Here is a 288,358-nt window from a genome sequence, read left to right as displayed (position 1 = left end):
TTTGACCCTCTCATTTTTGCCCAAGTTTCATACTCCCCTTCCATTTTAAAAATTTTCAACTAAATCCGTGATGTTACGTTTCTTTTTCATGGTGCTATGGTCCTTTCATCCATCTCCTCTATAGCACCATTGACAGCAACAATAAACAACAAAAAATACCCTTCCATCTTATTGGCACTTTTTTCCCACCACGCCGCCTTCACCTGCACCTTGTCTTCTATGTGGTCCCCTCATCACTACTTGCAATGTTGCAAGAGGCATGAATTAACAATGCATGTCCATTAGTCAAGATCTTCTCCATGACTATAGTGACCAAGGTCTCCTAAACTGACCGGTACCGATCAATTCAGCCCGTACCGTACCGACGCCTGTCGGCACTGGTATGATACGACTATCGAAATCGGTTCCGACCCAATCTATGTCAGAACTGATCGATTCATGGCCTGTACCGATGCGAACCGTGCTAAGTGTCGCGCTGTGACACTTTCGGTACAGTACTGGTTCGGCTCGATTTGGTACCGGCACCGGACCGCACCGGTACGTCGGTACAGTCGGTACCACAAATCTTATTAGTGACTAATGACAAATCAAATAGCTTTCTAAGAAAAATTGAATTTTTTCATCAAAAGAAGGAAAGATCAGATTGTGTAGAAACAGGTTTCTCAATTAATGAATTGAACCAAAATCTCCATAATCACACCTAAAGACCTTGATGATGGTCTTAAAATGATGGTTGTGGTGCACTTGGTGTAATGCCCCTTGGCCATGATCTAATCAAAGAGCTCCCCTCCCTCATAAATCTCTATGATAAGGTGGATGGCCTCCTTGTCCTCATACACCTCCAGCAACAACACGATGTTGTGGTGCTCCTTGAGGCCGTGCATGATCTCAATCTCCTGCCCAATGTTGGAGGTGTCAATGGCCATTCGAAGCTTCAATTCGAGGTGGACTTGAAGGTGAGAGCCTAGCTGTGGCAGCATCAATGGAGTGTTTTGTTGCCCTAAACTTCCCTGACCTAAGCTTCAACCCATGGAAAAACCTATGTAAGGAACTTGCTAGTAAAGGACCGGTGGCAGCATCAATGGAGAGTGTTGTTGCCCCTGACTCCCCCTACACAAGCTTCGCCCCAAGGCAAAACCTATGTAGGAACTTGGTGGTAAAGGACCGAGGTATAATGGAAGACGAAGACAAAGGGGAGGCTGCACTAGGAGGCTGCACCAGAGCAGAGGTGGCTAAGGGTCTGTCATTATTGCCATTGTTGTCTTCGTAATTGCCATTGTAGTTGCAAGAGATGGAAAGGAGGTAATGGAGCTTTCAAATGAGGACTTGCATAGGCACGTATTCAACCCCACATTGTCTATGCACTAGGTAGATCCTAGGTACTTATATAAGGCTAAGAAACCCAAATATTATATTTCGGCTAGCCTTTTTGAGTGATATCATAGGTTGTTATCAATGGTATCAAAGCGAGACGAGCTCATGGCTTCATGGCCTATATAGATTAAGGGACATTGCAGTACGGACCTATTTAGATTAACCATAGGTTAATCATGGTATTTATGATTGAATTTATGATACTTGTGACTGGATTTGAATGGATTTGGATTCTTAACCTGTTGCCGGAGCTTAAATGAAGGGAGTGTGTGAGGACTCTTGCAGGCATATGTTTAATCCTAAATCAGCTATAGGCTGGCTAGATCTTGCATACTTATGCAGGACCAAGAAATTCAAATAACACCTTCTAAGTAGCCTTTTTGGATGAGATGCTTGTTACATTCCGGACGCACCAAAAGTAGCAACTTATAAGAGCTAGCTGAAACACCTACCAAACCAACAAAAATATTGACTAAATTCTGAAATAGAGAGTAGAGGAGAAAACTAATAGAGTAGAGAAGGAGACTTGAGGTCTTAGGTTATATATATATATATATATGAGGATAAGCTAAAGGAATTATTAAATGCTGCAAGGTAATAATGTGCCCATTGTCCTATTAGACTTTAGTCGGTATAAAGGAAGACCCCTCCAAACCTTCCAGTACAGCTTCTTCCTCTAGAGAGTTTCAAAGGAGTCAATGATAGCAACACCCACTTGGGCTTTGGCTTGCTCTCTATCAAATTCGGTATTTCTTCACATCTGTTAAGATCCTATTTAAAAACTCAGACATTTAGATAGATGGGCCCAAGAGTATATAAGCATCACAAGAGTTCTTAACCTATCCGATATGGAACTATTATTCCTCAACACCCCCTCTTACATGTAGAGCTTGAGAGACGAAACCCGAAATGAGGGGCGACATGTGGATTAGTAAGTGAGAGCATAAGAGGTTTCAGTAGACATGTGGATTAGTAAGTGAGAGCATAGAGGTTTCAGTAGGCTCTGAGACCATGTTAAAATCCTATCTAAAGATCCACGCATTTATATGGATAGGCCTAAGAGTATATAAACACCACAAGAGTCCTTAACCTATCTGATATGGGACTATTATTCCTCAACAGTATCAAAATTTTTATTTCTAGGGCCAATCAGGAAAGAATGAAACTACCAAATTGGAAGGTAGAAACTAAAAGGAAGGAGGAGGAGGAGGGAAGTGAGAAATCCCTTAAAATATCCGTTTTTTTGCTTTTGCATTCTCCTCTATTGAGGCTACCAGTTGTTTCTTTTGTGTACAACTGCTACTTCTCTCTTTTGAACCAAAGGAACGACGAGAAGGGAAGAAGAAGAAGAAGAGGGGAACGCAAGGATAGGAGTAATGGATGGTGGAGAAGAGACGAAGATAGAAATCTCTCTTCACACTAGAGGACTAGGCAGAGTAGCAGCCTCCCATTTCCCTCTCTCTCTATCTACTCCTTCCTTCTCCCTCAACTCTTCTTATCATCTTTTTGTGTCATTCTCTTTGTTTCTCTTCCTGATCAAGAGAGGGGAGAGGTTAATGTGCTAATAGCCTAATACTAGCTCTTGTAGGTATGAGGGAGCATATTTCTCAGGTTGTCTCCCAAGCCTCCGGCCACCTTCGGGCTCTTGGAGTTTCTTAAGGGAGTAGTTGATCGTAGTTTGGTATAAATACATATGACGAGATGAGGATTGAGATAGAATAGAGGTCCTGAGCCACCCTTAAACCCAAAAGATAAGGGCACTTTAGAACAAAGAATAAATATAAGTTATGACACGATGGTCACATATTGCAATCTATTAACACCTAATTAATGGACACGCGTGGAAGCATCACATGCAATGAAATGTAACGTCAAGGATTTAATTAAAAAAATTTTAAAGTGGAGGGGCGTGTGAAACTAGGCGAAGTTAAGGGAGTCAAAATATAATTTTTTTCTATATTTAAATGCATTTTCACTAGATATGCAGATCCGTATCCGATAACATTTAGAAGGATATATTCAGATTTGCATCTGAATCTGAATGAGTATCAAAATATGTATCTGAATCCAATCTGAATTGGATTTGGAAATGGATGTTGTTAGATTTTCACTTGTTTTCAGCCCAACTGAGATGGAATGCAATTTTAAGCACTCATCTTTGGTTAGTTGAAATAAAAAAAAAATGAAGGGGTGAGCTAAAGACAAGGTTAAAAATGGATTGGATATAGATTAACTATCAGGATATCCATATATGTATCTATTTTTTCATGTAGATATAGATACCAAAAATGAGCATCCATATTGTTCTAAACAGATACGGATATGAATTGCATATTAAGCATATCCATAATTTTTCTCAATAAATTAGATATTATTTGGATACAAAACAATTTTCAAGCCAAGTTCAATACGGAAAACTAACATGAATGACATAATCATAAAGTACGATAAAGGAATCCATTATCCAGATCGCATGCACATGGTAAACTAGGTATTAGTCTAAGGCATCGCTACTAAACCCGCACGAAAATTAACCCAACCAAGGATCTGGGTCATGGTTCGACCAAATTAGTATTAAAAGTATATTAAAATTTAAATTTATTTTAAAAAAAATATATAGTATAAATATCATAATATAAACTATAATAAAATCTATATTAAATATCACGTAACGCTTTAATTACATTATAAATAAAAACAATCATGAATTATCTATTCTTTAGAAAATTTCTAAGTAAAATTATATGTAAATGTAGGATTATCTAGAAGTTATTGATACCTTTTAATATTTTAAACAACAAAGTTCTGAAAATAATATAAATAAAACGAGGTATATTTATAAACAAAGCAAACAAGAGATGAGCATTGCAAGCATTGCTAGAAACCAATACAATAGGACAAGAGATTCACTGAAGCCAAAAAAGCAGTCAGATTCCTAATAAAGTTATTTTCAACCCAATAGAGCTATTTTAAACGGGAGATTCATCCGTTCTCATTAAAAACTTATTCACATCATTAATGAGTGTAATAAAGCATCATTATGAAACAAAAGCTTAATATTGCCCTAGTGGGTAGGTTGCTGGTTTGATTCTCCAAGCCTGCAGAAGGAGGTTTTATATTTAAAAGCATTTTTTATCGGATACTTGAATCCATATCCGATAAAATTTTGAAAGATATATCTATATCCAAATACAATAATCTGAATCAGATCTGAACACATATGGATATGATCATATTTTATCCGACCTGTCTGCAGCTAGCTAAAGGACAAGGATGACTAATTTTATGTACTTTCAAATAGTTTCATAAATATTTCTCAAAATATTAAAGTTGCAGATGATCCATTAGTGCCCTAAGTTTTAAATATACTATGACTATGCTCAGCCACAGTATATTGGATCCATCTAAATAAAAACCATGAGGAATGTCTTAATTAAAAATAGAATCAAAATTATCCTATCTCTAATATGCTTCCTCCTGGACTGACTCAAAAACTTTTTTTAATTCTTTACACGATCATTACAAAAGAGTAGAACATATAAATAGATTGCACTGAAAATATCTTATGCAATTTCACCTACTAATTCAATTACTTAAGGCCCTCCATGCCCGCAAGCACTTTTAAGGTCAAGAATTCTAGCAAGAAATTAAAAAATTGATCCTGTAATTCTAATAAACTCTGACATTTAGAAAAATAAAATCAATTAACACATATTGATAGAATACAAATTAAAGTTTGACATTTTTCTTTTCTATATCTGCATAATTACTATGAGAAAATATAGAGATTGTCTTAAGGGATGAAGGATGAGCAAAAACAAAGGTGTAGATTCCATTATTTTTGCCTCCAATTCATCTCTAATGCCCAACTGCCTACTCAAGTGACCTCCTGAAACTGCTCTATTCCCTTGCATCTTACACCTTCTAATACTTCTGCAGGTACCTCATCAGTTCAGCATGGTCATCTCCAAAGCTAATAAACATCAACATGCACTCTTGCATCATCTCCCTGGCTTCCTGGTAGATACTGGCAATGCACAGCTGCCATTTTTGCTTCTCAAGTCCCCTCGCCAGTGCAGGTGCTCAATGCCATATAGTTATTCATACCAGCCTTTAGACTCAAGGCTTCCCTTTATACTCTTAGCCAACAATCAAATTTGCTGAAGGTGGCAACTTACAGCGATAAGAAAGCCAAATTCACTGAAACTCCAATTTGAATATAAGTATGCTTGTTGCCTCTTGCATCCCCTCCCTTTCACCAAAATCAAATTCACCGACATAGATTAAATGTGATTTGTGATAATTATGGCCAAGCATGGATATCTTCTACGAAACTAGAAAATGATGCAGAGACCACTAAATCTAGAACTCTTCATGGGGGTATCAGTATCCTAATGCCATGCAACTTAGTAAAATGAGTAAATTAACAAGGAAGCCAAAGCCAAATTAAAAAGAAAAGAAAAATCTTTAGAAAGTTTATGATAAATCTTTTAAGCATCATAATGGTTGATCTTACAAATTCAGCATCTTACCCATGAACATCTAGAGATAGCAGATCTTGTTGCCAATATATTATAGCATTTACATTTCTGGGATAGTTATCTTCATGACTTAAATATTCACTGATGTGACTTTGCAGCTAGAATGTCTGTGTCTCTATCTGATCTTTATCAGCTGGTGATCAAGAAAGAGCTGGCTTCTACACTTCCCTAAAATCAATTATCAAGAAAAGGTTCTGGATTTGATTACTAAACTACCATCAGCTCAGAAACCTGAAAGAGGCAATTACATTTTCACCAAGTGCTGATCATAGAAGAATTAGACAGATCATTTTCAAGCTTTTTCAGAAAATTATATAGTTGCCCTGTGATTTAGTTAATTAAGAACATGAAGCATGTTTGTGCAACAATTCATTGTCTTAAACTAAAAATTAGGTATAAAAAGGTCATGAGCTCTTTGCTTACCAATCCATTGCCCAGTTGAAGGATGAAAAAGGGCACCAATCCCTTGCCAATAGATGCAAAAACTAATGATGCACCACATTTGACCACAGTTCCATTCCATACACCTTTTTCCTAAAATGCTTGAATTTTGTCCTTGGATCAACCACTTCATTATCATCACTGGACTTGCGGAGGAAGCATCTGTAAATCTCAGTCACGATTTGGATAAACCATGATGCAGCTACACATAACAAATGTCCTGATGGGGGGGGGAAAGAGAAAAGAATAAGAAGCAGTGAGAATAACTGTAGCTTAGAAATGAAAGATACTATCGCAAAAAAGTTTACCCTCCGAGAGTTGTTCTGCTGACATTACATAGAAATACAATAGAGTTGGCAAACCTCTTTGAGCTGTGCACATGGCTTAGGAACGTCTGAAAATCACACCTCAATCATTAGCTTGTGAATAGCAACTAATTATTCAAATAATGAAAAGAAATAGTGGAACACACAAATGATTTTCTTAGAAAGAAACTTCATCTGCATATTAAAAATGTTCACATGGATGCCCTCCAGTAAATAAAATGGCACCCCACGATAGCAACTGACAAGAAGCCCAAAATTCACAATATTAATGTTTCTTTACAGTCCATAGATTTCAAGCTTGATATCATACGTTTAGCAGAAAGTGAGGTATATATGATGTGTTGTGCAACCATGTGCAGACTCATATGTACATCAACTGTCTATACATCATATTTTAGATAGATACTGGTGATTTGGCATGTGCATTGCATGTGCAAGTGTTGCAGCATATAAATTTAGTTATTTAATCAGAGTTCAACATTCTATATTATGCAATATTATCTTACTATTGCAAGTGATGTCCAATAATTATAATCCAAACATTTTATTATTTGATGGGTCACAACAATTCATCATATTCCCTTCTTATTGAATCCAGCACAAGTTTTCCATTTGCCAAAACATAAGATTAATATTTGAGATGCTATTTCTTGAACTACCATCACCTTGCATTGCATGTGCCAACTATTTATTTAATTTCAAAAATAGTACTATATGATGAACTATGTTTTAACTTAATTATTTTATTATTTTCACCGAGAAACAATTACTAAATAAACTTTCATTCCTATGAATTAGTCTAATACATTGTAAGCATTTTTTCCTTTTAATATATTGCTGGATAGTTGAAATGATTAATCCATAAGGAGAGATAAAAAAAATTAGCCTCCTCCAAAAACGTATTTTCTAATATTTTTATTATTTGATGATAATTAGAAGTGGCTAAGAGGTGTCAAAAGACTAGGATAGTGCTACATGCAAGCAGATATGATCCACCATTTGCGATCCAACAAACTGATCACAACCATCTACACATGGAAAACTATGAGGGGTTTAGGGGCTGTAGACGGTGCATCAAGCATACTTGGATGCGGAACCATCCACAAATTAAGCACAATGATGCACAATGGACATGCATGACATCACTTAATTATTGCATGGCTTGGGGTGGTCCAAAATAGCGGGCCTTAATGGAGGCCCTTAGTGATGCTCTTTAGATGATTGGCCAAAGAGGGGCCAGCTGGTCCAAGAGGTGAGGGTGAAATCTCTCTGGCTAATGTCTTTTTATACAGGAACACAAACCCAGATATTTTATACCACTACTAAAAAACTTTACCAGCTTGGTAAGCCAGAATTCTTTTCATACAATATTGTAAGTATTATTCATCACTTACAACATAACCATAAGTCAAGAATCCCTCTTAAATGAATCATGTGCAGCTTTTAATGCTAGATAGTTCACAAAATAAAAATAGGCCCCTAGCAATGCTCTTTAGATGATTAGCCAAAGGGGGGCCAGCTGGTCCAAGAGGTAAGGGTGAAGTCTCTCTGGCTAATAGCTTTTTATACAGGAACACAAATCCAAATACTTTATACCAATACTAAAAAACTTTACCAGCTTGGTAAGCCATAATTTTTTTCATACAATATTGTAAGTATTATTCATCACTTACAACATAACCCTAAGTCAAGGATCCCTCCTTAATGAATCTGTGCAGATTTTAATGTTAGATAGTTCACAAAATAAAAATATAAAATTTCTGCTAGCAGGAAAACATCTAATTTGAAAATTACACTCACCACGGGATTAGTCACCCATCTTTCTTAAACCAATAACATGAATGATGATACAACAACTATTGATTATATATCATTTGTCCTTAACCTCAAGCTTTAGTGGTGCCTTTATTATCTTGCAATGGCTATTGAGGTAGCTACCATTGGATGCTATAACACACATAATATTCATTTTTGCTAACAGAAATAACAACGTTGTTGCCAGCTCCAACCTTGGATGAGAAAGGTGGTGGCTTGTCGTCAACTTCAAGTTGATGGCCAATTGTAGAATTATGCTAATAATTATTAAATCATCCAAATGGTGAATGGAGATCTGTAAAGTCAACCAGAAAAAAAATGTTGGAAAAAAGCTGGATTTTATGGTTATGGATTCACCAAAAGAAATAATATACACTGTACAGGAATTATAAAAAAAAAACATATTTTTAGATATTCTTTATCATAACTTAAGAGAGATCTCTATGATCACTATAATAGTCACTAAAGTACTATTATATTTCAACATTTATATGCTTTTAATTAATCAATAATTGGAGGTTTATAGGCTTCGAAAATGAGGAACGACAGGTATAAAAAAAGATAAATTATGGAAAGGGAAAAACACCATGCAACCACTAAAAGTTTCATCGAAAATGGCAGAGGTAGCAAGAAAAAATATGGGTAGTTCAAATGCACAATTTCGATGGCTCATCTATCTTTCCAAATTTAGATCTTCCTACCAGCTGAGATGCTTTCTTTTCTTTTCTTTCTTTTTTTTGCTGAGTAAGATTTATTTGATTTATGGCTTTTATTTTGTACTTGTATGAAAACTATTATTATATTCCCAATTGGTATTTAAAAAGGAAAACAAAACAGGGAACTAATCTTCTTTTTTTTCCAGTGAAATTGGATTGAGCCGACTTCCTAGTGACAGGTCAACTTTGGACTTTATATGGTAGGCAGGTGGAGGAGACCAGCCAGGTGTAAGAAGCGAAGACATCATCTTGGTTTCCAGCATTTTGCTGGTTGCCAACTGGCTAAGAGTGGTGCCCCAAATGGCCCCACTGAAAACTCAACAATTGGCTAAAACGTGGGGCCGTTAAACAGCTTACAGTCAAAAAGGCGATAACCAAAAGCCCTTTGACCATCTGCTCTTATACAGGGTACTAGATAAAGCACTCAACTTGGGTGATAAAACACATGTAGGGTTTACGATGAAACAATGTACCAACTTATTTGCGTATTATATGCATAAATCACAAAAAAAATGACAGAATATACATGCAAAAAGCACAGTAAGTATTCAGGTCTAGCAGGTGTATGGAATGATTAAGGGCTTCCATTCCAACTGTTTCCCACAAACCCCTTGAAACTCAAGTTGGACCATCTTCCAACAGTAGCCTGAAAAAAGGAATGACTGAAAAAAATCTGCTCATAGGACCAAAAGAACTTAAGTGACTAGTTGAGGAATTAAAAAGGTGTTTGTTTCATAATACTAGCCAACACTGTGGTTGTCATCACATGACAATGAATCTGATGTTAAGAGAAAGAGAAAAAAAAGGGGTTTATATGCAGAAGTCATCTAGCACAATGAGGGTGACATGGAATACATCCCAACAAGCTAAGATATTGAGAATGAGATCACAAGCATAATTTTAAGTGCCATCTAAACCTGTGCATAAAATTTAAGTGACCAAAAAGCTATGAAATACAATGAGGATTACATTGTGTCCATCAGAACAAGCTAAGATATTGAGAATGAGTTCACAAGCATAATTTTTAGTGCCATGCAAACCCATGCATAAAATTTAAGCCACCAGAAGCCATCTTCTAGAGAGAGATTTGAAAATTTTGTTTTAGTTTTAGCAATTTTGACCAAAATAGGCTAAAACTGTCGAAACTTGATTGAAGCTAGTCAGTTTTTACGGAAGGCCCGAAAGTAATTGAAACCCAACATTAGGGCTTAGTTTCGTTAAGTCTCAGCTGAAATAAAGATTGATTTCCGCCAAAAAACTTAAAATCTTGCTCTAAGTACTACTATAGACAATAACAAAAAGAACTCAGGTTTTAAATACTGGTAGCAAAACCCATATTGTCTTCCAATAGAATGGTATGGTATTGGTATAGCACCAGTATTGACGGTACCTGAAACTGACAATATCGAAAGGAATGAAAACCATCGGTACCGACTAGTAGGGTGCCATCCGTGTGCCCCAGTGTGGACTATATGTATTGGCACGTATGGTTTTGGCATACAAACACCCATACTGGTGCCAGTTTCATGTTGCAATGGTACGACACCAAAAGTACCATCCTGTTCCAATAGTTCTTGAATCCATGAAAGAAACATTTGGTAGCTATTTAAGATTGTTAACTAGAACAAGTTGGCAATGCAAGCTAAAGGTGATGAAATTGATGAACAATATAATAAAAAATGTATATCGAGATCCTAATGGCAGATGACAATGATGCGATGAAGTTGATGTCAATAAAGACCATGTGCAAGAGGCTAATTGTAAGGTCAATCTCATAGCTGTACGAATATTAATACACCTTAAAAGAAATTTTAAAAAATTGACGCGTAAGGTCAATAGTTAGTGTGTATAGGACAAAATAATGACAACAGTTGAAACTATTGGGAAAAAGAGAAAAAGTTAACCAAAGAAAAAACTCAGGATTATGGAAAGAAAGAAAGCAAAGACATGGGATTGGCCTAAAGACATGAAGGACAATCTTAAGAGGCATAACACAAATTTAGTAGGAACAAGGACCACAAAATGGATTGTGACACCAATCAGTATAATGAGTAAAAGGTTTAAGTCAAAAATTTGAAAGTAATGAAGTTGACGAGCCTTGTAGGAGAAAGGGATGGCCAATCAAGGAACAAAAGCAACACATACTATGTCTTTACGAATCAACAAAGCACATATTAATTACATGTCAACCTAATAAAGCAAAAGGCTCAAACATTGGAGAGGGCCAAGAACAAGAACAATGAACTAAAGAGATTAGATTATAGCTCACAGAAATCCTAAGTTGCACAAAAATGAGTAAAGAGAGGTCTTCCATTTCACTTCAACTTAAGCATGAAAATGGAGGGTGTACAAAAATAATTGACATAGGCAAAACCATGAAAACAAGAAAGAGATATGTGGTCCCCAAAAGTGTAAACAAAACTCAAAGATCACATAAGATTTATTGAAAGCTAATCAATTATGAAAAGGAAGAGTATACTCTCTGTACCTAAGAAAGAAATGAATAGTACTAAAAGAGGGGGCAGACTAAGCAGGCAACTTAAATAATTAATCAGAAAAATGAGAAATAGAGACCAGGATTGGTCCAAAAGTGATTATTACTAAAAGAGGAGCTGAGTAGCCCAGAACTTCCAAATCAAACTGTAAGGTCAAAATTCATGAATAGGAATCGAAAAGATCTAATAATGTAACAAATATAGTCTATAGTGATTTCGAGAAAAAAACTCTACAAGCAAATGATCCTAAACTACATCGAGCCAAATTCAGTACGCATGCATATAGTGACAAAAATGCAGGGGTTCATTCTACAGATGCAATGACAATTAGCCCTTTGCCTTTTAGAGAGATCTCAAAATGAAAATCAAACATGTGTTGCAGCTATGACTTGCATATATCTCATGCAATAGTGTCCAACGCCCATGTCCAACACATATTCATGTCATACAGCAACATGCAGACCATTACACTTCTGTATACAATCATTCTCATCACCATCATCCAAGGTACGTTGTACTGGTACTGGTAGGCGTACCAGTTGCCTACCGAATCGGTACGGTTCTGGTTTGGACCGGTTTGAACCGGTACCGAACTGGCCAACAGACCCACAGCCCGCGAAAGCACGGGCGGACGCGCGCGTGGGGGTGCGCGCGGACGTGCGCGCGCCGCATTAAATGCCACAGAGTGGCATTAAATGCCCTGTGCGGGGCAGTGCACGGCACGCTACCCCGCGCGGGCGCGATTCCGAGCACAGGAAACCGCGTATGGGCACGATTCCCAACTCGCGCCCACGCGAGCACAGTTTTCTGCGTGCGGGCGTGCTGCCCAGGGCGCGTATCGGTGCAAACCGGTCCGGTGCCCACCAGTACCGGGCTTATACTGCTCGGTTCCGGCCCCAAAGGAGCCGAAACCGTTTTCTACGCTTGAACCAGGCCGGTCCGATACGAGTTGAAACGACCGGTACGAGCCAGTTCAGCATACCATACTATCATCATCATTTTCATCCAAGTCTCCTCCCATAAAATATGGGGTCGGCTATAGAGTAGAACATGAAGTAGAGGAGGTTAAATAGAAAGATCAAGCAGATTTTGTGACCGACTGTCAACCTATTGTAACCCTAGAAACTGGTTTCAAATTTTCATTATTCTATAGATATACATCGAGTGTATATCTAAATGCATCTTCATGTGCTTACATTTATATAACCCCTGTGTCGCCACATTTTGTTTTAATCATACCTTTACACAGGTCACCATGTCACACAGTTCTTGCAAGATTTTCTTCTTATTTTGAGATCATGGCCACATCTGATCTGATACGATACACATAAAATGTTGGCCTATAATATTTTGGCCAATACAACCTGATATATTTCAAGTATCAGCAGATATGATATCAACATGTTGGCCAATTGTACTTTACTATCTGACAATGGAACAAGGGAGGCAGAAACGATCAATGGTAGCTGAACATTATGGCACATGGATAAGCAGAGCAGTGCTGGAAAAATTGCCCATGGATAAGCGGCATATGTATAGAGAGAGAGGAAAAGAGAGAGTAGCAGTGGGTTGGCCTATAAAAGGGGTGTTGAGATGGTGGCCCAAACTGGCAAAGAGACTAGCTGGTGAGTCTAGGAGAAAGGCAGCATGGATCAGGAGACAAAAGAAGAGAGGAGAAAAAAGGGGAGGAAATTATAGTCAATGTTTTGACATCCAGATCACTAAAAGTCAGCAGAGAAACAGGGAAATGTTTTTTTTTAATTTTTTGAATCAACCGTATTGATCTAGGCAGATAAATATTTCGGTTCATCTTGGCCTAGGTCACCCGCCAAGAATCGCTACTAGCGGCCTTTAAAAACCCTCTGTTATTGATGACTGTATGAAACCATTATGCTACAAAAATCACCAAAATAACTACATTAGGTGCTATTTCATTGCATCAAACCGCAAAATGGATCCAAACAGCTACTAGAGTAGATAAATGATTAAACACCACCTTTGAGCTCTCCTTGAAATTTTGGTAGCCTTATGCGTTTAGTCAAGTTGGTACATACTCAATCAAGTGTTAATGAACACTTTTTTGAATCAAGGATACTCCAACAAGCTAGGTCTTGTGATTGTGGGCAGTACATGTGACATCATGGTGCTCAAGCTAAACATCAAGGGTCCTTTGTAGTTGGTCAAATCTCTAGTGATGCATCTCTGAAACTTTCATAAATGTCCTAAAATAAATGGCAAACTTAGGTTCTAATGTATAAGAATGTATAAGAAACAATTCACATATCCACTTAGATAACAAATGTGACTCAGAATACATGTCATAGCAAGCATCAACTTAGTGGCACAGCAGATGTATGTGCCCATGTATTGATGCCAGATCTATACATAGACAATTCACATATCCACTTAGATAACAAATTTGACTCAGAATACATGTCACAGCAAGCATCAACTTAGTGGCACAGCAGATATATGTGCACTATAAATACTTTCATCTGTTGGTATTTGTTTCCAGAATCAATATTAGGAAGAAAACAAGACTATCATATATGTTTACTGAGAATTCTCCATAAAAGCCCTTCATTCACTATCAATGTGTAAGCACATTATCGCCCCTCCATACATCAAACAGGAAAAGCATATATGACTTCTCCATGAAAGCACCCCCTCCCCCCCCACTTAAAAAAAAGGAAAAAAAAAATGGAAACCCTGAAAAGAAAAAGGGTGCATTATGAGAATCTGAAATGACAATGGCACAAACTATTGTTGCGCACCATAACAACAACTAAATGCAATATTAAATCCTCTAAAGCATATAAAGTGGAGCATGCTAGTATCCTGTTTCCAGAGAAAGCTACTTGATGAATAACACATATGAACTAGTACAATGACAGATCCAACAGTTTTGACTCCTTTATTCGTAAGCAATGGAATTACACATCATGTGCGAGAGCATTCTAGATCTTCTAGTTCTTTGTCAAAATTAATAATCTAACACATTGGAATTAGATAAGCAAAATACACCAAATTCTCACAAGAATGTTTAATGTAAAATAAAAAGCAATTTGTTAGACATAGTATCACCACTGTTCATGCAATTCAGTTTTAAACTTACAAGGAAAAATTACTCGTCAGTTTTGCACCCCTAGCTTAGTGGCTGGCAAGGATTTAGCTTCTTAAAAGGAATCTTTGGTTCCCAAAAAAATATAATATCAAACAAGATAGAGAAGACTATACAAAAGTACTTCAAACATTTGTCAAAAACTACAATTTTGTAATTTTGCAAGGCCAAGCACCTTTAAGAAGTTTCCATGCCATTCTTGGTGAATGTCTTTCCAGTACCCTTCTAGTCGTTACAACAGTAGTCTGAAATACATAAGACAACTAGAACTAGTTCATGTCAATTAGAACTAGTTCATGTTGCTCCTATTATTGACAAAATTGCAAATAAACCAATGAATATATGCAAGTTCAGTTTAAAAAGTTTCATTAAAATCTTAGACACATTCACCGATATAAAGTCCATCTATGTATATTGGGCAAGACTTGTTGGTCAAAATAATTTGGCATATGAGAACAAAAACGAAATTGCACATAACACATAGGCCCTGCAATGTCGATGAATGATGTATGCACAATCAAGTAGAATATGTTGGTATGCATTGTTACCTAGACAATCCAAATATTGAGTTTTTTGAGGTTTTAACAATTGGACACTTTGAGAGTAATAGGGCATATCCAATGACTCGGATCATCGATATGAGATCCTAATCGTCCGACCTAGACCTAATCGAATTTGAGTGGAGAACTACTCAAGTGTAGCCAAGTCTACTTTTCTCTCTCTATCTCTCTCTCTATATATATGAAAATGTTTTATGTCTGATTTTTAGAAGATACCCATGTCGCATTCTTCTAGACACTTGCACACATGACACCCTAAAAAGCATTTAGCACAAACTGAGGTAAACAATTTGTTAGCTAAAAGTCAAAAAAGTTAATTTATTAAAAAAGTACACATGCAAGCATATTTAGATAAATTTATAAACACGACGCACAAAAGAAGATGACTTATATCATGGGGAATCACGCATCTCCAAACCACAAAGATTTTCTTTTTAAATTCTCATATAAAAAAGAAATGAGGGTTGTCAATAGAATGACCTCCCTCTCCTGCTTAAACAACCATCCATTGAGCACTCCGACCTCTCAATTAAACATATGTATCGCATAAGCCTGATTTTAGTAACAATTACCCGTGAGCCTTATCCCATATCTTAGTTCTGCTTAATTACCGCTTCATCAAAATATATCTTTCACCTCCATTTTTGGATGGGACATATCTCCTAATTCAAAATTACAAGAAGCGTTTGAAGACAAAGTTTATGTAGAAGCAAAGATCACAATTTATAGCATGGAATCGTAATAAAACTCTAGCTTTCCCTACCAAAGAGTCTACTCAATGAGTACGATAAGAGAGAAACTATAGTGATGTAGGAGATAATATTTATAGAAAATCAAAAAACAAGTGATATGAAAACCTTACAATACTGAAAGTATATAAACACCGCTCCTCGTAAGTTTCAACCAATTTTTGTTATATCACAATCTCATTCTAAAGATCCTTCTAGCTCAGCTCTTCAGAAAAGACACTTGACATGCTAAATGCCATCTATTCCCCCACAAGTATATTATACTTTGAAACTTAGCAAAATTAATTTTATATTTGCATTGCAAAGTTTGCCTTGTAAGAAAATCTGATCATCATTGGGGCTTCTTAAAATGAACATTTTTCATTACAACCATGATGGGACATAGGGTTTTTTTTTTATTATTTATCTCATTTCATCACAGCTATGTTGAGCCATCTCATCTTGATAAGTCAACTGCTTGTTGGATTACAATCTTTAGAGCCAATTGTTCCAGTAATTATAAAACTTAGCAAACTTTCTTACATGTATCACCCCGTAGGACCATGCATTCCATCATGCATTTTGAACTTTAGCTGATATTTTTTTCCTGATATTTAAACATAATACCCTCTATCAAGACCCCGCCAATTCCCCTTTCTTATGGACACAGGAATTTCATAGGTTGCACTTTAGTCTCATGGGCTTTTACTGCTACCCACGTGGTAGGTTTCCCTACTCTACAACCAACTGCTTAAGCTTCATGAGAAAGCCCTCTTTTCCTGCAAAAGTTGCATACTTGTGCTTAAATTTCAACAATGACCGAATCCATGCCTTCTCACAAATCTCAAACATTTCGTTTTGTTTTGTTTTGTTTTGTCTTTTGTTTTTTTTTTTTAAGGAAACATGGAGGAAGTGAGGAACTTCCCCCAAATTGTATTAGAAGAACATTAATACTTAACGTTATCCCATGTTTTCCTTCTTATCAATAAATCCATAGCTTCAAAATATATAATAAATCATACAACATCTAGACAATTAGAAAACATTCCACGTATGACAAGCATAAACTATTTTAAAAAAAATTGATCTTGGAGCTGCCTAGAATAGGCCTGCGGAAACTCACTCATCTTCGCACAATCAGTTCTTAGAATTTTCCACAAGAAATTCAATCAAGATCTAATCCATTCATGCTAAAATCAAAGCATAAAAAGTAAGTTTTGATAATTCCACCGCGGATTCTACATTACAAGAAATCATATATATGTCTGATATCCAAGTTCCTGGCGCACGCTCGCATCTTTCTACCTTAATTTAGCAACGGGAACAAGAACAACACGGCATCCTTCTTATAAAAAAAGAAACTATCTTTTTGTTGATCTGTGAAAGCTATGAACCAAAATCATAGCTGAATATTAAATCTTCAAATCCCAACAATAGAATATGAAACAGAAACATCAAGAACGCGTGTAAGGAGGAGGAGATCCAAGTCGACTCACCTGAAAACAGCGCAGGAGCGAAAGGCCTCCCGACCGCAATGGAAGCGGCCGCGGCGGAGGCGGAAAACAAGCTGTGGGAGCGGGGGGAGAAGCCTGGCTTCTCTTCAAGAGATCGAGCAGGAGAAACCATGTTTTTCATGATTTCATCGCGACCTAACCGTGAGTAATGTGGTTTATCTCCGTATAGTTCGAGTCCAGTCTGGACTAGGTTTTCATCCCGGCTGATGCGTTCGTCAAGATAATATTAATATATTAAAATTAAAATTTATAAAAAAATTATTAGATAAATCAAGTACAGTAAACTGGTTCAAATCTCGGAGCAGGAGCGAAGGGCCTCTCGGCCGCAATGAAAGCGGCCGCAGCGGAGGCCGCGGAGGCGGCGCCGATGGCGGAGAACAAGCTATGAGAGTGGGGTGAGAAGCCTTCGATTCTCTTCAAGAGATTGAGCAGGAGAACAGCATAAATCCGACATGTTCCTCCCTCAATTTTTTTTTGTTCTTTTTCTTTTTTTTTTTTTTTTTTTTGGTAAAACGGGGGGTGGGGTGGGGGGGGGGGGGGGAGGCAGTCCTCTTAGAATGTTCGATGCAGGTCGCAAATTTTCCGTGCCCTTCCCAACCTGTGGGAAGCTCCACTAGGCCATCCAGCTACCTCAGTATAGATAGAACGAAAGCATATCCACACAGAGCCATCCGACCGTGGGGTAATGTGGTCCTCTGATTTAATCGACACCTATGTATTTCGAACTCGATCAACTCATATAGAATCCAAGCCTCGTTACCACCAGGCTAGTATTTTGGTGTTGCATTTGACACAGACTTGAAAAGGAAGAATTTGACTCGAACTATGCTTTTATCGATCATATCGCGACCTAACTATGAGTAATATGGTTTATCTCCGTATAGTCCGAGTCTAGCTTGGACCAGACTTTCATCTCGGCTGATACTTTTGTCAAAATAATATTTTTATATTAACATTAAAATTTATAAAAAAAATATCGGATGAATCAAGTACAATGAACTTGCTCAAATTTCGGAGCATGCACACGATGGATAACAAGATAAATTCTCACCTCTGTTTTGATGATACATAGTATAAATATAGAGAGAGAGAGAGAGTAACGTGGAGAGTGACTATTGGATTCGTTCACACGACCCGATCCATCTACTATTCTTTTTTTAAAAAAATTATTAACATAATTTAATAAAACATCATTTTTCATTATTTTAGCCGTTTTTTAAATATAAAAAATGCTTTGAGGCTCAAACCTAGTATACAGAAATAGTGGGCAGTGCATAAGAGGGCTCATGCTTTACCCAAGATTTGCATGTGAATTGGGCTAACTTTACGAACCACACCAATCCCCTCTTGACACATAGCACATTATTTTGTAGTTTTTAAAGACCGCGAATAGGATTCTAACTCACCCTAGTTATCCATCCTCTCCTTCCACCTTTGCCAAACCTCAAGTTGCCCTGGGGTATCGAGTAACGCGGCGGAATTGAGGATCCATACCCTCTAAAGCTCAAATCCCATCCCTCATTAAATGATAAAAAGGTCATATCATCCAATCTATAATACATGTGATAAAAACCATCTTAAATAGGATCATAATAGAACCAATCTTGAAAGGAAGCATACCTGGATCCATGATAGACTGAACGATCAAAGCTTCCTTTGTTTTCTGGATGATCAAGTCCTAAGTTCGTATCTCCCTCTTGGCCCCTGTTCGAACACTCAGGAGATGGAGTCCAATTTTCTGTTCGCTTGCTAGGCAGAGGGTGAGACCCGTTATGTTATCCTACCATCAAGGATAATGCTTCCACTTCTCACGGAATCGTAACTGACCACGATGTGGTCATGTGGGTCAAAACCCAACATTCTCCCACTTGGCCCATATGACCATACTTTGGTTAGAAATGATATAAACATTAGGCGCGCATCATTCTAATCCATAGTCAGTTGGGTCATCATAATACCATAATTAAACAACTTACTAATGCGAGTCAAGGCGGTTCCACATCAATATAATGACATAGTTCCTTCCAAGTACTACAACACTAGCAAATTATTTAACCATAGTCCATAAATGAGAAGTATCTTTAATGGTCAAACATTATGTCTTTGTCAGAGACAATTCCTGTAATCATACATTCAAACCCATACATGTACATATATTTGAAGAACAGGAAAAACAGAAACATAATCAATTATATCTAAGTGTCAAAGAAATAAACATAATACAATCCTCAACAAATATCATGAATTACAACTAAGACCCATTCTTTCAACATGCTCTTTAAAAGTCTTCGGTTGTAAACCTTTTGTCAAAGGATCTGCAATCATGAGCTCTGTCCTCATATTTTCTATAGACACATTTTGTTTCTGAACTTCCTCCTTGACAACAAAATATTTAAGCTCAATGTGCTTGGCACCATTAGAATATTTGTCGTTTCTGGAGAAATGGACGGCTGCAGTATTGTCACAAAAGATTCTCAGCGGCCTGGCAATAGAGTCGACAATCCCAAGTCCCGAGATAAAGTTACGCAGCCACAAACTATGAACCGTGGCCTCAAAGCATGCCACAAATTCTGCTTCCATGGTGGACAAAGCAGTGCTTGTCTGTTTGGCACTTTTCCATGAGATTGCTCCTCCAGCTAATAGGAACAAATAGCCAAACGTTGACTTTCTACTATCCACACATCCAGCAAAGTCTGAATCCGAATAGCCAATCACCTCAAGGCTATCTGACTTTCTATATGTAAGCATGTAATTCTTTGTTCCTTGCAAGTATCTCATCACCTTCTTTGCAGCTTTCCAGTGATCTATCCCTGGATTACTTTGGTATCTTCCTAGCATTCCAACTGCAAAACTGATGTCCGGTCTGGTACAGGTCTGAGCGTACATCAAGCTACCAACTGCAGAAGCATAAGGTATATTTTCCATCTGCTTACGTTCCAATTCATTCTGTGGGCATTGCATGAGACTAAATTTATCCCCTTTCTGAATTGGAACAACACTGGCTGAACAATTCTCCATACCAAATCTCTCTAGAACTCTGTCTATATATGCCTTTTGAGACAACCCTAACAATCCACGTGATCGATCACGAAATATTTCAATGCCTATCACGTAGGTTGCCTCATTCATATCTTTCATTTCAAAGTTCTTTGAGAGAAAAACCTTAGTTTCATACAATAAGCCAAGATCACTACTGGCAAGCAATATATCATCAACATATAGGACCAAAAAGATAAACTTGCTTCCACTGACCTTCAGGTATATACACCGATCAACAGTGTTTTCCTTAAAACCGAAGGAAGTGATGGTATCATTGAACTTGCGATACCATTGTCGGGAAGCTTGTTTAAGACCATATATTGACTTCTTTAATTTGCAAACCATGTGTTCTTTTTCCTTTAATGGGAAACCTTCGGGCTGGTCCATATAGACTTCTTCATCTAAACTCCCATTTAGAAAAACAGTTTTTACATCCATTTGGTGCAACTCTAAATCATAATGTGCAACCAAAGCCATAATAATTCTAAATGAGTCCTTTTTAGATACAGGAGAAAAGGTCTCTTTATAATCAATGCCTCCTTTCTGAGTGAAACCCTTGGCCACCAGTCTGGCTTTATGTCCCTTTGAGTCGAGCTTGGTCTTAAAGACCCACTTACACCCAACTGTCTTACAACCTTCGGGCAAATCAACGACATCCCAGACTTCATTCTGATCCATTGATTTTAACTCATCTTTCATGGCATCAATCCATTTAGTCGAATCAATACTTTCTATGGCTTGTTTAAAAGAAACCAGATCTTTTCTTGTCCCTATATCAAAATCAAATTCTTGTAGATAAACCATATAATCATTTGGAATGGCAGATCTTCTTTCTCTTTGAGATCTCCTTAATGTCATCCCTTGTGGTTCTTCTACAACTTGTTCAGTGGTGATAACTTCATTATGGAGTGTTTGATCATTAATTTGTTGTTCATTGTTATTAAACTGTGTGACAACTGTAGGAACAACAATTTTCTTAGAAGTCATGGGTAAAGGGACTTGCACCCTAACTTCTTGAATTTTCACATTTTGTGGTTTATCACTCCCACTGGTTTCACCATTCTCAATGAATTTGACATTACCGGTCTCTATAATTCTCGTACTATGGTTAGGACAGTAAATCCTATACCCTTTGGATTTTTCGGGATAACCTATAAAGTATCCACTAATCGTTCTAAAATCCAATTTTTTTTCATGTGGATTATAAATTCTGGCCTCCGCCGGACAACCCCAAACATGCAGGTGTCTTAAACTCGGTTTCCTTCCTGTCCATAACTCAAAAGGAGTTTTTGGAACTGCCTTACTAGGAACCCGGTTTAATATGTATACAGCGGTCTTAAGGGCTTCCATCCACAACGATATGGGTAACGGAAAATTACTTAACATACTCCTAACCATATCCATAAGTGTACGATTACGCCTTTCAGCTACTCCATTCTGCTGTGGCGTTCCCGGCATAGTGTATTGAGCACGTATGCCATGCTTTTCTAAGAGTTTAGCAAATGGGCCAGGGTGTTGTCCTGTTTCATCATACCTACCATAATATTCACCACCTCTATCAGACCTGACAATTTTCACCTTTCTATCTAATTGTCTTTCAACCTCAGTAATGTATACCTCTAGGACATCCACTGCCTGAGATTTTTCATGCAACAAATAGACATAACCATAACGTGAAAAATCATCAATAAAGGTGATAAAATACTTCTCTCCACCAAATGATGGAGAGTCAAAAGGCCCACAAATGTCTGTATGGATAATTTCAAGAAGTTCTTCACTTCTTGTGGCAACTTTCTTTGTGTGTTTGGTTTGCTTTCCCTTAATGCAGTCTACACACATACCGAGATCAGTAAAGTCTAAGTTTAACAAAATCCCATCCTTTACTAATCTCTCTAATCTTTCTTTGGATATATGACCCAATCTTTTATGCCACAAGTTAGAAGATCTTTCATTTATCATGTTTCGTTTAATTCTAATATTACGATGCAAGGTCATAAGAGTTTCAGCAAAATGATTATCAAGATTTACTTTATATAAACCATCACACAAGACACCAGAACCAATGAAGAGATTGTCTTTGAAAAGACGCAAACTAGCATTCCCAATTTTAAAGAAATATCCTTCAACATTAAGTTTAGAAACAGAAATTAAATTTCTAGAAATAGAAGGAACATAAAGAGTCTGAAGCAAATCTAAATGACAACCAGTATTTAAAAGCAAACGATAGGTTCCAACAGCTGTTATAGGAACTCTAACCCCATTCCCCAAAACGATAAAACTCTCATTTGGATCTTGCATCTGGGTTGTAAGGAATCCCTGCATCGTATTTGAAACATGAACATTAGAACCTAAGTCAAACCACCAAGTATTAGAAGGAACTTCAGTAAGGTTTGATTCAAAACATACATAAGCCAAAGGCTTACCTTTCTTTTCAAACCATGCCTTGCGTTTATGGCAGTCCTTCTGATAATGTCCCAATTTTTTGCAGAAATGGCATCTATCTTTGTTTTGTTTCTTCTTATGAACCTCGGTATCATGATGAGGCTCTTTACCCTTGGATGGTCCACTCTTCATGCCCTTTCTTGGCTTCTTCCATTTCTTCTTGGCTCCATGACTTACAAGATTGACAGAATGATATCCTTGTTGCTTAAGTCTTGTCTCCTCTTGAACAAGCATACTGGTCAATTCATTCACATTCCACTTATCCTTAATAGTGTTATAGTGAATTTGAAATGATCCAAATTGAGGAGGCAAGGAGTTCAAAATAAATTGAACTAAAAAGGATTCATTCACATCCATCCCAAGAGCCTTCAGCTTAGCAGCTACATTTGTCATTTCAAGGATATGCTCATGCATCCCACAAGTACCATCAAATTTCATGGTGGTAAGTTTAGCCATTAATGTCCCAGCCAGAGACTTATCAGCAGATCGGAAACGTTCTTCCACAGTTTTCAATAATGCTTGAGCACTGTCACATTCAGGAAGCGTTGACTTGATATTGTTCGCTATACTCATCCGCATAAACATAATGCTCAATCTGTTCGATCTTTTCCAAGTCTTATAAAAAGACCTTTCTTCCGAGCTGCTCAAATCAGTAATATCAGCCGGTTTTTCAGATCGGAGTGCTAAATCAAGATCCAGAACACCTAGGTGAAACTGGACTTGTTCATTCCACTCTGAGAAATTAGTTCCATTAAAGATCGTAACAGATGAAGCTTGCGAATGAAGCGAAATAGGAATAGATACTGCAATAAGAAAATTAACAATAAGAAAATGCTTACAACATTAACACTTTGAGTTAGCAATAATGATGAATAACATAAACAGTATTACCATAATACACCTTTGGGTAGTAATCATGAAATACTAAATTACTATTATGGTGATTCCCAATTCACCTAGGAATAATTAATGATATAGGTCCAAAATTCAAATAGGTCTGTTGCCTTTGAGCATCCAATACCTATTAAATCAAGGATACTCATTAATTATCCTAACTCAGCAAATCAATCATTTGAAAGTGGTGCACCTTTGGGCCAATCCATAATATCTCATGATTGAAAAACTGTAAGTCATAATTTGCAAAGTCATTATCTTAATACCTGGGATTAGAGTATTTGATGACTTGATGTCTATTAAACATTCTAGTTGGGTTACTTTGGCAACTACCAAACTATTTCATAATATAGACATCAAATTAAAATAATGACATTGCACATAATTGACAATTCATAATATGACAAATTAAAATAAAACATGTATTTAATATTTTACTAATCTACACAATCAGTACATATGTCATATCATGCTATCAAGTATACTAAAATGTAAAATAAATGATAAAATTTTTTATCACATTACCCTACAAGGACCTCTGCATAAATAATATGTTTTATAGGGACTAAATTAACATATTTTGAGGATCTCTAAATAAGTGATATGCTTTACAAGGACTAAATCAAAATATTTTGTTTCTTATAGCCTTGGAAGGATGTCAGCATAAATAAAATGTTTTACAGGGGCTTAACAGAAACAATTTCATCTTTTAACAGCCCTCTAAGGACTTCACTATAAATAAAATATTTCACAGGGATTTAACAGAAACATTTCTTTTTTTAACAGCCCTGGAAGGACTGTATGCATAAGTTTAACATTTAACAGGGACTGAAATGAAAATTATTCGTCCTTCTAACAGCCCTGGAAGGACTGTTTGCACAAATAAACTATGCAGAGGGGTTTAACCAAAAATTTCCTTTTTATTGGCCAAACGAACTCGGGTTTCGGATCGAAACCCAAAAACCCGAACCCGTTATGCCCGTTATGCCCTTTTTTAAATGCAGACGGTTACCAATTACGGGTTCGGGTTAAAACTCAAAACCCGGACCCGTTATGAATAAATTAATATTTTTTTTTTTTTAAAAGAACTGAAGACGGGTCGGGATCGACCCGTCTTCCTCCTCTTTTAGCGGCGGGCTAGGGTTCCGCTGAACCCAGCCCGCCAGCCTCCGGTCGCCGGGCGACGAGCGCGCCGCCTCCTTCCGGTGGACTCGCCGCCCGATGGCGAGCCCACCGGCGGTCGCACGCCAGCAGGGCAACGCCGGCGGGTTGGGGTTCCGCCGAACCCAACCCGTCGGCTCTTAGGAGCAGCGGGCGGCGATCATGCTGCCGGACGAAGTGCCGCCCGACGGCGCCACCGGGATGGGCCCGGTGCCGGACGAAACGCCGCCCGACGGCGTCACCCGGGCGGTCGAACCACCCGCACTGACTCCGGTGAGTTTTATCTTTTTTTTTTTTTTAAAAAAAGGGTGGGAGGCAGACCATGGCCGGCGGCTACGCCGGATCCTCTGATGGCTCATGGCGGCATATGCCGGCCAGATCCGGCGTCAGCAGGGTCATTCTTCCCCTTTTGGGGTTGTTTCTCAAATCCATGAATCCGGCCCGATCCGGCATTTGGATGGGATGGAAGCCATGGCTGATCCGGCATTGGGGTTGTTTTGCCGGCCATCACAGGGTCGGACCATCCCATTGCCAAGTCCCTGCGGCCGTGGAGGACTATCCATGGACTGTCAAAAATGGGTCTTTTACCATGATCTGGTTCTCCCCTTTACTGTGATCTGGTTCTAGGATGAACCAGGCTCTGATACCACATGATAAAAACCATCTTAAATAGGATCATAATAGAACCAATCTTGAAAGGAAGCATACCTGGATCCATGATAGACTGAACGATCAAAGCTTCCTTTGTTTTCTGGATGATCAAGTCCTAAGTTCGTATCTCCCTCTTGGCCCCTGTTCGAACACTCAGGAGATGGAGTCCAATTTTCTGTTCACTTGCTAGGCAGAGGGTGAGACCCGTTATGTTATCCTACCATCAAGGATAATGCTTCCACTTCTCACGGAATCGTAACTGACCACGATGTGGTCATGTGGGTCAAAACCCAACAACATGGTGTTGTGGTTCAAATTTGGCTCGAAGGTGGCCACACCGGGAGAAACAAGGAAGCTGCCTGCCGGAGTGGAGAAAGAAGAGCCATCTTCCGTGCGACGGCGTACCTACACAAAGTCTCACTAGTGATTCCGGTGAGGGCCCTCCGATGCTCAAATTAGAGTGGATCTTAGTTGATCAAAAAAGTTCCATAGGTGTTACCTAATGGGGCTATTTATAGTCCCCGTAGAAGTGCCTAGGTGGCGAGGTATGACCCATCCTTATCATGGGAGGAGATGGCTTTTAGCCAGATGGCGCGCAGCTAGAGCTTGCTTGAGGCGCACGGTGTAGGGCGTTTTTATGAACGGTAAGATGTTGGTAGATGTGGCAGGGTATGGCTGGGGCAGCATGGCGTCGTCCTTGATTGTCGTTGGTCACCAAGCAAAGCATGGCGTGATAAAGTTGTAATGTACGGCCACATATGCGAGCATAGGCGTGTGTGTGGATGCGGACGTGGGCGAGATCAAGCTCGATGAGAGGTCGCATCATATACTCGGTGAGGTCAGCCCAGTGAGTGTTGAGGTCAAGCTCGCTCGAGAGGTCGCGCATATATTTAGTGAGGTCGGCTTGGCGGGTGCTGAGGTCGGCCTAGCCTCTCCGATTCTAAAGTCTGCTCGGTAGGGTGCCTTGAGCTCGTGGGTCGGGGTACGTTGTTGGATAGGGCGTCCCGAACTTGGCCGGGGTATGTCATCGAATATCAATGGCGCCTCGAGCTCGGGTCGAGGCGTGTTGGCGAATATAAAGATGCCCCGAGCTTGGATCGGGGTGTGTTGGCGAATATAAAGGCACCCCGAGCTCGGGTGGGGTCGTATCGGCGAATATAAAGGCGCCCCGAGCTCTGCCGGGGCGTGTCGTCGTATAGTCCTGCAGTCGAAGGAGCTCTTTGGCTCGCCGGCAACGCAGCAGGGCGCCCCGAACTCGGGCCTAAGACGTCATTATAAACATTAGAAGAGGTTGCTATAGGTCGTAGCAATAGAGAGATTCGGCCGAGGTCGGCCGAGCTTTCGACGAAGTCCAAGATCAGATTGGCTCTTAACAGAATCGAGGTCTGGCCTGGTCGGTGTCGAAGTCTGGCTGGCTGGAATCGGATGATCCCTTATTCTGAGCAAAACGATCCATTTTGCCCCCCATCACATGGCACCTTGGTATCTAATCTAAAGAACTTTTTCTTGGTACCAACTTCACGCCCATAGCGTTATTTTAAATTTATATATTTTACTATTACACAACAAGAAACTTGGACATTAGCGACGCTTTTTTTGGCTATTAGCGATGCTTAAAAGCGTCGGTAGAAACCATCCCGACGCTTTCCAAAGCGTCGGTAAAGCATCGCCTATGCTACAGTGGAAAAAATATTTTCCGACGCTTTTAAAAGCGTCGCTAATTCCAATTTCACGACGCTTTAAAGCGTCGCTCTTTCCCGACGCTTTAAAGCGTCGCGAATTCCCATTTGCAAAAAAAAAAATTACCATTTGCGGTCTACATCTTCTCCTCCATTCAGAAATACAAACAATCTCCCCGATCGGTACCTTCATTCCATCCGCGCAGAGTGGTTGGGTTTGGCTATATAAACAGTTTTTTTTTTCAGATCCACCGATGTGGGACTAAGATGAGGTGATGTTTTGGCTTCCGACGACGCTTTTAAGCGTCGTTATTTAACGACGCTAAAAAGCGTCGTTAAAAGTTTCGACGACGCTTTTAAGCGTCGTCATTAGCCGACGCTTTTTAAAAGCGTCGGCAAATGTTGACGGTAAAAAGCGTCGGCAAATGTTGACGGGAAAAATTTTTTGCCGACGCTTGGAATAAGCGTCGGCAAATAAGAGTCGGTAATGTTCTTTTTTTGTGTAGTGTTAGGATGCATGACAGATTTCAATAAGCTAAACAATTTGGACCTATATACAATAAAGCGAATTCTTAGTGACTGAACGTCATGTGCATGCCAATATGCGTTAGGTAGGTTATTATTGTGCATCTCAGGACTCGTGCTCGGTATCAATTGGAGGCCTATAAAGTCACACATGTAGCCTGCAGCCCACAACGAGTGCACCAATCAAGTATTGGACATATGTTGGGGCACAAGATTCTTAGGTATAAAGGATCTGCACTTATGCCAACTTATAGAAGATGGTTGATTTTAATGAGAAAAATCTTAATAATTTTCACTTGAATCCATAAAAAATGCATGTACTTTAGCTCGTAAGGTTTTTGTCGGTAGAGCCTTAGCTAGTAATGTTTTTGCTAATAGAATTTTTTAACAAAAAGTTGTTTGCAGTTTACTAATTATATTTTTGACGTTCTTCGAAACTGCAATATTTGTGAGAAAGTGCCTTTATTATTTAAAATAACAATAAAAGATATTGCATCGTGGTTTCAGTTATCTAACTATTTATACTATCAAAAACTATTATCATAAAGTCTTCTTAATTTATAAATTTTTTATTTTAATATTTTAATCTAAATAATACAACACATCTGATATTATTATTTTCAAATAATATGATAATAATATTTTGTTATAGTATTATATTATTATCATGGGTATTTCATCTCTACAAAAAATTTTATTAACATAAGAATACTTTCTCGACATATCTAAATTAGATCTTTTGCACAAAAGCTCCGAATGGAGCTTTTTTCTTGACGACTTTTTTTAGTGCTTTGAGTAAGTAGAAAATTGTTTAAAATTTTTACCAAACATCTCAAAATGATGCAAAAGAATCTTTAATCCTCTGAGAAGTGCTTTTTAGCCCCTAAAAAATGCTAAATTGGGCCTCAGAGGATGATGAAAGTTGACATAACATGAAAAACCGAGAGAGATAAAGAAAGTTGATGGATAGTATCAGTCATATCAACCAAGACTATTTGTAATAGCTTTGAATATTCAAGTATATTTAATAATTAGAAGAAAATATTTATGGATGATTGTCTAGAGGAGAGATAGCAATGGATGTTCTTAGTATAATACAAACCTGGCCCAAAACCAATGTGAAATGTGAGGCTTGGGAATGTAAAATACATCTATCAAGCTATTGAGTTAGGTTGGTGTCCAAAATCAGACATGAAATAATACCAAAAAAATAAAATTAGACTTAAAATTTTATTAAGTTGATGTTGGACATAGGTTTGAATCGAATCCATGGATTGAGTTGTTTTATGTATGTCTATAGATGTAATATTTTAATATTTCTTCTCTCTTACTTATCTTAACAAACAAATATATGAAAATATTCCAAATTTTCTACTATGGCAATGACATTTCTTGTGGGCCTTTATGTCATGGATGGAAGGACGGGAATCAACAGTCACCCTCTCTCTCTCTCCCTCCCCTTCCTTGATCCCTTCTCTCTCACTCTTTCAGTAATCAGTCCTTGTCTTCTCACTTCACCATCAAGATAAGAGTCAAAAGTAGCGAAGAACCTAAAACTTGATCAATATCATTTATACTTAGACCTACTATTAGATAAAGTTGAAGCATTGTAAATTATATTCGGGTTTGAGTTCAGACTTCAGAAATGGGGTTTAGGTTTGACCATAATTATAACCAGATGCAGTCTTCACTTGGCTAAAAGATAGTCGTTGGACAATGCATGTGTGGAACAACACGGAATTTAAACAGTTTAGCATTTACATTAGATTATAGATATATTCCCTGTTTTGGCTGACAGAATTCTTTTCAATTCTATCTCAAAGAAATAGAGAAAGGAAGAGCTAAAATAGAGTAACATTCCATTTAGCAGTTTTTTTGAATTTTTTAAAAGAGATTTTAATGGACTATAAACAAGGATGACAATAGGTTATTAGGTACATTCTTCTAAAAATCAGCCACTATGGATTTTGGTCTGAAAATGTATTCCTAAAGTATCAAGATAGCATTACATGGTATGAAGCGATTGCTATTGGGCAAAAACCCACCATAGTGGCTGGTACACTACGAGCACAAAGTAGGTGATTTTGTTCCTTTCCAAACTGGACTGATTTTTAATTGGAATAGTCTAAACAATCAACTGCTCAAATAGGTCGACCAAAGCCACTCAAATTATCTCATGCCCTAGCCAAAGATAAAATGCTAATTAAAGAAGAGGAGAATAAGAAGTGAATTATGTTATACAATTATCAACATCTTTCTTCTAAAGTTAATGACATGGGATTATGCACAATTTTATCTTATCAGTAATATTCTTATTTTTGGTGGATGATAATATTGGCCACTAGATTGTGGATATTTATATTTTATATTGATGTTGATGTGATATTATGATGTTAGATAATATTGTATAGCTTTATCCTTATTTTTTTCATTTCTAATGAAGTTCTTTTTACCAACTCACCAACGACTTCCTGCGCACTACTCGATGCTCATAGTCACTCTCCCTTTCTCTCTCTTTCCCTCTCTCTCTTGGAATCTCTAGTTCATTGGTCTCTCTCCATCTCTAAACCACCCTCTCTTCTCTCTCTCTCTCTCTCTCTCTCTCTCTCTCTCTCTCTCTCTCTCTCTCTCTCTCTCTCTCTCTGTGTGTGTGTGTGTGTGTGTCATACTTAGCCTCTCCCATTATCCTTTTGTTTCTCTCTCCAACGAGGCTTGTCACTCTTGCAATCAATAGGAGGCAAATATACCTGATCTTGGAGGCATATCAGGCTCAAGGGACAAGCCCTACACCCGAGATAACCTTGACCCTCCCTCTATTTTTGAATTAGGGATTGATGGTATTCCTGGAGGCTAGATTGAGCTTGGTGGTGCACATCTAGATCTTAATTACTAGTCATTAGATCTGTAGTCACAACCCCTGATATGAAAGAATCATGGGTTGTCAAGCCTTGGGTGGGTTCTCCAAATTAGGTGGACCCTTCATATACTCGGATTTAAAGTGAAATTTATGGTTACTTTAGATCTTTTTAGAAAATCTAATCATCTATATATTTTGTCTAGATCATACAGAGCATTGTTGGAAGAATTTCTATATTTTGTAACCGGATCTGTAAGCATATATCTCTATCTAGAGCTTTACAAATACATTCATGTTTTATTTATACAATCTATCTTATAGCTAATACCTTGATCTGCATATGTATATTTTGTATTGTATTTAGTACATAGTTGTTTAAAAAATATATATTTACAATTCATGAAAAGAAATGAATTTCAAAACATGGATCAAGTATAGAAGACAACATTGTGTATGCTTGTTGGATTTCCATGATGAAAATGTACTTCAAGAAAAATGTTTGATTGATATGGCATGTAATGTGCCACTTGAGCATGATCATGGGCATGAGTATTTAAATTGCACATTGGAATTATTTGAAAGAGATGCCAAACCTTGTTTGAAAATGGATAGACATTTGAAGAAATTATTTTTACTATATGACTAAGAACAATTAACCGAAATGGATGTGATGTTTGCTCTCTAGTTTGACTATGATCATATATATTCATGATCTGCTTTCCTTTCAGGCCTAGCCAGTAGGGCGATTGCTGGAATAGACTGATCGATGGTGTATTTTATATTCAAAAATTATTTTTTTTTAGCCTAGCTAGTCAAGGCAATCGTTTACACATGCTATTAACAGATATATCTCCTATGTGATTCAGAGCTAGTTTTCTTTTAGGTCCAGCCTGTTAGAGCGAAACGTTAGCATATATGGATTGATAGCATGCTATTGTATTCAAGAGCTAGTCTCTTATGGCCTTGCCATGGGGTAGGTCGTAGTTGCAAAGATTGAAAAGGATAAAAATATGTTATTACTTTACTTAAAGTTTTATAAAAGGGGTTTTCTCAATGGGATAAATTTAAAAGTTTTTTTTTATTCCAAGATTTTGAAGGTGAAATATCTAAATTGTTAAAAATCTATTTGTCGGTTGTAGATTTCCTTCTTGAGAATTTACTAGATTAGTTTCTATTATAATATTTGTATTTATGAATATCATTTTATTTAGTTATATCACTACAAGAAAACTTATCTTTTCCGGCGCTTTTTGTAATCTTTACCGACGCTTATAAGCGTCGGCTAAAGTTTCTGCAACACAAACAGAAGCGTCGCAAAAGCGTTGGCGATACCGGAGTGGCAAATGTTTTTGCCGACGCTAAGAGAAAGCGTCGAAAAAAACTGGGCTTTCCCGACGCTAATGTAAGCGTCGGCAAAAACACATTCGCCGACGCTTTAAAGCGTTAGGAAAGCCCAAAGGAAGCCCAACTCTGGGTTTTCGCCGATGCTATAAAGCATCGGTAAATGTATTTTTACCGACGCTATAACGACGCTTATATAGCGTCGCCTAAAGGGATTTTTACCGACGCTTTGTAAGCGTCGGCGATGGCGTGCCAGCCCGTGCCAAAGGGGGTTTTTAACGACGCTTTAAAGCGTCGGGAGTGAATTTTTTTTTAAAAAAAGAAAAACAAAAGCATATTAAAAAACATATTATAGCAATATGAACCTGCATTACATTTACATCAAAATAAATATTCAGATCATTCAAAACATTCATATTGTCATATATGATTAAATTTACATAATAAGTTTAGAATTACAATGTACTTTAAAAAATATAAGAAAGATACATATAAAACTTCTTAAATAACAGTCTAAAACGTATCAGGGACCGGATTCAGCACCATCATCATCTCTACGAGCTATTGAAGTATCAGAAATCTACAAACAAAAAAGAAAAATATTAGAAGTTAGGAATATGAAAATCATTAACTCATGCAAAATAAGTAATAATTATGTAAAATCATCAAATATATATAGTTATTTACCTGAGGAGGGAGAAATCGTTGTAACATAGATGAAATATGCTCAAGCTGAGACTGCAAAGTTTGTTGGTTTTGCTTCAACTCCGCCAACTCTGCCTGATGGCGATCCTTCATATCTTCAATTGTTGCCTGAAGTTTACTAACTTCTGCATTGGTACTGCCTTCTCCAGCATTTCTTTTATACATGCCCACCGCAGACAACTGAGTGGGGGTAACTCCAACGCCATAACCCCTCACTCTACCATAACGCTCCGGGCCCAGTAATTCAGCGAGCACCTGAGCTTCGACATGACTGGTCGCGTCGGATGATGATGACTCCCGACGCGCTCTGAAATAAGAGTTGTTGCCTTGTCCTATATCTCTCAAAAGAAAAAGTCATATTAATGCATGCCAATAATAGAACTAATAAAAATATCATTGAAAGAGTCAAAGATGAATACATACAACTATATCTCTTGACTCCTCCCGAACAAAACTGCCATCTCTATGGGTGTGAGTCATCTTATAAAACTCCACCGTACCAGGCTCCCTCCCATTATCATCCATCTATAACAAAATGTATATTGGCAAGCTAGTTATCATGATACATGCTATATGATAGAACAGTTTAAAATGATTTTAAAGAGTTGCAAAAAAACTTACGAATTCAGCTTTACGTCGAGCATAACTCATCGAGCCTGAAGTATGAGGAACAGTCTGAGAGGCTCGTGCAGCTCTACCTATGTTGGAATATGTCTTCCCAAAAAAAGAATAAACAATATAAATTTGTAATCTAAATTATTAGCAAAAACAATCTAAGGTATTGAAAAAATATACACAACCTAAGCTTTTTCGGAAAACCAATAGTGGACAAGCTCCCTCCACTGATGAGTGATTACATCAGGAGGACAAACACGAGCAACCTTCTCTTCTGTCATACCATCGTGCTTCCAGTCCGCCTTTAACTTGACCCTTTATTCTTTCCACTTGCGGTTGACGGACTTCAGCACCCAATCATGACTCTCTTTAGGAAGCAAAAACTTTTTCTACACCAAAGTAATTAAAGAATATTATAACAATGTTAAATTAAAAAATAAAATTGTGATAGTAAGCAAATTCAATTCTTTACCTCAATAACTTTAAGAAGCTCAACCTTATACGAAGGAAGCATTTCATTCCATTTCGTATAGTTGAGCGGACACAACTGACCCTTCCGCGCAACCGATCCTAGAAAAGTCGATAAAATGCTTGCAGCCCTCTTGATGGGCTGCCCCAGTTCATTGCAATGTACCACGATCTTCTCATCCTCACGTAGGCTCCACACGTCCCGTGCTCGAGTGGGTCCTCGTGTCCTCCTCACTCTCCCCAGTCCATCTATAAAAATAAAATAAAATATCCATTAATTAAAACATTAAAGGCAAATGATTTAATATAATTAGATTGTAAGAAAAATTAATATATAAAATATAAATCAAATTACCTTGGATGTGCACGTCATCCATGTCTGGACAATCAACAGGTGGCACGTGCTCAGACTGAGACTCGTGCTGAGAATGGGACTCGTGCTGCTGGGACTCGTCGGGCTGCTGGGACTGCAAGGACTGATCGGAAGAAGATCCCACAGTTGTGTGCTGAAACTCAACATCTCTGAATCATTTTCCTCGCGGCATGTTGTTACCTAGTATGCACAAAAAGAAGCAATATTAGTTAAATAATAAATAAAATCTAAATATTGATTGCGGTGCTCACCAATTCTTTGGTAAGATTGTTTCTGATGCTGAGCTGCTCGATACACTACCCATTGTTTACTCATGATATGTTAACAATTCATGCAACTCTGAATCACAACTCATTCTTGCATAAGAGCTTTTATTTCTCAGAAAGAATGGTTGGAAACAGATGTTATAGATGCTAAAAGGAATGAAAGATTTTATTAATGTTTCGCCTTCTCCTTCATATTGACCTTTGTGCTAGTATTCTTGTTAATGCTATAATTTTTTTTAAAGCAAATTAGCAAGTATAAATCTTTCTAAATGATTTTCTCAAAAATCATTACCTAATGAAACAGAAGAAACATATCAGTAATCACATAACTGTCAAAATTGTCACGAGAGAGAAAGAGAGATGTAATTCATAAGTGCGGGAATAATGTATACCTGTTTACAAGTAAGGCAAGTATCACTCCTTTCATCCACTGAAGAATACACTGTATGTGCTGATCTTTATTGTTTCTGTTCCTAAAAGTGAGCATTCAGAATAGGGGACAAAGCAAGTCTCCAATATACAACTAAAGATGAGGCATGCTGTAGGTTTCTGAGAACCCCGTTTCCACATAGACTTTTGTTCCATTTCTACATTAGATGCTTTGTTGGAACCATTTCTCTTTATAAGAAAAAGAAGAAGAAAATTTAACAAATCTTGTGGAGCTAACAGGTTTGAACCATGAAATGGCGCCATACTTCGCTAATTTTTTAGTCTTAGGAGATGAGCTGTACCAAAAGAATGCAGATGGACTTCTCTTGAGGCTAAAATGAAATGAAACCAGACACTATTAATTTCCGGAATGAACTGCTAATTTGACTAATTGATAATTCAAATATCGATTGAAATCTTAAGAAATAAAATAGAAAATACTGGCTGATATTTTGATATTATATTGACCAACATACTAAGTTAATAACCAAAAACCTATGAAAATATTAAAACTTTATTTATGAAAAGAATGATTTTTAAAGAATTAGACATCCCCTTGGAGACTGAAAATATTTTTACAACAGACTAAATATTTTTAAGTCAATGATATGCACTTAATAAACCTTCACCTGTTGCTCAGTTGGCTTTCCAATGGCTGCCTTCCCCATTCTCCTCAAGAAACAAAATGTCAAAGAATTAAAGAGATAAGTGCATAAATATGGAGATATCATAAAAACCCCTTTTATCCATCTGAATAGCTAGCATAGCACTTAAAGAAATGGGATGAAGGGAGAAATTAAAATCAAGTTACACCATCCTGATGATTAGAAAATGCTTAGTAGCTCTGTCATGGATCATCTTCCACTACCTACCTTCACCAACATTTTACCATGGACTATGTATGGTCCACAACATTATTGTCTTCCTCCCCTGTATGTAAGTCCAGATGCAATAATAAGAGGCGCAAACAAAATTATGGTCAAAGATATCAGAACGGAATATATTTTCCAGATATAACATTAAGTTCAATTGTCTCAAATAAGACCTCAGCAATCAGTAATTTCAGCCTCTTCATTCACTTCATCCACAGTAAGACGGTCTTCCCCAGCAATTCCTCACCAGGTGCTTGGCGAATGTCTGGAAAGGATCTCAATGTCATCACTTTATGTGCATGGTGAACTGCACCATAACACAGCACTATATCTGAATCATTAGTACAAGAACTGAAACACACCAAAGATGACGCAGGCATGCCGAATTTATTGACCATATAGATAATACCTGCTTTATCCACTGTTTATCAATCAGTCAGGAGTCAGGGCACTCTGAATGAAGTCATCTCTGTGATCTATTTTCATGATACTCAGTACTCATTACTCACCTTATAGAGACATTGTCTTTACTCAATGTACAAGCAGCACCACACATTTTGGTGTACATTATTTTCCCTTGAATTCAGTGTTAACCTTACCAATATTATAGTATGTCCTCATCAGTTAAAACTTCAAGAATAATGGTTGTTTTGTTGTCACAATCCCTTAGTTGCTTCCACAATGTTGAGACTCATCTACGCTTTACGACCTTTAAGATGTTATCATGTACTAATATGCATGTTTAGTAATTAGATGACACATCCCAACTATCAAATGCCTTGAACCCTTATAATAACACGCGAACAGCATCCTAGCATGTGAGGGTGAGTTTTGAAATCTGGCATGCACAAACCCTAAAAGGAAAGTTTATCTACTCAATTCATCAATGCAGGAAAGAACCCTAAAATCCAAGTCGATTGACGTGGATTACCAAAATTGAGTTATCTATTAATTTAATGACATATCTATCTTGGCCTCAAAAAATCTTTTGAATTATCTCTTTCTCAGGCGGAGGGAGATGGGGTCGGCCGGTCGGCGCCGCAGAGGAGGAAGGAGGAGAGGAGGACGCGGACGGTCGCTCGGCGCCAGAGAGGAGGGAGGAGGAGAGGAGCTTGCCGTCGTACGTCGCTCGGCGCCGGAGAGGACAAGGGCCGCTCGCTCGTCGTCGGAGAGAAGGGAGGAGGAGAGGATCTAGGGCTTGATCGATCGGTCGGAATGCAAAATGAGGAGAAGGGGGCCGGCCGCTTGGTTTTGGTTGTTAATTTGACTTTTGACGACGCTTATAAGCGTCGTCTTAGACTGTGAGTACAACGACACTAATAAGCGTCGTCTATTTCTACCCATTTTAAAAAAGCGTACGCTTTTTCTGTAAGATTACGACGACGCTTATGAGTGTCGGCTATTCTTAAGAATTACTGACGCTTAATTAAAGCGTCGGCAAATGTCGGCGGTATTGTATTTTTTCCCGACGCTTATCCCTAGCGTTGGGAAAAAAGCATCGGAAAAAGGCCGATTTTCCTGTAGTATATGCTTGCTCCAACTAGAAATATAGAGGAGTTATTGTGCTGTTATCTCACCTTTTGTTTTTCTTTTCTTTTCGAATGTTGACGAATAGCTCAAAAAGGATTTTGGTACCGAGAGCAGGAAAACTAGGACCTAGAAAATTTTCCCTTCTAGTTAAAAATAAAAATTTTGTGGTTGATATTTGATCAAGACAAAAGTCAATGGCTGATGATTTTGTTTTTGGTTAATTATGAACGTTTATTATTTAAGAATTTTCTAAGTGCTATAGTTTTACTGACTGATTTTATGCAGCAAATATCTAGAAAAAATTTAATATATTCTATAGGTCAAACGTTGTAGCATGAGCAGCCATACGTTTGCGCCTGCTTAATTATTAGTGGGAAGAGATGTGACACATTCATTTCAAATTACAAAACTTAAAGTTGAACGTAGTAACAGGAAATGGCATGATATTATATTTAACTTGAATGGCCAGGGGTTACAGTTCAATTTATAAGGTCCCATGGTTGTTGTACGGATAGTGACTAAATGCTTGTCCCCCTCTGGTTGACTCTAATTTAACTTTGTTCACAAGTCCAGTTGCTTCTTGGCTATTAAAATGAAAACTTAAGCTGCTCTATTGGCCTTTGTTTTACTATGGAACAAGAAGATTCAGAAGACCAAACAAGATTAATGGATGATCAAGAGTTTGTACTAAGATATATATATATATATATATATATATATATAAATTGTTCCCGAGAACTCATTTGCTCTCACTGTATAAAACAAAGTAAACTTCATTTACAAGTTAAATGGAATTTGCGATGTTGGATCATTCTTATTGGTCAGTCTCAATCGAACTTCCTAATCAGCCAGAAGACAAAAGCGAACAAGATTAGCAGTTGCATATAGTATGTTGCAGCAATCAGGAGGAGCTACTCAGGCCACTAAATTCCAGGTATCATATGTTTACTCCTGAGAATCAGAAAAAAAAAGGGGGAAAAATATTATAGTGCACAATATGTTTTCAACTAATTATAAAAGGTCAAGCATACGGAAAATGATACAAAATCTTTATCCCAAGGAATCATGTTAGTTAATTAATGACAGAGTTAACACTCCGAATAAGTGACATAGCATTGCTATACAAAAGTTTCCGTTACAAATACATGACATTAATTGAACCAATGAAGAAATGTAGGAACTGCAGCTATCATGGCAACACAATGTCGAAGATAAAGAAAGATCACCAATACTCTCTCCCTCTCTCTCTCTCTCTCTCACACACACACACACACATACACGCATTTTCAATGCAATCTCACTAAAAGTTCCAAAAATACTGTCAAAGTAATTTCTTAGCATTTTCAAACTCGAAGCTACTATAATGACTGCCAGTTAAACGTTGGTGTCTAGACTGATTACTTCTAACCATTGACAGCTTCATTTCTGACATCGATCATTTGAATAAACCTATCATGCTTTATAGAGGTTGACTTCTTTTTATTCTCTCTAAATCAAGGCAAATACCTTCTGAAAGCATCAGCACAGTCATCATGGCCATGTGTCTTCGTAGCATAATAGATATCATCCCCACTGAAAGTCTTGCACTTCTCCTAGCGGCATCTTTCGGGGGCTTGCCCAGTAACGAAGCTGATGAACTTGGATGCACGTTCCTAAAGAGTTTCTTTCGCTTTTTTGGATATCCTAGCATTGGGCGGCATATGGTTCATGATTCATCCCACAGTGGTTATCAGCAAGAGGTGATCTTGCCCATTGATGCATTCATCTCCTTGGGTTTTATTTGTTATGGCTCTTGAAATGTTGCGGTCAAGACCATTGTAATGCAGATGGCATCTATACTCTCCTTTATTTCCATAGAGAAGAACAGACCTAAACCCATTGAAGGGAGACATGTTGCACTCGGGCCTCTTTGGATTTCTACGTATAAATATATAGTCAGAGGCTCACGCGCATCAAGTGCACCAACATCTCTAACCTAGTTTGTTACAGTGGAAGAAAGGGCATGACTCAGATGTCTTATATTCTTGAACTACTTAAAGGTGGAATGTTCTGATTCTAGATGCCCAACATTGGTTTCTATGTCATTAGATCATTCATCACTCCAAAAAATGGAGCTACTAGTCCAATAACTAGTAGATCCTATTAGGTTAAGTACTTTCTTTTTTTTTTCTAAATGGATGTATCATACAGAACTAGGACAGACATAGGCAAAAAAGTCAAAAAATAACAAATCTTAGAGCACACCAGGCAACTCTCTCGCCCCAATTCAAAGAGTGTTACTGGAGTGGTTGGCCACATATAAGGCCTCCCAATCCGCTGCCCCGTTAGTCTCTCGGTACACATGCTTCGCGTGAAAGACCATCCCATCACAGACCATAGCCCGGATATCTCTAAGTAGTGGATGGTAGTCGGCCACACTCTGTTAGATCTAACCAATAACCATCGATGAATCTCCCTCCAGCATAACAGCTCTAGCCTGCAGAGCCCGCCTAGCATAACCTAGGCTTCCCAAGCCGCCCTCAGCTTAGCCTCCGGGACATTAGGCTAACTACTTAGAAATTGTTGATTTGACAATTAGTATTTTTATTAAAACAAAAAAAAAAACTGCCGTCCGATCATGTTGTTTTTAATGTGGTTTGGACAAGTAGATATGACCATGTGATACAAGCTTACTAGAATGCATGAAATGTTATTTTGTGAGAAGATATGATTCATCATACATTACTTTAAAGATTATTAATTATTCTTACAATACTTCAATATTATGAATCATATAACAGAGATTCCAAATAATATTTTCTGGGTAGGAGTGGTATCAAACTCTATAATCTTTTGATGCCCCTTGTTTTGCAAAAGATGGAGTGACAAAAAACTAATGGGTTCATATTACTAAATTCACCATAAAATCGTAAAGATAAGTTACTTTTACTAGTTCTAATCTATTGCATGTATCTACCATTTTTATAGTTGCCAGAACTTTTATACAGTAAGACTGCTTTCCTTTTTCTGAGATTGGTCAAAAAAATCTAAAATATGTGACTAAAATAGTATCTTATTTCATGAATATAAAAAATTGACGACAAAAGTATGCTTGTAGAAACCAAAGTTGCATGTGGCTAATTTAATTAGTCTATTTCAATGGTATTAGAAACTTTTCTATATTGTAAATTCCATGTATAATCAATTTATACAACCCATCTAGTCAGGATAATGTCATTCCAAGACATATCTTCCACATATCAGTTTTGTACCCAAAAACCATTTAAAAAAAAAAAAACTGACTTTATATCAAATTTGTAAAAGTTCCACTTATCATGTGCAACTAAGCCAAAACAGTTCTAGCAATAACAAATTTAGCAACGGGAGTAAAAGTTTTATCAAAACCAATACCACGTTGTTGTTGGTATTCTTTTGCTATAATTCTTGCTTTTAGCTTTTGAACCTCTCCATCTAGCTTGTACTCTTGTTTTGTAAATCCACTAGTTCAAACCAATGGCTTCTTGTTTTGATGCAGGAGGATTACCAGACTCGATGTCGACCACTTTGACTACTACTAGAGAGAATCCAAGAGCAATATCTGCTACATCAAGAAGCCGAACCATGGGCCAAATTTTCAAAGATCATAACTTGATCATATCACACTTGATTGAGATGACTTTTTTTAAAAAAAAATGGGAACCTTTCGAGAGATCTATGACATAGAGCCAACCCTCTAAGGAGTTAAAATAGGCTAAAATTCCATCGTTCAAACTAATTTTTTTTTTTTTCTGAAAAGACTTTAATCGAATGTATCTCCTAATCTAAGAAGAATCAGACGGAGTGATAGAAAACAAAATTAATGTAGGAATCGAATCTATCTCCTATAAAATTTTAGTTTTTTATATTTATTTTTACTAGTCATATTTATTTTTGAAAAAGTAGTCCTATTCGAATTAGAAGAGAAGTTTGACCCCAATTGTACAAAGGTGGAACTCACTACTACTATTATAAATAGAACCTTTGTATCTCCGTTTTTGAATCATCAATGAAAGAAAAAAAAGACATAAATCCTACTTTCGTAATTTTTTTTCTTTTTTTCTAAATTTTTTTTAAGAGATTCGAGTTTAGAGGGTTGAGAAAATTCTTTTTTCTCTTCGATCAGATCAAGTTGATTTCAGTGCTAGGTTCCTCTACATCTATGTGAGCAAGTTGTATTAAACCTTCGATCATCTACATTTATGAGAGCTTTAGTTTATGGTCTAAATGCATATACAATGCAAGCAAATGAGAGAAGGGAACCGATGCTTAAAGTAGATCAAAGATCAAAAGTAAGCATGGTTGCTAGTTCCATCTCAATGGATGATGTGATGAAGGAATGTCCCCCACAACTAGAGGAGAAGATTGCCCAACTCACCTTGATTGCATCTCAATTGGCGATGCCTTTAGCACAACCACTAGTAACTCTCGTAGCAAAGTTGTCTTCCATGTTTGGAAACAAGGATCTACTATGAAGTTCAAATGCAAAAGCAAGATAAGTATTTCATTAAGACTTGGGAGCAAAGAAGAGTAAGACTATAAGCTATCTCCAAGTAAAGCCAAGTGGTTCAATCATGAGGCAGGAAAGTAAGTATTTGACTATCTTTGGTTTTTATTTAGTAGGAGCTAAATCTCCTAAATTGGAAGAGTTGTAATCCAGAAGGATCACCAAACTCCATGGGGACTACTTTGGCCAATACGAGTAAGGTTGAATAGGATCTAGAAGTAAGATCTGCCATATTAAGAAGCTAAATCACAAGCCAAACTTTTAAAAGTCATAACTTGCTCATACGATGTCTGATTGAGATGATTTTTTTTTCAAATTGGATAATTTTTATAATTTATGATATAAAGTCACCCCCTAGGAAGTCAAAATGGGATGAAATTCTATCACTGAGGCCTCAAAATAGGCAAGTTAAACAAATTTTTTTTTCAAGAAAGATTTTGATCAAGCATATCTTTTAATCCAAGAAGAATCAGATAGAGCAACGGAAAGCAAAGTTAATGTAGGAGACAAGATCTACCTTCAATAGAATTTTAGTTTTTTTGTTTAATTTTATTAGTCATACCTATTTTTGGAAAGCTAGTTCTATTCAAATTAGGAGAGGAATACAATCCGAATTGTACTAGGGCAGACCTCACTACTACTATTAAAAATAGAGGTTATGTACCTCAATTTTTAAATCATCAATTGATTCATAAATTGATCATTAATAAAAAAAAGGACGTAAACCCTACTTTTGTAATTATTTCATCTTTTTTCTAAAAAAAAATTTAAGAGGTTCGAGTTCAATGGGCTGAAAAAATTCTTTCCTCTCCCTAATTAAAACATATTTAGGAGAAGATCTACAAGCTCTAAAGCATGATTTTTCTTCAGTGATGTACTCTTTTCATCCATCATCTTGCACTAATCCTTCGACTTTGCTACATCTTCAAACTTGCATAGCTCAATAATTTGGATATACTGATATCGTTCACAAAATTTAGGAAGAGTCTTAACTCTTCTAGGAGATATTTTTGCAGAAGAATTCTTTTAAGTAGCACTTAATGAGAGAGATCTTGATAAAACTAGAGAAGGATTTCGGTCTTCAATTATCAGAAAGGGTAGAACTTCTATCATCACTATTTTCTTCAAATGAAGAAGGTACATCATCTAGAATGCTTGTAGGATTTTCCTACACAACTTTCCTCCGTTTATGCTTTTTACTCATAAAAAATAGCATCATGGCTAATAATCAAAGAATTTATAGTAGGATCATAAAATTTATATGCTTTACTTCTTTTAGAATACAATTAACATCCACTTAATATAACTATCATCCAGTTTCTATCTTTCTGAGAGGAACATGAATGTACGTAGCAAGACAACTAAAAACTTCAAAGTGATTTATATTAGGCTTCTGTCCTGTCCATACTTCATATAGGGTGATATCTTCCGATGATTATGTGAAGCACTTTTTCAAAACATAGGTTACTATAAACACTAACTCAACTCAAAAATATTAGGAATCCCTAAAGCTTCAGCATGCCTTTTATGGTCTCCCTTAAAATCCTTTGTTTGTACTCTATTACGCTGTTTTATTGAGATGAATAGTTAGTTGGTTATCAATTGCCTGCAAAAACCATTAGCTCCACATTTTTTTTCGAAATTATTAAAAACAAATTCTCATCTTCTGTCAGTGTGAAGGGTATTGATCCAGTAGCCTCTTTACCATCCACAAGATTTTTAAATTTCTAGACATATGAAATACTTTATTTTTTTGATAAAATAAAAACAAGCTATCCAGCAGTAATCATCCACAAACGTAAGAAAATAAAGATTTTCATTCAATGATGGCGTCGGATCACAAAATCTAAAGCGACTGTTTAGCCCTCCAATTATTTTTTTTTAGAGATGTATCTCAATGATAATTCCTAATATTAAAGGAAGCCTTCTACTTTATCTTTGTGTGGAAAAGATCAAGCTTACAAAACTAAAATCTTCACATTAAAATGTCATACAAAGGAAAAAAATTATTTTAGTCATAGGAAATTCAAACAAAAGATACTTTTTACTTCTATCACCATAAGTAAGGTACTTCAAATTTTCAAAAACAAGAGAGCATTTTTATTCAAAAATTAGCTCACAATAAATAAATTTGAATCCAACCCAGAAATGCAAAGCATATTATGAATTTTATCAACACCAACAATTCTTATCTTAACTATGTCTTTTCCAAGTACCTCTTCGACATAGCCATCACTTATCTTCATGTAGCCCTTTACAAACCTGTCTAAATCAACAAATAAGTCCGATTATCCTGTCATATAATTACTATATCCATTATCCACTACATATCAAACATTGCTATTTTTCTTTTTATATTTTTCCAACTTTCCTTTTCTTCAATAAATTTAGCATGCTTCTGTTTTAACCTACAAAAATTTTCAATAATCTAAATCTCTTACAACAATGACAATGAATATTTTTTGGGATTGGGCTCGATTATTACCTTTTTAATTTCTTTGATTCTGACTATCTGACTCATCATTTCTCTAATTGCCACTAGATCTACCCCCACATCTTCGTCCATGATCACAACCACATCCTCGAACTCGGGAGTTTTGTCTAGGCTGCTTATCTATATCACCTTTTTCTATGATAGATTCAATGTAGATTGTAAGACAAGATCAGCATATTTTTCCCAGGATCTATTTAGTGTATCTCATCTGATTGCAAAGAATTAAATAATTTACTAACAAAAAGTTTACTTGAATTTTTAATTGTTCTATTGCGGCAAAAATATGATCACATTTTTTAGTTAAAATTCTAAGGATTTTCAACTACTTTTTTTATTTTTAATAGTGCATCTTCTACACACATCTAATTATCTCTCTTCATAACTTTTGAAATAAATCATACACCAATTCACCTTCATTCATGAATGAATTCTCTAATTGTCTTCTAAGAGTTTAAAGTTCAACTATTCTTACCTTTGCATTGCCACGGAACTCCTACTTTGGAGTAACCCACCCTCACGGGAATTCTTGGTGGTTGAGACTCTATAAAAGATGCTTTCCATACCATGCTAACTGAAGTACAAGGCTTTGTAGTCATTTTTCTTGACATCCTTTAGAGCATCGCTTGTCAAGCCATTTTCATCTCACCCCTTTCCTCTTCGTCCTGAGATTCTGAAAGTGGAGAAGGATTGTCGCGCCCCAGATCTAGAACATGATATGGCCGGGCTACTGAGGGGTACAACTAATGATAACACGAAGTCAACATTACATTTAGCTTTCAATTCCATCTCAATTATAATAAAATAAATAGGAATCAAATTTTATTATCCATTAAATAAAAATCAATACTGGTTCAGAGTATCTAAGTCCAAACATAAATACCAAACCTATAATTCTTACTATTCAAAAAATCACTAATTACAAATTTATAATCAACTAAAGAACTAAAACTCTGCTCTGCTATATAGATCGTCAAGCTTGCTGGCGTAACTCCAAGTCTGGACCATCCTCGGTTTCTATCGACCCTACTTGTCTGGAGAGAGAAAAAGAAAAAGAGAGGATATGAACAACTCAGCTAAGTAAGTAAACGTTTTACTATGTTACTGTGTCAAGCATTAGTTTTTCCATATCAATGCATCATTTAAGAAATATAACAATTATTCCAAAATAAACATTTTATAATACGGTATATTAAAATAAGTCATAAAGTAAATCATATGTGAATAAATCATTCATATTTTATAAACACAACTCCTAGTTTATTTTGCAAATAAATACATAAATCATTCTTCTGCTATTTAACCATATCATAGTTCGAAATATTGCTTCCAGATATTCGTGCTACGGTCACTTTATACCCATGACAGAGCCCGTATTCGTAATCGACAAAGATTCATATTTCGTATGCCATCTTTATACCCATTGGTAGGGTTTGTGATCATATGGATGCTAGCTTTGAGTATCGATTTTCTCAATTCTAGAGATCATACATAGCTATATAAGAGTCTTTAGAAAACTTATATATTTTTCTTAAAAGATGCACATATATAGATGAAAAACACTAATAGCATGATCAGATTCATATGTCATAATAAAGCTATTTTCAGCAAAATATTTATGAAATATTTTTCATAGAATATGATTTTCATAACACATATGTTGATCCGTAATTTTAAGAAAATATGATATCTTTGTTGGCAATATTATATATATGCATGGAACATATGATAATTTAGAATATAATAAGGAGCATAAGATTTACTTACCTCTTTCATCTTAGACCATCAAACTTTAGTAGGCAATTCAGTTAACCCTATTAAAATATTTTAAGTAAAATTAATTTCTATTTAGCGATTTTAATCAAATTAAAATAGTAAAAAATAGAGATGATTAGCTGGATGATAGCATTTGATGAGTCTGGATGGGTATGGCCTGAGCGGTTAGATCAATAAATCATAGGCATGGACTCGATCAGGATCAAGATTAATCAACATAGTTCATCAATGAAGGGTTGTCCCTGGTTCATCAAATAGAAGGATGGTTCTCTCTCTCCTCCTCCTCCTCTTCTTCTTTTCTTCTTTCTTTTTCTTTTCTTTCTTCTTTTTTTTTTAATTCTTCTTTCTCGGCAAAGCAAAAGAGAGAGAGAGAGGCTGGTGGCTGTGATCATGGTGGTCCAGCAAGATGGCGGTGGAAGGCAATGGAGGGCAGTCAGTGGCAGCGATTGGCCGTCCAACTTCGGTGGGAGAAGACGGAAATAGGGGTGCCTTATTTTGGAATGACTCTGGTGATTTTTGGCTCAAATCCATAGGATCGAAAGCCAAAACACAAAAAAGAAAGATGCGAATATGGAGAGCTCGTACCTCAGTCCGACAAGACTTTCTGGTGAAAATCAGAGGAAGAAACTTGGAGAACAAAAGCTTAAATCGAAGGATTTCTAGCCTACTCTTCGATGGATCTTAAGGAGGAGGATGGGGGATCTTAAGTAGGCAAAAATTCTTATTCAATTCGCCTCAAATCACCAATTTTTCTGGAGCAATAGGCATCTGTGATCAAAAGGAAGAAGACTCCGACTGGGAGTCTTTCTCACATGCCTCGCACGTGAGGCACTCCAAGCCGGCCCACGGTCGAGATCGAGCCAGCCTTGGCCACTCCGAGCCAACCCTGACCACTCCGGGCCAGCCCACAAGCCTAAATAAAATATGGGTTATTACATATTCTCCCTCTTAATATAATTTCGTCCTCAAAATTAACTTACTTAAGGCTCTTGTTTTAATAGAATTAACTTATTTAATGGATAATAAAATTGGATTCCTATTTATCTTATTATATTTGAGATAGACTTGAAAACTAAATATAATATTAGCTTCATGTTATCATAGGTTGTACCTCTCGGTAGCACAGCCATGTCATATTCTGGATCTGGGGCGTGACAAATGGTATCAGAGTGGACCCAGTCTATAACCTATGTAGACTAGGAAACATTATAGCACGGATTCATTGAGGCTAACCACGGACTGATCGTAGTGCTTGTGATTAGATTTGAATAGATTTCAACTCTTAGCTTGTCGAGGATATTAGAGCTTAAATGGGAAGAGTATGTGAGGACTTGTGAAGGCATGTATTTAGTCCCACATCGATTATTCACTAGGTAGATCTTGGGTACTTATATAGAATGAAGTAACCCAAATAATACCTTCTTGCTAGTCTTTTTGGGTAAGGTCCTAAGTTGTTACAAAGATCTTCATCTTTATGCTCTACATGGTATTAGCTATGAAGATCTCAGACTCAGGTTACTTTTCTCAAACTTCTCTTTAACCAAGCTTCCTCACGCCTCATACAATATCAAAACACGAAGAAGAAAGGCTTTCATGGTAAAGGTCATCAAAGAATAACTTATTCTAACTCAATGAGTCCTTGATCGGACACCAACATAAAGAAAAGAAACTCAATGGACAAGTTTGCCTATGACTGCTATCAATGCTCCTCTGAAACTCTAACTTTGGGGCTTCTAGAAAACCTTGTTGAATTTTTGACCATAATCCAAACTTTATGTGGAAACAAACATCATTTATTTCTTGGACACCACTAGCTCTCAAAACAGCAACATACAAAACTTAGCCCCCAAGTCAAGTCAAATTTTTACATCAAATAATAATAATAATAATAATAATAAAGTCAAATTTGATAACATACTCAAATTCTGTCACAACTCAGGATCTCACTCAAAAAGGCTAACTGGAAGGTATTATTTGGGATCCTTAGTTCTATATAAGTACCCAAGTTCTTGCCAGTAAATAACCAATATAGGACTAAACACATGCATGCACGGGTTCTCACAAACTCGAACCAATATTAGCTTTAACTCTAACAATAAAAGCACATAGGATTTCAAGATGAGACCAGTCAATATTCCTGCAATGACAATATCAAGGCATTATGCATTCAGACTAGGGTTCCGGTAGAAATTGCATGAGGCCATGCAACCTGAAGATAATTTTTAAGGATCTGAACTGATTAATACACTTTGTCGATATGTACCATGCTTGCTTGGGTATATAGTGGTTTATACAACAAATGCTGACATTGCACATTAATTGTTGTATAGAAGTGCCAGCCATGCCTAATTCTTCTTTTATATGAATCTAAGTGTGATTAGTGTAGGAAGGAGCTAGATGTTTATTCTTTTTCAGGTACATCTTTGACCATGATATTTGTTCTACATCAGAAATGAACTTCCTTTATATGATAAAAAGTGACAGCTTTTTGCATCTACATATCTCTATACTGATAGTTGAATTTCTGATATCATCATGATTTTGTTCACATTAATGTCTAACAAAGTGCAAGTTAGGCCTTCCATACGTAATTCTTTTTAATTTTTTCATCATGTAAAATTTCTTCGATTAGTTATTTTACTAAATATTATTCATAATACATGTATTTAGATCCCTTGGCATAACTTGAGACAAACCGCTACTGGTTCTGTACTGTGTTACGTGTAGTCTACATTCACTAGTTGGGAGCTTTTGTTACCAAAGACTTAAGCTGATTCAAAAGTAAATAACAAGTTTTTCCTTTGTTTTCACTAACAAAGTAAGCTAAAATTTGTCTTCCAGAACTATGCTGAAGCACTAATATATAACAATGAGCATCAAAGCCTGAACTTGGATCAATATATAAGGCATAATACATGTATTCATATCCCTTGGCATGATAAACCACTGGTTCTGTACCGAAGTATTGTGTATTGTGTACATTCACTGGTTAGAAGCTTTTGTTACCAAAGCCTTGACCAGACATAAAAATAAATAACAAGTTTTCTCCTTTGTCTTCACCAACGAAGGAAGCTAAATTTGTCTTCACAGCACGGGCCTGTTACTCTGCAAATCTGCACATCCTCTCTATCTCTTTTTCTCTCTCCCTCCTCCCTCTCAGTCACTCACATAGAGAAGTTCATTTTTCCTTAGAAGAAATACCACATTTCTTAACACAGCGTGCAGTTCAAAGCACATGATGACATTCTAACAAACATTTATTTCTCAATCTTCACTGATTGGTCTAATGCCAAGAGACACTGGCTAATGCGCAACATGTCATCACTGACACTCCAAACGACTGCCATGCCAGTTTCCTGTCAGATGTTTTTCTTTAGAAGCCTTCGCATATACCAAGATGGCACTTGTTATTATCGTGCGTGCGTGCGGTACGAGAGAGAGAGAGAGAGAGAGAGAGAGAGAGAGAGAGGGAGAGGGAGAGGGAGGGGGAGGGGGAGAGAGAGAGAGGTCTCAATTTCTTCCCTTTCCAAAGGCCATAAAAAGTCCCAGATTTCATAGAGCTAAACTTATAAAAAAATACCTCTTACCAAAGCTAATTCCTCAGAGGGTAACTCTACTTTTGATGCTTGCTGTTTCCAAAAAAATTTGCTTATCTAAGAACGATATGTAGTTAGTTTTATTCTAGAATCATTGGAATCTGAAACCAGTATACCTCAAATTTACGTTCATCCTCAGTTCTAGGAAGCAAAACGGTCATAAGGACAGGTTGCAAAATCCTAGCGGAGGCTTTACTGGAACCCATACAGGTTATTTGCAGGCAAGGGCTGTCCACGGTCCCCTAGCTAGGGCTTAAGGAAGCATGAAAACTAGACCTGTGTAATAACCATGGTGGAGCACAGTTATGCTAAGTGAGCAAAACAACATAAACATGGAAGGTATACCTCTTAATCAGACGCTTGCTTCGTTTTAGACAAACACATGGATTGACCAAAAAAACCCTCCAGATGAAACATGAACAAGGAATATTATATCAGAATTTTAAATGGAATGGGATGCTTATATGACCTTGCATTAACATCCTGAAAGATAAAATAAGCAAATGAAAAATGTTAAAAGCACAAGAGTAGCCAATCCATAATTATAATTAGATTAGTTTCATGTGTCGATATTTTTGCCATAAATAAAATGTTTCAAAGATTTGTCAGCACCCTATCATCTTTCCTCAATTTACATAAGAAAAGCATGTCTCACATCTTGATTTATTCCAACGGTGACTCCCATTTCAAATACCCCAAAAAACATCAGAATCAACACCTTGTAGTTTCTCTAGTTTGCTTTCTCTTGAAATGATTTCAGCAGTCTATTCTCGAGCTCAAACAATAACTATTCAAGATTAGTAAAGTTAATCATCGCACAAAGGACATCTCTTACAGATTGTCATCTTTTTCTGGTTGTTCAAATAACTGAGAGAACTGAGAGGTCTCCTTTGTCTTCATCCACTATTTAGATCAAAATTTCTCAAAAGGCAATATGAAATTCAGTATGTCGATCTTTATAAAAATTCAGAACTGCAAATTTGTACTACGTACGTTTAAGAACAATAAAACTAATTAGTCCTAACATTTAATAAACTCTTGAGTAACTAAAAACTGAAATTTCTTTTCCCAATTTATGCTTAGATAGTATAAGAAAAATAGAAATTAGATAAAGAGATCAAATGTTAGTAGAAAAACATATCGATTCAAGAATTTAGCCAACAACACTTGCAAAGCAGAAATCCGAGATTTCTGACCTTATGAAAAATAAAAGCGCACAAATATGATCACCATCAGCATCATCTTCTTTGCAATAGCTATAGCAACATTTAATTCCTGACCATCGTTGCCATCATCATCACATCATCAAATAATAGCTTTTGTACAATCACTTCTAGACTCGAAGAGACTAAAATCGCCTTGATGTTGAAGCATTATTCCCCTCCATGGCGTTAAACATTGACTGACCAGCTCCAGATGATTGATATTTTTGCTGCTCACCTCTTACTTCATCTCTAGCATCCATACTGTTCGCCCTACTATTTTGACTTCCAGAAGCCGCTCTATCCCCTTCCATCTCCCGATACTTCTGCAAATACCTCCTCATCGGCTCGGCATAGTCATCGAATCCCAGGGTGCTGAGGGCCCAGCATATGTCGTCTCCATTCACCGTCTTGCGCTTCTCCTTGTGGCACTTATCAGAGGCCTCCCCAGTGACGAAGCTAATAAACTCCGACACACACTCTTGCATCGTCTCCTTGGCTTCCTTGGAGATCTTAGCATTGGGAGGAAGGATTTGCTTCATGATCCTCCCCACGTTGGCGATGGGCAGAAGTCGATCTTGCTCCTTGATGCCTCCATCGCCTGATGCTGCGCCGCCGGATGTACCCTGAGCTGTGTGGAAATTATTAGGATGACCTTCTGACTCTGGGCTGTTCCCTACGCCATCAGCCATATCCACAGTCACTGAAACCCCCTTTCGAATGGAGACACGGGCTCCTCCTATATAGCTCCAAGCGTACATGTATATGTATATGTATGTATGCATGCATACATTTAAAGTTCTTGCATGTATGTGCAAAGGGTAAAGAGATGTAAATCTCTCTGAGGTGACACAGAAGTGGTGTCAGCGTTCTAGGAAGTGCCATGTTATGATGATGTCGGAAACCTCCACAGTTGTTGTAGGACTGGATGGTGGGGATTCACACTGTGAGCTCAGGTCCCATATATATGGTGGTGGAGGTTTTAAAGTTTCAGCTGTTGGACTGCCTGTTAGTATATCATGGTTTGATTAGGATCAGTGCTGAAGGGAAGACTTTTGGACTCACTTCGCACGTGCTAAGACATGAGAGGAGAACACATGATTTTTTGATGAAATGGGAGGCAGTGTTACCACCTTTTATTTTATTGGTAGTGAAGTTATTTACAAGATGGGTACATGACCATTGAATGATCACTGAGTGCCCTAATTCTGGTAGTTGTTTCAAGAAGGGTTTTATGAAGAGGAAAAAGAAGAAGAAGAGGAAGAGAGGAACCCAATGTCGGCTGCTATCAGCTTGGAACAAGCTGTTCAAACCATAATATTATCACCTGCTATTGCGTAGTTTGTGTGTATTGCTTTTCATCTCGCTTGTTAAGTGACTCTTCTTCCATGTTTTGAAATGGGAAGGGTTGGTGCTAAATTAGGCTAATGCTCACCCTCCCACTAAGCACATCATAATGCAAGGTTGATATGGTCCCCCTTCCTCTGATCTTTAATGCGCTCTGGACATCGATGATTGTACTACATTGCATGGTTGATCACCTGTGCATGTGATGCTGTGGATCCAGACCTAACTGCATGGAAATAAGCTTTAATTATAAAATAAACTCCTTGTTGGATTGCTTGCTCTTTAAGTTCAAATGAAGATTCACCACCATAATACACCACATTGATAAGTGAAGAATTCGAACCGGCCCTTCCCAATTTTGTTAAATGATCTGTCCTCATCAATCAAAAGCATGGATTGTAAGGATGCCTCACCATTTGCCAGCAATGAAGTTTAAGTAGGGAGAACTGGGGGAGCTATGTTCCCCGTATTAGTCCCACTTCTGTTGATAAAAGGAGGTTGCTAAGGCACCTAGATTGTAGGCTCGTTATGTGGCCTCATGGTTAAAGAGCATTGGATAATGTTCGATAATCCTAGTTGTACAGCCCGTTATGTCAAGCAGCACCACTGCAGCAATTATCCATCCAAGGAATGAGAATATGAGAAAATTCTATGTGGAGAAGCTTCGAGTTTTGAGTGTCTCCTACAACCTAAAAGTTAATCATCCCTAATTAATCATGGACACAAAAGATGGGGACCTTAATAAAGAAGCATAAGGTGAAAAAGACAGGTCACTAATGGTGGTGAAACCAACCACATATTGAACAGGCTGATGATTGCAACTCCATTATTCATCTACAAAGAGAGAATCTTAAATGGCATGATTGAGTGGTAGGTTAGACTCGTTTTCATGGATATACATCAATGACCGATTTTGTGTTATGCGTAAACTCAGAAGTGGCCAAGATTTTGGTGGCGTAATTTTGCTACAAGCCTGTCCCTCTCAAATGACTGAAATCTTGGTCACTATCTTTTTCATATACCCAACAACCGTTTGAAGGTTTATTTTCAGATTGATGTGGATATTGGGACTGTTTTTTTTTAAAAAAAAAGAAGAAATCAGTATGTACTTTATTAGCAAGAAATATGAGTCATTATCAACATTAGGAATTTTGGTTCACTTAATTTGGGCAGCTGAAACACTGACCTGCTATAAGCCAAAATGATAAGCTAAACAGGAAAAATGTAGATATTGGACTACCTACAAGAGTTATTGGTTGCGTTGCTGAAGATAAATCAGTTTTATTCCTTATAAGAAACAATATAATAAAGTAGCAAGAACAGTTTAAGAATGAATTATTTTTCTAGTCTTTATGTATTCTTATTCCTAAAATCTAAGATTCTTGAGGATAAAGTGCTTGAAAAAGAAAGGTTGATAAAAAAATTGACAATCAACTCTCTCCACCAAAAGAGGGGAAAGAAAAGAAAGGTAAGAGAAAGGAGGAGGAGGAGCTAGGAGGAAGGAGGAGGAGGAGAAGTAGAAGAAGAAGAAAAAGTTTCAAAAAAAAAATCATCTACATTTATTTTCCCAGCCAAAAATTTCAATCATACTTAGAAGAATTTTTGCTTTTATAATTATAATATGACTAAAACTCCTCTCTATGAAACGATCATAAGTTGTGGTACGCCTCATCAAGCAACATAAATCAAATTTACATCTATCTAAGCTTATTTTTTAATTATTTTACCAATAGACATCAATAAGATGGCTCACATGGAACATGCAAATACGACCTTGTTTACATTGTATTCCCGATTTACTATAAACAGGCAATTTCAATGAATTACATGCTAAATACAAAAACCTATATATTGGACTCGCAATCCAAGTTTATATCCTTATCATTTGAGCCCTTTCGGTGCATCGTCGTAGTTGATTTTATGTAATACACCCAGATGTCTGTACATAAACATTCAAACGGTCTTATCCACAAAAGCAAGTTTTAGTAGTCAAACCTAAATAGGAACTTAACACTACTTTCTCTAACTATATATTGGACACCTGGACTCGAGAACTCAAAAGCATGCATGACATGTTTAAGATAAGGTTTGTAGCCAATTGCTACATATTTACCCTAAAATAAAGCCAACATGATATGTCATGATATTTACATGGGCAGGTGTGTTAACTTTGGACGGAGTAGCATATTGTTTCTCTACTTGTAGCTAGCATGTTCCTATCCATCCACCTGGTCTTATAAACCATATGTACGTCCCACCTTCTGTTGACAGAACTTTTTCACTTAGAGATCCTCAATTAGCCGTTGGCTATAAAACTAATAAATGAGCCTGGATACAGCAGCAAATCATTAAAACTCCCACCCCACGCTACACTTGATACTATTAAAACTACAAAAATGAGTCTGGAAGTTCCTTTTTTTTCTTTTCAAGTCGAAGGACAACATATATAGTAGTATGATTTTTAACCAAAAACCTTCATATAGATCCAAAAATTAGTTAATTAGTCCAAAATTGTTACCATAATGAGAAACTATTGGATAAATGGTGCAACTTTAAGTTAAATTATGAAATATGGTTATGGGAACTATGGAAAACAAATTCAGCGCACGCTAGCCATGGAGAAGCAGAGCTCACTATTAGTTTTATAAAAAAGGTTTTGATCAGTAGTTCTATTTACATAAAGTAAGCATGTGAATGTAGTTCAAATGCCCTACCAATAGCCATAGTATAGAACAATTTGTTTGGGAAAAATGTATTCATCATTACATCAGCTTCATCTTTAAAAACAAATGGAAAATAAATTCTTGGACGGTTTTACTACATGATAAGCATGTATTTTCTTTCACTGTAAATCATGATTTTAGTTCAAGTTACATTTTCTTTTCTTTCTCAAAATAAGAAATCTCTTCTTCTTTTTTTCACTCGGCAAAATCCTGTCTTCCGAAGTTGAAATTTTCCTTCCCTATTATCTCAAGTCCCTCCAAATTTTTGTACTCTCTTCCAACCAGACAGCACCATAATATACTGTCCCCACTCTTCAACCAGAAAATGTCTCTGGCTATAAAAAAAAATGCGTACACTTTATTCTGAAAACATATCTGACTCCATATAGTGCAAATCTGTTCCCTTTTCTTATCCCAAGATGCCAGAATCCACTTGATCAGAAAATGGGGGAGAATGATTGGCCATTTCAGACACAAGCAACTAGTTTGTGTCAATTATATATTTATCATCACGTACACATACATACATACATGCATGCATATATATATTAGATATAGATATAGATCTCCTGTTAACTTATGCTGATGCTAATATCTTTTATCTGTGTTGCATGGGGTTTTAACAATGCCCTTTGACATACTTTTGGCTTCTTATACTCCACTTGGAAGATATGGGCATGGTTATGGAAAACACTTCTCTAAAATAATCAAAATCCTCGGCTCTTGTCGTGGCATTTACGGCAAATTGCGAGGGGGTACTTGCCGATGCCAATTTAACCAATAGAGGAAACTGGATTTCTGGAGTGCACATGTGTGGGGAGCCTCCATGTGGTCCTTCTCTTAACCCCAGGAAACAACTGAATCATTACTCCAAAGGTCAAGGAAAAAGGGATGGAAGATAACAAGGACGAAAGACACTCTGGGCTATTAATATGCCAAGGGACACGTAGTTAGGTTTTCAAGATTCTCATATGATATATGCTTCCATCTATGTAGTATATATATGTTATAGGCAAGCTGGCAATTGACCCACACCTCTCTTTGGATCCCATTGCATTAATGACCCTAAAGAAATGCACCAAGTGGCATGAGCACTATATTCATGAAAGGGACAAGAAAGCCAAGGGGAACCCCAAGACGTTGGGGTCTTTTGAGGATCTCGGTAGTTCTTTAAAACCCCACTTGTTGAAGATTCTTTTGCCTTAAAAAGTGTTTTAATGGAAAGGATGTTGAATATCCAAGGGTCTGCAGGCATCGGCTGTAACCCAGCATTGGATAATTCTACTTGAAAGGTTTGGAGTAGAGTCATATTCTACTATAGAGTATGTGTTTAAGGTTGCTTAAATCCTGACGTAGTCTTTGCTGGGCCACATCTCGATGCTTTATTTTGATTGAATTCGAAACAAGCAAAAAGAAAAAAAAAAGATGAAACATAAATCATGATCAACTAAGCCCTCTCGGGGGCTTGCTTAAGAATAAAAAAGAGAAATTTATGGAAATATCATGGAATAAATTTGATCTATTCATGGAGATTCCGTAGAAAATTCAGACTTTCTTTTTGATGCTGCAATCAAATAAGAAGCTTCTTTTGATAAGGAAAGGGGGTGGGTTTTGGGGGTGGGGGAAGAGAGAGAGAATAAAATAAGGTGCCTCTCACAACCACAAGCTTTCTTGTTTGATTGGACAAAGCTAACATGGCTATTAAGGGACCCAAAAGGATATTGTGAATTTGATTACAGATATGGTCATGAACACTTGAAGAGAAGTGGAAGGGGTGAATTCCTTTGGAGTACAATATTGTGATGGACATGTCCCTTAGGGGCATATCATCCTAGTGCAGTTTATGATCTACTAAATCAGACTTTGTGCTTAACTCACCAAAACAAGAAACAGAAAGAAGGGTTTTCCCCCAAGAATATGTAGGAAACCGAATAGTGAGAAGGATTAATGAGAAACCATAACTTATTTGCTAACATACGCCTGTCAGAGAACAAAGGAAAAGACAAAAGGACTAATGCTTGTACTAATAACTCTCTCCTTATCTGCCACGAATTGATAAAAAAAAAACAAATAATGATATCCAGTTTTCTTTCTTTGGCCCAAGTGGCAGCACAGAGTTCACTGAGATGAATTTTGTTGACTGAAGGCCTGACGGAATCTGGAGGAATCTTCTTTTCCTAATGTTCTTGGATAACAAAGAGAACTTCTAATTGCTAAGAGGAACATCGTTTATAGTTTATTTTGCATTAAAAGTATGGAGAGGAGCTGCTTGTTTTAATACCTTCCAGGCAGTTCAGCAATTAAGTTGGTATTATTTATATGTCCAACCTGTTTGAAAAGTTATTTAAGAAATATCTCAACCAACCATCGTTGCTCAATCTTTGAGTTAGGACGAATGTTATCGTTGACTCATCGTTGAGCAACTAAAAATTCTCTGCACAATCAAAAAATCTTTGGTTAAGAATATTACATATTATATGGCATTAAATTAAATTATCTTATAACTATCAGCAGACCTGCTCATGACCAGCTGGACAAAGCCATCGGGTTAAGCTTTGCACTTCAACACACGTCCCGGCTCAAACGTTTCAGTGAAACGTTCTCCTAAACGGCGTTATGTCTAACGGATCTTCAACAAACCAGCTGGGCAACAAAATCCTAACAACCTTCTGACAACTCTGATCTCTCCGATCTCTATATATACCCTATCAAGTAAACCGATGGAAGGTGAATGAAAATATATTCTTCTTCTTCTACATTTCATCTTCTTCCTCTGTTCTCTTCTCAATCTTCATAATTGTTATCATGGTATCAGAGCAGGACGACCTCACTGGGACGACCTCAACTGATACATCTAATCTTCCTCCTACAAAATGAAGGGATTCTGAAGCTTATGCAGTCTCCAAACTTCAACCTCGAAGTTGTTCTTCCGATGGCCTCACCTGGATCAATAGATGCTACCCAATCAAATGAAGGACTTCGAGCAATGGAAGATCAAAGCATTCCTCCTAAATTGAAGTTTCTGCTGAATAACATCTCTAATCTGGTATCCACTCCTCTCACACATGACAACTTCCTCACTTGGAAATCCCAAGTTTCAAGAGTTGTTAAGGCCAGCGGATACTTAGGTTTTTTAGATGGTTCTTACATCTTAACTGTTGGGAACCCGCCCATGCCGCTGATATTTCAAAACAAAAATCAGATGGCAGCGGAATCGGCATGCACGGGTTCGACGTTCATCGCATGAACGTTGTTTCTAGACCTTTCGTAATTAGGTAAGAATTAAAACTTTTAAAACTATTAGGAAGATCAAATCTTCACCTTGCGCGGGTAGATGATCACCGCAAATCTGAATTCGTGGTTTTGGAAGAGGGTTCGCTTGAAGCCGTTCAAACGTCCGGCCTCTACGGGTATCCACACGAAGCAGGATCCGATCCAAGCTCTCTATCTCACCGGGGTGCTAGCTCCCTTGCAGAGATAGCTTTTGATGGCTGATCTCCTCTCTTTCAATCAACCCTTGATTGTGCTTGAGAGGAGGAAGAAGAAGGATGAAGATGGGAAGAAGATCAAAAGCCCCTGCAGCCTTCTTCTTTTTCCATGCGTTGGAGCCAAGGAAGAAGACCAAGAGGAGGGAGACGCCTCCTCTTCTTTTCCCTTTGCTGATGGCGGCTGAACCAAGGAGAGATGGAGAGGGGGTGGCCACGTGATGAAGAGGAGAAAGGTTTATCTAGGGCGCCGGCCCTAGTCCTCCTTTAATAAGGATGAAGGGCTCCTACAAGTTAGGAGCCCTTGACTACTTTCCAAGAGGGGGCGCCGGCCCCCCTTCTCTCTTCATGTCGCACCAACTAAGTGAAGAGGGGCTGATGCCCCTCTTACTTGGTTAACCCAATCCTCTTCCAAAAAGGATTAGGTGCCTCTCTCATGGTTTAATCCTAATCTAATTAGGATTAGCCAAATTTGGGTTCAATCTACGCTAGTCCTAATCCAATTAGGACTTGAATGAATCATGACTTAATTGAACTCTTCAATCCTAATCCAATTAGGAGTCATGTTGATTCATTAGATTAATAATTAATTTAGACTTAAGGAATCCTAATCCAATTAGGATTTGTTTAATTTTAGTCCTAATCCAATTAGGACTTTATTTGAATTCGAAGTCCTAATCCAATTAGGATTTCTAGGAATCCTACTCCAAGTAGGAATCCAATTTTAATTCAAAGTTCCTAATCTCATTAGGATTGTAGGAATCCTATTCCAAGTAGGAATCCCAGTCCTACTCCAACTAGGATTCCCAGTCCTAATCCAATTAGGACTCTAGGAATCCTACCCAAAGTAGGATTCTTGTTTCAAGTCCAATTAATTAATTCCCTTTCCTTCTTCAACTTCTTATCAATCAAATTGATTACTTGTGATTCCTAATCACGATTTCAACCATCGGATCGGTCAATACTTCTAGTGTGTGTGACCCCATAGGTTCTATTCTGACTGGTAGTGAGATATATTGTGATCTCTATCTCAATATCATTGAAAACTCCTTTCAATGGGTTGGAACGATTCCAACTCAACTCATTAGGGTTTATCGATCATCGAGATAATCCCTGTGAGTCCCACCATCCACCAGTGACACCTAGCAGCATGTAGTGGCTACCCAGCAGAATGGAATGATGAACCTCTAGGTGCAGTTAACATGTGATACAGTCCTACTATCGTGGATCCCTACAGGACGGAGGTCATGGACAACTCGTCAAACCCCATCGTCTGTCATATGTCAAGATTTATTCGACTTGAGTTCGATAGCGGAAAACTCTTTTTCCACTTTATATTACTGCCCTGGCCAAGGTCTTAGAACTCAGTCTAACAAATCACATAGGATCACTCCTCTTCTATCAAGGTCGATAGATTCCTTATAGGTGCATACCCTACTCCTACAGTGAACCTACTGCAGCCAATCTACACTGCATGGACCCATATGGCTAGAGACCATGTATGTGTGCAGTCAAACTACAATAACCTCACTGTGAGTAGCCGAAGCACCGCAGGTCAAAGGACCAGTCACACTACTGCAACATCAAGCAAGTCACTGACGAGTGGATAGACATCCAAGTGACTTCTTGTCTTGGTCACGCTCAGTACCCTTGTTCTCTAACAAGCACCTGCACTATCACTTCAGTGTCCCTACACTGTGGACTCAAGTCTCGTCCATCCAGAAGGAAAGTGATCTGTGCACTGATCGGATCGATCACCGTCCTCGTGATGATCCATTGATCAGGAGCATTTAGAAATTAATCACCAATGATACATGGCTCAAATTCTCAACTCTTGGGAATATGTATCATCATCTTATTAATTCCTTGGACGATTCATAGACACATAAATAATATGAATGAAAAGATGCCTTTTATTTATTCAATAATAAACAGTCAAGTACAAAATTATGTCCCTAGAATCAACAATGTGTCAGCCAAATTGGCTTCTAGGGCATACATCTAACAATCTCCCACTTGCACTAAAGCCAATTGGTCATATATCTTAGGCCCATCTTCTCAAGGTGGGCTTCAGTCTTTTGCTGACTCAGCTGCTTAGTGAACGGGTCTGCCACGTTATCCGCGGAGTCTTCTCTCTGCACCTCTATATCATATATAGTCGCGTATGAAATGGAAGCGCCGCTCTATGTGCTTGGATTTCTGATGAGACCATGGCTCCATAGCTTGTGCTATGGTGCCAATGTTATCGCAGTAAAGTGTTATGGCATCTAATGACATTACACCTAACTCTGCAATTAACTTTTAATCAGAAGGTTTCCACTGCACCCTTAGATACGGCTTAACATTCAGCTTCTAAGGTAGAATCTATAATGATCGGTTGTTTGGAACTCTTCCAATTTACTGAACCACAATTGCACATATTCTGATGTAGACTTTCTATCATCAATATGTGTGCATCCTTCTACCTCCAACTCTGATCTTCTCCCAAAGACCAAGAACATGTCCTTAGTTCTTCTCAAGTACTTAAGACTGTTCTTTCGCAGCTATCCAGTGCTTCTTGCCTGGATCCGACTGATATCTGCTTGTGACACTCACAGCAAGAGCTATATCAGGTTGTGTACACAGCATGGCATACATGAGGCTTCCCATTGCTGATGCATAGGGAATCTTGCTCATGTGTTGAATCTCTTCAGCACCTCCTCTATGTACATCTTCTGTGAAAGGCCAAGCATTCTTTTAGATCTATCTCTATAGACCTTTATTTCCAAAATATAGGATGCTTCCCCAAGGTCTTTCATGGAGAATTCTTTTGACAACCAGACCTTGACCGAGGTTAGCATGGGAATATCATTTCCAATCAGGAGAATGTCATCTACGTACAGTACGAGAAAAACGACAGCACTCCCACTAACCTTTTTGTAAACACACGGTTCCTCTTCGTTTTTGATGAAATCAAACGTTTTGATTGCGTCATCGAAACGAGTGTTCCAACTTCGAGATGCTTGCTTTAGTCCATAGATGGACCTTTGCAGCTTGCAGACCTTGTGATCTCCATCACTGAAAGTGAAACCCAAAGGCTGTTCCATATAGATATCTTCATCAAGATATCCATTCAGGAAAGCAGTTTTCACATCCATCTGCCAGATTTCATAATCATGAAATGCTGCAATGGCAAGCAATGTTCGGATGGATTTTAGCATGGCTACAGGTGAAAAGGTCTCCTGATAGTCAATGCCTTCGCGCTGACTATACCCTTTCGCCACAAGCCTTGCCTTATAGGTCTCTACCTCTCCATCCGAACCTATCTTCCTTTTGTAGATCCATTTGCATCCAATAGGTACAATACCTTCTGGTGGGTCTACTAAGGTCCAGACTTGGTTGGAACGCATGGAGTCTAACTCTGACTTCATTGCTTCCAGCCATTTCTCGGAATCGATATCAGATATCGCCTCGTTGTAGGTTTTGGGATCCTGTATGTGATCCCTATCTCCCACTAGGAACATTTCCTCGGTATCCTCTTCTAGTATACCTAAGTATCTATCGGGAGGATGGGAGACCCTACTAGATCTACGAGGTGGTCGAGGGATATTGTGTACTGGCTCTGTATGAATGGGTTCAATAGGATCCATGACTCGTTGCTTTTCAGAGACTTTCTCTTCAAGCTCAATTTTCCTCCCACTGCCTCTATCAAGGATAAACTGATTTTCCAAGAAGATGGCATGACGGCTCACAAACACATTGTGATCCTTTGAGACGTAAAAATTGTATCCTAATGACTCTTTAGGATATCCTATAAAACGAGCACTTATGGTCCTAGCCTCTAACTTGTCAGCCTGTAGTCTCTTGACGTGGGCTGGACATCCCCAAATCTTGAGATGACCCAGACTTGGTTTCTTACCATGCCATATCTCATACGGTGTGGTAGGAACGGATTTAGAGGGAACTCTATTCAATAAATAAATCGCTGTGAGTAAGGCATCTCCCCAAAGGAACATAGGTAAATCAGTGAAGCTCATCATGGACCTGACCATATCCAATAGGGTCCGATTCCTCCTCTCTGACACCCCGTTGAGTTGAGGTGTACCCGGAGGTGTCCATTGTGAGACTATGCCATTTTCTTTGAGATAGTCCCGGAATTCCCTACTAAGATATTCTCCTCCTCGATCTGATCGAAGAGCCTTAAGAGGTTTTCCAGTTTGTTTTTCTACTTCATTCTTGAACTCTTTGAACTTTTCAAAAGACTCAGACTTGTGTCTCATAAGATACACATACCCATACCGTGAGTAATCATCGGTAAAGGTAATGAAGTAAGAATAACGTCCCCTGGCTAGCACATCGAATGGGCCACATACATCTGTATGTACTAGGGCAAGTAATTCAGTGGTCCTCTCCCCATGTCCTACAAAGGGCAGTCTTGCCATTTTTCCTTGAAGACAGGACTCGCAAACTGGATATGACTCGGAAGTCAATGAGCCTAAAAGCCCATCTTTATCCATTTTGTTCATTCTGTCCTCTCCAATATGGCCAAGCCTGAGGTGCCACAAATATCTTTGGTTTATCTCATCTCTGGATCTTTTGGATCCTTTGGCACTCACATCTTGCTCGGTAACATTCACAGATACATCCATATGTAAATGATAGAGACTGTCAATCATGAAACCACGTGCGACTATTTTATTTCTCAAATAAATAGAACAGCAGTCTTTGTCAAATATAAAAACATGACCTTCCTGTGCTAGACATGAAACAGAAATCAAATTTCTGCTAGCAACAGGTACATAATAGCAGTCTCTAAGTATTAAACTAAATCCAGACGGTAGTCGCAGATGGTAGGTGCCCACAGCCACAGCAGCAACTTTTGCCCCGTTGCCAATCCGAAGGGTTACCGCACCTTCCGCCAGCCTTCTACTTTCCTTTAGACCCTGCATGGTAGTGCACAAATGGGCACTAGAACCAGAATCTATAACCCAACTAGAAGTAGAAGAAACCGTTAGATTAGTTTCAATTATGAGCAAGTCTATACCTTCTGAAGGTATGTCACCTTTCTTGTTCTTTAGGCTCTCGAGGTATGAAGGACAGTTTCTCTTCCAGTGGCCTTCGACATTGCAGTGGAAACATTTTCCTTTGTCGTTAGCCTTTTTCTTTTGAACTTCCTTCTTTTGCTTCTTGTCTTTCTTCTGCTTCTTAGCAGGCTTCTTTTTCTTCCAAGTAGACTTTCTCTTGGAACCAGAAGTCAACTCAGCAGTAAGGACATTGCCCCTTGAACCTTTCAAGGCTCCCTCAGCAGTTACCAACATGTTGATTAGTTCAGTCTTAGTGCATTCAATCTTATTCATGTGGTAGTTTACTATAAACTGACCAAATGAATCAGAAAGTGACTGTAGGATCAAATCCACTTGCAATTCCTTGTGCATGTCCATACCGAGCTTCTCAAGCTCCTCTAGGTCCTTGATCATGGTCAGACCGTGATCATGGACAGACTGCCCTTCGCGCATCTTCGCTTTGAAAAGCCTCTTGGACACTTCAAAACGAGCTGTGCGACTCTGCTCACCATACAACTCTTGCAGGTGTGCCAGTATGTCCCTAGCAGTCTTTATATTTTCATGCTGGCATTGGAGTTCATTAGACATGGATGCCATCATATAGCATTTTACTCTAATGTCATCATCCAACCACTTTTTATGCATCTCACGCTGAACATCAGTAGGACGTGCTGGTAGTGTGGGGATATCTGAATCGAGTATATAGCCTATTTTCTCACAGTCCAAAATAATTTTGAGATTTCTAAGCCAGTCCTTGTAATTGGTTTCGGTCAGTCGGTTGGTCTCAAGAATACGGGTCAAAGGGTTTGAAGCTGACATTATATCTGCAGAGAGTAAAGATTCTAGTTAGACTTTTGTACTTGATCCTAATCTATTCTAAGGTCTTTTAGAACAAATGTAACTCCCACTATTTTCTCGAATTCCTCACACTCCCCTGGTAGGAAAACGGAAATCCCACACGACTAGGGTTTCTAATGGGTACTGCGGTCCCACTGATTTACATGCCACCTCACCTAACAGTTATTGGTGACACATAGATGGATGAGTGTACAACTCTTGTACAATGCTTCTCAAGCATGTTGCAGTGCAACTTGGTCTCTAAGCCATGAAGACCTCACCTAACAGTTATTGGTCCCATTTCTTAGTTAAGTCAGACCCACCGTATAACCGTAGGAATAAAGTCGTCATTGGGTCCTCACCTAACAGTTATTGGTGCCCAACCCCACCTTTACCCTACAACATCTCATGTCTATAGAGAGGTCCAGCCCCCCGATGCAACTTGACCACTGTGTCCAGCCGAGACAAATCAACATCAGAAAGGCCTTAGCAACTCTACTACAGTAGAAGACCTATTGACTTAATATTGATTAATCAGGTCTTAGTGTTTGCAACTTGAGCCCTTCATAAGAGGTAATCGAACAATTGGCCAGGTAAGCAGGTGGGAGGCTCCCCTTACTCAGAGAGTAAGGTCCTAATTAAGTAACCACCTTTCATGCTTTCCTAGACACCAATTAGATCAATTAGTCTAATATGACTTGCTCATGTCGGTTCACTCTCGACTTGATTGAGGAGGTTTTGATTTAGGTCTCAATTGGGTTTGCTACATCACATGTAAACCTATCTACCCGACTCGCATTTACATCACATGCAAACGGCACATCACAGGCAGTTATAATCGCAGCATCAAATTAAAGCTAAACTTTAACTAGGTGATGATCATGGATTCTAATTAGGTCGTATTACAAGCACATGCACATCAATCGATCAAGTGGTCTTCAACTCTTGAATTGGTTCCAAGCCTCCTTGATTCGATCCTTGATCAACTCTTGATCCCATCGCCATCAACCGCTTAGATCACCTTTCATCTCATGCCTTTGCTTCAACTTGATCGTTGATGTACATCACATCACAGAAATACAACCAGATGTAAAAAAAAAATAAAAATAATTTACATATCCTTTTAGGAGGCACGCAGGCCTCTCAAAACATCAAACAAGATGTATGCAAGCATCTGAAAAATTACATGACATCGCAGATCACATCGCAGGTCATTACATTTGATACCAAAAGGGTTTGAATCCTATGATCATCACCGTATGCAACAATTATAATTTTCAGATCTGAAAACTAACTGATTATTTCATGACATAGGTCGCTGATCATGCTAATCATGATTCTAAACTTTGTAATCCCATTAACAATGCAATTAGAATCATCTTTTTATCACATAAAAATCAGCATGTAAAAAATCAGCACCCCTGAAAAATCTGCATGCAGAATTTTTCAGCATGCATGATCAATCAATTTTCAGATCTAATAAGCCTTTAGATATTTAATTCTTACCTTAATCTACGAAGCCTAGGCTCTGATACCACTGTTGGGAACCCGCCCATGCCGCTGATATTTCAAAACAAAAATCAGATGGCAGCGGAATCGGCATGCACGGGTTCGACGTTCATCGCATGAACGTTGTTTCTAGACCTTTCGTAATTAGGTAAGAATTAAAACTTTTAAAACTATTAGGAAGATCAAATCTTCACCTTGCGCGGGTAGATGATCACCGCAAATCTGAATTCGTGGTTTTGGAAGAGGGTTCGCTTGAAGCCGTTCAAACGTCCGGCCTCTACGGGTATCCACACGAAGCAGGATCCGATCCAAGCTCTCTATCTCACCGGGGTGCTAGCTCCCTTGCAGAGATAGCTTTTGATGGCTGATCTCCTCTCTTTCAATCAACCCTTGATTGTGCTTGAGAGGAGGAAGAAGAAGGATGAAGATGGGAAGAAGATCAAAAGCCCCTGCAGCCTTCTTCTTTTTCCATGCGTTGGAGCCAAGGAAGAAGACCAAGAGGAGGGAGACGCCTCCTCTTCTTTTCCCTTTGCTGATGGCGGCTGAACCAAGGAGAGATGGAGAGGGGGTGGCCACGTGATGAAGAGGAGAAAGGTTTATCTAGGGCGCCGGCCCTAGTCCTCCTTTAATAAGGATGAAGGGCTCCTACAAGTTAGGAGCCCTTGACTACTTTCCAAGAGGGGGCGCCGGCCCCCCTTCTCTCTTCATGTCGCACCAACTAAGTGAAGAGGGGCTGATGCCCCTCTTACTTGGTTAACCCAATCCTCTTCCAAAAAGGATTAGGTGCCTCTCTCATGGTTTAATCCTAATCTAATTAGGATTAGCCAAATTTGGGTTCAATCTACGCTAGTCCTAATCCAATTAGGACTTGAATGAATCATGACTTAATTGAACTCTTCAATCCTAATCCAATTAGGAGTCATGTTGATTCATTAGATTAATAATTAATTTAGACTTAAGGAATCCTAATCCAATTAGGATTTGTTTAATTTTAGTCCTAATCCAATTAGGACTTTATTTGAATTCGAAGTCCTAATCCAATTAGGATTTCTAGGAATCCTACTCCAAGTAGGAATCCAATTTTAATTCAAAGTTCCTAATCTCATTAGGATTGTAGGAATCCTATTCCAAGTAGGAATCCCAGTCCTACTCCAACTAGGATTCCCAGTCCTAATCCAATTAGGACTCTAGGAATCCTACCCAAAGTAGGATTCTTGTTTCAAGTCCAATTAATTAATTCCCTTTCCTTCTTCAACTTCTTATCAATCAAATTGATTACTTGTGATTCCTAATCACGATTTCAACCATCGGATCGGTCAATACTTCTAGTGTGTGTGACCCCATAGGTTCTATTCTGACTGGTAGTGAGATATATTGTGATCTCTATCTCAATATCATTGAAAACTCCTTTCAATGGGTTGGAACGATTCCAACTCAACTCATTAGGGTTTATCGATCATCGAGATAATCCCTGTGAGTCCCACCATCCACCAGTGACACCTAGCAGCATGTAGTGGCTACCCAGCAGAATGGAATGATGAACCTCTAGGTGCAGTTAACATGTGATACAGTCCTACTATCGTGGATCCCTACAGGACGGAGGTCATGGACAACTCGTCAAACCCCATCGTCTGTCATATGTCAAGATTTATTCGACTTGAGTTCGATAGCGGAAAACTCTTTTTCCACTTTATATTACTGCCCTGGCCAAGGTCTTAGAACTCAGTCTAACAAATCACATAGGATCACTCCTCTTCTATCAAGGTCGATAGATTCCTTATAGGTGCATACCCTACTCCTACAGTGAACCTACTGCAGCCAATCTACACTGCATGGACCCATATGGCTAGAGACCATGTATGTGTGCAGTCAAACTACAATAACCTCACTGTGAGTAGCCGAAGCACCGCAGGTCAAAGGACCAGTCACACTACTGCAACATCAAGCAAGTCACTGACGAGTGGATAGACATCCAAGTGACTTCTTGTCTTGGTCACGCTCAGTACCCTTGTTCTCTAACAAGCACCTGCACTATCACTTCAGTGTCCCTACACTGTGGACTCAAGTCTCGTCCATCCAGAAGGAAAGTGATCTGTGCACTGATCGGATCGATCACCGTCCTCGTGATGATCCATTGATCAGGAGCATTTAGAAATTAATCACCAATGATACATGGCTCAAATTCTCAACTCTTGGGAATATGTATCATCATCTTATTAATTCCTTGGACGATTCATAGACACATAAATAATATGAATGAAAAGATGCCTTTTATTTATTCAATAATAAACAGTCAAGTACAAAATTATGTCCCTAGAATCAACAATGTGTCAGCCAAATTGGCTTCTAGGGCATACATCTAACATTAACTTCATCTACAACTTCACTTGATAATTCCTCATATGAAGCATGGATCCTTGTGGATCAATTCCTTGCTACAGCCCTGTCTTCCACCATTTCTTCCTCTATTCTTCCCTACGTGATAAACCTGGAACACTGCTACCAGATCTGGGCAGCCCTTGAATGTCGGCTTAATTCCTCCACTAGAACACATATCATCCAACTGAAAAATGAATTACATAACATCAAAAAGGGAAATCAGTCAATGTCTCAATATCTTCAAGAAATACGGCTGAAAGTCGACGCTCTAGCTGCAGCAGGCTCTAAAATAGACTCTGAAGATGTTATTCTGCACATTCTCTCTGGGTTATCCACATCTTACGATGCTTTCGCTACAGCCATTCGTACCAGATCCTCATCTATACCATTAGATGAATTATATGCCCTCCTCAGCAGTGAAGAACTTATTCTTCTCAACAAAGAGAAACAGCAAAATTCCCAGGATGCTTCTTTTGCTCTCCCTGCTTTTCGAGGACGTGGAAGGTACAACTATTATTCTCCTTCATCTCGTGGCAGGGGAAGAGGACGGCAAATGCCCAGATCTGGACCCTGGATCAATTCTGGCAGAGGCAGGGACAACAGACCATCCATTGAATGCCAAATCTGCAAGAAGTTTGGACATTCTGCTACCCACTGCTGGTACAGAATGGATCCAAATTTCAATGGGAGATTTCCAGCCACTGCTTCGTCTTCATCAAGTCATCAAGCTCTTGCTACTACCCAATCTCCCAACACTGATGCTTGGATCATAGACAGTGGTGCTACCAATCATCTAACATGTGACATTTCAAATATACCAAATGCCACAACTTACCAAGGTACAGATCAAGTGTTTGTTGGAAATGGAGATAATCTCTCCATCAGTCACACTGGTAATGGCACCCTTTACACTCCTAAATTTCCCTTTCATCTCTCAAAAATCCTTCATGCTCCACAAATCTCACATAACCTGCTGTCCGTTCATAAACTCGCAAGTGATAACAACTGTGTTATTATTTTCGATTCTGTCAGCTGTGTTATAAAAGACAAACACACCAATCGAATCCTTTTTCAGGGTCACTGCAACAATGATGGTCTATACAAACTGCCCTTCACATTCCTTCAACAAAGTACCGCATCCATTTCATCCCACAAAGCTCTCACATCGTCAACTCACCCTGCTGTCAACTGGCACCAGCGTCTTGGTCATCCAGCATCATCAGTCCTTTCCCAAATCACCAAGAGAATAAATCTACATATTCCATCCAAGTCTACTACTGTTTGCACACCTTGCAGCCTTGCAAAGAGCCACAAATTGCCTTTCAATACAGTCGGAATTTCTACCAATTCTCCCCTTGAACTAATACACTCTGATCTATGGGGGCCATCACCAACAACCTCACCCCAGGGATCTCGGTATTATGCACTATTTCTTGATGATTTCACTCGTTTCAGTTGGGTATACCCACTGTCCTCAAAGTCTGATGTATTCGACATTTTTGTAACCTTCAAATCAATGGTTGAAACACAGTTCTCCACCAAAATTAAACTGTTTAGATCTGATAGTGGGGGGGAATTTGTTAATCGCAGATTTCAAACACTCTTTTCTTCCTCTGGAATAATTCACCAGTTGTCCTCTCCTCACACCCCCGAACAGAACGGAGTGGCTGAGAGGAAACACAGGCATATTCTCGAGACAGTAAGGTGCTTACTCATTCAGTCCTCTGTCCCTGCACAATTTTGGGTTGAAGCTCTTTTAACCGCTGTTTACTTAATTAATAGGCTACCAACACCACTTCTTTCCAACCAATCACCATATGAAAAACTCTTTAATCGCCCCCCAGACTACAGTCTACTAAAGACCTTTGGATGCAGGTGTTTTCCATGGCTAAAACCTTACACCACATCCAAACTTGAACCACGCTCCTCCCCTTGCATCTTCTTTGGATATAGCTCAACACATAAAGGTTATAGATGCTATTTCCCAGTCACAGGCCGCATTTTCATCTCACGGCATGTCCGTTTTGATGGACACCACTTCCCATTTGCTACAGCCAAAATAGAAACCTCCAATCAACCAGCCCTACTACCATATCCACTTCTTGTTCCAGCTACTCATACAGCCTCTACTCCTCCTACATCTTCCTCACCATTAAGCTCCACCAATCAGCATAACTCCCCCATCATCCCTACATCATTCACAGAACACACTGTCCCAATTCCTGTTCACCCAGCTCCTGCTCCAGAAACAGCTGAACCTTCTCAGCTCCCTGAACAGCAATCTCACACTCATCCAATGATCACAAGATCTCAGACGGGAACACTTCGGCCAAGAAGGATTCTATCTTTGCTACATGAAGTAACTACTCCAACTGAACCAACCTGCTACACCATTGCTTCAAAGGATCCACAGTGGAGGGAAGCAATGTCCCAAGAATTCAATGCTCTGCTAGAACAAGGAACCTGGGATCTTGTACCTAGAACACCAACTCAACATATTTTAGGATGCAAATGGATCTACAGAATTAAACAAAATTCAGATGGATCAATTGCCCGCTTCAAGGCCCGACTGGTTGCTCAGGGTTTCAAACAACAATATGGTCTAGATTTTTTGGAAACCTTCAGCCCTGTAGCTAAGTTTCAAACTGTTCGGGTTCTCATATCCATGGCCTTATCTTCCGGCTGGATCATTCGGCAACTCGACATATCCAACGCATTTCTTCACGGCACACTTGATGAGGTAGTGTTTATGGAACAACCCAGGGGATTTACAGATTCTACTCTATGCAATCATGTTTGCAGGCTAAAAAAGGCCATCTATGGTCTCCGTCAAGCACCAAGACAATGGTTCTCCACACTTTCTGGGTTCTTACTGCACCTTGGATTCAAGTTCAGCACAACAGATCCCTCCCTGCTAATTCTACACAAAGATCATACTGCCACCTATGTCCTGATTTATGTTGATGACATCTTGATATCAGGAAATGACTCAACCGCCATAACCAATCTCATCAGCACTCTACATCAAAGATTCAAAATCAAGGATTTAGGTACCTTGGCTTATTTTCTGGGTATCAAGGTTGAATACAGCTGTGCAGGGGTCTACCTTAATCAAACTAAATATGCCACAGATCTTCTAAACAAGGCAGGTATGATAGACAGCAAGGCAGTGCAGACACCCCTCTCTCTCAAACATCATCCAACCACTGTATCTGAACCATTTCCCAACTTGGAACTCTACAGAAGTCTTGCCGGTTCTTTACAATACCTCACATTAACAAGACCAGACATCTCATTTGCAGCAAATTTCCTCTGTCAGTTCATGCATCATCCACAGCAAACTCACTTTCAAATGCTGAAAAGGGTACTCAGGTATATCAAAGGAACAATTCACAATTCTCTACACTTTTCACCCGGCAACTCAGTCTTAACAGCCTTCTGCGATTCAGACTGGGCAGGGGATGCTTCGGACAGACGCTCCACAACGGGATTTTGCATTTTTCTGGGGACAAATCTCATTTCCTGGTACGCAAAAAAACAACCAACAGTTGCAAGATCTTCTACAGAAGCAGAATACCGGGCTCTCGCTATTACTACCACCGAAATTATTTGGCTCCGGCGACTACTTCAAGATTTTCAGATTACAACAACTCTACCAACTGAGCTATTTTCTGACAATATTTCTGCAATGCTATTGGCCTCCAATCCAGTATTCCATGCTCGAACGAAACACATCGAGGTGGACTACCATTTTGTTCGAGAAAAAGTTCGCTCCAAGGAGATTCACTTATCCCACATCTCCTCCATAGACCAGCCAGCAGACATTTTTACCAAATCCCTCTCCTCTACAAGACATTCATCTCTCTGTTCCAAGCTTCATATTCTAAAAGAACATTCAGCTTGAAGGGGGATATCAGCAGACCTGCTCATGACCAGCTGGACAAAGCCATCGGGTTAAGCTTTGCACTTCAACACACGTCCCGGCTCCAACGTTTCAGTGAAACGTTCTCCTAAACGGCGTTATGTCTAACGGATCTTCAACAAACCAGCTGGGCAATAAAATCCTAACAACCTTCTGACAACTCTGATCTCTCCGATCTCTATATATACCCTATCAAGTAAACCGATGGAAGGTGAATGAAAATATATTCTTCTTCTTCTACATTTCATCTTCTTCCTCTGTTCTCTTCTCAATCTTCATAATTGTTATCAATAACTATACTAACCTATGATACTCGGATATTGTGTCACTATGAAGTAAGACATAATGATGTGCTTGTGCGAATGATTTTTGGTCAAGAACAATACTTTCAACCTTTTTTAGAACTCTTCCACCAGATGAGAACTTATAAACTTCTACATTCTTTACAATGTCACAATTCATTTGTAGTCGATTGAAAGCAGTCTCTACACCTTCAAAATATGTTGAATAAAATATCAAATACTCCTCAGCAATATATCATTCAGCAATCGAGCCCCCCGGATAAGCTTGATTGCATATATAATCCTTTAAGTGCATAAGAAACCATAAAAAAAAAATTGAAATGTCAACATCAGTATGATATTCTTGAAGCTAAAGATTTCTAAATATTGACTATAGAGTTTAGCAAACTAACCTCTCAATATGATACATCCATCGATGGTATACCGGTCCACCAAGTTTAGCATCCGAAGCTTAGTGAATGAGTGGATAAAGTATAATAGTGAAAAACCTAAAAGAAAAGATCTTTTCTATATGGCAAAGAGTAAGTGTAACATTAAACTCCAATTGATCAAGCTCTCGAGGATTAAGAACTTTAGAATATAATGCTTTTAAAAATGATGATTATTGAGAAATAATTGCAAGAACTCGTTTCAGCATTGACGATCTTAAAACTAGTAAAAAAATATCTTATATTAAAATATGACCATCATGACTTTTAAGATTTGAAAGTTTCCGCTCTTTGAGATTTATACATTATGAAATATTCGATGCATACCCATCAAAAGCCTCCATATTTTTCAAAACTACTAGAAAAAGATCTTTCTCCCGTGTAGACATTGTGTAACATGCAAATGACATCAAAAGGCTAAAAAGAAAAAAAAAAGTCTCAAGCAGCTGGAATTGTCGTTGGTTATAACTTTGTCCTCGTTTTTGCACTTATAAATAATAACAATTAACCATGATAGGAACCTTGTGTGATAAATATTAAAACTGTGCAAATCAAATATAGAGGGACCAAGAACTGAATCTCAGAAAGAGCAAGAGCTCAATCAGGACTCTAAGATATATTTCTAACAGAAAACAAACTATACATTCAAATATTCAAATATGTGAGACTTCTTTGAAGACAGGTTGTGGAACTCCTCAGGACTTGGTCAGCTTCACCAGAATTTACTTTAACAACCTTGTGTGATAACTATTAAATTAAAGTGTGCAAATCAAATATAGAGGGACCAAGTAGTTGTGCTCATGTTGGGTTCTTGGTCATAGATGCCGATACGAAAAGACCAGTGCATTGATGTAATTACAAGATTGTTTGAAGTGCTAGAAACCGGGGCATGTTGGATTCCAAGGTCTAGATTTTTTCTTTTCTTTTTTCTTTCTTTGGTAGCAAGGGTCTAGGTTTCATTTACATTTCTGTATAAAACCAGGAGGAAGTTTGATACACGTTATGTGTTCCCAAAAGTTTGATATAGCATGCGTATGTGTGCATGCACGCATCCATGTAGAGGCACGCGCATCTGCGTGCAGTATATGCTTCATAAGTAATTTGCTGCATATTTTTAAATAATGGTATTATAACTGTTATATTGACTGTTTTATGATAGTTTCCGCAACTTCTTGCATTATTAAGATAAGTAATATGAAAAAGAATATATAACGGCCATTTTCTCCATTATATCCCGTTATTTTTCATTGTAGCAGACTGTAAAACACAAATAAAAATATGTACAGTCTAAAAGGTATTTTTTATTTAATAAAAAATGAAGGGGAAGATAAATTTTTTTTACTTTAATAGTAAAAGTTTAGAAGTAGCTTTTTTTCTAGATAAATAATGACCATTATAACAGTCGTAACGACGGTTGATTTTAAATTAAAATTAAAAATCAAGATACGATCGATCACCAGAATACTCCATTTACACTGATGGTTCCTGCAGGTAATGGCCGCCTAACTCTTTGAACCAAGGTAAGTCTCTCTCTCTCTCTCTCTCTCTCTCTCTCAAACACACAGAAAGTAGAACCTAACTACAGCAAACACCAGGTGGCGAAATGGTCGCTGTTGTTCCTGTTGGTTCCATGGTTATAGTTATGATCAGAATTCAGAACACGAATTCACAGGTCATTGTTCTGAAATTATTTTTTACTCTGTTTCGTCTCAAAAAAACGAACCATAAAACCCTCCGAAAACCTGCCAAACAGCATGAGACCAGATTAGGACCCACATCACCATAGGTAAACCACAAATAAGCTTCGCTCTTTGGACTCGTTTGGCCCCAGAAAAAGGATGAAAGAAAATATAGTCAATGAAAAATAAAGAAAAACTTTTTATTTAATTAAAATTTTCAAAAAAAAGAGACTCGTTTCTATGATAATAAGATTCTCATATTTCATGAGATATAAGAAAGAAAAACTCATAATGAATATAAAAAAGCTATTTTCCCACCAATTGATAATTAGAATGTTTTTTTTTCCCAAAACCATCATTAAACCATAAAAATTTATAGCTAGGGTCTTTTCTTTATTAAGAATATAATAGATATTTTACATAACTTTTTTAAGATAGTAGATGCTCGACCAATTATAAGTCACTTTAGAATGACCACTTTCTAATGATCAACCAAATATGCTAAAATTATTTTTTCAGACATCGTAATTTTAAGATTTAGATTTACAAAAAAAAATATTTTGATGAAAATTTTTTTTTTTGCTAATCAAACGAATCCTTTTTTATGTATATGACTGCTTAAGACAAAGCAGAAGCTTGATTTTGATCCAAGTTCAAAACTCTCTCTTGGAACATGACAAAACTAGGCCAAGAACTGTTGATGAGAAACTGAAAAATGCTTGGCCATCGGTTAGCTCGCATGTCTTAAAATTAAAATAATATAATAATGTTATATTACTCTATCAATATATAAAAAGTATATCGTCAATATAAAAATGGTATATCATTATACGCCCTGCAAATATAATAGCATAGTAATAGTATATATTAATTGTATACAAAAGCAGGTATAATATTAGAAACATGATATGCAATATAACATTGATATATAATAGTCTTGTGACTACAAATAAATATAATTATATCCTACAATATAATAATATTATCAATAACTTTCAAATACCATCAAAATGATATCATATTAGTATTACCACAATACTGTTATTTTTAATATGAGAATTAACATCTCATATTATAAAGTATGTTTACTTATTTACATATGATATCATTTTATCATATTATTGATGTTATCGCAGTAATCAAAATTGCTTATATTTAATATTAACAGTATCATGTTATGTACTTTTGCATATTACTATGTTATTTTTACGAAATGGACAGCATAACAGTGAATGCATAATTTATGATATAGCATACTCCCATAAGATGAAACAAATAGATTATAATAGTACGACATTATATTATTCTGATAATACAATAGATAATATTAATCAAAGTGGATTATGTTCACTTTTTCCAAAGCATGTAATCTTACCAAGTTAGTTGCAAAATTATAGCACCTGTTTTAGTATTAGACAACCAAAATGTGACAACCATTGCATCTGATTATTAATTAGAGGCATCCAAATAAAAATTAGGGTCCTGTAGCAGATATTTGCAGATAGAATTATAGTATTTTTACTTGGAGGCACAAATTCTAATGAATGCTGGTAAGATTGAAAAAGAACTGGACAAACTTAAAAAAAAAAAAAATAAGACTATGGATGGGTTAAAGGGATGCACCTGATGGATAACTTGGCAGCTTTGTATGACACAAATTGCAGCTTTAGCACGTTGGGAGCATAGCCCAGGTGGTTTGTACCTCCATCAGAGGAGCTCACGGTTTCAAAGTGCTTCAGAAGCAGTCAGATTTACAGAGTACAATTTCATTTGTGGAATAGGAGAGGGGGAGCGATCTGCCGAGCGCGTATTTCGAAAATCATGCAACCGTGGCTTTTTGTCGGCAACAATGGGTGAATCAGAGTAAAAAAGTGGCGAAAGGTTACCAACAGGAGTGATGATTGGACATCCCTAAGGCGAACTGAGAAGGTCCCACATGGTTACGAGTGGTCTAGGGCCACCACCGGCAAGCAATGTGGACCAATCATAAGATCTTCGAAGATGAGTTGGAGAATCTCCAATGCTACTTCACCAAGGTTTTGAAGCTGCCAGCAGAGAGGGTCGAAGCTTTGAGATAGGCCTGGAAGTCCACGCCATTAATTGCTCGGAGTCTCGGTCGAAGCATGCTGGCCGATCAGGTTGCTCGAAATTTCAAGATGAGGGGGAAACTCGACTATAATGTGGAGCCCTACCCCAGGGTTGAGGAGCTCATCGTGTTCCGCTTCAAGATGAAGACGGACCGGGATGCTGCTCTGGCCCGAGACCCATGGCAGGGTGATAGGCCAACTGTTGGCCATGGAACCCTAGGTGCCTGATTTTGTCCCGGGTAAAGATGTTGTCAAAACGACCGTTGTGTGGATGCGACTACCATGCTTGCCCTTGAAATTTGGGGGGAAGGAAACGATCTCGAACATCGCCGCGGCGGCCGACCACTCGTTGGTGCTCAATATCTTCACTGACCAACCAAAGAAGTTGGGGTATGCCAGGATAAAAGTCGAGATCGATGCCCTAAAACTGCTCAAGCTGGGTATCCTCATTCGGGGGCGGTCTAGGGTCTTCTGGAAATGCTTCGTATTTGAGAACATCTTAGATTCTGCTACTACTATGGAAGGATTGGCTACAAGGATGAGGAGTGTTCCTCATCAATGGCAGAAAATGGTGATCTAAGTGGAGCTTATCCAACCACAATGGTGGTGGAAACTGGTAAGGAGACCCCCAAGCAGTGGAGGAGGAGCATCCTACTGTGCGGAGTGCCCGATCTTTGGACCTTGGTTGGCCATGGAGAAAATTTGGACACTTAGGATTTCCAAGGGAGGGGTGAGGCTCAGGAAAGAGGCTGAGTTGACCCCAAAGTCGACATTGGGGATGGGTTCATCTCAGTTCGGGCCAAGTTTCCCTCGAAATTGACTGATTTTGCCAGGGTCTCCACCAAATTCAGATGGGTGGCAGAAGCCATCCAAGGTGGCATAGCGAAGATCTCCGATGAAAGGTCACCCTGACGACGAGTCTTGTTTGCCGGGTTGCGAGCTGAGTCAGCCTGGTTCGGGATTGGAGTTAGGCTTCGAGTCACCAGAGGAAGCAGGCCGGCCTAGTGGAGGCGGGCTTCTGGGCTCGGCTGATGTGCCAAGCCCTCGGATACTATTATGGCTCAAGTGGGCTCAAGCTTGGGCCAGCTCATGACAGCTAGAAGCCTGGTCTCTCCTCAAGTGACCACCCATGCGAAGGGGGTCATCTTCGGCCTGGCCCATGTGCCAACCCGGAATACAGTAACGAGTACGATGGAAAGGAGCACTGGCCTTCCCCAACCTCAATCGTCTTCTCCATCTTTGCGTCGAACGCATAAGCCAGGAACCTTCGGCAGTCTGGCGCCCTTGGTGGCAAGCCAACAACCACCGGGAGGGAGGAGGGGGCGACTATCCTTATCGGGATGTGGAGGAGGTCTTGGTCACCGTACCCGGACCAACAAGTGTAGGGGACAGCAACCTAATGATAGCCGTCGATGAGGAAGGCTTGCCTGGACCGATGAGTTAGACGAAGCAAGGAGGTGGACGTGAGGAGGAAATGGGTTGGGTGGCTGGATGCCTAGCAGCAGGTGATGGGCATGAGTAGGTGGTCCGACGAGCTAAAATAGCCTTAATCGGGGATCCTGCTGAATCAAGTTCAAGGGAGGGGCAGATTAGATCTATTAATGTCGGGAAGCCATGTACTGATGGGGGTGGCACCTATCTATCTGAATCTTCTGCTGGTTTGTGATGAAGTTCTCATTATGGAATTGTAGAGGAGCTGGAAAGCCATCCTTTGTCATCTTCTTCAGATGGCTTGTGCAATTGCATGACCTGAATATGCATGTTTTAGTTGAAATGCACCTATCTGGTGGGAGTCTATAGCGAACTAGACAGCGTTTCTCCCCCTCATGGGGTTTTTATGTAGAGGAGTCCAGAGGTTTATCTGGGTGCATTATAGTGGTGTGGAAGTTGGGATGTGTCATTATTGATGTGTTTCACAATTGTAGCCAACAAGTTATGGTGATCTTTAAATGCAATAAGGAACCTTGGATTTTGTCTGCGGTGTATGCCAGCACGGATTACCGGAAACAACGTACCTTGTGGGAGGAGGTGGTGAGCCTGATTCGACGGAAGGTTCCTGCTATTGTGGCAGGAGATTTCAACTGTATTAATGGGCCTCAGAAGAAGAGGGGCATCAAGATCTTCTCTAGTAAGCTAGAGGTAAGGGAGTTTTAGGATTTCATATCTTCCAATGGCCTTGTCGACCTTTGCTTCACGAGACCCAGATTTACTTAGTGCAATGATCGCATTTGCAGAGCGAGAGTTTGGAAAAGGATTAATCGGGCCTTTGCCATAGCCGGTTGGATCCAATGCTACTCAGATCATTGCCCAATCCTGGTCAGCAAATCAAGCCATTCCCTATTGAAGCTCCTTCCATTTTGAGAAAATCTAGCTTTCTTATCCACAATTGCATGATGTGTGGAGGACGGCGGTGCAAGGAAATGCTATGTACCCAGTCACCCGCAAGCTAGAGTTAACTAAGTGTGGGATCCAAAGATGGAATAGAGAGGAGGTGGAAAATATTTTCAGGAGATTAGAGGAAGTGAAGGACTCAATAGCCCATTTCCAAGCTGTGGAGGATCAGTGTGGGGGATTGCCCCTAAGGAGATGGCAGGCTCATAGGAAAGCTGGCAATGCACCACTCCTTGTTGTGCCAACAGGAGGTGCTCTGGAGGTAGAAATCTAAGGTGCGGTGGATTAGGGAAGAAGACAAGAATACTAGATTCTTCCACCAGTCGACCACTATCAGAGAATAGAGGAACATGATCCAAAGCTAAGGGACAGTAGCAGCCAGATGATTGATGATGCCGATGTCATCAATCGGAAGCTCTTGCAGTTTTTCAGATTTAGGTAAACGGCTCATCTTTGGCGCAGTGGGGTTGTCTTTGGACCCATGCCCACCGAGAAGATCTCGGACTTTGAAAATGCTTTGCTCATCAATCCAATGGACGCGGAGAAGGTGTGTGAGGCTATTTGGTCCCTAGCAGAGGACAAATCTCCAACTCTGGATGGTTTCCCCCCTTCTTCCTTAGGTATTGGAGTATTATTCGTCAGGAGGTAATTATAGCGGTCCAACAGTTCTTTAGCACGAGCTCTATGCCCCGAGATTGGAAGAAGACCTACGTCATCTTGGTCCCGAAGAGATAGAATGCCATCAAACCTAGTTATTATAGACCTATCGGCTTGTGCACCATGCTTTATAAGATGGTAGCGAAGGTCATGGTGTCTAGACTGAAGAGACTTTTGCCTCTTCTTATTAGCCCTAAATAGCGGGTGGATGGAGTATCTCGAACAATGTACTCATTGAATAGAAGTTCCTGCATGATCTTTATAGGGCTCCATGCCAACGTAGCTTGATGGCAATCAAGAATGATATGGAGCGGGCCTATGATCGGATGAGCTAGCAGTTTCTTTCTTAGGTATTAGTAAGCTATAGCTTTCATAATGTTTGGATCAGGTGGATCTTAGGTTGTGTAGACTCCCTCCTTTGCTATGCTAGTCTGGAGAATGCCAACACCATTCTTTGACTCTATGGTCGGGTTGAGACAAGGTTGTCCTCTATCACTTTAACTTTCCATTATTTGTGTTGATACCCTATCTAGAGCCCTTCAAATAGCTTCCTTGTCTAGGGTCCTGGAGGCCTATAGACCATCTCCCTCATTGGAGTTGATCTCACACCTTTTTTCTGATGACTGCATGATCCTGATCCGAGCCACAATTCAAAATGCAATGGCTATCAGAAATATTTTGGAAACATACTATGCGGAGTCTGGGCAACAAGTGAATTTAACCAAATTTGCTATCCAATTCAGCCTGAAGATCAAGCCACAGATCAGGAGCAGAGTTACTGACGTCCTGGGTATAGGAAAACAAGAGGGCATATGGAGGTATCTTAGCGTACCCATTGCTAGGAGGAGGTTATGAAAGGCGGGCAAAAGGTAGACCAGCGACGGCTTGAGGGGTGGAACGCAAGAGCACTCTCTATGATGGGCAGGGTCACTTTAATTAGTACAATCCTCAACTCGGTCCTAGTCTATCTTCTGTACAGCACTGTTTTACCAAAGGCCACATTGGTGAGACTAGAATAGATGTTTAGGAGGTTTCTATGGGGTCCTCAGGAGGTTAGGGGCGGAGTGCACTTGCTTGCATGGGAGGTGGTTTGTCAGCCTCTTTATCACAATAGGTTAGGTATTCACTTACTGATGATGGAAAGAGAGGTCTTGGTTGCCAGGCATATAGCCAGATATATGCTAGAGCAGGAAGGCTTATGGAGCTCTATGAAAAGGGCCAAGTATGGCCTGCGACTACTGTGACAGAATTTAAAGCTGGTCGCCACTACTGTTATATCTGAAGGGAGATGTGCACCCGAGCTCCTTTGGTACTACCTTTGATCATTGGAGATGGGCAGATGGTTGATGGGATGGATGACATCTGGGTCCAGTAAGGCTTGGCCTACTACAGTTAACCCAGAGTATGTGGAAGGACTCAGGGTCTGCAGTCTAATTCTTTCTGATGAGAGGAAGTGGAATGTTGATGATATTTGGCACTTCTTCATAGATCAGTTGGTAGAAAAAATTCTGACAGTGCCGACCCCTAGGAGAGGGTCCTGATGTGAGATACTGCGCTGAAGCCGGCAGCCCCAGCCGACTTCAGCCCAACACCCCTTTCGGAAGGGGCGTAGCAGGGGATCGCAAACGCGATCCCCTCCATCTTCTTCGGGCGCAGAGACGCTGCGGGCATCCCGCGGCTGCACCGCGGTCGTCCTGTGTCCACCTCGCGGCCGCATGCACGGCCGCTGATTTCGCCTCCGCCGCAATTCCCACGGCGGAGAGCCGTTACAATGGGGTTATAAAACCCTCGTTCCTCCTCCTTCGGAGATCACCCGAGCCCTCCTCCCTCTCCTCCGTCTCCTTCTCTCCCTCTCCTCCCTCTCCTCCCTCTTCTTCCTTTGTTCTTGCCTCCCGAGTGACCGGCATCCTCTTCCCGACCGAGCGCCGTCCGGATCCCCCTCCCGGCCATCCCCTGTTCCGAGATCCATTCTCTCGGTTTCGAACGCCGCCGTCGCTTGACCGCCGGATCGAACAGCTACGGCCGAGATCTTCCTCCCGCCGCCTCCGTCGACCGCCGGTAAGCCTTCTCTTGCCCTGTATTTCATGTTTTTTTTTTGTTCAAGCCCCAAACCGAAGTCATCCTCGGATCCTCCCTCCACGGCCGAGCCGCCGTGGCACTCTGCCGCCGGCCACGACCGCCCTACCGACGGCCGTGTCCCCCGCGAGCCGCCGGCCGGGCCACTGTCCGGCCACCTAGGCCGGCCCCCCCTTCCTCCCCTATTTTCCCATCTCCCCTGTCCGTGGGGAGATTGGGAAGGAAGAAGGCCCGTTATGGGCCGAACTTGGCCAAGATTGGGCCCAGTTCATGGTGGGCCCAACTTGAGCCCAGTTCACGGTGGGCCCAACTTGGGCCCAGCTTTAAACCAAACCCGAAAATCCAAAATCCGAAATCTGAATCCGAAATCCGAAACCCAGCTCAGACCCGAAACCCGAAACCCAGTTCAAACCCGAAACCCGAAACCCAATTCAGACCCAAAACCCGAACCCATTTGGCCAATAAATAGAATTTTGCAGTTAAGCCCTTGACAGTATGTTATTTCACAAAAGGGTCTTCTGAAATTTATGTTTGATCCCTAAAAGAAAGATTTATTATATAAAGGTCCTCAAATATAATTCTATGGTCCTTTTATCCAAGTTTTATTACGGAAAAGTACTCTGTAATTAGATATTGGACCCTGAAATGAATCTTATAAATGAATTAGAGGCCAACCTTGGGGGCCCTATTGGACCGAGTCTATGCGGGCCCATTGGGCCGTGTCCGATGTGGGCCCTATCGGGCCATGCCCATTATGGACCAACTCTAGGACCTGTTGGGCCGTACCCAGTAGTATTATTTCTGAATTTTGCTTAGCTATGAAATTAACAAGGAATTAATTAAATTTAAACAGGTGAACCTGATCCGCCTATCTGAAGTAGGGGTTAAGTGAGAAGAGGTAAGTAACTTAATACTTTGAGTGTGATTTCCAAATTATTTGATAAATAGATTAAATTCTGAAATATGTTTTGTATTTAGTAAAATGGGTCTGGCATGTTAAATTTCATTTGAAAATTATGCTTTGAAATCCGTAAACTATGACTGAAAAATTTATGAAATCTGTTTTTATATATATGTATTCTCAGCATGGCTATGATATGTTCTGTTCTGTTCTGGCCCCGCCAATGAAAATTATACGTTGGACCTGTCGACTTGTAATCTGTGAGGAACCGGTTTCGACACCGCACCACCGGTGATTAGAATAGTGGTTTCTGAACACCGGCTGCCATCGGTGGGTAAATATAGTGGATTTGGCACTTTTGTGCAACACCGGCTGCCATTGGTGGATAAAAATAGTGGATTTGGCACTTTGTGCAACCCATGCCACTGGGTTACGTGGCCGTAGCCTATCATGTTGAGATTCTGATATTATATTTTTGGAAAAATGATAATAAGTTTTGAAAACAGTAAAATGATGTTATTTATGATTTATTCCAGTCATTATCCTGTATTTTGACCTGATATGCTCTGACCCCACTTTGGGGTATTTTGTTGCTTACTGGGCTAGTGTAGCTCATTATTTTATTTTCTCTATTTTTCAGATCCAGAGGCTTGATCGCACGGGATTGGGGAGTGCGTTAGATTTTCCGACGATTCCTTCAGTTATTGGTCCTTTAGTTAGATTGATTAGAGTATTTGACTTACATCAGCATATGTTATTTGAAATTTTGTAAGACTGCTTTTGAATAATTTAAATAATTATATCATCTTTGAATAGCTGTATCTGCTTTGATATGATCCGATGCCTTGCGCGCCCGTGCGGCCCGCCGTGTGGGCGTGCGGCGTCTGCCGCGCCTCGGGCTCGTGGCGTGACAGATTTGGTGATATCAGAGCTTAGGTTTCAGATTCTTAGGGATTGTGCTTGAAATAGTCGGATGGAGCTTAAGTTTTAGGATCTTTAGGATTCGTCGGAAAGTTTGAGAGATGGGTAGACATTAAGCCATTATACGAAGGTATTTATTTGCTTTTGCTATTGATAAATTTATATTATTTTATTAGAATTTTGAAATGCTAAAATTAGAATGCAACCTAATTATAGTCGTAACCAAAGTGTGAATAAGTTATTCTGAGAGTTTTCTTGGTGGAGCAATTTGTATTTCAAATTATGATTAATTAGATTTTGACTAAATTAAGTGAAGAAATATTAGTCATTGGATATTATTGTGCAACGTAATTATTTTGGAAGTTCAACTTGATATCAGGTATTTTGGATATTACTTCTAGTTTGAAGTTAATTATTTGGTGGCAAGTTAAGTTTCGTTCATAGGAAGTTGTCTAATGTTTGAACTAGGAGAGATTTTATGATATTCTTCGAGGTTAAAATATGTAGATGGATCAAACATGAAATTGTTATATATAAGTAAAATATATTTAAGGATGAGACTCAAGAGTTCTTCTTTGGCTCTACTTGGGACTTGAAATTTTATATCTTTTCGTTTTACAATTAAGATTGGTATTTGATGGGAAGTCAATTAGTACGTCTTGAAAATATTATAGTATTAAAATATTTTGGGTTGGTCGACAATAGGATCTCTTTGATTTGGAAAAGTTCTTGATGGTTTTTCTTGTTAATGAAAAATTTCGTTGGAAAGTATAGTGTTTTTAATTTTGATCGATATGGATATCATTGTGTTATCAGTAGATTATTTTATCTGCAATATATATATTAAAAAAAAAAGAGGGAACTATTACTAAAGGGATGAAATAGTTAATGAGTTTGTGGTGTTTTGAATAGATTCTCTAAGTCTAGTAGTTTACAAGATTCCGAAATGTTTGCAGTACTGCAAATAAAAAAAAATATTTTACTTATTTAAGGAATTGATCTCAATGTAAAATCATAGAGCTTATATCTTGGAGGAATTTCTTGTAAATCTTTGAACCAGATTATTAGATTTTTGTGAGTTAAATATTTATTAATCAAGGCTATGAGTTGATTGTGGATTTTGTATCACCATATGAGAAATGCAAGTGGGATTTCATGAGAGGCCCAAATAAGTTTAGCCTAAAAGAAAAGATTCGGAATGATTGAGTAAGCTCCTGAGTAAATTAATCTAGAATCTTTTAATTATCAAAGCTTAGAATAAATATCAACTTGTATAATGGAATTGCCAAGGAAAACTAGAATTGGCTTAGTTCAAATTTGGATCTAGAATATGATTACTTGATCATATGATGGTATAAATACGACAACTATCTCAAGGGTTAATCATGACCTAGTGTACTTGGGAAGCAAGGATAAAATTTTGCTTGGATATTAAAAAGAAAAAAAAATGCTGATAATCTGGGATCATTAAGAAAGTTTGGAGAATATTGATCTGAGTTGCGCAGCGAAAATTTGATGGACTGAGTAAATTTAAACTGGTCAAAAATATTGACTGTGTTTTGGTAACATGTTATGATGAAAGACTGTTGTTCAATAATGAAAGATTTTGTTAATAAGAAAAGGTGAATACTATTGATTCTCAGGTCAATCATGATATGATTATGTTATCTCTTGGATAAACTTTGCTATTTTTGGGTATGCTAAGAAAATAATAATAATAATAATAATTTGAGCGTATCATGACTCGGGTTAGTTGATTGTTGACCAACTATGGTCTAATTTGTTAAGTATCTGAACAAACCACGCATTATTTGCTCCTATCTTATGATTTATAAGTTTAGGTTAAAAGCTTGTGGCATATTGAATTATGGTATCAATACTTTGCCTTCTTAGACCTGCTTTTGTGATTTGATGCAAATCATTTTTGAGATAAATCGTTGCATCTAATGATCATCAGTACATGTTCATTTTGTGAATCATATTCTTAGCAATATAATGATTTGACTCTAAGGTTGGTCATTATCCTTTGAGGGATCAGCACACTACCTTGATAACTGTATGAGATCTATTTCATTTCAAGTTCTATCCCAAACGCAACTAATTTTAATCAATCCTGTTGTGAATCGATCCTGATCTGACTCGAGTGAATATGCATCAAGATGATAATTTCAATCTGAGATTTTATCTAGTTACTTATGAAATTTTTGATAATTGATCTAAAGCTATCTATCACACTGATTTTGATCAAGGAGAATGAGATCTTGGATTTGTATTACTCAATGGGCTGAGCATTTCTAAATTTGAAAGGCCTAGATCTCTCAAATTTCGAGGACAAAATTTTCTTAAGGGGGAGAGAATGTGAGATACTGGGCTGAAGCCGGCAGCCCCAGCCGACTTCAGCCCAACACCCCTTTCGGAAGGGGCGTAGCAGGGGATCGCGTTTTGCGATCCCCTGCATCTTCTTCGGGCGCAGAGACGCCGCGGGCATCCCGCGGCTGCACCGCGGTCGTCCCGCATCCACCTCGCGGCCGCATGCACGGCCGCTGATTTCGCCTCCACCGCAATTTCCGCGGCGGAGAGCCGTTACAATGGGGTTATAAAACCCCCGTTCCTCCTCCTTCGGAGATCACCCGAGCCCTCCTCCCTCTCCTCCATCTCCTCCTCTCCCTCTCCTCCCTCTCCTCCCTCTTCTTCCTTTGTTCTTGCCTCCCAAGTGACCGGCGTCCTCTTCCCGACCGAGCACCGTCCGGATCCCCCTCGCGGCCATCCCCTGTTCCGAGATCCATTCTCTCGGTTTCGAACGCCGCCGTCGCTTGACCGCCGGATCCAACAGCCGCGGCCGAGATCTTCCTCCCGCCGCCTCCGTCGACCGCCGGTAAGCCTTCTCTTGCCCTGTATTTCATGTTTTTTTTCTGTTCAAGCCCCAAACCGAGGTCATCCTCGGATCCTCCCTCCACGGCTGAGCCGCCGTGGCACTCTGCCGCCGGCCACGACCGCCCTACCGACGGCCGTGTCCCCCGCGAGCCGCCGGCCGGGCCACTGTCCGGCCACCTAGGCCGGCCCCCCCTTCCTCCCCTATTTTCCCATCTCCCCTGTCCGTAGGGAGATTGGGAAGGAAGAAGGCCCGTTATGGGCCGAACTTGGCCAAGATTGGGCCCAGTTCATGGTGGGCCCAACTTGGGCCCAGTTCACGGTGGGCCCAACTTGGGCCCAGCTTTAAACCAAACCCGAAAATCCAAAACCCGAAATTTGAATCCGAAATCCGAAACCCGAAACCCAATTCAGACCCGAAACCCGAAACCCAGTTCAAATCCGAAACCCGAAACCCAATTCAGATCCGAAACCCGAACCCATTTGGCCAATAAATAGAATTTTGCAGTTAAGCCCTTGACATTATGTTATTTCACAAAAGGGTCTTCTGAAATTTATGTTTGATCCCTAAAAAAAAGATTTATTATATAAAAGTCCTCAAATATAATTCTATGGTCCTTTTATCCAAGTTTTATTACGGAAAAGTACTCTGTAATTAGATATTGGTCCCTGAAATGAATCTTATAAATGAATTAGAGGCCAACCTTGGGGGCCCTATTGGACCGAGTCTATGCGGGCCCATTGGGCCGTGTCCGATGTGGGCCCTATCGGGCCATGCCCATTATGGGCCTACTCTAGGACCTGTTGGGCCGTACCCAGTAGTATTATTTCTGAATTTTGCTTAGCTCTGAAATTAACAAGAAATTAATTAAATTTAAACAGGTGAACCTGATCCGCCTATCTGAAGTAGGGGTTAAGCGAGAAGAGGTAAGTAACTTAATACTTCGAGTGTGATTTCTAAATTATTTGATAAATAGATTAAATTCTGAAATATGTTTTGTATTTAGTAAAATGGGTCTGGCATGTTAAATTTCATTTGAAAATTATGCTTTGAAATCCGTAAACTATGACTGGAAAATTTATGAAATCTGTTTTTATATATATGTATTCTCAGCATGGCTATGATATGTTCTGTTCTGTTCTGGCCCCGCCAATGGGAATTATACGTTGGACCTGTCGACTTGTAATCTGTGAGGAACCGATTTCGACACCGCGCCACCGGTGATTAGAATAGTGGTTTCTGGACACCGGCTGCCATCGGTGGGTAAATATAGTGGATTTGGCACTTTTGTGCAACACCGGCTGCCATCGGTGGATAAAAATAGTGGATTTGGCACTTTGTGTAACCCATGCCACTGGGTTACGTGGCTGTAGCCTATCATGTTGAGATTCTGATATTATATTTTTGGAAAAATGATAATAAGTTTTGAAAACAGTAAAATGATGTTATTTATGATTTATTCCAGTCATTATCCTGTATTTTGACCAGATATGCTCTGACCCCACTTTGGGGTATTTTGTTGCTTACTGGGCTAGTGTAGCTCATTATTTTATTTTCTCTATTTTTCAGATCCAGAGGCTTGATCGCACGGGATTGGGGAGTGCGTTAGATTTTCCGACGATTTCTTCAGTTATTGGTCCTTTAGTTAGATTGATTAGAGTATTTGACTTACATCAGCATATGTTATTTGAAATTTTGTAAGACTGCTTTTGAACAATTTAAATAATTATGTCATCTTTGAATAGCTGTATCTGCTTTGATATGATCCGATGCCTTGCGCGCCCGTGCGGCCCGCCGTGCGGGCGTGCGGCGTCTGCCGCGCCTCGGGCTCGGGGCGTGACACCTGAATAGGAGGATATGGAGGATGACCACTAGATCGAAGGTTAGAGGCGATGACTTTTGTGATCTTTATAGAGCCGAGCCAAGTAGGCTGAGGCTCCCCCTTTCCTGCATGGACTATTCGTCGAAGGAGTCTGTAGCTCATGTGTTGTTCCATTGCCCGAGGACGACTCAGGTATGAAGGTGTTCTGCAACCAACCTAACATTTTTGCAGCAGACAGCACTGACTGAAGCTTTCTTGGCCTTACCGATGGAAACTATGAGAAGCCCAACCATCGTCCCTTTAAGTATCAGGGCAGCCTATGTTGCCTACATATCTGGCTTGCTCAAAACGCCCGTGTGTTTGAAAATAGAAGGCAGCATCCTGGGCAACTGGTGGACAACGCTACTTCATGTAGTCGAGATTCTCCAGCTCCTCTCTACTGGTGAACTTAAGATAGCAAGGAACATCTGAGACTCCTGTTGGACTCCCACAGCAACTCGGACGATCCTCATCTCTTGGGAGTCCCCACCTTGGAGCTTTCTTAAGGTCAACTTCAATGGAAGCCTATCTAACAGCAGACACAGGGCTGGAGTGGATTCGTGATCAGTGATTCTGACTCTAGATTGGTGGAAGCTGAGCGCAAGCGCATCTATGATGCTTCGGTTCCTGGAGCGGAGTTGAGGGTTACATAGGAGGGTATCACCTATGCAAGAAGTATATTGAGAACTGACAGCATTCAACATGAGGAGGAATCGGCGATGGTGGTTGGATGGATTCAGAACCTGGTGGGAGCTAATGGTGAGCATCTGTTGTTGCAAGACATCTGCATGATGGTGATGGGTTGTGCCACCTTCTGGGTCAATCATTTGTATAAGGAGATAAACAGGGCTGCTGACTGGGTTATCTTTTATCTCGCTTAATATTCAGGTGGTTGTTTGTGGGATAAACTTGAAGCTACCTCTTTTTCTTTTCGTATTATTGTATCCTCTAACTTATGTGGATGTACTCTAGTACATACTAGAGTAGTATGATCTATCCATATTACCAAAAAAAAAAGTGTTTTAGAATTTTCAAATGGTTGCATGTATCCATGGAGATATTTTGGGGGCATGGGTTGGGGCTTACAAAGATTTTTGAACTTCTCAACACCACTCTACTTATCCACCAAGAGCAGCACTCCTTTTTTGGTAGGTCTGCAAATGGTTAGATTGACCCATGACCCAATTAGATCCCAACTCGATTCGTATTTGAAGACCCATGAGTCGGATTCAAAAATTAGACCTAATCTAAATTCTAGGTTAAGCATGGATCTTGGATTTTTCAGCTTGATCTGGTCGACCCAACCCGTATGTCATCGGAGTCAAATTTGGGACAACATAGAGGAGGCCCATTTTGACCTGAATCCAATCCAGTAGTCCAATATCAATAGCTGACTCGTATAAATCTCCTTCTCCTTCACTCTAAATATCTTTCTCAATTTATTGCATGAACTCTTATTTAAACTAATTTCTCTTTTTTTCACTTCAACAACCCATCTTCTCTTATCTATTTCCACTTAATTATATTTAGACATTCATACTTGATTGTTTGTTTTGCCGGATACTTATTTATAATGCATTAGATATATCAATATATATATTACAAATTTTAGTTTGTTAACTTAAGAATGATCAATTACTTGAATGAAATTAATTTTTTGAGTGAAACTCAACTTTAATTATTTAGTTATTTGATATTTAATTATCATTTGTTTCATTTTAGCCACAACAGAATAGCTAAATGCTCGATCCAAACTTAAAACCCAATACTACCCGATCACAAACCTAAATATTTTGGGTTGAGGTAGATCATTCTTGACCCAGATCCAACTTGAATGACCTATTGGGTCTAAAATTCTTCCCATGAAACCAACTCGATCCGACCCGGTCAACAAATGGGTTGGATCCAAGTCCAAAATAATGACTCGAATATGAAATCGGGTTACGTCGGGATCAAGCATGCGTCGGTCCAACCCGATCAGTTTGTAGCCCTACTTGTGGCAATCGAGGATTGGCGTGATACAAGGCATGATGTGAGTAACAAATGAGTCCGGTATACCATCCCACCAATCACTAAGGCGGGGACTGGAATGGGGAATGTCGTGGTGCAATGAAGCATTTTTCTTCTTGAATTGGGTCTAAACCCTTAGACTTTGCAAAACCTGCACAGAGGGACTCCGTCTCAAAAGTGCAGCCTATTGAAACATTACGAATTAGACTAGCTAATTTTCAGCAAGGAAGGCAGCCTTATGATTGAAAATGAATGAAAAACCAATTTCTGGGCGGCCAAGGGCTGGCAAGTGCTTGGATTGATATGCTTCCAATCAACGTCTGATCAGAAATAACCATTATCAGATTTGAACCAAAACTATTAGAATCAAGCTGCGAACATAGAGCTGCAAGTGATTGGAATGACCTGCTTCAAACTCAGAGTAAGCAGAAAATAAACCCAAAAAATCTGAATCAGAGCTATTGGGATCTAATTGAGCTTGAAAAGTATGGCCCATTCCTGGTGTGGATTAGATTGGATCATTAAATAGACTGTCAACTAATAGCAATATATACTTCAGGATCCTCTCAAATTTAGTAAGTTATTTATTCAATAAAAAATTTAATACAGTTAATCATTAATTTGTGTTTTTTAGTTATAATTTCCAAAGGTTATAGATCAAGCACCGAGTTAGGCCTTCCATGAAAAGACATTGCGGTCCTTCATGCATGCACAACCACACGACACATAATACAAGCTTGACTGCATCCGATCATGCATCTCAAAGTGACTTCAAGGAACGTAGAAGGGCTGGACAATTTGTGTATCAGGTTATAATTATTAAAGTTCGACCTAGGATGAGTGCAAGAGAATTGGCCATGGAATACTACTTTGTGCCCTATTTATTTGTTCATTAGTTATTTAAATGATTTTGAAAGCCGAAACTTGATATGGGTGCAAACTGTGTTTATGCTTCTCTTTTTTGCTCTTAATTATTTTGGGTGCAAAATTAGGGTTCATTAAAAAGAAGTTATTTAAGGCATGGGCTAAGAAAGAGTTTCATAGAATCAGAGTGGAGTTTTCTTTAGCGGTTAAAGTTGTATGTGGATCATATATGAAATTAGCATGTAAAAGTGTAAATATATATATATGGGATACTACAAACAGGAGTTTTTACCTATTCATAGAGTTGATTTTATTGTGACGCTATAAGGCATGTATCTTGATAGAATCTCTAATAATTTTAAATTACCATCTTTGGACAAAATTACTAGGTCTTACTTATATTTGTCAGAGATTATTGGATGTGTTAGATTTAAGGTTGAAATTTATGTTTATGAGTCAACCAATGGTCATTTGCCATTGTTAATGCTGGTGAAATATAACATTCAGTAGAAAATTAGTTTTCAAAGGCCTACATGAGTTATCATAGGAGAGAGAGAACTGAATTGGTTTTACTCATAAAGGAGTTAACTTAGAATCTTTTAATTTGTCGGAGCATAAAGTTAAATCTTTTTAAAAGAAAAGTTGATATGGTACAGGAACCCAAGGTTAACGCATGTTCAGGCCGGCTCTAGAATATGATAGCAAGTTCATGTCATGGTTTTGAATATACCTATTGGCTCAAGGATAAATTGTGATAAGGTGTACTCAAAGTGAAGTTAAAGCAACTCCAAAGTTTTGCCTTGATTACATTGCAAATTTTGAAATTTCCAGGTCTTCTCAATTTTAGTGCAAATTAGTTTTTTGGTTGGATATTATTTAGTAAACCTCAAGAATTTTTGCAGATTTGATCCAAAATTGTGCAACAAAAGTGCAGTGGCTTGAGGCTTTTGAAGTTGATCAAAAATATTAATTTTAATACAAAAGATCTCATGATTAAAGTTAATCATGGGCTAGGTTTGGGCACACAAAATATCAAAATTTAAACAAGCCTAATCTTAAGTCCAACTAAAAATGAATATAATTTAGACCGAATGCTCAGTTCATGATTATCTCTACTTTTGATAAAAGGCTTAATTTAATTTTCCCAGCAAAAGAGAATTTTATTGATAACGAGAAGAAGGTTATTGTTTCTTAAGCTAAAATGAATATAAACGTATAATTTTCACCAGCAGATTCTCCTACTGTGGATTATTCTGAGGAGAATTTTGAGGCATCTCATGCCAGGGCTAGCAGGCCCTTAATTCGTTCACAGAGCTTGGACATCGAACATATTGGTGTACATCTCTTTTCTTCTAACTCTGAGGCTAACACGGCCCGCTAGCAGCCACAATTCTGCCCCTCCCACCACCCAATCAAATAAAACGCAATATATAGAGCTATAGATTTGCATTTTTGGATGGTTTTCAGTGATGACATCAACCCTTCAATTCAGAAGGATGTATCGGCAATGCAAGGTGAAAACATTCATGAAACGTATGCTTCGTGCCATAGGATTTTAAATGTTGAGTTTTGGTGGTTGATTTGTTGCGACTCAAGTTTCGAAAAAGCAAAATAAGAAGTCCCTTGAGTTTTGAGTGGATGTCATCCAGGGCCTCTTGAGGCATAAAAACAGGAACCAGCTAATATAGAAAGAAATCACATAAAACATCAACTTTGGCAAATGCTACAAGTCATCCACGCATAAAAGCTGAGGAATTTCTCCTAGTGTTTGGACGGGTCATCAACCAGCAAAGACCTGTTGATAAATCTGAAGGTACAGATATTGGTTGGTTTATCGACCTTCAATATTTCAGCTGTTTCATTAATCCACAGGTCATCAATAAATCTCTGATTCAGACCCTAATTTATCTCCAAGATGCTACAAAGATGTCATACAGGAACTATTACCTGCACAAGCATATAGATGCATATTTCCCAATGCCGATTTTCTTTTACTTTTTTATTTTTGATAAAACAAAAAGGGGCACTGCAAAACACAACTTTGATAACTGGGGCAAGAGACTTCATATTGAATACAAATGTTAAAAACTATGAACATGCCACAATGGTTCAGCAAATGAGTTGCAAAATAAATGTCACAGTTCAGTGGTTGACCGGCATAAACCTGCATAAGCAGCTTTGCGAAAAAGCGGATGGACGTCTCTAGTAAAGACTGCAGAGTCCAGTGTTTCAATATGAGGCCAGATCTGCCAATCATGGAAAGTAGCAAACTAGCATCAGTAAGAAAGATACAGATGAGACGGGAGAAGAAAAACTACAGTAAGATTTCAGATCTTGCATATATGCTTAATAACGGATCCTCATTGATTATGGTGGAGGGGAGGCCAAAAGGTATAGGTTATGATATCAAGCAGTCTATTGACCACCTTGTAAGCACTCAGAATGCACAGAGAGACAATTCTGTAGCCTCGGTTTTTTTTTCCGATAAACAGTAATAGCCATTACAGAACACCACCCAAGGCGTACAGTAACACACTAGAAATCAAAATTTAACTGTGCGAGAACCTCTGGATGGTCCCCGCCATCCCCCCAACCCAACAAACCCCAACAATTATCCCTGCCAATCACAAATCACATTACGATCCTTCGATGGCAAAAGTAAAACTTTGTCTGTTTTTGGAGAACTAGACTAACCTCAGTTGCATATTGCCTCGAAAATGCCTTGACGTAACCCAACATGCAAAGGCACCACTGCTCCTGCTCCCCAGTGGAATAGCGAGGAAATACTTTTTCACCGTTTGATTGACTGTCCATATAGTTTGACAAATATTTTTGAAAATTATAAAACAACAATAAAATATAGAGCTAAGATGCTTGCGATCATTAACTTGCCTGGTATCAGTTCTTCCATTGTCATGGTCCACCTCCATAGTTGCTGGCTCCTCATAGTCGACAGCCATCGAATCAACATTGGTAGTCCTCAGTTTGGGAAATTTTCCATCAGCCGACACAGGAGGCAGCCGTTCCATAAGCACATCTCTGAAGCTCTTATATAATGATAAAAATAAGGCCTGTAAGGAATTGTATGAGTCAATACGTTAGACTGAAAAGTTATATACCAGGTTATGAAATACAATGACATACTTCCTATTGACAATATATTTCATTCAAACTTGCAAGTTGGTAGGCTTATTGCCCATTTGCTGCTATTACCCAATATGATCTGCTCGAACAATTTCTCAATATCGTTTCAATAGAGAAGAGAAGAAGGTTTAGGGCACAGCATATAAGAGCATATATGACCAAAGCTACTGGGAGTTCAGAAGATGCACACAAATTAAAACATAAAAATAACAATGTTAATAATACAAAAATATAATAGTAATGTCAGGAACTTATCAATGAACAAAAACAGTATGGGTTTTGATTTTTAGAGATTGCTACAAAGTTTAACCACGGATTACATATAACAATATTATTATCAGAGTAAGTATAATCATTTATTAGGTGTATGTGATTGTCAAAATGTCCTATATTGATGAAGTTTTTTCCAAGCCAATATGCTTTCCCAATTTAGCTTATTTGCTAACTGAAGAGTTTTAAGCACCATTGATGAACTATCATCTAGAGTTAATGCCAATAATTAGAAGCCAATTGCAAAACAATAACATACTTTATTTTCTTCAATGGCTCGAGCAAGGAGAGCCTCCTTAGCTTCTAAAGATTCTCGTACAGATGTCTCATTATCTCTTGCTTTCTCAGCATATCCTTTAAGTCGTTTTAACCTTCCTGGTTTTTCAGACTGTACAGGTTGACCATCCACAACCTCGAGCTTTGATTCAGCAGCTTCGTACTCTTTTATAGCCTTTCTTGTGGCTTCCTCAGCTAATAGAACACTCCCCTCGAGTGATTGGATTTCCTTCCTAAGATCCGTAATGCGATTGTACGTCTTGTCAACGGCATTCCTAAGAATCTAGAAGGAAAAAAGAGAGTAATTGATGAGAGATTCAAAATGATGTAAATTAGCCTAAAATCTCGACTAGAAAAAGTAAAGAAAATTAAAAGGTATTCTAAACAAAAATATGCACGCCTCATGATTCAAATAAGTTTGCATGATTTTTGAGAAGATCAAGAAAAAACCACAGTAAACAGTAAATACAATTAAAATAAACAAGCAATTGTGAGAAATATGGTAAAGAAACAATCACCAGTATAAGGTGTCATTGGGTCAATTTTTACTACAAGTACGCCTAATAACCCTTGACCCATCTATATTAACATGGTTTGTGTTAAGACAATAAATATAAACCAGAAAGTATGATTCAAGGTACTATGTCATAAAGCTACTCAGGCAGGAAATAGATATATCATAAAGTACAGGTACTGAAAAGGGAGACTAGATGGTAACCAACAACAGAATTTGAAATAGTATGAAAGACGATGAGGATATATAGTTATTCAAAAAGATAAACTGAGTAGAATGTTAATAAAACTACTCTGCAGAGCAGTAAGTGTTTGTACATGAAACTGTTTAGAAATATAGTGGCTGTTGTTGATTCAGGGATGACAAAGCAGCACCAAACTACGGTGTTTACTTTTGCTTTCTCCTTCCAGACAAAATTTTGGCCAGTTTCAGCCAAGACAGTATGAAAGACCAATCTTATGTTAATCAGTAAATAGTATTGAACTATATTTGAATTACAAAGATGATAAGTATGACAATATTACAAATAATAAATATATAAGAAAAACAGGGACAATCTTGTCCAGTTTCAGGCAAAATGTCATGAAACGAACCAAGTCTATACTCTTGAGTAAACACATATTAAACAAATATAGTTTGAATTGAAAAAAGATGGTAAGTATGAAGATGATATACCGGAACTATAGAAAAGAATCATGCTAAATTTAATTTGTGAACCCACACATTGAATTAAATATACTGAATATGGAGATAATTTACTAGAACTACACAAAAGAATTGTGTTAATTTTCATTAAGCAAAGTCATGCACATGTTACGTGTAGACTTGGGCATCGGGCCGTGCCGGGCCGGCCCGGCCCAGGCCCGTCTGTTGGCGTGCCGGGCCCGGCACGGCACGAGACGGGCCGTGCCTGGCACAGCCCGTCTCGGGCGCAAACGGGCCGTGCCAGGCACGGCCCGTCTGGAGAGGGGGGGAGAAAAATAGCCGTTTCCAACGGCTATTTTGGAAAATTTCCAAAAATGCCCTCCCAACAGTCCAAAAACGGCTAAATTGAGGGGTATTTTGGGAAAAAAAATTTTGGGCTTCTATAAATAGCCCTTTCCTCCCTCATTCTCACCACACCAAACCAACTATTCTCTCCTTCTCTACTACTATTATTTCTCTCTTCTAAAGTGCTCTTCTAGCAATTTAATTTTTAGTTTGCATTTAGCAAGTGTTCAAGTGCTACACAAGAGGAGGTTCCTGTTGAGAAGAGAAGATCACTCCTGTTGAGAGCACAAGAGGAAGCTCAGAATCTCGGCTCTGCCTCTGCCCTCCGACCCTCTACTCAATTCCTCCTTATGGTTAGTTTTTATTTTTTGAATTCATCAATTTAGATATGTCATCTTTTGAGGAAAGTCATTTTGGCATTCCTCCTGTTTCTGAGGGAGAAGAAACTAATCCCCAACCCCATGTTCCTAGTTCCTCTAGAACTAGTGAACCGAGTGAAGATCAAACCTCTTCTCGTAAGAGGACTAGTGCTGTATGGAATGAATTTGATAGAGTTATGGTTGATGGAGTCTGGAAAGCTAAATGTAAAAAATGTGCCAAACTTTATAGTTGTAATAGTAGTGGGGGAACAGGGCATTTAAAAAGACATCAAGAGAGTCATAGGATGCATGATTCTCATGCTCAAACTCAAAGTACCCTTAATATACAAGGGGGATTACTTGTAGGTAATTTTGCATATAATCAAGAAAATCAAAAAAAAGCACTTGTAAAATGGATAGTTAAGGATGAATTACCTTTTAGTTTATGTGAATCTTTTAATTTTGAAGAATATGTTCAATTAAACCTACAACCTGCTTACAAAAGAACTAGTAGGCGTACATTTAGAAGAGTAGCTATGACTAACTTTTTAGCAATGAGACAAAGTTTAATTGAAACACTTTCTACTTTAAATGTAAAAATTTCATTAACTTCTGATATTTGGTCAGCATCTGTAGGTAGTAATTGTTTTATTGCCATTACTGCTCATTATATTGATAATGATTGACAATTAAATAAACGTATTCTTGCTTTTCGTGCTTTTGATTTTCCACATTCTGGGCAACAAATTTCAAATGTCATTTATCAAACTGCATGTTCATATAATATTAATGATAAAATTATGTCTATTACTTTTGATAATGCATCTAATAATAATTCTGCTGTTACATTATTAAAAGACTCATTGCATCCCATGTTAGATGAAAATTTATTGCATATTAGATGTGCATATCATATCTTAAATCTTTCTGTTCAAGCTGGCATGGGCATAATTCAAGATGTGATTTCAAAAATTAGTAATGCAGTTTCTTTTATTCATGCTTCAAGATCAAGACTTCAAGAATTTAAGGAACTATGTATAAATCATGGTAAACGTTTTAAAAAATTTAAACTTGATGTAATTACTCGTTGGAACTCAACATATAGCATGATACATGATGCATACCCATATAAAAACTTATTAAGTGCATATATTAATGATCGTGGATTAGGCTTTACATTGACTGAAACTGATTGGAATAAAGAAAAAATTTTGGAAGATTTTTTGCTTAGTTTTTATAATGCTACCAATGTTCTTTCCGGTATTTATTATCCAACTTCATGTTCATTTTTACAACAAGCATATATAATTAGTCAAAAATTTGCAGAACATAGATATGATGATGTTTTAATGCCTATTATTGACCAAATGGAATCTAAATGGAATGAGTATTGGGACAAGATATGTCCTATGCATAACTTAGCTGCTGTATTTGATCCAAGAGTTAAATTGAATGGCGTGCTAATTTTACTTGATGCATACTGTGAAAATATGAATCAAGATCCTGAACCTGCTAAAAATGAGGTAAAACAACTTCTTTATGATATTTATGCTATATATGATGAAAAAATTCGTGGATCTAGATTCTCCGTACAAAGCTCTATTTCTTCTTCTAGTAGTTCTCGTTCGTCATCTATTTTTTCATTCATTGCACAGAGAAAACACATACATGCTTCAAGTTTATCTTCATCTTCTTCATCTTTATGTAGTGAACTAGAATTTTATTTACGAAATGATCTTCAGTCCGCATATGATGAAAATCAAATAGAGAATCTAGATGTATTATCTTGGTGGAAGAGTGTTAAAAATCAATATCCTGTTATGTCTGCAATTGCACGCGATATTTTAGCTGTGCCGATGTCCACGGTAGCAGGGCCTATTCTATTCAATCTAATTCCAGACAGAGGGAATCCGCTTTTAGTGCAGGTCGGCGTGTTCTTGACGAAAAAAGAAGTAGGATGACGGGCGAAACGGTTGAGATGCTTCTCTGCTTCAAAGATTGGTTGGATGCTGAGGCAAGACTTCAAGATAAAGGTGGACATAATACATCCTCTGATGATGATGATACAAACACTACTGAAGAGTGAATATTGATTCACTGAATCACTGATGATTAGTAAGATTTCTTAATTTTTTATAATTGTACATTTTTATTTTTTTAATTGTTAAAGTGAGTCATCTCTATTTTTTCCCCTTTCTTATTGTATTCTGGAGGTCAGACCAAGGTCCAAACCTTCCTTCATGTACCATTTTGATTTAAATTAATAAACTGGTAGGGGTCTATGCCAAACCCCCCACCATTAAGGTGGCTTTATATTAATAAATCCTTAGTTTTCAATATTTATTAATTTATTAAAAAAATTTATGAAGCATTAATTTTTATGGAGACGGGCCGTGCCTGGCCCGGCCCAGGCCCTTATGGGCCGTGCCGGGCTGGCCCGCGGGCCGTGCCGTGCTTGGCCCGCGGGCCAAGAGCAGGCCGTGCCGGCCCAGGCCCGAAGCGGGCCGTGCCGGGCTCGGCCCGCAGGCCAGAAACCCGTGACCCAGCACGGCCCCCTTGAATGGGCCGTGCCAGGCACGGCCCGGTACTGTAGCTAGCGGGCCGTGCCAGGCACGGCCCGCTTCGTGTCGGGCCGTGCCGGGCCGTGCCAGGCCGTGGGCGGCCCGGCCCAGTGCCCAAGTATAGTTACGTGCCTATAAATTCCATAGTAGTAATGGCTTCCAGTTTGACTTATTACAACTTGAAAACAATTCAAACTTCATTTTTTATTTAACACTAAAAATTAAATTCCAAAATATACTATAGTTCTCTTACATGTAGTCAAGTATATGTCCAAAACCTGGTAATGTTTATCTGTATTTATAAAAACAAGCTTCAATTAGATAGAATTTATTTTATCAAACAAATATTTTTCCCTCAACTTCACAAAAAAGAAAAAAAAATAGTCCATAAAAAAAGTGAACATTGGACAATCACAACTTTCATGCAAGTGTTAAGCTACAAACTATTGGGCAGGCAATATACCTGACAACATCAGGTGAGTCCACATCACTAAACAACTCAGCTTAGCATTTTCAGCAGGTTTTTCGAATAAAATACATAATGGTTCTTCATGTAACCAAACTACAATGGCTTCTGGAAAATGGATCCAAAACATAACAGCAGAAAGACTGGGGAGAAACAACTATTATTAAGAGGAAATTATTACAAAGTTAATCTTGAAGGAAATCTTGGTGGTCCATAGTTGTAAAACTCACCGCACAGTGTTGGCCAAGTTCTATGATAAAATGCGACAAAGTCATGAACCTTACCAATAAGCTGTAAAAGTTTATAAAAGTACAAAGATGCAAAGTATACCTCCCATGGACGATCTGAAATATGGAATTGGTTGATATTAGAAAGAGAAAAAACCCATCTAACAATTGACAAATTGGATATGAGTCGGTAACTCATCATTCTGTCGATAGCGATAGCAGTCATCTGAGTATTGTTCTTCCAGTAGGAACTAATTTCGTCCATTAGCAAAAATTGCTTATCCTGATCAGGACATAACTTAGCTATGACCTGACCATATCTCTCCAAAACTGTGATTAAATGAGTGAAACTTTTTGAACCAATATCAAGAAGAGTCTGAATAACGACTTCAAGTGCAACATTAAAGCCATGCACTGGAATTATATTCTCCTCTACCCATGAAGTAATCTCACGGGCAGTCTTCCTTGCCCTAACCATACTGTTAAACTCCTTAGAAAGTGTGTAGCCATCCATGCCTTCGCGACTATCTTCAGTACTGTACTTGAAGTTAGGCTCACCCCTTGGGGGAAGTAATTCCTCTAAAGCAGGGGCATTTTCAATACTCTGAAAAAGATAAGAAAATAGCATAAGAGAAAGTGCACTTACACCATGGCAGTGCATAATAATTTTGAACAGAAGGATAATGTGCAATGTGCACTACATGAGTATACATCTCATCATCTACAAGTTATAAAAATACCGTGGCAAAGTTGTCCCAAGCAGTACTTTCAGAAGTTGAAAACTGGAAAAGCAAGGACCCGGAACATTTACAAATCCAGAGTCATATGAATTAAAATTGCAATCATGGTTTCATCCTTGCACAGACCGACCTACCAGTCTTCCACATGTTGCTAACAGATGGACATAATTTGAATTCTACTTGGTAATACAAGAAAATGTGGCAAAAACATAGAATCCCCATATATTTGGAAGGTCATTACCTTGGGCTGTAACAACTACATTGACCAGCATCCAAGAATAGAATTATAGCAATTAGATGACCAGGAAACAGCATGAATGTAAAATGATTTCAGCAGTCATTTAAATCATACAGAAGGTGCATCAAATTTACATACAGGTAGTGGTATCGTTAGGACAAAGAAACTGCTGAATTTGAAAAACATGACAGAGATGACTGTGAATAACATCGAAACTGCAACTATTATCAGAACAGAGATACCAAAAACATAAAACAGGGGTTAAAGTTGGTGTAATTATCTACATACTGTTGACAATACATTACTGCCATTACTTTAGATGACAAATGGCTTCTGAATTCCAGCAGAACTCTATGTTACTCAAGCGACCAGCTCCCACATTGTTACATGAATTAACTGGTCATTTTTGGTACAAGTGATTAGTACTGATATTTACCTGCTTGACTTTGTCCCAGTATGATAAACGAACTTCCCTTTCTAATACTTCTTGAACAAAAACCCGTTCTGGGGCCCATTTTGGAAGATCTTTAACATGCACCCATTCTTCCCATGGCCAAATGTACTGAAAATTTGATCTGCAGCACCGTGCAATTATTAAATTAAGAGAGTGACCCACAAATTTCCAGTCATTGACACTAAAAACAACAGAAGATGCAGTAACTTTTCAGAACAAGTGAACTAACTGCACCTCATTGTCTAAATGCAACCCTACAAATACTATCCTTTATTGACAACTTGTAGAATAGTTAAACAAGCCATAATCAAATTTCATAAAGCATAAGATGCCAATGAATACGAGTAATACCCTTCAGACAAGGAGCTAAGCCAAAAAGGAGAAAATGTAGAATGCAAGCAATATGTGCAATAATAGCTCTTAGCTTTCACAAAATTTATCTAAACGCTTGTGCAGCTTGAGAGCTTTTTCCAAATTCAACATACAAGAAATTAGGAAACTATCTCCACATAGAAGTTGCTCACATAGAAGTTCTCCAAAAAGGAGACTTAACCATATGAGACTTCCACACAAAGCTTCCACTTCTAAGGAGCCCTAAGTTTTAAACCTCTATTCTAATTAATCAAATAAAATCAAGATTTCCTATATTACAAAATTTAGGGCACATCAAATTATTATAATGTTTGATCTTGGGATCCCATCAATTAATAATTTAAGTTTGCAGGTTGAGTTAGAAGGCTTCCTGTAGTTTGAAAGTGTATATCAATGGTTGTTTACATGCCTTCTTGTATGTGCTGCATAGGAATTCAAACTTTTGTTTGTTTTCGTTGAAGTATCACAGTTTGTTAGTTAAGTGCTATGAAGGGGTTGGGAGTCTGTAGAACAGGAGTCTATCTCATTTTCTTTTGGAAGAAAGCACATACGAGAAGTCTTTGATCAATTGGTGGAGAGGTTTATATTTTTGAGTTAGAAACTTAATACTAGGCAGCTTTCTATTTATTTGAACGAGATTCATGAAGTTCACCTCCATCACAACCTGTCCCTGTTTTTTAAAAAACAATTTTCCTCAACTTAAATTCTAATTTTCACTAAGGGAATAAGAGAGAGATATAGTTCTGTTTCGCAAATTCAGCAGTCCCTTGGAGTCAGAATCCTGTTCAAGTTATTGTGCAACATAAACCGGATAGTATATGCTCAAACCAATATTTTCAATGATCTGCTACTAATTTTTTGCAAGTCACCCTGGAAAATCTGTAAACAATCACTATAGATTGGGAATCAAAATTGAGAATATCCTTCATTGTCACAACATTCGACGAATTTTTTGAAAAAATCGTGAATTGCTCATGGCTAGCAATCTAGCTGAGCCATTCTCCAAATAATATAGTCAGTCATGAATGCAACATGAAATGTCATCAAATTTGCAACGTTTATGAATAATTCATGTTGTGAATTACTTGGTGCGATCAAGAGAAACTCATGCACCATGACTTCGTGCACCCTCTATCCTTAAGGCAGCAGGCTACATATAGAGTTTTTTTTTATGGCATAGGATTTTTGAACTTACGGATTAGAATTAGAAATATATTAAAAAAATTAATTTTTCTCAGAATGGGAAACCAAGAGACCGTTCCAATTGTATCTCTCTCATTGTCTTTTTCTGCCTTCTTCCCCATATTTCTTTTCTTCCCAAAGTGTAGATGTCTCCATCCTATTTCTTTTCTTCCCAACAACCAAACATTTTATAAATCTAACTCATGTTTACAGCTGATCCATCCATACATACACACATACATCCATATATCCATACATTCATGCATCATACATCCATCCATACATCCATACACGCATCCATACATACATCTATTCATACACATACATCCATACATGCATCTACAATCATCCATACATACATACATGCATGCATCCATCCATCCATCCATCCATACATACATACATACATGAATAGAACTAATAAATGGACACCCACACGGCCACACAACACCCCAAATAAGTTTGATCCTAATTGGATGAATAGGGACCCAACACCAATAATCTGAGCCGTTGGATGTGATTTACTATCTCTAAACCGCTTACAGTTAAAAAATCATCTAATTTGACGATCCCTAATATATGCATCGCTTATGCATCTGGTGGTTTAAAATGAACAATTTAAATAGCACAAACAATGCATATTTTTGACCACCAAATGCATATTTTTGACTGCCAGATGCAAAAGCTAGAGATCTCCAAATCACATGATGTTTTGACAATAAACAGTTAAAAAATCACCAAAATCATTCCCCAAATACTGAACGTTTGGCTATGGATGAGACCCATTGATAGTGAGACAGATTAACAAGAAATAACCAGTGATATCACAAATGATGAAGTAATTTAGATGGCTACTTTAGTGAACTTTAATTTAGGTTCCAACTTTATTTGAGAAAGAAATATGCAACCATGCTGCCAAAGAATTGTAACAGTTATACTTACCAAAAACTTTGCAATAAACATTATGGGGACAAAGAATCCTGTGGTAACTTCCACTCACAAGTGTGCATTGGGAATAAGAAAAGCTCTATTACCTATAATTTTTAATTTCCAATAGATAAAACAAAGTTACAAAGAGGAAAATGACAAAATCCCGATCCGTGCATTTCATATAATCTTATTATAACTCGTAACCATCCTACCAAATCTACAACCATTGTCATCATTAAATTGGAAACTTTGGATCAAAAACAAGCAGCAAGGATTAAGAGAACTAAATCCTCAACCAACATTTTCAAATTTGCAGCAGAGAATGGCTAATAATCTATAACATATACTACCAAAATCATAGTTTCTTTTATCTAAGTGTATATCTTCTGAATTATAATGCCAAAGATGCCAAAAAAAATGTAAAAAGAAATACATATTCACAAAACAGCATATCTACTACATAGGTGCAAAAACTGCTTAATGAAAAAAAATACAAGGTATAAGAATCAAAAAGAAAAGGGTCCATGGACTATTTTCCCACAATGAAATATAATTCGGCCTTACTTTCAGATGTCATCCACCAAATTAGATACTTCAAGAAGAAACCAGACTTACAAGTGATGAGAAAACCATAAAATGAGCCTAATGCGGCACTCCATGTCCAAATCAGCAATTCTCTCAAAGAGCGCACGTACAGCTCCTGCTACAACAGCTGGGAATGCCCCTGGAAGTGCCTATAAGAATACGACAAGACATAGAACAGTTCCCGATGAGACAGAATATAATTCGCTCAAAAAAATTTAAAAAGGCAAAAAAAAGCATGGTCATTGATTAAGAGGTATATGGTATAAAATAGTTTTCAGCCCACAGTTTGTTCACTGACCCACACAGGTAGCATGATAAAAGAAACATTAGGTAATAATATAATAATGAAAATTCAACCTAAAGGCATTGGATACACACCACAAAGGTGCAACATCTATAAGAAAAAATAGTTAGGTGAAGCATTTAAAATAGATAGAGCAATCATAAGGATTTTCTTTTTTGAAATAAAGTGGTGATAACAGAAAAAAGAAGGCAGATAGAAAACACATGGAAGAGAGCATAATCATTAACATGTAAATTACATGAGAAAGCTGCCTAAAGTTATGCTCCAATGTCAGTAATCAAGTAAAGAATTCAGAGAAGAGGTAATATAAAAATTTTCAAGAAAGTATTTCACAGAAGGAATTAAGCACCCCTATGTTAAACCAATCAAAGCAGAAGTGAGAAAGATGGGCATCAAAGCAAATTTGAGGGAAGTTCCAAAAACTTTGATTAGTAGCATATCAGTCTCATAAATTTGATAAGCATAAAATTACCTTGCAAAGGTCGATGATAACCAGTGTATAGTATAGTGGCTTAAATGGTGGCTGCGGCAGCAATAGTAGCTGCAAGATGACAAGAATTAACAATAAGTGTCAAAATCGCATAGCATACATAAAATACAATTACCCAGATCGGTGAGGTTTTCAGTTATTGTGCCTACATGTTTTGGACAGGATGAGAGAAATAAAAATCAGCCCAAAGTTTTTAATTAATCTGAAAAGCATGACCATCCATCTCCCACATGAATGGCACAGCGGTAACACCTACGAGTTCAATTTCAAACAAGGAGTATGCACCAACGCAAGATAAATTCCACAGTTGAAAAACATTATTGTATTTGGCCAGCAAGACTCTCATAATGTAACATATCTAATCCTGATGTGTGTCAAAGACAAATCAAAAAACAATTTGAAGTTTCAGCCTTCCCAAAATTGACAACAGAATGCTTGAACTGGCTTATGGGGCCAAATATATTTACTAGAGAGCATCTTGGGCAAATATTTTTTTCCATTAAAAAAATCCTTTGAATTGCAATAAGCATTTTGTCTTTTTTTCTGAGAATAATTTTGTCAGGTTAAATATGAAGAGAGGAATCAGAAAAATTCAACATAGGGCTCAAAAAAAATTAGGAAACTGACTGTTAAAATAAGGCATTGCTCCAAAAAAGATGGCTTCTTTGCTTTGTCCATTCCTTTAGTTGACCCAAAAAAAACAATTTCATCAAAATATCTCTTCATCAATTCTCTCTAAAACACTATTTCCAACATTCATGTTCTTGTAGTTGGTTTCCATTATTTGGTATTTGGTCTATAGCTCTCAAAAAAAATCATGATGTTGAGGGAGCCACAAGTTCTCTGCAAATCAGGCATCAGGGGAATGGCCCTGTGAAAGGATATTGATAAATTTCCTTTGAGAGAAGGTTAATATCACTTAATCAAGCATCTCCTCTAATAAGACAGTTCTCATCATCTCAACCTATAATTTAAAAAAAAAAAAAAGAGCCAATTATGCCATCATATTATAATGAGAAGGGCCTCTCAGAGCATGGTCCAGGTTGTATGTAGCCAAAATTTGAGTTGAGTCATCATTTGAGCTAACAGTAAAAGAAAACTGGATAATGTGACACTCAACTACAGTTCGCGCCGTTTACAGTTATTTTATATATAGAAATCAGTAAAATATAATAAGACACTAGGGATTAAAAGGTGGTCAAATACTATAAAAAATTGGTTTAATCATATGTCATGCAAAATTAAAAACATAAATTTGTATGAAACAATTTCAATAAGCCTAATTATTCAAAAACTGGCGACAATATTGTGCTTAATCTTACTCTTACAATTCTGCATATGCAATTTAAATTTCAGAATACTGAAGAAAATAAGCTAGCTACCATTCTAGAGACATGATGTAGTATCTATATGTCAGTTTTAGCTTGTAAGAAGCAATCTCAAAGCTAACATAGAATTGCAGGTTTCGTTTCACAATAATGGACCCCAAAATCTAGCTTGATATCTGACAGGAAGCTAAGATTTTGCACCAATTTCGACACTAGTTGGGATCCTCAATGCTAGAGGAAGGTTAAGGAAAAGAGCTGCCAGACTGTTATTAATGTTTTCAACCTAATAAAAGTCTCTTAATGATACAAGACTTCTTATGGGCCAGTACAGGTTGAAGAAGTCCTAGCACACTGTTAAGTTCATGTTGAACATTGATCTAAATCAAGGTTCGCCGTACCGGTACCAGACCCTGTACCGGTGCCACACTAGTATAGTATCGATACGGTACGGTACGAAATTTTTTTTTTTTTTTGCATACCGAAGGTCAGTACACCACCCGTACCAGTACCGAACCGGTACGGTACGGGTACGGCATACCATGACCTAATCCTAAATGCTATCAACAGATATAGCGCTAACAACAGACAAGAATCTTATGTTATATCATTGATTGAAATAGTATACTTTTCCTTGAGGTAATGCCATTATCTATTCATATTTTGTAGTTGAATCTGTAAATAACACTTTTCTTATTATTTCTGTTTCTTAACTTCATTCTTCCCTCTTCCATTTGATTTTCTTCTTTTTTACACTAGGCACATGAAGTGCTATTGCAGTCCTAACCCTTCTGCATTTGCGACAAAGGCACATATGGTGAACTTGAAATGAATTTCTAAAAACACAAACAGAGAATTTTCTAGAAAAATAAACAGAAATCAGAAATGTTTTGGGCAATCAATGACATTGAAGAACCACAGCTAGAAGTGAGTAAACTTATATGAGAAAACACAGATGTACCTGAGAAAATATCGTCTCTGCCATCAGATATTCATAGCGGAAAGGTACAGGCAGACCAACCATGCACGAAGCACATTCCTTTCGGCTATCTTTCCAAGAAACAGATAATTGCAACAGTTTAAATTATATGTATACATAAAATGTATTGCAGCAACCCATCTAAAATAAAAGTGAATAATATAAGTTGCACAATGGAAATGTGAGATTGCAGGTATTCAGCCTCAAAGGATTAAAGCTATCCAATGATAGTCAAAAAGATGCATTACATGAGAAAATAGAATTGTCGTGCCAATTCAAGCATGGATGTTTAAAGCCAGCATGGTTTTAGCATGTCATGATAGGCTACTAGTGATACTATTAATAATATTCTCACATTAGCGCAGGAAACATATGGCATCCATATGGTAGCAGAAATAAAACAAAATTTATGGAATTAGAAGAGGAATTGTAGGTAACTAAACATGACATAAATATAATACAGTGGCAGAAAAATTACAATGACACACCAAATATATTTTCTAAAGAAATATGCATCATCAACTAATGCTGAATACCTCACAGTACAAAAACATTATTTCTAAATGATGTTAACCATCCGTTAAGATGTAAGTCGTTAGGCATACCTAGAAAAAGTTTCCACTAAAATATGGATGGTAGAAGGTGAAATGAAGTTAAAAGAGAATGTTCTACATGATATCAAATTCTAGAACAGTATTTCTGTTCAGGTCTGGTAAAAAGATGGGTAATGATCGCCAAAGAAATAAAGATTTAAACACAAGTGCATATACAAAATCAGAGTTGTGTTGCAGTATGGTAGATTTACTCCAATTAGCTTTTTACCTGAAATCAACTAATAAAAAAACCAATCAATTTATCCCAACATATCAAGGGAAAACTCCCAAGTCCAGCATGTGTGCTGGACTCCAAAGTCTTCCTGTCTTTATTTCTTTGTTCTTCAATTTCCAAATTAGCAAATCAAGATGATCCAGGCGTTGGATCCTCAGTGAAAACCTGTTCACAACTAAGTACAAGGCAGAAGAGAAATTCTTTGAATGTGCATTACATGTGCTGGAAGTATGTTGGATACAAAATAAACCTTATTCTACAGGGCATGTTCCTTGAAATTCTGTTCATGTCAATCGGCCAATGAGCACAAAATCAACCTCATATCATTTGTCACAACTGTAGCGCTAAGAAAATTAAGAAAATAAAAGTTCTTTACCTAATAAAATATATACAAGGAGTTCCAACTAGAAACTCTAGCATTCTTATGTACACCAATTAGTACTCATAAAGATTACAGCTACCAATCAAGTTTTTAGCTAATAATGATCTGACTAGAAAATTTAGAATTTTTTGTACACCAATAATAAAGATTAGAGATAACATGTCAAAATTGAGATGGAAATTAAAATTTCAGCAAAAGCATAGGCCATGGTGTTAAATATGAAAAAGAAGTGGCATTTACAAACCATCCATTAAAGAAAAGAAGCACATCCAGCAGATATTCTTCAACAACAAAACGATCAATTGGTTGCATGTTCTGCCATCCACAAAAAAAGCATTAGAACAAGAGAAGATATGATTATTATACTTCCAAATTGAAAAAAAAAAACCGATAAAATATTGTAATTGATGAGGCAAAGCATGTGTTTGTCATTCCAGAAAATGTGTCAACTAAGAAGATAGTAAAAATCATTGAATGTTCAAATAAGCAACAGGAAGATTATAAAAAGATTATGTGAAACAAAAGGCACAAAGAAAATAATGACAAAGCAAATAACTCGAACAAACTTGATCCTCCCTCTAGTCACTAGTCTATAGAGAAGAAATGCAAACAGCCCCAGGTATACTAAACCAATGGTCCAACATAAGACCCAAACACCATAATTGCAGGAAACTGCAATGATATCCTTTACAATTTAGATAAAAAAAGTTATCATGTTCATAGCACACTGTGGTTATTCTTGCATGTCTCATAAGACCCCTAATTTTTTCATACTAGTTAGCAATGTTGCGTGAGTTTTTACTCATAACGCATTTAATAGCTTTACTGCTTATATTTGCTTACAAAACTTTATATAAGAAGAACGAAATTATATAATTTATATTTTCCGGTTTTTTATCCGAACCGGCCGGTACGGGTGCGTACCGGCCGGTTCGGGCCCGTACCGACCGGTTCGGAGCCCGTACCGGCCGGTACCGGCCTCGTACCGGTGCGAACCGGCCGGTATGATTTTTTTTTTTTAGAACCACAGCGCCGCGCGCTATGGTTTTTGAAACCACCGCGTACCGGCCGGTACGGGACCGGTACCAGCCGGTACGTACCGGACCGGACCGGTACCGTACCGGTCCGGCCGGCCACCGGTACCGGTACGGCGGACCTTGATAGCAAGTATTGCGAAACTAATAAATTATCATGAAAGCACAGCTTTGAGAGCTCCCCTCTAAGATCACATGGTAAAGTGATATCTTCCCCCTCAAGGGACAACTGCTATGCTATGAAAATATGGTAGTGAAAGACTGCCCATTATTTAACCAATTTATACTTCGACTAAACTTGATATAGACAAGAATGTCAGGGAAGTGAAAACTCAAAACTAGTATGGTTTTTCATTTAAAGCAATTTTCTGATCCAATAGAAGCAACAACCCACAAAACATTCATAAATCCAAGGAAGTTACCTCAGTTTTATCTGAAGAAAATATGTTAAGCCTGCGAAGCCTCTGAGGATACTTCAACTGGGCTTTATGTTTTTCTTTCCCTCTAGAGACTGTACAATGTAAATCTGATGGTTCAGGTTGCTCAGGGCAACTGATAGAAGAAAGTCTGTGAGATTTTCCAGCTACTAACTGTGCTTCGAAAGACAAGTGAGGTCTTGGAACTGGAAGAGATTATAAGGGAGACTAGATTAGTAGCCACCAATTATAAGCAAATAGATAGAGTCAGAGGAATTGCAAGAAATATTCACTTGATGTACTTAAAATATAAAACAGACAGATAGAACACATTTGGAAACTCAATGTCACGACCCCCTTCCCCCTAAAAAACAAGTTAACAAAAAAAAAAACACATGCATCCAGAGAAACTGGAAGGAAAAGATATTAAAAAGACATACCTTTATTTATAATTAGGTTATATCACAATTCAGTAAATAACAAGTCCTCAAGGAACATATATATAACAAAAAAAAAGTAGAGGAAGTGACATAAACAATAAAATAATTATGATGGATATAAATTAACTAAAAATTCAATAACCTTACCTGTATAAACAAGGCCCATGCAAACTAACATCAACCTTCACAATAAATGCTAAACAAATCAGAATTAGGGCTCACAGAACTTCCCGTTGTACATAGGCACCTGATCCTTCACCTCTAAACAGGCATAACCCTTATTTTTTCAGGTTTTCTTATCAGGTGTGATGTTAGTTTAGCATTTTTGACAATATACACCCACATTTAAAGCAGACTAGATTTCTATCATATGCATTGTACACATAGATAATTATATATTCATTATATTTAACTAGTATTTTGCAAGTGCTATGCATGGTATTGTTTTCAAAAAAAAAAGATGGGAGAGGGGAGAGCTAGAGAGAGCATATTGGGGGGTGTGTGTGTGAGAGAGAGAGAGAGAGATAGAGAGAGAGAGAGAGAAGTTCACTAGAGATATTTCTAGAAAGGAAAAGATGCCATATTTAGAGAGAGAGAGAGAGAGAGATACAAGACATTTTCTGAAAGAAGGAAAAAGAATATCATATTTATGGGGCCAAGCATGATTCATACATGGGTCATATAGGACCTCACTACTGCAATCCAACTTTGCATGGCCCACTCCAAAACTATCCATTAGATGAGTATGATAACCACAACCATGAACAATCCACTCTCTCCTTACATGCATGTATAGGCTAAGAGGCTCCAAATCAGATGATTTTTGGTTTATAAGCCGTTGAGAGGTAGTAGATCACATCCAACAGCTCAAATCGTTAGTGTTGGATTCCCATCTTTCGATTTCATCTAACAAGAACCTGACTTCAAATTTGGCCAATCGGATCCTCATCCACCCTATATATACAAATAAATACATGCATGCATGCATCCATACACACATACATATGTATGTATATATGTATTACATATATTTATGTATATGTACACATACATATGAATGTGTTATATATACACACATACATATGTATACATATATATATATATCTGTGTGTGTGTGTGTGTAAATATACATATACATGCACATATATATATATAGATATAGATATATATAATACACACACACAGAAGGATCACCGAACCGGTACCGGTAGACGTACCGGTCGGCCACCGAACCGATTCAGTACCGGTTTGGACCGGTTCGAACTAGTACCACTGATTCGGTCTCCAAAAGCCCAAAAAAAATTAGCCTAGCCGGTACTGGTCGGTACATGCCGATACGGGGGCCGATATGGGCCGGTTCGGACCGGTTTCGACCGGTACGGACTGGTACGGGATGGTGCCATTTTTGAACCGGCCGGTACGGACCGGTTCGGTACGAGCTGAACCGGCCGGTACGGACCGGTTCAGCATTCCTTGCTTATACACATGTATATACTATATATATATTACATATATACTATATATATATTACATATATACTATATATAAAAGTGCCAATAAATATCTAACAAGAACCAAAATTGGAGCGTTATGATCTTATCAAGTCAATCCTAGTCATCTATATAACAACACATAATATAATAATAATAATAAAAAACCTTCCAATTCGATAGGACACATTTTTGCTAATTTACTAATAATCCCTTACAACTCCTTGCATTACTCCAACTCCAACCTGATAGTAATCCTAGATGGATTTCACTTCCTCCACTCCTATAAATGATGAGGGACCAAAAGAAGAAATCTCCTTCCACTCTCAACTCTCAAATGAGAGTTATCTCAAGCCAACCAAAACCCTCACATAATTCTTTTAAGTCTCATTATTCCATGTCCGAAACCGCTTCCGCTTCACTCTTGCCTACTCCAACCATGCATCTTACCAATACCTCTCACCCTCATCTGCCAACTGCCAAACCCCACCCAATCACCTAGTAAGAGTTGTCTTAATGGAATAGAGAATATTAGTTTTTTTTTGAGATTACAAATACTTAGAATAAATGTCTTAGATCCATTGACAGAGGATCCGATGGCCAATGTAGAAGATTGCTAGGTCAGGTCTCTATTTATTTAGTTATTTTTATTTATTTTACATAAAGAAATGTTGTAAACTTGTAAGAATGGAGGTTTCCTGTAGTTATTCTTTTATCCTGCAACGTTATATATCTTGTTTTCTCTACTCCACTTCACTATTAATTCATCTAATCCCAGTTTCACATTATAGCCAATCTGTGGTTGTTCCTCTTGTTAGAACATAAAAAGTATCCATAAATTCAAAAAGCTTCTTGAAAGTTTGAATGGGTTTTCAAAAATCAAAAGTTAGTGTCATAATTGGATAAGTTATATGGTTATAGTTTTTTAGGGGAGAGTAAATAGCTATATCTGCGAGATGGTGTTTAGAGCTCAAAAGAGTAGTCTGCTTAGAAGATTGCAGTGGTATTTGATCTTTGTAAGGGGAATAGTCATGCAGAGGTAATCAACAAGATAGCATAATACCCATGGATTTGTAGTAGTTTGAGAGGAAAAGTTAGATTAAGAAATTGCTTGGAATAAACTAGGAAAGTTTAAGTTGTATGGGCTGTTATTGCTTTGAACATGTAAAAGTTGTCTTGATGAATCCAACTATGTTTTATAGAGTGCCAATAAAATTTTTGTACTGTTTATCTCCTATCTTCACCATTCATAACTACAAGTTCAAAAGCTCGTTTTCGGGCATTTTCCTATCCTAATTTTTTTATTAGACAAACAATTTAGCCATTCTTGACCTTTGACTATACATGAATGGTTGGATTGAACCATTGCTCATAAAAGTACCAAAGTAATCCTGGTCCTTGAATGGCTACTTGGCTTCCGCAAACCCAGAACCGCTCCTCTCTCTGAACTCCTTTGTTTCTCAATATCCCTCTTATTAGAAGCAATCGCATAGTCCATCGTGCAAAATAGTGGTCAGACCAGATGTTCATTGTAGTCTCCAGGGTTGCTGACTAACTTCTAAGGTTGATTGGATAAGAAATTCGAAAAGATTCTCAAAACCTTAGTTGATGTATTTAATAATGAATTAGAAATCAATATTAGCATTTTACGAAGCATCTGTTTTTCTCTATAATATATGAGTATTTGGTGATTCTGCATGCATTTGCACATGTATTTTTACAAATATATATCCACATATATAATACATATATCTATCTATACATACATATATATATATATATATATATATATATATGTATATTTAATTAGGATTAGGAATTTGCCCCTATTATTACTTCACTGTGTTAACACAACATTCCAATAACTCCACTGCAGTTATGTAGCTTATATCCAAGAATTGTACTTCTAGCTTGGCACAGTAGCTTTTGGTACTGTTTAGGTGAAGTCGGCTTTTTATGTTGCCAAATGACTATAAGTATTCCTTTTGTTTTGATATCTTCAATTTCAATCTGTCTTTCAAGTTTGCATCTCCTAAAGAATTGATTTTTAACCGGCCGAACCAACTCATTTCCAATTCCTTGACCATTTATTTTCTTTTTTTCTTTCACATCAATAGAGGCGGCAATTTATGACTCAAGCCACCAACCGGCCTGCAACCAACCCGCTTTAAGCAAGTTCAGATTTGGCATACAGGGTCTAGATCATAAACAGGTCCACTCACCTATACCTGTCTATTAAATATGTCGGGTTCAAATATAGACCTCTGACCTATTTAACCCATTTAATAGTTGGATCATGCCATGACCAATCTATTTAACCTATTTAATCAAATTCGAGTAGTTTATTAAATGGGTTATGCAGGCCAGGTCGGGTTACTTATTTAATAAAAAGCTCAGGATACCATTTAATAAAAAGATCGGGTTCGAGTCTAGATTTTTAATCCGTTTAATAAATGGATTAGGTTCGGGTTGATAGAATTTTGACCTAACCTATAGCCAACTGCCAACCTGACCCAATCTGATTGCTACCCCTACAAACCATTAACTTTAGCAATATTTTTTGCATTTCATGATATTTTATATATTTCATGTCCTATTCTGAAAATTTGGCTTTTTAAGGAGTTCAATACGATCCTCAATATTATATTTTCCCTTTAATATGTTTATCCTTCACTCTGAGATCACTATAAGCATTTTCCATCAGCCATTTCTCTAATCTATTCTCAAGTCAACTATGCATCATATGGGATATCTTTGCTCTAAACATGGCTTAACAATCATGATGAAGCTCTCTAGGCTTTATGACATTCATACAGCATCACAATACTCATGATGATGATACACTAATTGGTGGTACTGTTTAGACATAGGTAGCTGGAACTATTAGGAGTGGCAATAAAGGGAAGCTTGCCTCACATGCCCCTGGGAAGCATATACTTACTAAGTAATATCAAATATTACATAAGTCACTAATTATTTACTTGTCTGATAGTTGTTACTTTTCCTCTAACTGATTTTGAAGTTGCATAATGTATGCAGAACCCCATGGGACATTGGCGCCCCAAATAAAAGAGTTTGCCATTACTGATCATCGAAAAAAGTTTGTTTGTTGAAGGATGATTATAATTTAGAAGCATTAAAAATCCTGTGTAATTGCAAGAGTGAGAGTCTAAAGCAGGTAGAAGTTTCTAACACATAATATCCAGACATAACCATCTCAAAGAACTCATTCAATGCCAATTTAAAATTAAGCATATTGATCCCCTTCACTATATTTATCTTACGCTTGCCTCCTTAAGGGTACCCATTGCCATAGCATCAACATGCTATCCATTTGTCATGCAGAAGGCAAGCCACTCTAAATCTAAATGTTGTCATTTACTTAGCCATCTCCCAATCAAATAATGTGCATGTCATTCATATGGTCACACTTAATTCATTGTGTGGCATTGTGGCTCATTATTGTATTCTTCATTATGATGAGAGGGCATAATTCACACACCTATCTTCTCTTCCATGTCCTAGCTCATAGCTTTGGACCTATATTGGCCCCAGCTGGACATCAATACCACTAATTGATGATTGATCATCTGGCTTCTACGACTTACCATTTTGTACAAGATAAACAAGAGTGAGGGAATCTATCTAGTATAAGGTCACACCTCGCATCATGACAAGGCTGTCGGCTTCATGGCTTCATCTTCCACTTAATCATTCCCTAGGCGCTTTTACTACATTTTATAGACTGATTCTCATAAGGGAGTAAAACCTTGTCGATGCAATTACAAAGAGTGGATTAATTAGCATTGAGCACCCAAGGTTGTTCAAATTTCTGATACTGGGTTGAATTTGCAAAGTTCAATCCTTTTCACCTTCCAATGTCCTTATCACTGACTAAAATATTAGTATGTATAATGCATATATTAGCTTCAATATAGTGGAACATTTATTGTTCTCAATCACAAGCAAGCCCTACAAAAAATGTCCATTTCAACAATATTAACTAGTAGACTAGCATAATTATTAGGCAGACAATCACAAAGCCTTTTACTCAACTAGCATAATAAAAAAAACTGAAACACCTTGACATAAAAAATGTTGTTAAATTTAAGATGATATTAAGAGAAGAAAGAACAAAAGCACATACCACTATCAATTTTCCATCCATTGTTCGAAAGAACTTGTATACAATCCCATAAATCTTCTAGAAAATCCTGAATAGATAAATTGGTAGAATGATGATAAAACAATGGCAAAGTTATTTCTACTTGTATACTGAGATCGATGTCAGTATTTCCATGTATTTTAAAAAAAAAATGTGCAGATAAATTTACAGACTTTCATATGTAAACAAAAGGATATGCATAATACCCTCCAACATGCACTGCTTTCAGCTTAACACAACATGAATTTTTTACTATAGTAATAATAATGAAACACCTACAGCAATTAGCATAAAAAAAAATTCATTAAACTTTCACAGCCCAAAGCAATTTGAGATATTGGAAGGCTCTAACATATCTGGTAAGCAAAAAAGATCTTGATGAAGTTAAAGTTAAGCCCCAATGCTCCTATCCAACATGAATACAAAACAATGACTTGCTAAAGATGGAGCATTATAAAAACATAGAAAAAAATACAGGAGCAAAAACTCCTAATGAAGCAAACTTAGGATTTATCTATGTGCTACATAAATATAATTATCAAGCAACAAGAAGATTATCAAAGTAGACAATGCACAGGATCAAAATGAGAAAGTGAGGTTGGTAAAGCCCAAGCTATCACAAAGACTAAAAGAGAGTGTAGAAACATTATCATGATAACACAGTAAATAACTCAATATGCTACAACACAGAAGGTACATCACATGTTGCTAAGAACTCAATTCCCTTAACATTAAGCATGGTACACATCCTAAATTTGAGTCACCCCCCACTAAAAGAAATCAAAATGATGGCAAAGGCATAACAAACTTGAATGGAAAAGCTTCGATTAAGGTAGAATATAAAGATTGATTTGGACAAAAACATATTTAAGTGGACAACATTTTAAATGAGAATGTAATGCAGAAGTATTTGATTTCCCCTCATTCCATATTGATGTCAAACATTAACCTCTTCCTCCCTTAGCAAATCCTTTTACATGTCTCGCTGTCTCCTCATTCCCTGCATTATCATCAATCTTCTAGGTTAAATTGGCTCCAATCTTCTATGTTACATTGGCTCCAATACTAAGCCACCAAAGAAATTAGGAAGGGTATCAAGTTGGCGGAAGTTCCATTTCCACTGATCTAATGATTTCATAGAAATTCAGATATACAATTGCACTATCACATTTTCAAGAACTGGCATCCACAGTGTTAGCAATTCATCAACATTTGATTCATTGAGTCAACAGCATACAATTGGGAGACATTGTTCTGTATGACAATACGCCAGTGGTAGGTACTCGATACCTTATTTTTAATTTTTCTCTTGCTTTGACTAGTACATTGCATGCATCAAATTCCCAACAAAAACCATGAAATTCCACATTTCACACAAAGCACAAAGTTTTATTAGAATAAACAAATGGTAGAAGTTTAACTGAAAGACTGGCTTGAATTTCCAAAGAAATAACAATATGAAACTCCAATCAAATTATTCACCATAATGGTCCATCTGTATAAATTATATGAATATTGCACAAAAAGAAAGATAGGAATATCAATTAGGTATAGTGAACATTGAAGTTTGTCAAACATCCAAGATCCAACCATATACAATTTAGAGATAAACATTTGGAAGACATGTTTTCTCATCTTTAGAAAAAGAAAAAAAAAATTACTGATGCATTTTAGATTCTTCAACAGACCATAAAACTCCAAAAAATATTTCATGCAAGAAAAGGGCAATAAAACACAAGGCATCAAAACTGACGCCTGAATCTTATCATTAGTAACATGTTGCTACATTCTTGTCATAAGACAACAACTAAATCATGTTCACTGTGAAATAAAGAAAAAGATCCTTGATAAGATCTAGGTAAAAATAGTCAAGAAAGGATTGGTTTTCTGACATGTCCAAGTACCTGATGACAGTAAGATCAATAGCATTGCATGGACCTGGTCATTAGAATCAGATACAGAGACATTCCAAGTGTCTGACTTGGCAAGAGGGGAAAAAGGATGCAAGGGGATACATAAAAAAAATTAATTTTAACTACTATATTTTTTAAATTTAAATATTTATAGAAACACTAAAAGATATTACTTGTAAAGTCTCCTGACATATATATCTCATTCAAACTTCCTAGTTAGCTGAAAGGTTTTAGACAAAATTTGTATTCTATAAAGTGATTTTGACACCCACATCCTTGACCAATTTCTGAAACGAACAAAGTTTACTTTTAACACTATTATAGTGGTTAAAGTAATAATTGAAGAGTCTGACTCCCAATCAATGACTAAGCTGCAACTAAAGAAAAATTGTATCCAAGTGTCTGATGTGTATCCTATTCGGATATGTACCTGGAACAGATTCTACAAGTTCATCACAAATGCCTAGGTAACACAAAAGATAAGCAACATATCAAGAATAATATTATAATCTACTATATTCTATTTACCCATATAGAAATCATTGATTTTGGTGTCCAATGGGAACACTTCGCGACATGAAAAGCAAGTTCATGAGGACCAAATTTTACCAAGTTCAGCCCATCCATGGCCTTATAAGACTTCTATACTATACATATTCTATTTCTTTAAGAAAAGATTGTTGATGAATACTGAAAAATATTAGCCCTGATCTCTGAACCATATCAGCCCTGATTTCATCAATATTCATCAACGAAGATGTCCAATGCAAAGTTGATGCACCTTACACAACACCAGCTGTCTTAAAGCACGTCTCAATTAATTTTGCCGATAGAACCAAGGTTCACCGGACCAGTCAGTATCATACCGTACTAGGCATACCATATCAGTACCGAACCGATACACAATCTCGTACCATACTAACACTCGATACACCTCACTATCTTGTACCGTACCGTGTAACATCATTGTAATAGGATGGTACCGTACAGTGCCCAATACTAAGACAACGAACCTTGGATAGAACCATAATATCTGGGGATTTAAATCTCAAGGGTCAAAGTGATGGCCAGTATGGTACAACACTTGGTACAAGGGTGATATGGGGGTAGTACGCCTAGGCATAACCATGCAAAAAAATGAAAAAAGAGAAAATCATTTAGTACCGGACTGGTGAAGGGTTGGTACACCTCGATATGGAATGATATGGGCTCAATTCACTAAAAAGTGGTGCTTACCAGCCTCAATCATACCGGCTCTATGTACAGGGCCAATACGCACAAGAATTCAGCTTTTGATAACATCATTCAGAGATAATATTCATTTTTGTGTGTTTTATCAGTTTACATAATGTCAAAGATTTTCACCTATGTTCAAATACCGAAAAGACAGAATCATCACAGATCTGAAGCCATGTTGCTTGACAATAATTTGTAGTAACTATACAATGTGATAGATGTGCTAGAATGAATGCATGCACGTACATGATATTTTTCAACAGTCCTATGCTTGTGACTGGGCCATTGTATACCATATATTCGTGCAAGCTTTATTACATCATCTTCATCATTCATCCCTATTATTACAGATTATTTTTCCACATGTTCCCACTAGGATCTACATTTGCTGTCACTACTGATGTTTCCAATCCATTCTACAATTTCCATCCATTTTGTCTTAGGACTTACATTCTCTATCCTACCCCTTCAAACAAAATATTACCCTATATCATACCAAGCACTCCCTAAACCTCAACAGTAAATGCACACCATAACATCTCTTTGGTTCTCTGCCACTTTGTGTTGAGCTGGTGCTACTTACAAGTTCCTCCTCATGCAATGATCCCTCGATCCACGGTTCTGAATTGTACAAACATCTCTTCAACATTCTCGTTTCTATATACTTAAGTGCTCAAAACTCTTTACTGCCCAACTGTCTGAACAGATTGAAGGCATTTTGAATGTCCCGTGACTTTTTTCAGGTTGAAGGTCAAAACCATTTGCCAATTACATAACATCCCAAATGCATCTCTCCCTTTCGTCCAACAATTTAATTATATGAAATGTGTTATTATAGATCTTGGGAATGCATTAAGATAATATAGTCTAATCAACTTTTAAGACACATAAAATTTTCTTACTTATTCTATAAATAGGAAGAGTTACATACTGTAAATCTAAAAAAAGCAAAACAGCAGAATTAGAAATCACAATAATTTAACTGAAGCAAGCAATCAATAACTTGCAATCATTTATTGATTCATAAAGTTGTACCTTTTCCTCAAGAAATTTGTCCTCATCAGAATCAAAAACTGTGAAACCAATGTCTTGAGTGCGCCTTCTGATGCTTATATAAGATTGTACACCAACCATGACTCTCTCAAACTCGTCTGGAACTTGCTACAATACACAATCCCACAGTCATTTTCTAATACACGATAATATTTTTTGGATAACTTTAGGATAGTATCGTCAATAAAAAAATACAGAACAAAGATAGACTGTTGATATATTTTTTTACATAATTGCAAACAAAAAATAATTTAGTAAGAAGCAAATAGATAACTATATTTTTTGTAACAAAGCATTTCTTATAGATAATAAGATGTCAAGAAGGCATATGCAAAATAATGTTACATCTCTCCCATCGATTACAAATGCCAAATGAAAACTTAAAATGAAGAGGGAGGACCGCTAACAGAAGAATGGCTCACCACAAGGGCCTTTGAAATTGTGTGTTGCAAATGACCATTTTAGTGTGCAAAATATGGAAGGTGCTCCCAATTTTAACCCGACAATACAATTTTGACAATTCTTGAATCCCATTTACCCAAGCAAGAGACCAGACAAAAAACAGGGAGTAAAGTAACACCTTTAGCGGAGTCCTAAAATCTTCAGATTTTTCTCAAATTCAGTAGTCATCATAGGTAATCACAAAAGAGAGACTATTGACAGATAAATTAAACTGAGGTACATACAGTAGTCAACTAACAATTGTGGAGTTCGAGAACATCAGAAAACATTTTTCAAAAAATCTAACTCAAAGAGTAAAAGATATAAAATTTAAAATATAATGTTATTATGCTAAAAAAAAAGGCTCTACAACCCAGAAGTATTTATGCAGATCCAAAACATTCTAGACACCAAATCAATATTACCTCAATGAGTTCTGCACCTCCCCACGGAAGACAGGACAAAATACAAGTGATGTAAAAGTCAGCACGTGGTTGCCAAGAAGGATTTCCAGCCTCCTCATCCACCGTTGTTGCAGCAGATGACAACAGTGTCTCAAAGGCCTCAATAATTGAACCAGGCAAGATAACTTTGCTGCACATCTACGCTCCAAAAATAAATGGTCATAATAGAATCAAAAAACAAACCAAAAAAAGAAGTATCGAAGCAATTTCCAGCTTAAGTATATTAATACCTTTAGTGTACGCAATAAGAAAAAAAAAATCAAAAAAACAAACCAAAAAAAAGAAGTATCGAAGCAATTTCCAGCTTCAGTATATTAAAACCTTTAGTGTACGCAATAAGAAAAAAAGACACCAAATAGCTCATATGCACAGACAAAAAGGAAAAAAAGAGGGAAAAAAACAAAGAAAGAGAACATCCCTAGAGCCCCATAGTTCAATCAAGTCAGCCAAATGTCCAATATAGATTGTTTACAACTGGCAGCTTGGTTTGAAATTATCACGCAGAAGAGGTTAGAATAAAATAGAGAAAATGAAGGTGAAATATAGGAAGTCAAAAAGTTTATACAAGATTGATTCAGAACAAAACAGGCCAGTAAACTACTAAAGTTGCTGGCATGGCGTTTTTCTCTTAATCAGCAGCAGGTTCATCCTATTAAACTGACTTAAAGTACAAGAGTTTGGCTTAGCATAATATTTTGTGAAGCAATCAAAAATCAGTCAAAAGTCAGATAAGCATAACAGTAAAAAAGATAACAATAATCAAATTAAGGAACAAAATAATAGCATGGTTGTATCAATGCACAATGGTTATCAGGTTACCTTTACAACAAGAATTGCCGAACTGGGCCAAACTACCCGGTTCGGGCCATTTGGTGCAACCTATAATCAATTACTACAAGTGTAGATTGATTTTATAATAATCAAATATGGTGCGATTGATTAGACACTTCAGTAAATACTCATCCCAAAAGAACATCATAGAGGTATGTGAACGCAAAACAGAATATGATAGATATCTTATTAATGAGGCCTAATCAATGAAATATAGCAGAAAACTGAAAATAACCACAACAAAACAATAAAAACTATACTGCCAATAAACTCGGGTTCCAAAGATATGATAGATGACAACGATGGTAACTATGATAGGTGGAGATAATGATTGATAGACGAAGAAACGAGGATTGGGCAAAGATGGTGATAGAACTAGTCAGATAATTATCTCTGCGAGTTTGGTCCCTCCAATCCAATGAGAATTTTCAGACCGCGCTCCACCAAGGTATTGAGATGAAGGATGATGGGGTCAAGAAGGTGGCTCCAAGAAGAAATAGGTCAAAAAGCAGGATGAAAGTGGAAAAAAAGGGTCTCTCAGGGCTTTGCCCACGGTAACACTCACCTTTCTAGGGTTTCTTCTTTTCTTTCTTTTCTTTTTGGCTGTTGTCCTGTCTTTTTATAGGCCGAGTTACTATTCCGTGAACAGTAACGAGTCGTGAAAAGTATTTTTTTCTATGTTGTTTTCTACGGATTTCTGCGTATTTTTTTCTCTTTTCTAACTTCCTTCCCCCTTCTTCCATACATGCACAATTCTATTTTCAAGACTATCATCCATCCTCCGTCGTTCCTAGAGATGAGTGATGACCGTAGGCATTGAATAAAGGCTAAGGCTCAAGCAATTAAATGTGGTGGTTTGGAGTTAGATTAGGCTTCCAATCACACCTAGGTGGACCCTTTTTGCTTAGCAGTACTAGTACATGACTCGATTGAAAATCCAAGCCTAAACATGGCTTTGGATGGAAAGCACAGAAACAATAAAAAACATAAACTATATATAAGATGGAGTCCTAAGACTACATCACCATACCGAACCGACCCGGCGCGGACCCAGTCAGTTCGAATGTGGGGTTTGGTTAGGGGTGGCAAAATATGACCCGACCCGCCAACCCGACCCGTGTTCGACCCGCCATAAATAGGTTTAGGTTCGGCTTAAACAGGTTCGGATCGTAAACAGATTGATCCGTTTAACCTGTTTATTAATTAGGTCGGATACAGATTTTAAATTTCTGACCCGTTTAACCCGTATAACCTGTTTAATTGTTGGGCTGATAGATAAGGGCCAGCCCAACTCCCTACCTCGGCCCAACTCCCCGCTTCGGCCCGCATTCACCCGAGGTCCACCGTCTGCTTTCAGCCTTTCACCGCGAGGTTGATTGGATCGCAAAGGCGTCGTGTTACTTCTCCTTAGGTTTAGCCATTTAGGGTTTGTCTTTGTGAGCGCCGCCCGAGCTCCATTCCCTCAATCCCTCTCCCCTCTCCTAGTCTCCTCTCCTCCGGACCTCCGCCTCCGCCCTCTCCTCCCCCTTGCCAACTCCTTCCGCCTCCCCGTCGACGGCGACCACGGCGGCTCGACGGGTTCCTGGGACGTCGCTTCCGCCTTCTTGGGGCTTTTCGTCGTCTCGCGACTCGCCAGCGGACGGTGACTGCTTTATCTTCTCCACGACGATGGCCTCCGCCTCCTGCACTATCCGTGCGTTCTCTTCCCTTCTCCGCTAGTAGTATAGTCATGCTATCTCTTATTTCCTTCCGCCATCTATTTCTATCTCTGTTTCTTGATCTTGGGGATCTTGGATCTCAAAGCGGCGGAGGACGTGAGCGTGCTCTATCTTTTCCTCAAAGCGGCGACTACTGCGGAGTCCAGCAGCAGGTATGCCAGTGGAGGGAAATGGTTTGGTTTTTATGTTCTATGGTTTGATTCATGGCGAAAGCTAGGGCTTCCAGATTTTTCCCCCCGCCCGAATCGAAGCCGTCGATGATTTCCAGAGAGAAAAAAATTTGGGGATGGCGCCTAGAATCCTAGATCAGAGATTTTGAGGGCTCCCGTTTCCATTTTTTTTATTTTTTCCAAAAAGAAAATTGTAATCTGTTAATTTCTCTCCTCCCCTTGTTCCTCTCCGTGTTTTCTTTTTTTTAATTTCTGGTTAAATTTTAAAAAAAAAAATTGCTCAACCATGTTAATATTGGTGGATTTATCGTAAATTATTTGGCATTGTTCATGGCTTATATGCTAACTATCTAATTTAAGTCTAATAGTTAAACGGGTCGGGTTGGGTTAAACGAATTGGGTTGGGTTAAACGGGTTACCTGTTTATTAAACGGGTTAAATGGGTCGGGTCGGGTTACCCATTTAATAAACAGGTTAGGTTCAGGTTGTAATTTTATGACCAGTTTAATAAACAGGTTGAGTTCAGGTTTATGATTTTTTGACCCGACTTGCATCTGACCCGACCCATTTATGTCTAAACCCGACCCGATTGCCACCCCTAGGTTTGGTTCCGAACCCGAACTGGTTGGAACCGGTTCGATTCAGTTCGGATTCGAGCCAACTTGGTCTCTTTTTCTTACATATGTTGAGTCTGGATTCGGCCCAACTCAGTCTCTTTTTTTATATATGTTGAGTTGGGAAGGCCTGAGAACCTTCCCAACTCTTCCATTGAAGTGTTCTTCGAACCCCCCCCCCCCCCGCACGCGCGCATATATATACGTGTATATATATACGTATATATACATGTATATATGCATGTATATATATATATATGTATATATATATATATAAATGTATATATATATATATATAAATGTATATATATACATATATACACACACATATTTGTATATAAATTGGCTCCCTTCTTCTGCAGACTTGGGTTGGTTTGGAGTCCAGGACTTGAAACGGTATATATATATATATGTGTATGTATGTGTGTATGTATCTGTGTATGTATGTGTATGTATGTATATGTATGTATGTGTGTGTATGTATATGCATAGGTATGTATGTATATACTTATATACATAAATACAATATATATATGTAAGCATACATATATAGTATATACATATATGTATATATATATGTATGTACACATATATATGTATGTATGTACACACATATATGTATGTACACACACACACACACATATATATATGTACATATGTATATGTATGTATGTATATATACATATACATACACACATATATATACACATATATACATGTACGTACATACATACATACATATATACACACACAGATACATATATGTATATAGACGTTATATATGTACGTATATGAATATATCTACTTTATATATATACATACATACATACATACATACATATATATATATATACATACATATATAGATGTATATATCTACTTTATATATATACATATATATGTACATATATATGTATGTATATATATATATATATATAGATGTATATATCCACTTTATATATATATATATATACATATATATGTACATATATGTGTATATATATATATATGTATGTATGTATGTGCGTATGTATGTATGTATGTATGTGTGTATATGTATATGTGTATACATACATATATCACACATACATACATATATGTACGATGCATGTCTGCATACATGCATGTATATGTGTATGCATGTATTTATGCATGCTTGGACATGTATACATGGTTCCAGTCAAACTAACTAGTTTAGTGGGGTATTTTCATAACATCAGCATACGCATGCGCCACAAATAGTCTATTAGTATGCAACTGATATTCCCAACTGATAACTGGAAGAAAAAAACTTGGATCACTGCAAACATGACAACCTATCTCTTTAGGCAGCAAAACTTTCTAGTTAAACAGATATGCACCAGAGTAATTTCTGGAAAAAAAAAAGAAAACAAAAAAAATGAAACTAAAAGCAAGAGACGAATGTCCAATTTCCTTGCAATAAAGAGACAAGCAGTAGCCAGAAGACATCATAACAATAACCAACCGAGCAAAGGCAAATATAGTTATAGTGTAAATCTAACAAAAATAATAACAGTTTTATTTAAGTATATATATACTTCTTTAATGGACCCAAACAGTCATCTAGACAAAATGTAGTATGACACTTCTTAAAGAAAAAACAAGTTACAGCCACCAGTTTTTAAAAAAAAACCACTAGTTGATGCAAATTGATGTAACATGATGCTAATTCAAAGAAGAGAAAAAACACAAGAAAAGGGAATACTGCAGGCAATCAGCAACAACATAATAACTGTTATAGACCAAAACAAAAATAGCTTGATTCGGAGAACCTACCAGTCCTGTGAGAAACCGCAACAAAAGACGAATCCTGTTACAATTTTCCGAATATAATGCATCCTGGAAATATTAGCAGACAAAATTGCCAAATTTCAAAGTTAACTTATTTGTTAATTTTTCTGAGGAAAAAAATACATTAAAGAAAACATGGAACTGAGCTGTAACTATACTGTTTCATGTAATGATAATGCATATCTTAATGCAGCACTTGTGGATTGCCCAATCTGAGATACTAAAACAAAAAAAGTAAAACAGGTCTTCTTAAAAATCACTCAATTAAGATGTACAGCCTATGCTTAGACTGAAATCATACTGGTTTCAAATCTTCTTTACAGGTGATATTTTTAGTTAAAATTCTTCATGAAGCAATCATTGAAAAAAAATGGAAGCACACATTTAAGACAAAAAGTAAGAGATACCAAGAAGAAGCAAATTTACCTGTAAGCTAGAATGTGTGGTATCTACCACCATCTTAGCAAAGTCCTCATTTTCTAAGTTTATCAGACCAACCTGAAGGTAAAGACATTAAAATTTGCAAATAACACAAAACTTAGTATGCTACGTCACAAACTTAATGCTTGCCATAAATATAGCGCCATAAGCAAGAAGGTTATTTTTACAAATGAAATTTTAACATGTAATAAACCCCTTTGTAATAAGACAGCTAAACCAGGCATTTCACACAAATGAGCAATCAATAGTTCTTACACTGTTCACTATTGGAAACAATGTACAGTGACATCTGAATCACACAATGCCAACATAATAGTGGCACATTATCTAGTCTACCAACACCAGAGCAAACCATTGCAAAACACTACAGCATCGCCCTCGACATTTGCCGTTTTGTATGAAAATTATGTATATAAGTTGAACTTGAAACTACCTGAACTTATGTATTTCATGCAGGTAGAGTGGATTCTGCACCTCCACAAACTCCTAAGCACATTTATAACATAATCCACAGTTTGAACTTACTAAACAAAGGAAAAAGGATATCAATTAAGACCATTAAGATATAGGAAGAGGTAAAAACAGGTTTAGATGTTTCTGGCTCTTATCATTGTAAAAAATCCAAATTTGTAAACAAGAATCCGATCATCTGTGCCTGAAAGAAGGTGACTATAGTTGCTTTAAAAGGAACTTGGATGTCCTCCATAAAGTAATTATTTTAAATTTCTTGTTTATACTCGATATTAACTAAAAGCGACTTCCGATAAGAATTTATAAAATTAAAATAAACATCATGGAAAAATTAATTTTCAATTCATTATCTATTAATGAGCTACTAATGTGTGTAATGACCTGCAGAAATATGCATGGGCATCAAGGCAGTAAATAGGTAACAATCTAGATAAATTAGTAGAAATATAATCGATTATGAACTTAGTTATCAAGTTAATAATCACGTCAATAAATGTAAAAGGCTATAGGCTCAAATAGGTTCTGCTGAAGTGCAAATTACAAGTTTTTCATTCTCATATCAAGCATTTTCTACCTGTTTCTGTCCTTAAATTTTAGTATTCACATATTCTATCACCTAAAAACTTGTTGCCAACATTTGCAAGTTCAACCATCAGTCAGAGAAATAAGGATGGTGGGATCATAGCCACATAGGTGGGGGCCAAGTTCCATTGGAAATCTGGATGATGGTTATTTGCTTTGGTTGTAATGTAATTTCCAAACTAAAGAAACACACTGCAAGTGCAAGAAGAGAGGTATACAATGTTGCACCATTTGAGGAGGCTAATCAACTAGACAGCAATTAAAAAGCATCCTTAGGGTTCGAAACAAAACATACTTAGCAGGCAAAGCAGGAAGAGTATGAAGACATGCATTGAAGTACCCACAGATATGAAATGGATGGTGAAGAGCACCATAATCAAGAGTAGGATTGCTTGAGAATTGCCTTTAAGAAGGTTACTTGCTGGTAAGTGCAAGAGGAACCTAAAGAAAGATTGACGACTAGACATTCCTTAAGTACTGAAACCAACAGCTGGCTAAAATCAACAATAGAAACTAAATACATTGCATATTTAAACAAATCTAAATGGGGAAAATGAATCAACCTAAATGCACAATCAAGCCTAAGGATCCCAATGTAGTATAATAATTAAGGTTACGGTACTGATTGTTTTGCATGTTAATTAAAGGACCATCAAAGGTGAATATTTTGATGGAGGAAATCACTAATCTTATGTGCATGAAGGAACTGCTGAAATAACATACTCTTCAAAGAAGTAAGATGCAACAAAAATATCCTATAAATATATATATATAATTAAAAGCATCTTTAAAAAAATATTATAGATTAATTTCTAACACTTGATAAAGAAAACCAAAACAATACCATACCAGTACTCCATACAAAGGAATTTTGTGTGGTAGCTGTTCAGCACATTGAAGAAGGAGCTGTTTGAATCCACAGGACCCACATTAATACTTCAAATGTTAGCAAATCTCAGAATAGTTGTATTGATACTAATCCTATGAAGCAGATTAACACATCTATGAACTTTAGTTTCTCTAAGATTGAACTTAATGACAACAAGCACAGATTACAAGCAATCATTACTAACATCAAACCTTCTGGTGGATTTAAGCTAAGTCCATGTTTGTTGAGAGATAATTACTTTATAGTGAAAAATATGGATGATCATATCGAAAAAGATACCGGACCCGAATACATGATATCAAGCATTACAGTGGCATCATAATTGTTCTAATTAATACTTTCTTCTCAAGCTCCTTCACATACAAGTTGGTAACATTTAAAAGATATAGGCCATGTTTGGGATTACTATTGGTAGGTAGAGCTTTTAGATCTTTTAGAAGTAAAGCTTTCGAAAAGTAGAGTTTTTGGAAGTAGAGTTTTCATAGAAAGCTATTTGTTGTTTAGTAACTATGCTTCTAAATTGCTATGAAGCTTTACCGTATGTTTGGTAACCAAAATGAGAAAGTGCTTTTAGTATGATAAAATGACAATAAAGGATATTGCATAGTATTCCATAGTGAAGTATAATACAATAAAGTATTACATATTATTACATATTAAAATATTATTATTTTGTATAATATTATTATAATTTAATATAATATAATATTGAATACTATAGCATAATAATATAACATAACATGATACGATATGATATGATATAATAATGTATTGTTAATAGTATAATATTACTATAATATGACATAATATATAATATAATATTATATAATAATATTGTAATATAATATAATATAGCGAATTAGAATCTAATCTAATAATAGATTATATTATATTGTAGTATAATATAACATTATATTACTATTAAATATTATTATATTAGATCGTATTATTGTATTATTACATTATATTATATTATATATTTATATTATCATAATATAATATTATTATAATATAATCATATAATAGAATATAATATAATGTAATCTAATCTAATATATTATCTTGTTATATTATTAATAGTATATTATAATAACATTATTATAATATTATTATAATAATATATTATATTATCATAATATAACTATTATTATTATAATATAATATTATGATTGCAATAATATGTTATGTTATGCTTATAATATAATATAAAAATACATTATCTTATAATTATGTATTAATATAACATATTATACTATCATAATGTAATAATAAAATATAATATAATATTTTATTATTTTTTATTATAGTATATTATAGTATAGTATAATAATATTTATGATATGATATAATATAAGATGTAATCATGAGATTTGTTGGTGAGTATTTTGGTTATTAGAAAAAATTTATTAAAACCAAAACTGCTTTCCGAAATTAGCTAGAAAGCACTATTAGGCAGAAGCTTCAAAATAGAACTTTTTCCGAATAGATGTCTTTAGCTTTGTGGCAAAGCCAAAACAACTTTTCGATTTTTTTACCAAACACCACTATACCATCCAAAAGTGTTTTTGGAGAGTCAATAAGTGCTTTATAACCTACCAAAAGCTTTGCCAAATGGAGCCATATTCATATAATAGAAAAGGCAATACCTAACATAGTTCCAGTATTCAAGTGGCCAAGGGACCATATAGTTAAGCAGAAGACAGGCGCTTAGGTGCGGCACAGGAAAATTGTATTATACGAACAAAAAGCTAATGAATCATAAATATAAAAAAATAACAATAAAAATAAAAAGTGGTGAGAATTTCATAAATAAACTAAGATATAAACCAAAGAGATGCATTTACATTTGTTTGACAACCTATTAGAGTAACATAACATGTTAACCAAGAAAACTTGCATGAATTTGAAAAGAAACCACTGACCATTACAGATGTGATAAAGAAGCATAATATGCATCACCTAATAAATTTACCTTGGTTTAGAATATTTTAATCTATATCGTTGCAGAATTCTAATTAAAGCTTGTGAGGAATCTAGAAAACATTTGCAATTTTAGTAAGTTTTAGCAGTTTGCTTGCCAAAAGATCATTCAAATAAATATATTTTGCTTTTGACAGGTGCTTCCTGAAATTTAGGAATGTAAGTTAGTTGTCTGTCTAATGGCCAATTAATTCATTTAGGCACTGCTGACAGTTGGGCATTTTTGTTCTATGGCATGCAATGAGAAAAAATGAATTATTTTAAGTCAACAAATTTTCAAAAGATGACAAACGTGACAAATAATGTTACTCTATGGAAGTTGTGGGCCTTGAGAACTAGTTATATAGTTCAAAAGCAAAATTCCTTTAATATAGTTGTACCATCCAGATTTCTGGAACATGCTAATGTCTTAGGAGGCTCCCCAAACCAAACCCTAGAAGTTGAGAATTTCCACCTAATTGGTATTATGTTACATTTTAACTCAATTTCTTTTCTCAACAACACCTTGTGAAAGCAAGTACATGTGCTCCTATTAAAGAATTGTGCAGAAATGTATGTAGAATGATAAGGAAATTTCCAAGTTATGGAGAAAATCTGCAGAATGATGTAATTCAGCTCTTTATGCATGCATGTACCAGCACATTTTTTACTTAGTCAATATTACCTCAAAGATGACATCTTTAGAATGTTCAAATTCTCGCCATATTACACTATAGCATGTTTCCTGTGAAGCAACAGAGAGTGATAGTCATAAACTTATTCAACTGATATAAGAACACAAGAGAAAAAGAGTTTACAATACAGCCAATCCTTGGATTAGATCAACAGAAAGTTCGCATGATTGAGATATGTCATTGAAAGTATGAAATATTCGTGGTTTTATGTTAGAATAAAGTTAAATACTAACAAAGGAGTCATTTGCAAAGGTTTTCAATCAACATAACAATTAAACCCATCCCCTCTCTCCAGTAAACAAGGTCACCAAGAGCATTAAAGGAAGAAACAGAAAAAAAAATTACTAGAACACAGGTAAACATACAATAAATTGTATAGAACAATTACAGCATAACAAGTGAGCAATCATATTTGCAATGATGATGTCTTAAGCAACGGCCCTTGAAAGCAACTTCCTCAGCTATGATGTCGTGCAAAACTAAAAACAATGCTAAAGATTACTATGTTTTAAACATAACCCACCCGCAGTGAAGAGCTGTCAGTTATTAAAAAAAAAAAAGCTATTGCTCAATTTTATTTTGTGGTATTTCAAAAATGGCGCCAAAATTGAGCCCTTTGCACGGAGTCAAGATGAAATCTGGCAGCGAAACCTTCTTTGCCACCAATTTTTCAGCTCAAATAGTGCCCGAGATTGTAGGAAAAATAAACAAGCTACTATAGTCGAGGGCTTACAAGATTTGGGACAGCAACCTCCTGCAACCTAGGGCATTCAAGAACTATGACAACAACGGAATTATTATAAGGGAAAGAAGCAAGCAACCGTAATCTACAGCTTCGAAGAACTAGGGCAACAATAGAATCAAACAAAGGCTAAAACATAAAATTCCTAAAGAAAAGTGGAAGAGGAGAAGGAGCAGGAGGCACTTACGATGTGATCTTTGAGGTCGGTGGTGCCGCCGTACTCCGGGCACCTGTCGCCGATCCGCAGCAGAAGCGTCCGCCAGCTGCTCATCGCTCCAGCGAGAGGGGAGAAAGAGAAAAAGAGGAAGGGGTTGGGGTTCGGAGGGGTTTAGAGAGGGGAACCGGGGAGAAGCCAGAGATCGCTGGAAGACATTCTATAAAGAGGGCTAACCGGACCCGCAAGGCCGGGTTCAGCTCGGATGTCATATGAAACCAGACCCAAAATCAGAAGGGTCCTACCGTCCCCGCGCACTGAAAAAATAAATAAATTTAGAGATAAATATAATATATTATATAGCTTTAACAGCGATGAAGATTGTTCTAGGCTTAAAATTCATGATTGGCAATTTTTTAAAAAAAAATTTAGTATTAACTAAAATTTATAGTTAATGATTTTCTGAATGTTGAAGGTAATGAGTTTAGTATTGATGTTGAACTTAAACACTCTGAAACAATATTAGTTTTATTTAATAAAAATTAAAATTAAATATTTAATTGTTATATTTTGTTCTGATGGATTTACAAGTTAAAAATAATGTTGGCTATGTGTTCTCGTATCATGCTTCAGATCTGAAGGGCGTCAAATCATGTTTTGGATGTGGGATGTGATAGTTATTTATATTAATTTAAAAATCTACTTCTAAGCTCTAACTTTTATAACAACTTTATATTAAATCTTCTGTCCCGTTTTCAAACTTGTGCAAAATAAAATCACTATGCGTGGATACAGATCAATCGTGAATGGAGACAAAAATGTTAACTATTGAAGAACTTCACGTGAAATGGCAATCACACCATTTAGTTTTCTTAGCTTTTATCTTTTTGGCTGCTTTAGTTTAGGTTGAATCCGCCGTATCCGCTTTAGTTTAGATTTTGTAATAATAGACCATTTTTGCGTATATTCTTAAGGACACACTGTCTCACTTTACTTCTTTCCGTCCCTATCCTCCTAAAAAAAATATTTTAGGTGATCTCAACTTGAACAATATGTGCATCCATTATCAAAATGATATTTTATCATTTAATGACGTGTGAATATTTTATTGACCACCCCATTAGCATATGCTATTATTTTTGTGAATAAATGGAATAAAATGATCCCTAGCTCACTGCATTTAGTAGTTCTATTGTTTTTTTTTTTCTAGTACAACAGTAGCTTACATCAATCTAGTATGAGTACAAATAGTTCTATTATTCATGTCATCTAGATTACAATATAGAATGTGACCTTGTGATATCCTCTTTTAAAATCCAAATATACCAAAATTCTTCTATATAGTATCATCATTTCATAGTTGGATTGACATTGTCTTCCCAAAATTCATTGACCTCTCACTGATACAAAGAGAGCAATTTAATTTTAATAATGGAAATAGCATTTATGAGTAAATTCTTTCTAATATGTTAGCTTACCTTTTGTCTTTTCCGACTACCATAATGTCACTAACTTATGTTCATTTTTATTGATCAAAGAAATGCCCAACAGAATTACGAAAGAACTATCACTTTTCTCTATATATATAATTGTTAACAAGCACATGCTAGGCATTTTTAGCTTAAAAAAGAAAGAAGGAAAGAAGAGAAAAATAAAAAGTGAAACAATGAATCATATAAAGTTGAGGACGGACTTCAACATTCATGTGTATATTTGCAAGTTTTTTGGTTGTACGAAATATCCATTGACTAATATATTGCAACATCAAAATCATATATTTTTTAATTGAATAAGATATCTTCTTAAACCAATCAAAAATTATTTCATGGATAGACTCTTTTTAGAAGTTGGAACATCACCACCATATTTCTAAGAAAATAATTTGAAAATATTTCAATCATGTGCATGGTGCTTGCCTTTTATGATTCTGTAAAATAAGAACCTTCTTTGTTAGAAAGTTGTAGCCATCCATTCCTTCTAAATTATCCATTATGCCTCTTGGGCCAAGTAGATATTAGCCCTTCAAATTATATGGCAAGTTGTATTCATGCCTCCACTTTTTATGTGAATGTCGTCACCTATCCTACAATATCTTAATAAAATTATATTTAAGTGCCAAACTAATTTTATATTGCAAACGATCAAGGGAGTAGAATGGAAGGGAAAGCTAATCTAGACTAAATAATGTATTCGGTGTTAAACTAACATACATTTTGTCACATATAGCAGATATTGGTTGATAAGTAAGGACCTCATCATGATATTCTCTAATTTTATATGGCTTTGTAGAATGCAACATTCATTAAGTAACACACCAAATGAGGCAATGCAAGGTGATTATAGGAATATTTCTATCCCTTTTGCAAAGCAAGATCAAACGACATTAACATGTCTTTTGTATGATCTTACCCAAACTTAATACGTGAGATTGTCATAATTGAACTCAATAAAAAGATCATGACCCCGCAATTTATGCTAGTTATTTTCTTCATATACATTCTCTACTTTAGAGGTCTAGGTTCAATGCGGCAATTTCACAATACAACGAACTAATGGCAGGAATAATGTTCAATATGGGACTTTAGGGCTCGTTTGGTTTGTGAGAAAAAAAGAGAGAAAGTGTGGTCAACGGAAAAGTGCTAGGTCCCAATCGAGAGCTAAACACAATTGCAGAATAATTAGAATTCTCTTTGAGTGAGAATGAACCACAATTTGTTGGATAAAAATATGCTCTGCTTATTAATGCGTCTGACCGAATTTAAATAAACAATAATCAACAACTTCCCTAAATTTACGACAACATCCTCCTAAATTAAAGTCTCAAACAACTGACTGCAAAATAATAGCTAACAATTGCGAAACAGACGCTTGACCTATCCCCCTGCATGTGACCGTTAGCCAACAGACTGGGCCAAGTCTTTCAACAAACCCACCAAATCCTCACAGCTCCATGATTGCATGCTTTTCCTTTCACCCCACGTCCTTCTAGTTCTACATGCTTTTCCTTTCATCCCATGTACTTCCGGTTTTGCACACGAACACGTTGGGATCGCCATGGCCTATCAATACCCTGCTCTTTCACTGGATCCTTGTCCTCAAGGTCCACGGCCTGAAACTTGTCTCGCAATTCTTTAGTGTTCTCTCATGTAGCATCCTCTGCAGGAAGTCTGCGCCATTTAACCAAACTCTCCTCAATAAACTTTGATCCTTTCTTTACCCAGCAACTCTCCAATATAGTTTCCGGCTCCATAACAAATTCTCCCTCATTAGTAATAGGTGGCAAATCATTACTGGTCACACATTCTTCTCCCAACTTTTTCTTAAGCAAGAAGACGTGCAAAACGGGATGGATTCGAGAACCCTCCGGAAGCTGGAGTCTATACGCCACCTTGCCCACCGGCTTCTCAATCAAATAGGGCCCATAAAATCGGCTAGCCAATTTCTAGAATGCCTGCTTAAAAATCGTTTGTTGCCTGCGCGGATGGAGCTTCAAAAAAACCAAATCTCCTTCTTGGAACTCGATGTCTCGCCGATTAAAATCAGCAACCTGCTTCATTCGGTTGCTAGCTGCATGCAAATTTTCCTTCAACTGACGTAGTAAAGCATCTCTAGAAGTAAGGTTCTGGTCCACCTCATTGACTGGAGAGTTTTCCACTTGGTAATGTGGAATCGTTGGAGGCAGCCGCCCATACAAAGCTTGGAAGGGCGTCATTCCCGTGGATGCGTGATAAGCTGTATTGTACCAGAATTCAGCCCACGGAAGAAGAGAACTCCATTTACGCGGTTGTTGGTGGACTAAACAATGGAGATACAGTTCCACACATCTATTAACTACTTCCGATTGGCCATCCGTTTGCAGGTGGTAAGCGGAGCTCATTTTCAGCTGTGTGCTCGACAATTTAAAAAACTCATGCTGGAAATTGCCGATAAAAATAGGGTCTTGATCACTGATAATAGACCTGGGCATGCCGTGAAGCTTAACCACGCCTTCCACAAATTTTTCCGCCACCGTCTTAGCTGTAAATGGATGAGCCAAAGCAAGAAAATGCGCTGATTGACTAAGGCGATCTACCACAACCAAGATGGTATCCTTGTCGTTGGAGCGGGAAAGTCTTTCGATAAAATCCATTGTTATATCATCCCATACCTGACACGGAATGGGTAGTGGTTGGAGGAGGCTCACCGGTGATAGAGTTTCCACCTTAGTCCGTTGGCAAACATCGCAGGAAGAGACATATTCTTGCACCACTTGCTACATGGATGGCCAATAAAATTGCTAGGCAATTCGTTTAAACGTTCGCAGCACTTCCGAATGGCCACCAACATGAGAGTCATGGAATTCTCGCAGAAACTGCTTGACCACGGGAGAGTTTGCGGGCACCACCACTCTATTTTTATAAAAGACCAATTCATTCCTCCACGTGTAAGGTGCTCCTGGGTTTTCAGTAGCTATCTTGCCGATTTTGTCCATATAAGGGTTGCCAATAGCTGCGGCTTTTATTTCCTCCCATAAATGGGCCTGCAAAATAAACAAAGCATCAAAAGTTGGGCTTCCCACTATCCTTGAGAGGGCATTAGCTGCATGATTGTCAGGACCTGGCTTGTAAAGTATTTCATAGTCATGACCCAGTAGTTTTGCCACCCTTTTCTATTGTTCTGGTGTGACCATGCGTTGCTCCAGTAGATATTTGAGACTGCGTTGGTCTGTTTGAATGTAGAATTTCCGACCCAGCAAGTATGGACGCCAAGTTCGTATTGCTTCAATAATAGCTAGCATCTTCTTGGCGTATGTAGACCAAGATAGCTTAGAAACTCCCAAGGCCCGACTCATGAAGGCAATCGGTCTACTTTGTTGAGTTAAAACCGCGCCAATGCCATCACATGAAGCATCAGATTCGATAACAAAGGGTTCATCAAAGTTAGGCATAGCAAGAGTAGGAGTGGAAGTCATAGCCTGTTTGAGGGACTGAAATGCAGCCTCAGCTTCATCCGTCCACCCAAATTTTTCCTTCTTCAATAGATTGTGAGAGGTCGAGCCAATATCCCATAATTGCAAACATATTTCTTGTAGTAACCTGTGAGACCTAAGAAACCATGCAATTCTGAAATATTAGTAGGTCTAGGCCAATTGATCATGGCCTTAATCTTGGCTTGATCCACCTTTACTCCTTGAGGAGTAACAATGTGACCCAAATATTCCAATTCTTGTTGACCAAAGGCACATTTGCTGACTTTAATAAAAAATCGGTGATACCTTAAAATTTCGAAAGCTTTATGAATATGTTCAAGATGCATGGTCCAATTGGGGCTATAAATTAAAATGTCATCAAAAAAGACTAGCACAAATTTACGAAAATAAGGGCGAAATATTCAAAGTGGAGGGAGCATTGCAAAGGCCAAAGGGCATAACTAAATACTCATAATGACCATTGTGAGTACGAAAAGCAGTTTTAGGACTATCTGGTGGGTGTACTCGTACCTGATGGTAGCCGGCTCTTAAGTCTAATTTTGTAAAGTAAGATGCCCCATGAAGTTCATCTAGTATGTCATCTACTATGAGAATGGGGAACCGATCTTTGATGGTAACGGCATTAAGGGCCCGATAATCAGTGGAGAAGCGTCATGTACCATCTTTTTTTTTAACAAAAAGAACAGGTGAAGAAAAAAAGTCTGATACTTGGACGAATAAGCTCCAATTTTAACATGTCATGAACTTGCTTTTCAATTTCAGCTTTCTAAAAATAGGCATACCTATAGGGTCGTACATTGACCGGTTCGGTTCCTTCTTTAAGAGGAATGCAGTGGTCAACCTCTCTAGTCGGTGGTAATTTTGTAGGCTCTTGAAAAATGTCTGCATAGTCTTCCAATAGCTGCTGCATGTCCATGTGGGTGTTATACTATGGCACTCCCTCAAGTGATTGTAGACATATGGCAAATATTGAGCTCCCTTATCTTAATTCTACAGATACAGCCTTTAAGGATGTGGATTGAATGGGATGTGCATCCGCCCGTTGCAGCCGTCGAGCTTGATTTTCCTATGTGAATTCCATCGTCATTTTCTTCCAGTTGCAAACAACTGAACCGAGTTGCTCCAGCCATTGTATTCCTAAGACCAAGTCCAAGCTAGTTAGAGGTATAGAATAAAGGGTACGGGAAAAAGGAATACCTTGAAGAAGGACATGCACGTGCTCGAACCTCCCTTGGTATTGCAATCTATTTCCATTGGCAACCCGCACAGTAAAAGGCTCGGTGGGAACCACTAGTAAATGAAGCAAATTGGCCACCTTCTCACTAATAAAATTATGAGCAGACCTGTTGTCATTAACACAACAACTTCATGATGCCCGACTTTGGCCGTGATTCGCATGGTTCTGGAAGTCGACCACCCAGTCAAGGCATGCAATGAGATCTCTGGCTCGGATTGTAGCTCAGGTATGGTCTCCTCAGCGGCTTCAATAGTAGCCTCTTCATACTTAATGTTGTCGGCGCTAGTACTTCCTTCAAGCAGCAAGAGTTGCGGCCCTTGGCACCTGTGACCCATAGTGAATTTGTCATTGCAGTTAAAACAAAGACCTTGGGCGTGCCTTTTCTGCATTTCCTCTCTCATCAATCGCTTCACTGGAGATGCTGGAGTCGATCTTACTGAAGTAGGAAGAGCAAGCTGCGGTCGGTTGAGTTGCGGTGGTCGCATGAATTTCTGTTGGCGTTGGAGCTGGTCGTCTCGCATGCGCGCCAAACTGATGGCTTCCTTCAGTAATCTCGGCTTAAACATTCGAATACCCTCTGATATTTCAGGCTTAAGTCCTCCCATAAAGGTTCCTACCAATGCTTTCTGTGTCCACCCGTGCACTCGGTTGCCAAGCCTTTCAAAGTCCTTTTGGTAGTCTCGCAAGGAGCCTACTTGTCGAACCCGAGAAAGTGCCTCATCAAAGTCCTCGCATTCTGAGGGTCCAAATCGAGCCCACAGCTCCTCTTCAAAAATTTTCCATGTCACCGCTCGCCCCTCCTCTTTGTAAGCACGATGTAATCATTGCCACCATTGATTAGCTTCACCCTCAAGATGGAATGACGCCAATGAAATTTTCTGTGCGTTGGTAGTACCTTGATACTCAAAAAATTGATCAACTCGGTTGAACCACTTGGTTGGGTCGTCACCGGAGAACCTCGAAAACTCGAGCGTAGCCAATTTTGGATGAAAAAACCTGTCAGCCCCCATCCATATCTTCCCTGTTGGTGCGAGAATGACCATCACGGTCATTATTGTTGTGGCTAGAACCTTCGTTGTTCGAAAACAAGGCCTCAGACAGTCGGTTGATCGTCTCCTCCAATTGGTGGAGCTTGTCAGCAACACCAAGTTCTATCCGATTCACGCCATCTTGAAGTCTGCCAAGCCCCGCCTTCGAACGCTTGATTCTCTCCTTGTTCATTGCCATTGTCGCTAGCTCTAATACCAATGTTAATTAGGTCCCAATCGAGAGTTAAACACAATTGCAGAATAATTAGAATTCTCTTTGGGTGAGAATGAACCATAATTTGTTGGATAAAAATATGCTCTGCTTATTAATGCATCTGACCGAATTTAAATAAACAATAATCAACAACCAGGGGCGGCCCAATGCAATTAGAGGCCTAAGGCAAACTCACTAAGAGAGGCCTTTTATTAAATAAAAATGATAAAAAAATTTAATAAGTGTAAAATACTTTAAAATTTTATTTAAAAATAATTCGTCAAGCTTTTTGAGATGCAAAATTACTAACCAAACTTAATTTTACCAGCTACACTTAACTCTACAAAATTTGGCAATACGAGTTACAAGCACATTTACAACCCGTTATAACTGTAACATAGAAAGGATAACATTCTTTAAAAGAAAGAGCAGACTAGCACTCTAGAAGAAATTAACAGATTGTTTGAACCTTACAATATTGATGATATTTGAAGAATCTTTAACAAATTGTAAGTGCAACAGAAGAATCTTACAATATTGATGATATTTGAACCTTAACAAATGGGAGGATTCATTAACAAAATGTGAAGTCATTAAATGATAGCAGGCTTTCATAACTAGAAGTTAATAAATAACAGTGCACCACAATCCAAATTTAGATGACAAAGTACTGGGCCTTAAAGAAACCTAAACAAGATAAGCAAGTCAGATCTACAAACCAAAACTGGAACATTTATTTTGTTATAACCTAGAAGAATTGTTTCAACTGCAATTGTAGAACCTATTGAATATATGACAATAATCATAGTGTCAAATAATGGCTGAAGCTGCTAATGTGTGGATGAAGATTAAGGTCCTACTTTCTAAGTGAAATCTAGAGTAATTAGGAACTTTGGGAGCTTTAGCTAGCTTCTCAATCAGCAAGGACCTTCTTGTTGGATCTGCATTAGCATTGCCTGAGTGGTAGTAGCAATTTATATTATGACGAAAAACCAACATCATAACCTATGAAGCTCTCTACTTTCTCCAAAGCTAGCATTCTATTTTTTGGTTCATAAAGAACAGCGAGGATAACATCACATTCACATGTTCATACAAGCTCCAAATCCTCACAGTCAAACTGTCAAACAGATGGCGTGCCATGATTGCCATCAAAACTACTAAACGGGGATAACAGCTTAACAGATAACAAGCTCCAAATCCTCACAGTCAAACTATCAAACAGATGGCGTGCCATCAAAACTACTGAATGGGGATAACAACTTAATAGATAACAAGTTCCAAATCCTCACAGTCAAACTATCAAACAGATGGCGTGCCATCAAAACTACTAAACGGGGACAACAACTTAACAGATAACAAGCTCCAAAAAAGTCCAACAGGCATTCTGATACCACCAGTACATGCATATGAAAATCAAACAAAAAAAAAACAAAAAACCTTGAACTTCATAAACATGAAACAAGTTAATCAAGGAACTTGGGTTACTGGAGCACAATGAGGAAAGCATGTACTGAAGTCTTTACAGGGAAATATCTGAAGAGCACCTGCCACCTAGAGGCTGGAGAGGACAGCGAACGGGCGAAGGACGGAAGAAGTGAAGAACTAAGGAGGATGGAGGAGGAGGAAGTAAACTGTGAACCGAGGAACCAGGTAGCAGGAACAAGAAGGAAGAACCGAAGATTGAAGAAGAAGAGTTTAGAACTTTAGAGGGCCCTGGACTCTGGTTATCTGGGAAGACTGGGATTCTGGTGACTACGGCGGATGGAAAAGATGGGCTATGGTGGTCCTATGGGCTATGGACGGCAGCCGGCAGGAGGACAGAGGACGGGCTAAGATGTCTGGATTGTAGCCTTGTAGGCAGCAGGTAGCTGTGCTGCCATGCTGGAGTAGCTCGTAGGCTTCCGAGTTCCGACTACGACTCGGTTCGTAGGCAGCCATGTTGGCTCGTAGGAGACTCCCGGAGGCCTTCCTTTCGGCCGGGGCCTTAGGCGACCGCCTCGATCGCCTAAGGCTTGGGCCGCCCCTGTCAACAACTTCTCTAAACTTACGACAACAACCTCCTAAATTAAAGACTCAAACAACTGACTGCAAAATAATAGCTAACAATTGCTAAACAGACACTTGACCTATCCCTCTGCATGTGACTGTTAGCCAACAGACTGGGCCAAGTCTTCTAACAAACCCACCAAATCCTCACGGCTCCATGCTTGCATGCTTTTCCTTTCACCCCACGTACTTCCAGTTCTGCATGCTTTTCCTTTCATCCTATGTACTTTCGGTTTTGCACACGAATATGTTGGGATCGCCATGGCCTATCATAAATTAAAAAGATGCCTATTGTTTGGTTGGAATTTTCAAAGGAGAGAAACGAAAAAGTTGTATTTTCGTGAAAATATGATTCCCACGTTTCATAGAAAAGTCTTTTCCAAGAAAAAAATGGAAAAGTTACTTTTTCATAAGTCGGGAATCGAAACATTTTTATTTTTTTCCAAAAAGGCCCTTCAGCTATCCTTATTTGATCCAAAGCATTAAAGACCTAATTTTTATTAAGGATATAATAGGAATTACACATAACTTTTTTAGGAAAGTGCATGGTCAACCAAACATAAGCACTTTGAAAATCTGTTACTTTCTTATGGTTAACCAAACATGCCAAAAGTACTTTTTCAGGCATTCTCTTTCCAGAAATCTGTTTTCTGATAATCATATTTCTATGAGAAAAAATGCTTTTCGTGAACCAAACGAGCCCTTATTATGTTGCTACGGGGGATAGACAATAATTGCTTGACTATGGAACCTAATGGTATTTTAATTATAGTGCAAAAGATGATAGGACACCCTAGTGGATTTTGTAGAATTTATAAGGAAAAACAAGTGCTTTTTCATCTTATTGCTATCCTCGCTCCTACTATAATGTTAATGCTTAGCTGTGAAGGCGTGGTTTTTGTATCACTATAGTGCATGCATGGGACTGACAACTAACAAATAGTTTTGTTACATAGGCAAGTTCTTATTTTCATTTGTATTCTATTCTTTCAAAAAACTATTTAAAGCCAATAATGGTTGATCCGTTGGTCAATGAGATCAACATAGTTTAGAATGCTTAACAAATGAGACAATATGGATGGTTCCTACTCACTGTTGTTGACAAATTGCAAGTAAAACAAAACATACTTCCTATAGACAAGGTAGAGAGAAAGAGAGAGAGTTGTCATTGTTATGAGTTAGGTAACAATTATATGGTGGCTACTTTTGTATTTTGAAGGGTAAAAGTGTGCACAAATGCTGGCTGAATCACGAACCAAAACAAACCAATCTTTTTGGCTCATTTATATTATTTTTGTAAATTTGGTTTGGTATCCATTTGAGAAAAGCTTGAATTGAAAAACTTTAATTTAGTTTTGATTTCAGTATTTAAAGAACTGATTCAAACCAAACTAACCATACCTTATATATATATATATATATATATATATATATATATATATATATATATATATATATATATATATCAATTTTTAAAATTTTCTTATATTTTCTCTTATGCATAAAATAAAATATTTATATTTAGGCGTAATCTATCCATTGAATACCAACCTGATTAACCAAACCGAACTGAATTTCTCATGTCAGTTTTAAGCAGTTTTTGTAAATAGCCAGTTCAATTTCAGTTTCGAATTCAAGAAATTAACTTAAATCGATTCCATTGTGGTTATATCTCTAAACCGGCCCAACTTGACCCGTGCACATCTTTACAGGTGGATTTTCTTAGTATTTTGGGGGGATATATTTCTTTTTTAAGAAAATAGAAAAATAGAAAAATGTTAAACTATTTATATTTAAATAATTGAGCCTGAATTAGTAATTTAAATATAACAAACTTATTTCTTTGTCACCTTGAAACTTAAAACATGACAAACTTCTGATTGAGATTTTTTTTTTTAAAACTCGGGAATTCTATTTTTTATAATAAAAATCCCACGTTCTCTAAAATCCAAATTTGTAGTGAACCGCACATATTAACAATTTTTTCTATATCCATAGAAAAATAATTTTAGAATTTTTCTATATCGAAAGGCTCCAGCAAGGATGTGTTGGATGTCAATTATAACTATAATATATGCTAGTATATACGAACATATGTATATGTGTGTGTATGTGTACATATATGTGTACGCGCGCGCGCGCGCATATATATATATATATATATATATATATATATATATATATATATATATATATATATATATATATATATATATATATATATATATATGTATGTATATATATATATATATATATATACACACACACACACATACATACATACACCTGGATGCAAAAGAAATTTCATCTAGAAGGCGAATGGTTTGGCATGCAATCCAATCATTCACGGGAAAATTTGTAAGCAAGGGGCATTCCATCTTATCTTCCGAATCCCGAACCCTTGTGAACCCTTGTGATGCCTCTTTGACCCAAAGTTGAAGACAAGTGCATGTGAAGATATCCCGGAGCAGTATCTCATTCATTTTCAGTTTTCCAAGCAGGACAACCCCACAAAACCCACGAAGCCAAACAGTTCAAGATTCAAATCCGCTGCAAAAGCTGAGTCAACTATCTAACTTGAAGGACCTAAAAAAGAAAGAAAGAAAAAAAGAAAAGGAAAGAAAGAACCAAAAATTATGTAATATGAACAAAGTCCAATGTCAAATTTTTATCATTTTCATTTGTGAATTATATAATATATACATAGATCCATTACATGCATTCTCATGTATAGACAACAGAAATATTTTTTCTAAAATAACTGTCCCTAGAGGTAGATATAAACAGAGAATATATTTTAATTACTGATTTCCATGTTATAAAGCAAGCGTGTAGGCCTACAGTACGTACGTAGGAAAACAAAGAGAGGGAGGAGATAGGAGGTGATTGCAGGAGACACGGTTGCAATCAGAAGATTTCATACACCAACCTAATCGAAGACTTTGTCTTCCTCTGAGGCCAAAACCAAGTTAAATAAACAGAAGAAATAAATAACGAATCCCATTTTGAAAAAAAAACGTTGTGTGCCCTCCCCTCCAACAATAAAAGAAAGAATATCACCCACAGATTCTCCCCTCCTTCCCCCCCTCCTTGCCATCACCACCACCCAATATCACCACCAACAAGAAGCAAGAGAGAGGGGAAGAGTAGTGAAGAAAACAAGGAAATAAGAAGAGAGCAAGAATAAAGAAGAGAAAGAAAAGAGTTGTCATTCATGACACGCACAACTGAAGATGGTAGGAGCTTCTCCTCTGGGACCAACACAGGAGAGGATGAAGTGCAACAGCACCGCGAACAACAGCAGCTCCATTACCATATACTCGATACTGTGTGGGCTGCCGGAGCTAACAGTGGTGTCTCAACTTCGCAGCTTCCACCGCCGCCCATCAAGAAGAAACGGAGCCTCCCTGGAACTCCAGGTGGTTAACCAAAATTCTTTCGTCCCCTCATACTTTCATTCTTTTCCTTTTAAATCAGCATCACGGAACTAAGCAAAGGTTTCAAGCTCAGTATGGTTTTATTTTTTTATAAGATTAAAACTGGAGAAAGAAATTATTTGTTATTTTTTTTTGGGTTGGTAAAAAGGTTGAATTATTGGTCAGGAATTATATTAACTGCAGTGACCGTTAGCTCGTGTGCATCTCATTTGTTCTGAAGAACATAAAATAAAAATGACAAGTAGTAAACTATTCTGGGTTTCAATGTTTTGAATAGCATATTTGATAACTAGGATGAGGATAGAAGTAGCACTTCTGACTTTCGGTATAAATATCCTCAGCTATTCCCAAACTTCAACCGAAAATATTCTTAGTTGTCGCGGTATTTTAGTACAAAGATACTAGTGATCTCCTCTATCTCTATGGTCATGACCCTCCTCTCGCTCTCTTGTTTCGAAGTTATGTGATGATTCCAATTAATTTTTTTTGGGAAAAACCAATAATTATTGTCTATATGACTACCCCCATCATCGTGGAGTGCTAATCTCAAATAAAAATAATCATAAAAAATCACATATTGCATCTAGTAACCAACTTGAAGGAACGTACTGATCAAAGCCAATAGATCTATCCATCTTTTCTATTCCTGTATGCCAGCTCTTCAACATTTTGCACTGCTGCTTCACATCTATAATAACATATAAAATATTTTTAGGCTGACCACAAGGAAAAAATTGACTTCCATTTTCATGAACTCAGAATTGGATATAGGTTAATTACCATTTGTATACCAAGGTAAATAGAACTAGTCTTATGTACTATTATCATAAGAAGAAGAAGAAGAAGAAGAAGAAGAGAAGAAGAAGAAGAAATCTTACGTATGTTATTTTTGTGGCCGCAGTACCAATACACTATTCAGAAAAATCATAAAATCTGACAAGTGCTCACAATAATGTTACTATGGGTCATAATCACTAAATTTATTCTTTACGTTATGACGACTAAGCACTGGCAATTTATATTTGAAGTATCTTTGAGATAAATTTAATATAAATTCATCTTTCTTTAAAAGAAGAAAAGCACTTAGTATGCTCATGTTTGCTCTCATCACAAGGTGGTTAAGAAGAATCCAAAAGTCCTTTTTGTTTTTTGATAGAACAAGAAAACAATCTCCATCAAACTTCTATTTCTAATAAAAAAAAAATTATACCGATTCGTATCCTCACATGATGATGTGCTACTTGACTTTTGCACCACGTCTGTGATGAATTTATTTTCAAACCATAGGTTTGTGCAGCTATCTGTAACATTCCGCTTCTGTATGCTTCATTCAGACGTCGTTACAGTGGTTTTGCTGTGTGTATGTGTGTGTGTGTGTGTGTGTATATATATATATATATATATAGCTATGTGTATATGAATGCATGCATGTATGCATATATATATATATGTAAATGTATACATGCATACACACAGACACCTATATGTCACACATATATTATATACATGTGTACTTATATGTGTATAACATACATATATATATATATATATTGTGTTTATTTTTGTGATAGTCATAAAAAGTTCTTATCTAATAATTATATAAAGGAAACAAAGTTCTATCTTTACCTCGTCATTATTTTCAAGATTATGAATATGTACCAGCTAAAATTTCACTATCACAATAAGTTTCACCAACAAATTTAATAAATTTGATATATATATTTATTAATATATTTATAGGATTATGAACTTCAAGTGCCAAAGGAGATCATAAAATTAATAAATATAACATTATTAAATAGTTTTGCATAAAGAAGAAAATGAAGGTAGTGATACATATGCTGACATCTCTTCCTAATAAAATGTAGATCCGACTGCAGAGGTGATTGCTTTATCACCAAAAACCCTAATGGCAACAAACCGATTTATTTGTGAAATTTGCCACAAGGGCTTCCAAAGGGACCAAAACCTCCAATTGCACCGCCGATGCCACAACCTTCCATGGAAGCTAAGGCCAAGAACCAGCACCGAGAGTCGAAAGCGAGTGTATATATGCCCTGAACCCACATGTGTGCATCACAACCCGAGTCGTGCCCTCGGTGATCTCACTGGGATCAAGAAGCATTACTGCCGAAAGCATGGGGAGAAGAAATGGAATTGTGACAAATGCTCGAAGAAGTATGCAGTGCAGTCAGATTGGAAGGCTCACTCCAAGATCTGTGGAACTCGGGAGTACAAGTGCGACTGTGGCACCATCTTCTCCAGGTTAACTCACATTCCTTGTTCATTCTATCTCTTAAGTACGTAGTAGTTGAAAGATAGTTACTTGTAGAGCTATTTATAACAACACATTCTTAGAAAAACACAGTATTTGATGGTGAGTTTGTCAAAGATTGACATCCTAAGATTCTTCAAGAACCTGGACATGGGGAATGTGCCTGGAGTTGGCACATACTCTAACCATACACATGGTGGACTCAATAGCCATCGGCTATGAAGACAGTCAGGATATGTGATTTTACCGCACACTAAAATACTGTAGCGTCAATAAGGATTCTCTTGGAGAAATAGGGACCATATGCAATTGAACAAAGAGGAAAGTGTACTCTAGCCAAGGTGTTTGGATGTTTTCAAAGGTTGTGTATAAAAAAACAAACAAATAATAGTATTAAGGGAATGAAATCCTGCGCTCTTCCTTGGACTTGCGTTCTGCTGGAAATTAGATGTTTTGACATTAAATTATTCCATATAGCATGGACACAATGAAGGATTAGGATGAAACATAGAAATTAAAGAATTAAGAATCCGCCGTGTCATTTGTACTTCAGATTCTCTTTTCTAGTAGCTAGTGACTAGAGTTGGAGACACCATAATTTAATTTCGCTCCTTAATTAGTTATCAAATGTAGATGATGGTATTATTTAACCAGCTTGATGCGGCTGGTGATCATAGAGAGATAGCATGGCGTAATCAAAAGATTGCCGCACACTTATTATTGCACTTGGCGGTGGTTGTAGTATGATGGCTTTCTAAAGGTTAGGCATGTGAGAGCCAAACTTTGACCCCCTTTTTTTTTTGGATGAATCAAATATTTTAAATTATTTGAGCAAAAGTACATCTATGAGAATTAAAAAATAAACTATTACAAAATTGAATAGAAATATTTATCAAAGAAACTCATAAAGCAGATTCAATATGATTTGCCACATAAGAGACCATCAAGTCCATAAAGTTTGAAATATTTAGGTCAAGGTATATAAATAGATAAATTTGATTGCAGTGGCAAAAAGTCCACGTATTTGATTTTTGGGCAACATATGAGCTCAAAAAATTTGACCTAATCCTAAGGTCCTTTTCAAGTTCAAACTTTGGTCATATTTATAAGGGGCAAACACAAAAATGTACTGCTAGCCACTTCATACAGAATATGATGTCCAAATTTTTAGGTTACCGACGTGCACGTCGCTTATGACATGGACAAAGTGAATTTTTAGGTTACATACATCATTTCTATCATTAAACATTATTCTACATTTAGGATTTTTATCTGGCTCGACCCATGCCATCTAAAGAAAGATAGTTGATCCCACATATCTATCAAGATTATTATTATTTTTGTGGCAAAACTTTGTTGAAGAACTAGGTTTGATGGCATATTTATGTAAATCATAGATAAGAATGTTCAGTTCTCTTAAATACCTCCCCCATAGTCATCTTTTAATTCATATTCTCTCTCTCCAAACTATGTCAGACTAGATGCATGCAAATTGTTGATTTTTTGTCGCAATGCACTTGCACATGCCTGAACATTTCAAAAAAAAAAAGGAGAAAAAAAAATCATAAGTTGCTAAGAAAAAATCTCTTCAATTGTCCAATAGAGGTCTCTTGGTTTGTTATGTTTGCTAAATGAAGCTTGATTCCAATCTATGTGGTTCATGTTGGATGCAGACAGACCTTTGCCCATTTGGCCCCTTCATCTAGAGGCACGATGAGGCCATATTCAGCTTTTTTTTTTATCTATTATGCATATTTATCATTGTTACTGTATAAGTCCAAAGATGATTGATATGTTCTTTGATAACGATGAGGCCATATTCATTGGTCATGCATATTTACCATTGTTACTGTACTACTCCAAAGATGATTGATATTTCTTTCGATACACTTTCCTTCTTAGCCACATTATGAGGCTATATATCAATATACATACTGTTGTAACAGTGATACAAAAATATAGAGAATAAAAATACTTCTCTCTCTTCCCTTATTTTATCAAGGTATTTGAGCTTTTTGGAGAAAAATGGTTTTGCAATTTCAACATTTCCCAATTCATAGGCCCATATTTGAGTCTGATGGGTTCCAAGTTATAAATGGCTCCTAGATTCAAACCCGTCCCCTTTGCACCCCTGTCCACAACAGGCTTCCAAGATAAGTCAAGTTAAAATTATTGCACTGTTTAGTTCAAGCCAAAAAGTATGGCCTTATAAAGTTCTAATTAAGTTGTTTTGCTTATATTTCACAGGAGAGAGAGCTTCATCACCCATAGAGTCTTCTGCAATGCTTTGGTCCAAGAAAACAAGCTAAACCAACCACTCATGGCCACCATGGCCTCCAATCTCATGATGCCCATCAACACCAATGCCATCCCCATCGAACTCGCCAACCTCAACCATGATGACATGAAGAGTCCACTGCTTAGGACCCACTCTGACAACCTTTCGCCGGAGTCGTTGCGACGTCTCGGCGTGGTCAGAACCCTCTATAGCCCAAGGACCATTCCCTCCTCAAGCCTTCAGCTTAGTGGGGATGGCCCAATAGGCTTCGATGAGATTGGCGATGTTAACCTTAGTCGCTCGATGGCTGGCTCGATCCACATGTCTGCGACTGCTCTATTACAGAAGGCAGCCCAGATTGGTGCAACCGCTGGTAAGAGCAGCATCAGCTCCACCATGACGCCGGGGGACTTTGCCTCTATAATAGCTGGTCCTGACGGGGCCTTTGGCTCAAGGTCTTATAGCCTGATGAAGGCCCATGGGATGTTTGATCTCATGCGATCGCAAGGCGAGCAGTCTCAGCTGGCTGGGATCAATGGAGGGATTGCTAATCGATTTTATGATCCTGCGGTGAATCATATCAGTTTGTTTACGACTTCTGGGACGTCGATGAGTGGTGGTGATCGGTTCCTAAGGAATATGGAGTATGGTGGTGATGGTGGGCCAAGTGGGGGGGATGTGACGACCGTGGACTTCTTGGGTGTTGGAGAAGAGAGGAGTTTACGTTGGCAGAAGCAACAAGAAGCAATGGAATATGGAGGAATTGGTCATCAGCCAAGTTTGGAGGTTTTCCATCTATTTCACAATTAGATGGTCCATGGGCCTACAATCGAGGAGCCCACGTGGTATTTTTAATCTACTTGATTAGAATTGAGGTTCTCTCTTTATCTCTATCTATATTTGTGTGCGTTGTTTCATATATGGATAGTTTTAGTGAGCTGCAACATTAGACCTTGAGAGACGAAGTCTTTCTTAGGTGCAAGAGTATGAAGCACGGTTGTAGGTAGTTTGGAAAATAATTGTACTGCTTCTTGAGTTATTGCTGCAAATTATCTTAGTCGATGGTGAAGGATCAAGTGTCACAAAGATCCAAGTCATATGGGATCAGTATGTTTCGAAGTTAACCTATATATTTTCTTTGTTTTGGCATGCCTTTAAGTCATGAAATCTCGAATGGTATTTTGAGTTCTCACTCGAGTTTTGGTCTTCGGATATTTTTGTTATTTTGTTGGAGGTGAAAGCATAAAACCCCCTGTGGAGATTTTTTTTTTTTTTTTAAATGACGGGGGAATGCATTTGCAATTTGGTCAGCCAAATGGGCAAGGGAAGAGGAAATTCAAACTATAGCAACAAAACTTTCATGCTGATCTTATCTAACTTCTTTATGATCCGATATAAAAAATATGTTATTGGAGAAAACATAATCTATACCTATCAATTTTTGAGCCTTTTTTAAAAAGAGCAAAAAAGGATATTTAAAATATAGTTTTTAAGAACACGATTGTTGTAGTATTATGATGAATGATGACAATTTTGAATTTTCAGGGATTGTTGGCAAATGTATATACACAATAGTCATCATTTGGTCCTTATATTTCTTGATGAATAATAATTATTTGATGTTTCCATTGCACGTCTAATTGAAATAATATTTTTATTATATATACAGTTTGGATAAATATCTTGATATTGGAAAAGTAGTACATATATAGCTAATCAGATATTATAATCATAATCATCAAGATTTTTCTAACTATTTATGTCAGCTTTATAGAACTTTATTCATCAAGCCACCTTTGCTATAATTCCTAGTTTCTCCAAATCTTTCTTCATGACCTTCATTCATTTTAATTTATATTTTTCTCTCATTTTCTTACTACTTTTAACACAAACTAAAGTACCTTTATTTATTGGAACCTTCTCAGATCTTTATTGTATATATCTTTACCATTGCAATCAATCTTTCATCACTTTATCTTTAACTTGTACAACTCCTATAGCTCCTCTAATATATTTATTTTTTATTTTAACTTTTTTAGTTTTACTGCACATCCATTGTAATAATTTTATTTCTATTACATGCACTTTCTTTATATGTTTTGAGCTATACGAACATGGTTGGCTTTACTGTTGTTCTATAAACATTTTCTTTTAACTTCAAGGTATACGATTATTATATAATATTTCATATGTACCTCTCAGCTTCATCCAACTAATTCTAATTATGTTACATATTTTTGTTATTTTCTATAGTAAATCCTAAATAATGAAATTGGTTACTTGTAGTATTTCTAGGCCATTAACCTTAATTTGTATTATAATTTAATTTTCATTATCACAGGCAAAGTGGGCCCAACTCAAGCTCCATTTGTTTAATAAACAAGATCGAAAATCTAGCTTGAGCTTGCTCATTCACTAAACAAAAGATCCAAGCTAGAGCTTATTTCAAGCTAAATACGAGATCAACGCGTAAAGAACTCACTTGTTTGACACCTTAACTCTTAAGAATTCTTTCATACTTCCACAAAAGGTATAAATCCTAACTCTAGCCATCATCCTAACATATACAAGTTGTTTTTTGTCCAATGACTGGTAATTTATTACATAAAAACATAATATCTCTCACCCAAAAAAAAATCAATAATATAATCTTTATATATATAATATGATATATTATATATAATAAATTTTATATATAGACGAGCAGATTCATAAGTCAAAAATAAGAGACTTGAGGCTAGTTTGAGCTTACAATGTCTAATAAATGAGCTCAAAATTCTAGTTTGAGCTCGACTCATTCATTAAATAAAAGAGCCGAGCATGAGTTGAATTTCAAGCCAAACAAGCAACAGCTTATGAACAACTTGCTCAACCGACACCCCTACTTTTAAGTAGAGTGCATGCCAAGTTGGATCGGAGATAGGCGCAATCCAAATCCAACATGTATTTTAATTTGGTCAAAAAATTAAATCTAAACCCAATCCAATTCTATTCCATTAGGGCCATATTAGTTATAATATAATTTTATCAATCTATCGAACTTTTCAAGTTTAATCAGATTAATAATCATTACAAGCCATGATAGACATATAAATTGATTACCAATCATGTTATAAGCATATTATGAAATAAAAATAGTATGTAATTTATAAAAATTGTCAAAAATATATCCTATATAAGATTTGCATGATAACCATATATTTATAATTAATAATATCTTCATCTTTACACCTAGTAAACGAAAAGGAGGAAGAAATTAGATTCCTTTCTAACATTCAGAAAAAAATAAAAAAAATCTTAAACAAAGAAAAAAAAACTAGTGGAAAATAATTTCTAGAGGAATACAAACTCTTCAATCCATGCGATGTGGATCCCACATGAAACCACGGTAAAGAAAAATCCAACGGGATGGAGACTCTTCTATCTATACGGCGTGGATCCCACATAAAATTGAGGATAAAATTGGGTGTCCAAAAAACTGGATATCTTCAACATGAGAATGGAACAGTTGAATATCACTGTATACATGAAAAGTCTCCAACAATAAAAAGTTGGACCATTACTCAATATATATATAAAAAAAAAGTAAATAAAAAGTGCCCCACCAAATCAAATGCCTCCAACAATAAGAAAGGATAAAAGAAGTAGGGCAATCCTAGATTAAGGCTAATGTCTGTCAGACCATTCCTCAAAAGTTAGGCGAAGTTTTTGTCATGATGAAGGGCCCCACAAAGTAGATTCTTTTATTAAAAGAGGTTCGAATGCATTTGTTTAACTAATGTGAATATGTATAAGAGTTTCTTGTAAACATATTTGTATAACAAGTTCTCTCCCCTCTTCCGACAATAGAGAATAAAAAAATTGATAAAAATGGGACTACATTTATCATCTAAAAAATTATGATATAAAATTAAAATGAAAACAATTCCTAACATCCTAGTTTTTGATCTTCATCTCTTGTTCTTAGTGCTACAATATTGTAAAGGGCGGAATTGGCTACAAAAGTTTAACCATAATCATGACAGGTTAGACACCAATTCATAACATCTAGTTGTCTATTCTAGTTTCTAGGTGTAAACTTAGTGTTACATCATCAAACCAAAGTTAAAAATGGTTTATGCTAAGTTCACTCAAAAAAGGATGCCATCTGTTAACTATTATGTGTTGGACATCTGGTGGTGCTAACTGTATGCAAAGATCAGGATAGTTCATGATGATCTCTAAGTTATCTACTCTGTTGTCTAGCCAATGAAGATAATTAAGCAATGTCTTAGTTAACTTTAGTCATATGAGCTTCTTTTATGAAGGTTTTACAAAGGATAGGAAAGTACTATCTTAAGCCAACCATGTTGCATAGGGGTGTAAATGATATCCGATAATTCTGTGTTCCAACCAAATTTTTCTAATAATCGAGTAATAACGTAAATTAAGTTTTTGATAACTCTATTGGATCGAACTCAGATTCTATATAGGATTCAATTGTTTATCGAATTGAACTCATATATTACCACGTCCGAATCTGAAAACTAGATAACCAAAATTAAATCTACACAAACTACATATATGTATATGTATAAATATAAAAATAAAGAAAATTGGCCACGTGACTTGTCTTTATTTTTTTTCTTCATATTGGATTTTGCATTTTTTTTCTTATGCATGCTCTCCTTGACTCTCATTTACTATTATTTAGTTCCAAAATTCTAGCCAATATTTACATTTTGCTTATGTTTCAATCAAACTAAATATAAATTCTGTTTCAAAAGTAATTATACATTTTTTTTAAACTAATATTCATTCATTTCTGGTATCATGCTCCTTTTCCAGTATAGTTTATCATATATCACTATATAGAAAACTTTTGTAATAAGAATGCTTTCAGTTTTGGAAATAATGTACTGAATCAAATCCCAAAAAATCTTGAATCCCCACTCAAATCCAATTATTAATCAAGTTTAGCACTAAGGCCCGCCTTCTTATTAATTAGCGCATGCATTCATATAACAAATTGGTCAAGCATCCAAGTTAATCATATGAGTTCAACTGTAACAATAGAAACAATGAAAACATGTTAGCACTATTTACTTCATATCATACGAGGACATGAGCAAAAATACCTATGCATTTACATCTAATCATGCATGTATATGTAGGTACCCAAGGTATGAGTGATCACTTTGTCAAATGAAGGCATATTTGTTTGCATAAACTAAGTTCTTGGAGCAAGGGGGGATCTACCAAGTTGGCAAAATTATTTTTGATGCCAATTTTACAAAACCAGTTTGATGGAGTATATCAATATAGATTTTTTGTGTTGCTGGAAATTGGACCCAGGGGTGACCACTGGGTGAGAAGGGAGGAGCTCCGTCGTCTGGCAGTGGGTGGCGATCCGTCAGCGGGCGGCGTCCTCCGGGGGATCTGTAAAAAAGCCAGTGGCCTGGATTTCCGGCGCCGGACCTCCGATGCCTAAGTCAGAGGGGGCAAAGATATATGGAGGAAAATATGTCCAGAGTTTTAGCGTCCAGTCCCCTCTAAGGTGGGAGGGTTCTCCTTTTATAGAGGGGCCTTGGATTACCTGTGATGTGACGGGGCGGAGTTTACCGTATGATTGAGCACGTCGGCTGGATCAGTGCAGGATCGTGTGCATTAATGTCTTGCCGTAGGAGGTTAGGCCGGGGCCAGGGAGTTGTCACGGCTGATCAGAGGCAGCCGAGCTAATTTGCCGTGGAGGGCTTGAGATCCGTAGACAGCAGGAGCCATGCGCATTAATTGTTGAGTAAGCCGGAGGTCTACAGAGTCCACGCGCATTAATTGTTGAGTAAGCCGGAGGTCTGCAGAGTCCACGCGCATTAATTGTTGAGTAAGCCGGAGGTCTACAGAGACCATGCACATTAATGGTTGATGGCAGTGGCACGGAATGGTCTCTGGTTGAGCTGCAGAAGGATGTGATCGCGGCAAGTGGATGGCGAGGTCAAGCTTCCGAGGTCGGGAGCTTCCATATCGGGCGTTTCGAGGTCGAGAGCTTCTAGGTCGGTCGTCCGAGGTCAGGCGCCAGGTCGGTCGTCCGAGGTCGGGTGCTTCCAATCACGTACTTTAGGGGGACTTGTATTTCCCTCAACATTTTGTAACAGTAAATATATAAAATTTTATTTTCTACTATTGATTATACCAGGCCATAGTTGCATAAAAGGTTGGAAAAATCACTTTTTTTCGAAAGTTCAGAAAAGCCGGTGGCGACAATTGCATCGACATCATTTCATGCCAACATCCCCATGGTGGCCCGGACACTCTGGAACAGCCAATTTGGTTGGACATAGTGTTATTACTTTAAAACAATTTGTGGTTAGGCGGACCATATTTGATACAGCAAAATATCTAGCCTCAGTCCATTAAATATGTTTCCTTCATCACCTTCTCGGCTTCTTCCTCTTCTCCAAATGGGAGCCTCATCTCGATCGCTTACGAATCCCAGCAGCAGCAACAACAAAACCCAAACCCCAACCCTAACCCTAATTCCAACCCCTACGGCATCCTCTCTAGTCCTTCTCGGCCCTAGCCTCAATATCTACAACATTTCCTACGAGGATCCATGGGTGTATGTTTAGTCTTACATTGGTTATTCGTCGGAGAGATTTTGGATTCTTATACAAGACTAAGGAACGTAAATAATACATTTCGACTAGTCTTTTTAGACGAAGTTCTAAGTTATGACAAATAATATTAGAAAGAACTTAGCCCATGGTCTATATAGACTAGGGGACAGTGCAGCAAGGGCCCATTGGAGCTAACCACGGGCCCATCATAGTGCTTGTGATTAGATTTGAATGAATTTGGACTTTTAGCCTGATGTAAATGAAGAGAGTACATGACGACCCATGTAGGCGTTTATTTAGTCCTATGTTAGCTATGCATTAGATAGATCTTAGGTACTTATAATTTAAATAGTATCTTTGGCTAGTCCGTTGGGTGCGGCCTGGGGTTGTTATATTTCTTTCCTAGACTCCTAGGGCCATCCGCACCCACCTTCCTGCCGGCCCGTTTAGAGTTCGGGTTAGGCCAGGGAGCCTGGGCTTGAGGCAGGCTGGGCCTAGATCTTGGAAAATTGTCGAGCTGGGGCCGGGCTCGGTAGGCAAGGGAGAGGCAGGTTTTAGTCGGCAAAACCGATTGGCCTGATTATCCAAGTCGGCCTGCGATCTTGTGTTGGTTTTGCTGGGATCCGACCCGAATCCGCCCCGTCGTTTGTCGCCCTGCCACCGGCATCCCCTGTTATTCTAGCGCTAGGGTTGGTTCTTGTCTTCTTGGTTTCGTCTTCTCTCTCATTGGGTGGATTGGGATGGCGAAGGAAGGGAGGGTGCATCCCGACTGCATCAACGCCTCCAATCCCTACCACGAGTGCGTTGACTACTGCTTTCAGCGAATTGCCGAAGCCAAAGCTCACGCCGATGATGCCCAGAAATTGTTAGGTTAGTTCTCTTTCCCCTCCTTTATCCATCAAATTCCAATTCTATCATGATCTTTGATTCTTTTCAAATTCGGTTTTATTTTTGAAGAATAGTTTTTGATTCCTCCCCTTTTCCACCGTCGTCTCTTAAAACTAGTCGATTTTAAATAAAGAGTAATAATCGCAGAGGATGATAACACCAAGGAACCGGAGGAGAGGACAGTGCATCCCGATTGCATTAACGCATCCAATCCGTATCACGAGTGCTCCGAGTTCTGCTTCAAAAAGATCGCCGAGGCGAAGGATCGGAACAAGAGGACGGATCCGTCAGGTTTCTTTCTTGCTTCTTTTTCTTGGGCAGTTTTATGGCCTTTTACTTGGTTGTTTTAGTAACTAGATTTTCTTGGCCCCAATGAAGAGGGTTTTCTAGTTAATTTACGATGCTGCTGTGATCTCAGTTGCTTCTCGTGCTTCTCCACAGTTTGGGCATATGGCAGTTGTTATTAAAGATTTCTTTATAGCATAGGTCAGTAGATAAGGGAGACAAAACTCCTCCACACTGTTTCTTTTGCCATGAGATGTGGCAGCAAGCTTGTTCTTGATTCATTGCTAGCTAGTATTTGGTTGTGGCTCTGTGCATAACTATGTTGAACTACGTGGATATGATGTACTATTTGAATTAATTGTTAAAGTTAGATCGGAAAAAAGATAATTTTAGTGGGTTTTTAAGGTTTCGGTACCTGGTAAGTTGCTTTGCAAGTAGAGGGTGAAGGCAATGCAGGACTTTATGCTGGTTGTCTTGATGCTGTTAGGCCTGCATCAACAGACCTGATTTACTGCAGATAAACAGTGACCTGATGATTGGAAACATTGAGGTCAATTTCTTTTTCTTTTTTTCACCCTTTTTGAGGAGATTGTGCTGGCTTTTGTAAGAAGATTCTAGTTGTCCTATAGCTAGCTGAAACACGACTTGTATAATATGTTCCAATAATTTAGTCTGTATGAGGTCTTAGTTTTGTTACTTAGTATGTTGGCAGGGACAGTTTGGAAGGAATCATGCAAAGATGACAGTGAATGGCAAATATTGAATGAATAGTAAAGAAGTATTCAAAAGGTTGATAGTAAACAGTTGGGATAAGGCTTCATAGTTCGGTTAGGTTCATATTAGTTAAGGCTGTTGTGATATTACTTATGCATTGCACAAACTATCCAAGAAAATAATGCATTATAGTGATTGATTTCTGTATAGTAATTTGTAGATGACTTGTGCAAAACAAATGTAACATAGGGGCATCATGATTCGTAGGACCATGCACATGCTTTTAATTTTAACAAGATGGTTTTCCATTTTCAATTTGAGGAATAATTATTTCTTGACAAAACTATTATTTGTCATGACTTTTGAAGTTTTTGACGAATTACTGTTTGTGGCTACATAGGTTTAGTATATGGTATGAGTACTTTTCACATCAGTATGAGTTGAGTGTGAATTTGGATCTGAGTATTTCCATTCATAGAACCATTTGAATTTGTAATCAATGGTCCCTCGATCTTGAGGGAAGAGAGCTAAAGGGAATGTAATTTCTGTTTAAATAAGTTAGAGTTGAGTGACCTCGACATACATTGTCCTAGTATAACAATTTATTTCCTCCTAAGCTTGGAAGCAAGGAAGTTAAAATTCCTATGTCCTTCTTGCATTGAACCACTTTATCCAGGCGTGCCAAAGGATTTGGGGTTCATTCTGTCCTATCATGAATTATTTTCCACTCTTGGTTTTTGATGAGGTCCCACTTTATCGAGGTGTACCAAAGGATTTGGGGGTCATTATGCCCTGTCATGAATTATTTTCCACTCTTGGTTTTTGATGAGGTGCTCAACATAGACAATTGGAAAGTAAAGATATTCAGCTTGCTACTAGGTTCATAATTTATTACTCTTATGGGAAGACAATTGGTCATATCTTTGTGCATTGCACACATGGAAACAATTAATTGTATCAGATGTGTATTGTTTCCTGCAACATTGCTTCATCTCAAAGATAATTATTGCTTCTTACCTAGCTTCTGGGAGTACTGGTTCTTTGGAAATGTGCCATAAAACTCCGAGAGCACCGTAGCCCTTTTTTTTTTTTTTGTGAGCCATCCTTTCTGTAAGGATTTTCAAATCTTCTCCTTTTTAGTTATTTGTTCAGTCTTTATGAGGAATATGGGCATTCAGAAATTAGGATGAAATACATTCTCCTGCATCAAAAGATGATGTTCTTGTTGGCAATGCTATTGCTTGTATGTGTTTTTCTTCCTTTTTCCTCTCTGTTATGTGTGTGTGTGTGTGTGTGTGTGTGTGTTGTTGGGGTGGGGGTGGGGGTGGGGGCGGGGGCGTAAATATTTGCTATTAATTTGATAGACAAATTAGCTACACGACATGATTGGTGATGCCCTTTCTGGCTTTTGTATGGTTTCTTTTCCATGATTAAGTAATTGTTCTGGCAACTTATATTCTTAACCTACTACAAATATTTTGACATTTCGTCTGCACACATGTATAAGATTGTAAATTATTTGCATATTTTTACAGTCCTAAATATGCTTTGACCCATCAACCTGATTTCCGATACATTGGATGGCGTTTTGGTCTTTTTTATGAAAGCAAAAAAATGTAGATATATATATCTCTAGTCTGTGTTACATGCACATGAGGAAAACAAAGATCAACTTGAATATAAAGAAAAATGTGGACATATTTATTCTTTTTATTTTGTGTTTATTTTTTGGTGTTTCAGGGGCTTAATCAAGATAAATACATGAAACATAGTCGGCTACGGTGTGCCAAGGTGTACCCTCATCTTTGGTCTAATGTGTGTGTCTATTGCAGGCAGATGGGCATGCATGTGATAAAAATAGATGATACAAGAAATCTTTCAGAACTAATGTATGCAAGCATGCATGATAGAAATCAGTAAAAAAGGGGGATCTTTCAAAACAAATTGTCTTGATAACATCAAATCTTTGTTTCTTTTTTCCTTCATGTTTTTTTTTTGGGGGGGGGGGGAGGGGGCCAATTTTGTTCTCTCAACAGAAAAAAATGGTTTCATACCAGCTCATGCACTCTACATAAGATTGGTCTAGTTATGGAAGGGATCTGAAACATATACCTACCCATTTTGACATCCCATTCCAGTTAAAAATGACCCAAAATTTAGAACATTTAAAAAGATAGTATATTGTGTGCATATTTCAAACCATGAAATAACAAGAAATGTTCGAGAGAAATGGACGATATCTTGTAAGCAAGATACACGAATTGGGAAAAATAGAAAATCACCCCTGCTTAATTCAGTTTCGCATATATGCACAGAGACCACATGTGTTGGAGGTGGCGTTGGTATCAAATATAAGTTGGAGAAGGGTCAGATGTTGACATTGAAAACCTAGATTGAAGGTTCCTGAAAAGAAAGATAAAATCTAGCAGTTTTTTTTAGAAAGAGTTCAGTATGGCTTTCTCTATGAGTTCCTTTCATACTCTAAATTTCCGGACCACAACCCAGCCGGACCCAGAGAAAGACTCACTGAAACACCTATACATTATGAAGCCCCTGTTCTAAAGACATTGGGCCTGTGAATTGCTTAAAAAGCTCACAACCATGAATTGATCAGCTGGAATTTAGTATATGCTATATGGCCTTTTTAACTAGTATCTTGAAGGGGTAGTTCTATGTAGTTGTTTCGTAGATAGTTGCTTGAAATATATAAATTCTTCATGCATCATTTATTTGTGTACTGTTTAAAGCCCTCCCTATGCTTCACTAGTGTACCTGTTCTGTGGAATGCGTACCGTACATTAAATCATCTTTGATCTGATTCCTTACTCCAGTGTTAGATACTGCAACTTTCTCTGAAGGCAATTTTCATAAGATTGTTGATATTTGACCAGATTCCTTGATCACTGCAACTTTTTGTAAAGACAATTTTGATAAGATTTTGTATTCATCATATTGTTTAACCATGCTTGCTTTCCATCTTGAACATTTATTTTAGAAACACAACAAGAGAACGGTGCTCCTTCATCCTTTGATAACTCTGATCAGAATGAAGTGCCTCCTGAGCAAAGAGAAGGTCAAGCAGAACCAAATGATGACGGTGACGGCCAGCATGTTCAGAATGATGCTGAATCAGGCCATCCTCATCTCACTGAAAGGCAGAAAAAAATGTTTGATTTGAGACTTAAAATGGTAATGCAAATTCCCAACTACTATTATTTCCATTAGCAAGATATAGTAATTATTCTTAATAAAATTAAATAAACTGCACCTCTCTCTATCTCTATCTGGTCTATTGTCATACAATTTTTTCTTTTTTGCTAAGATACTTTACACTTGCAGAATGAAGCAAGAAAGGCCAATCAAATGGCCATGGTGGCAGAAAAAAAGAAAATGGAGGCTCCAGCTGAATCAAGGGGCATTTCCAAAGAGCATTGGCTTGAGGAAAGGAAAAAGAAGATTGGAAAGCTGCTTGATTCAAATGGCCTGGAAATGTCAAAGGCATATATGCTTGATACACAAGAGATGGCTGAAACAAAGTATAAGAAGTGGGAAAAGGATCCTGCACCACATGGTTGGGACGGTAAGTTTCAAATGATATATTCTTAGCTGTTTTCTTGAGGCTCAGATGAACTTCCAAACCAGATTGATGGAATCTTGAATATAGTGACTCTTCTTAATATCTCTTGATCAATGTGAGTTTTTTAAAAGTTTACTCAAATGGTGAAGGTCAGCTGTCATTATTATATGTTTTTTGTATTTCATTTGGTTAATGTTGTAAATCTGTTGGGTATTATTTGATCAAGACTATCTGGTGTCAGTTTTGTTTCCTTCACTATTCTCAAAGTGACCATAACCATAACGATCTAGCCTTTTCCCCACTATTTGGCTCAGCTCAATTAATCCTTATTCGCCAATGCTAAATGTGCTAAATAAATAATTAAATATCTCATGGAAATTCAACCTGGTAATCTATTGAGATCATGGCATCAGTGGAATAATATGAATAAGAATGCAAAATTGATTTTGAGTTATTTATATTACATATAAGGTAATTTTTATCATCAAGCCCGTTACCAGCGTGACAGGTACTGCTCTTATAAATGAATTAAAACTAGATTTTTTTTTTCATTGGGGTTGGGGGGTGTGTGGTGGGCGGTGACTGGATATGATTGATTAGTTAATCTTTCAAAATCTAATGTTGGTTCATTGGAACCCTATGAACCCGTTCCAATAAACCCATACCTAGAGCTTTTATAAAGAGAAAAATAGAACCCCCTGCTGTGGACAAAAATAAACTTTGTATGAGAAGAGACGTTTTTTTCGTCCCCACATGGATAAAAGTAAGTAAACAGGAGTTATTGGGGAAGGAGGATAAGGTCAAGTACAGACCACTGTTTCACACATTGAGTTTAAGCACCGGATACATCAAAATGTAACTTCTTCTGTACCAAACTGGGAATACCTGACCTAATGGACATACCAAAATCATACTTTCATCCATGGCATTTTTTTTCATACTCTTCCCTTGAAAAAATGATCACTTTTTTCCAATTTTGAACTGAGCTTTTTTCATCAGCTTCAATTGTACAAGTTCTAAAGAATTGTCATGTTCTAGCACTTCAATAAGGCAATGCTATGTATTAAATGTACTGTGCTGAAATGAGGTTCATTCAAGGTGTATCAGGCGTCGGGCACTCAAGAGATGGGGATACACTCTGGACTTGGAGGTGTTTCTATTGTTATATTGCTCGTTATTTATTTCTGCTACATGGTTTTGTAACTGGATAATATGAATGGAAGTTGTATAGCCTTTCGACTTTTTTTATTGGCATCTCTGCAACTTGTTTGTTATCTGATGTATGCTCTTCTGTGCACAGTTTTCAATCAGAAGACACTTTACAATGCTTATAAAAAACGAACTAAGAACGTAGAGGTTGACATGGAGGCATATAATAAATCAAAGGAAGCTGATCCAGAATTCTATCGTGAAGCTTCTAGTCTTCAATATGGGAAGGTATTAGTGTCATTGATTTTCAACCAGCTTCTGCATGAGTCTAAGAAAACCATATGCATAACCAACTCCCGTCTATTTGTGTGATTCTGTCATTACAGGCATCAAAGGCCCCAGAGGAAAAAATTGACAGAATGGTAAAGGAACTTCAGGACAGGGAAGCAAAGCGGCAATCATTTAGCAGGAGGCGTCGGTTCCATGAAGAGAAGGACATTGATTCAATCAATGACAGGAATGAGCATTTCAATAAGAAGATTGAAAGGGCCTTTGGCAAGTACACACTGGAGATCAAGAACAATTTGGAAAGAGGAACTGCTTTACCTGATTAGTTTGGCTGTTGCATAACTTTGTACTATATATAAAGAGGAACTGCTTTACTGGACTACTTTGTCTGTTACACAACAAAGTTATTTAGGATTTGCTTATATATTTGCCCCAGTGCATGCAATTGAGTATTTTGTTGGATCTTTCACACGTCTTGATGCCTAATCTCTTTAATCATCATGTGGAAGAATATTACTTAGCCCTTGAAATCTGATGGTATCTCGATTTTCTGGTGCTGCTAATGGATACATTTCAAGCAGGAGAAGGGCCCGATAATTTTCATTGACATGCCCTCAAATTTCCCTGGCTATCTAGAATCTCAGGTTCTTTCAAATAGCATTGCTGCATACCCGGCTTTCGACAGACAGACAAGTTTCGCCATAGGTTATACCAGGATACTGTATGCGCGGGTTTTTTGCTGCCCTGTGTTTGATAACGGAACATTGCAAATCTCTTCACACAGTGATATTGCAGCATGTAACATGAAAAATCTCTGCTCAAATTATCCTAACAATTCTGTCTTAGAATTGCTTCTTGTTTTCAGAATGTTGCTGACCTAGTTTTTGCCTACTGAGCCCGCAATGCAGGTGTCGATCAGATGCTTGAGGCACCTCCCATTAAGTTTGGTGGCACCAACTATTATGATACTCGCAGCGTCAAGGGTCAACATACTGCAAGAAATCTGTGTGCTCTCTCACATTGAATGTTCACTCTTATATTGCTCTGCTATGTGACTTTCTGGAGGTTTACCCGATCAGGACTTGGCAAAGCACACCTTGAAATCCCTTCCAGAGAAACTCATTTCAACCAAAATTTTACAATGAGAAATGGAGCTCCTATCCTTGTGTCTTGGTTCCCACTATGGCTGAATTTTTATTCGAGGAGGTCAAATCATCAATTTCAAATCTTCTCTCTCTCTCTCTCTCTCTCTCTCTGACAAGAAGACTAATAATGGTTGAGGCCCACATTAGCCACCATCATTTATTAGAAAAATTGAAGAGAAAAAGTGTACATCATCAAGAATTACATAATAGAGGAAACAAGACTTTGCAAGAATATACAGGATTAGGTATAAAAAACTCTCAGTGCTGATTGTATAAGGTTTCAAAAAGAAGGCTGCTTCATCTTGGGTAAAGGCCAAAAAGAGTCTCAGAAGAGTAGCATCTGTTGCAGTCAAACTACAGCATGTGTAGTGATCCCATGGGTAATCACGAGCCTGCAAAGATCTCCATCGTAGTCTCCAGACAGCAGCTGAGTATAATCCCCAACAGTGATCGAAGGAAGGAGTCTGCCAGCCCTGTAAGCCTCAAAAAGAAGTTGCAAGATAGAAAACAGCCGGCTGGTTAGAGGCAGCAAAGCATTTAAATCTTCTCCCAGAGCTTACAGAAACTTGGAAGTTCCATCTGCCCACATAGCAAGAAATTTTTTGTCCTTGACGGAATTGTTTCTTAACAGAACTTTTGGATAAAACAAAACAATCGCCAAAGAAGTGCTAGTTGCAGTAAATTGACTTGCAGGAAATCTACGTATCGTCCAAACAGTTGTAAGTTTCTTCTTTCATTCAACTTAAATACGTGTATGAAATTAATAATGCACAAGGTCAAATAAAATGTCAAAGAATGGCCAAACTCTTTGTTGGGCCCCGGCAATATCCCACTTGATATATAAGCTTAGCTTAAAGGCCATGAGCAATTGCTAAGCGATAACTGCACCAATGTCCTTTAGCAATGGGAGGAAACGTTTCAATGATTTGGAGGAAATCCTTTCCTTTCCTCTTAAAGAAAAAAAATAAAGCCATGAACTCTCTCTCTCTCTCTGCAGCTTACGCATAGTGCTATCGAAAATTACACTTATAACAGGAGCTGTTACCAATTCTAGGTGGAGGTGGAGGAGACGACCGACGGCGGCCGCCTGTGGTGAGGCAGAGAGAGGAATGCGGAGAGCAAGTAGAAGCTATTCAGGCCTCGCTGCATTGCTATGCTTTCAGCCCTGTTCGTGCAGCAGCTTGTTTCATGTATGCATGCTTTCACGCTGGAGGGAAGAGGAAGTACCGAAATATGCTCACCAGAACTCGATATCTGGGCTGTTTCCGGTACCGCTTCGAATTCCAATCCCTTCGGGTTTATAGCTCGGAATCAAAGCCGCCAGCCCCAAGGCGTGACATATTTTGGCGGAACAATGCCATCAATAGCTGCTTCAGGAGCGGCCAGGTGGAGAGAGCATGCCAATTGTTCGAGGAAATGCCGCATAAGAATCTGGTTACGTGGAATTGCATGATCTCTGGCTTTGTCAAGAATTATAGGATGTCGGAGGCACAGAGGATTTTCGACGTGATGCCCAGAAAGAATGCCGTGTCATGGTCGGTGCTGCTGACAGGGTATGCGAGATGTGGGAGAGTAGAAGAAGCTCGGGATTTGTTTAACAGAATTCCGGGAAGGAATGTTGTCTGCTGGAATTCGATGATCTCGGGTTACATAAATAATGGAAAAATTGGGAAAGCACGGGAGCTGTTTGATGAGATGCCAGGGAGGAACAGCGTCTCGTGGTCGATCATGATTTCGGGGTATCTCAAGAACAGACTCGTGGCTGAAGCTCGGGGTTTGTTCGACCTTTCGTCTTTGCGCTCAACTTCTCTCTACAATGCTCTAATGTCGGGTTATGTCGAATTGGGATGTTTCAGAGATGCAGAGAATTTATTCAATCAGATGACTCAGAAAGATGTCATAACATGGAATACTATGATAACATGCTATTCACGAACGGGCAGGATGGAACTTGCTAGGTGCCTATTCGACGAGATGCCCGAGAAGGATATCATTTCTTGGACTGCGATGATTCATGGTTATTTGCAGAATGGATATGTTGAAGCTGCATGGAAACTATTTAAGGAGATGCCTAATCGTGACATCGTGACATGGAACACGATGATGGGTGGCTACATCCGGAATGGAATGCTGGAGGATGCTTTAAGATTGTTCAGCGAGATGCCCGAGACGGATGTTGTTTCATGGAATACAATTTTACAAGGTTATGTTCAGCAGGATGATATGGTTGGAGCACATACTTGGTTTGAGAAGATGCCACAAGTAAGTGAAACCTCATGGAACACGCTTATATCCGGACACCGAAGTGAAGAAGCTTTGGTTTTGTTTTGCAGGATGGTCAAAGAAGGATTCAGGCCTGACCAAGGGACGCTCAGTGTCGTCATTTCGGTCTGTGGCTCTCTTGTTGCTCTTGGATGGGGAAGAATGGTGCACCTCTATGCAATTAGAGCTGGTTATGAGCATGACACATTGGTCATGAGCTCATTAATTTCCATGTATTCTAGATGTGGCTTGATTCATGATGCTGTCCAAGTATTTGAATGCCTGCTGAAGCGGGATACGATTACGTGGAATGCCATGCTTGCAGCATATGCTTACCATGGGTCTTCAATTGAAGCTTTCAAACTTTTTGAGAAAATGATCCAAGGTGGATTTAATCCAGACCATGCGACATTTTTGAGCCTCTTGTTAGCTTGTGCTCATAAAGGTTTGGTTGATGAAGGATGGTGGTATTTTAAGTCTATGCAAGAGGATTGGAAGCTGGTTCCAAAACCTGAACACTACTCCTGCATGGTTGATCTCCTTGGCAGATTAGGTTTTATTAGTCAGGCCTATGAATTCGCCAATAAAATGCCGGTAGACATACGGACAACTGCTTGGGAAACTTTATTAAGTGCATGTAGAGTTCACGGGAACTTGGAATTTGGAGAACTTGCAGCAAAAAGAGTTTTACATGCTCAACCTCCTGATGGAGGAATGTATACTCTTTTGTCAAATATTTATGCCACAGAAGGAATGTGGGAGAATGCAGCAAGTATTAGAGCATTGATGAAAGACCGTGGGGTGAAGAAAGAGACTGGATGTAGTTGGATTGAGGTGAAGGGGGAAATGTTCTCATTTGTATCAAATCATAAATCAAATCCTCTGATGGAGGAGATATGCCAAGAATTAGATAATCTTTCGATTATAATAGAGGGGATTAGCTGATTTTTCTTTTAACAAAAAAAAAAAAATTTTCTTCTCCTACACTAATTTATTAGAAAATATAAGCTGTGGATTCAAGTATTATATCTCTGATGCCATACCTAGCCCTTGATACAAGTCTGCACATACGCTTATCAATAGTGATTATGCACAGAGAGGGCAGAGTCGATCGTGCTGGAAGGAGGTGGAGAGAGAGAGAATAGGAGGCTAGAACCTCTGCATATTAATGGTAAATAAGCGCAGGTGATCTTCAGTATTTTTTTTTTCAATACGAAGGGATTTTTGAATTGAAAAAATCCCAAGGGGATTTTGTGGCGAAAATCAGTCATATTACATTAGCAGAAGGACCTTTGACAGCTCGGAATATTTGAAGTTCCCATCCTGCTCCGGCAGTACCCCGTACGGTGTTCTTCACCTGTGAGCCTCCACCCCCGAGCTTTCTCAAGGTCAATTTTGATGGGTCTGTCTCGAACGGAGGTACGCGGGGTTTGTTATTAAATATCCGAATGCCAGGGTGATAGTAGCAGGTGGCTGTCAGCTATTCGATGTTTCGGTTCCTGGTGCAGAATTGAGGGCCACGTGGGCAGGCCTTCGATATGCCCGGCTAGGTTTGCAAGCTCGCTCAGTCATCTTGGAGAGCGATTTGGCCACGGTTATTAGATGGATCTAGGGGAGCCCGAGGGGTGCAGATGACGACCACCCTCTGCTTCGTGACATCTGGGCATGACGAGGGATGGAGTTGTCTTCCGTGAAGCTAATGGGGCTGCGGATAGTGCGGCCGCCTATATGGCCAGCCATATGGGCAGTACCGTGTGGGCTAGAGATGAGGAGCTGTCTCGGACACTTCGAGATATTTTATTCTTTCAGATATAAATCGTACTCGTTAGATATGAATCGTCCGTCCCAGCGCAAAAAAAATAATAATAAAAAAAATGATTTTGTGGCATGACATACCAATCCCCATGTGTTATATCGAACTGCAGCTGCAAAGTGAATTTTTGGCCCCAAATTAGCATGTTTATAGCTGGAAAGCACTTTACTGTGCCACCAAACTCCATGCTGAGCGCACAAGGCCGGATGGTGATCGGTTGTGGAAGTCCAGCAATGAAGGATCACCCAGCCACTCTCTTGCATCAGCGGCCGATACCCTTCTTTTTAATGTTCCAATGAACTCTTTACCATCTTTCTTCCACGCTTGATCATTCTGGGCCACGGAGACTGTTCCACATGCTGACATACACGTATAAATAGGCCTACTTCATGGTTGCGTAGGCCAAGAAAACAAACCATGTTAGTGACAACTATGAAGTTTGGTGGTGAGCTAGAAACGTGTGGAGAAGCACCATGTGGAACAGTCTCCGCGGCCCAGAATGATGAAGCGTGTGGAAGATGGATGGCAGCACAAACTTGAGGTAATCGTGGAAGAGTCATGGGTCGGAACAATGCAAGGATAGGGTCTTTGGGGAACAAATTATGGTAAGGAGTTAATTCATTGGAACATTAAAATTAAAGAATAAGGAGTAGATAAATCCCCAACGACGTGTGTATTGACTACTTCCCTAACGACATGGGTAGGCAGTAAATAGTTCAGTAAGCCATGCAGACCCTTTTGTTATATGTATGTGGATCCACACCCACAAACACACAGAGAGAGAGAGAGAGAGAGCGAGAGAGAGGACATAACCTAAAAACCAATGCTAATGGGTGTAAGAGGAGAGGAGGGGATGCTAATGGGTGTAAGAGGAGAGGAGGAGAGGGAGGACGAGAGCAAGAAACACTTCATCCTTGTTCATGGGCTATGCCATGGCGCATGGTGCTGGTACAAGCTTGCCACCTTGCTAACTTCAGCAGGCCACAAGGTCACCTGGCTTGATCTCGGGGCTAGTGGGGTGCATCCCAAGAACCTTGACGACCTCCGGTCATTCACTGACTACTGGGAGCCATTAATGGAGATAATGGCTTCAATACCACCAGATGACAAGGTGATCCTCGTCGGCCATAGCTTTGGTGGACTTAGCGTTGCCCTTGCCATGGAAAAGTTTCCTGAGAAGGTCTCTGTCGGAGTCTTTGCCACCGCACTGATGCCAAGCACCACCACTCCTTTGTCTAGCATTATGGAAGAGGTACTTATGCTCCCATTTTGTAATATAGAAATATTAAAATGATTCATGTCATAGAATTATAACAATATTCAATTTTATTTTATTTAAAAAAAAAGAAATAAATTGAGAGGAGATTGAAGGCAACAAGTTCTAGTCTAATTGCATGGAAGAATGCTTGATGCATATCCCCTAAATGGAAAGAAGAAAAGAAAAATGTAATTTAATGGAAACCTACTTGCTGCAGTATGCTTTAGCCTTTATTAATTTTAATGGACTGGTTAACAAATATGTGAAGCTAGTATCATCCTAGAAAAACAGTGTAACCCACAAAGAAACCAGATCTCTAATTAACCTTCCATTATTACTAGTTGTTCAAGGGGCATCCACTTGAGGCCTACATGGATTCCAAAGTTATGATCAGCACGGATCCCAATAATCCTTCAAGTTTTCTTCATTTTGGCCCTAAATATATGTCATCCAGGATGTATCAGCTCACTGCACCTGAGGTAACAATGCGGAAAATTTCTACTCATGCATGTATGTCTTATTCTTCTTCTTCTTCTTTTTTTTTATGAACTTAATCTCCCTTAAGTCATATTGTTTGCAGGATTTCATGCTAGCAACTATGTTAGTAAGACCAGGTAATCTGTTCCTTGATCATATTACAAAAGAAGTCATGATCACGGAAGAGAATTTTGGGTCTTTAAGCCGAGCATACATCGTGTGCAAGGAGGATAAGACCTTGAGAGAGGATTTCCAACGATGGATGATCGAACGAAGCCCAGGGGTGCAGGTGAAGGAGATCGAAGGTGCCGATCATATGGTCATGCTTTCAAAGACCAACGAGCTCTACAGTATCCTCCAAGATATTGCGAGGGAGCACCACTAAGTCAGTGGTGTGGTTCGGAGTTGAAATGTGGTTCTATGTGTGCTACTATGCAAAATAGCGACATCCACCAAATTACAAAATAATGATGGATGAACTCATGGTTTTATATTCTGATGCTTCAATTAATGAATCGGTTTAATATTTTTTGTTTGCAATATTCCAGTTACTTTAATGTGATAATTAATTAATTATCCTTTTTCTTTAGTATAGCATTAGTGGTCATATTATCTTCTCACAATATTCCTCTAGTACTTCTAAGGCAACATGTGATATACTGTAGGTTGGGCTGTTTCTGTTTCAACTTTGCTCTTCATTGTCTCAGTGTAGCTGGTTGAGTTTATCTCCTCCATTTTGTTAAGGGAGGAAAAAAGAAAAAAAAGGGAAAAAAAAAACTATCCTACCAAACTGTCTTTAATCGATCACTCAGCTTTATTGAAAGCAAATTTTAGATTCCATTTGATTGTTGAAAAAGGTGAAAGAAAAAAAAATGAATAAGAAGAAAAGAGGATATAAAAAATTAATTCAATCTTGCAATTGGCTAAATTGAAAAAATTGTGAAGTCTACATGCCTAATTAATGTTCTTTTATCTGAAATTCACTACTGATTTTGGAAAAGAATTAAGATCTTGTAGAGTTTATTTTTATTTATTTATGTGTGTTTTAGAGAAAAAGAGTTCCAATACTTGAAGATGCCCCATCCGAGACTTGATTCTACAATCTCCTCTAAGAAAGATGAAGGATGTGATATGGGGCACTACCCATTTCACCTCGGAGAGAAACTATTAGCTTTTTATTGATCATTTTCTTCTCTTCTCTAATTTTTATTTCCACCCCACCCCCCCAACCCCCTTTGCTAGTCAATTGGACCATGAAGTATCTGGATGTCTCTTTCCTCACACTTTTTCCTTCACTCCATTAAATCTCTCCAACCTTTTATATAGCTCAATGTTGGTTTCTTAAAAGTGGCAAGTTAAATTATTGATCATGTCCTAGGCTTTTTTTAGAGAGAGAGAGAAGGAGAGAAACTATTAGCTTTATATTGATCATTGTGTTCTCTTTTGCACTCCCCCCCCTCCCCCCTCTTTTGCTATTAGTTTTACTCATACTCTTCCCACCCGTGGGCTCGGCTCGGTTACTCCTCTGGGCTCCGGCACGAATACCATGTGTGAGTACGTCACATCTGGCACCACCGAGGCTACCAGCAGAGCGATACGCCCTTCCAGATTCCGTGTCCGAGCAGGGAGCATCCGGTCTCCATAATTTAATCGACGTCCGTGCGTTTCGAACTCGGAACCACTTGGTTGGAAGTAAGGCTACACTTTCACTAGGCTACCATCTCAGTGGTCTGATTTCTACTTTCTAGAAAGGTGCGGAAGCTCTTTTTCTGAGTAGAAATTGAACCCCAATAAAAGCAAACAGAGCATATTTTTCACAAGAAACTCTGCAGCAATGTATGCAGTAGACCTATTTATCTCAAAAAAATCACCATATGATGGGAGGCATGGTTTTAAATTTTGGTGAGATGGCAAGGCATCCACTGTGTCACCATGCGAAAATGTCCCATTCCATGGAAAACCCATTGAAACCTTGATGGGAAGCTTCTTAAATATTAAAACTAGCATTGCCCATCATGTAACTAGATGTACATCCCTTGCAAGTGGAACACAAAAAATTTATTGATCAAAAAGTGAAACAAAATACTCATTATTAATTGTGGGAGCATGCCCTATTAGAATTACTTGGATAAAGTAATTTACTTTACTTGTTCTATATAGCTAGTTATATGATGCAAGTGTTTGTCCAATGTCTTAGGTGCTTAAAATTCCGACGCTGGGTTTGTTAAATGCTAAATAATTATATCCTTAATCTCTATTACTACACATAAATTATACTTAACCTTCATGCACAGGTGCCCGACCATTTGGTGGGGAGGAAGTATAGACATATCCCTTTTTTTCCTAAGATTTCAACTTGCTTAATTTATCTCTTTCTTAAGGAAGAGAAACAAGAGGAGTGCATCAGTTATTGGTGTGTTCATCAAATAAAAATTGTAACTATATTAATGCTTCTTCTCATATAATAATCGCTATTCCTCCTTTTTTTTAAGAATTTCTTTTACGAAAATTATGATCGTAGTTATTCTTTTTTTTTTTTTGATTAAACATGATCATAACTATTCGTAGCTATTCCTCCCATTCATTGTTTCCACAGATCCTTCAAATGTTTCTCATAACTGTCATCCTTTACGATCTCCTTTGGATCTTTTAAGATAATATATAAGTTCCCTAAGGGTAAATAGTCGATGGATCACAAGGTTGATCAGCTCAAACTTGGAAGATCGGACTCAAAAAATTAGTTCTCGGATTCACAAATAAGGTCTGCAGACTGGTTAATTGCACTCTCAATGAGCTAAAGCCCAGATCATCTTGAGCTTGGCAAAGAGCCTCCGGCTTGGGTTCTCAAACAAATTTCAACTTTACCACCAGGCCTGGCCTAAGAAGGGCTTAAGGTTTGACGGAGAACTTCGATCATCTCCCTGGGTTTGACGTGCTTGCAGTACTGCACACCTCAAGGATCAAGCTTATTAACATGCTGTGTGTGGGTTGTCAATTCTCAAATTTGATGCTCTAAAAATCTGTCATTTTTCCATGTTTAACCAAACATGCTAAAAGTACAATCCTAACATTCTCTTCCTAGGAATATTCTTTCTATGAATCATATTTATAGAAGTCAAAATACTTTCCGTGAACCAAACGAGCCCATAGTGTTTTCGGATGATTGGACCGAAGGTGCAAGCAAAAAGTGGTCGCATTGTAATATGAAAAACTGTTTTTACCAAAAAAAAAAGAAAAAAAGGTGGTCGCATTCTCTCATTGGCAAGTCGCTGGGTAAGGGCTCTCTCTTGATTTCTTATCCAGGGAACTGAAGATGAGGTGGTCGACAGTGGGGGACTTGATGTCCCATGCATGATGCATGCCGAGGATCAAGCTCTTGATGTGAACGGAATACCCATTGTAGAAACCAAGTGATGCTTTTATATATATATATATATATATATATATACACTACATAACAAGCACACTACCAATCAGGATAAGTGCTTGATGAATGAGGTCCATAAAAATGAGTGGTTGTAATTGACCATATGCACGTCATATGATGCATGCCAGCTAACATCCAGTTTGATGTCTTTTTTTTTTTATTTTCTTGGTGGATAGCTTGACACGTCTCTAGCTATCTGCAGCTGATCAACATTCGCTTTAAGCAAGCAGGCACCCTATGTCCTCTGATCTTGGTGACTTTGACAACCTAAGAAACGCAAAGTGAATCCAACTTCTAATGCCGTGCTATTTAATGGTCAAAGTTTAACTACCACACATTTTGTTTTGATTTGTTCATTTTTATTTTTTTTGGATACATCGGCTGCTCATACTATTTTTACATGAGCACAACCAGTTGAATTACTAGAAATTAGACTACACAATGACGAAGGAATAGAATCATGCTCAATCTAGAAAATCTCTCCAAAATGATGGGCAGCAAAAAAAATGATCAAATTAGCAGCTCTATTCGCCTTACGAAATATATGTACGGTCTGAAAAAATACAACACTTTCTCTACAACTGTCAGATGCCGCACAAAAGTGGATGGCATCCATTAGCTCTGCATGAAGCAAGGATAAATGCCTGCTCTTTATTAAGGGTACCGTAGAAATATTGCAACAGAAGTTTTTAGCATCTCACTTGCTGTTGTTCAACATTAAAATGCTTTATGGGTTTTTTTTTGTTTTTTTCCGTGTACAACTTAGAATTCAACTACCATGCCGTATATGACACCATTTTCTAATCCCTTCTTATCATGTAGTGATGTAATATTTACGTATGTGTATGAGAGGTATAGCAATATTACTCATGAAAGTAAAAATAATTGTTTCTACAATCTACTCTTTATTATTATTATTATTATTTTGTAAATATAGTATCAATTCTCATAATAACAGCACCATTTTACATGTCATAAGTTCAACTTTTATTTCTTAGAAACCAAATTTATTCTATAAAGTCCATGATAATTGTCACTTTTTTTTTTCAATAATACGATAGTTGTCACTTAACCACTATGGACATGCAAATGTCCAAGTAATGAAATAAATGCATTATGACGCTGCCATGTATTTAATGGCATATTTAAAAATTATATGTTGAATGCTTGGGTTTGTGAAGATAAAGTCAAAGCATAATAAATAATTTTATTTTTGTTATATAATATCTCCTAAGCTGTGCGTATGCTCATTAATGCAGAGATATATGCATCCACCCTTTGTTCAGGGAACTTCGCAAAGTTGTAATGTTGGTTGTGAACTTTGTACAACAATGTTAAGCTGAAAGAACGGCAAGGTTTTTAAAGCCTCTTATCTCAGCCATCATAGTCGGTTGCCAAGGCGGAGCATAGAGCTAGGTGATGAGTTGGTTTATTTTAACTAAGACAAAAGAAAATAATGAAACAAGAGAAAAGGTTTTAGTAGTATGATTACCCTATAGCCATTCAAGGCTGCTTTTGTTGACAATTGATAATGAAAATAGGGAAATGCTTCATGGCTCCTTTTATTGCATGCAAAAGTCCTCTCCTCCCACTAAAGCTGGCTTAGCAGCTTAGGATTCAAAGTACCTGTCACGCTCCAGATTCAAAGCATGACATCGTTGTGTTACCGAAGAGTACAGCCCACGATAAACGAAGCCAATATTACATTAGCTTTAAAATTCATCTCAAATACGATAAAATAAATAGGAATTCAATTTTATTACCCATTAAATGCAACCAATACTAGTTCAGAGCGTCAAAATACGAACATAAATATTAAATCTATAATCCTCAATATTCAGAAAATCTTCAATTACAAATTTATAATCAACTGAAGAACTAAAGTTCTGCTATATAGATCGTCAAGCTTGCTAGCGCGAACTCAAAGCCTGGACCATCATTTGTTCCTATCGACCCTATTCGTCTGGAAAGAGAAAAATAAAAATAGAGGTATATGAGCGACATAACTCAGTCAATAAATCTTTTACTATCTTATCGAATCAAGTATAAGTTTTTCCATAATAATGTATCATTTAAGAAAATTAACAGATATTCCAAAATAAGCATTTCGTAGTACAATATATTAAAACAAGTCATAAAGCAAATCATCTATCTTTCATTAATATAGTTTCAAGTTTATATTACAAATAAATTTGTAAATCAGTCTTCACGTTATTTAATCCTATCATGGATCAAAATTTTGCTCACGAATATGCGTCCTACAATTACTTTTTACTCGTGACAAGGCCTACATTCGTAATCGACAAGATATCATAGTTCGTATTTGTTACCAACTTTAACCTATTGGTAGAGGGTCGTTTTCATTGGATGCTAGCTCTAAGGTATCGATTAGCCTCCATTTTTATGGACGGTCATAGCAATCTGAAAGCCTTTACAAAACTTATATATTTTTCTTAAAACATACATATAAATAGATAAAAAATACTAAATGGCATGATTTCGTAACCAAGTTATTTTTATTAAACATTCATAAAGCTATTTTTCATAATAAAGTATGATTTTTATAACACATATGCTGATCTATAATTTTAAAAAAATATGATATTTTTACAAACGAATCTTATGAAAAAAAATATATGATAATTTCAAAAACAATAGAGAGTGCAAGATATACTTACCACTTTCATTTTAGACTGTCAAACTTCACCATGCAATTCAAATAATCCTATTAAAAATATTAAAAATAAAATTAATTTTTGTTTGACGATTTTAATCAAAATAAAATAATAAAAAATATGGACGATTAGCTGGATGATAGCATTTGATGATTCCAAGTGGTTCAGACCTGAGTAATTCGATCAATAAATCATAGAACATGGACTCGATCAAGGCCAAGGTCGGTTAACATAATTCATTATCAGTAGGTTTCATGGATATTTGACAAAGTCGGGTGATTGGTCGAGTATGCGACCCAAGCACTAGGATAATTTAGTGTGTCTTTTTTTTTTTGTTTAAACGGGTTTTTCATACAATGCGTGTACGAATACACCCAATAAAATCAAAATACACTAGCTCGCAGAGTGCCAGTGACAGCTCCCCCTCTTCTGACCAAAGGATGTATTATGAATGGTGGGCCGCATAAGCAGCCACCCAGTCGGCTGTCCCATTGGTTTCTCTGAACACATGCTTGGCCTGGAAAGCCCCCTCATCTCTCATCATCATCCCGATGTTCCGGATCAGGAGGTGGTCCGTGTTCTCACGCCTCGACCCTCCTCGAATTCATCCAATAACCATGGCCGAATCGCCCTCCAGAATGATCGAACTGGTCTGCAGCACCACCCGTGCATGTCGAAGACCTGCCCAACAGCTCGCAACTCTGCCTCCAGAACCGACGTGTCAAACAACTGGCAGCCACCTACTGCCACCATCCTAGAATGCGGTGGGTACTTCCAAAAGGATGCCGCATGCATGGCCGACATTCTAGTTTGACACGTCTCTTTTTTTTTTCTTGGTAGATAGCTTGACACGCCTCTAACTATCTGCATCATGAGCTGCTGATCAACACAAGCTTTAACGTCATAAGACGAGCGCCGTATGTCTTCGGATCTTAGTGACATTGACCACCTAAAAAATGATCAGGCCCTAATTTAGAAAGCCAATCAATCCAAGTATTTGAAATTAGTTTCATGCTCACTGATCCCGAGGAGAACCCGTTTGCTTCTTCAAATGAGAAATTGTAATCACAACTCAAATTCTCCAGTGCAAGGCATTTTTTTCTTAACCAATGCTATGTTAACTCAGAAAAGTCAATTAGGTGTTTTGCGCTAGTCATTTGAGTCGACATCCTCGATGGCTTATTTGAGTTGGCATCTTTGAAGACCATCCTGTTGCCAAATTATTGGGGCCAAAGGAGAATCGATACGAATCATAGTAAAGAAAGAGTGAACAGGAAACAAGGAGCCAAGAAGATGGAGGAAGAGGGCAAGAAGCACTTCATCCTTGTTCACGGGATGTGCCATGGTGCATGGTGCTGGTACAAGCTCGCCACCTTGCTAAGGGCAGCTGGCCACAGAGTCACGATGCCCGACCTGGCTGCTTGCGGGGTGAACCCCAAGCGCCTCCATGAGCTCCGGTCTTTCTCCGACTACTCTGAACCATTGATGGAGGCGATTTCCTCAATCCCATCCGGCGAGAGGGTGGTTCTTGTTGCCCACAGCTTTGGTGGATCTACCGTTGCCCTTGCCATCACTACAGGAAAAAGTAGCTATCCCGGCGCTTTGTTGGACCTTTAGCAACGCTTTTTAGCGTCGGCTAAAGTACCACCGACGCAACGCCAAACGTCGCCAAAGCGTCGGAGATACCGGAGTGGAAATTGTTTTTGCCGACGCAGGACGAAAGCGTCGGAAAAAACCGGGATTTTCCGACGCTTATATAGCGTCGGCAAAAACCACGATTTGCGTCGGCAATAACCCGACGGTATGAAACTCTCACGGTTTACGTCCGGGTTTTCTCCGACGCTTTTTAGCGTCGTCACTTGTCGATGCTTTTGAGCGTCGGTATATCCTTATGCCGGTGCTGTGCGATGTCTTTTACCGACGCTTTTAAGCATCGGGAATTGTTTTTTAAAAAGAAATAAAAACCCCAATTCATATTATAAAACGCACATTACAAAACAGTCATTATAACAATATGAACCTGTATTGCATTGATACATTAATACAAACACTCAGATCATTCGAAATGTGAATATTGTCATATCTGATTAAAAATTTGCTTACAAAGTTTCAAATTACAATGTACTCTGAAAAATAAAAAACATATATATATCAAACTCATAAAAGATAATCTAGAATGCATCAGGGACGGGATTCAGCTCCATCATCATCTCTACAAGCGTTTGAAGTATCAGGAATCTACAAAAAAAAAAAAGAGAAACCTTAGAAGTTAGGAATAATGTGATACATTAACTCATATATAATAATTGATAATATGTAAAATATTCAAATATATATAGTTATTTACCTGAGAAGGGAGAAATCGTTGTAACATTGATGAAATATTCGTAAGCTGAGCTTGCAAATTTGCTTGGTTTTGCTTCAGCTCTTCAATAGTTGCTTGAAGATGACGAACTTCTGCAGTGTTACTAGATTCTCTAGCATTTCTTGTATATGTGCCCACTGAAGATAACTGAGTGGGGGTAACTTCAACGCCATAACCCCTCACTCGCCCATAACGCTCTGGGCCCATCAATTCAGCGAGCACTTGAGCTTCAATATGATTGGTCGCGTTGGATGATGATGACCCCCTGACGCGCTCTGAAATAAGATTTGTTGCCCTATCCTATATCTCTCAAAAAAAAAAAAATTCAGATTAATATATGCCAATAATAGAACCCAAAAAAATACGAAACAAGCCAAAGATGAATACATACAACTATATCTCTTGACTCCTCCCGGACAAAGCTGCCATCTCGGTGGGTGTGAGTCATCTTATAAAACTCCACCCTACCAGGCTCCCTCCCATTATCATCCATCTACAACAAAAAGTATATTTCAAGAGTATACATGCTATATGATAGAATAATTTAAGATAAATTTAAAGAGTTTCAAAAAAGCTTACGAATTCAGCTCTACGCCTCGCATAACTCATGGAGCCTGAAGTGTGAGGAACAGTCTGTGATGCTCGAGCAGCTCTACCAATATTGGAATATGTTTTTCCCGAAAAACAATAAACAATGTAATTTATACAATGTATAAATTTCTAATCTATAATAATAGTAAATACAATCTAAGGTATTGAAAAAATATACACAACCTGAGCTCTCTCGGAAAACCAGTAGTGGACAAGCTCCCTCCACTGATGAGAGATTACATCTGGAGGACAAACACGGGCCACCTCCTCTTCAGTCATGCCCTCGTGCTTCCAATCCGCCTTTAGCTTCGCCTTATATTCTTTCCATTTGCGGTTGACAGACTTCAGCACCCAATCATGGCTATTTGCAGGAAGGACAAACTTTGTCTACATCAAAGTCAAAAATGTTATATCAATATTAAATCAAAAAATAATTGAAGATAGTAAGCAAATTCAATTCTTTATCTCAACAACTCTAAGAAGCTCAACCTTATACGAAGGAAGCATTTCGTTCCATTTCGTATAGTTGAGTGGACACAATTGTCCCTTCCGCGCAACCGATCCTAAAAAAGTGGATAAAATGCTTGCAGCATTCTTGATGGGCTGCCCTAGTTCGTTGCAATGGACGACAATCTTCTCATCCTCAGGTAGGCTCCATACGTCCCGTGCTCGAGTGGGCCCTCGTGTTCTCTTCACTCTCCCCAGTCCATCTATAAAATAAGAAGTCCATTAAAGGCAAATGATTTAAAATAATTAGAACGAATGAACATCTAGCCATTAAAAGCAAATGATTTAAAGCAAAATAGTTAGAACTGGAATGAACTCATAAGTCAAGGAGCAATTGATCAGAGCAAATGAAACATCCTTGACTTATAATTATAGCATTCAAAAAATCAACAAGCAAGAATAAAAATATGAACATATTCCTTTGAGCTTAAACTTACTTTTCTTGAAAATATAATCAGTGCCAGCAAACCACATCCCAATTCTCTTTAGTTCATAATCAGTGGCAGGTTTGCTCTTTAGTTCATAAACATTGATTAACTAACACCTATAACATATGAGTTTAATTTTAGAGAAAGACTAGAACTCGTAAAAATAATTAATAATATGAGTTTAATTATGATGGACACTTTTTTCTCAAACAAATTATCAAATCATTTTGTCATTCATATTAACAAGATGAAACAACCAGTCTTGGTTGTCAATTATGACTAAAGAAATTATACTATCTTCTTTCTCACTTTTCTCTTGTTTCTGACATGTTTGACAGAACTTCTAAATATATCTCCAAGCTCGCCAGACTATTCTATCTTCAATGGCACTACTAAAGGTTAAGCTTTATAAAACTTATGCTCTCTTACAGCTTACAGTAGTTTCAGAGTAATTTCCTAAATCAAAATTGTGTCAACACATGTATGCAGCTACATCAGCATCCACTGATGCTACCCCTGCATCTGGAGGAATCATGCATCAGAACCATTTTGATGGTACCTTCACCATTGCTGTAGTCTCTGCAATCTACCTATCCATCTTCTGAATAGGAGCTTGAACCAATTGCCATGACTTACTCTTATATCCTTTGTGTGGAACATTAATGCCTGTTTTTGAATGAGATACAATATGTAACATGTAAGATCTTGTACTGGACTTCTTTTCCAAGACTATCAGGAATTCTAACAAGAGCTAGCATGCCACAATTCTCTACCAACTGCTCCTGACATTGACTCCATTTCCTTTGGATTCAACTGTTAGATTTATGAATCACTTGAACCATCACAAACTTCTTATATCAGTTATCTGTATTTAGAGAAAACAGATGACTCATTTACAGAATCTGGAAGAACGAGAGATGACTGTGTCTTTTTCAGTACACTTCTGTGTCTTTTTCCTCATTGACTCATATGTTCTAAGTAGTTGTATGCCAAAGCTATATATTAAAAGACATGATTAGACAGGTTGATAATTATTAAGGAATGATCTTATCTTATAGTTGGTTTGTTTTTAACATCTTGAAACACAAACAGGTAATAAAGAAAAACTTACATAACCTTTTGAGTATTAAAAGAATTGCACCATTAACGTCAAAAAGAAATACTTGTAACAACTCATCTCTGAAACGGGAAAGTAGTACATAAAAGGATTTTTAGTTGTGAACTCAAACCACACGAAACATTGAGATAACTTGGAAAAAGAAAAGTATCATCGGCATGTAAAATTATGAAGAATGTTGGAGCTTTTATTATTTTTTCCTTCTTACAAAGAGAGAGACAGAGAAGAAACTTTCTTAGAAGAGAGGAGTTTTTGACTGTTACTGCATGTTGGGACATCACCTAGTTCACAAGTTTTAATAGGGGTTGGGACCTCCTGCAACAATTAGAATTTATCCATATATCTAGCCTCCTTTTGCAGAAATTAACATAAATAATAAATTAAAGTGCAAACTAGCAAATTTACACTAGGGCATTCAAACAACAAGCAAGTAGCTATTACTAGAGTTCCGCTCTGATTAGGCTCGGTCCCTCTTTTTTTTTTTATTTATTTACGCAGCGGATGAATTAATGTGAATACATCCAAAAAAGTCAAAATACTTCCAATATCCAAAATCATCAAATATGCCATATGTAATGTACTTTTTTAAAGGCAAAGGATTTTAAATCAAATTACTCAGAACATCCACGTCATCCGTGTCTGGACAATCTGCAGGTGGCGCGTGTTCAGACTGGGACACGGACTGAGTATGGGGCTCATCGGGCTGCTGGAACGATCAGAAGTAGATCCCACAGATGTGTGCTGAAACTCAATATCTCTGAAACGTCTTCCTCGTGGCATGTTGTAATCTAGTATGCACAAAAAAGAATATTTTAATAATATTTTAATAGTGATTACGCTTCAAGTTGTTCCAACTTCAAGGGACATGTGGAAGCAAATAATGACATTAACATGATTGTCTAGTTTCAGCTTTGGTTTCAGATGCAAAGCCGGAACTTACAGTGATTAATAGTACCTAAATAGGAGATGATTCAATGACAACTAGTCTAAGCCAAAAACATGCTCTTTTTTTCTGATAAACAAAACTCAATCGATCCCTACTTGCCTATAGTGTAATAAAAGAAAAAATATCATAATCAATTTGATTCTTTCTGATACCTAAAGCTATAAGTGCCAAATGGGTCAAACAGTAGCATTACATCCAATACCTAGATTATCGATGTGGGACTCTTATCATCCGATTTAGACCTAGAAATCCGCTCAAGTATAGCCAAGTCTAGCTAAGCATACATACATACATAGATACATACATCTGAGACGCAACACCTAACTTGACATCTCCCTTAACTTACCATGTATGAAAAACATTTCATTGAGTGGATGCTGCACATAAAAAGATTAGTATAAGAGGAGGCAATGTATAACAAACATCCATTATCCATGAACTGATACAGCAGTTATAATTTAGGATCTTGTCATCCCAACGTTTGACAAGTTTTAGTGATATGTATGCTCCTGGTTGTGTTGCTTTTCAACTAGCTATTTATCAGGTTGAATATAAAGTCTGCATATCCTATACAGCTTCAGACATATATATATAAATCTATATGTAAAATTTTCTAAGAAGGGGATTATATACAAACTACAAAGGCTTTATATTTAGTCTTAATCAGTTCCTGCAGCTGACGTGCACCAAAATTTGCTTGCATTAGTACAATTTTCTCCGGGCAGGGGTTTTGTGTAAAAGGCTTCAGGTTTAGTCTAAACAACTCCCGTTAGGAGACTAGTTCAAACTTCAACAACTAATATATAGGCATACAAACAACTCCAGCACAATGGAGGATCTTATGCCACCTCTTCTTTTACTATTAAAAATGTAAAAGAAGAGGGGATTTGTATCTGCATCTCCCTCAACTGGTGAAGAAATTTCCCTACAGGAATTAGGGAAAATTCCTGATACTGCCTGAAAAACAAAATGCATTCGGTGTACCAGGCTCGGACTAAACAATCAATATGCAATTAATAAATGTTAAAAGAGAGTATGAGGATCACTTACCTCAGACGACGGCCGAGTAGCTAGGGCTCGGGATGGAGGTTTGATGCCGGCACGCAGCTAGGGCATCGACCGAGAGAGGATGAGGAGAGGGGGCCGGGCGAGCGTTAAAGACAAGAAGAAAACAAACAGGAGGAGGAGGAGGAGGAGGAAGAGGAGGAGGAGGAGGCTTACCTCAGACGACGGCGAGGTCGACGGCGGCGGAGAAGCGGAATCTTCGATCGCCGATCGAGGCTAGGGATGGAGGTGAGATCAGTTTGATGTCGGCGCGCAGCTAGGGCATTGACCGAGAGAGTATGAGGAGAGGGGGCCGGGCGAGCGTTAAAAACAAGAACAAAACAAAGAATAGGAGGAGGACGAGGAGGAGGAGGAGGAGGAGGAGGAGGCTTACCTCAGAGAAGGAGGAGGAAGACGGCAGCGGGGAAGCCACGGATCGCGATGGAGCTGAGAAGTCGGCGCTTGCACAGTAGGGCATCGACTGATAGAAAGGGCCTCGACCGATAGAAAATGGAGGAGATGGGGCCGGTTGGGGGTTTAATGCTTTCTAACGACGCTTTTAAGCGTCGTAGTTTCTAAAACTTTGACCGACGCTTTAACGCGTCGTCGTTTGTTTGGATTTACCGACGCTAGGGGAAAGCGTCGGCAAAGGTTGGCGCTGAGCCAAACTTTTCCGATGCTTTCCCCTAGCGTCGGGAAAACAGAGTCGGCAAAACTCCCATTTGTTGTAGTGCATGGAGCGATTCGCAGACAAAGTCTCCGCCGCCATCTTAGCCACTGCAATGATGCCAAGCACCACCACTCCCTTCGCCACCATTGGACAGGAGGTATGTTTAATTCTCCCAGTGTTGCCGAAGATGGTTTCAAGGAAGAGATTAATTTTCTTTCCGGCTTTTCCATACTCGCCCATGGCGGGTTCCATTAGTTTAGCTAGTAAGGTAGGTCAGTATAGCCAGTCCAACGAGAGCACCGGAGATCAAACCTTCAGTTGTTCTATCGTAGTTCAAAAATTAGAAAAAGAAAATGATGGTATACAAAGAAAACTATAAATTCTGATAGCCCTTTCATTTGACGATTACCAGTTCAGCATGAAGCATCCACCGGAGTACTTCATGGACTCCAAATTTGTGATAAGCCAGGACCATGAAATCAGTTGGAAGACCATCACCTTCGGTCCCAATTACATGAAGGAAAGGCTGTATCAGCTCTGTGCACCTGAGGGAACATAGCTAACCAAAAATTTCTAACCTCATACATAATCTCCTCTAAGTTCATGCTGGTGGTAGGACTTGGCTCTGGCTACTATGTTAGTGAGGCCATCGAGTTTGTTCGAACATGATGATCCCCTTGTGGTCTCCAAGGAAAACTATGGCTCAGTGAGCCGAGTGTTCGTCGTGTGCAAGGAGGACCTAGCCATTAAAGAGGACTTCCAGCGTTGGATGATAGAGCAAAGCCCAGAGGTGGAGGTGAGGGAGATTGAAGAGGCTGGTCATATCGTCATGCTTTCAAAGCCCAAAGAGCTATGCAGTCTCCTCCTTGAGATTGCTGGGAAGTATCCATGAGGCAGGTTGATGGTAGAGGTGGAAGTCTCTAGTTTGCTTGCAACAAGCATGCCCTCAATAGATGAGAAGATAGTGGAATCTCTCTGATGCAGGAGTATTATAATTTTTGGGGTTTGTAATGTTTTTAATAAATTTGTCCAAAAATATTTGTTCAATAAAAGTTGTCATGGCCTTTTTTTATTTTTATTTTTTTGGAAGTAAGTTGTTTGGCCTTTTGTGATCACATACATTGGTCCGAATAGAATGAAATTATCTTACAAAAAATATTGATATGGTGAACCAAGATTCATCGTCTCGGTATCGGACCCCATACCGGTATTAATACGGTACGATATAAATTTTTTTAAATATATCGATACTCTTGTCGGATACCGGTACCAAATTGATATGGTACAGTATGTCTCGTACCGTTCAATTACTGTAGTAGAAACTTGATTTCTAGATAACTAACATTAGGAAATTAGATGGATTCTTGTTTTTAGTGTATTATTATTATTTTTTGCTAAAACAGGTGTGTTATGCCACTCTGGTGTGAATACATTCAAAAAAAATTAGAAAACAATATGTCTTGAAAAGCCTTTGGCATTTGTACCTCACTGTTCCAAAGTACTCCACTGGTATCATTCCACAAAAGCAAGAATAATCAATTTAAGATCATCTTTCATGGTCCCTACAAATACATTAGAAATGTTCTTATACTTACCATATAGTGACTACGCTTTGTACTTTAAATGGTCCCTCAAATCAAAAATTATTGCATGCATTGCATGCACGGCCATACTGGTGTATGCCACCAATTGCCATGGTGTACTACGGTGGGAGATCAATGAGACGAACGCACGATAAATGGAACTCATACGTGTCTTAGTAATTGGTGGCATAAACCTGTGGCCATTCATGCGGTGCATATAATAACTTCTCCCCTTAAGTTCTTAAAAAAGAATATATCATAATTGCCATAAAAGGAAAACTATGCAGGAAACGTGAACAAATGTAAAATGATGCCTAAAACAACTATCTAATTCAAGAAATAAGAAACATTTTGTATATATAAAGAGAGTTAGTATGGGATGCTTAAAGCGCATTTGGTTTCAAATACTTCCAGAAAAAAAATTATGAATAAACTGGCAATATGAAAATCAACATCACTCATTATAATATATGATATGAAGATTGGCTAAAACCAAAAATCATGTATTCTTTGTCTTTATCTATGCATCAAATAAAATTAAAATTAACCAGTTTTCAATGCTATGATATCATATTTCAATTTGATATATAGTTTAGAAACACTCAAACTAGATGGAATTTAATTTGCATATATTTTGAAAGTTTTAGATTAAAATCAACAATTTAAAATTACAAATTATATAGTTTATACTATATATTGCTCACTATCTATATTTCTATCATTCATTTCTTTCAACATGGTGCATAGTGAAGCCACCTCACAAGTAAAAAAATTTTAGTTACAAAACAAAAATTTCTATCTGAAATATATGCTTGAGTAAACTAAGGTACTCCTTCTCTTTAAATTAGAAATAAACTGATTAGATGATTAAATATTCTTAACTAAGTTAAAGAGGAATATGTGTCTAATTTTCCTGCTTTATTGGATACCAAGAACTAATTTATTTAACATGAATTCATGTTCAAACAAGGCTTAGTATGATTTCTTTGATACACTTGGCAGCATTCAAATCGTCTACCATCTTCTTGAAAGGGTAAAAGCCTTCCAAGAAGGATTTGGTCGAAATAATTAGTTCTAGATTGGCCTCTTGGAAGAGTAAAATCCTTAGCTTGGGTGGTGGAATTACTTCGATCAACTCAGTACTAACTGCTCAATCTTTCTAGATTGACATAGAGATGTCAGAGATCTACAGACAACATAGGTGAACTTAAAAACATCAAAAGAGATTTGAGAAAGGGATGGGATCAACTGACCATGGCCGTTTGTTGGCATACATAGTTAGAGCGCAACATTTGCACTTTCTGCAGAAGAAATCTGCCATAAATTCTATCCTTCACAAAGCTCTCTACTTCTTTCAATGGAAAGTCATCTGTAATGAAAAGTCCAAAGAGTGCCATCAAGCCGTTGCGAAACTTTTCAGTTATCTCGTGCCAAAACAGGGGACACAACTGAAAGTGTTCTGTTTATTATGTTGTTGTTTCCTGAACGTTTCACTAAGAGTAAAAGTCTGAAACTCTTGTCTATGTATCTCCGTAGGTCTGAGACTTTGTAAATATGCTATGCTCTGGTTGGGTAGAGAATAGTGTTTTAATTATTAAGATTTTGGCAAAAAGTATTAAGTTTGAAAAGTTTTATGTTACCAATTTGAAAAGTTCGTTTTATTATGAAATATTTGTCAGTATGTATCTCCTATTACAACTTTGGGACATATGTGAATAAAAGGAATTTGGAAAGTGTGCATTCTAGTCAGTTATAAAAAGTGAGCATAGAAGGAAGTTGTCGATATTGAAAGATATTATGATTTTCTTTACACATCAAAGAAGATTTTCTTTAGCCAAAGAAGGAATATAACAACATTGATTAACTAAAAAGAAAGATGATCGATTGTATACTGTTGTAAATCATTGAAATGGGACTACCAGCTTCCTTCTTTTGACTCTGGATGATTTTTTGATAATATTGATCAGACATCCTTGCTCGTCTTTCTTTTAACTAAATAGCATCTTCACTTTTCTTATCACTTACAATTCAAATTTCATCATAGCAATATCATTATCTCTATAATTGCAGTGCTGACTCTTAGGGCTCGTTTGGTTCGCGGGAAAAGGAGGGAAAGTATGGTCAACGGAAAAGTAATGAGATGCCTCTTGTTTGGTTGGAGTTTTGAAAGAAAAGAGATGGAAAAGTTGTATTCCCATGGGAATATGATTCCCATATTTCATGGTGAGAAACATGGAAAAGTTACTTTTCCATGAGGCGGGAATCACTTCATTTTTAGTTTTTTCCCAAAAAGACTTCAGCATTAAAGAAGCATTAAAGATGCATTAAAGATCTAATTTTTATTAAGGGCATAATAGGAATTATACATAACTTTTCTAGGAAAGTGGATGGCTAACCAAACATAAATACTTTGGAAATTTGTCACTTTCCTATGGTCAACCAAACATGCCAAAAGTATTTTCCTAGGCATCCTCTTTCTAGGAATTTATTTTCCAGGAATCATATTTCTATATGGGAAAATGCTTCCCGCAAACCAAACAAGCCTTTTAAGAGAGCATTTCCACCTCTTGAAAGTTCGGGAGCTGGAGGCGATGCAAAAACGCTTCGATGACGAGGTGGAGGTTGACGATGATATGCTGGAAGAGATCAGGAAGCCATGGAAGGCCTCGGCGGTGTTGATTCGAAGCCTGGGAAGAGTCATCCCAGCCGAATGGGTGGTTAAAGAGCTTCGGCGAGTCATGAAGTTACATGATCTTCCCGAAATCTTCCCGTTGTTGGAGGGCTTCTTCGTGGTTCGTTTCTCCTGCGAGGAACACAGGGAGAAGGCTCTGAGCTGGGGGCCATGGCTGGTGGCAGGGCAGATCCATGCCATGGAGCGGTGGAGGCCAAATTTTTCACCCGGTGCAGGTGGGCTAAACAAAGCGACTGTTTGGCTACGAATGCCCGGGTTGCCATTGGATTACTGGGAGGAGTCCATCATCCTTCAGATGGCGGCGAAGGCCGGCAAGCCGCTGGCGGTGGATGAGACAACAGAACAGGGCAAGAAGCGGGGTTTTGCACGGGTCAAGATAGAGGTGGATCTCCGATTCCCTCTGAGAGGCGGCACCTTTGTGAAGGGGAAGGCACAGGGGCGGGAGGAGAGAGTTTGGCAAGGTTTCATCTTTTGAGAACCTTCCAAACCCATGCTGCAGATGCGGTAGAGTGGGGCACGGAGAAGCCTTCTGTGCGGCGAGTCCGGTCGAGGTCCCAGTGGATGGGGGTACTGAGGCAGTGACGGATGAGCCGAACGGTACATCGGAGATCCCTTCACAGGGAGGGGCCGGTGGGAACGGTCCTCCGGTGAACCCAGGTTATGGGCCGTGTTTGGTCACCCATAGGGTTCGGCAAATGAGGGTCGGTGGAGGGAACGTGAAGTCGAGAAAGCCGATGGCGTCGGAGAGTGGTCCGAAACCGGTGGGCACGCCTTCTCGGACGAAGACACCTCCGGTGGATGGGGAGACGACTCCTTCTGTCTCCCCTGTGGATCTGGATGGCTGGCAGAAGCCATCTAAGGTAGCTCGGAGGAAATCACCGGAGCAGGGCAAAGGAGAAAGTTCCAATGGCCACTCGGGAGGCGGGGTGAGTCAACTCGGGGGGGCGTTTGGGGCACTGTCCGAGTCGACCAGTGACTCGATATTGGTTGAGAGGGGCCGGCCGAAGGTAGATTGGGCTGGCAACGACTCACGGCCCATTCCTACTGTGGATAGGCGGCCGGGCTCTGGCCCGCCTAGCCCGAGGAGTGGGTCGGGTGATACTGGGCCTGGCGCTGGGCTGGGTCCAATAGCGATTGGCCGGGATCTACCTAAGATGGATGCGGGTCGTGGACCGGGTTTGAGTCCGCTCAAACGCGCCCGCAGTCCGTCAAAGAGAGGCAGCTTCGCCGACTTTCCGTGTCCAGCCGGCGGTGTGCGTCCGGCCATGGGATTCCGGAGGTTGGTGGCGGTTGGGCATCGGAGAAGCCGAAGCTCCCCTCCGCCGGTGGCATCGTCGAGCTCCAGGCCACCTAAGGCCGGCGGCGGGCGGGGAGCCAACGGTGGTTGTCCTGTCGGCTGGAGGATGTCCCGTGCCACCTCAGTCGGGGATCTCCCGGCGGTCATGAAGGCGGCGGAGACGTCGAGGGGGGTGGTGCAGTTGCCGGAAGGTCTGGAAGCGCCCGCTCGAGCTGAGGTAGATGCGAAAACGAAGGGAGTCTGCGGCAGGGAGGGAGACGGGGCTACTGTGGATTCCTTGTGCCATTCGGCACGGGGAAATAGTAATCCAAGCCACAGTGAGCTTCTGTCCCAAACTTTGGCAGCTGTGCAGAAGGGGAGCCTTGAGCCTGTTTCCAATGTGGGAGGGTATGTGGACAATGGGATGAATGTGGATAATGGGGTCGGCTCCGGTATGGAGAGTCGAGCCACCGTACTGGGTTGTCAATGAAGTTGATCCTTTGGAATTGTCGGGGGGCCGGGAAACCTTCTTTCGCCCCGGCGTTTCGGAGATTGGTGCAGGTGCACAACCCAGACATTTGTGTTTTATTTGAGACCCGGTTGGCCGGGAGGAGTATTGTAAGAGCCAGGAGGGCACTGCCACGGTCCTGGGGTTTCTATGCTGTGGATTCTCAGGGGTTGTCGGGAGGTATCATTGTAACTTGGAAACTGGATTGTGGGAAGCTGGACATCTTTAATGTTAGTAGCCAAGAAGTGATCATGGTGATATCTGAGGGGGAGGGGAGACCATGGATATTTGCAGCCGTGTATGCTAGTACCGACTTCAGGGCTCGGAGGACACTGTGGGAGGAGGCTTCCAAGTTGGTTGATCAGGGGCAGCCGATGTTGATTGCAGGAGATTTTAATTGTATAGATGATCCACAGGAGAAGATGGGAGGGAGGCAATTTTCCTATCAGAGGAAGGTGAGGGAATTTCAGGAGTTTATCTCTACAAATGGGCTGATAGATCTGGGCTTCACAGGGCCTAGATTCACATGGTGCAACAATCAGCAGGGTCCGACTAGAGTTTGGGAGAGACTTGACAGGGCCTTCGCCACAGCGGGATGGATCCAGGAGTTTTCAGACCATCATGTCAAACACCTACCGAGGATAGCTTCAGATCACAGTCCGATACTGGTATGTACTGACAGACCCATCCCTTTTCATTGTCCTTTCAGGTTTGAGAGGTTATGGTTGTGTTACCCCCGGTCTTGGGGGGTTGTGAGAGAGGCTTGGAACAAGCCGGTTCGGGGGGATGCTATGTATCGGATTTCTCGCAGACTTGAGTTGGCTAGGAGATACCTTCGGAGGTGGAACAGGGTGGAGGTAGGGAACATATTCCGAAGAATTGAGGAGTTAGAGGAGGCCATTGCAAATCTACAACTACGAGAGGCCTCGGGAGGAGGACTATCACATGTGGAGTTGTCGGAGTTGAGGTCCTTCCTATCTATGCATGATGCTCTCCTTAGCCAACAGGAGATCTTCTGGAGGCAGAAGTCAAGAGTACAGTGGATTCAGGAAGGGGACAGGAACACTAAGTTCTTTCATCAGTCTACATTGATCAGGAGACAGCGGAACAGGATCAGATCTATCAGGGACGAGGATGGACAGTCCATAGAGGACCCGAATATGATATGCAGGGTGTTTGAGCAGTTCTTCAGGACTAGGTGGACGGAGCGGACAGGGAGTGGAATACATACTGAGCTACCCTTATCTCCTGAGGGGGTTTCCGATGAGGACTCTTTAGCACTGATCAGGCCGGTATCGGGACGGGAGATTCAGGAGGCGGTGTGGTCCCTGGAGGGGGACAAGGCGCCCGGACCGGATGGCTTTCCGCCCGTGTTCTTCCGTAGGTATTGGTCGATTGTAGGCCTTGATGTTATTGAGGCCATTCAGCAGTTTTTTAGCACGGCGGTGATGAGCCCGGAGTGGCAGAGGACTTTTATTACATTGATCCCCAAGCGCCAGGATGCTACTGAGCCTGGCCACTTTAGGCCGATTAGCCTTTGTTCTACCTTATATAAGATTACGGCAAAGATCTTGGCAATTAGAATGAGAGGGATCTTACCCAGAATTATCAGTCCAGAGCAGGGTGCTTTCATTGGGGGGAGGAACATATCAGATAATGTCCTAATTGCCCAGGAGTTCATGTTTGATCTGGTGAAGGCTCCTGTGCGGCGCTGCCTTATGGGGGTCAAGCTTGATATGGAGAGGGCATACGATAGGATGTGCTGGGAGTTTCTTCGACATTCCTTACAGAGTTTTGGTTTCCATGAGGTGTGGATCAGGTGGGTCATGGGCTGTGTGATGGGGCCATCCTTCTCCATTCTGGTAAATGGCACACCTTCACACTTCTTTGATACATCTGTTGGACTTCGCCAGGGGTGTCCGTTGTCTCCCTTGCTTTTCATTATCTGTGCAGATGCATTATCCAGAGCTCTTCGAGTAGCAGTGGACACACAGACTCTGGAGGTTTATAGGCCAGCGTAGGGGGCTGTGCCGATCTCCCATCTACTCTTTGCTGATGACTGCTTGCTGTTGGCTAGGGCGACCAGGCAGAATGCCCATGTGATCCGGAGGACCCTCTATGCCTATTGCTCGGCTTCTGGACAACGGGTCAACTTGAACAAATCGTCTATTTTTTTCAGTCCGAAGACCAAGGTTCAGATAAAGGCCGGAATCATGGAGACTTTGGGAGTGGGTGAGCAGGAGGGCACCTTGACATATCTGGGTGTGCCGATACTTGGGCGACGTATGCGTAGTGGAGATACCATCTCTCTTGAGCATAGTATCAGGCACAGGCTGGAGGGGTGGCAGATGCATTCGCTATCCATGATGGGCAGAGTCACATTGGCACGGTCAGTTCTTAGTGCTATTCCGGTATATTTGTATCCCACACTGTCCCTCCCGTCGCTTCACTGAGGTCAGTTGAGCGGCTTATCAGGGACTTTATCTGGGGGAGGCGTGGTGACAGAGGCAGAGTACATCTAGTGGCTTGGGAGGTGGTCTGTCAGCCGGTCAGACTTGGTGGCTTGGGTGTGCCGTCATTGGTGGCGCGACGGGAGGCATCAATTTTGCGGCTAGCAGCTAGCCTCTTGTTGGAGCCTGAGAGTTTATGGTCCTCACTGATGAGGGCTAAGTACGGGGCATTGACGGTTGGCATTAGGGCGGGGCGGCTCCATTCCCCTATCTGGAGGGAGATCAGTGTTAGGGCTTCGTCAGTACTTCCGGCCATCCGGTGGGCTGTCGGGGATGGTATGTCGGTGGATGTTCTTGAGGATAGCTGGGTGACTGAGTTACCGATTAGCAGGCTACCGGTCACGGTGGATACGAGCAGGCTGCTGGGATGTCGTGTTGGTGATCTGCTAGTACCGGAGGAGGGGAGCTGGGATGAGGTGTTCATTCGGGAGACATTTGGGGAGCAGCTTGTGGAGAGGATTCTGGCATTACCGATCCCGTCCCGGGCGGAGCCTGATAGACTGGTCTAGTTACCGACAGGCCGATCGCGGGTACGTGCCAGGGATATTCATGCGTGGACTAGGCGGGAGCCGGAGAGACGGATTGATGGTGGATGGATATAGAGGATGAGGGTGCATCCCCGGGTGGCGCTTTTTCTTTGGAAGGTAGCCTGGGGCTGCCTTCCGACCAGGAGTGTATTGGCCCGGCGGGGGATGAGGATGGGCTCACTATGCGAGGTATATCTAGATGCTGAGGAGACGGTCGGCCACGTACTCCTTCGATGTCCTGCAGCTATGCAGTGTTGGAGATTGGCCTCGGCGCTACTGCCACCTACATGGGAGTCGGTGGAGGATATGCTCCGGTTCCTGAGTGAGTCTATTCGGAGGCCGAGGGATGCTGAGACAGGTTCTATTGTGGCTTACCTAGCCTATCACATATGGCTAGCCAGGAATGATCGTCTATTCGAGGGTGGGCGGTCGACCCCACGGGCTGTGATGGAGAGAGTTCTGAGGCAGGCAGCTGAGACATCTATGATGACCACGTCGGCGCTACCTGGGAGAACTAGGGATATCTGGGGTACCTGCACTGCTGTTTCAGCGTCCAGGTTCAGTTACTTCTCTTGGGTACCCCCATCTCCTGGTTATCTTAAGGTGAACTTCGATGGTGGCTCGGCGGAGGATGGCACCTCTGGGGGCGTGGGTTTTGTTATCAGGGACCATCGGGGCACTTTTATTGCTGCTGGGGGACGGAGCACTCTCGGCGGTTCGGCGGTGGGAGCAGAGCTGCAGGCTGCTTGGGAGGGTGTTTGGTTTGCGAGACGAGTTCTGGGGGCAGAGAGACTCGTTCTCGAGGGTGACTGTTCTATGGTGATTGACTGGATACGTGGTGTAGACATATACGGTGACGGCCACCCTCTGATACAGGATACCCGGAGCTTGGTGCGGGAGCTGATTTCCTGTCAGGTTGTCCATGTTTACCGAGAGGCGAACAGGGCAGCAGATTGGGTCGCCTCCTATGTTGCCCGGCATACCGGGGAGGTCTTCTGGTCTAGTTTGGATGGCGTTCCACACGCCTTATTTTGCTTACTTTTCTTTGATATGTCTGGTTGTATTCACGTTAGAGGTATATGAATGAAATACCGTTTTGAACAAAAAAAAAAAAAGTGAGGGAGCCAATCTGTTTTTTATTGTGTAAATATAGACATTATTTTTTTATTTTTCTAGCAATATAAGATATTGGAGCTCCTACAACTTTGCATCCCTGGTTCCAAATGAGAACCGAAAAGAGATCTTTGGCCAGCCGACCTTAGCAAGGTGGCGAGCTTGTACCAGCACCATGCACCGTGGTACATCCCATGAACAAGGATGAAGTGCTTCTTGCTCTCTTCCTCCATCTCTACCTACTTCACTCTTCTGCTACTGGTGTTCGCTACTTGGCTCGATTGTTCCCTTTCTGGTTCCAATATGCAAAAAAGGAACAAAAGAAAAGTAAAGATGCATGGTAATCAATGGAAAAAAAAAAGCATAAATATCACTCCATGTTTGTTCATCAATCATCAAAATTTCATTCAGCCAAAAAAAAGGAAGATGATGTTATTGATTAATAATTGTATACTCTTGTAAATCATCATCGTCATCATTGTTATTGTTGTGACAATAAATACATCCCCATCTTTTAAAAAGATGATGCATGCATTTGTCTTGCTTCCTTTTTCCATATCAAAAACTCAAAACTGCATAGGGGTGTTACTTATTACCTACGAGGTGGGAAAGTCAAATAAAAGAAGTGGGAAATTGAGCTCCATGGAAGGGGATGAAAAACAGATTGGCTGAAGCTATATGACAATAATCATAGTGTCAAATAATGGCTGAAGCTATTTATGTGTGGATGAAGATTAGAATCCTACTTTCTAAGTGAAATCTAGAGTAATTACGAAGTTTGGGAGCTTTAGCTAGCTTCTGAATCAGCAAGGCCCTTCTTGTTGGATATGTATTAGTATTGCCTGAGTGGCAGTAGCAATTTATATTATGACGAAAAAACAACATCAGAACCTAAGAAGCTCTTTACTTTCTCCAAAGCTAGAATTCTATTTTTTGGTTCATAAAGAACAGCAAGGATAACATCACATTCACATGTTCATACAAGCTCCAAATCCTCACAGTCAAACAGTCAAACCGATGGCGTGCCATCAAAACTACTAAACGGGGATAACAGCTTAACAGATAACAAGCTCCAAATTCTCACAGTCAAACTGTCAAACAGATGGCGTGCCATCAAAACTACTAAACGGGGATAACAGCTTAACAGATAACAAGCTTCAAGTCCTCCCAGTCAAACTATCAAACAGATGGCGTGCCATCAAAACTACTAAACGGGGATAACAACTTAACAGATAACAAGCTCCAAATCAAGATCCCTTGACATTTATAGAGTGTTAGGTGAAGCGTTATGATTCAAGGTGATCGTTTAGTTATTTGGCTGTTTCAGAAAGAAGTCTTCCCTGCACATCTGACACCCAAATAATAATTCAATAAGCGTTGGTTTTGCAAATCTGAAGCATATAAATCATCAATGCACATTGTTATGAAATCCAGGAAACCATCAAGTTGCAACAGAAGGTACAGCGGATTGGAGGAAAATTATGAATCTAAAAAGAGACCAACAGGCATTCTGATACCACCAGTACATGAATATGAAATTCCAAAAAAAAAAAAAAAAAAAACCTTGAGCTTCATAAACACGAAACAAGTTAATAAGGAACTTGAGTTAATGTAGCACAATGAGGAAAGCATGTACCGAAGTCTTTACAGAGAAATATCTGAAGAGCACCTGCCACCTGGAGGCTGGAAAGGGCGGAGGGCCGAAAAGGAGAAGAGACGCCGTCACGCCATGACGCCGGCGACGCCGCCTTCCTGATCCCTCGTCTCTCTCTTCGGCCGAGTACCGACGGGGAGGACGGCGAGTGGCAACTGGCAAACGGGCGAAGTGAGATTGTGAGACCCGAGGACGGGCTGATAGCGAACGGGCGAAGGACGGAAGAAGTGAAGAACTAAGGAGGACGGAAATAGTGAAGAACTAAGGATGACGCCGGTGCCCCCGACGAGCGCCACCTTGATGAGCGTCGCCGCCGAGCCGGCACCGGAGATATTCGGAACCTTGGCGTTCTTAAAATTCATCTCTCGTCCTCCGCTCCACCTCAAACCCCCAAAAAATCCAGAGAAAAAAAGAAGATGCAGACCAAGAAGTCGAGGGTTTGCGGTGAAATGGAGATCGAATTCCTACCGAGAGAGATAATTTGGGAGGAGGAGAAGGAGAAGCGGCGGCGACGTCCGCCTTCTCCTTGGTTTGGGGTTTTAGTAGGAGTAAGCGGGGTTTCATTAAAACTGTGTAAAAAGAGTAGAACTAAAAAAATTTAAACTTTGTGCCCTATTCTTTTATCGAAAAAAGCATCATTCGTTAAAGTTTTCCTGTACTAAATTTTTTTTAGTCGCTGGAGGTGAATGTTTAAGGACCAAAATTTAATCGCCAAAAGTTTTACCTCCAGCCCGTGCGAAATATTGGACTCGTGCCAACTTGGTATTGTTTTCCGCGACCAAATATGCATTTAGTCGGTGTAGGACAATTAGCCAACTTGGTTTTGATTTTCCGCGACCAAATATGCATTTAGTCAGTGTAGGACAATCATTCAGTAACTAAAAAGGATGTTGGTCGCCAATAGCCTTATTTACAGTGACCACTATTCATTTAGTCACCAGAAGTGGTCGCTGAAAGTGTATTTTCTTGTAGTGATACATCCCCATCTTTTAAAAAGATGATGCGCGCATTTGTCTTGCTTCCTTTTTCCATATCAAAAACTCAACTGTATAGGGGTGTTACTTATTACCTACGAGGTGGGAAAGTCAAATAAAAGAAGTGGGAAATTGAGCTCCATGGAAGGGGTTCTTCTTGTCCTCGTTCTCCGGCACGAACGATTTCCCTCAGTCAGAGCAACGAAGTTAGTGAGAGATAATAGAGGAAATAATGGTCATTATTTTGAACAATCGAGCATTCAGCTAATTTAATTTTAACATTAAGTAATTGGCATTACAAATTGATTATTAGCCATTACAGCTTAAAAATAATTAATCGATATCCTATTATTTTCATTTCATGAAGGCCATTATAATAAATAAAAATAATATTTTGAAAAAGAAAAATTTAACGTTAATATTAAGTTGAATGTCTGAATATATCCCTTATTAATATATAATGAGAATTCTCGGCATGATCAATGGTTGCCTGGGTTCTTGATTATTTCATATGAACTGGTTTTCTTATTATAAGAAAGAGTCCCGAAACCCATCTCTCCTTTCTTTCTTTTTTTTTTCTTATTAAGAAAAAGAAAAGAAAAACCTGCAAGAAACCGTTCTATTTTCTTCATGAATAAAAGAACTCTCTCCTTTCTTGGAGAACAACTTCACCTATTTTTTCTATATCATGTGCAAGTATAAGATAACGACGGGCAATTATAGCCAAAATTTCCATGTCGCTAGTAGGGTACACCCCAAAAGTCAAGTGTTGCCTTCATTAGAAACGTGGATGAACGTGGGAATTGTGCTTGTTGCTCTAGCAAACCTATTTTGATCCTTCTAATTAGAGATATTGTAGGTTTTTAAACCAAGAGTATTAGCCGAGTAGCACAAAAGCTGTCACTCAAATTAAATAACTCGGGACCTTATTTAAAAAAATATAATCAGAAAATATTTTTTTGAATTCCTTAGCACTATGTAAGTACTTAAGATCCATCCAATGCATAACTAATATGAGACTAAACATACGCCCATACAAATCCTTACACAAATATTCTACTTAGTTGCTGTGGCCATAATGTGTACCCCTCGTGTCGTTGTCTTGTATGTTATCAGCTCGCAAGGCCACTGATACATGAATTGTTTGATTAGCATGTGATACGGAATCACAGAATGTATGTATGATTTTTAGGTTCTCTGCCTTTGCTTTTTGTTCAACATAACCAAGCTTGACAAAAACTAGATTGCCATCAAGGAGATGTTGCCAAATGCCAACCTATGATCTTTTGTTTTAAGAAAAACTTCGACCATGAACACGCCAAGGATACAGATATAAAAGCGCATAGTTCGAATGTCTAAAGATATTCTCAAAAGCAAAAGGTGCAGTTGCTGCAATATGCTACCTTGATGTTACCATGTCAGGCAGACCTTACACATCAATGTTTTCATAGGTTCCAAAGCAACTGGAAACCGCATTACCAGCAAATGCAAAGAAAGGGCTCTGCACGTCAACGTCGATTTTAAGACATCAATTAATACATGCCGCTCACTTGATGTCCCTTTTTTTCATATACCTGATGCCATCTTAAGAATTGTGTATCAAATTAGAAGCTGCAACGAGATAAAGTACTTTACTCATCTATACACCATGTCTGTCAACGTAATAATACGTATGGCTGCCAAGAATAGTGGAAGAGAAAAGGGACTGTAGTATTCATACGACGTCAATTAGTCAATAGTAGCATCTAGATATATATTCTGACCGGAGATATATTTATAGTTTTATAATATCTTAAAAAGTGAAAATATAAAGGCTAGAGTGACTGAATTTGGTCAAGAGGAATAGTGACAAACTGTTAATCCTTTTAACTGATCGCCAATTGGAACAGAAATTTTCAATTTTCTCCACTTCATGTCATTAGAATCTGAGGGCTCTATAATCTATTCACAATTTTACTCTATCCCACGAGAAATCTGAGAAGGATTCCTCCCTGCAAGTGGAGAACTCCCATTAATCTAAACAAACAAATCATGCACAATCACCGCCTCCGGTGGAGGCGGTCTCCGTCGCCGCGATCCCGCCACCTTCTGTTGCTGCCAGGCCTGCAGTGGTCCCGATTCCTAGGATCCCATTGCCCGGACCATTCAGGCCTATGATTCTGGCCATGGTCTCTTCTTGCATCCGAAAACTTCTGGCCACCTCGAAACGCTGACAATCTCAGGGGGCTGCCTTCTGGGCTCCATGTCTCTAGCTCTGCCCTATCCAGAATGTCATTTCTATCCCTGGCACTCCCTGGCAGCACAGAAGGTTGCTGTAGGGGGCCCTTGGGGTAAGCATTGTAGTTGTTTTGATTAGCAAAGAATTGCGCGTTCGGGGGCCGAGGCTCTGAAAAGCCATTTGATCGACCAATCCAAGGGTCTGGTGTTGAATTTGGCCTTCCAATGCTGGCGGCACTTGCAGCACTGGGCGGCCATCTGGAAATTTTTGGAGAAACTTTGGGAGGCTCAGCCAGTAGAGGTTGCGGCCGTGACGAGATTGGAAGCAATGCAGGTAAAGTAGTCATGGGCGAGGGGCTGTGGTTGAAGGATTCCTGTCGAGGTACTGATGGGGAAGCAATTGGTACATTTGTTACTGGATGTTGTTTTGTGGGCAAGATGTGGTCAGGAACTGAGTTATGCTGCAATGCATGTATAGAGTTCGGAATCTGGTGAGCTGAGGGTGTTGGAGGCCTCTTTGAAAGGAAATTGTGAGGCGCATTGTGTTGAGATGTGGGATTAATGGTTACTGTCAATTCTGGAAGGAAATTGTGGGGCGCATGGTGTTGAGATGTGGGATTAATGGTTACTGTCAATTCTGGCACTGAAAACATGGTGGTTGAAGTCTGAGGCAACCCCAAACCTGGAGCCTGTGTCTTAGCAACCACAGGAGGAACAGCTGCGGGAGATGGGGTTTGAGGAGCGGCGGTAGGGAGAGGAGCCGACACAACTCTGCTGCCAGGAAAATGTGGCTTCAGGACTGGAGTATTCCTACAGGTTGAGAATTCTGATTTCCAACCAGCCTGCAAGACAAGGAAGGACGTTAACGAGATCGCCAATGATAGCAAAGTTTCAAGGACAATGAAACCAAATCGATTCAAACAGAGAGGCAGCAAGCAGCAGACTATTCACCCTTGCAGCTGGATCTGATGGAGGAGTCGGAGATGGAAGAGAAGTGGGCTCAGGTTCCTTAGGCTTCTCTTTAGGGCCATCAGCGGCCCCATTCATCAATTCTGTCAACCCTACACCATTTTTCTTGAGCATGTCCAGCAATGCCACCATCTCCTCACTTGTCATGGTCTTCCCCTTGCCAGAAGTCAGAGCAAAGACCAGGTCCGGGTTTTTGAGCAGCACGGCTAGCAACTCAAGGTCTGGCTCTGGATTCCCGTTATTGATTGGAGGAGCAGAGGTGGTGGCAGGCGTTTGATCCTTGGAGGCTCCACTGCTGCACGGAGTGCATGAAGAGTCTTCGATGCTGTCGGCATCCGGTGACGGCTCAATTGGGATTTCAGGAGTTAAGCTGTCATCAAAATCCATCTCTAGATCCCAAGGTTCCTTTGGATTCAATGGGATGTCTTGTGGTTTTGAATAGAACGATTCCTTCTCCCGCCGATTTCTCTGCGTCTGGACTTCAACTTCCTTGCCATTTTCCCCAGTGCCCACATGCCATTTCAAGTCAATTATGACCTCTGCATCAAATCATATGGCCAACATGCCAGAAATTTTCAGATGTTGAACGATATGTTCTGCTACAGAAATGCAGCCATGTATTGCAAGACAAAATCACGCGCAGCAAATTATATAGACAAATACAAATATAATATTAAATAAAACCATAATATTTCTGGGATTCAAGGTTGTGAATAATCATTGCAAGTGTACCTTTCCTGAGCTAAAGAGAGCTTCTTAGATAATACCCATATTTTAAAAACAATTTTTCTCAAAAATAACGAATGAAATTTACCTTTCTCAATGATTAACATTAGAAAACTTCGCAATAATGAGATTCATGTTAACCAAGACCTTTTAGTTAGTTAACCTAGAAAATGACAACAAAACATCCAGGATTCTCTCTGACATTACTTCATCTGTTCCTGATCCAAGGCACAAAGATCATTAAACGCACCATGTGCCGCCACTTTGCGAATGAAATAGCATTTACAAAAAAGGGACTTTTAACCAGTCGCAGGACAGGACCCACAAAACCTCTCATATGCAACTGGATGGAAACTAAATGAAAAAGCATTTCCCACTTAAATCATTCACCAATTCAAATAAAATTGATGTCACAGCTAAAGCTGTCACCACAAGAAAACGTTTACCTGCCAAAGCTCTAGCTACATCACAAACATTAGATACCTATGAATTCTCTAGCTGAATCCATTAGTAGTTAGCTAATTAAATCAGGCTACATGACTGGCATGCCTTGAAGTTGTAGGAGAAAGAGACAAGGAATGTACCATGTATTTGAAGGATGTGGAGGAAGTTTTCTCACCAAACTATATAACTCAGTTGATTAAAGCTATAATTTCAAGCAAGCAGAGGCTCCTGTTGACATTTCAGCAAAGATGTATATCGCTGCAGTTAATTGTTGGAGGGGGGGGGGGGGGGGGGGGGTGGTATTCCAGTAAACATTATTTCCTTGGTAGCTGATAAGAACCTCGAGACTAAAAGCTATTCACTTCTGTATATATTCCACATTCTGGTTGTCGTCATCGTTCGTGCGAGCAACTAAACCCAAATCAACCACTTTTGGATTGGATTCTTAGCCTGATAAGAACCTCGAGACTAAAAGCTATTCACTTCTATATATATTCCACAATCTGGTTGTCGTCATCGTTCATGCGAGCAACTAAACCCAAATCAACTGCTTTTGGATTCTTAGCTACAGATCATTCCCAACAATGAAAAATCGGAGGACTAAAAAGAGCTTTTATGTAATGTAGATTTTACTCCGAGCTGGTCTCATAAGCAATCATCTATCTAGTCAGGAGCGATACAGCTCTCACCTATGATGCATAACTGGTGGAAAGACAAGGAAAGACTGCAGCACTCTTAATTTCAAAAACTACTCATCTTAGATACTCATGCTTTAAATTTCCCGTTTTATATCAAAATAGTATAAAGAATTAGAGGCCCTGCAAGGTCAAGTATCTGAAAATAATTAAATTAGTTTTCTCAAGGTAAATTTCATTTTATAGTTTACCCCCTTGGTATCTCCTTAGTTGCATTTTAGTTTATCTTCTCAGCCTCAAGACTAGGTTGCAATGTCTCCCTCCTCATGATGATGGAAGGAGCAAAAATAAAGTTTTAATAAGTGAGCAAGTGATACGGCATTATATTTATACCATAAGTGGGATTCACAGATAATGTTGGTGCAGCACCTGATGATCTACACTGGAGAAACTCATGGAAGCATATAAGCCATCAGATTTTTCACATCTGATCATGCTTAGCATTGGACGCACAATTATTATGGCATAAACATAATCTGACATCAAAGCTCTTCAAAGTCCTAATATAATAAAGATCATCTACAAAAAATATGACCTGCATTTTCATGTGTGTTGTCAAACCAAGCCTAATGCTGTGAGAGATGCCACACTTACTAACCCATCTGATTTTATTAAAGACTCCCATTGATCACAGTAATGCAAAATATGACTGAAGCTCGGAAAGCTCCAAGGTCCCTCCTAGGTACAAACAATTCAACTAAGAGAAACAAAAACAGATGAAGAGACACAAAACAAAGGTACCTGGTGGTGTCTTCCATTGAATTTGACAGCACTTCAACTTCTCCAGTAACTGTTCCTGAGAAGTTGTGTTTGGGTTTGGAATGACCAAAGTATCTTGCTTCTTTGGAAGAATGTTTGTTGTGGATATTGAAGGTTTTGTCTCTTCATCTTTTCTCAGCGGAGGTAACAGCTGTGGTATTCTTGATGCAGACAACATATTGCTGGTCTGAGATGTAGAAGGCGCATGATTATTATCTTCTGTTTTCGGTGCCTTATTTTCACTACTGGATGTGTCAGCCTTGCCATACTTATGTTTCATGAACATTGCACGCATTTTCGCCTTCTGAATATCATCAGCTGACATTGGACGGCTATGCTTTGAAGGTACTGCCCTTGCAAGCTGCACACTTCTTCCTGAAGTTTTATGATCAGGTTGCTCCACCAATAAAACTTTTCTGCGTTCTTTGGTTTCTGTAAATTGCTAAGGAAAATGATCCAGTTTGAAATGTTAATGTCCCTTAACAGTGGTAGAAGTTATAGCTATACTAAACAATCGCTTTCCTAGCTGTGAAAAGAAGGAAAATTAAACAATTTAAAGTTGTGTTACAGGGCATCGTTGACATCCACACTTTGGGCTGCTTGGCTGAACAAGAATCCAAGCTACATTTAGCTTGGCATACATTACATTACCGTAAATGAGTAATACTGATATCTGTACCACAATAACCCTCAGGATTCACTTCAATCATTTAATTTATGAAATTTAACCCACATCAATTGTTCAGCATAGAAAAGAGTTTGCAGTCATGAAACAATCATGCAATGATTGTCATCTTTCCGCCATCTCATCTGATTAATCGTCACACATTAGTCAGGTGCTGACCAGCATAAGGATGAACCAAGACTATTCCTTGTCAAGTAAAAGGCAGGCTCCAGACTATCTTTTATATCAGATACAGTATCATAATCGTATATTAACTGGGAGATTTACATGCAGTAGTCTTGATTGTCTTGACAGATCAAGATAGGGAAGACATAAGATAGCATCAATGGAAATTGTGGGAAAAAATGTTAGCATGAATGATGAAGGATTCTTGAAACCTCGCATGGTTGTTGGATAAAGCCTTACAGGTAAGAACTCTAGTTTAAATTTTCACTTTTTATCTCTAAATCATTTGGCTTGTAGCAGCCCAATTGGATTCCAAGAAAGGTTACCCTTCTAGGCCACGTTAAACGCCTTTATCAACAATTTTTATGTAACCACCTTTTACAAGAGAATGCCTGTAAATCCTACAATATTCCCATGTAATTATAATAATCAGGCAATGCCTGCCTCAAGAAAAAACAGATTTTGATCTTCAGTGGAATTTTTTTACTATCAAGATGTCTTCTTAAAGAAATTATCCTGTAATCATAAACAATGACAGGCAGTCCCATTCTTTAAAGTACTTAATATTGCAACAGATTTAACAAAGTTCACAGTAAGTCTGGGCTTATTCTTGGTAGTTGAAGATGACATGCAGAACAAACACAAATGTTAAAATGAGGCTGTACTGGCCTAGAACATTCCAAATGATTTTAATCATTTGCTATAAACGTTTTTAATGCTGCTGTCAAGTAGAAACTCATGTTGGCTGTTACACAAAAGTACACCAATAGTTAAAGGACTTTGTACCCCATTTTCCTGGAGGTTCTTGTAGAGATCCACTCTTCTTGCATATAAGCCTACAGACTAGGCCATGACTGGGTCAAAGAAGACCATGACCTGCATTGGTTTGGATTTGCTGAAAATTTTAGACACACAACCAACCACACACCAAACAGGTCAAACCTGACTCAATATGTCAAGTTTTGGTCACATCCAGGTCGGTGTTTGGGTCTGATTCTTAAATAGTAGCTGTTAAACTTTGATAAATGATGAATTTTCAAAACAAAGGTATTGATGTCTTCACATCCATTAAATTATTACTTGTTTCAAACATTATATATGGAAGATAATGAATACAAGTTGGTCCCACTGACTAGTTTTCAACTAACCCAGCCCATTCTGAATTGAAGTAATTTTTATTAGGCTTGGATTAAAAATCTAACAACCAAGAATGGATTGGATATTGATCCAACCCATCCTGACCTTCTCAAAATTAAGAAACTAAAGTGTTTTTCGGAGATAACTTTATGCAGTCCCACCTAAAAAGTAATAATTTTATCTAGTTAATAATCTACTTGTGTTGTTAACAATAATTGTTCATTAATTTCATGCAGAATAATTTGTTGATAATGACTACAGGTTGAGAATGATGCTTTCTTGTATGACATGTTAATTATACAATTAAATAATCCAATGGTAATATTTGGGTTATTAAACTGATTCAACCCAGGAAATCATACAGATCAATAAAAATAAATTAAACCCAACTCAACAAAAACCAAATAAGTGGATTAGCCCTGGATATTACCCAATTCAAACGTGAATCCAGCTTCGGTTATGCTAAAATCCTGTTTAACAGGACCCACCAAAAAACTGTTTCTAGATATCAAGGGCAAACTTAGCATGTGTTTGGTACACAACTGATGATTAACAGCCCTTTATGAACACCCATGAATTATTCTTACATCTTCACACCATGTATCAGCTAGAGTTTATATTTTACCTTTAAACTAGCCAACAAAAGGAGGGTTAGAATTGGGTGGCTTGCAAATGTATGGAACAAGGTGAAATGCCTCCAAGAAAGGTCAAGTCAGGTAGAAGGGTCCCATATCAAAACTCAAGCATTCCAGTTCAGGAAGCAACCAGAATTCAAACCATAATTTCAGATAGGCTAAACTTCAGACCTGGACCAGACCTATGGGTCTAATTTTGGGAAGGACTCCAATCAAGTAAGATCAGCTGTTTAGCAGGACAAATTACACCCCAAACTATATCTAGGAATCAACCCACTTTGGAGAATTAGTTTATTATTTGTAGCATGGATATGCACAAAATTTTGTCATATCCAACCTTCTCTTCTCCCCTCTTTTTTAGGCTATTTCCAAAATCTAACGCAACCAGGGGGGTTGTCTCCTCAATTACATGCACACTAACTATATAACCAAAACATAAGGTCTCCAATCCACAGATTGACCTATTACATTTCGTGGTAGGCCCCTCTATTGCTGAATGTTACCCTGATAGGAAATAAAGGCACAATTCATATGGTTGACATCATGTTGACAGCTGGTTGTAAACACTATCCTCACTTTGATAATGGTAATAGATTTGAAAACTTGAGATTTGAAGAGTTGGCATCTTAAGGTTATTGGAAACATATAACACATGCAAAAAATATGGAGGGTCATGGTCAATGTTTCAAGAGGCTATAAGCATAGATGAGGCAGTTCAGCCTAGAAAAGCCTCAAGGCAGTTTGATTTGTGAGCCTCCAAGAACTAATTCAAATATAGATAACGTAATATTGATAGACAAGTAACTCATAGGCCATCGGCTGCCTCTGTCAAGGATCAAGAAAACAAAGGCATCAAACATAGGACTTGGACATTAAAATTTCAAAGGTGAGAATTGAAAGAAGGATAAATGAATTAAATGAGTTAAATTTTTTCACAAGGCATTATCCAATGATCATCATTTTAATTATTGATGAAGTTATGACCTCAACAGTAGATTTTTTTCCAGTCTTAAAGGGTTACTACAAGAAAAACAAAGAGTTGCAGCCTCTTATTTGCCTTAAAACTTTTGCAAGGTATATGTTTTATTTTCAATAACCAGTGATCCTGAGGTGGAATTCTTGAGATCTTGCTGCATCACCTTAACTTTTCAAAATCATGGTCAAGATTAATATGATAGAAAACTTTGGCTTACAAAGAAATCATAGGTTATCTTATCAAGTGTAAGAAAACTATTTATCTTACATAAAGCTCAAGTTTAATAAGATTAACGTATAAATATATTCACTTGAAACGTATTAGGGGTTAAAAGCAACAAACAAGCGATTCACAAATTGTAATATCCTTTGCGGTTAAAATTAAATAATCATGAAATAAATGCAGTTCATATCCATATAGTCAAGGTTAAGGATGATAAAAGCCATTTGAAGTAAACTTGATGAAATAATCGTAAAATTATTGAGCATGTGGGATTCTTTCCCCGTTAAAGGTGGTTTTAGTGGCTCTCAAGACAGCATGAGGCCGCAAGGCATTTGAATTTTACCAAGAAACGATTTGGCTCATTGCTGGTAGCAAGCATTACCTATTGCTGGCATGCAGCATGTACTTCATACAAACTAGAGACATACAAACTAGAGACATATTCGTGACTTGGACCCCAATGCATGCACCCAGGTGTGGATTCATGGGGTCATTAGAAGACACGCATCCGAGTACCACGGGATGTGCCTGCCGACAGAAGTGCTTGCAACTGCTAGCAACAATTCAATTATAGTTTTAATTTGCAAATGCTGGACACTGAACTTGATTTCCCAAATAGAGCAGGTAACTGTGGGCTCAGATTCTTGTAAGGCTTTGTCTGCTAGAACCCACTTAAATTAAACACAATAGCAATTATCAATTGGGAATAATCTGGATTTTTCCGGAGCAGTGTTGCAAATCTTTTGGAACTGAAAAGTGCACTTTCTGCTTTTATAAATAACCATGACCTTAATCATCAAGTCTTACCCACCTATAGGTACTCAGCCACATTTTCATGGGCACACTCCCCTACACCCCTCTTCCTCAATATGGAATATAGGGGCAAATGCAGACATCAAGAGTGAGTACATTTATCAGTTTTCACTGGGACATTCAATGAAAACCTTCACAGCCTTCGTGGAATTATATTTATATCATAAAAGACTGCCATATATTAGTAAAGAAAACAGAAAGAAATATAAAGTTCAGCATGGGATTTCGCTCAAGGATACTGGGCAATGGGACACTTTGGCCATGCTTTTTACTCAACCCATCAGTAGAAGCTGGAAGAAGCTTTAGTGCTTGTTTAGACTCTGATTTCCTGTTCAATGTACAAAAAAAGGAAAGAAAATCAAAGTTTTCTTAAGTTCATTAAAATTGATAAATGTGATACCATTAAGACCTCAAACATTGTTAAAAAAAGGCATCCCGGTGCACGAGGCACCGACCATTACAAGAACTGGGGAGGGTCAAATCGGTGTCTATGATGCCCAGGTCACAATTGAGCAACCTTATCATTGCACCAAGACTCGCCCTCAAGAAACATCATTAAGTTAATTAAACATCAGAAACAAGAATACCTGTTGTTTTCCATATCTTCAGTAAGGGCAAGAATGTCCTAACAAGGAAAATAAAGAAGGCTTTTCTTCAGATTATATTAAAAAAAAAACCTTTGTTGTATCTACAATTACTTACAGGAAAATCAATTTTGGATTGCCATGACTCATCGCTGAGAATTTCACTGATCCTATAATTGGGAAGCAAGTAAATAAAAGAAATTTAGTAACAGTTAAGTCAAAAATGAGAAAAAAAAATACTATCATTGTAGCAGAGGAATTTTATATGCCTTAGTTTACGAATTATCTCCTTCTGAGAATCCTTGGAGGAATTGATAAGAGGTTTCTTCAAAGCCTGGCTTCTAACAAACAGTTTGCTCCATCTTGAAAGGAGAGTTCTTGCCCTGTTTGATATGTCTGATCTTCAAATCAGATAAGCGAGTTACAATAGGTCATCATGAGACATATAAAAGAAGTCAGATTAAAGAAAAGTCCTTTCGCATGAAATATAGGCAATCAAAGAACATATGGCAGAAAAAATGAATTATTAATATGAGCTAAGTCATTTTCCAAAGTATTTGCTTGCTTCCTTCTTATGAATTGGAGGAATCTAAGGGCCGCCATATGTAGGGCTGGAAGTGGGCCGGGCCGGGTCGGGCCAAACCCCTACCCAAGCCCGGCCCGAATTTTTTTTTCGAACTTCGGGCCGGGCAGAGGCCCGAAAAATTTTTAAGGAACAAGGCCCGAGCCCATTTGGGCCGGCCCAGTTGGGCCCTAACCTACGAATAATCCAGAATGCAATATCATAAAACACGACATGAGAGAGCAGCCGCCGCTGGGGGGGGGGGGGGGGGGGGGGGGGGGCGAGTTGAAAGAGAGCTCTGCTGATATCTTGTAGAAGAATCATAATAAACTGCTAAGAAATAAATTTTAAATATTCACCGAATAACTACGAAGAATCACAATTATTTCAAAAAATATATAAAAAATCCTGAGATTTCCACAAAATCATACAAAAATGAATGAAAAGAATAAATTTTTAGTGATTATTTTTAAAAAGGAAAAATTTTGTACACGACAAATAAAGAGAAATTCATGTACAATTTTACATCATTTCCAAATTCTGGGATCACTATCCCTAGTTTTCGTGGACCAACATACTGAAATGATCCTTTTTCGGAAAAAAAAATGAAAGATTTATGTACCCAAAAAAAATGAAGGATTTCGGGAGGAAATGAACGTATTTTACAAGATCAACAGATTTTTAGAGTAATCCCTCAAACTATTCACAGATCTTGTTCCAAACTCAACTAAACAAATTAAACCCTACCATTTCCTCCCATGAATCAAATCACCGGCAAACAAACCCCTACCGAGTCCAAAATAATCCTCAAAATCGCCCAAATCCAACTCACCAGAGCCTCGGATCTGGTCAGGAAGCAGGCCAAGCTCGCCTGGAAGAACGCCGACCGCCTCCCCGGCCCCCGGCGCGACCACGACCGGCGACCCACGGCGCAGATCCGATCACGCGGCAGACACAACGGCTCAGATTCCAGCGCTCCCTCGAATCACCCACCCCCTCCACCGGTTCCTCGCCTCTCTCTTGCTCCCCCTCGCGCACGCTTTCTCTTTCTCTCGCCCGCTCTCTTCGAATCTTCTCCCCCTTTTAACTCCGCCCTCGCATTGGGCCCGGGCTCGGGCTGGGCCCGGGCCGGGCCAATGGAAAACCCGAGCCCGGCCTGAAATAGAATTGGGCTTAAGATTTCAACCCGAGCCCGGCCCGAAATAGAATTGGGCTTAAGTTTTTAACCCATAGCCCGGCCCGCAGGCAGCCCGGCCCGATGGGCTTCGGGCCGGCCCGAGCCCACTTCCAGCCCTAGCCATATGTATGCATATATGTATTGCACTAGACCACCCTTGTTGACAATTGTTTACTCCGACGGCATGTAAGGTTCCTTAAACATTGTGATTTCTCACACCAGGTAAATCCTTGACCCTCATATATATACATACACACACACACATAAACTAAGATGGAAAGGATCCTTACCAAAATTGGGGTGAGGCAAGACTCAAATCCAGGTCCAAAGACTTTACCAACTGCATTAGTTGGCACCCTAAATGGTTATCTTAAACATTGCTCCCTAGGAATTGTGTATTTTACATTATTCCAAACATTTTATACTAAGCTACTTTAGAATCACCTGTAAACAAGCAGGCAATAACGCAAACACTACAAGGATGGTAATTAAATAGCAAAATTCAGCACAAAGAAATTGAAATGGGCTCCCTTCTCTTCATTTGATACTTCGGCCAAAATCGTCTTTGTTCCGTATCTGATTCTCTTTGGACTCACTTGACAGTTGTTAATGTCTTAAACTTAGTGACTTCTGATTGCAAGGGGGAAAATATCCTTTTCCTTACAAAATAATCCCACCCACAATGGAAGAGTTCATTCAGCAGATGGAAAACTTTAGAGGCAATTAAATTAGTGGAGTCAATATTGAGTTTGTAATTCAAGTTTTCATAAAAATGCAGTAGTATAGAATACATCTAAGGAATACTTGAGAACAAGTATTTCATAGAATACATCTAAGGAATACTTGAGAACAAGTATTTCAAGTCAGGAGTCAGGCAGCTTAGAACAGTTAGATGATGAGCACCTATATTTGAAGTTGAAAAGTTGATGATGCTTAATGTGATCAACAAGTACACACCTGATGTCCTGTAAAACCGCAGCCTGTTAACAATTTGCAAGATAGCAGACATTTGGACTGGCAAAGCTTTGTGTAGTGGCAGGTGACATAGAACCTGTGTAAAAACAAAATTGTAGTTGAAGAACTGCATCATATGAAAAATAACAGAAAGACACCACTAATAAAAATAAGAACCTTGAAAATGATAAGAAGGACAGTTGTTTGTTCTTCAAGGGCTGCTTGGCTTAACCATGTTGATAAAATGGTAAGACCACCTTTAGTTAAAAACCTAAAATTATGTCAAAGGGCACCTGAGATCAGTTAAATGATCTTTAAATACTGTCAGCTCAATCTTTAAAAAAGGGCATGGGATTACCAAACCAAGACTGCTGAATTATGGATTTGGAGGACCCATTCCATCAGCTTCACCTGTCCAGAAAATGTTTCTTCCTTCCTCATTAGATTAAAAATGTTGTCCAGAAACTTCCTATCATTGGTGTCAATGCCAGGAACAAGCTCTTCCAGTGCTGCGCATGAAGGACCTTCCTCAACTTTCTTAAGGTCAGTTGTGTCTTGTTGGCCATCTCTCACAATGCTAATAATCATTGCATTCCCAGGAACTGGTATTTGTTCCCTGATCATCATATTGTCAGCAGAACTTGCTGAGGCCTCTTTGCTAACAGGCAAAAACTGCTCAGAACTCAAGGAGCATCCATTACTAGATGCCCTGGATGCATCTACTCTGGTCGCCTTATCCCGTGACAAGCGAACAAACTTTCTCACTCTTGAACGCTGGCCAGCAAAAAATTCTCTAACCTGCATGTCAATAACATAAGTTGTAAACAAACTGCATTTTAACTTGCCAATCAAATTCTTTGGTAGAAGTGGGCCAAAATATATAGATGGAATGGTATGCAAGGAAAAAATCCTATTGAACAAGCCTCACCAATCAAGAGATTGATGCCCTTTGAGCTTCTTAAGTGACCAGAAACTAGAAAAGAGAGATATCAACCAATGCAACTCAAAGAGAAACTACAGATAGCCAAAGAAACATAGCAATGATGAAAATGCTGAAGAAACATTGGTCTTGGCATGGCGTGTTGACATAAAGAAACAAACTTGCCACATCATCCCACTAACCAGGTCATATGGGATATCTCCCTGCTCCTATATGTCAAGAAACCACGTCAATATTCACGTTTCCATGTTAATGCTTAGTGTTTCAAAATGTGATGCATATGGCAGCATGCGTATAGCCAGCATATGCACCTGTATATGCGTATGCGGTCCCTTGACTGGACGGCATTGTCTATGTGCACTTACTATATGCATTCATACCACATATGGACCGAAAAGACAGTTCACTTAGCATCATGTGACGATATATGCAGCCTACTTAGTATTTTACAGCTGTCTATGTGAGCATAGTACCATACGGCTGCATACATGAGCTTATTTAGTATTCAGAAGCCACATATACAATTCATTCCTTTGCGGACCCATGCATATGAACCGGGTTCAAGCTGATGATTACTTTTCATATGGATTCCAGGTGAGCAAGGTATGAGGACTAATAATACTAAAAAATTGATTATGTTATAATTATTGTTATTTGGTATGATGTACTAAGTACTAATTATTTGTTGTTATTGTTATTTATTATCCATCTAAAAAATAATCGCTATTGTTGTTCTTGTAATTATTATATTAAAGGTATTATATTTATTTTTAAATAATTGAAAAAAAGTAACTGCATAAGCATCCGCAGATGCAGTCTACATACGCACCATGCAGTTCCTTGACTGCCCACATACCGCAACTACCTTTTAAAACATTTTTAATGCCCAACCTAAGAATACACATAGTTTAGAAACACTAGTTTTATTAAGTCATGGGGATCAACGTAAGCTATCCAAAAGGGGGTCAATGCATCAAACAAACAAGACTCCATTAAATTGTGCCTCTAGAAAGGCAAGAGAAACAAAAAAAATTAAGACTGCATCAATAGCTTCCACACTTGTTCTCAAGCTAACCTGAAAACAAGCACGCTCCAGTTCTAGATTCCAAAAAATAATAAAAGAAAGATCTCAACATTCAGATTTTTGACACACTCACAAAGGCAAAAGAAAGATGTCATGGTCTTTCTGGCCAGGAAGGAACAAACATAGACGAATAATTGGGGATGGCTTTACAAATCCTCCTTGATCAAAATATTTTTTAAAAAACTTCTTCTAGAAGTTTTGTCTTTTATTTTGTTTGGTCTCATGAATATAGGACTCCATCAGAATACACTTAAATGCGCCACTACCTGATTGGGAAAATAACCATAAATCCATCCCCATTGATGTTTTGGGTGCACTAAGAAGAAATACTAAATCATGATGTTTCATATATTTATGTTTTTTTTAATATAAGTCATGCTTTTGAGCCACTAATTGTTTGGTTCTGCAGTTAGATCCCATAAAAGCCCCAAAATCATGCAATTGAAATTTTGAACTTAAGCAGAATTTTCCACTTGAAGCATAATTTTCCAAAGTCACATGTCTCTCTCAAACATTTTTCCATATAGCATTTTACGTTTTTTTTCTCATTTCTCAACCCTCCATTTTTGAAGAGAAGATCTTTTAACAAATTTAAGCTTTAAAATTCAGAAAAAAAATATATGTAGAAAAAGGATAGGAACATAATCTTGAAAATATTTTCAGAATGCAACCTTTATCAACTCACAAGCATAGCGTCAAGCAACTTCAAGCACAATATTTTGTTACCATAGTGTAATATGAACAGTAATAATAGTTAATGAACATAATAATGAAAACCACACAAAAAAGAAGTGCCTGAGAGATTAAGCAAAAATGTGGATGTATTAATGTCGTTACATAGTAAGAACGTCGAATAGAGGTGCTAGAGCCCAAAAATGAAAGAAATTACAAACAGAAAGCACAAGGCTAGAGCCAGAGAAAAATTGTTCTTACATGGCAACAAACAGGCCAGATAAGAAGCAAAAACATATATAGCCAGAAATGAAAGAAAATCAGATCATATTAAATTTTTTTTCAAGAAAGCAGATAACCTGTGTAACTGTAACTCCACAAAGAGCACTGATCTCACGAGTTTCCTTCTTGCCAATGGTATCCTTAACAGAGAAAATTGACTGCATATAATTTACCGCTTTTGGGTTCAGCAAGTCCCTAGGTTTTTTTCCTGTAAAAAGCCAGAAAATATCAAACACAGCAGAAAATAGATTTCATTGGTATCTGTTGAGTGTCAAAAAACAACTAGACAGCAAAAAATATGAAGCAACTGTGTGAAATATAAAACTAAAAAATACCAATTGCCAAGTACTTCAAAATTATAAAAATTTGAAGGGTAGAAAGTTACGGTAAAGGATACAATGATAAGCATTCAAAAGACACAATTTGGTCCATATGTTGACACCTGATATGAATTGAAAGAAATTTGATATTTTAAAGGCCATAACAACATAGTAAGGGTGATGGTAGGTGAATCACGTGATAAAGCAGCAATCATCCAGCAAAGGCTTAAATCTTCTTCCAGAAAGACAGTCTGAAAGCAAAACGCGCTGCAGAGCCTTACATACAAATTCTTGGTCCAGTTCTTTTCAGTTTAGTTGAAAATAATGTTATTGTATGGTTATTTAGCATCTATTTCCTCAATGGCTTGACCTTTTCAGTTTCAGACTTTTTGTGCAAGCTGAAATTTTTTGATTTCAGCATAACATTTTGGATTTCTAATGGCTGAAATCTTAAGCGCTGAAGATGAACAAACTAATTTCTCAAGTAAAAGCAAATAAAGTAATTTGTAAAAAAAGACTAAATGGTATTTTCCAATCTGATGCCGCAACTACAAGGGAACTTCAGATTTTGTTCAATTACTTTAGCTTTCTTCTGTAAGGTTCAGTTAGATCGTTATGTGAAATAAAATTACTAAACATCTGAATTTGGGGGAATAGTTCAATCTCTATTATTACTAGCTCTGCAGTAACAAATACAATAACTCACCAATTTTTATTGACAGCGCTCCAGCAGCCTGCATGCAAAACAATATGCAAATCAGTGAGTTTTCTGTTCCACAAAACAAATACAAGATCACATAAAAGACCTAAAGAAAGACCTAGCAACGATTATAAAAAGCATTGATACAATGCATAAACAGTCAATTAGAAAGAGTTGCCTTGACAGAATACACTAACATGAGGGTTCGCAATATTGACAAATTCAAGCACACAACTCATGGTTGTCTACTGCAATTCAAACATATCCTTACAACCTTTGACAAAAAAGCTTGTTTGTGGCTGCCTAGCCGGCAAGAATGCATGAAAATATGGACAGTAGGCTGTTACATATTCCTGATTTTCGAAGTCACCACCCTTGTTCTTCACAAAGCTCTAAAAAAGAGAATATGGGTATCAAGGAATTCCACGGCACCTGGGCGTACTATATCAAGGCAACAAGCATAACATCGTAAACTAAATTAAGTTGGATACCATCAACACATCCATACAATATAAGCAATACCAATATGGCAGAAGATGATGAGTAAACATAATATGCACCGAGAATTGAAACCCTAAATTCTTAAAAATTAAATTTTTCGAACAATAAGTCAAAGATTTTTCAAAGCCCAAAAATTTTCATTCCTCTCTTTCGTTTCCCCCCATCGAGCACCGAAAAGGGCACCAAGAAGCCCAATTAGACGCTCCAAAGAGCAAAGCAATAAAACAACCAAAAGAGAAACGAGAAAACCCTAAAGCTCCGCAGCGGACGCACCATTTCTTGGGAGAGGGGGTTGACGCCCGTGAGCTTGCATTGAGCAACGACGAGCTTCTGGAGCTGCTCGATCTGGCTGTGGAAAAGCTCCCTCTGCGAGCTAAGGAGCGCCATCGGGGACTCCGCCGAGTTGCCGACGTCCAATTCCACGAGCGCACCCTCGGAGACACCCGGAACGAGCGCCATTTCCGATACCAACGCCGGAACCGCTCGAGCGCCCGAGCATTACGGATCCGAGGGAGGGGATGGGAGGGGCTCCAAATCGGAAACGCGAGCCTTAGCGAGCCCACGAAGGGGCAAAGAGAGCCATGATTAGGGTTAGGGTTAGGGCCGGAGAACTTCTTCGAATATTTCTTGAGAGAGAAGCGAGGGGTGGGGAGGGAGAGAGAGAGAGAGAGATTTTGCTTAATCCGACTCCAAAAGGGAAGAGAGCCGACGCGCGCTGCAACGAGAGGAAAAAACAAAACCAGCACCGCCGGGGAGTAGGAATCATAGGCCTTGTTACCCATTGTAATTTCTTTTTTTTAATTTTTTTTTATTTATCAACTTATTCTTCTAGTTGAGAAAGAACTATGTTGCACGGGCTGTTTGGCTTTTTTTTTGTCTTTTATTTTCTATATTAATATTTTTTATAGGGTTAGGGTTGCCTTGTTTGCTAACATATAAGCTAATTGAGAATATAAATTCAAAGTCTCGCATAGTACCAAAAAAAAAAAAAAAAGCAGATTCCAGGTTTTGTACGAAGATCTACTTAATTAAATTATCAGATATGCTAAATTTGCTTGCTTGCCTATGTTTTTTATTTTATTTACATGTTATTTATCTTTCATATGTTGACAAATTCAAATAATTTTATAAAAAAGATCAAGGTCATACAATTATATTATATTATTTTAAAAAAATTAAGTACTATTAAGTGACTTGATTTTTATAAGATATTCATTTATTATGAATTGGGAATCCTGACAAAATAAACCTAGTTGATATAACTTTAATATCGATACTATATTATTAAATAAAAAAGAAATATATTATTTTAAATTTTATCTATCAAATTATGTGATGAGAATATACGTACTTTCTCTCTTCATAAATATTTATAAAAAATATAATTAAGAAGATCCATATAAGTCTTTATCTATTTCTTTTCCTTGCATCTCTTATCCATGTCCCCAACAAAAAATTAAAAAAAAAAAAAATTAGAAACCAATACTCTTTGTCCCATTTTCATAATCTATCTCTATTGTCCTTTATTCTTTGAATCTTTTTTTTAATTTATATTTTTGATGCAATACATATATTCATTGCTACTATTATTAAGAGAAAGAGAGATATGTTTTCCCTATCAATTTCTATAATCAAAATATCCTTAGTATCTCTTACAAATACTATGTCCTTCAATTAAATTTTATTTAAATATATATATTCATCTCTCATCCAAATCCTCAATCTATTGGATTCCTTTTTAAATTTTTTTAAAAAATAAAAATATCAATACTCCTTTTCTAACCCCTTTACCATATTTCTCTTTTGAACTTTTTTTATTAATTTATATTTTTTGCCCGTGTCTAAATTGCTAGTAGAGGATTGGAGATAAGGAGAACCACTCTCCTTATCTCATATTGAAGCCAAAAAACTAGTTCAAGTGAAACTAACTAGCAAGCAACCTTTCTGATAGTTTAATACATCCATATCGTAATAACTAACTTTGGTATTCCTTTATTTTGCATTGCAACATGAAACTCCACTTTAGTTTCCATGCTCGAGCTTAGAACTATACTCAACTTCACATAGTTATTTTGCAACCATGAGATTGGTCGGATTTGGATTTCAACTAGCAAGTTTATCTAGCAACTAGACATCTAGATATGTTCAAATCAAGGGACAATGCTCACTTCTTAGTACTATAAAAAACTACAAAAGTAATTGTAAGTGACCAATATGTCATCTACCATATTTCTTGGATATAGCTCAATCCACTTGCATATCAATTGCTTCTTCAGCATAGAATGCTCAGTTAACTAGTTCGTAGAATTCAAGTCATGGCTAAATATGTTTAATACTATTCTCTTGTCATGCATATATTCTAAATTAATTTTATACCTTCAACCTACGTCACAATAATTTAAAAGGCCATATCATAGATGTTATCAATGCTAAAATGTTATTTGTGATCTAACTAACATATGTCGATGCAGTGTTATTTTCTTGTCACAAATTGTAATAAAGATATTATAAGCATCACTCAAAAATAATAATATTTATGAATCTCATGCGCAATAACTTTTATCTATTATCAGAATAAAGAGTTGAGATGGTGAAGGGGCATATTCACTAAAACAATTTCTTTAATTCCATCATCATCTTAGAAAGTGAAAGAGTATATGTTCAAGAAATTTAGTATTTGAGAAATAGATGCCTCCACCGGGGGGGGGGGCCCGAGGGGCGGGGGACGGGTTGTAATTCATGTATATGCATCTTTAAAACTTTTGTTTAAGACGTATTTGTTTGCTCCTAAGTAGGCATCTAGCCATCCGAAGTAATTTTGGATATCGAGGTGGGTAATTCAAAAATAGATCCTCTGTATGTATGTGCATCTTTTGAACTTTTGTTTAGAATGGATTTGATTGCTCCTAAGTAGGCATCTAGCCGTCTGAAGTCATTTTGGATGCATAGGAAGTCAACATTGTGTGTGGTTAACCTTAGGTGAGTTCTTCCCCCTTTAGTTAGGCTAAAATATGGTCGAAGTGACTCCCAACTGATATGGAACGAGATGCACTTCAGCTCCCTCACTCGTAGCTAACCAAATACTCCTTGTTTATTAGATCTCCTTCGTAGACTGAAAATGAAGCTACCCCTCTATTTACAAGCTCAACTTTTCTAATGCAAAGTAAAAACCCGCTGAAGAAACCCAATTCAACTGGCCTTATATTTATACTACAAAGTCATGTAAATAAGGTAGCTTGATAATTTTTTTTTTTACCAAGTCCCATTGGCCACAAAGCATGATGTACCCTATGGAAGAACCTCTCAATTTAGGTCTAGATTTTGGGTTAAAATTTTATGATTATTCTCAAAAAAATAAAACGACGCCACGAGTCATTATCTTTATTTTATATAAGACATGGACATTCACCACGTTTGATAATGATTCGACTTGAACATCTTTGCTTGATGTATGTACAAGTGTGTGCCATTTGTAATTCTTATGCAGTATTTGGCTGCAAAGTAAGTTAACCCATACTAAATGGATTAACTTATTCCTATTTCTCTATACTCTGGAACAGATTGCTCCAGCATGAAATAGTTTAGTTTGATTTAAGTCAAAAAATAAATAGAAATTAGTTTCTGATACACCTATTCTGAAGCTCAATAGGTGCTGTAAAAGGTCTTTATTCTATTTAACCCTACTTCAACCCAAAACCTAATACAATTCGAATAGTTACCGCCTATATTTTCAATTCACAACTTACCTGCAATTACTTTTTATATTGGGTTCCTTTAATTTCTTCCCATGTATTAACGTACATTTACATCAGATTTATGTTGTCTTCCTCGTTGTTTACATCAAAAAATTCCACTGCACCATTTAAAGCCCATAAAAGCCGCATAACTTGCAGCCATCCCTCACCGCTTACAACTTCATCAGCATTATCACAAGGCAAAATGCTGCAAAGACTGTGAGATTACATCAATTGCGAGCTTTGATGGCCCAATCAGACGAACAAAATATCAGAACATAGAATTATATCGTAAGGTTGCTGCCGCAAATCTGTGGCAACATAGATCTTCAGCCTCCTGGGAGCTCGATTCACAGCGCAAGTCAAATGAACAAATCAAAATATTAGCCATGCTGGTCCAAACTGGCCAACCTCATGGAACAGATGAACAAATCAAACAGGTCAGAATGGGCAAATGGGTGCATGACCTGAGCCTGGATGATCTTGCTGCCTCCATCAAATGCATAAAGCTTAATTAATTCATATGTTTTTGGAGGACCAAATATTTTGCTTGGATCTGATTACACTTTGTTCCTCGAAATCTATTTTACTATAAATCCTGAAGGCCTTCGCCAGATTAAATCAGGGAGTCACAGTCATCCACACCCTCTCTCATGTGCATTCCACATGTCAGACGTTCAACAAAACTAAACACTAGAAAAGAAATTGCCATTATATGAAACATGCACCTTGCATAAGTTTTGAGGCTACCATCAATATATAAGGAGTACGAGTTATTTTTTATATATATCATATAACACATCCACAAGTTATATACATTGTTGAAATGAATAAGAAATTTTATATATAAACAGAAGCTTCGTGGGACACCTCTCCCTCAGTTTAAGTACAGACGGTTTGCCTTCGTTTAGCCATTCTTTCTAAATTCTCAGAAACCATTGCAGTTAGGTTAGGGTCCTCAAATTTGATGCCGAGGCTGAGCCTGAGAGAGCAGCAAATAATAGTTAGTCTACAGATAATCAACAAAGATACCTCAGTCAATAAAAGTTTCAAACAAAAAAAGGTGTGCTGTTTATTTAAAGCAGGACAAGCCAAGCTGGAATCATAATTAGCACAAGACAATGCGCATCCAAATGGAACTATAATTAAACTTTTAAATAAATTTCTCAAACAAGTAATGCAGAAACTGGAAGTCTGAACAGGAAAGAGAGAAGAAAAGCTAAAGAAGTGGTTGATATACTTTGGGTCAAGAGTTATCTTCTGGATTTCCCTGATGGCTGAACTGGCAGCATATAGAGATATCTTCCCCACCTGTGGAAAATTTCATAACGAACATGTTAAGCTGCAGGAGAAATAACTGCCAAAAAAAAAAAGCATAAACAAACTTCAAGAACATCAATTTGCCATAACCTCCAACATCTTAAGTTTCGCATCATGGTCATTTGGAAGGCAACGGATCTCTTGAGCCATGCGAGCAGACTCCCCTAAGCTCTCAGGAGACAAAAAATCAAGAGCCAATTGTACAGAAGACTGAGATTCAAAGAGGAAAAGGGTGAATATGGCGACAACTGATGTGGTTAAATAATCAGGTCATGATAAAGACTAATTATATGCTTGCAAATCAGAATTATTATAGATTCTTTCAGGCAATTTGATGGTCAAATGAATAAAAATCAAAATTTGGATTGCCACTACTGAAAGTTCATAAAATAATCCCCTGGTTTGATATAGAGCTAATCAGCTCGTCCATGTCCAACCCACCAAATAATCCACCAGAGCATGTGTGCTCATGAAAATAAGAAGACTTGCTTGTTGTCCCTCCCTCTCACCTTAAAAATGCCATCAGCACTGATAAATACATGGTGTTGTCACATTTGTGCATATACAGATATTACATTGATTGATTTTCAGTTCATGCATGAGAAATGAGTTTTTAAACTAAGGTTTATTGTACTGGTCGGTACTAGTGCGTACCAACTGTACTATACTATAATGGTACTGAACCAACACTCGGTATACCGACCTAGCTCCCGTACCAAGTATAATGACACTGTAATAGAATGGTACTGGTAGAGGGTCTAATATCAATATAGCAAACCTTGATTTAAACTAAATTTGTATATTTCAAATATTTGAAAGCATGCAATATCTCTTCTCAACCCTATTGCTGCTTAGTCAGGTTTGTTCAAAGCAGATGGCTTCTGTGATCGGGATCAAAGAACTACCATTAGTAGCTCAATATTATAGCTACAACAAAGTTCATGAAGCTGGAGAGATTTCTGCTTGTAGTTGTGCAGTAAAATCAGATGCATTTCTGACAATATAATCAGATTGAATAGACAAGAAATGAAAGTGCCATTTTCAAACCAAAAGCAACACTAAAAACTAAACTACAACACTCCATAGCCAGTATAAAGTTTGGTCTCCAGTGTAGCAAGTTCCCAACCAATAATCAATTCTATCCATTTCCAAAATGGATTTTGATATCCCACATCAATGCGGAAGCTCCCAACTGATAATCAACTCTATCCATTTCTAATACTGTCCATGAACACTTCATCCGCTTATTAAAGCTTCCATGATGTTTGAACTCATGAAAGATCATTATAATGCAGTCCCAAGTAATATGAAGTTTTTGAAAGAATATACCAGAGCTGCAAAAGTTCAGGGGAGGTGTCTGGCATATATATATATATATATATATATATATATATATATATATATATATATATATATATATATATATATATATATATATATTATGTTCTCCCCTCTCCCTTGCAGAAAGTTCTGTGCTAACCCTCCAATCCTTGTGATCTCAGGTGCTTTGTCCTTTCAAACTCATCTCTCTCACACAACCTAAGAGATTTCAAGGGCTACAGTACTAGCATGCAGCCAATATGGTCGAAAATATATGAGGCAGGTTCATGCTTACATCAGAATGCACAATTTTTTATCAACAAGTATTAATATGGATTTCATCATCTTGGTGAGAGGTGTTTTTCATGGGATGAAACTCTTCAAAAGTTTTAACTTATGGAAATAGATGTCCATAAGATCCATTATAACTTTAACTCCTTTCAAGAGACGTTACTGCAGTTCTCAACTTAGGTGTGTAATAAATGCAAATAATAAGTGGGCCCAACATCATAAGGATTACGGATATATTTGGCTCCAAAGTAACCCAATCTGTATATAAGGATGTAAACTCCTAATAAGGGGAGGCAAGATGAGGAAAACGAATAATTATGATTAGATCAATATGGAGATTAGTTGCCTAGCTAGGTTCAAGGAGTTACGGATTGGGAGTTTGCCGGCTAAGGATAGATTCTACTGGGTTTAGGAAGTTGAGTTTCTTGCAAATAAGAAAATAAAAGGCAGAACCCCTGATTCTCTTTAAATTGCTAAGCCCGAGGACCTGTAACAGACGGAAACATGTAGGAATATATGGGCCCAGGACAACTGTCAGACTCCCAGTCACTGAGAAACAGATGGAAACATGTAGGAATATATGGGTCACCATTACATGACACGAACCCTCAGGGCGGTGGATCATGGTGACCATGCATCACATGGGGTGACTTGGTAGCCCTCAAGATGAAAGCATCTCTAGCCAGGCATTAGCTTGGACTAACATGCCCGCCATGTAAGATTTGAGATGAGCTTGCATTGTCATAGCTACATGCGGCCAATGTGTCCTGGAGACATGCTCAATATGTACAAAAGGGCACTAGTAAGTATCCTGTACATGTTCAAGGAGGACACTTGCCATGTAACTCAACCAAACCTCATTGGCGCAAGTTCATGCTCCCATGTGAAGCATGGCAACTCACACATGAAGATTGACTAACATTCGTGCAACTCACAACAGAGTTCATGCTAAAATGCTATCCAGGAAAGGTGTAACAGAATCAGCACTAAGCCAACTTGAAGTTGACTTGCGATCAACTTGGTGACAATCAAATCCTACAAGATCCAAGCAGGGAAAATAAAATGCCATTATCTTGCACATTCTTCATGTTAAGGCCAAAACATAGACAGTAGGGCAAGCCCTTGTGGATGCAAAGTGCGCTAAACAAATAAAGGTTCACACTGTAGCGCAAGTCAATGATGAGAAGTGCATCTTTAGCACCCATCACACACTTTGGCCTATGATCTACATCAAGCAAGCACATGCATGCACACATAACCAAGGTTCCAATGAATTAATTGGCACAATATCAAAGAGGGACTAGTTTGAACCTCCGCATTGCCTAGGCATCAGGTTGATCCAAATGTGCCAAGGTTATTTTGGAACATCTAGATGACAGTGTTAAGTTTTAACTCTCAAAAGCTAAGATATCCTAGGACAAGTAGCTAATCATTTGCACTAAATAATCATAAACAGAAATGAAGAATGAGCCTTCTAGTCTAGAATAAGTTTAACTCTTTTATATTTCTAAAAAATTGTAGCTAATTGATTTTTGAAAGGAAAAAATAAAAGATAAAACAGATCTCTAGATTTGGCATTAGGTATGTGACAGAGAACATACATAGACAAACAGGTCTTCTGATAAACTTCTTCATCACCCTGATAAAGCCCATATTATCCCTACTAATGTACAATAGTCTACCAATAAAAGAAACTACCAAAACACTAACAAGTGCATCCGTCTCCTCTAAAATACTTGAATTTAATTTATGCATTTCAAGGCAATTTGAGAATACTTAAAATGTTTGAATCAGCCCTTCAGAGAATTTCAGAGCTTTATTTAACAGATATTTTATATTAAAAAAAAATCTTTTAACTGAGCAATTCAGATATTTAAAGGTATCAGTAGTTGTAGCTCACCTGTAGATTCCTAACTTGAAAAGGACATCCAGCGGGGATAAAAACAGCCTCTCCAACATGCTGTTTAAACGTCCATGGCTCTATTCCTGTGGTCATAAAAATTTGAAGTTAAATTATAAACATAAAAAACATAAGAGTTAACCCCTTCGCCCATTAATATCATCCTTAATACTAAACTTACAAACTGATATAAACCCAAAAGAAACAGGAAAAAAACATTGTTTCTTCATCGACACAATTTGCAACTTAACCAGATATACTTCTGAAAACTGTATGCCTTCTCAGCATGATAATGGGAAAATATGCATATATTCCACTTACCATATTCCTCCTTCAGAATTCTTTTGTGTTTGTCATTGAGGAATACAGTTTGATCATAAACAGGATGCATGACCTGCCATCCAAAATAATTATCAAAATAAAAATTAATTAGTAAAAAAACATCTCTAATTTGATATGAACTCAGTACAACAGTCAATGAAGAAAAACCAAGTTTACCGAATTAGCTGGCTGATTAGCAAATGTAAATTCCTTCCCATGAACTTTCAAATACTCATTCAGCTTTGGAACATCCTGCCTGAGGAAAACATCCCAAATAGCTCCAGCACTAGCTTTTTCTGGGATATCCACAACTTCCCTGGCTGAGTGGGATGAATCAAGTTGCTTCTTTTCTAAAGAAGCTATTTCAGGATTCCGGTCTAGATTTTCCATAGCATTGTCTTCTTTGAATTTCAAGCCTGAACCACATTCCTTTTCTTTACCATGTTCTCTATGTGTCAGATCAAGTGGTGCTGTCCTCTCATCTAAACTCATATTAGAATGGGCTATATTGGTATTCCCACGTGACCTTTTTTCGCTTATATCCATCTCAGACTTCTTAAAAGTTTGATTGTTCACTTCAGCAGTGTGCATCAATAGATAAACCTAAATAATTTAGGAAACATCAAAAAGTGTTAATCATTTAGTTTCTTAAATGCCGTTCACATACAAAATGGAAACAACAAAAAATGAACTATAAAAAGAAGCCTCAATGTAGTTGCTGTAGTTGTTATTTCAGAGAATAATTCTTTGCTTTCATGCATTGTTTATGTCCTTATGTGTAAGAATATATGAAGATCCAAAGCAGATATTTTTAATAAAAAACACTGAATAAAGGAATGCAAATTTATGCTATCATTCCTTTTTTTCTCTTTAATACGAAAGAAATTCAATTTATATAGAACCTGCTATTTTCTACAAAAATGGAACCTGAGGTTCACCAGCTTCTATATCTAAGCATGTAGAAGTGGTAAAAGAAATAGAAAATGACAGCATCCTTCTGCACATTTTTTGTTCCACATTCGCAATCTAGTTTGCAGGCATATTGTCTCCTCATCAATACACCTACCCCACTTTTGAGGAGCAAATTTTGGCAACGACCATGTAGAAAAATATGAGAAATCCAAATTCCTGTACGCAAATGCTGTCTTATTTGATGCATATTTCCTTCTAAGTTTTTCTAAGTGTTCACAACTTACTATGCAGATGTTTTGTTCAATGATGCTATCTCATAGGTACGCGGAAAATCCTTCTCAGCATTAAAGCTCAGTTGCCGTAGATTAGCTCAAAGTTCCCAACTGAAACATCCCAATAGATACGTTCTAGCCAGCATCATATGCATGCATATTTTGTCTGTGTTACTTATAGAAATTCCTCAACTATGAATTAGACAGAACCTGCTGTGGATAGGGAAATGGCAAAGGAAGCTAGATGTTCTTTCAAGAAAGAAATATAGAAAAGTCAGTCAAATGTTATTTTGTACTTTGTGGTCATCATTCTTGTTTGTTTGACATTATTTTCACAACAACTGGCCCAAACCTCTTGCAATTACAAAGTCAAGAGAAAGTCACATCCAAATTAAAGGATGCGGACACCTTTTTTCCCCAGTGATGATGAGGTTATATGCCCATATTATATTCTAATATACCCCAGCCTATGGGTATCACCTCCATATAAATGGCAAAGATCCATAAGGAACTGGTCCTTCCAGAAGACCGGTCAATCAGCAGTGATCAAGATGTGATTCACAATCTAGTCAGTCAGCTGGTTGCCCTCCCTGAAATAGTTTTCCGTCAAATCCATGCAACCTCAGAAGACATTTGATGTCGAGCAGATGTCCCCAGACATGGAGAATCCCGATTCATCCAGGATACCACCATCGGGGAGGCTTCTTCAAGCCAATTTCAAGTCACCTGCAGCCTGAGAATTGTGAGATCCACTCCTAGGCTGCAAGAAGCTCAGCTTCAGGAACCATGGCACCAGCCAGTGGAATAGCCCCAGCTCCTAAAAGCTGACCTGTGACGAGGGCTCCTTTAAAAGGAGGGACTTGTAGAAGTCAAAGACAGAATTGTCTAGCTTGTAGTCAAGGGTGGACAGAATGAGGAGATTCATAAGGACGTCTAGATTCTTGAATTTTGAGTGTTTGTCAAATTAGATGATTTATATAGTATCATAGCTTTCTAGGATCTTATAGTTTGGAAGGGTATTCTTACAGATGTTCTAAAATAGGGGTGGTCCAGCAAATAGGTTGATGCCCAGAACCACAGATCCTCTCTCATTGGAAATTGCGCAACTATGTGCTTTAGGGTCTTCCAAATGCCATTAAAAAGATAGATGATTTATTGATCTGTCCCAAAAAAGGATACCATTCAAATTTTGGTCATCTTGCTTTTTGGCTCTATGGCTAAGAGAATAAATAAGAACCAAAGGAAAGGCTATATAGAGGAGTTCACCATTTCATAAACTTAACAGAACACTAGCATTTAAAAAGGAGCGGGCTGAAGATTATTTATTTCGGCAATGGATGACATCATCAACCTGCTCTTACCTAGTTTAAGGTAAATATTTGCAAGAATGTGCTTTCCAGTTATGCAGCTTTCCCAAGCTTAATTTTTTGTACAGGCATTCATGTTTGAATTCACGAACTAAGGGGCAGGATGTTGGCAGGCTTTTTAAGACCCAATAGTATAATGCCTGTCAGAACAGCAGTTGGTAGCACGTTTTGCATAAGGCTTGGCTTATTTACATGGAGCTTATACATGGTTCTGATGGACCTTGCATAACTGGCAACCCAAGTTGGATCAGCTATCGGCTGGCCAACTAATTGGTTAAAGTTAAACAGGGAAAAAAATGGGGGGTTTCCCAAGATCTTGTGTAGATGTTTTCTTTGTTTACTTCCAAATTTGACTTTATGATCCTGGATTCAAGATTTGGAGAGTTAAGTATTTTGGCCGCCTAGATTAACATATATCTTCTCTCTAATCTGAAACTAATTTTAGGTTTTAAATGACAAGTGCAGATCTAAATCTAATCTAATATTAAATAAAACAAATTAATGTAAGAAATTTTTTTAAATTGCAGGATGCCTACTAGAAACAAGTTAATGAGAAGTGTTTACTGGTCATATCAAGAGTTTGCTCGATCAGAATAAAGGCATGTTGTCTTGTTTGATGAAGATTTTCTGGAAGCTTATCAAGCAAAACTATAAAATCTGAAAAAAAAGCTCGTCATTGAAGAACTGTTATCAACATGGTTGGCGGAACCGTCCCGAACCATCCGGTTTGGGGGGTCTCAAGCCGTACCAGCGATGGACCGGGACGATTCCGGCAACGAAAACGAGAACCGGCGATGGAAGGGGAGAAGGAGAAGGAAAAAGAGAAAAAGAGAGAGAGAGAGAGAGAGAGCGGGGGAGGAAGGGAGAGGGAGAGGAAGGAAGGGAGAGGAAGGTAGAGGCCGGGGAGCCGCAGCACGGAGAAGGTGAAAGAGAAGCTCCACCTCCGGTCCTCTGTTTCATTCGAAACATGGGCTCTCTCCAATTTCACTTAATTTTTTTCATAAAGGGGCCCTCTCTGAGCCTCTCCTCCGCCTCCTCCACGCGGCGGCTCCCCAACCTCCGCTGGCTCTCCGTCGGCCTCCCCCTTCTCTCTTTTCCTCTCTTCCATTCTTTCTCTCCCCGCCTCTTCTATTGTGTTGGTATAGGCCTGGCACGGCACAGCACAGCACGACATAGGGTCGTACAGACCCGTGCTGTCGGGCAACCGGTCCGGAGCCCGGTACCAGCACAATAGTCCTTGGTTGTTAAAGATCGGCTTGGCAAAGAGAAGATAGCAAGCGCTTCTAAATACTTTCTGCCATATTGTTCACAACTCCTTATGTTACTTATTTCAATTTTACAATTAGTTTACAATTGTAAATTGTGGATACTTTTGAAGAGAGCATTCAATCTCTTGCCACCCATAGTGGTATTATTAGTTGCATTCTACCTACGATGCTATATGCAGTTCAAAGATAATATGAGATTACAACCTGAGGCTCCTTTAATGGACGAGGAGGGAGCAATATCCATGGTAAGTCAAAAGAACTATAATAAGACCTTACCCAACTTGGCATCTTAATCTTTAAATTCACAAACATGAATTAGATTGAATCTTTCTTTGGTTCAACCAGAACTTTATTCAAGACAAAATTAACATCATTCAGATAATCAACAAAAGTTATCAGAAAACAGAATAACAAGAAGAAGAAGCAGAAGAAGAAGACTAACAATCTCCTCCAATAGTACAAACCTGTATTAATTAAAATAAACATAAAATAGGCATAACACAGGCATGCCTCAAAGCAAGTTATTTAATGAACTTCGCCAGTGTATATGAATTAGGCTGCTTTTTTTTCCTTTTTAAAGAAGCAACTTGTTTTATGCTAAGATTTTTGCAGTATCATGTAATGTGAGATTTATTGGCTATGAGGCCTAATTGATGTACAAAGATATAATGGCAAAAAACAACTCATGATAAACTCAAAAGTGCAAAGTGAGCAAAACATTTAAAGAAACAAAACAGATGAAAAATGAAGAGAGGAAAGAAGAAATTTTATAATGCTCAAAGAGCACTCCAAAGTCCTGAGGTAGGAAGAGAAGCATGCTTCAAACAGCAAATATCCATCAGAACAGCAAAAAACCCTCTACCAGAACCCAAATGAAGACCATTTCAATGGGACTCATTGTCATACTGGGAAAAATAACATTCGTTGGAGGACCTACAAAGGCAAGCAAGAGGAGCAGCTACAAAATTTGGCCAGAAAAAACCCAGGAAAATGAGAAAAAAGGTCTTATAATAGAAATGGCAAGAATTTTTTTTTTCCTTTTCTTTTTTGATAGTTTACTGATCCAAATTAAACATCAGGAAGCAAAACAGATTAAAAACAAATATCCAATGCTTGCCAATGAAAGAAATCACATCCATCCTTGAATGACCTAAGGGAGACACCCAAAAGATAGCACAAAGGGCAGCCAAGTTTCAGCCATCAGTATATTTTAATGTCATTCTGTTGACCAGAATATTAGATTGAAAATCCCAAGATTTAGTTTAGCATATATTTCCAGAATGTTTAAAGGTGCAGATACAATAAAAATAATGATACTATGGAACGTAGTATGCATACTTGTAGAGCAAGCCAACAAAAGGAACATTTAGAAACCTACCAGGTCAACCATATTAATCTGAAGATTGGCCACAGAATCACCTCTACCAAGCTCTTCATGCGTCCCATAAGCAATAAATAGCTTAGGTGCTACTTCATTTTGCAGGGTATCATGCGGCAGCTTAGCAGCCAGATTTAGAATTCCCCACTTGGAATGAATGAACTCAACTAATGGGAAATTAACAAGAAATTCAGGTCTGTGGCACAATAAAAACTCTTCCAGGGTACTAGGAGGCGGCCAGTCCTTTAATTTCAACATCTGTGGGCAACCATCTTCATGCTTGCGTCCCTCTGAATACCCTTTGATGAATTGATTTAGTTCAATATCAACCTGTCAGAATTTGATGCCACAGATCATTAGGTCACGTTCATATAGCTTAACTGATACCAAGTAAAAAGAATTTGTATTTCAGATGCATTACATAAAATGAATGCATTGACAAGACAAAAGATTAAAATTTAAATGTCATATAGATCTCAATTGCACTGTTATGCAAGTTGTATTTTTCAGATTCGCAATTGATGTAGTTGAGCTTCTTTGAACCTGGGCCATCATAAGAATTGAAATTGTATCTAGCAGTATCTTTTGTGATCTCACCACACACCACAGATGATCCATTTTTCCTCAAAGCGCATCACAGGCCAATGTAAGCTGTATCACATAATACCTCCAGAGGAAATACAGTTCTGATTTATCTGTTGTATCTATTAAGTGTATAAATAGTTTAAGCAGCAACAATGTCAAGCTCCATTATGAATGTTAAGGAAGCACCTTGGTAACATTGCTTAGGAACCACCTTGGTAACATTGCTTCATCAATTAGGCTACTTAAGGTCGTTGACATTCATAGCATCTTAAAGGCATCTTTTGCCTAATATATTTTAATAGAAGACTCTATCTTTCTTAACGAGCCAATCCCTAGTAATCGGGATAAGGCTCCATGGTTATGTTTATAGCCTAACTTTTCTGTAGAAATTTTCACATACATAGGAGATCTCTAAAAGTAATATAAATCCGTTACAATTGAAAGATTAGCAAACATGTGATGGTACGAATGAAGATCCTTGGACAAAGCCTCTTAAATAAAGCACTTGTCAGCACCTCTCGTGCCTTCTTGTGTTGTATTGGGGTAAGTACCCCATGTGGGTAGAGAAAAGGGAGATCTCCCTTATCTAGAAGCATTCCTAGCGTCCAACTCTTCAAGACCCTAGAAATCAGGTATGTAGCAGCACCTTTTATCTAAGTGCAGTCACATGCCCAGGTGCAAAAGCATGAAAAGGTAGTCAGAACCAACAAGTGCACTAAAAAATTATGGACAAGGTAAGGAATAAGGTTATTCCTGTTTGACAGTTACAGCAATCTAGCATTTGCACTAGTCAAAAGGATGTCCGATGACGTCTTAATGCAAAGGCAAAGCAGAAATATTTTTTCAAACAGCTATATGAAACTTTGGCATGGATGACAAACTTGTAGGTATTGTGGAGATTAGTGAGTTCCAGCAGGTTAACATGGCGGATCGACCACAAAGCTATGGTAATATACACTGAGGTTGCATTTGGAAGTGGAATAAGGTGCAGTAAGAGTCATCTAACCGAGTCATTCCACCCTTTTTGAACCAAAAAATGACTGGAGGACTCAGGTTAAACCAATTTCCAGAAGGGCAAAACAGGAATTTCAAAAAAGTTGGTACACAACATGGTGAAGTAATTTACTCCGGAGTCAAGAAGAGTGGGTGTCAGTTAGCCCATTTACTCCAGGTTATCTTATTCCACTTCCAAACTTAAGCCAAAAAGATGGCAAAGTTTAGCAATTTTAAGCACAACAGAGCTGGCATGATCTTTTCTTAAGCGCACAAAAAATGATAATCAAGTATGGTCACTCAATAAACTTACCTCTGAGTGGTTTAAGCAATCCACAACCTTCACGATTATGTTCTCATTCTGTCTCTCATCTGTTGTCTCTTGAATCCCTCTCCAGATACTCAATGGGTCCCAGCTTGAAGCCAGTGAATGCTCAAATACATGCTTAACAATAACCGGTTCACCCTTGGCCCAGTGTTTATGAAAATGGGCAATACCCTCCCGTTTCAAATCCTCCAAAACAGGATGGTAACAGAGGCTACTATCATATCTGTTCGAGCACTGGCGGAGAAGCGACTCACTTGACGTACTCGACTGAGAAGTCTTGCTCCCCATACACGAAAGACATTCATCTGTACTGCCTGGATCAGATACTTTACACCCATTAACCATTTCCTCGGCATTTTTAAGCAGCTTCGCGACCCAGTTAATTTTGAAAATACGCCTTAAAATTAATTTTGAGGAAGCACAGCCGCCGACCTCATCCGGTCCGCATGGGATGCTGCCATCGCTGTTGGCTTTCCACTTAGGAAATAGATATGCAAAATCAATTGGATTCTTGTCTTCCGACTGTAGCTGAGATTTATCCTTATTTGGAGCAACAGCATCTTTGCTTCTCTCAGAAACCCGACAATCTGTGGACTCTCCTCTTACGGTAACCAGAGATGCTCGCCGGAGATCCCGGCAACAGGTGAGACAAAGATCATATAAACATTTTGTACAATGTCGATGATAATCAAAAATAGGTATTTTGCAGAAATCGCTGCATAAACATGTTGTTATGAATTTAGTGCTCACCAAATGATGATTGAAGATGGAAACAGTACTTTATAAGACAAAAAGCATAGAAAATAGCATTAGTGCGGGGAACAGTACCAGCACATCTGCTCATCTGCATTTATATTTGCCCTCGGAATATCTACTTTTGGTCCTGATTTAAAAAAGCATATGGCATATCATAGTCGTGAAAAAAATGAAAAACAAACTGACAACATTAAGTATCAATCACAAAACAACATGCCAAGATAACAATGGGAAATTAATATACCATATACTCTTGTCTCCACCCCTATTTCGACGCACTGCTCAGCATAAATCTGTTTAAGCGCAGGAAGTACAAAAGCCAAAAGGGTGTGAAGATATCTCAACTTGTCAACTGAAGCAATTTCCTGTATCTTAGCCTGAAAGCACAGATAACAGATATGAGCCTATTTTTGTTGCATGAATCCCAGTTTTAACAGTAAAAGGGAGTAGTAAGCGAGAACCTAGATAACATTTCAAGTGAGAGGCAAAATACCTTAATTAAATTATCTCCACGCAAGCAAACTTTGCAATTGCAAATACCACGACATGCTGGGCAAACCCTTCGAATGTCCTCCATTGGAATCTCAGCATACCTAACATATTAGTTCATAATCAGTCAGCTGATTTTCCATCAACGAAACTACTACAACTCCTAACACATGGCAGGAATATTTAATACCATCTTGAAATGCAGTTATCACAGTATCCTCTTCGATCACAACTAGTACACCAGACCACATCTGCCCCGTCATTCCTCCTGCACTGATGGCAAGTTAGCCCCTCAGCCCCACCAGATGAATCAGAACTTTTCCCTGAGTACTCCTACAATAGAAAGAACAAAGAACAATAAACTAAACGTGCAACATCCAGGTTAATCAATTAATTATTAGTTTACACATTATGAGATGAACACAAACCCACCCCTGGACCAATCCCACTGAAGTTCTTCGCATCCTTACTTGATGGAGGGGTGTTGTATATAGACCTGAAGCGATTTTCCTCGGACTGATGGGTATCTCTCTGCAGCTCCTCATTGAGTCTCAAAGAACCACCACGAGTGGAATAACCCCTCACTGCCATCGTCTCGGCCGAGTACAAGGCCTGACCTTTGGGCACCCTCTCCTTGTACTTCTTCATAGAACCTCCCGAACCAGAAAACTCCCCACTACCAGCATTCATGGGAGACATGGACCTCGAGACCTCCCTCCCTGCATGCTTGCTCTCCAAGTAGACATCCGCATCCTCAAGAGACTTCCTCTTGGCCTTCTTCAGGCTGGCCCTCAGAGCAGAGTTCGCCGCCCTCTTCTTTGCCTGGATGTAGTGCTTCTCACACACGGTTTTATCTGGCATCGACAGCGCGCTGCAGCGCCACTGCTTCCCGTCCGACCTCTTGCACCTCAGATCCTCCGGTATCCCCACATTGTCCTCCATAGCTCCCTCCACCTGTCGGCCTCCGATGCTCCACTATCCTAAAAAATAGCAGCGAAAACCACTACTAACTCATCCAATCATCCAAGAAATAACAAGCAACCAGGCAACCAAATTAGCCAACCATCCCCAGGGATCATGAGTTCCACCTTAAAGCATTCATAAATACCCACAAAAAATTAAAAAGAAATTAAAAAAATCAAACCGTGCAAAATCGGAATAACAAAACTCACAAAAAGTAAAGAATCAAACGGGAAACAGAAAGCAAAACCCTAACCCTAGCTCGCGAAATTCTACAACGGAGATCAATGCACCAAGTCGAGGGACTTCACGATGAATTAAGTGCGATCACAAGAGGAAAACAAGAAGAGATAGAAGAATCGACGAAGAGAGAGGATGAGAAAGCAAGCGTTTTGGGAGATCGATTTTCTTGTCGTCGTCCTCGGCTGCGGCGGCGACGAAGAGCGGGGAGACGACGGAAAGGGGGGGGAGAATTATAAGAGTGGGGAGACGGAGAAAAGAGAGTATAAAGTGGGAGGAATTTGAAGAGTGGTCGGAGTTGGTGGTATCGCCGTTGTCGTAAATTGAGTAAGAGTAGGAAAGGGGGTGGAATAAGAAGTCTCGGAGCGGTCGCGGGCCGCTGGGTTTCTCCGCGGTGGTCTCCATGCTGTGGGAGTAATAGTACGCGAAGAGAAGGAACGCCAACGACCCCCGGTTCTGTAACTCGCTTGCCGAATTTACTATAATGGCCCTATTTTTCCTGGTAGTTAGAGGATGGAGGCCGCAGCGGGATAGGGGTAGTTTCGGGATTGTAGGGGCTCGTTCCTGGTGGGATGGTTCGCTGCGACTGGTAATGTACCGCAGCGTGGGGGATCAGTGTATCTGGGCCGTTCAGGGTAGAGATGGTCCCACTGGGAGCCCGGGATATCTGTGGGAGAATGTACCGATTGGACGATCTAATGTGTTGCGGATGGGGCCCGGCGATCTGATGTTGACTTTGGAAGACTACAATTTTTGGCAATGCTGAACGTATCTAGCTATTTATTTTGGTTAGATGATGGTGTGTGTGACACGTAGCGATGCCTGCCAGATATATATATATATATATATCCACTCCATCCCAAAATTTTAAATAAGATTCATTTAGCAAAATTCTACAGAGTTAGTGATGGATTTGAAATTAAAAATTAAAATCCGTTAGAATTTAGAATTTATCATATATATATATATATATATATATATATATATATAGGGTAAGGGGAGTTGAATGCTAAATCTCAAAAACATCTAACTTTTTCCTAAGCTACAGAAGTCATTTATATTTAGATTATTTGCTAAATTATTTATAGCTATTTTTACTTGATATTATTCTTTTTTTATTTTTTTAATTTTGGGTTGTGTACCCGATTTGACTTGAATAATTTAATCTAAATAAAAATTAATCGGATAGATTCAGGTATCCGATGGATTTATTCTTTTTTGATGGGATGTATTTAAAATTTTAGCAAATTTTTAATTGAATTTGTGACGGTTCAATTTGTAGGATTTTAAATAGGTTCGAATACAAGTAGAGTAAATTTTATGGGTATGCTACTTATTTTTTACATTTCTAATAAAGCGAATGTTGCTTATACACACTCAAAATAACTTGGCTTAAGGTGGTCAGCTTGTCATGTTGAGCTTATGTTTTGTAGAACATGGCCATTATTTTTGTTAGGGTGAGGGTGATTGAGACCATTTAATGGAAGGTAGGGATGTAAGTGGCAAAAACATGAGCAAATAGTTGTTGCCAAAGCTAAATCTTTTCCAAATTTATGCATCATAATGAAATTTTATTTTAGTGATGGTGTGGCATTAGAACTGATCATGGGTGAAGCCTCAAGTCTAAACTATATTTATTTTTAGTCGGCTTCAGGCTAGGCCTATTTAAAATTTAATATTTTCTAAGCTCAGGCCTGACCTATGATCAGCTAAACTCAAATTTTTCTCTTTTAAGATAGAAGCAAGAAATTGAATTATTAAAGATAATAGCCTTAACATGTTGATAAAGTCTCTCGGTAATTTTGTTAAAAATCTAGGCTCAAATTGCATCTTTATTGGGATCAAGGTCAATTTAGGAGTATTTGAAAAGTTATATAACTCTATAAGCCTCTTTCCAATCATTTATGTATGATTATACCAAGTAGAATGATTTAGTTGTTTGGAAGTATTAGTATTATGGGGTTGGTTGATTCTGATCCAAACTATCATCACCATGTACTATGCATGAGCTCGTTCTCTTAGATGTCAAGATTTCTTTTGAAGAGGGATGAAGATTTCTTAGATACCAATGTAGTTAGGCAGTAGGGGGCAATTTCATAAAAATGATAAATAGGGCAATCTTTGTATTTTAAAATTAACAAAATTTCAATGATGCTCTTTTTGTTAAGTGGTTGTGAAGAATTATCATCCAATATTCACATACAGATTGACACTCTGTTTGCCTTATGATAGATATGAGTGACTCGGAAGGAGGTGCAACTCCTCGCTATCCTCCAGATGTTCTACAATAAGGAGGTGCCCTTCCACCAACCGTGCTTATCTTACTATCCACTTAATCACTACCATTGAGTCACCCTCAAGATGAATGAGATTAGCCTAGAGAATGAACTTTACATAGCTGATACCTTCCCATGCTACCCTCAACTCTACTCTAGGGATAGAGCTATTATATACCTGATTGCCACCGGCGGCAATGAGTCTGGAATCAGGACCTCTAATAACAAACTTTGCACCACCTCTATCACCATCATCAATGACATCGCCGTTGAAGTTCATCTTAAGGAAGCTAGGAGGTAGGGGCTCTCAAGTGATGAAGATCATATGGATCACACTAGTGTTGACGAGGAGTCCTAGGTATCCCTCGCTACTATAGATTTCCAATGTCAAGTAATTTCAAATGTCCGCAAAAAGTGCCCTCTCCAAGATGAATCTCAATGGCTGACTGCTACTCTTAAAAATCCGGATATTCATAGCTTGCCAAATATGGTAGGCTATATATGTTGTCTCGATACCCTGGAAATTAGAGGATGCTCTGCTCATACACCCCTTTAGATAATCAAGGAAGGGCTTTACCAGCGATGCAGTCTGAATAATAACCATATGAATATCTAAAAGCTTCCACACCTAGATCATCCCCAAGTATTGGAAGGGGACATGCGCAACCAATTCCTTCTTGGTAGGGCAACATTTGCAACTCCAGGGGGCATCCATTTTCCTACTCAACGCCCCTCCGGATGGGATTTAGCCCCAAGCTACATTTCATAGGAGAGAGCTACTGTGGTATACACTCCAAGTCTCCATATCCGAACATAGTCAATTCTTCTCTCCATGGGGGTATCTGGCAATATTAAGTATTAAGTCCTCTTCAATGATGCGCTATTTCAAATGTATTGGTATGCCATGGTCACACCATGTATGCTATTTGGTCATCTTCTATTTCGGTGCCTACGAACTTTGGCTCCAAACCTAAACCACTTGGGGGAGTTCATGTTGATCTTGCAACCAAAGCTTAGACATCTAAAAGATAAGGTCAGATATATGTTAGACAGGATTCGATCTAGGTTGGACTAGGTTAATTAACTATAAATTGGGAGTGGGTGCAGGTCTCAAGGAGGTGCTGTTATCTATAAAGCTAGATCTTTTGTATATTCAAAATTATTTACTATGATATATTCTCAAAAGTATAATTAACAAGTTCTAGAAAATGAGAAATATATAAAAGAAATTATTATATACTAAGTAAACAATCACCTCCACATTAAACCAGGATCAAGATCATGCTAGGTCAATAAAAATCACATTTATATTCTAATCTATTATACGAATGGGGCAAAAAAGTCTAAATCACATGCTAAATCAAGAAGTTCCAATGAGTCTATTTCGACCAATGGTTATCCCGTAGCTCAACGATGGATTAACAATAAAATAATTACTATTGTGTCAAATTATACCGTTAATTGACATGGAGCTTTTTTTTTTTAGTTTTTGGTTTAATTTTCAGCAAGACTGATAAATCAATGGAGAATGTACCATTTTCTAGACAACCATACATACGTTGGACCTAGGGGTGGCAATCGGGTCGGGTCTGGTCATAAACGGGTCGGGTCATATGCAGGTCGGATCAGAAAATCATAAACATGAATCCGACCTGTTTATTAAACAGGCCAGAAATTACAATCTGAACCGGTCATATTTAATAAACAGGTAATCCGACCCGACCCGTTTAACCTGTTTGCCCAACCCGACTCGACCTGTTTAACCTATTTGCCCAACCCGACCTGTTTAACCTGTTTGCCCAACCCGACCTGTTTAGGCCCGTTTAATCTGCTTAGATCTGTTTAACCCGTTTAACCTGTTTAGACCTGTTTAAAATGCCCAACAAAATGGGTTAAACAATTTAAACGGGTCAGACATCTAAAATCCGCATCCGACCCAATTAATAAATAGGTTAAACGAGTCGACCTGTTTATGATCCAGACCTGTTTACGCCAAACCTAAATCTGTTTATAGCGGGTCGAACATGAATCGGGTTGGCAGATCGGATCATATTTTGCCACCTTTAGTTGGGCCCAGGTGTTTGTACCGCCGACACCTGATGTTGACCCAGGTGTTCTTGCGAAACAACATAAAGAACACCACCCATGCAACGCGCTTCCTTCCGAGCCAAGGAGGCACATCGCTCGAGAAACAAAGGTAGAAGAAAGAGAGAAGAGAAGCTGGCGATAAGTGGAGGAGAACCCCTTGGCCTTGCACAAAGAAGCCGGCCGGCAAAAAGAGATCTCGCCGAAAATCCTCGCTCCTTTCTCCGGTGATGACGATGACGAGGGCCAGCTCCAGCCCCCGCCTACGTTGGATTCGGCAGATCTCCCATCTCCTTCACCCGCGCGATCTCTCGGTTCCAGAACGACGTCGTGTCTTGGATCACAGACATATACGTAGAATAGCCTTCACTGTTTTTCAAATCCTAGAAGAAATAAGATTTCTTTTCACCTTGTTGAAATTTGGCTTTTTGCACATTCACAAGAATTACCAATATGGTCAACTAAGAGAAGACGGGACAAGTGTTATGGTCAGCTTTATGACTCCCCTAATATAGTTGTACCGTCCAAAGTTTTTTTCTTTTTACAAATAAGACTCTTTATTTTAATTTTTATTTTTTACGCCTTCCATTATATTTGTATCATGAGGTGCGCATTCTTATCTACTATTAATTTTATGTATGATTACCAAGGTCATCTAGAGTTGCTTTTGTTCTAGAAGATGTTACGTGCTAACTAAAGAGATCACATCTAATGCTAGGGGTTCTTATTGACAAGAAGACGTGATGGATTTTGTGGTAGTTTCTGCGGTGTTTGGTGATCTAAATAGGATCACCAGTGATCCTTATTTCGATGTAATATGATCTTCGATGATCTAAGATCACTGTGTTTGGCATACTATGTTCCAGTAATTAAAGATTTCTGGATGTCACGAATAAACTGTTTAGTATTCTATGGGAATCTAAGATCGCTGGTCATATAATGCCAAAATTATTCCAATATATTTAATAAAAATATATTTATTAATCATATAATATATATTATAATAAAATATTAATATGTTTTATAAAAATATTATTAATTAATTCTATAAATTATTAGTCTTTTAAAGATATATTAATTGTTATTATAGAAATCAACTAACCTAAGAATCAAAATCATCTTGCAGAACAAATTTCCGCACTAACGGTAAACTGCAAATCGTGGATTCCTTTGGACGCTATTTTGTATGGTTTCAAAATCTAGCTTGGAGTACGTCTAAATTGATCGTGACTTGGCACCATTGGCTGCCAGTTGACGGTGATCAAGTGTCTTCGGTTCGTAACCAAAGTTGACTTGTTGCTGGGTAAGTCACCATTGGAAGGGTTTCTTCCTAGTTGCCATGAACTGGTTGGCTTCCCTTCTAAGATTTAATCTAATGGCTTGTAACCTATCGTCAAATCATATTGACAATGAGATTCATATCGTTAGTTATCTTTTGGCTGCAATTAGCCACCTTCTCTTCTCTCTTCTGACCATGGTCCTATTGGGAGGCATTTTATGATGCAATTCATTAATAATTGCTTCTTGTTCTTCTTAGCTTGCCTCCAATTTGAATTGCCTCATCATTCTCATTTTTGTAACACCAATTTTGTGTCACAGAACCTCTTTATTTCATAAACATTCAAGCAATAAAATATTGCTTATCGTAGGCATTAGTCACTAAATTTTTCAGAAGCATCACCGATATGTGGCATATCAAATAATGTTTAACAATAATACATTGTTCACATCATTGACCATGTGCTAATTGTATTCTCGATTTGTGTAGTACATCATAGTCATAAAAATGATCATGTTAAACAGTCTACGGGTATATCTCTTGGCAACGTCTTATTTTAAAAGAAAAAATCATCAAAATGCATTTTTTTTCAAATACTCTATAATGGTGTGGATGGTAGTGTGATTCTCATCATTTAGTGATCCTCTATAACTCAGCGTACATCGTGGGCTCGTTTGGTTCGCGAGAAGCATTTTTCCTCTTAGGAATATGATTTCTGAAAACTAGATTCCTAGGAAGAGGATGCCTAGAAAAGTACTTTTGGCATGTTTGGTTGACCATGTAAAAGTGACAGATTTCCAAAGTGCTTATGTTTGGTTGACCCTCTACTTTTCTGAAAAAGTTATGTATAATTCCTATTATACCCTTAATAAAAATTAGGTCTTTAATGTTTCTTTAATGCTGAAGGGTCTTTTTAGAAAAAATAAAAATAGAGTGATTTCCGCCTTATAGGAAAGTAACTTTTCCATGTTTCTCATAGGAAAGAGTTTTCCATGAAATGTGGGAATCATATCCCATGAGAATACAACTTTCTCGTCTCTCTCCTTTGAAAACTCCAACCAAACAAGAGGCATTTTATTACTTTCTCGTTGACCATACTTTCCTCCTTCTTTTTCCGCGAACCAAATGAGCCCCTTGTGTCTCATCAATTAGAATAAGGCCATTTATAGAAATATGAGATTTTCTTCTTGGATAACCTGCACATCTATCATTTTGTTAAAATATGATGCTAAAGGCCAACTCTCGGATTGTAAAAGCAAACTTCTTAGGAATGATCACAAATACTCACATATTGTCACCATATTTTGATATATTACTAGTAGAGATGGAAATAAATCTAGTTATGTTGGCTCTATTCAAGTCAACATCAAATATCAAGAGGTGATATATGCCTTGAAGCCAATAATTTGCTAATATGGCATTATAGAGCAAATCCGAACGGAATTGACACCAAATCGAAATGATTTGGTGGGTCGATTCAACTTATAATCCCTTGCCCTTGCATTTGGCTGAAGATTCTTAGCACTTGCTCTCTTGCCTGCTAGCTCTCTATCTCTCCCACCCTCCCACCCCCGATGCCATTCGAGGCCAAGTTAAGCCTCCGTCCCTCCCTTCTCCTCCCTCTTTCTCCTCTCCATGAGTCTCCCTCTCTCTCCCCTCTTCGTAAACCCCCCTTTCTCCATTCATTTCCCACCCCCCTCCTTTTTTTTCTCTCTCTCTTCCTCCCTATCCCTAGTTAGGTATGCTTTGGCTCGGTATGGTACGGTACGTACAGGTACTTATCAAACTAGTCACCAGTTGGTATGAGACTTGCTACCAATTCGGTAGATCTTGTGCTAATAGGCCTATCATACTGACTCAAAACATCCTCGTAGGTCAATGAAGCTGTCCCATAGTTTGCTCACTCACCCAATACTGGGATCTGGTGAAGAGGGAAAAGGGGGAGGAAAGAGTGGGGAAGAGGAGAGGAAGGTGCCATGATGGGATGTTGCTAGATGATGGTGAATGGATGGCTTAATGGCTTTCAAGGATTAAACTCGTTCATGGGTCGGATCAGGCTGGGCTTTGACAAAGATCAACACAATTAACCTATCCCAAGCATGTCTCGGGTCCTACCGTGCTATCATAATCTAACAAAATGTCCCATTACTGTAGTTATGCAGCAGTTGGGGAAATAGAAAGAACTTGCGGACACAAAGTCCGTTAAGTTCATCCTCCACTCGCGATTTATATAGATTTGATCTTAAACGGCCGATCAGTTCCGCGCATCCATTGTTCGATTTGATTGGGTTTGTTTCAATGGTCGCATGGTTAAACGTCATCCACGGTGAGTGGATAAGCGATCTGAGGATTTATCCACATGGTTTTGGTGGGATAACATAGCACGATGCCCGAGACTAACGAGGATCGCCAATCTTTGAGAGTCGGGAGTAGCAGCGTTAGTCCTCCGACCACCATAGTTTCAATCTTGTGAAAAAAATAATCCCATGGCGGGTCAAGAAAATAACTGGAACGGTTGTCATGCAGAAAAAGGGGTTGTTTTCTCCACAAGACTGATGTTTTCAATCGTTTATCCTCTCCGACATTGGTCCTCAATTACGGGGAGAGAAAGATTTGTGAAGTTTAAGCTGCCTAAGCATCACAGTGCTTTCGTCTCGCACTCAAGTCTTTTTGGCCAAACCTCGAAAAAATAATTAGACTAATTTTAGCTTAGGCTGTTTGAAGGAGGTTAATAAAATTTAGCATATCAATGTGAAGTTTGGAGTTGAAAACAAGAGAAAAATTTGGTAGTAGAGACCTGTTCTGAGTGCTACTTAGAGGGTGCAGTTGGATCTTGCGACTTTTCTCATCATGTAGCTTCTCGTAACTCCGCTGCAAATATAATAGCAATGCTCAACAGCTCATAAAATTTATCTCGATTTGTTTCCTCCCCTCGCTCTTACTTGTCACCATTCCTTCCTTCCTCGACTCTTCCCCTCGCTCATAAGTTAAGGCTTGGGTTGGATCAAGACAAAAGACAACCTGATACAAGCTAACCAACCATCAAGTGAGCTGGAAGAGGTACAGCAACGAGACTGTCGATTAAGGATCTGCATTCCCTTTTAATTAAGCTCATGTTTGATTTGGAGGGGTTCTCTCATTTACCGTGTTAGATTTGGATTGGAGTTATCCAACCTCGAGTCAGAGATGTAATCACAATTACTACATCAACTACGGCAAGCCATACTACGAAATCTTCAATGCAATTAGAGGTGCATGCACCGCCAATTACTGCAAATCAAACTTCTTATGCCATTGGTTAAAGCAACGGATTCCAGATCCAAAAAATGTGACATCTATAATTTCTTCGTGTAGTGCTCTCATGTTACAATTCCCTAGACTTTGTCAGGGAAATTGAGAATATAAGCATGATTAAGTTGGTTAGCACTGAAAATTTGCCAGACCCTGATTCCTGATTGCAAGGACTGGCAAAATCACAGCCAGTGCACCTGAAACTAGCTGATCTTAAATTGTACAGCAAGATTTATCTTAAATTGAGCTAAGTTACAATAAAAATAAATAAAAAGGGATGTAGAACCAAAAAATTAACCAAAAATATCGATATCCAATTCATGTCAACATAGATTCTAACCAGTCTGATGTGTATTCGTATGCCACGAAGGTGACAGCACCAGCTGGCGCAGATTTTACTAGGGAAGGGAAGATGCCTTTGTAGAGACCAGCCCACCCCTCTGCCTGCACGATCTGTTTAAGGGCATGGTACATGTTCTTGTAAGTGCGGCTCTCTACTCGTGCTCCGTACTTTGGGTGCCTCCGAAGTCCTTCAATCTGCATTTTAGCGAACAGAAGTTGCATGCATATTATAACAAGTACATCATGCAAGGAAGTGGTAAAAATATGCAGCAACTGGAATATCAAATAGTGCCATGGGTGAAACAATCACTGACTGGGTTTCACTCATCACAGCCACAGGGTTGTCTCTGAGTCAATGGATATCTACCATCCATCAGTTCAAACAGCCAATAATGAAAATGCTTCTGTTGATAAAATGGACAGGGATAGCAAATTACATGAGAATACTAGCAGGCATACCGAGGATTCACATGACAACTCCAACTTTCATATGGTTCTTGTATTCATATGATTAGATTTGGTTTCATGCATCTGAAACATTCATGTGCGACTTCTGCATAAAAAATCCACTTAATTGTTGATCTTGCCAGAAAAGGTTGGTGTTTTTTTTTTTTTTTTGTAAAGTGATACACATTTAGGAGTCTATGGATGATTTTGTCATCGGATAAAGTATCATGTGTGTAATAACCATTTAATGAACATCTGATACCCATTTACTAATTACAATTTTGCGTATCCAACACAACTTGTTTAGATCACGGTCCATCTTGTACTTTTGTTCAAGGGCTAGACTGCTGGGGACCCCAAAATGTGTATCAGTCTGCCAAAAAAAGGACCTTTCCTTGCAGGATCAGTAATTAAGTGGTTTTTTATGCAAAATCCACTACTCATATTGATTTTGGTTATATGAACCAAGGAAAGCTGAACCGAGCCGAACCGGTCGGTTCCGCCCGAGCCCTTAGGAGGCCGGAATCTGATTAGCTCTAGCCGGAACCAGCTAAAATCGGGCGATTCTATCCGGTTCGAACCAGTACCAACCTATACCGAACGCCGACCGGTACGAAGTGTCCGGTACAGATCTCAGTACCGATTCGGCCAACCTTGATATGAACTCAACAACTTTCAGCGTGAAGCAACTATAAATTGAAGGTTCATCAACATACAGGGGAATCTGATTTTTATAATGGATAGCAGCTGCATCAGAACAAGGTAAACACTCGTCACATATTGTAGCTATATATGACCAATAAAAGTCCCATAAAGTTGGTTAGTCCACTTCTGCATCATAACATTGGTGGACACAGGTAAACTGGCTGTCCTGCCCTGTCCTGCTACCCACCTGATGTTCTTGCTCAGGTTATCAAGCATTTCTATTTCTAGCATATGATATGACAAAGCTAAGCACATTCCTTCAACCAGGCAAATTGCAATCAAAGTCTAGACAGAAAAATCATGCAAAGCAGTAATGATCATGCACTTGCCACTTCTAGAATTTGAATTCGATAAACTTTGGATTTAGATAATCTCAACATCTGGATATTTTGCTTCTGGGATGCTGGAAGTTACCTGGAACCTCTTCTTCACCACATCAAGAGGGTGACAGACAGCTTTAGCACATGTTCCAGCAGCAAACCCACAGAGAAATAGCTGGAAGCTTGAAGGAGAATCATCTGGCCTGATTGAGCTAAGATGGGGAAATCTAGACTTATTCCATGCCTGAAGACAGAATATAATGCAGTTAAATCCACAATAGTAAAGAAAATAATATGTTGACAAATCTCTCTCTGACAAACTTATGACACATGCAGAATCAAAACTTATATAAGAAAACAGCGTCACTCCTTGTCAGAATCTAATATGTTAAAAAGGATGGAGCACCCTCTTAATAATAGCATTCTGCTCTTTCAGGCATGGCTGTTTGGTACAGGTGTGTATCTAGGAGTAGGATCCATCTTATCCTCAAATCTCAGGATATGTAGATCTGTCTAAAAAGGATCTAGAAATTGGGCTTGCATATGCTGACACATTTGACTGTCATCTAAAAGTCAGGAGCCAGGATGTTTTGTCCGACTTCTAGTCCCTAGTATGTACTTCATGTTAGGCACAGGTCATGCTTGTTACATTCACATACATGCATGATACACAACTTTTTTAGATACAAGGACTAAAAGCTAAATGACATCAAAATAAAGAAGTGGGAGTAAAGATTTTGGTAAGCAGTAACAAGATAGAAAACAAACAAGGAATGGCTAATAATTTTATCATAAAACAGTTTGATTAACGGTCAAATGTTCCCATCCTTAATGAACCACATGCTTCGCACAAGTCAGCAACATGATTAAAATCCACAACCCTAAGCCTTTCCTCTCCGCTCTCGATGCCACACAACCATGGCCCCCAGTGGCTATGCCATTTTCTGCCTGACCTCCAGCAACCTCCACTGACTTGTGGTGTCACTTTGATCTTGTCCGGCTTCCCCAATCCACCACTGGCCCACAAGTCATCATCTTCCCAGTAGGTGCCTTGCAAGTTCCAATCTCTCACCTCCTTCTTTATACGTTTCTTCTGAGACCCCCCTTTCTTCCCATCTCTATTTCCCAATCTCAGATTGCTGCATCTAAGAGTTCAAGACATGTTCAACTTAGGTCCCACAAGGTGTCCATGTGATGTCACATCGACATGGGTATGTTAAGGTAAGACGCCAAATCCAGGTATCATAAGCATTCTCAAGGCATTGAAGTCAGTCCTCAAACTTTTAACAAAAGAACAGTCTAAAATCTAAATCTTGGCGCAGTGTAACTGATTGAATATCATATAAAATATTGTAATATCAGTAAAATTTCAATAAGTTCAGTGAGAGACAGGCATCTCGAAACCTGAATCTGCATTTTTAACTTCACTTTTTCAAATCTTCACCTCACCAAATGGTAAAGCTCATGGTTTAAAAACTTGAAACTTGGAAATCAGTGAGTTTTGACAAAAAATTGGGTAGCAACTCAGAAACTCAGACAAGTTACAGTGAGTTTTGACTTAAAACTTTTGAGGAAAAAATATGCACAAAGAATCATTACAATTTTTTCATTAAATCAAATGATTGAATATATAGCTATTTCTCTTAACCTTATGCTTTTTTCATTTCCTATTTTCTCTATTTTCACTTTCCCTTATCTATCCCCTTCTGTTTCTACTTTTTCCCTCCTTCCCTCTTTCTTCCTTCTACATCTTTATCTATAAGAGGGGCTGCGCAGGCAACTAGACCCCATTAACATGTTCTGCGGTCCCCACCACCAATGGACTACCTGACCACCTTGACAATCTTATATGATAGAAATACAAGATGCCTAGTTGAAGAGTGGATTGGAAGAAACAAAAAGCAAGTGAATTGAAGGATCAAGTTCCGGGATTAGGCATGACCCCTAACTCCACCCACCCCACTATTCTCAAAAAGAAACTTCAAGGTCATAGCAACTAAATATGTTTGTTAGAGTTGCTATATTTGTTTCTCATTGAGAGGAGCAACTAGAGTACTTTTGTAGTTCAATTTAAGGTGTCCCATGGCATTTGTTTATGATGATTTGTCATTCATAAATTAATTAAATGAGTTAATTGTTGAATTTAAAGGAAAAAAATCTTGACCAATATCTTGCAGTATACATACACGTCATATAAACATACACTAGCACACACATCTATCTAGCCATTTGTGCAAGTGTGTACTGATAATCATCATGGAAGGGTATGGAACAATAGCTTTTAAAAAATAAAATATGCATGAAGAAATGATAAAATATAACTGGCCTTTTCTAATCTTTGTATCTCTCATAAAAAAGGGTGCCAAACTGCCAACAATTAAAAAAAAAGTAAAAAAGTTCAATTACTACCATCATCCATCGCTTGAATGTGTCATATGTGCCAAACTGCAGACCAGCATAAGGAATAATTTCAACTAGTGTTGGCGACAACCCAGCATATAGTCCATGTACACCACGAGTTTTAATGATGTCAAAAAATGCAGCTCTCATGGTGGAATACACCTAGATCAATCAATGGCACTGTCAATTTCCATTCCATGCCAAAACTTCATGCATATATGAAAATTTCATCTATTTTACATCCCATAATATTCAAAAACTTGGTTCTTTTCCTTAGAGTATAAAGATTTTCATATTATCATGGTTAAAATAAGGTAAATCTTTTATGCTGCAATTGATATGCATATTGTCCAAATAATGAATTTGCATATAGGAAAATAAAATATCTTAGGAATATAAAGGTTATAAAATTTAAAGAGCAAATAGCCAATGTTACTTGAACTTTAGAAATTCTGATTGCAACTGGAACTCTTCAAGAATATTGATGATTGGTTCTACTAGTTAGGGTTTCATAAAAAAACAAATGACATATGGAATATAATGCAATCCAAACTCTTTGGCTCAAAGCATTCTAATATGCCATCTCTTAACTCCAATTTCAAGTTCAGAATATAGTCTGAAGAGTAAGTCAGCAAATATGATGAATAAATTTTTGTAGTTTATATTTTTGATAGGTACAACTACCATGACAACAACCATCAAGCCTTCTCTCAACTATTTGGATCCTACATTTTGAATCCCTGTTAGCCATGTATTCCAATTTTGCCTGCCTTTGATTTTATTTCAAGCTTTTCTAAATCCTACTCACAAACTTCCATCTATATTACCTTAGGTTTTCCCATCTTCATATATCCTTCAACAAAGACCAGAGGCCACTTCAAATATTCTTTGAACATCATGATATAAACAATTACAGCAGCAAAAAAAAAAAAATAGTGTCATGTTAAATGCCTAACTCCAATCTTTTTCCTAAATATGCTTTAAGGAAATTACGCATAAAAGAAAAGCAGTGTCCCTCCACCTGATCCATGAATAATATTTTATAAACCAAGAAATAGATATTAATCATACTTAAAAAAAATAATTTCCTTTTAGTATAACAATCAATTAATTTTGATACATGTAAGAGAATCACATATATGAAGGAAAGAGGGAAGGAAAGGGGTAGAGGTAGACGAGAATCACATGGTATGAAGTAGTAAGAAAAGACTCAACATCCCTTAGAATGGAAGCAAATAATTCATATAGCCGACCTCAACTAGCTTGGGATTAAGGCTTAGTCGAGTTGACTTGAGTTTTATAACAATCAATTAGTTTATTGTCTAAATCCATGAAGTCTACAAAAGACAACTGAAAATAACTGATATCTGACAATGCTTGATTACTAATAAAGCATAACACAGGAACTTATTGTACAATAATTTCTCAGTTAGAATGGACATGTCAACCAAATAACCTCTATAATATCCTCCATGCAATTTATTATCAATAAATAATTTTTAAAATAAAAATCATGTAGTCATTTCTTTTACAAAGTAACTTTCTCCAGCAAACAGTCCAATACCATAGAAATAGAGAGTAAAGATGTCTGAGCTTTCCTTCACATATCAAACCTCCAACAAAGGGGTCTAGAAGATAGATCTTGAGGCCTGAGCACTTTGGGTGCTTGCCACACGGAGATAGCTAAAAGTGAACAATAATTATGCTTGTCACATCCTTAAAAGATTTTCTAACAAATGATAAATGTTCAAGTGGGTGCCCTACCACAGAAATTAATTGAAGGAACACGGCTTCCATCACCACCTTACTAGAGATATTTATGAAAATTTGAAAATATTAAGTCCCAGAGTTGAGAGTGGGTAGACAGGTACAAATTGGAGGTCATGGGATTGTCCAGAACATAAGCTGAAAGAGGGTTTCAATATTTAAGAGGAAATATTTCTTTTCCAAAACCACGATCTGGTACAGAAGCAGCTCAATGAAACTTGAATAGGTGTTATAATAGAAGAACATGACTAACATAGCACAATTAACACATACCTTCGGCTCACCCTGTGATGCTAAAACTGTTCGCAGAAGATCAAAAGGATATGATCCTACTGTTGCTGCACATCCCGCTAATGCCCCACTTACATAAGACAAATAAGGATTCAGCTGCAAGTGATCCTCTGGAAATAAATCAAGCAATGCGTGTGACACAAGGATCAAAGAAAGAAGCCAGAAAAATAAGCTTCACTAAATTAATGGCATCCCGCATCAAGGAAGAAAAGTTTATCCTGATATTATTAACTTCATAGAAGTTCGGGCTGGATATAGCTGTACTTGGTTGACATAGATACAGAGAATGTCATGTTCTTTAAGTATTCCGACAAACACATTGATGGCAATCCATCCATGCAATTCAGATTATAATTTAGAAAAATCATATGAGCACCTTAGAGACTAGGCATTTGAACAAGGCATTGAACTAGAATGATTAAATATCAAGGATTGAAGGACATTTGACTGGCTGGCATGGCACCTGTCATATCATTCTATGCCAAAAATAAATATATTTTTTTGGGGCTCGATACCAAGAAGCACCAAGCCATACCAACTCATGCAGTCCTGCTTTGGACCAATACCCCATGTTACATAGCATACCATGACACCTGCGTGCCTACACTGGCACAAGCCCAGCATAGCACGGTATGATCAGCACTCAGAACAATTTAGAACTTCAATCCTTGTTACAAGTACATCTTTAATAAATCAAGTACTTAAAATAATCACAACTTGAAAAAGAAATTATTGCGATAGATGCAGTAATATATTAGACAAAAGGATAACAAATGATCAAGTGCATATCTATGGAGATTTAATGAAATGCCAACTGACTGCACAAATAGAATGATACAAACCAGAAAATAATATCGATCCTAACCAAAATAAGATGAAATACTTATAGGAATCTCACATTCACAAGAGTTGTGACATCAAAAGAGATGATGGTATCCAAAATTATCACAATTAATGGGAAAAGCAAGGACTACAGAGATAAAATTGGAGTGCTAACTGATAATATAGATGCTAATGATATAAACAGAACACGATACTGATGGAGCAACCTGTAAGGGAAAATTTTCAATTATAGTAAACATCCAAATTTTGAACCATAATAATTGGTTCATATACTGATAGAACAACTTTTAAGGGAGAATTTTCAATTACAGTAAACATCCAACTTTTGATTCATAATAATTTGGTTTATATACTGATGGAACAACTTGTAAGGGAGAATTTCAATTATATTAAACTTCCAAAATTTTGAACCATAATAATTAGTTCATGGTAACCAGAAACTTGCTAACTTAATATTTTCTTTCTAAGCAATGGGGAAAATAATATGTGATCCCTTCGAAATATGGGTTGTAGCTGAGGTTTGCACTGCTTACAAACTTATCCCATGCTCCTTCTCCTTCACCCTGAAAAGCCAGAGAATCCCATATGCCCCCAAAAATGCATATATCATTGTGATCGATCCGAGTTTCTAAGTTTCAGTTTTTGGACCTCATTTCCAGCCTGAAACCGAATATTTTTTAATCAGTTCCAACCAATTCGGTCCAGAATCTTGCTATAATTAAATATATTAATTTTAAATTAAAATCAGAAAATGATAAATGTGATAGAATTATTTAAAAAGTTTATTTTAGCATAAGTGATCGTTGCGCATCTCTGCTTCAGTTCTGTGGAAACTATATGCAAGTTATCATTTAGGCTTCTAATGACATGGGTAAAACTCAAACATGTGCACTTACAATTACTACAAAGTGCATCATGGCTGAGACATAAGTTTTATGGATGAGCAAATACTTCGTAAGTTGTAAAACTTCTAAATGGATCAAAAGTTAGATAATGAGCATGCACTTCTAGACTAAAGTGAGAAACAAGACAGATTCCACAATTAAACCTCTAACACTTCATCTGTTACCTAACAACGTTGCAATAGACTATGCAAATATTACCTTGCAACATGTCTATCTGCTGGTTTGCCTAAAATCCTTAGGAGAGCGAAAAAGTTCATTGTACTTCACAAATTACACATGCACCCAGAAAGTGTCATTTGAGTTTGCAAACCCACAATACAAGTGTATATGATATCCAAAAAGTTTAATTGTAGCACTATTGCATTTTTCCTAGGTTTTGCTTATGTATGTAAATAAAGGAAAAAACTAAATCTTCAAAAAATATTCAACAAAATACATGCTTAATTTGAAGGAAACAAGCATGTGAGTCCAATGGCACATCAAAATAAAGAATTATCTATATTATATAATTTAAAACTAAAAGCAAAAACCAAACAAATCTTCTATTTTTAAAATGGTCGACATATTACTCTCGAAATCATACAAGAAAATCTAGATCATATGCCGTGGATTCTAGAACATAATGACTAAGTAATTTTATTTTAACTATAAAGTATAATCCGAAAATATAAAGAGTTTGGATGCCAACAACTACACTAGCACCTAGGCAGTCCCTTTGGACTTGAAGACAATAAAGTGTAACAAGAAACATTTTTCTATAGAGACAAACAACCTAATAGCGAAGTTAATGCTCTGCTTCTTCCAAATAGACCATGAGACACCAGAGAAGGAAAAGAAAAAGAAGAGAATTATGTCCTTAAGGAGTGAAAGCAAGAACCTCCCATGAGGCTTCATATGTAAGAATACCTCAAAATCTCATCCTAATAACTTTAAAACTTCCTTATCCTAACCTATAAATACAATGGAAATTCTAGATAACATTCCTACTAAACAAAGAACTCCATAAGCAACCAACTATTAAATAACCCTAAAAGACAATCAAAGAAATACAAACATATACACAGACATATAGACACACACCTATATATGTGTGTGTGTGTACAAGCATACAAATACACATACCTATATATGTATGTGTGCATATGTATATGTCTATGTATGTATATATGCATATATGTATGTATTTGTATGTATTTATGCAGGTATCTCTCTCTCTCTCTCTCTCTCTCTCTCTCTCTCTATATATATATATATATATATATAGCATCATCAGTTGAACAACATTATTATTTGGATAGACAAGTTCATCTGTTCTCTCATGTAATGTGTGCATCAAATGAATGATAGCACTTTGATGTGGCATCATGACAAGTACCAAATACAGTCACTGTAAATTAAATCTAACCAACACAGAATCAGAATATGGTAACTTTGATGATTTTATGTGGAATTTCCTCGAGCATTGGGTTACTAGAAATTACTGACATTAAAATGTTCCTAACCAGCTTGCACAAAAATTTAGTGATGTGTGGTATATCTAACATAAGGAGCTTCAATGAAATTCAACAAAAATGAACTCTGTACAAGATAAAAGTTACAGCAAGAGTAGATGATACTGGCTAAGATCAAAAATTTGGTGTAAGAAAAATAACATAGTCGACTGACATTTGCAGCATGCCCAAACCATATTCTTTACCATGGATCATACCTGTTTTGGATGAACCTGCTGCAAAAGTTTTTAATTTGTGCAAAACTGTAAACTGTATAGCAGTGTAGGGCATGTACATAAGCAGAGCCGGAACATTTCCTCTCCAGAAACCCTGTTGCACCAGATCATATTCAATGAATGCAGACAGAAAGAGCAGCAACTTCAAAGACTAAACACTTTCTCTATAGTACATCTGTGATTTTATCTTACTATATCTTGTTTTAATTCTTCTAATAAAGCTATCAGCCTTAGAACGATAAAAGATAAACAAAGATAGATAACTGATTTACATAGGAAAGCTATACAAAAACATGACTAATAACATGACCACAAGACTACCTTTGTTCAATCTAGAGAATTGCCATGCCTACTCATAGAAAAGTGTATCCTCTCGAAGAAGGAAATATGAACCATCAAGGAAACTGAACCCACCAAATTACAAAAGCAGACCAAGTACAAAGAGTGTGTAGATACAGCCAGAATTTATAATAATAAGATTTAGGACCTTAACCATGTTAAGAATAAGGGACTGAATTAATGTTTATCTCATTTATAACTGTCATCATCAGAACGACTCTTTCATGCACTTGTAGCCAACATATAATTTGATCGAACGACACAAGAATCTCATCAAAGTAAGTCATGACCCTACATTTGTTCAATTAGTCCATCCGGTGGCCTCTCAACAGTTAAATTTCACTTCATCTTCTCCCTTAAAGAATCAATGTTAGTCCTTAAACAGTAGTATAAGCTTGTAAGAATGGGAGAATGACCATGCCAACATCAGTTTGTACTTCTGGATTTACAAGAAAGAAGTTAAAGGCAAAGATAATTGTCGTCTAAGCAAACAGAAGTGAGCATTAAAAAGGAACATGTCTCGTCATTCAACTGGAAAGTGAAGATCTGCAGAATAGATTAGTAAGAACACATGGTTACCGACTTACCGGTGCCAAAATAGTAAAGACAAATGTTCATCTTCTGGCAAGAGTGAGCATTAACCTCAGTTCTACTCTGCTAAATAACCACTAGAGCCCCAAAGCTTAAGTTGTTGGAAGCGTTCAACAATGTATGCCGGACATTAATCAATGCAAAGCAACTGAGTAGAGTTACATGGTCACCTACAAATTGCAAGATCCCTTATACTAGCACTGAACAATTCCTAAAATGCAAGGCCTCTTGGCAAGACCATCACCAAAGCCATTATATGCAATGACATTATTCTAGAATAATTCCAGATTTAAATGGCAAACAAAAAAGAATCAGTATGGTGGAATACAAAGCTATCGGAGATAATTGGCTGGAGGGTTTTATTTCAAAGAATGACAAGAAATAAAAATTGAAATTCTATGAAGTTAAAAAAAAAAATCAAATAATGGGATAGGATACTAAAATATTAATCCATTTAGGGTGTACACTGATATCTGCAAAAGGTTATGCTTGACACTACAAAGATTATAGATTTTTCCTTCCCAAACAAGAAATGATGGAAAAACAAAATTTTAGGGTGAGAAGAAACATTGCTCTGAGTATTAGTTCAACATTAAAAAAATGAACATCAAAAGTGCCTTCCCCCACAGAATTGGTGGAAAGTTTCCAGGGAAAATAAATATAAAAGTGCACCATAATGCACAAAGAGAAGAAATCTTGATGGAGTTTGGGAAGGTGAAACTCATAAAGTTCAACTAGTGGATGGGGGCAAATTTTGGTTCAGCAAGAGACAAGAAAAAAGAAGGCAGTTTTGTATATCAAATTTTACAAAATGATGATTGTAATGACATCGTAGTTTGCATCTTTTTTTTCGAATAGTAGGCCTATGTCTATGTAAATCCTTTTACATCAAACTTAGCAATTCTATATACTTTTATGTGATGGAATATAAATATAATGAATAGTTAAAATTCTGTTTGTTTCTCGAGCATGATAAGAATGAGCATATAATTGTTGGAAAGTGAACCTTTTATGTCCTTATATTGATGGTTTCTTACTTGTTAATCATTCAAATTACAAACCATCACATTTCTTAGTTCTTACCATTTTTTTCTAATATCGCTTTACCTTTTGTTAATCTTCAAAAAAAATCAAAAAAGAATCTTAATCTTATGATCTGCAACTCGATCCATGATCCAATCTGATTCAACCCCCTCAATGATGCAATTTCAATACTAAACATTGAGTGTGATTTGTCACTGCTGATATTATTTGGGATAGCCTCCACTTTTATAAACAAAATATTACAAAGGAAAGAGTATTTTGTAAAAAAAGAAAAACCAACGAAGGGTGAACTATGTAGTGATCTTATTCAAGGAAATAATTTTCTTCCCCATTTAAGCTTTTACTTTTCTATAGTAGTTTCCCTTAGCTTATTGTTGTACAATAGTCATTCATTTCCTCGTTAATTTTACAAAGGACTAAAAATATTTCCAAGCTTTCGTTGTTTAACTTTTAGCTTGTATTTGATTTTCTAGCTCAGTCTTCACAATAATATTCTAAGTTTGATAATATAGTGACATTATGTTGCTTTTCCATCACAAGATGTAGGGCGAAGGAAGGTTCTAAAACCGAGGCTCCCTACAACAACCTAAAAATAATTGGCATTTATGTTTTTGGAATATCCTCAAGAATTAGATACTACCTTAATAGCTGAAAACTTCTACCTAGTGTGCCACATCTGCTTCTTAGTCTCTCTAGCAACATGCTCCAACATTTGCTTCATAGGCACTTGCTATAATTTTTTCTCACAAAGATTAGCTTCCACGCTTGAGCCAAAATCCACTTCTGCAATCCACCCACTCCCATTTTCGCTAAATCAGAACACAACACCAACAATATTCTAATAGTCTTTGTTCTCAAGTACCATTATCAAGTTTGTAGTATTCAGTTGCAGCCAGCCTGGTTCAGGGATAAGAAGACATACATGTCAGCTCTCTTGCTTTGTGATCAAGCTCCTATTTGCCCAACATTCATTGATTTCCCATCAAACAAGCCCTCCCTAAACATTTGAGTCTAGAAAAACGTTACATACAGTGGCACTTGCAAAGACCTGACTGAATATGGCATTACACCTCAACATTGCTAGCAAAACATTGGTAATTTGTTGCATGGTGTTTGAGTTTAGTGCAAGGGTTGAGGAGTCAAGATTATAGGCCTGTATCAACCATATTGATTGGCAACTGGCACCATGCACCCCTCAACATCAGTTCCTAGATGAACTGCACCAAATTGTTCCGTCTGAATGAATATCAGCATATACCACTTGATCCAGTTTTCCTTTTCTTCCTTCATTTGAGCTGATGGGTGCTGGCCTATTGCCCCGTGTCAATATGGAACATACTGATATATGTACCATACTGCGCTGCAGACCCATATAGGCATTAGCATAGGTATCTAAATCTTTGATTCAACATGACACGGACATAAATATAATTAGTACATAGTCTAGTACTTGATTGAAAAGCCACCCCTACTCACTGTGATTGGACTTGATTTGGTCAGGTCATAACAGCTAAACAAAGAAATTCGACTACATTTTTTCATAGTTATTGCATGCATGGGGACGCTACCCCAAACTAAAGACCCATTGCCTTTACTTACTCTTCTTTCTGTTTCAGTCACAATCATATTGAGATGGTTGTTAGTAATTTCAACCAGTTTAGTTATTAGAAAATAAAGTTCTAGCAAAAATATCAGGTAGTTCCGCTTTTTAACTAGTATATTGGCATGTGTAAATTAACAAGAATTTGAACCATTGCGATCAGTTTTGATGGACAAAAATTGGAAAAAAATAAGAAGAGACAGAAAAAGGATGTGTAATTTAAATTTGAATGAAATTATAATCCATGAGAGAACTATGAATTTTTCCATCTTTACCAGCTTATATAATTTGCAAAATATAAAGTCCTAATAAATGTACTGCTTATATTTCCACCTAGGGGCAAGTTACAAATTCGACAGAACTAAAGACCCCTATTCATTCTTTTTAAGAATTTCATCATTACACAGTATAAGTCAAGGTTTTAGTTTTCTTTGATCTTAGTTGCCAGAATTGTTAGCAAGTGTGGGTGCAGGTGCAGGAAAGCAAATACTTTAAAAACATCTTAAGGAGGCACTTAGGAAGTGAGCGTAGTTTCAAGATCCAGAGAAAATTCCAAAATAGGTGCATTAACCTAGATGGAAGATTCTGGCTATTGGGTCTCTGACATCAGAGTACCTATTGTTGTAAAACATAAGAAAGTAATTTTTTCATTCGAGAACTCCTGCAGCAAGTATAACGTGAACATTGTTTATCAAATGATTTTTTTTTAATACAAATGAAACTAAATACCACAACTAGTCAGGAAAAGCCTAGATGATTGAGATTGTGATTGTGACAACTAAAATTAAGTTATTTCCCCATAAAAAGAAAAAGAGAAAAATAGAAAATTGGTGGTTCGATGGGTTAAGCGTCATAATATTTGGAGCAATACATACCGGCAAACCTTCCTCTCGAAAAATGTCCTTAGTTGCTTGCAAGATTCCGGTATATTTTGAAGGTCTATACAACTCCCTTTGAAGTAAAGCCCATTGGGAAGTGGGCTCTAATTGAACCTGCAAGTAGTCACCAAAGGAATTCCTTAGCCCTTGATATGCATAATATACTAAATCAGGAATCCTGATAATACATGAGCTACACATCAAAGTTAAAACGTTGACCAGAAATTTGTATATATTGCACAGCAAAGAAAGGAAATCAGATATAAAGTATATATCATCCCGTATAGCAAACATCCTATACTGCATGAGCACTGGTAACTGCATCCTTGGTTGATGTTTAAAACAAGTATGATGAAGTGTCTGAGATCCAAAAAATGCCATACATGGGTTCGGGCTTGGCTCTTTGCTTGGACATGCAAAGTCTGAAACATACTAATACTGAGAGAAATTGCTGAAGTGAATCTTACAAGAACATAATAGAAATAACCAAAAAATTAAAATACTATCTATGATATTTTAGCCATGGATTAAGTCAGATGACTTGAATAATATATTTATATGGACCTTAGTCAAGATCATTTATGCCTTACTTTTAGTAGTTAAAGGCAGCAAAAGCATAGGAAAAACAAAGGCTTTAGATTTCTTCCAGACCTAGTCTATAAGAATGACCAAACTACGGTGCATTCATTAAACAAAAAACTCTTTGCAAGTTCTTCAAGGAGAGTTTGGAGATTCTAAAAGGATCCATAGAAGGTTAACACATCTTTAACAGCACTACTCAGCCTGGTAGAGGGATGTGATCAAGCATAACCAAAAAACAAAAAAGACGACCAAGAATATGCAACAAAATTTGGAAATACTCACAAGGGGCTGACTGGATCTACTTGTAATTCAAGGAAGGCCATTTGATGCATCTAGATAGGCCCAGAACCTTGATTTGAAACTTAAAATTCACGATCTCTGAAGGTTTTTGTGAGACTTAATCAAAAGAGGCCTTCTTTAATGTTCTAAATTTATTGGGGGAACTATCATCAACCACTTGACTCAAGTAAAACTTTCATGCTCTTATACAATCCCTCCTAATAGTCCTAAAGTCAATTGGTCACTTGCAAGATACTTCTATCCTGCTCGCTACTGAGGGGTTAAGCAAGTTCTGTTGGATACCTATTGTAAGCCGACCACATCATGAACCAGCAATAGGTCATATCCCCCTCACTTAAAGGCAGTATTAGAGCCGAGCTAAATAACTGGACAAGGACTTTATTCTGGTGTAGGAAATGCATTCTAATTTCTCAAAGCAGGTTCGGTGGTAAGCCAGAAGCTTCAAATAGGTTCCTGATAAAATATATTATCAAGATATATGAATAAAACATCATCATCTATTCCTTCTCAACTAAATTTACAAGATATAAAATCAGAATTATCACTAATTTTACCCATCAGTCACAATGAACATTGCTACAATTAATGTCCATCTTAAGCACATTTCTGATGAGACTAACCTGATTTATCCAAACACTAGTCATCTACAGTATCAAGAAATACATACCTTTAGCCAACAATCTGGTGACCTGAAAGCACAACCTTTTGCAAACAAGTTTCTAATCATGATGACAAAGACAAGCATCAGGAAGAGGAGGGAGGAAACTCTAAAGAAAACACAAGACAAATGCACAATTCTTACAGCAAAAAAGGAAAAAGGGTATATGATGTTGTTGTTTTAGTTTATCATATATAAACTTTCAAAGCATTACTTAATTTTTTTACAAGCACCACCATCAAGCACTTGCTCATGAGTTCATCATGCCACTAAACTGAAATTCAATTTCCACAAGCTCTTATTATTATTGAAGATTTCACCTAAATCCTGCATATATCTATCAGCAATGAAGATCCCACTTGAAACCTCTTCATTTATCTTGGTTTCCTAAGAAGTAAGAACTGGTCAACATAATGTCAATGGGTTTCAATGGCTAGCAAGTTAACACAAACTCTTAGTAACCATTTTCTTGCCATGAATGCAACTCGAAGTTGTAAACTAAAATTAGATATCAAAAACTAATTCTAAGCCGAATAAGAACTCAGAAGCTAAAACTAGCACTTTCAAATGATGTCACATCAATCCCCACTTCCCAACATCAAAAGGAAACAAACTGCAAACAAAGCAACCAAGCAATCACCTCCGCACGCATTGATACCTCATCTATGTTGTTTAAAGATCATTCTACCAAATGTTCCCTCTTTTCTGCCCTCCTTAAAGCTACATTATCACAAATTCCTAACTCCAAAACATTAATAAAGGACCTGAGTCAAAAGAACAACAGAATATGTATGACTAAGGAACAAAACCAACAACACCACCCCCCCCCCCCCCCCCAAAAAAAAAAAAAAAAAAAAATTCTAAACCTTGGGAACCTGAAACGAACTTGAAACCTAATTTTGGCCACATACACTACAAGGAAGAGCAAATACAACTAATTTTAACTATCTAGCACTAAACCCTATATGAATAGATAATGAACTACAAACAAGCTAAGAAATATATTACGGTAGGTCACCACAAGCCCCTTTTTTGTCAAAGAAAGGGTTGTTCGACCAAAAAGTCGCTCTTTACCATCATGCATAAAGCTACATTATCACAAAACCCTATCCTTGAAACATTAAACAAAAAAACCACATCAAAATAACAAGAAAGCAAAATTAATTCCCGGAGAGAAAACTGAAACGCCAGAATTTCAAAGCCTGTGAACCCGGGACCAACCTGAAACCTAATCTTGATCACATCCAGCGGCGACGTCACCGTCCGGGAGATCCCGCCAGAGATCGCTCCTGCCAAACAATCTATCAGTGCTCGCTTCAGCTGTCCGGGCTCCTCCATCTTCTTCCAATCCCCAATCACCAAACCACGAAAAAAATCCTAAACTTTATCGAATCCAGAGACAAGAAGGAAAAAGGGCTCCGCCTCCAAAAATCTTCAGGAAAAAAAAAATCGAAGACGAGAGAAGAGCGGAACCCCGAGAGCCCGGCAGGGGATTAGGTTTTTACAAGAGAAATAGAGGAAGAGAAGAGACGAGACCCAGGAGCAGAGAGAGCGGGGTAATTCACGGGAAGAGACGAGACGCCGACTTTTGGGCGATTGGAGGTAAGAGGTGTTTATAAAGGAGGGACGCAGTCGTGCAAATATTTCCCTTTTTCTTTCCTTTTTTTATTTTATTTATTGATAATTTTTACCCTAATTTTCTTTTATCTTCCTACGGCTGTTTTGGAAGCCTAAAAAAATTTACTACCTTTAACAAAAAAAAAAATACTACCAAAAAGAAAACCCCAACGCTCAGATATTTTTTTTTTGGTAACTACGCTCAGTTAAACTCCTTTTGACCGCGGGCTGAGCCTCCAACGCTGAATCTCGCTATCTCTCGCGCCCGCCCGCCGCCGGCGCCGCCGATCCCCCGCTCCCCAAGGTTAGTTGAAACCGACGTCCATAGATTTGTCTATGAAAAATATACGCCGAGAAAAATATATTTTAGGTATTATGGAGACTGCCAAAATAATGAGGAGTAATCAAATCACGTATTGGTTGTGTAATTTTAAGGGGAGAAGCAATTTTGCTTTGTTAGTATTTTTCTTAATGAGGTTAGTGTGCTTTGCAGCTGTCATGCATGGGGAAAGTATTAACAGTTAAGACAAGTTTAAGTGAGTTAACTGCCTCTTAAATTTTACTAAAGATTAGAAATATACTCATCATATTTTGACAAATAATTTATTTAAATTTTTATTCTTCTTGGAACTTGATATTTCCTATGCATACATAGGTTAACACATGTGGTGATACATGCCAATCAAAGTTTGGATATATCAAAATTTTCATATGTACTTTGTCATAAACAAATGTATTATGTTATGAAGGTGAAAGGCTTGGTGTACCTCCTTAATTATTAGGCATCTCTGTTAATAAAAGAAAAATGAAGAATCCTAAATACATGGTATAATCAAAGCAATACAAATAACAACTTTTTGTAACATTTTGATTTTTAAAAGAACAAGGCTACTCTAGAAAATCACAATATTGTTAAGATAACTATATGGCAGGTTACGACTGAAAGCCAAAGAAAATAAAAGATAATACGCACAAGACTGTGTTTATTGAATAAAAATCCCCCGTTACAATTAGTGTGATGACCATGAAGTTTTTAATAAATTTTTTAATAAATTATATTGATTATGTAAAACCAGTAGATGGGACTCGGTCCACTTGACTGGCTCAGTAATATTTAGGTCAACTTCACATGCGATGCACGTGAGGAGGGACGAGAGGAAGACTCCAATTGAGAGTCTTATTTTTTCCGATCGCGGTGGTGATCGGAGTCCTATTGTCACTCAAAGACCAGCCAGATAAGGCTATGATTGTCTATTTGAAGAAACCCCTTCCTCTTCTTTCAAGTTCATCCAAGATCAAGCTACCGACCCCAAGCTTTTTCTCCGATCTTTTTCCTCGATTTGTCGCCTGAAGGAGCCGCCAAACCACCTTGCCAGCTTGAGGTAGGCCTTCTTCTTCTCTCTCTCCTTGTCTTTTAGCTGTGAACCACTCCGATTTGGGCCAACGAATCGCCGAGAAAATCGTCCCAAGTAAAGTGCCCTATTTAGATCTCTTTTTCTTCCAGGTTCACCGCCGCCAGCTGCCGGGGTTGGCAGAGCCTTACTACCTCATGTTGTCGTCGGGGCTAGCCACCACAGTAGCCCCTGGATCTGACCGAAGAGGAGAGATAAACTCCTTCCTATTTTGAAAATGAAGAAGAGAGTTCTCTCTTCTTTCTCTCTCCTCTCTATTCTTTCCCACTTCTCTCTTGTTTTTCTCTTTTATTTTTTTTTCTCTACTGGACTTTTTCTCTGAACTCTCTCTAAAGATGATAAACCCAATAAAATATTTCTTTTCACGATTCTGGGTCAAATGGAGAGATCTTTTTAGCTAGATCTTTTTAGCTGACAAAGATCATAAATAGAGAAAGAGAGCCCAAATAGTGGTACCCTAGGGAGGCCTAAGACCATAGTAGGGATGACAAATAGGTGGATTTTTTTCGGGTAATAGGACCAATTTAGAAAAACCCCATAGGATTTAAGAAACCTTTGGTATTTAAAATTAAAACATGTTATGTTTTGGGACAGGTTTGGGAGTTGACCCTTGAGTACCCACTACCTGAATCTGATTAGATTATATATATATATTATAATTTTACAAAAAATTATATATAATAAAAAAAAGTGAGGGGATGATGGACTTAATGTTGATCTTATGGATTGTGGCTGTTTGTTCCTGTTTGAATTGAAAAATTAATGTATTATTGATTTTTATTTGATATTAAAAGATACATTTTGGTCATTATACATTGGTCTTTCTCTTTGTATCCAACCTAAATAAAGACTAATCGGGCAGGTTTGGATACCTGATGGATTTACTATGTTTTGATGGGATAGGTTTGGGATTTTTAGACAAAATTTTAATTGGATTTAGGATACATGTAGGGTAAATTTTGTAGGTTACTCTATCTGCTGCCATTCCTAGACCGCAGTGACGATTGCTCACAATAATGATCTCCAAAAATATGGTGTTGGGGGAAAAACGGATTGCCTCGAAATACGTGAACGCACTACCAGCACGTAACTGTTGGCGCCCGACCTGAAGGCGCCCGATTTCGACATTCTCGACTTCAAAACACCGAGCCGACCTCAGATGGCCGACCTTGCCGTTCACACGTTGTGGCCACACCCTGCGACAACCTCGCCGCACCATGCTCCACTCACCAGCCATACCACGATGTATCAACCAGAGACCATGCCATGAGCGACTGTCAGCAATTAATGCGCATGGCCTCCGCAGATCTCCGGCTTACTCAACAATTAATATGCATGGCCTCTGCAGATCTCCGGCTTACTCAACAATTAATGTGCATGGCCTCCACGGATCTCCGGCCTACTCAAAATCTTAAGCCCTCCACGACAGCCAGTTGACTCGCTCGACTACGCTCAGTCATCCACTGCAACTCATTGGCTCCAGTCTAGCCCTCCACGGCAGTGCATTAATTCACACGATCGTGCTCAATCATGACGGTAACTCATTTAATCGCCCCGTCACATCACAGGTAACCCTGTACCCCCTTATAAAAGGGAAACCTCTCCCTCTTAGGGGAGAGGATTCTTCTTCTGGATCCGAACTTTGGGAACTTGAAGAAATATAATCTCTCTCTCTCCACTATAGCTCCCTCTGACTTAAGCATCGGAGGGCCGGCACCGGAAGCCCCGGCCATCGGCTTCTTACAGGTCTCCCGAAGGACGCAGCCCGCCGGCGTACCGCCACCCGCCACCCTTGCCGGAGCTCTTCCTTCTTAGCCAGTGGTCGCCTCTGGGTCTAATTTCCAGCAACATATGGATTTAGGGTGCAAGATCAGGCTTATTCCAGAATGAAACCTAGAAACTAAAATGGGCGAAGCCAGCTTGCCCCAAAGCTGGTACCAAGGCTACTGGGCTTATCTGGCCTACAATTGGTAGTTCCATCCACAATATGAAGCTCGGGGCTAGTTTTCTCTAGGTTGCTCTCGACCCACTCGTTGCAGCGAGGCTCCATGAGAGCCCTCCTTATAGTTACAGTGCAATAGTTCACGATTTGTTCATGAAATGACTCCATTGTTATGGGAAAGCCGTCATCTTCTTGCTTTTTTGCGTCTCATGTTTTGGTTTCAATTTTGGTATTAAACGCATCATGGAATCACTAATTATTTTAAAACCTCCACTACATCAAATATACCTGCAGGATTTTTGTCATGAACGTGAATTTTATGTCGATTGTAGTCATTCATCTGATCAACTTCAAAGAATATTCGGATCGGTCGTCTAATGTTATTTCACACAGTTCACAAAATCCAGTGCTTGGGATCAATATATAAGTTCACAATTTTCCCTGGTATCCCTAACTGAGATTAGTTTATAACCGTCCAGTGATCCCTAGAGTGTGATTTTGGAGTCAAAACTCTAATACTGATAATCTGAAATGTCTCAGGAATTATAACTAGTTGGACCAACCAGATTCAACCCTTGTCCTGTGGGGCATGAGGGGGTAGATTGCAAGTTTTCTTGCATTCTGACTGAAGAATGACAACCTAATTCTGAATTTACTTGTGCTTGGATCAAAGGCTAGAATCAGCGAACCCAACTGGGATGTAGTCATTACTGTTGACTGATGACAAATTGACTCCCGCCCGGCGATAGATGTCCCATGCCACATTTTGTGAACGGTTATCCAGAGAATGAATGAATTATAAATTAGCGTCGAATAAACCACTGACAATAGAAGACAGCATACAACTTTAATCGCGAAGTGAAGTGAACAAAACTAACCGATGAAAGGAGAGAATGTGGGAGATAGAATGATATCAGGCCAACTCAAGGGGTCAGGCTAAACAAGGATACTTGATAGGATAAGTTAACAAAGTCCATAACGTTATCTTTTTCTCTGTTTTTTTACTTTTTCTTATGTAGAAGTGTACTCGAATCTTAAATTATCAAAACGGGCGCAAGTTACAAACTCAACATAAAGTCGGGAGACTTTAATTTTTTGAACATATGGAAAATATTTTCTTTTATGTCCTTGGTTGTTCCTGAAATTAATTATTATGTATCTAAGTTTTTAAGTTCATATAAAGTGGGTGGATTTGCCGACTTCACTTTATGGTAACACAAAATTACATGCACATCCCTCATTCTACTTTATGTTTATCTATATGTTTCTAAGTTGCATGATATACATGAACGTGGCTTGCTGACTTCATATATATGTCAGTTAAATTACAGAAGTCCCCAGTTGAACACTAAATAATTTTTGCCTGAAGTCCAAGTTTCATTTGAGTTCAGTCCACGTGAGATGAATCACCTTTTTCAATCTCCTGGTATTCCTAAAATTGTCTAAAATTTCCCAGTCTCAAAGAAAGCCAGTAGAACCAACCAAGTTATTTGCAGGCTGTTTCTACTTGGTCTTAACAGTTTGAAATTGAAGAAGAAATATTTTCTATGAACTTGTGTTAAAATCATGTAACCGTGATTGAGTAAAAAGTTTCACAAGAAGACGATTGCAGTCTCTAAAGAGAAAATGCTTAAAGAGAAACATATTTATAATTTCCTGCTTTGATGCAAAATTGTTCCTCAATTAATAGTTTGATATGAAGCATCTTTATGGAATACGTTGAGAATAAGTCATTTATATCAGAAAGTTGGCTTTCTTTGAGCATTACAACTATGTCACTACAAAAAGAAGAAGCAAAGCCGACTCTTGAATGCCGACGCTAGGGAAAAGCGTCAACAAATTTGGCTGCCGCTCGAACTTTTACCGACGTTTCTAATGAGCGTCGGCAATTTAAAGGAATCAACGATGCTTAAAAGCGTCGTCATAGTCCTCAATTCCAAATGCTGCTGGAAAGCGTGGGAACTGGTTATAGGGCGACGCTATTACGCGTTATTGTTCTTTCAGACCTACAACGACGGTTATAAGCGTCGGGATAACACGACGCTTATAAGCGTCGGAATGACACGACGCTTATAAGCATCGTCGAAGGCGAGCACACCAACCTAACCCAGTGACCGACCCTGACCGAGCCCTCATTCGGCCCTTATTTCTCCTCTCCAGCGCTGCTCGAGCTTCCGTGTTGCTCCTCTCCGGCGCTGCCCTAGGTTCCGTCTTGCTTCTCTCCGGCGCTATCAACACTTCCATTTTGCTCCTCTCCGGTGCCGGCCGTTCGACTCCAACCCCCTCTCCTCCTCCCTCCTCTCCGGCGCCGACCGACCGACCCCAACCCCTCCGCCCGAGGTATTTTTCTCCTCCTCCCTCCGCTCCCTCCTTCTCCGCCTCCTCTTGTTTGTGTGTTTGTTGTTGTTTCTTCCAAATTTTTTGATTCTCTTGCTTGGCCTCCGCCCGAGGATCTCCTCCTCCTCCCTCCTCTCCAGCATCGTCCGAGCAGCCCTCAAGCCTCGATCGAGCGGTATCCCTCCTATCCGGAGACCGGCGTCGACCGACCGGCCTGAAGCAACGCGGTACTGTTCTTTTTATCTGATTTTTATTTAATGGGAAATCCAGGTGGGATTTCATTACCACCCGGAGGAAACATTCCTATGATTTCTCAAAAACAGCCCTAGCATCTTCAAGGTAACTCCATTGAACTAGGTTAACATTAAGGAACAACCTTTCTTCATCAAAGAAGAAAGATAGAACTAGGGAAGTGACCTTATTTCTTGATTAATTACATTAACGAGAGATACACAATTTTTTTCCTTTCTACTGCACAACATAATATTTCCTCATTTTACAATTTTAGATATTTCATGTACAATGCATGTGTAATTTACTGGTATTTATATAAATTTTTATTGATTATTTTCTTCCATGAAAGACCTTGTGAAGTAAATTGTTTATTTTATTTAGTGTTTGGTAAATCCCAGGAGCTTCAAAAACTTATGTGAAATTCTGTACAAGTTAGTGCAGTGAAGTAGTTTGATGTTCAAATATCGATCTAAAGATGCTCTGGTATCCCTTGCATACCCTTGTTGATTTAAATTATCACAGAATATCATTAGGTTGTATCTACTTTTCTGCCGCTTCTGAACATCTCTCTTTAAGCTATCCAGCACATTATTGACATCCTATTTAGTACAATGGCTTCCCCTAACGACATTATAAAAAGCTGTTAAAGTAGGTCTCTGTGGTGGCTTTTGTCGCAAAAGTCTAGTATAGTACTCTGAACCTTGCATGCTTTCTCAACGCTTGTGGGATTGAGTGAAGCTTTCTTTTGCTTCATGTTGCTTGCCGTATATCGGTTTCTGTATTGCTTTGGATATTCTTGCAGTGCACTGCATATGTTCGGCGATTTGTAGAAGAGACATGGTTGTGTTTTATACTAACCTCAGCACCATAGGTCCCTAAGAGGATAAAAGCAATGCTCATAGGTTTGACAAAGAATTGGGAAGCCTTATTTGACTCCAACTAGGTGTTGAGGCGCACAAACCTGTGCTTGTGCCTAAATTTGTAAATGATCAAGAGATTCATAAGAAGAACTGTAGCATGTTCTGCCCTATTGGGTTGCTTGTTTGGTGTGCCAAAGCTAGAATGATTCTACATGGTCCAGGAAGCAGCAATTCATGCTGTGAAAACCATCCAATATTCCTTTGTGAAGACCAGTGCTTGAGAGCAGAAAGGATCAAACGCGTTTTCCTATGTATTTTTTTCCCTGCTTTTATAAGTTAACAGTAAAGAATTTAGTTCTTGTCATGGGTACTGCCCCAAAATTGTGATTTTAAATCCAGACTTTTCACTTTTTACAATAAAAGCAAAAGCTCTTCTTCATGCCTCTTATTTCCAATCAAGTCATTTTGACAAATCCAGTATACCTGATGTTGGGGGAAAAACCCCAAGTCATACCGCCACGGAGGCGCTCGGCCAGAGAGCGCCGACCAGAAAGATGCTCGGCCAAAGAGTGCCGACCTGGAAGGCGCTCGACTAAAGGGCGCCGACCAGAGAGAGCGCCAAGAAGAGGCACCTAACCAGAATAACCAAGTAGGGATGCTCGGCTAGAAAGAGCCGACCAGAGGGCGCCGACCAGAGAAGCGCTCGACTAGAAAGCGCCGACCAGAGACAAAAAGCGCCAAATAGAGGCGCTCGGCTAGAAGATGCTCGCCCAAAGGGCGCCGACCAGAAGTACTAGAAGCGACCCCGCCACAGGGCGCCCCTCTGGGCGACCAGCTCGGCTCGGCATTCCTGCCGAGCCGATGCCTTAACCAAATGTTCAACCTGCCGCTATCTCCAAGCCATCAGGGCATAAGATCTCCGCAGGTATTCGGCACGACCTGTCATTAATGCATGAGACCCCCTCAAGTCTCCGATGCACTCAGTCATTTAATGAACACGGCTCAAGACGATCTCCGGATCACTGAACCATCAAAGCGTATGGCTCTCCCTGACCGTCGGTTCATTCAGTAATAAATGCACTTACCATCCACGAACCCCAGGCCCACTACGGCTGACGGTTCAACCACTCCAACGGGTCCGATCGACCGCGACAACTCCCTGACTCCGGTCTGATCCGGCCTTATTCTCCACTACGCCATTAATGGGCCAAATCGTGCCCAATTATTACAAAAGAGGACAAATTCCTCTGTCACCTCCCAGGTAACTCAAATCCCCTTCTATAAAAGGGAACCTGGGAGAGAGGAAAGGGGGAGACCCTCCTGGACCGGGTGAAAAGAAGTAAACAACACAGACACAATTGATGACATATATCCTCTCTCTTATATTCTCTGGGTCTTCTCCACATACTCTCTCTTCCCTGCTCTCTCCACGTACTTGCCCCCTCTGACTTAAGCATCGGAGGGCCGGCGCCGGGGAGCCCGGCCACCGGTTTTTCTTGCAGGACTCGCACCCTTCAGGAGGACGCCACCGGCCGGCGCGCCGCCGACCACCGTCCCTGCGGCGGAGCCCCTCCTTCCCCGGCTTTGCGGCGGCCCCCGGGTCCAATTTCCAGCAACAGTTGGCGCTAGAGGAAGGGACCGAGTTCGCTGCCATAAAGCTAAGAAGCAAAGGGGCTTCCAACGCCTCTCGACGTCCTCCACCCAGTCCTGAGCATTCCGCCCGAAACTCACCACCTCCGGCCGAGTCAGCTTATCAAGTTCGGCCGGAGCAATTCGATGCCCTGGTGCAACAGGTGCAGGCCTTGGCCACCGCTGTCCAAAGCCTGCAACCCAGGGGCATCCCAACGGCACCGCCTCCTCCGGCTCCAGTTCAACCGGAGCCCCCTACAAGCGGACTTCCTCTTCGAGGTCAGGACTCTCAAGTCCAGGCCTCCCTTTGGAGAGAGTACCCAGCCAGAGGTCACGAAGGCTGGCCACAACCTTCAGAAGCTGAGTCGGTTCCAGGGCAACCCGCACCTGAACGAGCCGCTGCAGCGATCCTCCAGAATGATGAACTCGACAAGAAGGTCGAGAAGCTGGAGCGCCAAATCCAGGCACTCCACGGGAGAAAATCAGGACGTGATGGCGACTTCGAGTTCAGTACGAAGTCGCCCTTCTTCCCGGAGATTGAAGATGAACCGGTTCCACTACGGTTCAAGATGCCCCAGGTGGAGCCTTACAACGGCAAGGCTGATCCCCTTGACCACCTGGAAAGTTACCGGGTCTTAATGGCCCTACAAGGAGCCTCGGAGGCCATGATGTGCAAAGCTTTTCCGGCGACACTCCGAGGACCAGCCCGGCTTTGGTTCGCCGGGCTGAAGCCGAGTACTGTCTCCTCCTTTGAGCAGCTCGGCAGACAGTTTGCTGGCAATTTCGCCGCCAGCCAGCCCCAGCGGCGGACATCTGACTCCCTCCTTGATATCAAACAAAAGGAGGGAGAATCCTTCAAGGAGTACTTGGACCGGTTTACCGCCGCAACATGGGAGGTCCGGGAGCTTGACCAGTCAATCGCCATGTCGGCGTTGAAAACTGGAGCCCGGTCTTACCGGTTCCTCTTCTCGATCGAGAAGAATTTCTCCGCGGACCTCACCGAAATGTTCGCTCGGGAGCGGAAGTACGCCAAGGCTGAGGAAGCCGTGGCCGTTAGGCGGGGCGGGGCCGAGCAGAACCCCAAGAAGAGACGCCGCGAGGAGCGCGGCCAGCCCAGAAGCCTGTCTCCGCGACGAGCTAAGAATCCGCCCCGCCTGAAGAGTCCACCCCGGCTGAGGGGACCGCCACAGCAGAGGTCACCACTCCGCCCGAGGTTCCCACTGCAGGCCCGTGCACCCGAAGGGAGGTATGAAAGATACACTCCCCTCAACGCTCCTCGGACTGAAATCCTCATGGAGATTGAGAGTCGGGATCGCATCCGGCTCCCACCTCCGAAGCCAGACACCAGAATCCGGCGTGATCCCCGGAAGTATTGCCGTTTCCACCGGGATCACGGCCATGATACCGAGGAGTGTTATCAGCTCCGAAACGAGATCGAAGCACTCATCCGCCGAGGGGTGCTCGATCGGTTTGTGCAAGGCCGGCGTGAAGAGAAGCAGCCGGCCGAAGGAGCAGCACAGCCTGAAGGTTCGAATGCCAACAGGCCCATCGCCGGCATCATCAACACCATCCGAGGCGGGGCCTCGGCCGGAGAAGCTTCGGAGGAAGAAATCTCCTCAAAGCGCCTGCGCGCCTCTGAAGCCATCTCCTTTTAAGATGATGACCTAGAGGGAGTCGAAACTCCCCATGATGATGCCGTGGTTATCTCCATGATCATAAATAGATTCGATGTAAAACGCATCTTAGTTGATAATGGAAGCTCGGCGAATGTTTTGTACTTTGGTGCATATTGTAAAATGGGGATGGCCAAAGAACAGCTGCGGAGGATGAATGCTCCGTTGGTTGGATTTACTGGGGATTCGGTCCCAGTAGAGGGCGAGATCGACCTTCTGGTCACAGCCGGGCTCGCCCCCCGTGAAAGTACCGTGGGGATGGGCTTCCTCGTGATACGCCTTCCCTCGGTCTACAATGCCATCCTCGGAAGGCCAGGCCTCAACGCCCTCCGAGCGGTGGTCTCAACTCGCCACCTGCTCATGCGATTCCCCACCAGCCAGGGAGTCGGCGAAGTTCGAGGGGACCAAATGGTGGCAAGGCGATGCTACCTGGCGACCCACGAGGCAAAGCGACCGGCCGAGGTGCCTGCCCCAGCGACTGACCAGCCCTCAACCGAGGTCATGGAGGCACGGGTCGACCCTCAGAAAGAGCGGGTAGAGCCTGGTGAGTTACTGATCCAAGTTCCCTTACGAGAGAACTTTCCTGAGCTGACCGTGCAGGTTGGCTCTGGCCTCGACGAGCACGAGAGGGGTCACCTCGTCAACTTCCTACGAGACAACATGGATGTCTTCGCATGGTCGCCTGCAGACATGCCGGGGATAGACCCAGAGATCATGGTCCACCGGCTCCAAGTAAAGCCAACCTGCAAGCCCGTGCGACAAAAGAAGCGAGGTGCCGCCCCCGAACGACAGCGAGCAGCAGCCGAGGAGGTCAGCAAGCTCCTTGAAGCCGGCTTCATCCGGGAGATAGCCTACCCGGAGTGGCTCGCCAATGTGGTCCTCGTCAAGAAAGCCAGCGGGAAGTGGCGTATGTGCGTGGACTACACCGACCTGAATAAAGCCTGCCCGAAGGACAGCTTCCCACTTCCCAGCATCGACCAGCTCGTGGACTCCACCTCGGGTCACGAGCTGCTGGCATTTATGGACGCCTTCTCCGGATACAATCAGATCCGCATGGCGCCAGAAGATGAGGAGAAGACAGCCTTCATCACCGACGGGGGAACCTACTGCTACAGAGTGATGCCATTCGGCTTAAAAAATGCCGGGGCAACTTACCAGAGGCTGGTCAGCCGGATCTTCAAAGATCCAATAGGCCGAAACATGGAGGTCTATGTGGATGACATGCTGGTGAAAAGCAAGGAGGCGCAAGATCATATAGCCGACCTCAATGAAGCATTCTCCACGCTCCGAAAGTACCAGATGAAGCTCAATCCAGCCAAATGTGCATTCGGAGTCACCTCCGGCAAATTCCTCGGCTTCATCATTACACAACGAGGAATTGAGGCCAATCTAGAGAAGATCCGAGCCCTCCAAAAGATGACGTCTTCCAGGACGGTCAAGGAGGTACAACGGCTCACGGGCCGAGTGGCAGCCCTCGGAAGATTCATCCTCCGCTCGGCCGAGCGCTGCCTTCCATTCTTCGCAGCCCTCAAGAAGCCGAAGAACTTTTTGTGGTCGGACGAGTGCCAGCAATCTTTTGAGGAGCTCAAGCATCTCCTGGCTTCCCCTCCCCTGCTCACAAAGCCACAACAGGGTGAGATCCTCTACTTATATCTAGCTGTCTCCCCTGTTGCAGTAAGCTCGGTCCTGGTCCGAGAGGAGGGCAAACTCCAGAAGCCATTATATTATACCAGCCGGGTCTTAAGGGACGCCGAGACCCGATACTCCAAGCTTGAGAAGACCGCCTATGCTCTGGTCATCTCGGCTCGGAGGCTCCGACCCTACTTCCAAGCCCACACAGTGGCTGTGCTGACCGACCAGCCGGTCAAGCAGATCCTGCAGAGATCGGACCGCGCGGGCCGGATCACGAAATGGGCCATCGAGCTCGGAGAATTCGACATCGAGTATCGGCCCAGACCGGCGATCAAAGCACAAGCGCTCGCAGACTTTATAGTCGAGTGCACCATACCGGATGAGGCCGAGCCTGAGCCCGAGCCACCCACGGAGCACACCCCGAGTTTGACATGGACTCTGCATGTCGATGGCTCTTCAAACTCGGGGGGTAGCGGAGCAGGGCTCATCCTCACCAGCCCGGAGGGGGTGGTCGCCGAGCAAGCCTTGCGCCTTGAATTCCCTGCTTCCAATAATATGGCGGAGTATGAAGCACTTGTCGCCGGGCTCAAGCTAGCCAAAGAGCTAGGAGTAAAGGACTTAAAGGCCTTCAGTGATTTTCAGCTCGTCGTCAACCAAATTGTGGGCGACTTCGAAGCCAGAGACCCGACCATGCAGAAGTATCTTCAGAAGGTACGGAATCTCGCCTCGATCCTGGACTCTTTTCACATTCAACATGTTGCCAGGTCGGAGAACCTCAGGGCCGACCAGCTATCAAAGCTGGCGTCCTCCCGCATGAGCGAGCTTCCCAAAGAGGCAGTATTGGAATATGTCCAAAAGCCCAGTACAGACGAGCCCGAGCAGACCCTCTGCACCGAGTTCGAGCCAAGCTGGATGGACGAGCTCATCAGCTACCTGCAAGATGAAGTCCTCCTCACTGATGAACGAGAGGCTCGCCGAATCAAGCGCCTCGCCACCCGGTACATACTGTACGAGGGAAAGCTCTATCGGAGATCCTTCACCTCTCCCCTCCTCAGATGCCTCCGCCCAACGGAGGCTGATTATGCCCTGCGCGAAGTCCACGAAGGGATCTGTGGAAACCATCTAGGAGGGCGAGCACTGGCCCACAAAATTCTGCGCCAAGGATATTATTGGCCGACACTCCAGAAGGATGCTATGGACTTCGTCCAAAGATGTGACCGGTGCCAAAGGAACGCCAATGTTCAGCGCCGGCCCTCGGCTCCTTTGACTTCTATCAGCTCCCCTTGGCCTTTTGCCCAGTGGGGAATTGACATTCTCGGGCCATTTCCACTGGCCACCGGGCAAAGAAAGTTCCTGGTCGTCTCCATCGACTACTTCACTAAGTGGGTGGAAGCCGAGCCCCTTGCCCGGATCACCGAGCAGAAGATGCGGGATTTTGTCTGGAAGTCCATTATCTGCAGATTCGGGCTTTCCCGCATCCTCATCTCTGACAACGGTTGCCAGTTCGACAACATCCACTTCAGAGAGTTCTGCTCCGAGCTTGGCATTGACCATCGCTTCACCTCGGTCGCGCACCCTCAGACGAACGGAGAAACCGAGGTAACGAATCGTACTATTTTGCAGGGTCTCAAAGCCAGGCTCGACAAATCCAAAGGACAATGGGTCGAAGACCTATACAATGTCCTGTGGGCTTACCGGACTACGTTCCGCGTCCCCACCGGCGAGACTCCCTTCAACCTAACATATGGAACGGAGGCCGTCATCCCACTGGAGATCGGGCTTCCCTCTCCAAGAGTCGAGCATCATGATGCCAACTCCAACTCTTCGCAGCTCAGAAGTAACCTCGACTTGATCGAGGAAACAAGGGAGGCCGCCCGAGTTCGCATGGCGAGGTACCAGCAAAAGACAGCTCAGTACTACAACGCCAGGGTCAAAGTCAAATCTTTCAGACCAGGGGACCTTGTCCTCAGAAGAGCTGAAGCCTCCCGACCGACTGAGCAAGGAAAGCTGGCCCCAAACTGGGAAGGACCATACCGAGTCACGCGCATCCGCCGACCTGGGACTTATCAGCTAGAGTCCCTAGACGGGACTCCCATTCCGCGGAGCTGGAGCTCTGAAAATCTCCGCATGTACCATCAATAAAACCCCAAGGGGCCCCTCATTACTCAACTATTGAATTTCATTTCATAATAAACTTATGGTCTGCGTTCTTATTTTGAGCTCACCTATTCTCCTGATTATCTCATGGTGTCAGGCTTATTTCTCCTCCCCTGACCACGGTTGGGATGCCCCGATGTCTCGGGATGATGGAGTACCTACGCGGACTCCCTGGAGATGTTCGTGAGTTCGCGGTGCGCTCTCCATCGACCAACGAGCTCGGCTCGTTCTCCTACTCTGACCACGGTCAGGATGCCCCGCCACAACGGGATGCCCCGATTCATCGGGATGGCCCGAGACGTCGGGGTGCGGTCTTAAGTGACCAGACGAGCTCAGCTCGTTCTCCATCGACTTCCACCGACGAGCTCGGCTCGTGCTCCATCGGCTATGAGTTGCGGTCCTCTCTGACCAGACGAGCTCGGCTCGTTCTCCTACCCTGACCACGGTCAGGATGCCCCGAGACGTCGGGATGCCCCGATCCGTCGGGATGCCCCGATCCGTCGGGATGCCCCAATATATTGGGATGCCCTGCCACAACGGGATGCCCCGATCCGTCGGGATGGCCCGAGACGTCGGGGTGCGGTCTTAAGTGACCAGACGAGCTCGGCTCGTTCTCCATCGACTTCCACCGACGAGCTCGGCTCGTGCTCCATCGGCTATGAGTTGCGGTCCTCTCTGACCAGACGAGCTCGGCTCGTTCTCCTACCCTGACCACGGTCAGGATGCCCCGAGACGTCGGGATGCCCCGATCCGTCAGGATGCCCCGAGACGTCGGGATGCCCCGGCTATAGGGAAGCTCGAGACGTCGAGATGAGTTGCGGTCCTCTCTGACCAGACGAGCTCGGCTCGTTCTCCATCAGCTTCCACCATCAAGATATGAGTTGCGGTCCTCTCTGACCAGACGAGCTCGGCTCGTTCTCCTACCCTGACCACGGTCAGGATGCCCCGAGACGTCGGGATGCCCCGATCCGTCGGGAAGCTCGAGACGTCGAGATATGAGTTGCGGTCCTCTCTGACCAGACGAGCTCGGCTCGTTCTCCATCGGCTATGAGTTGCGGTCCTCTCTGACCAGACGAGCTCGGCTCGTTCTCCTACCCCGACCTCGGCCGGGATGCCTCGAGACGTCGAGATGCCCCGATTCATCGGGATGCCCCAATACGTTGGGATGTGGTCTTTATTGGCCAAACGAGCTTGGCTCGTTCTCCATCGGCTTCAACCAACGAGCTCGGCTCGTTCTCCATCGGCTTCAACCAACGAGCTCGGCTCGTTCTCCATTGCCGGATCCCTCTGCCGACGTCCTCAAGGAATGGAGTCCGAGCAGAAAAGCGTCTTCAGTCGCCTCGGCGCAAGGACGCACACGGTATAAGGTACCCATTTACTTAAATGTTTTTACATTACCTTATCTTCTTTTGGATTTCTCTGCCGACGTCCCCAAAGAATGGAGTCTGAGCAGAGAAGCGTCTTCAGTCGCCTCGGCGCAAGGACGCACACGGTACAAGGTACCCATTTATTTAATGTTTCTACATTATTTTATCTATTCTTGGATCTCTGCCGACGTCCTCAAAGAACGGACCCCGAGCAGAGGAGCGTCTTTGGTCGCCTCGGCGCGAAAACGCTCACGATATCAACAAACTTGCGGTATGAACCAAAGTCTGTTGAATCTCCGTCACGAGCTGACGAAAACTCAGCCCATTCAATAAAGAAATTAGGTCCGCCCCGGAAACTCGAGGCTCGGACCCAAAGTTCCTAACTTTGTTAAAAAGTTTAATCCCAGTGACCGCCCTAGGGCTTGGTCGTATTCTAGACTAGGCTCGGAAAGATTCTCCGAGCCCAAATTCCTTAGGCACAAGCATTATCACTGGTTGAAGGACCGAGCAATGAAGCTCGGCAAGCCAAACCCTGTGGCGGGCGAAATTAGAGGCCATAGAGCCCAAATCCTTGGAACCTAAAACGGATCCGAGCAGAGAAACTTAAAGTCTGCAAAGGACAAGTTTCCAAAAAAATGTATATTCATTTCAAAAAGGCCCGTAGGCTAAGTACAAAATTCAGGTTTGGCCCTTACAAGTACGGGAGGCCATCCCGACTTTACAAAACAAAACAAAAATTACATTAAGACTCGAGCTCGACCACTTCGGCTTCGGCAGTGTCGGGAGCGGTAGGCTCAGCAGTCGGGGCTTCAGTAGCCTCGGCAGTAGGAGTAGCCTCGGGGGCGACTTCGGTCGCCTCGGCCAGACCTCCCTGGTCGGCCCCCGGAGTTTCTGCCTCCGCCTCCGGCCTCTCGACCCCTGCTCCCGGTTGGAGCAGGTTCACATCAAAATTCGGGAGAAGCCGCCGCAACTGGTTGCGGAAATCCCGGAAGCCCTGGATCAGCCCGTTCACGCCCTCCTCTGCTAGGAGGTCGTGGAACTCCTCCGACTCGCGAAAGAGCGCCACCGCGCTCTGGGCTTGCTCCCGAGCCTCGAGCTCCCGAGCCTCATGATATGCGGCCCTCCGCTCGAGGTTATTCAATTCCCGCTCGAGCTCTAAGTGGCGAACGCGGGCGTTCTCCACCTCCTGCCCGCGGGAGGCCAGCGCCTGCTCGGCTTCGGCCAGACGAGCTTCTGCGGCGCGCAGCTCGGACCTCGCCAACGCATGCGCGCCCTTCTCCTCATCGAGCTCGGCGGTAAGAGCTCGGACTCCTTCCTCGGATGCTCCAACTTTTCCTTGGAGCACCTGACGTTCGGCCTCGGAGGCCTGGTACCTCTCCTCGGCGGCCAAGTACCTCGCTTGGGCCTCCTCAAAACCACGCTGGCACCTCCGGGCCTTCTTCCGGTATTCTTGGACTAGGTGCATCAGCATTTCCGTCTCGTGCAAATGCTGTAGAAGAAACGAAAAGAAAAACATAAGGCGCCACTAGTAAAAAATCTATACAGATTACACAGGTGGAAAATTTTACTTACCCGGACGGCGTTGCAGCGGGTAATGTCCATGAAAGCATTGTAGCTCATGGACTGCATTGCGGCCCGGTCGGCTGGGAGCAGCGCGATCCGGAATATCTCACGCGCTACTCGAGGGTTTTCGAGGGCTGAATCACCCTCGAATACCGACCAGGTGGGTGCAAGGGGCACCCGTTCCCCCGAGCCCGATGGGCTCGGAAGGCCAGCATCGGCTGGCCTAGGCGGAGCCGACCTCGAGGCTCCCTGACTGCTCCCCGGCTCGGAGCTAGGGGGCTGGGGTCGCATAAGCGGCCGATCTGACCGCCGCACAACTATAGCGGGGCGTGCAAGCACGGGACCCGCGGAACTCCTTCCCTGGTCGGCAACTGAAGCGTCCTGCCGACCAGGAATTTGCGCTAAGGGCGCCGGGTATGGGGGCACCACCGAGGCTCCCCTGGAGCCCGAGCCTCCGGAATCCGCGCCCTCCCTCCGACCAGCTTCGGGGCGCGCGGGCTGAGAAGGACCCGCCTCGGAGTGAGCGGGGCGAGAAGGACCCGCCTCGGCCACCGCTGCCGCCGGGGGCGCCGGGGTCGCCGGGGTCGCCGAGACTCTGTTTCTTCCTCGGCTCGGTGGGCTCGCCCGAAAGCTCGGCTGCCCTCTTCTGGAAGCGGGCGTAGAGGACTTCGCTTTTAGTCACCATCTTTGCGATATCTGCAAAGGCGAACAGGATTAGAACATTAGAACAGTAAGGAAATAAATACACCTTGTAATTACTCTTACCGTGGGGACGCGCCGAGCTCAGGCCCACGTTCACTAAAGCGTCCTCACTTATGAGGCCGTTCAGCAAAATGCCGTCCCCGAGGCCGTGGATGGTGTCGATGATCCCCTGCTCACGCGGAGAAAGCTGGGGGGGCCTGTTGATAGACTTAAGCTGGGCCGGCCCCCACCTGGGGTCAAACCCCCAGGACCGTTCAGAGCCAAGGAAGAAGAATTTCTCCTTCCAGCCATGAATGGACGAGGGGGCACCATAAAAGAGTGGCCGACTCGCCCGAAGGGCGATGTAAAGCCACTCCCCGTCTTCCGGATTCGACTTAAAGATAAAAAGTCGCCGGAAAACGTTGACAGAGGTCGGAATCCCCTGCAGTAAACACAGTGACAGAAAACCCATCACTGTCCTCCAGGCATTCGGAGTGAGTTGCGCCGGAACCAACCGGCATACCATCAGCAACTCATTCACGAAGCCGTGAAGAGGAAATCGGAGGCCGGCCCAGAGTGATTCCAGGTGCACTCCAATCCGGCCTACCGGAGGATCGGTTATCCGATCCCTTCGCCTGGCGGGCTTCAAACGGAACCCGTGAAGAGGGAAAAACCACTCTTCGGTCATTTCGACCTCCAGGACGCTCATGGTGGACTCGACCTCACTAGGAAGAGAACCCATTGCAAGAGAAAAAGAAATCAAAAAAGAAGGGGGACCTGGGGAAGATGCCGGAGAAAAGGGACTTCGGTCTGAGGAAGACTGGAAGAATAAGAAGGCTGGAAGCAGAAGGCAATAAGAAAGGGACAGGAGACCAGGGGAGGATTTATATAGACCTCCCCAATGGCCCGGATCAGCGAAGAAAACGCTATGTCCCGATTAGATGACAACACGTGTCGGTCTAAAAGACAGAACGACGCATTTAATTAGAGCCAGCGCTTCGAACGCCGAAGCGCCCCATCGGATCGTGCGGAAAGGCGTCCGCAATCGAAGATCGTGCGGCCCCATCATGAGCTCACGACGCGAGGACGCTTCGCAAAAGGTGTCCCAATAATGAGGCTTTTCGGGAAAGAAGGGACGCCGCCTATTAAAGGCACCTCGAAGCGTCCGATAATTCAAAACGCGCAATAAATTAAAATTTTCGGAATCCGTAATGACCCTACCAAAGCTACTTCCCGCGCTCCAGCTGGTAGCCAACTGGAACTCGGAAGTCGGGGGTAGTGTTGGGGGAAAAACCCCAAGTCATACCGCCACGGAGGCGCTCGGCCAGAGAGCGCCGACCAGAAAGATGCTCGGCCAAAGAGTGCCGACCTGGAAGGCGCTCGACTAAAGGGCGCCGACCAGAGAGAGCGCCAAGAAGAGGCACCCAACCAGAATAACCAAGTAGGGATGCTCGGCTAGAAAGAGCCGACCAGAGAAGCGCTCGACTAGAAAGCGCCGACCAGAGACAAAAAGCGCCAAATAGAGGCGCTCGGCTAGAAGATGCTCGCCCAAAGGGCGCCGACCAGAAGTACTAGAAGCGACCCCGCCACAGGGCGCCCCTCTGAGCGACCAGCTCGGCTCGGCACTCCTGCCGAGCCGATGCCTTAACCAAATGTTCAACCTGCCGCTATCTCCAAGCCATCAGGGCATAAGATCTCCGCAGGTATTCGGCACGACCTGTCATTAATGCATGAGACCCCCTCAAGTCTCCGATGCACTCAGTCATTTAATGAACACGGCTCAAGACGATCTCCGGATCACTGAACCATCAAAGCATATGGCTCTCCCTGACCGCCGGTTCATTCAGTAATAAATGCACTTACCATCCACGAACCCCAGGCCCACTACCGCTGACGGTTCAACCACTCCAACGGGTCCGATCGACCGCGACAACTCCCTGACTCCGGTCTGATCCGGCCTTATTCTCCACTACGCCATTAATGGGCCAAATCGTGCCCAATTATTACAAAAGAGGACAAATTCCTCTGTCACCTTCCAGGTAACTCAAATCCCCTTCTATAAAAGGGAACCTGGGAGAGAGGAAAGGGGGAGACCCTCCTGGACCGGGTAAAAAGAAGTAAACAACACAGACACAATTGATGACATATATCCTCTCTCTTATATTCTCTGGGTCTTCTCCACATACTCTCTCTTTCCTGCTCTCTCCACGTACTTGCCCCCTCTGACTTAAGCATCGGAGGGCCGGCGCCGGGGAGCCCGGCCACCGGTTTTTCTTGCAGGACTCGCACCCTCCAGGAGGACGCCCTTGGCCGGCGCGCCGCCGACCACCATCCCTACGGCGGAGCCCCTCCTTCCCCGGCTTCGCGGCGGCCCCCGGGTCCAATTTCCAGCAACACCTGAGAACTGAAAGAATCTGTGCATTCTCTTCCTGTGCTCTTGAAAGTTAACAGCAAAGAATCCTGATTCTGGATCTTGAGGAATTCTTCCCAAATTTTGATTTTAATTCCAGAACTTTGTCTGGCACATTTAGCCAATATTCCTTGTATCCTAGCCTCATAAATCCTAAATGCTCACTTTCCCTAATACATAGAAATGCAAATCTCTTATTTGCAGCGGTAGTCCTGTTTTTTTTTTTTTCTAATTAACTTACAAGGAATAATGTTATGAATAGATATTCATAGTATGGATGGAAGAGACCCATTGTATAAAGGAATGAATTCTTGTATTCTGTTGAAACTTGCTAATAGAGTACATCTAGAAGATGTGGTAAAGTATGGGTTGATTCTTTAATCTATTTGTGTAGATGATTGGTATCAGCCACTTGAGTGATGGATTGGTATCATTCAGTATTGTCTGGACTTTATCTTCTTTGTTGAGATGTCCTAATTTTGTTTATCTTTTTTTTATAAACTGCAGTTCAATCAGTATTCTAATAGAATGGACAAAAGTTGGATAAATAAGTTGAGATCTAGTGCCGAATATTTGGATGGAGTTCAGAATTTCATTAAGTTTGCTTTTGAGAAATCTAATATGAACGGAAAGATTTTATGTCCATGTCAAAAATATGTAAACGGTTCTGCTCTTGATCCAAAAATTGTTGAAGAACATTTGGTGTGGAATGGTTTTCTAAAGGGTTTTATTGAATGGGTTCTTCATGGAGAGTTCATACCTTCATGTAACCAACCCTCCTATTTAGAACATACCTTCAATTTTGGAACCAGTGACACCGAACAAAATTCTGTAGAAGAAGATGATATAAGGGGCTTACTTAGAGATGCTCTTGGACATAGTATTAGAACTGTAGGAGAAGATGAGCGTACAGTTAATGATCAGTCCATGCATGTTGATGAATCTATATATTCTGATGACACAGCTCGTTATGATAACTTGGTGAAAGATTGTAATCAAGAACTGTATCCGGGTTGTAAGAATTTTACGAATATTTCTTTTCTTCTGCATTTATTACATTTAAAATATTTGAATGGGTGGTCTAGCAAGTCTTTTACTATGCTTCTTCAATTATTAAAGAATGTATTTACGAAAGGTGTTACTTTACCAACATCTTCATATGAAGCCAAAAAACTAATAAAAGAGTTGGATTTTGGATACGAGAAAATACACAATTGTCCGAATGACTGCATTTTATATCGCAGTGAAAATATCAACCAAGAGTCATGCCGAATATGTGGAACTTCACGATGGGGAAAACATAAAGAAGACGAGAATGATTCGGTGATTGAAGTGGATGCTTCACCGATTAAGAAAAAGGGCTAAAATTTTGAGGTATTTTCCTCTTATACCAAGATTGAAAAGGATGTTTGCGCGCATCACCGAAGACGGCTTCCTCGATGAGATGGCATGACGAAGGCCGTACAAAGGATGGAATGTTACGACACCCAGCGGATAGTCTTGCATGGAAAGCATTTGATGCCCGAATTTGCTTTAGGCTTGGTTTAGCTACTGATGGGTTTAATCCATTCCGAACGATGAGCTCAACATATAGCACTTGGCCGGTTGTTTTGATTCCATATAATTTGCCGTCATGGATGTGTATGAAACAGTCTTCAATAATTCTGTCAATGGTTATTCCAGGTGACAAGGGCCCAGGTAATGATATTGATGTTTTTCTACAGCCTCTAATAGAGGAATTGAAACAAATATGGAAGGGTATTGATGCATTTGAAGCTTTTAAAATATTGATGTATAAGATGACCCACACTCACCGAGATTGCAGCTTTGTCCGGAACGAGTCGAGAGATATAGTTGTATGTATTCATTTTTTATTTGTTCACAATTTTTTTATTAATTTTACTTTTTTTAAAATATTAATGTGACTATTTTTTTGAGAGAGAGATATAGGAAAGAGCTACAACTCTTATTTCAGAGTGCGTCGGAGAGTTATCATCATTCGACGCGGCCAGTCACGTTGAGGCTCATGTCTATACCGAATTGATGGGCCCAAAGCGTTATGGTCACGTAAGGGGTTACGGTGTTGGAGTTACCACCACTCAGCTGTCTGTAGTGAGCCGATATACCCAAGATGCCAGATAAGGTACTAGCACTGCAGAAGTTTGTAGTTTGAAGACGGAGATGGCACAGAAAAAGCAGTCATATGAGACAAGGATAGAGGAGATAAGGCAGAGACATATGACTGATATGGCGGAGTTAAAACAGAGCCAAGAGTTGAAGATACAATCTTTGCAGGATCAGCTTGACCATATTTCATCTTTTTTGCAGAGATTTGCTCCTCCGATACATAACTAAATCTATATGAATATTGTACGTAATTATAATGTATTCTTGTATGAGCGTGATGACTTTCGTATTCTTAGTTTCTAAAGTATTTTTTTTCTTGTAGATTGCTGATACTTCATCTACTCGTAGGGATGATGATGTCGTCGACCCTTGATACATCGTAGATTGTTTACTTAGGAATTTGATATGTATGTTTTTAGTGTGTTTTTGAAGTATAATGTAATCAAATATGATAATATGAATATTTTGAATGAAAAGTTCTCTTTGTGACGTGCATTTTGTTATCCATGTGATTTAGTGTATTTGTTTTGTTAGAATTTAATGTATACAGAGTATTAAAAATTGCTTTTACGATTTTTTTTAAAAAAATCCGTATTTCCGACGCTTTTAAGCATCGGCAATAGCGCCTTTAACGACGCTTTGTAACATCGGGCAATGCTCAGGCCGACACTTTTAAGCATCAGCCTAGTCCGACAGAAATCCACCGATTGAAGCATGGTTCCAAGTTGGCCGACGCTTTTTATGCGTCGGTTAACTCGCACATGCACGATGCTGAAAAGCGTCGGTATAAATCACCGACGCTTTCTTAAAGCGTCGGCGTAAACTGAGCCCACGCCCACGTGCCCGACGTCTTACCCATGCTTTGGGGGGCGTTGCCAGGAAATATACCGATGCTTAAAGACCAAAAAAAGCGCCGGGGCAAATCCTTTCTTTTGTAGTGTGTTAGGGGGCTTTAGCTTGTAGACTTCTATAATATGGTCATGCATCTCAAAATAAAGCCACATCCATTCGAGATCTAAAATCTCATGGAAACCACTTCTCTTTCTGGATACAGCTTGGCCTGCCAAAACTTTGGCACATCATTTAAGATAAGAGAGCATCATTCTTCATGATTATTAGGAGGGCATCTATTATTTTCAGTGGATCCCATATGATATGAAGAGATCTGGTCAAGTCAAAAGTCCAGTAACTCCTGCTTCCTTTTGAGAACCTGCTTTTATGTATGTTCCATTTCTGTTGACCCACGGTCTACGAGACTTATCCCCTTTCCGCCCCCCTGCCCACCTGAGTGGTGCTAATCTTCACTTTTCTATTCTTACAGTTATTCCCGCACTATTCTTTGAGAGCAACTCCAACAACCAGAATAAAACCTTTCACCTCTTGCCCAAGTGGCAAAAAGTGGGCCTTATCCAAAGTTAATACATGGCTCAATCCAATTCAAAGGAAAGTCTGGATCTCTAATATTTTCATTTTATCCTTCAGAGACTGGATCTTGCTCTCCATTGCTATTTACGATGGGATATACACTGCTCCCACTATAAAAAAAAAACACAAATTCCACCATTCTCAGTGCATCCAAAACCTAAATATAACTCCCATTCCTCCCAAATGGGGCGTAGAAGGTGCTTGAACATTTTAGTATGAACAGATCCAAACTGGTGAGTGCTCCTTTGGCTGCACACCTTAGATTATCGGCATCATTGTCACTAGGAACCGAGGAGGAGGTGGAGCACATATCACGTGTTCCATATGCTAGTGCAGTTGGTAGCTTGATGTATGCTATGGTTTGCACCAAACCCGATACTTCGTAGTTAGCCAGTACACAGGCAACCCTACGAAAACACATTGGCAGGTCGTGAAATGGATTATAAGATATTTGAAAGGCTCTATAGACGTTGACTTAGTCTACCATAGTAGCAGATCAACTAGTAGTACTGCAAGCTATGTTGATTCTGATTATATAGGTGATTTGGATAAATGACGATCATTGAGAGGATATATCTTTGATCTCACTATCAGTTGGAAGGCTATACTTTAGTCTACAATTACGTTATCTATAACGTTATCCAGCTGATATGCTAACTAAGCCACTTTCAATTGACATGTTTAAGCATTGTTTGGACTTGATTAGGTTTTGTAGAGATTGATGCGGGGCAGGTATGGAAGAGACGGTAAGAAAGGTTTCGATATATTTGACTCTGTAAACTTCAAGTCAAGGTAAAGATTTGTTGAGTATGTCTTAAGTTTACAAGTTCTAAAAGGTCAAATCCATACCAATTCTAGAAGGTCAACTTAGGATACCAATTCAAGTCCACGTCGATTCAGGACACCAGTTATATATTAGCCTAACTTGATTATTGTAGGAATATCAGATCGAGTTTAAATCAATTTACTCTATTATATATATCCTTTGTAACTCCAAGGGAAGGGAACGATTGATGAGTGTCCTAGAGATCAAGTGTATTGGAGAATAGAGTTTGTGAAGTAAACTTGTACTATGCAATTTTCAATTTTTTTTTGAAGTGAAACTTTTACATTGTCTTTGCCTGTGGATATAGGTCAATAGACTAAACCATAAAAATATTGTATGCTCTTGTTCTTTCTTTTTTTCCTCTTTGTTTCATTATTCTCTCTTGTCACAACAACCCGGTTTCAGGCATGTTATGGAAGGTGCTCCTTTTGCAATAGAATTAATCCTGTCCAAATGCAAATAGTTAATGGTGGTCTGCTTACAAGATACCAAAAACTGCTTCATATTCTCCTTGAAGTGCAGTTCAATGAAGAAAAATCAAGGTCAAATCCAAATAGGCCAATCCATATGTAGCAGAAATCAGCAAAATAAATTGAAGAAATCTCTTTGGATCCTCTTTTATATGGATTCAATCCTCTCTTCTCAAATGCTCGAAGAATGCACTTGAATTCACTCACTTAGTACTCATTTTGCTCTCTTTCAATCCATCCAATTATCTCTATTTGTAGAGGATGTTTAGAGACCCTTTCAAATAACTAGAGGCATGTTCGTATAGCTTTAAGATAGGAGAGAAAAATAGTGATAAAAATAAAACTTTATTCACTCAAAAAACCAATGTTATTTGGGACTATTTTTAAAACATCAAAATTTTGAATTATGTAATTGATAAACCAACATACATGAAATATATTGGTGTCATATGTGGATAATCCACTAATCCTTCATGAATAGACAATGGCCGTGATTAGGTAGGCCGCATACATGACGGATAGAGGTTGCAATCATTTGCACCAAAGAAGGCTCATCTTCCATTACACGAATATATTCTTGAATCACTAAGAAATCTCAAAGCACTCTGAACTCTGCCATTCATTTGCCTGCACAAATCTCAAATCAATCAGTGGGTGATCTAATAATTGATTTGCACAAGGGAAGATGAATCCTTCTTTCTGAAATAGACAACCCGAACCCATCCATGACAGGGAAAATGCACTACATGGTACTACATGGAGTTCTTATCATTGCTGTTGCACCATAAACAATCCGCCCTAATGGGGATTGGGGAGACTAGACTTTTGTGGTTCACATCTTTTTATGCTCCAATGAAACATTTTGTAACAACGGGTTAGGATATCATCTAAAAAGATAAGCCAAAAGATATTTTTTTTAATTTCTTAGTTCTGTATAAGTATCCATGTTCAGTCTCAATGAGCCCGTACTATAGTATTTTCTAGTCTACATAGTTTATGAGCCGGATCTGCTCTAATACCATTTGAATCAACTCAAGATCTAACATATTAAAAACTAGCTGAAAGATATTTTTTTGATTCTTTAGTTATATATAAGTACGTCTATAATCTTTCCAGTAAATAACTGATTTGGGCCCCTCACACACGCCAGTATGCATGGTCCCTCACACGTTTGGTTAAAACAAGGAGAACGCGCGCATACCCGAGGGTTAGCTTCCGCAAGAATTCTCGACCTTTTGAAGCGACAAGCCCTCCTCTTATAAATACCCCACGTCCCCCCCCTCCCATTCTCATATCACAGCCATTTGCCCTTCTTGACTTCCTTCTTCTACTACTTCATGGCCTACAGAACGTTGGAGATCGCACAGCTCTCCGCCCATAAGCTCAAAGATGTGAGGCTTTTCGGCAGAATGAAAGTCTACGTGGTGGTCTCGCTCTCCGACGACCCGCAGCCGAAGAAGCGGACTCCTACCGATCGGGTGGGCCGGGAAAACCCCTCGTGGAACTCGACGTTCCAATTCAACGTCCACGACGACAACCCAGGCCGCCTCACCCTCCGCTTCCTCCTGCGCACCGAGCGAAGCCTCGGCGACCGGGACGTCGGCGAGGTCAACGTCCCTGTCAAGGACCTTCTTCGTACCGGCAATGGCCAAATGCAGTCCGTCAGCTTTCAGGTTTACGTTCCATCCTATGGGGAGAATCAGGGCGTGCTGAAGTTCTCATATAAGCTTGGCAAGAGGATTGCTCCTCCTCCAACCATTCCCACTACTGTTGTTCAAGAGACCATGGTCACCCACCGCACGATCGCCGGGTACCCGTACCCAACGCCGGCGAACGGGTATGGCTACGAGGCGGCGCCACCTCCAAGGAAGAAGTAGGTCATCGAGGGGTTGGCGAGGACCGGCCGATCTCATTTCTAGACCCCATCCATGTCCTTAATTAGCAATCTACGAACATATATATATATATATATATATCCTTAATTATGTTATGGTTTTGGCCAAAGCTATGTTAACTAGTATAAGTCCCGGGAAACTTTGGGGAGTCACTGGTGCCCAATCTGATGTGGCAAGGGAGAAGAATTGGGTTATTCATGAGATGCCATGTAATTGAAGTACCTTTTCTGATTGAGTAATATATATAAATATATACCCCTATAACTAGTTTGGAGCATGCATGTAGTTATTATTATTATTTTTTGGCCTTTTACTTTTCTCTTTCTCACGTCTGAAGAAGAAGAAATATTTGTTAAAAAGAACGTAGATTATTTCTTTCTCACATGCAATAAGTATGAGAGCAGCCAACAAAATTAAAAAGAAATAATAATACAAGAAAAAAAAAAGGCACCAATATAAGAATAGAGCCTCCAAACCCTTCCATGACAATGGTGTATGCACAAGGATGAAAGAAACATAGAAACAATTGACTCATTCAAATTACTTAATTAGTGTACCCAAACAAAAAAAATTCTGTTTTTCTTTTGGTATACAAAACAAAGAGATGGTTGAGTAATTATTTTCCAAATTGAAATAAGGTTATAAACTAAGAATAATAATGCTGTAGATGAGTGTACAACGCTGGCATTAAAAAAAAAAAAAGACAAAACTCTACCATTAAATTAATGCATGGCACGAGAATATTGTCGCAGTGCACATGATGATGTGATTGGATTATGGCATAAAGAATCACTGTACTTTTCGGGCCAATGAATCTTGAGGGCCGGTGAATTCGGATTTAAAGAACATGAAAAATAGATTTGCAAAGGCAAGATTCTTCTACGAAAAATGGAAGGGAGAAGAATCTAACGTTTCTTTTCCTTATAGGGACAGCATAGTAGAATATCATAAAAAATAGCTAGATTCGAAACTTAGGCAAGACTATCCATATCGTTTCCTTTGCTCCAATTAAATCTTCTCTCTGACGTATCTAAAGATTGATCCAAAGGCACCACGGCGTATGCCACAAGTGTGCTTGCATGCGGCATCAACATTGCTTCATGCTCAATCTTTGTACGTAATAATAGATAAAATGATGCAAGCTGGAAGATAGGTGGTTAGCTAATGATATAACTCGATCATCACAAATTACATAAGGATTGTCTCTTACTACCACACCAATCCCATCAATTGACGGTAAAGATCTAGATTCTCTTTTTTGTTTTCCTTTTTTTTTCTTCAATCTAGGCATCATAAACGATCTCCAAAGGATTGGTGATGTATATTAATTAACAAATGAAGATCAATTATGGTGCATTTTTGGAAGCACAGGAACTGCAAAAACTTTTTAGTACTTGAGATCTGGTGCTTTATTTAGCTGTCATATTACTTTTTGACCTTGACTTTGACTTCCTAACTTGATAACCGTCGATGGAACAGCCTTACGGAAAAAAACATAACGGTATATAAACCCTGCTTGACCCTCAACAGTT

The 288,358-nt window shown here is 39.1% G+C and overlaps 12 protein-coding genes, 3 long non-coding RNA genes and 1 pseudogene across 36 annotated transcripts in view; 7 read left to right on the top strand and 9 right to left on the bottom strand.

Moving 5' to 3' along the window:
- LOC103723885 (uncharacterized) overlaps positions 1–18,069 on the bottom strand; it is a 20,763-nt gene extending 2,694 nt beyond the window's left edge. Inside the window, exons 1-4 of one of the 6 annotated variants that reach the window (XR_015967950.2) lie at positions 17,614–18,069; positions 15,005–15,134; positions 6,665–8,792; positions 1–6,576 (exon numbers count right to left, since the gene is read on the bottom strand). The exon at positions 1–6,576 is cut by the window's left edge and continues 2,694 nt beyond it. This is a non-coding gene — a long non-coding RNA (uncharacterized LOC103723885). The remainder of the gene's footprint in view (positions 6,577–6,664; positions 8,793–15,004; positions 15,135–17,613) is intronic. The other 5 variants (XR_015967949.2, XR_015967948.2, XR_015967947.2 and 2 more) reach the window with 5 other exon arrangements.
- Positions 18,070–22,803: 4,734 nt separating this feature from the next.
- LOC149752964 (uncharacterized) lies at positions 22,804–23,138 on the bottom strand. Its single transcript, XR_016396146.1, has 2 exons — positions 23,094–23,138; positions 22,804–22,986 (listed from the first exon to the last, which is right to left on the bottom strand). It is a non-coding gene; the product is annotated as an uncharacterized LOC149752964 (long non-coding RNA).
- Positions 23,139–35,705: 12,567 nt separating this feature from the next.
- LOC120110231 (uncharacterized) lies at positions 35,706–36,993 on the bottom strand. Its single transcript, XR_016396145.1, has 2 exons — positions 36,122–36,993; positions 35,706–36,006 (listed from the first exon to the last, which is right to left on the bottom strand). It is a non-coding gene; the product is annotated as an uncharacterized LOC120110231 (long non-coding RNA).
- A 13,484-nt stretch (positions 36,994–50,477) lies between these two features.
- Positions 50,478–51,807, bottom strand: LOC103699129 (nuclear transcription factor Y subunit B-1 pseudogene; annotated as a pseudogene).
- A 41,591-nt stretch (positions 51,808–93,398) lies between these two features.
- On the bottom strand, positions 93,399–132,943 carry ABH1 (ARM repeat superfamily protein). 2 transcript variants are annotated; one of them, XM_008812566.6, is made up of 19 exons: positions 132,738–132,943; positions 131,799–131,858; positions 129,115–129,171; positions 127,198–127,269; positions 126,757–126,819; positions 121,588–121,764; positions 120,704–120,829; positions 116,502–116,568; positions 110,431–110,630; positions 109,219–109,289; positions 107,747–107,831; positions 105,443–105,511; positions 104,697–104,815; positions 101,580–101,718; positions 100,269–100,769; positions 95,032–95,331; positions 94,251–94,429; positions 94,053–94,164; positions 93,399–93,604 (listed from the first exon to the last, which is right to left on the bottom strand). In XM_008812566.6, the coding sequence occupies exons 1-19, from the start codon at positions 132,819–132,821 to the stop codon at positions 93,494–93,496; spliced, it is 2,592 nt and encodes an 863-aa protein (XP_008810788.4). In that variant the 5' UTR covers positions 132,822–132,943; the 3' UTR covers positions 93,399–93,493. The 2 variants fall into 2 exon arrangements, with proteins under 2 accessions (XP_008810788.4, XP_088558890.2); XM_088702764.2 differs by lacking the exon at positions 129,115–129,171 and having other exon boundaries at positions 132,738–132,918.
- A 12,263-nt stretch (positions 132,944–145,206) lies between these two features.
- On the top strand, positions 145,207–151,438 carry LOC103722128 (zinc finger protein MAGPIE-like). The gene is made up of 3 exons (XM_039124024.3): positions 145,207–145,620; positions 147,507–147,903; positions 150,161–151,438. The coding sequence occupies exons 1-3, from the start codon at positions 145,416–145,418 to the stop codon at positions 150,999–151,001; spliced, it is 1,443 nt and encodes a 480-aa protein (XP_038979952.3). The 5' UTR covers positions 145,207–145,415; the 3' UTR covers positions 151,002–151,438.
- Positions 151,439–157,385: 5,947 nt separating this feature from the next.
- Positions 157,386–164,137, top strand: LOC103722123 (GCIP-interacting family protein). The gene is made up of 6 exons (XM_008812565.5): positions 157,386–157,654; positions 157,820–157,963; positions 161,667–161,860; positions 162,011–162,251; positions 163,549–163,685; positions 163,784–164,137. Exons 1-6 carry the CDS (start codon positions 157,525–157,527, stop codon positions 164,009–164,011), a joined length of 1,074 nt encoding a protein of 357 aa, XP_008810787.3. The 5' UTR covers positions 157,386–157,524; the 3' UTR covers positions 164,012–164,137.
- A 133-nt stretch (positions 164,138–164,270) lies between these two features.
- On the top strand, positions 164,271–169,213 carry LOC103722127 (uncharacterized). Its single transcript, XM_088702754.2, has 3 exons — positions 164,271–164,483; positions 164,594–165,549; positions 165,885–169,213. The coding sequence occupies exon 3, from the start codon at positions 166,019–166,021 to the stop codon at positions 168,035–168,037; it is 2,019 nt and encodes a 672-aa protein (XP_088558880.1). The 5' UTR covers positions 164,271–164,483; positions 164,594–165,549; positions 165,885–166,018; the 3' UTR covers positions 168,038–169,213.
- A 375-nt stretch (positions 169,214–169,588) lies between these two features.
- LOC103722122 (methyl jasmonate esterase 1-like) lies at positions 169,589–171,166 on the top strand. The gene is made up of 3 exons (XM_008812563.6): positions 169,589–170,157; positions 170,505–170,642; positions 170,744–171,166. Exons 1-3 carry the CDS (start codon positions 169,729–169,731, stop codon positions 171,023–171,025), a joined length of 849 nt encoding a protein of 282 aa, XP_008810785.4. The 5' UTR covers positions 169,589–169,728; the 3' UTR covers positions 171,026–171,166.
- Positions 171,167–177,729: 6,563 nt separating this feature from the next.
- On the top strand, positions 177,730–185,482 carry LOC103722125 (putative esterase PIR7A). Its single transcript, XM_088702763.2, has 4 exons — positions 177,730–178,308; positions 184,472–184,567; positions 184,823–184,961; positions 185,028–185,482. The coding sequence occupies exons 1-4, from the start codon at positions 178,036–178,038 to the stop codon at positions 185,300–185,302; spliced, it is 783 nt and encodes a 260-aa protein (XP_088558889.1). The 5' UTR covers positions 177,730–178,035; the 3' UTR covers positions 185,303–185,482.
- LOC120113150 (uncharacterized) lies at positions 178,802–196,844 on the bottom strand. 13 transcript variants are annotated; one of them, XM_088702756.2, is made up of 11 exons: positions 184,820–184,954; positions 184,135–184,733; positions 183,918–184,017; positions 183,747–183,803; positions 182,366–182,538; positions 180,188–180,408; positions 179,882–180,085; positions 179,687–179,759; positions 179,499–179,600; positions 179,090–179,407; positions 178,802–178,980 (listed from the first exon to the last, which is right to left on the bottom strand). In XM_088702756.2, exons 8-11 carry the CDS (start codon positions 179,714–179,716, stop codon positions 178,924–178,926), a joined length of 507 nt encoding a protein of 168 aa, XP_088558882.1. In that variant the 5' UTR covers positions 179,717–179,759; positions 179,882–180,085; positions 180,188–180,408; positions 182,366–182,538; positions 183,747–183,803; positions 183,918–184,017; positions 184,135–184,733; positions 184,820–184,954; the 3' UTR covers positions 178,802–178,923. The 13 variants fall into 13 exon arrangements, 4 of the variants coding, with proteins under 4 accessions (XP_088558882.1, XP_089780891.1, XP_088558885.1 ...); XR_015967933.2 differs by lacking the exons at positions 183,747–183,803; positions 183,918–184,017; positions 184,135–184,733; positions 184,820–184,954 and adding exons at positions 180,643–180,749; positions 194,764–194,911; positions 196,289–196,840; XR_016396144.1 differs by lacking the exons at positions 183,747–183,803; positions 183,918–184,017; positions 184,135–184,733; positions 184,820–184,954 and adding exons at positions 180,643–180,749; positions 196,289–196,840 and having other exon boundaries at positions 179,090–179,199; positions 179,284–179,407.
- On the top strand, positions 188,585–189,160 carry LOC149752963 (uncharacterized). Its single transcript, XM_089924624.1, has one exon. It carries the CDS (start codon positions 188,585–188,587, stop codon positions 189,158–189,160), a length of 576 nt encoding a protein of 191 aa, XP_089780750.1.
- A 2,246-nt stretch (positions 196,845–199,090) lies between the features above and the next one.
- LOC103722120 (homeobox protein LUMINIDEPENDENS-like) lies at positions 199,091–216,223 on the bottom strand. The gene is made up of 13 exons (XM_008812561.6): positions 215,740–216,223; positions 214,972–214,999; positions 214,023–214,153; positions 211,326–211,765; positions 211,145–211,238; positions 210,971–211,064; positions 208,544–208,670; positions 208,393–208,444; positions 208,278–208,315; positions 207,930–208,018; positions 203,040–203,489; positions 200,416–200,972; positions 199,091–200,306 (listed from the first exon to the last, which is right to left on the bottom strand). Exons 1-13 carry the CDS (start codon positions 215,923–215,925, stop codon positions 199,287–199,289), a joined length of 3,306 nt encoding a protein of 1,101 aa, XP_008810783.4. The 5' UTR covers positions 215,926–216,223; the 3' UTR covers positions 199,091–199,286.
- A 3,735-nt stretch (positions 216,224–219,958) lies between these two features.
- LOC103722119 (JmjC domain protein JMJ24) lies at positions 219,959–234,352 on the bottom strand. Of its 3 annotated transcripts, none has more exons than XM_017846418.5 (14): positions 233,917–234,352; positions 233,133–233,788; positions 232,891–233,033; positions 232,705–232,804; positions 232,456–232,588; positions 232,284–232,338; positions 231,441–232,170; positions 229,550–229,879; positions 224,530–224,955; positions 224,353–224,425; positions 224,032–224,117; positions 220,611–220,730; positions 220,441–220,511; positions 219,959–220,182 (listed from the first exon to the last, which is right to left on the bottom strand). In XM_017846418.5, the coding sequence occupies exons 2-14, from the start codon at positions 233,640–233,642 to the stop codon at positions 220,083–220,085; spliced, it is 2,877 nt and encodes a 958-aa protein (XP_017701907.4). In that variant the 5' UTR covers positions 233,643–233,788; positions 233,917–234,352; the 3' UTR covers positions 219,959–220,082. The 3 variants fall into 3 exon arrangements, with proteins under 3 accessions (XP_017701907.4, XP_008810782.4, XP_088558879.2); XM_008812560.6 differs by having other exon boundaries at positions 233,133–233,680; XM_088702753.2 differs by having other exon boundaries at positions 233,133–233,680; positions 233,873–234,305.
- An 8,486-nt stretch (positions 234,353–242,838) lies between these two features.
- On the bottom strand, positions 242,839–260,158 carry LOC103722118 (mitochondrial thiamine diphosphate carrier 2-like). Of its 2 annotated transcripts, XM_008812559.6 has the most exons (7): positions 259,791–260,158; positions 257,027–257,143; positions 252,560–252,671; positions 249,086–249,213; positions 247,055–247,207; positions 244,740–244,889; positions 242,839–243,368 (listed from the first exon to the last, which is right to left on the bottom strand). In XM_008812559.6, exons 1-7 carry the CDS (start codon positions 259,905–259,907, stop codon positions 243,150–243,152), a joined length of 996 nt encoding a protein of 331 aa, XP_008810781.3. In that variant the 5' UTR covers positions 259,908–260,158; the 3' UTR covers positions 242,839–243,149. The 2 variants fall into 2 exon arrangements, with proteins under 2 accessions (XP_008810781.3, XP_088558878.1); XM_088702752.2 differs by lacking the exon at positions 247,055–247,207 and having other exon boundaries at positions 259,791–260,155.
- Positions 260,159–286,035: 25,877 nt separating this feature from the next.
- On the top strand, positions 286,036–287,119 carry LOC103722117 (protein SRC2 homolog). Its single transcript, XM_008812558.5, has one exon. It carries the CDS (start codon positions 286,269–286,271, stop codon positions 286,806–286,808), a length of 540 nt encoding a protein of 179 aa, XP_008810780.3. The 5' UTR covers positions 286,036–286,268; the 3' UTR covers positions 286,809–287,119.
- The last annotated feature ends 1,239 nt before the right edge of the window (positions 287,120–288,358 follow it).

Source organism: Phoenix dactylifera, chromosome 8 (assembly GCF_051530095.1).
Source record: "Phoenix dactylifera cultivar Ajwa chromosome 8, Ajwa_hap1_PhDact_Kaust_v1.1, whole genome shotgun sequence".
Taxonomy (NCBI): Eukaryota; Viridiplantae; Streptophyta; class Magnoliopsida; order Arecales; family Arecaceae; genus Phoenix; species Phoenix dactylifera.
The sequence above is the reverse complement of the archived record's forward strand: the minus strand, read 5'-3'. Positions and strand labels throughout refer to the sequence as shown.

Bases quoted from the DNA above. Each gene is read 5' to 3' on its own strand.
- LOC103722118 (XM_008812559.6), bottom strand. From the start codon at position 259,907: ATGGAGGAGCCCGGACAGCTGAAGCGAGCACTGATAGATTGTTTGGCA. The intron at 252,672-257,026 runs GTATGTATTGCT...CTGGTGCAACAG, and splicing joins TTCGAGAGGAAGGTTTGCCG to GGTTTCTGGAGAGGAAATGT. The intron at 249,214-252,559 runs GTATGATCCATG...ATTTATTTCCAG, and splicing joins AGCAGGTTCATCCAAAACAG to AGGATCACTTGCAGCTGAAT.
- LOC103722119 (XM_017846418.5), bottom strand. From the start codon at position 233,642: ATGGAGGACAATGTGGGGATACCGGAGGATCTGAGGTGCAAGAGGTCG. The intron at 232,171-232,283 runs GTACTGTTCCCC...ATGTTTATGCAG, and splicing joins GCAGATGAGCAGATGTGCTG to CGATTTCTGCAAAATACCTA. The intron at 224,426-224,529 runs GTAAACTTGGTT...TTTGGATGGCAG, and splicing joins CTAATCAGCCAGCTAATTCG to GTCATGCATCCTGTTTATGA.
- LOC103722125 (XM_088702763.2), top strand. From the start codon at position 178,036: ATGGAGGAAGAGGGCAAGAAGCACTTCATCCTTGTTCACGGGATGTGC. The intron at 178,309-184,471 runs GCCATCACTACA...CATTTGTTGTAG, and splicing joins GTGGATCTACCGTTGCCCTT to TGCATGGAGCGATTCGCAGA. The intron at 184,962-185,027 runs GAACATAGCTAA...GCTGGTGGTAGG, and splicing joins TCAGCTCTGTGCACCTGAGG to ACTTGGCTCTGGCTACTATG.
- LOC103722123 (XM_008812565.5), top strand. From the start codon at position 157,525: ATGGCGAAGGAAGGGAGGGTGCATCCCGACTGCATCAACGCCTCCAAT. The intron at 162,252-163,548 runs GTAAGTTTCAAA...TTCTGTGCACAG, and splicing joins TGCACCACATGGTTGGGACG to TTTTCAATCAGAAGACACTT. The intron at 163,686-163,783 runs GTATTAGTGTCA...CTGTCATTACAG, and splicing joins CTAGTCTTCAATATGGGAAG to GCATCAAAGGCCCCAGAGGA.
- LOC103722127 (XM_088702754.2), top strand. From the start codon at position 166,019: ATGTATGCATGCTTTCACGCTGGAGGGAAGAGGAAGTACCGAAATATG.
- LOC149752963 (XM_089924624.1), top strand. From the start codon at position 188,585: ATGCAAAAACGCTTCGATGACGAGGTGGAGGTTGACGATGATATGCTG.
- LOC120113150 (XM_088702759.2), bottom strand. From the start codon at position 179,716: ATGAGTTATGCGAGGCGTAGAGCTGAATTC. The intron at 179,408-179,498 runs GTATGTATTCAT...TGAGAGATATAG, and splicing joins AGGAGTCAAGAGATATAGTT to GATAGGGCAACAAATCTTAT. The intron at 178,981-179,089 runs GTAAATAACTAT...TTTTTTTTGTAG, and splicing joins AACGATTTCTCCCTTCTCAG to ATTCCTGATACTTCAAACGC.
- ABH1 (XM_008812566.6), bottom strand. From the start codon at position 132,821: ATGAGCAGCTGGCGGACGCTTCTGCTGCGGATCGGCGACAGGTGCCCG. The intron at 126,820-127,197 runs GTAAATTTGCTT...TAATATTTCCAG, and splicing joins CCACACATTCTAGCTTACAG to GATGCATTATATTCGGAAAA. The intron at 107,832-109,218 runs GTTTGTAAATGC...TTGGAAAGATAG, and splicing joins CTTCTTTTCTTTAATGGATG to CCGAAAGGAATGTGCTTCGT.
- LOC103722120 (XM_008812561.6), bottom strand. From the start codon at position 215,925: ATGGCGCTCGTTCCGGGTGTCTCCGAGGGTGCGCTCGTGGAATTGGAC. The intron at 203,490-207,929 runs GTATCCTTGAGC...AGCAATTTACAG, and splicing joins CCAAAGTGTCCCATTGCCCA to AAACCAAAGAACGCAGAAAA. The intron at 200,973-203,039 runs GTACCTTTGTTT...GATTTGATGCAG, and splicing joins TCAATGGAAGACACCACCAG to AGGTCATAATTGACTTGAAA.
- LOC103722122 (XM_008812563.6), top strand. From the start codon at position 169,729: ATGCTAATGGGTGTAAGAGGAGAGGAGGGGATGCTAATGGGTGTAAGA. The intron at 170,158-170,504 runs GTACTTATGCTC...CATTATTACTAG, and splicing joins TGTCTAGCATTATGGAAGAG to TTGTTCAAGGGGCATCCACT. The intron at 170,643-170,743 runs GTAACAATGCGG...TATTGTTTGCAG, and splicing joins ATCAGCTCACTGCACCTGAG to GATTTCATGCTAGCAACTAT.
- LOC103722128 (XM_039124024.3), top strand. From the start codon at position 145,416: ATGACACGCACAACTGAAGATGGTAGGAGCTTCTCCTCTGGGACCAAC. The intron at 145,621-147,506 runs GTGGTTAACCAA...AATAAAATGTAG, and splicing joins GAGCCTCCCTGGAACTCCAG to ATCCGACTGCAGAGGTGATT. The intron at 147,904-150,160 runs GTTAACTCACAT...TATATTTCACAG, and splicing joins TGTGGCACCATCTTCTCCAG to GAGAGAGAGCTTCATCACCC.
- LOC103722117 (XM_008812558.5), top strand. From the start codon at position 286,269: ATGGCCTACAGAACGTTGGAGATCGCACAGCTCTCCGCCCATAAGCTC.